At 48.4% G+C, this 284419-nt stretch overlaps 7 protein-coding genes and 3 long non-coding RNA genes across 17 annotated transcripts; 6 read left to right on the forward strand and 4 right to left on the reverse strand.

The window, feature by feature from the left end:
• Positions 1-29201: 29201 nt before the first annotated feature.
• Micos10 (mitochondrial contact site and cristae organizing system subunit 10) lies at positions 29202-56471 on the forward strand. The gene is made up of 4 exons (XM_005081053.4): positions 29202-29388; positions 54407-54454; positions 55150-55259; positions 56240-56471. Exons 1-4 carry the CDS (start codon positions 29325-29327, stop codon positions 56246-56248), a joined length of 231 nt encoding a protein of 76 aa, XP_005081110.1. The 5' UTR covers positions 29202-29324; the 3' UTR covers positions 56249-56471.
• Positions 56472-67155: 10684 nt separating this feature from the next.
• On the forward strand, positions 67156-77799 carry Nbl1 (NBL1, DAN family BMP antagonist). Of its 4 annotated transcripts, XM_005081051.4 has the most exons (5): positions 68573-68818; positions 69493-69510; positions 74741-74929; positions 75052-75163; positions 76488-77799. In XM_005081051.4, exons 1-5 carry the CDS (start codon positions 68754-68756, stop codon positions 76749-76751), a joined length of 648 nt encoding a protein of 215 aa, XP_005081108.1. In that variant the 5' UTR covers positions 68573-68753; the 3' UTR covers positions 76752-77799. The 4 variants fall into 4 exon arrangements, with proteins under 4 accessions (XP_005081109.1, XP_005081108.1, XP_040612195.1 ...); XM_005081052.4 differs by lacking the exons at positions 68573-68818; positions 69493-69510 and adding an exon at positions 67156-67333 and having other exon boundaries at positions 74735-74929; XM_040756261.1 differs by lacking the exons at positions 68573-68818; positions 69493-69510 and adding an exon at positions 69659-69867 and having other exon boundaries at positions 74735-74929.
• A 6838-nt stretch (positions 77800-84637) lies between these two features.
• Positions 84638-98300, forward strand: Htr6 (5-hydroxytryptamine receptor 6). The gene is made up of 3 exons (XM_005081050.4): positions 84638-85957; positions 95849-96007; positions 96160-98300. The coding sequence occupies exons 1-3, from the start codon at positions 85244-85246 to the stop codon at positions 96601-96603; spliced, it is 1317 nt and encodes a 438-aa protein (XP_005081107.1). The 5' UTR covers positions 84638-85243; the 3' UTR covers positions 96604-98300.
• Positions 98301-98783: 483 nt separating this feature from the next.
• Positions 98784-175841, reverse strand: Tmco4 (transmembrane and coiled-coil domains 4). 3 transcript variants are annotated; one of them, XM_005081049.4, is made up of 16 exons: positions 175495-175838; positions 172093-172230; positions 165710-165854; positions 163272-163458; positions 155970-156144; positions 154623-154650; positions 141449-141581; positions 132851-132948; positions 132370-132513; positions 131683-131802; positions 130344-130508; positions 129087-129223; positions 125589-125673; positions 104702-104819; positions 103108-103225; positions 98784-99845 (listed from the first exon to the last, which is right to left on the reverse strand). In XM_005081049.4, exons 4-16 carry the CDS (start codon positions 163448-163450, stop codon positions 99441-99443), a joined length of 1905 nt encoding a protein of 634 aa, XP_005081106.1. In that variant the 5' UTR covers positions 163451-163458; positions 165710-165854; positions 172093-172230; positions 175495-175838; the 3' UTR covers positions 98784-99440. The 3 variants fall into 3 exon arrangements, with proteins under 3 accessions (XP_005081106.1, XP_021089189.1, XP_021089191.1); XM_021233530.2 differs by lacking the exon at positions 175495-175838 and adding an exon at positions 174743-174763; XM_021233532.2 differs by lacking the exons at positions 98784-99845; positions 103108-103225; positions 104702-104819 and adding an exon at positions 116617-116779 and having other exon boundaries at positions 175495-175841.
• Positions 162095-162952, forward strand: LOC121143873. Its single transcript, XR_005881161.1, has 2 exons — positions 162095-162274; positions 162678-162952. It is a non-coding gene; the product is annotated as an uncharacterized LOC121143873 (long non-coding RNA).
• Positions 175842-180507: 4666 nt separating the features above from the next.
• Rnf186 (ring finger protein 186) lies at positions 180508-181839 on the reverse strand. The gene has a single exon (XM_005081048.4). It carries the CDS (start codon positions 181717-181719, stop codon positions 180877-180879), a length of 843 nt encoding a protein of 280 aa, XP_005081105.1. The 5' UTR covers positions 181720-181839; the 3' UTR covers positions 180508-180876.
• Positions 181840-201238: 19399 nt separating this feature from the next.
• LOC121143969 lies at positions 201239-223534 on the reverse strand. The gene is made up of 4 exons (XR_005881294.1): positions 223365-223534; positions 206171-206397; positions 205912-205990; positions 201239-201361 (listed from the first exon to the last, which is right to left on the reverse strand). It is a non-coding gene; the product is annotated as an uncharacterized LOC121143969 (long non-coding RNA).
• Positions 223535-231200: 7666 nt separating this feature from the next.
• Positions 231201-232341, forward strand: LOC121144145. Its single transcript, XR_005881452.1, has 2 exons — positions 231201-231383; positions 231610-232341. It is a non-coding gene; the product is annotated as an uncharacterized LOC121144145 (long non-coding RNA).
• Positions 232342-238417: 6076 nt separating this feature from the next.
• Otud3 (OTU deubiquitinase 3) lies at positions 238418-260437 on the forward strand. Of its 3 annotated transcripts, none has more exons than XM_005081047.4 (8): positions 238418-238768; positions 242609-242757; positions 246587-246699; positions 250480-250602; positions 253561-253692; positions 254162-254258; positions 254756-254946; positions 255780-260437. In XM_005081047.4, exons 1-8 carry the CDS (start codon positions 238551-238553, stop codon positions 255954-255956), a joined length of 1200 nt encoding a protein of 399 aa, XP_005081104.1. In that variant the 5' UTR covers positions 238418-238550; the 3' UTR covers positions 255957-260437. The 3 variants fall into 3 exon arrangements, with proteins under 3 accessions (XP_005081104.1, XP_040612196.1, XP_040612197.1); XM_040756262.1 differs by having other exon boundaries at positions 238642-238754; XM_040756263.1 differs by lacking the exons at positions 238418-238768; positions 246587-246699 and having other exon boundaries at positions 242610-242757.
• A 12846-nt stretch (positions 260438-273283) lies between these two features.
• Positions 273284-277721, reverse strand: Pla2g2e (phospholipase A2 group IIE). Its single transcript, XM_005081046.2, has 4 exons — positions 277682-277721; positions 276117-276255; positions 275828-275934; positions 273284-274114 (listed from the first exon to the last, which is right to left on the reverse strand). Exons 1-4 carry the CDS (start codon positions 277719-277721, stop codon positions 273972-273974), a joined length of 429 nt encoding a protein of 142 aa, XP_005081103.1. The 3' UTR covers positions 273284-273971.
• Between the last annotated feature and the right edge of the window lie 6698 nt (positions 277722-284419).

Genomic DNA, 284419 nt, shown 5'->3' on the forward strand with positions numbered 1-284419 from the left:
TGCAGTGTGTGATGTGTGTGGTGTGTGTGTGATGTGTGTGTGGTGTCTCTCTCTGTGTGTGTGGTGTTTGTGTGTGATGTGTGTGTGCATGTGTGGTGTGTGTGCTTGTGTGGTGTGTGTGTTTACATGATAGCCTGGTGCCCTCCTAGGTCAGAAGAGCACGTGCTATCCTCTGGGACTGGATTAACAGACAGTTGTGAGCCCACCATGTGGATGCTGGAAATCAAACCTAAGTTTTCTGAGTTCAGTCAGTATTTTTAACCACTGAAGTAACTCCTAGGAGATAGACTATATGCAGGGACTCAGATAAATGTGCCTCTAGGTCTCAGGCTTTGCCATCGCTCCAGAGGAATAGCCAGCATGGTTGCCTGTGGCCGCAGGGACACAGGGTGAAGGTGCGCATGCGCATGAAGCTCACTGCTCAGCAAGGTTTCTGGGTGATGAGCCACACCTGACCTCATCCTGGGACAGCAGCGGGGACCAGACCCGCTCTGAAAGCCAGCCAGCTGACAGCACCCGGGGCCAACACCTCATCAGGCTCACCAGCCATTCCAGAACACCTTCCCAGCAGCCTCCAGAGAGATTCTGATGGGTTCTTCATCTGACGGGAGAGACGCATGTTCATAAAAGCTGCCAGACCTCCGAAGTCATTTCCCCTTCCCACCTCCTCCCCAGTCCCTGGGGATCCTTCCCATCTCGGCTGTGGAGAAAGAAGGACAGAACACACTCCATGCTGACTGAATGAAAGAGAAGGAGCCCAGACTGGGAGGGCTTGGTGGGGTGTCGGGGTGGGGGGCACAAAAACACCTGGAATAAGTCAACTCCATGAAACATGAGAGTCCTCAAGCAAGTAACAGATCTACACCATTAAGACGCTAATAATATCTGCGAGTTTGAGGGCAACCTGGTCAACATAGTGAGTTCCACGATAGCCTGGGCTATGTGGAGAGACCCTGTGTCAAAAAAAAAAAAAAAAAGCTGATAATAATAGGGGCTGGAGAGATGGCTCAGTGGTTAAGAACACTGGTGCTCTTGCAGAGGATTCAAGTTTGATTCCCAGCACCCACGTGGTGTCTCACAAAGGTTTGTAACTCCAGGTCTAGGAGATCTAATGTCATCTTCTGGCCCCGGTGAATACCAGGTAGACATCTGATGCACAGAAAGACATGCAGGCAAAATAACCATACACACAAAATAAACTTTCAAAAATATTTCAAGAGGGTCCTTCTACCTCTCTCATGATGGGAAAAGGCTTTATCTGGGAGCCAGAAAGTAGAGCCTCCCTCCACACCAGATCCGCTAACTCTGTTGTCTTTGATTTGTCTGTCTCCTGGTGTTTTGAGGCGCCCAATCTAAGGTAATTTTGTTGCAGCAATCTAAACAGGCCAAGACAGTTTCAGTTCTGCTGTGGGTTCTGGTCCTTGAAGACCTTCCTTTTCTAAAGCTAAAGTTTAGTTTTATTTTTCGTTTCTAAAACTGGCTTCTCATGAAACCCAGGCACTCCTGGATCATACTATATAGCAAAGGACAACCTTGAACTTCTGATCCTCTCCCTTCCCAAATGCTGGCATTACAGACATGTGCCCCTCCACACCTTGCCCAAATGATGTTTTTTTGTTTCATTTTCTTTTTGTTTTGAGACAGGGTTTCTCTGTGTAACAGTCCTGCCTATCCTGGAACTTACTCTATAGACCAGGCTGGTCTCGAACTCACAGAGATCTGCCTTGCCTCTGTCTCCCAAGAGCTGGGATTAAGGGCGAACGCCACCTCTGTCCCGCTATACTTGAGGATCATTTGAGACACAGCAACACACACACTTCCCTTATGGAGACTTCTCTGCTCATTCTCCTTGTTACTTTAGTATTGTTTGGGAAGCCTTAATGCTATACTTTACTGTTGACATTACCTGGCATTACCACATTGTGCCTGGTAATGGATTAGGGACCTCCACCCTTCAAGATCTCAGGTGGGCTGCATCCTGGCATGCTCTGTATTCCACATCTCCACCGGACTGGGAGGGAGGAGTCAGGCTTGGGACAAGCAGGCTTCCATCCAATCAGCAGCTCATATTTGAAAGCATTTTCTTGTCTGTTTCAAGAGTGTCGTCGCAGAGAGGATATTCCCTTACTAACAGTTCCCTGCTGTTTCGGCAGTAGCTCATCCTTTCACCTTCTTTGGAAACAATTTAAGAGTTCATTCCCTGGCAAGCCATGTATTCCCTCAGCACTGAGTGAAGAGAACTCCCATAGGCCTTTGCGCTGAAGGCAATGCTGTCTGACCTGGGAGTTCTCATTTCATAGAAAGCACATTAGCAACTGGCCAGGCCCGAGGGTACAGTGGTGGCGGCAGGGTCAAATTTGACACAGTCTTTGAACCCCTGTTATTGTGCTACTCTCTGTAGGTAAGGTCAAGAACTCAAAAGAGAATGAACAAAGTCCTTCCTTGCCCTTTAGCCCAGACGGGGGTGCTAGGAACCAAACTCTGGTCCGATGGCAGAGAACCAAGTGCTCTTAACTACTGGGTCACGTTTCAGGCCCCTAATTTGTATTTTTTTTTTTTAGTCTAGCTGGGGGAGACAGGGAAGCCCATCAGAGCAGCCAGCAGTGGGCTTCCTAGACGGCAGGAACTGAGCACAGAGCACCTGGAGTGTGGGAGGTCCCTGGAGGCCAAGCACCTGAGCTGGTGGGGACTGAGGGAGAATTAACCGCACAAAAGAAGCTAGGGAAGGTTTACTGTGCTCAGTTGTGCTTAAGCGGACCAGGAAAGTCGCCTATGCATGGTAGGGGCAGTGTGAAATGGGAAAGGGCCTTGCTGACTGTGCTGCGGAGTTGGGAACTATCCTGGAAGTGACAGGCAGTGACTAAAGAAAGGAGACAAGCCGGGTGTTGGTGGCGCATGCCTTTAATCCCAGCACTAGGGAGGCAGAGGCAGGCGGATCTCTGTGAGTTCGAGACCAGCCTGGACTACCAAGTGAGTTCCAGGACAGCCTCCAAAGCCACAGAGAAACCCTGTCTCGAAAAACCAAAAAAAAAAAAAAAAAAAAAAAAAAAAGAAAGGAGACAAAACCGGGTCTAGATTGGAGGATGTTCACTAAGGCCATCCTGCAGAAGACGGAGCTGGAGGTTGGAGACAGACAGGCCTGTGGTGATACATTGTTCATGATCTAGTAAAGCCACCGGGGATCAAAATGCAGAGCTAATCACAGCCATAGACCAGGTACTGGTGATACACACCTTTAGTCCCAGCAGTCTTAACAGCTAGCCAGAGAGGCCAGGCAGTGATGGCACACACCTTTAATCCCAGGACTCAGGAGACAGGCAGATGGGTCTCTGTGAGTTCAAGGCCACCAAGGGTTACACAAGAGTGAATCTGTCTAAAAGAATAACAGAAGCTGGGTGGTGGTGGCACATGCCTATAATCCCAGCACTTGGGAGGCAGAGGCAGGTGGATCTATGCGAGTTTGAGGCCAGCCTGGTCTACAGAGTGAGTTCCAGGACAGTCAGGGCTACACAAAGAAACCCTGTCTCAAACAAACAAACAAACAAACAAACAAACAAATGAACAAAGTACAGATTAGGAGCTGGAAAGATGGTTCAGAAATGAAGAACATTTACTTCTCTCTCTCTCTCTCTCTCTCTCTCTCTCTCTCTCTCTCTCTCTCTCTCTCTCTCTCTCTCTCTCTCTTCCAAGACAGAGTTTTTCTGTGGCTTTGGAGACTGTCCTGGAACTCACTCTATAGACCAGACTGGTCTCGAACTCACTTGCCTGCCTCTGCCTCCCTAGTGCTGGGATTAAAGGTGTGAGCCACCACTGCCCGGCTGAGCACTTACTTCTCTACCAGATGACCAGAGTTTGCTTCCTGGCCAAGTCAGGTAGCTCATAACCACCTGTAACTCCAACACTCACAAATTTGGCACTGCCTTTAGGTCTCTAAGGGCACCTTCACTCCCATGCAACACCCACATGCAAATATATATATATTAGAAATTTAAAAATAAAACAAAAATAGAAATTAGACATCGTCTCATGTTTAACAGGCCTTCCATTCTAGCACTTTCCATGGCCTGTCTGACCCCCATGTCTGCCTTCTGCCCACCCTGGAGTCTCCTGTTCTGCTCTTCTTGCCCACTTTGTTCCATGTGCTGGTTCTTGCCCCAAACTCCACTCTTTGCAATGTGGTCCCTCCACTCACCTAGGGCATGTTTATGTGACATCTGCTGTGTGCCACACACTGGGAACAAAATGAACACAAATGTCTAATCTCAAGTAATGTGTATATGTATGTACAGATTATGGAAGCATGCATGGACACATGGATGAATGGACAGACAGATGTATGTATGTATGTATAGATGCATGTATGTATGTATATGTATGTATGCATGGATGGATGGATTCATGAATGGATGGATGGATGGATGGATCCAGGGATGCAGGGATGCAGGGATGTAGGGATGGGTGGATGTATATGAGTGAACAGGGTCTCATGTCCAGGCTGACTTCAAACTTTCTGTGGAGCCAAGGTCCTTCTGAGAGCATTGACCCCGAAAACCCAAACAATTCACACACCCAGGAAATGAGCTCTGCTTGGAACTATTGGACAACCATGATAGTTATTCTTATCTGCAAGCTGAGAGAAACCACCTTTCCTTACCTTAAAGAGAAAAAGGAGATTAGCTCGGCTTGGGTGAACCTGGAGTAGATCTCCAGTGCAGTAGGCCTTTGGAGGACATGATTAAACCATATGGTAGAGTGTGAAGCTCTGGATTAGAGTCCAGCACTACAGAAACCTGGTGTGTTGGCATATTTCTGTAATAGAAGCACTTGGGAAGTGGAGGCAGGAGGATCAGAAGTTCCAGGTCATCCTTGCTACATAACAAGCCTGAGACCACATTGAGCTATGTAAGAGAGACATTTTTTTTTTTTTTGGTTTTTCGAGACAGGGTTTCTCTGTGGCTTTGGAGGCTGTCCTGGAACTCACTTTGTAGACCAGGCTGGCCTCGAACTCACAGAGATCCGCCTGCCTCTGCCTCCCAAGTGCTGGGATTAAAGGCGTGCGCCACCAACGCCCGGCTAAGAGAGACATTTAAAGAGAATGTGTGTTTAACCTGATTCAAACATTATACAATGTATTTATATCACTTGGATACATGATATACTACCAATATGTACAGTTTTTATGCTTTTAAAAGATATATGTATTTACTAACTACATGTATTTATGTATACTTCTAGGAGTTCATGTGCACCATATTCTTTTTGTTTGTTTGTTTGTTTTTTGTTTTTTGAGACAGGGTTTCTCCTTGTAGCTTCGGAGACTATCCTGGCACTCACTCTGTAGACCAGGTTGGTTTCAAACTCAGAGAGATCTGCCTGCCTCTGCCTCCAGAGTGATGGGATTAAAGGCGTGTGCCACCAATACCTGGCAATGCACCATATACTTGCAGGTACCCATAGAGGTCAGAGGGCATCAGATCCCCTGGAACTGGAGTTTTATGTAGCTATGAGCCACCTTGTGGGTGCTGAAAATGGGACCCAGGTCCTCTGCAAGAGCACTAAATGTTCTTAACCACTGAGCCATCTCTCCAGCCCCCAATTTTCTGTTGTTAACTGCTGTTTGTTTTACTTTTTTGTTTGTTTTTTTTTCAGACCTGATTTCTCTGTGTAACAGCCCTGGCTGCCCTGTACTGGAGCTCTCTCTGTGGATCAGACCGGCCTCAAATTCACAGAGATCCCCCTGCCGATGCCTCAGAAGTGCTGGGATTAGAGGTGTGTGTGGTCATCATCATCGCCACCACCACCACTCAACAATCTTTTTAAATTATAGATTTGAAAAATTATTTTCAAATTATGTATATATGTGCCTGTACGGGTGTGGTACATGCTCGTGAGTGAGTTCAGATGCCCTCAGACGCCAGAGGCATCAAATCCCTGCAGCTGGATGGACAGACACCAACACCAATGCATAGGTGCTGGGAACTGGACTCAGGTTCCCTGCAAAAGCAATTAGCACTCTTAAACCACCACTGAGCTATCTCTCTGGTCCCAAAACAACGTTTTTAATTCCTCTAATTGAAGTGTTCTGCTGTATGGTTCGCCAGCTTGGAAGCTTTTTTTTTTTTTTTTTGGTTTTTCAAGACAGGGTTTCTCTGTATTGTTTTGGAGGCTGTCCTGGAACTTGCTCTGTAGACCAGACTGGTCTCAAACTTACAGCGATCTGCCTGCCTCTCAGCTTGGAAGCTCTGAGCAAGATGTCTCTACCACCGATGTGAAACTTGAATCAACATGTGTTTGGGCAACTTCCTATCATAGCCTGCCTCTTAAGGCACCAGATTTCTTCTCCTGATTTTTGCTTAGACCTGACTTCGGCAGTCACTTTAAAAAAAAGAAAAGAAACCTCCTGATATGTGTTTAATAAACCCTCTTTGGCACAGGGTGGAATCTATAAATAAATCAAACACTAGGGAACAGTATACATGGAACATCTTACAGACACGGTCTTATGGGGTTGTGAGTTTCTAAGCATCATCAAGGCGTCCCTTCCAAGGATAAACAAAACTCCGGCAACTCTATGAACTCCATCTCATAGAGCAGGGAGAGTCAGCAGAACACCAGAGCAGACCCTTCAACCGGCATATTTCATATCCCTTTGTAAACAGGAAACAATACGTTTCTAACAGCCAAGCCCTGACGAGTGGAGGAGAGGGGGTGGGGGGCTGACTGCTGGATCTGTGAATGAACAAGTTAGGACTGGGAAAATTCACAGCGTCACACAGCCCTAGTCAGAGAACATAGGAACTTGGAGTACCAAAGAAGAGGCTAGGCTGAGTCTGAGCTCCTCCGTGTTACGGACATCGAGAATCAGTTCTCACAAGCGGTTTCTGATCTCCACATGCACGCTCACCCATGTAAACACACAGGCACGTGTATGCACACCCACAAAGAGATGTAATTTTGAAATCACCAGCTTTAGCCAGGCAGTGGTGGCACTCATCTTTAATCCCAGCACTCTGGAGGCAGTGACAAGCGGATCTCTGTGAGTTCGGAGCTAGCTTGGACTACAAAGGGAGTTCCAGGACAGCCAGGGCTACACAGTGAGACCCCGTCTACAAACAAACAAACAAACAAACCAAAAATTAATTCCTGGTCCAGAGGGATGACTCAATGGATAATGGAGCTTGAGTCTGATCCCTGGGACCCAGATAGTGGAAGCAGAGAAGCAACTCCTGGAAGTTGTCCTTTAGCCTCCAAATGAGAGCCATGGCATGCACATTTGCACATACACCAGATAATTAGTTAATAACGGTCACCTGATGGCCCGTGGTTACAGCCCTAGCTCGTGGGTAGGCAAAGGCAGGGAGACAGTTTGTGACGAATCAGGGCTTGTGTGCCTTATCTCAAAAACTAGGAAATGTAGCGTGTGTCCTCAGCTTGGCTGCCAGGGTTATCTTGTGCTCCTCTTCATCTTCTCTGATCTACTTGTGCACTTTGTAAGTTGTGCAGTGTTGACAGTAACACAACAGACATGCATGTTGTGTCTCGTGAAAGGCATCCCAACTCCTGTGCGTGGATACTGGCCTGCATCGCTGACTGTGAGCCTGCTGCAAGTTCACAGCATGGTTCCCTCTCTGATCAGCATTGTCTGGGTTTCCCCTTCATCTCTCAAGAGCTTCTGAACAACTCCTTCATTACTTAATGGGTTCTACTAAAATGTTGTGGGGTGCATGTAGAGTGTGCATGCGTGTGTGTGTGTGTGTGTGTGTGTGTGTGTGTGTGTGTGTTTGTGCATGCACTCTTGAATGCACGTGTAATTTGGAGGCTAAGAAATTGACTTTGGGTGTCTTCCTCAATTGCTATCCACTTAGTCTTGGAGTTTCTCACTGAACCTGGAGCTCACTCAACTAGGCTGACCAATCAATCCCAGAGATTCTTCTGTCTCTATGTCTCCAGAGCTCGGATGACAGCTGCAGGACACCACACCCAGCTTTTTGTTTTGTTTTTTGTTTTTTTGAGACAGGGTTTCTTTGTGTAGCCCTGGCTGGCCTGGAACTCACTCTGTAGACCAGGCTGGCTTCAAATTTACAGAGATCTGTCTGCCTCTGCCTCCGGAGTGCTGGGATTAAAGGTGTGCACCACCACTGTCTGATTCATACCCAGCTTTTACATGGGTTCTGAGGATTGAATTTAGGTTTCATTGCTTGCATGGCAAACACTTTACTGGCTGAGTTTATTTCTGTATCCTTCTCTGCTAGGTTGGAGTCCCACCTTCAATCTTTGCATCTTCCCTATGAAGCTATTTTTACTAATTATGTTTCAATTGTCAAGTTTTTATGTCTAATTCATGAGTCCCACATTGACCCAGGGCAGAGTGTAGCTGGATCTCCAAGCTCACAGCTGGATCCTGTAGCAAACCTGAGTGCTCCAGCTGAGGCTTTGGAATGCAGATGTGGGACACACATTTTGCAGAGCTGACCCAGAACCCTCATTCCCCTATTCTTTGATGGCCTAAGCTCCCTGAGTTTCAGAAGCCCTAGGGATCACTGGGTGTCCTCAGGAGGATGCCCAGGGCCACTAGCCTCTCATGACTTTCTATTTTGTCTTCTTGTCATTTCTCCAAATCAAATTCCACAAACCCGGGTTTAAAAATAACCAAGAAATGCTATCTTCTCCACCGGGCAGCTTGGCAAAAACAAACTCTCAGCAAGGACTAGTGAGCAACTCAATTCACACTTACTAATGTTCAGGCCCCAGCTCAGCTCGGTTCAGGGGAGGGAGAAGCTAGGAAGAAGGACTCCTGGGCACTGAGGACAAGGGCAGGGAAGCCCAGGCACCAGCCTAGACTGGATGGGAGGCCCTCCTGGATTTTCAGGCACAAGCCCTCATAGGAAGACAGCTGCTGGGGACTGCCGAAGAACCATTTGCTTTGGAGTCCCGGCTTGCTAGTCTCCAGCCTCACACTGGGCAAGAGATCAAAGCTGCCCTGCAGAACTGTCTCCATTAGTAATCCAAAATTCTAGCTCCTTCCCTAGGGAAGCATTGCCTGTGTTCCAGGCTGGCTTTCCCCATCTTGACTCTGGAAGTTAGCTGGTGTAATAGGAAGAGTACTTTGGCTGAAGACCCACTTCAAACATCCCCTTCCAGCTCCCCTTTTCTCCATGGTCTGTTTTTCAAACTGTCATCTTTTTTTTAATGCCCATTTTGTGGGCAAAAAAAAAAAAGTGTGATGGAATGGAGGACATTCAGGTCCATCCAGGGAAAGTCCAGACAGAAAGCAGTCCAAGTTTGTATTTCTTCCTCCTCTGTATCAGCATCTATGCCCCTCAGTGGAGTTTTCCTGTGTGTGATGGTGTACCTCCCTATTAAAACATTTCTTGCTGCTTTTTCCTTTCCCTGCCCCTGGGTAAATTATTCCAGCAAACTGCTTTCCACCTCAGAGGGAAACAGTGGACAGGAAAAAGTGGTCCTGTGGTTGGTAGCCCTGGCTCCTTTTGGATTCTGAGCTTTTTTTTTTTTTTTTTTTTTTTTTTTGAGAACAGGTCAGGGGAGGGGACGTAAGTCCCAGTGTCTAAAGGGAGTTCCGGGGACCCTGTACCAACTGGAGGAAGATGCTTCCTCTAGATCATGCGCATTTATGAAACACCCACAGGTTGTCACATCTTTTTCCAACCAGTTTACTTAGTGCCCACACTCTGTGGGATGCACTTGGTGATTTCCCCGTTACAGATAGCTTAGAGAGAGGCAGAGAGCTACCCTAGGCCGAACGGCTGTTAGCAGCAGAATTAGGAACTGTGTTTGTCTTTTGCTGTGTGTGTGTATGGCTAATGTGGGGTGGGGTGACCAGAGAGCTGGCTTGGAGGTTAAGGGTGCTTGTTGTTCTATCAGAAGACCAGGGTTGGGTTCCCAGCACCCACATAGTGGCTCATAATCACAAGCAACTTCCCTTCCAAGGGATCTTATAGTTTGGATGTTTTTACTCTTTTTTAGCTTTTTTTGGGGGGGTGGCGGGGAGCACCACCCAGCTCCCAAATAAATCACACACAGAAGCTTATTCTTAGTTATTTATGTCTAGCCTTAGCTTGGCTTGTTTCCTGCCAGCTTTTCTCAACTTAATAACCTTTCTACCTTTTCCCTCTGGGCTTTTATCTTTCTTAATTCTGTATATCTTACTTTCCTTCTTACTCTGTGGCTGTCTGGGGGGCTGGCCCAGATGTTCTCCTCTCCTTCTTCTCTTGTTGCTCCTCTCTTTTCCTCATTTCTCCTGTTTGTCCTCTCTGCCTGCCTATCCTTTCTCCTGCCTCACTATTGGCCCTTCGGCTCCTTATTAGACCTTCTGGTGTTTTAGACAGGCACAGTAACACAGCCTCACAGAGTTAAACAAATGCAACAGAAACAAAAGTCACACACCTGGAAATAATATCTACCACAGCTTCTAACACCATCTTCTGACCTGTGAGGGCACCAGGCATGTGACACAGCCCCACAGACATACATGCAGGCAAAACACCCATACACATAAAATAACATAAATAGATCTAAAAACAGTTTTGTGTGTATGTATGTATCTGAACCCAGAGCTCCTGTTTGGTCAGGCTAACCAGCTTGCCTTGGGGATTCCCAGTCTCCCAAGAGCAGGGATTACAGATGAGTCACCACACTCACATAGAGGGATGGTATCATGCCCTGACCTCCAAGTCTGCTTTCTTATTTTATCACTACTGTTATTGTTGTTGTTATTGTTGTTGTTGTTTTAAGACAGGGTCTCACTATGTGGCTCTGGCTGTCCTGGAACTCACTATACAGACCAGCTGGCCTCAAACTCACAGAAATCAGCCTGCTTCTGCTTCCCAAGCATGCCACCATGTGTGGCCCGTTTTGGCAAGGCTGGCAGGCTGACTAGTGGGATTCCAGGGTCCACCTGCTCTCCTCCTAAAGCTGGGATTATGGGTACATGCATTATATGCACAGCTTTTTTAAAGTCAGTGTTATTATTATTATTGGTGGTGGTGGTTTTTTCAAAACATGCTTTCTCTGTGTAACAGCCCTGGCTGTACTGGAACTTGCTCTGTAGTTCAGGTTGTCCTTGAACTCATGAAGAACCTCCTGAGTGCTAGGATTAAAGGCATGCACCACCATGGCCAGCTACTGTTATTGTTATTATTGCATAAGTATGGGTGTTTTGCCTGCATGTGTGTCGGTGTGCAGTACCAAGTATGCAGTACCCATGGATTCCAGAAGAGGGTTCAGATACCATGGAACTGGAGTTATGGAAAGCTGTAAGCATCTGTGTGGGTGTTGGGAACCAAATCTGGGTTCCCTAGAAGAGCAGCCAGTTTTAGCCACTGAGCCATCTCTTCAGGCCTCCGACTTTTTTTTTCTTTTAATGTGTATTCTAGGATTCAAACTCCGGTCATCATGCCTGTTCAGGAAGTGATCTTACTCATTAAACTATTTTCCTGACTACAACACCTGAGAAACTTATTCTTTTTCTTCTTTTTTTTCTTCTTGGCAGGGTGTCTCTGTGGCTTTGGAGGCTGTCCTGGAACTAGCTCTTGTAGACCAGGCTGGTCTCAAACTCACAGAGATCTGCCTGCCTCTGCCTCCTGAGTGCTTGGATTAAAGGCATGCACCACCACCACCCGACCGAGGAACTTGTTCTTAATTAAATTATTTAATTATTAGAAGTGAGAAGACCCACTTTTTTTTTTGAGACAGGGTTCTCTTTGTAATAGCCTTGGCTGTCCCATACCTCACTTTGTAAACCAGGCTGGCCTCAGACTCAGAGATTAGCCACCTCTGCCTCCCAAAAGCTGGGAATGAAGGCCTGTGCTGCCACTCCTGGTTTAGGAAGACTCACTTTTGATATGGATTTTTGAGGTGGGAAGATCCACTTTAATCTGGGCCACACCTTCTGCTGGCAGCCTGCACACAGGACACGGAAGAAGGAAACACTCTCCCTTTGCCTGCATGCCCTCACTCCTGCTAGCTAGTCCATTCCTTCACTGGCATTAGAGCCTGCTCCTTGGGGATTCTGGCATATACTATATACTGAAGACCAGCTGAGACATCCATCCCTGTAGATGTTCTGTTTCTAGACAGTCATTGTTAGACTAGCTGGATCACAGCCTGTAAACCACTCCAATAAATTCCCTTTCTCACCATACATGGATTCATTTGATTAGTCCTGTTCCTGTAGAGAACCCACAACAAAATCAGGCATTCTAAGTCAGAGCCTCATCTCTCCCCCCCCAGGATTTCTCTGTGAGCCTTGACTGTCCTGGAACTCACTCTGTAGACCAGGCTGGCCTCAAACTCAGAGACCCCCCTGCCTCTACCTCCTGAGTACTGGGATTAGAGGCAAAAGCTGCCACCACTGCCCAGCAGACCCTCGTCTTTCTAAAGACCATCATTTATATCAGATCAAACAGCCTCGGGACTGGCAATCAGCTCCATCCTCTGAGTCTGCTCGGTGTCGTTGCCAAGCATAGGAGCTGGACCAAGATCTAGCCATGTCACTCACACATGCCTTAGCTTAGCCATCCTGTGTTTTGTTTTGTGTAAGTCTCATGATGGTTACAAAGAATTTTGTCAGCACAAGACAATAAGGGGATAGCAGATGTGGACCCATTTTATAAGATTTATTTACTGTTTTTATTTGTGTGTACGTGCCTGTATGAACTTATATGTACCACCTGTGGCAGTAGACCTCTTGGAACTGGAGTTCCAGGTGGTTGGGAGCTACTGAAGGTGGGTGCTGAGACTCAAACTTAGGTCCCCCGGAAGAGTGGTATGAGCTCTTGGGTCCCCTGGGAGAGTAGAATGAGCTCTTGGGTCCCCCGGGAGAGTGGAATGAGCTCTTGATGCCTGAGCCATCTCTCCAGCCTGACTTTTCTCTCTTTTCAACAGCAACGATTTCCCCAGCCCTTCTCCTTGTGTCTGCTAAACATTCGCACCCCTTATTCCATTGCCTCGAGGCTCCGGTGGGATGTCCCACACAGTCAGATCTTAGAGGGCTGGTGCACAGTTCGGTGTGATTATAGGTATTTCAAGGCTCTAGGTTAAAAACTCAGCCTCATAGCAAACAAATCAACACAAAACAAGGCATTAAGGTTAAAAATGACTAACATATTAAAAAACAAAGGAACTAAGGTAGTAGCTGCATTTTTGGGGGAGGGGGAATCTTACCATGGACATTAGACAAGAATAAACATTCTACCTCAAGCAAAGTCCCCTTCCCTTCATGAATCTAAAGGAAGTAAGTGGCTGACACTAATTCTGTATCCATAAATTGTTGTCAGGTAGATTCATGCTCTGTGGGTGATCAGATAGCATGGTGTTTCTGCAGGGTTCTGTTGCCACCCAACCCCAAGGAACAAAAACCTCAGGTGCCTGGTGTATTGTACACTAGCTCCTTTTTCTTCTGCGCCTTTTCCATTAAACACCAGCGAAAACATGAACTATAGAAACAGGAGTTCCTGGGGAGAGATGACTCAGTGATTAAGAACACTAGCTAGTCTTCCAGACGTCCTCAGTTCAATTCCCAGCATCAGTTCACAACCATCTGTAATGAGATCTGGTGCCCTCTTCTGGCCTGCAGGGATACATGCAGACAGAACACTATACACACAATAAATAAATACATCCTTCAAAAAAAAAAAAAAACCAAAGAAACTGGGGCTTCAAGACAGACAACTGGCAGGTGATACAGACCCATGTCACTTTGCTTGTGTGGCCAAGCAATTCTTTCAGGATTATTTTATTTTAAGGGCTGGAGAGATGTCTCAGTGGTTCCATTCCCAGCACCTACACTGTGACTCACAACCGCCTGTAACTCCAGTTCCAGGGAATTCAACACCTTCTTCTGGCTTCTACAGGCACACATAAATATACACAAGCAAAAAACTCCTACACATAAAAATAAGTCATAAAAAAGAAAAAGTTTTGGCTGGGTGTTGGTGGGACATGCCTTTAAGACCAGCACTCAGGAGGCAGAGGCAGGCAGATCTCTGAGTTTGAGACCAGCCTGGTTTACAGAGTGAGTTCCAGAACAGTCAGGGATACACAGAAAGAGTGTGTGTTTGAAAAAACAAGAATATTGGCTCAAGAAGGATACTTGGTTGTTTTCTAAGGAAGTGACTGTCTTTTCCTACTGACTGGGGTCTGACCTCAACAGTCTTCTGAGGTTGACTAGTTTTTGGAGAATCAGAGCCTAGGAATGAAGGAAAGAGAAAGGGCTAATTCACTTGTGTTCCAAAAATGTCGCAGGGTCTTTGTGTTATAAACTAGGGGTGGAGGGTATGATTAAAATATTTGCATACAAGGTGAGGGAGATTAAAGGATTTAAATTCCAGGCTGGGCATGGAGGTGCATGACTTTAATCTCAGCATTTAGGAGGCAGACACAGGTAGATCTCTGTAAGTTAGAGACCAGCCTGGTCTACAAAGTGAGTTCCAGGACAGCCAAGGCTACACAGAGAACCCTGTCTTGTCTCAAAAAAAACAAAACCAAATAAACCAAGCAACAACAAATTGGAATTCCTTGCTGTGACTGTCAGTTTTATGGTACTGGATAGTGAAGCCTCATGTTTATTATTTCTTACATTCTGGAAGAGGAGAACATGTTCAGACTACTGAGCCGGCTCTCCAGCTTCTCTCTCTCTCTTTCTCTCTCTCTCTCTCTCTCTCTCTCTCTCTCTCTCTCTCTCTCTCTCTCTCTCTCTCTCTCTGTGTGTGAGATCCCCCTGCCTCAGCCTCCTGAGTGCTGGGGTTAAAGGCACATGCCAACAACGCCCTGGTCTCCTCTCCTTTTTAAAAAAAGATTTATTTATGTATTTATTTGTTATGTATACAGTGCTCTGCCTGCATGCATGCTTGCACACCAGAAGAAGGCATCAGATCTCATTACAGATGGTTGTGAGCTACTATGTGGTTGCTGGGAATTGAACTCACGACCTCCAGAAAAGCAGCTAATGTTCTTAACCTCTGAGCAATCTCTCCAGCCCCAAAAAGATTGTGGCTTTTTTTTTTTTCCGAGACATGGTTTCTCTATGTAGCTGTGGCTGTCCTGGAATTCACTCTGTAAGCCAGGCTGGCCTCTAACTGGAGATCTGCCTGCCTCTGCCTCCCAAGGGCTGGCATTAAAGGCTGTGCCACCACTGCCCTCCTCTCCTTTTTATAACAGAAGATGACTCTGAACTTCTGAAGGGCTCCTGCCACCACACCCAGTTTATGCAGTGCTGGGGACCAATTCAAGGCTTGGTGCACACTGGGCCAGCGCTGTACCGACTGAGCTACACTCCGGGCACACTCCTCCCTGTTGAGAAGGGCTGTGGAGGAGCCCTCAGACTGCCCATCCATTGACATCTCTTTACATGGCTGGGAGTGGCGCATCAAGCCCGGGCCAGAATGTGAGGCACAGCCACAGCACACACCCCTGGTTTGTCTCTGGAACCTTTCCCGACCACCTCCTTGTTTTTCCACCGTGCTACTCCTGGTGCAGAAATTTCTTGGTTCTCAACTCTCTTTGTTTTGGCTGCAGACACAGTCTCTCTCCTCCACCCATCCCTTTGCTGGTCTGCTGGGCGTGACTCATTTTTCCGGATCTCAGCTGCACTGGAGTTCCAAGCCATTGCTTTGGGTCTTTGTCCCCGAACCTCACCCCCATAAACACACTGTTCTCCTGGGGAGTAGGCTATCTGTGGGGTCCACTAGCTCTAACTTTCCTCTCAATAGAACCGTAGGGGTGGTTGTCCTGGCCTGCGGCTTTGAGATGATAAACTAAAGCCACTGCTGCTTTCTTAAAAAACAAAACAAAAAAATCACCTCCAGAGGGTTAGGATTGTAACTGCCGTCTTGGTGGTGCATGCCCTCAACCCCAGCATTCAGGGGGCAGAGGCAGAAGGAGTAGGAGATCAAGGTCAGTGTCACCCCAGCACACCTAGAAACTGAGTCTGATGTTAGTTGGGACTCTTGTTTCAAAAATGGAAGGAAGGAAGGAAGGAAGGAAGGAAGGAAGGAAGGAAGGAAGGAAGTCAGACAAAAGCAAACAATAGCGTACACCTGTAATCCCAGCATGTAGAGGCTGACACAGGAAAAACTCTTGAGTTTCAGGCCAGCCTGTGCTTATGGGCTACATCTAGTGATCCTGCCTCCAGCAACAACAATTGGATGAGGAAAATTGAGAAGAAACAAGAGAAATAGGAAAATAACAGAGAGTAGCCCTTATCTAGTGGACACAGATCACAGGGACAAGTCTCTAGGTTCTCCTATTGGGGACATGGGGTACGTTGAACGTAAGACCTCAGACAGGCAGGTCACATACTCTGCCACTGAGCTATATCCCCCTAAGTACTCCCCAAGGTTCTTTGTCAACTGCCAAGTCATTTGAGAACGCTCTGAGAAACGTCAGGCTAGACTTTAACCTAGATCTTTAAGACAGAGTTTATTATATGCAGGTCTTTGATTTTATTTCATTTTATTCATATTTTACAGTCTCTATGTGTTTATCCCCAGAGCTTAGCATGGAACTTTCCCAAAACAAGTCCTTGTTAAACACCTGATCAAATCACTGTCTAGCTCACGAAACAGTCATCAGCATCTGAAGACTTTTTTTTTAACCATAAAGAGGACTGTCAAAAGTGCTTACTGTAGGGGGGAGTTAGGGGGAGGGCATGGGAGGAGGGGAGGGAAATGGAGAGGACTTGTGAAGCAACCTTGTTTCTAATTTAAATTTAAAAATAAATAATAAAAAAAATGAACTAATATAAAATTCATGTGTTCTGTAACATTAGAATCTGTGCTTATAGATTATATGATATGTATGTTATGTGATGCTACATATTTTCTATTATTCATATTAATATGGTATTAACATAGTTATTATGCTTCTTATATTGAGTGTGCAACTTATTAGCTACTCACAAGAATGATCATGTTTCTCATCTCATAATTAAAACCATTCTAATGCTGGTACTTTAAAAAAAAGTACTGCTGTCTGTAGAGATAGCTCAAAGGTTAACTGCACTGACTGCTGTTACAGAGGACCCAGGTTTGATTCCCAGCTCCCACTCAGCTGCTCACAACCACCTATAGCTTCAGTTCCAGAGGATTTGATGCCCTCTTCTGGCCTCCGTGGGTGCTGCACACAGGTAGTGCATAAATACACATGCAAGTAAATACTCACACGTATACAATAAAAACAAATCTAAAAACCATGTTTTACTGCCTTGATGAGTGGAGTTTCCATTCTGTGAGAGAGGGGATCCGTGAGAGGAATAGAACTCTCAGAAACACCATTGGCTGCCCTGCTGCTTAGCATCTCATCGCTTCAAACAGGTACATTTGCTTATATGTGTGGAGGGGGTGGTTGCTGTTGCTGTTTTGCAGAGCTGGGGATGGAGCCCCACCCCTCCCCCATGCATAGCTAGGTAATTGCATTGCCACTGATCTACACCCCCACCCTAAGGTACATTTTCAAATTCACAAAGCCCACCCTTTCATTAGCCCCGTTTCAGTCTTTGGTTATTTTAACATGAATTTGGTTCCCATGGGGTCAGGACTTGATAATTACATTCAGCCTTTTGCAATTATTGGTGAGGAACCAGGTAACGGCACTGACATTTAATATTTAATTGTTTTTGATCAGCATTAATTAGTCACAGATGCATACCAGATTCCCATTTAATTAAATACTCTTGGGAACATATTGCAGGCTCGGGGATTGTAACCACATCAAAAAGTAAGCGTCCGACTTTAAAAGTTGGGCCCTAGAGATGCAGGCAGCCATGGAGAGGAGATTCCAGATGTCTAGAATTCTCTTTGACTCAAAAGCAAACCTCCTGCCTCCAGGTCCCCAGACCTCAAATCTCAGTATTTCCTCTGGGAATTTCCAGACTCCTCTCGTTTTTTCCTTTCCCCTGCCTCCCCCCCTCCCTGTATCTCTCCCTCCCTAGCTCTCACTCTCTCTCCCTCCTTTTCCTTCTCTGTCTCACTCATTGCCACCACCATCATCATCATCACTACCATCTCTGCTGAATCATTCTCCTGCCCATGCAAACTCAAGAGATTATTTCTCCCATGCAAAACAAGCCCTCTATGGACCACCCCTCTTCCCGCTTCTCTTTGTTCCACTTTAAAGAAAACCTCCCAATGATGTCATGTGGGGCTGGGCACACTGAAGTCAGTTGGTAGAGTGCTTGTGAGCCTCAAGTTCAATTCCCAGAACTACATAAAAAGGATGTTGTGGTGCAGGCACACAAGCCCAGCAGTTAGGAGATGGGAGAGGTCATCCTCAGCTACCATAGAAAGTTTGAGACCAGCCTGATCTACATGAGACCCTGTCTCAAAAACAAATAATAAATGAAATGGAGGAGTGCCTGCACTCACTGTCTCAGATCAGGTTCCCTTCATCCCAGTCTGGCTCAAGCTCACTCCCTTCGGCATTTGACTCTGGACAGTCTGGGTTCCGGTCACTCGGTGCGTAGCATCCTTACCAGCATCACCAGTGGTACTTCACTGATGCTGACTCTAGTGATGGAGGCACTAGGCTTTTACTGACCTGGCTGTGTCCGATTTGTTTTGCTTCCTTAAACTCCTGAGTCTCCTGCCTTCGCCTCCTCAGAGTGCTAAACTAAGATCAAAGCATGCCCTGCTTTAGTAGATGTGAGTTATGTGTGCATTATATGACATGTGCAAACACTACTCATTGAACATTCCCGCATTTTGGTACCTTCAAAGGTATTTTACCTAATGGGCCTTTTCCCCAGCCCTTTCCTTCCTTCCTTCCTTCCTTCCTTCCTCCCTCCCTCCCTCCCTCTATCTCTCTCTTTCCTTCCTTCCTGTCTTACTTTTTTTAATTATCATTCGTGTGCCACCTGCAAGCAGAGGTCAAAGGCCAACTCTGGGTGTCCGTCCCTTCACTTCCTGACTCATTTAAAACAAGAGTCTTATTGTTTACTGCTGGCCACCCCAGGCTAGCTGCCCCATGACCTTCTGGGATTCTCCTGTCTCCCTCTCCCATCTCCCATGCCATAAAAGTACTGCGGTTACAGAGGTGTGAAAGCACATCTGGCTGGCTTTACGTGGGTTCTGGAGTTATAAACTTCATGCTTCATTCACGCTTGAGCAGTGAGCACTTACACATTGAACCAGCCCCACACCTTCTCTTTCTTAGGAGACAGAGGTGCTGTGGCTCTGCCTGGACTCCCTGGAGACGCTCTTGTGCGAGAATAAGAGCCCAGCTATGTTTTCTTGTGCATGTGTGGCTGGCTCCAGGACCACCTCGTGTTTTCATTCCCTAGTTCCCTGCCTCATTTGCTTTCCTCTTCTCTAATAGAGCGTGGGTGTGCAAGCTTTGCCTCAGGCCGTGATTTCTAGGGAGCCCAGGCTAAGTCAACATTGCAGCGACTTTGCAGAGCAAGCAGGGAGAGGTCACTGCTGGAGATAAAAATGGGGGCTTAAAAAGCATAGACAGTCATCTCTTAGCATCCATGGGAATTAGTAGTCCCAGGACATCCCCAACACTGGGACCAAGATTCATAGAAGTTTAAGTTCCCCAGTATAAATATTGCAGGATGAACATGTAACCTGTTCACACCTCTAGATTTGTTTATGCTTAATATGCTTAATATGGTGAAAAACTATGTGAAATTTTTATTGCATTAATTTATTTTTATTGTATTATGATACACACATGTACAGATGCCACAGCACTCATGTGGAGAACAGAGGACAGCTTTTGGGAATCAGGATTTGCTATCTACCATTAGAGCCCCAGGAATTGAACTCTTGGTTATCAGGCTTGGTGGCAAGCACCTTTAGCCACTTAGCCATCTTGTTGGCCCCATAAACTGTGAACATTAGACTGTGTTATTTAGGGAATGACAAGGAATACATGTTCTGTCTAAGCACATATTCTTTTGAGAATGCAGTGCTGGGGATCAAGCCTAGGTAGGGCCTTGCACATGCTAAGCACATACTCTACAACTACATTTTTTCGTTTGTTTGTTTGATTTTTCGAGACAGGATTTCTCTGTATTGTTTTGGAGGCTCTCCTAGAACTTGCTCTGTAGACCAGGCTGACCTCAAACTCACAGAAATCCTCCTGCCTCTGCCTCCCGAGTGCTGGGATTACAGGCGTGCACCACCAGCGCCCGGCCAACTATATATTTTTTTAAGTATTTATTTATTATGAATACAACATCCTGCCTCCATGTATGTTGTCTGTAAGCCAGAAAAGGGCGCCAGATCTCATTACAGATGGTTGTGAGCCACCATGTGGCTGCTGGGAATTGAACTCAGGACCTCTGGAAGAACAGTCAGTGCTCTTAACCTATGAGCCATCTCTCCAGCCCCAACTACATATTTTCTAACATATATTTTAAGCCATAATTGGTCTAAGGGTCCTCTGTGCACTTCCCTCAGCTTGGCTTGCATGCTCTACTCCAGCCACCGTGCGCCTCTGCAGAGCCCAGAAGGCTTCTGCTTCAAGGTCTTTGTATTCGCGCCTCTCTGCACCCTTTAGAATCTCTCCAGTTATCTATGTGGCTTGCTCCCTCCATCCTTCTGATGCTTGTCAGTCACTGAAGGCTCCCTTGAGGAAAAAAGGACCCGATTTCGTTCTGGGGTGTGATGGCTGTTCTCGTCAACTTGACTACATCCGGAATGAACTAAAACCCAAGAGGCTGGGTAAACCTGTAAGGGCTTTTTCTTACTTATATCATTGCAAGTGCGAATCTGAATCTTTATATATAAATTATGTATTTATTATTTTATGTATGAGTGCTCTGTGTGTATACCTGCATCCCAGAAGAGGGGGCATCAAACTGCAACTTAGATGGTTGTGAGCCACCATGTGGTTGCTAGGAATTGAGCTTGGGACCTCTGGAAGAGCAGCCAGTGTTCTTAACTGCTGAGCCATCTCTCCAGCCCCCAATCTACATCTTTAGAAGTGGGAAGCTCCACCTTTACTCTGGGTCACCCCTTCTGTTGGTAGCCTATATAAAGGACAGAGAAAAAGAAAGCTCTCTCTCTTTGCCTGCTTGCTCTCAACCTCTCTGGCAAGTCCATTCCTTCACTAGCGCTAGAGCCTACTTCTTCAGGCTTCCAGTATATACTGAAGACCAGCTGAGACATCCAGCCCGATGGACTGAACAGTTACTGGATTCCTGGACCTTCTGTTGGTAGACAGCCATTGTTGGTCTAGCCATTCTAATGAATCCTCTTTCTCTCTCTAGACTCATTCTCTCAGTTCTGTTCCCTGACTAATCCACAGGTGGAGACATAAACAATGTCTGCCCCTTTCCCTAAGGTCCCAACAACAAAACAAAGCGTGATTTGGTCAAAAGTTTACTCTGAGGAACCAATGAGTTCCCTGCGGTTTGGACTCTGGTGTGACCGAGGGTCAGAAATGGAATTTTAAAGGCGGCCCCCACAGGGAGAAGCAAAGGAAGGTTAGAGCTGTCTTTTGGAGCCCTTGAGTTAGGCCAGGCTTGCTCAACCTCTGGACTCCTTGATAATCAAGGTCAAGGTCAAAGTGACTAGGGGCACCACTGCCCTCTACTGGAGAGATTGGCATCCTGCCCAAGACCTGTGTTTGGCTCAGGACCAACGTGTTTTTTTTTAACTCTCTTTAACCACTGTGTCCCTTTGAGAATGTGAAGAAAGCTATGGACTTGAAGAAAACTTGGATATGCAAACCCACACATTAAGGTTCCTATAAGGGCTTGTGGCTACCTAGATTCTTGAGGCCTTAGGTTCTGCTCCAAGAATGCAAAGGATGGGGAGTGATTTGCCTAGAGTTTCAGTTATTGACAGACATACCCTCTGGAACCCATCCATTAATGTCCCCAATGAAGATGTGACTTTAGAAGCTGATGGGTCTGGTGGTCTAATCCCAGCATTCAAGAGGCAGAGGAGGAAAATCAGGAGTTCAAGGTCATCCTCTGCTACATAAAACTAACCAACCAAACCAACAAGAGTTTAGTGCCGATCAGGTCTTCTCTGGTTGTGAAACAGGAGAAACTAAGAAGCAGCCACCCTTGCTGGGCAGTGGTGGCACAGGCCTTTAATCTCAGAACTCTGGAGGCAGAGGTAGGCAGATCTTTAAATTCAAGACCAGCCTGGCCTACACAGCCAAGTTCCAGGACAGCCCTGTCTGTTACACAAGAGAAACCCTGTCTCAAAAAACAAGCAACAGCAAAAAAAAAAAAAAAAAAAAAAAAAAAAAATCAGCCAACACCCAAACCTTTTAGTTTTCTGCCAAAAAGGTCTCTGCTTCCCCACCAATGCATTCCATGTTTACAAAGATTTTCTCTACTAAATACACTAAATTGCTTAAGAACACATTTTTATAATAAATTTTATTTAAATTAGAAACAATTTTATTCTACATTTTAATCCCAGTTTCCTCTCTCTCCCCCTCCACATCCCCCATCCACTCCCCAGGGAGGGTGAGGCCTTCCAAGAGGGATCATCACAATCTGTCAAGTCATTAGGACAGGGCCTAGCCCACGCCCCCCACTTCCCCCAGTATCTAGACTAAGAAGTCTGTTTATGCACTAGGGATACATCCTGGTTCCACTGCCAGAGGCACTATAGACTGCCCAGTTCTCCAAGATGACACCCATATTCAGGGGGCCTGGTTTGGTCCTATGTTGGTTCCCCAGCTGTCAGACCAAGGTCCATGAGTTCAAGGGCAGTCTTGGGGCATGGTGGCACAAGCCTTTAGTCCCAGAACTCAGGAAGCAGAAGCAGGCAGATCTCTGCAAATTGAAGGACACTCTGGTCTACATAATAAGTTTAGCTGCTGGGGCTAGAAGAGGGAAAAGGAAATTATTCCTGATAATTAATTAAAGAACTATTAACTAGGGGCTGGATAGCTCAGTGGTTAAGAGCATTGACTGTTCTTCCAGAGGATAAGGGTTCAATTTCCAGCACCCACATGTCAGCTAACAACTGTCTGTAATACCAAAATCTGACTCCCTTACACACTAATGCAAATAGAAATAAACTCTTTTTTTTAAAAGAACTATTAACTAAATGCTTATGATGTGTAACCACTAGGCAAAGCACCAGGGATTTAACAACACAGCAGAGCCCCCAGGGTTGGTGGTCCACGCTTATAACCCCAGCATTTGGAAGGTAGAAGCAGGAGCATCATGAGTCTCTTCTCCTTAGCAAGTTCAAGGTCAAACTAGGCTATAGGAGACCCTGACCTCCCTCCAAAAGAAAAAAGAAAATTAAGGAAAAACAAGAAAAAGAACAAAAATAATGAACCAGAGGAAAGGCCTTGCCTTTTCCTGCCTACCTCCTGTCTTGCTATAGGAGGGCTGGAAATACAGACTTGGCCATGGGACATACAGCTTTTTACCGGCCTTCATCAGGCTCACAAGACAAGTACATTCAGCCACCGAGCCATCTCCTTGGCCCTTAATCTATGCTCAGGTTTTTCAGTACTTTGTGTGTGTGTGTGTGTGTGTGTGTGTTTGCTACATTCCCCACAAACACACGCATAAAGGGCATCAAATAAAACAGTGGGTAGTATCTGTACAACTCTGGTTACATTCCGGAGGGAGCACAATGATGCAACACCCCTCTTGGGGAAGGAAGATGTGGAACAGAAGGTATGAAGTCTCCTTTAACAAGGAATTCACTTTTGATTGACAGGAAAGCATGAAAGGAGTCAATGGAGTCTTTATTTATGCAGGTGTGATGCAATAAAACAGTCTAATCGCCCTTGTTAATGACCCTGACCTTAGAACCCAGTAAATCAGACAAAAGGACTGTTTCTAGCTGATAATCAGTGAGATTAAAACCAACCCTACTTAGGTCACAGTTCTGGTTTTTAATTTTTTTCTTCAGTTGAGATGCTGGTTGTCTTGATTAGAAATGGCTTCATCATAGAAGTTTCTTTTACCTGTTTGAAATGCAGACATTCTTTGTGAAACCAGCATCTGGTGATTAGAGACTTGCTCCAGAGTGCAGTCAGCTTACTCAGGGATTCATTTAGTAGCCAATTGCTGCAAGGTAGCTTTTGCTCACTAAAAGCTGGGAGCCTGGCATGGTGGCACAGATCTGTAAAACCAAAATTTGGGAGGTGGGGACAGGAGGGCCGGGAGGACCAGGAATTCGTGCCTGGCTTTGGCTGCATTGTGAATTCTAGCTTAGCCAGGGCCACAGGAGACTCATCTAAAAAACAGATGTGTGTGTGGAGGGGGTGAGGGGAGACGACTCAAGAGTGTTTGCCACTCTTAGAGAGTACCCAGGCTTAGTTCCTTGCACCCACATGCCAACTTACAACTGTCTGTAACTCCAGTTCCAAGGAACAGTCACATTCTCCTGGCATCATCTCTGCACATATGCACGTGGTACACCTAGACTCACAGGGGTACATGCACACACACACACACACAAAACATATTTTTTGGTTATGTGTGGCGGTTTGAAAGAAAATGGCCCCCATAGGGCACTGTTAGGAGGTGTGGCTTTGTTGGAGGAGGTATGGCCTTGCTGGAGGAAGTGTGTCACTGTGGGGGTGGCCTTTGAGGTCTGCTACACTCAGTGTAGCACACAGTTGCTTCTGCTGCCTGTTGATCTAGATGGAGAACTCTCTACTTTTTCAGCACCATGTCTGCCTGCCTGCCACCATGCCACCTGCCATGACCATAATGGACTAAACCTCTAGACTGTAAGCCAGCCCCAGTTAAATGTTTTCCTTTATGAAAGCTCCATAGTCATGGTGTCTCTTCACAGCAATAGAAACCCTAAGACAATATGCCACTGTCATCCCTTGAAAAGTCCCTTTCTTTGTGACACAAGATCTCTGGCTTATTTTGTATCTTCCCTGCCCAAGCTTGAGGGCTCAATCATTTCTCCAAGGACCTAGGGTGCTTGTTTATTTATTTTTGAGACAGGGTTTCACTATGTAGTCCTGCCTGGACCCAAAAGCCTCTGCTGTGGGATTAAAGGCATGCACAACCACATATAGCTAATGGTGCTTTACTTGGGAGCCTTTAAAGCAGGGGCTCTCAGCCTTCCTAATGCTTCGACCTTTAATACAGCTCCTCATGCTGTGGTGATCCCCAGTCATAACATTATTTCATTTCCACTTCATAACCGTAATTTTGCTAGTCATGAATTATAATGTAAATATCTGATATGCAACCCCTGTGGGGTTGAGAACCAATGCTTTAGAGACAGTTTGGAAAGTGATATTTAGTTGGGAGAACGGCATCCTTCCCAGGTTTGAACTCCAGTGCCCACTAAAAATGGGAGAGTGGAGGTACATGGGCCCAGAAAAATGGTATTTAGGAGCCAAGATCTAGCCTTGTCACTACTGGTGTGCCACTGAAGACCCTGGCTCTGGACTGAGTCAAGAAATAAACATGTACACTTTTGTATACACAGTAGGGCTGCATATTTATCTATTTATTGTGTTTATGCATGTCTTAGTATGTGTTGGGTTGCTGTGAAGGGACTACAAACATATTAACTCTTATAAAAGAAAACATTTAATTGGGGGTCGCTTACAGTTTCAGAGGTCAGTCCATTTTCATTATGGTGGGGAGTATGGCAGTACACAGGCAGACTTGTGCTGGAGAAGGAGCTGAGAGCTGAATCCACAGGCAGCAGGGAGAGAGAGAGAGAGAGAGAGAGAGAGAGAGAGAGAGAGAGAAGAGAGAGAGAGAGAGAGAGAGAGAGAGAGAGAGAGAGAGAGAGAGAGAGAGAGAGAGAGAGAGAGACTGGGCCTGAAATGGGCTTCTGAAACCCAAAGCTCTCCTCGAGTAACATTTTTCCTCCATCAAGACCACAACCACTCTAACAAAGGCCACACCCTCTAATCCCTCTCAAGTAGTGCCATCCCTAAAGACCAGAAATTCAAATATACGAGTCTATGGGGACCATTCCTATTCAGACCACCATAGTATGCGTGTGTTTGTGTGTGCATGTGAGGTCCAGAAGAGGCTAGCAGGTGCCTTCACTCTTTGCCTTACTTGAGACAGGGTGTCTTATTTTGGGTTTATATTGCTGTGAAGAGACACCATGACCATAGCAACTCTTACAAAGTAAAACATTTAAAACTGGGGTGACCTGTTTGCAGTTTCAGAGGTTCAGTCCATTATAACAGGGAACATAGTGACATGCAGGCAGACATGGAGTTGAGAGTGCTACATCTTGCAAGCAACCAGAACTAACAGTCACACTGAAGGAAACGAGCAAAAGAGACCTCAGATCCTGCCCTCAGTGGCACACTTCCTCCAACAAGACCATACTGCCTAATAGTGGCACTCCTTTGGAAGCCATTTTCTTCAAATCACCACACAGAGTTTCTTGACAACTCAGGCTGTCATTGGTGGCAAGTGCCTTTAACTGCTGAGCTGTCTCAGTAGCCTTAAAGTGTGTGTAGGGAAGCATGTGTAGAGATCAGGGACACCCTTCAGGAGTCAATTCTTGAATGAAATGAGGACATGACTGCTCCAAGGTGTGGTAGAGAGTAAGGTTTTTATTGTGGATTTGAGGGAGAGAACAGCCAGAGACATCTGGAATGGTCCAGAGCAGAGAAAGCAGTGAATTAAACATGGCCAATAGACTGAACCAAGCTATGAGAGGAGAGAGGGAGAGGGGCAAGAGAGACCAGAGACCAGAGAGAAGAGAGGGGGGGAGGGAGGGAGGGGTGAGGAAGGGAGGGAGGGAGGGAGCGGAGGGGAGAGAACCAAGAGAGTAGAGAGAGAGCGTGGCAGAAATGGAAATGGCAGGGTTATACAGGAATAAGAAGCTGGGGAAGGGAAGGGAAGTGAAGAGAAAAGAGAAGCCTCGGGCTGGAGAGGGTTAGGGTACCAGGTGGTGAGAAGGGCTGAGGGAGCCACAGGAACTGTGAACCTGGAGTCCTGCATATGCTTTGTTTGGTATGCTAATAGGCACCACAGTCTGCCTCTTGTACTGAGTTTCTTTTGGACCTGACAATTCTCTCCTTCCATGGTGGATCATGTGTCAAACTCAGTTTGTCAGGGTTACATAGCAAGCTTGTATGGCAGTCCTTTTAATTTTATTTAGTAAATTTATAGTGTGTATAGGTGTGTGTGTGTGCCAAGGTATATGTATGTAGGTCAGGGGACAATTTTGTAGAGTCAGTGCTTTTGTTCATCCATGTGGGTCCCAGTGATCACATTCATGTGGTCAGGCCAGGTAGCAGGTGCATTGACCCACTGAGCCATCTTGCTGATTCTTGTTTTTGCTTTTTGAGACAGGGCCTTTCTATGTAGCCCTGGCTGACCTGGAACTCATTATATAGACCAGGCTGATCTTGAATTCCAGAGTGCTGTGATTAAAGGTGTGCATACCTTCCCTTCCTCTTTTAAGACTAATTCTCAAACTGGGTGGGGGGTGGCACAGGCTTTCATTCTCAGCACTCTGAAGGCAGGTGGATCTGAGCATTCAAGGCTAACCTGGTCTCAGAGCTAGTTCCAGGCCAGTCAGGGATACACTGTGAAAGCCTGTCTCAAAAACAAAACAAAACCATACCCAAAATGCTTCTTCGCCTGTACTAATTTTTCCTGTCTAGGACCTTTCCAACTTCAGGTTTTCCCTTTTCTTCATCCAACCAACATCAGGCACACACCATGTACCAGGCTCTGCTCTTGGGCTGTGAAGGAATGGTCAACAGAGAACAAAGGGTCCACGCTAGAAATGGATAGGCTGGGATCCAAGACCAGACAGCCTGGCTCCAGAATCTTGGCTAGGTCATCTGCCTTCCAACGCTTTTGTCCATGGCTTGTCCACCTCCTACAGGAGCTTACATCACTCTGGAATCTGATAAGAAGACCTCTGTTCTTTGTAAATCTCCACAGTGCCGAGCCTTGTCAGCATTGCCTAACATCTCAGACTCAGTTTCCAAATCTGGAATGAAGCTACTGGTCTCAATCCGAATTGAGGGTGCGTTCAACTGTGTGAGGTGCCTCATGACAGATGGAGTTCGGTGAAATTCATTTTCCTTCTTCCTACAAAGACTGTACAGTTCCCTCAGAACAGGAGCATTTTCCCCTCTTTTTAATGAATGAAACCATTCATTTAGAGATTCATTTTCACACCCATACAAACATATTTTATAGAAGAGTCTACCATCCAGGACATGATGCTGTGAGAACAAAGTGTGGGGATACACAGGCATCTCAGGCGTTTAAGGCCCTTCAAGCTCTACTGGCAAAGACATGTATAGTTAGGTACCAGACAGAGAATTCTAAGGGTAGGCACACCACAGAGGGAAAGTTACCTACGTTGGAGTAGGCTTCATTGCTGAAGATATCCATGCACTGCAGATGGATCAGAGTCATCTAATTAGGCAGGGCCTAATTACAAGAATAACACGACCGAACTTTTGTTGGTAGGATGACACATAGAAGGCTGAAATCAATGACACAACCAAGGGGTCTGTATCACCTGTGTTAAAATAAGCTAGGGTTCAGAGAGAGAGTTTAGAAAAAAATCTATTAAAAATTCATTTGTAAATTGTTCATGCTCCAATAAATAACCCCCTACCATAGCCACGAAAGCTACCCTAATTAAACTCAGTGCGTCCTGGCCAGTTCTTGGAGATGTGCGCCTTTAATCCCAGCACTCGGGAGGCAGAGGCAGGCGGATCTCTGTGAGTTCGAGGCCAGCTTGGTCTATAAAGCGAGTCAGGACGGTTGGTTACACAGAGAAACCCAGTCTCGAAAACTGGGCTTTGGTAGTGCGCGCCTTTAATCAACCAGAACTCGGGAAGCAGAGGCAGGCGGATCTCTATGAGTTCGAAGCCAGCCTGGTCTACAGAGCGAGTTCCAGGACAGCCTCCAAAACCCTGTCTCGAAAAATCCAAAAGAACAAAAATCAAACAAACCGAGGAAAAAAGAAAGAAAAAGAAAACAACAACAAAAAACCCTCAATGAGCCCTATGAAAAAAAGGGGGGCTTGTTAAGAGGAGGTTCAGAGGGTATGGGATGCGGGATGACAGAGCGTAGCAGGGATGGAGATGACCAAAATATACACAAATGCGAAACACGGGCGAGGAACGGCCTTCTGGACTGGGGTGTTAACACAATCAGAAAGCAGTCCGTCTTCGCTACCTTTCCGTATAGCTCCAAGGTCAGGGTCACCTCCGGCTTCCAGGCAACCTGTCACCTTGACGACAGAGCGACGAAAACCGGAAGAGACGGAAGACATACGTAATCTCGCGATACCTGGAGCCCCGGCTCCTGCCGGAAGCCTACAGCGGAGGCCGGCTCTCTCGAGATTTGTGACCAGGCTGAGCGCGGGGGCCGGCCTTGAAAAGCCCTAGTGTTGCCTGTGGGGAACATGTCGGAGTCCGACCTCGGCAGAAAGTGGGACCGGTGTATGGCCGACACGGTGGTGAAGCTAGGTGAGCGCCCCTCTCCCTGGTAGACTCCATCCGGAGCCGAGCGGCCCGCTCACGGATGGAAAGCCGCAGGGGTCATGCCGCGGCCTGCTGCCTCTCCGCGGTGCGCGCTGAGCTGCGGGCGGCCGACAGGTGACTTGTCAGCTCAGGCGGCGCGTGCGGCCCCCGGGGTAGGAGGAGGTGCGGGCCCGGGGGCGCAGCGGCGCCCTGGGAGTGGGAAAGAGTGCGGGGCGCGCCGTGCAGCCTTGCCTCTCCGTACCACATGTCCTCCGATCCGGGCGAGCAGCCTGCCTGAGCTCACGCTGCTGGCTGCCCCGCCGGGAGGACACTGCTCTCGGAAGAAGGTCATAGGGGCGTTTTCTAGCCTCCGCCTGGCCGCGGCGGGGTTTGCTGTCATGCGGGACCTGGTGTACGTGAACCGACTGTGTCGGGTCTGAAATTGGAGACGGTGGGGATGCTCCGGTAGAGCTGCCCCAGTAAGAGCCTGGTCACTGCAGCCCCCTCCTTACTCCAGGTTGTCTTTTCCACACGCGCTCTGTGACGAAACACTTTATGAGGTCATGGAATTGGGGAAGGAGGACCGAGGGCATCCCACTTTAGCGTGGTACAAGTGTTAGGCGCGCTGCTTAGCGCGGTGGCTCGCGCATTTCTATGTTGTGAGTTGTGAGTCCGGTGAAGGAATTTGACTGGAATCGCATTGCTTATCTGTGGCTTAGTTGAGAATTTCCCCTGGGATTCCTAGCTCCCGTCTCGAGCTCGTTACCGATCACCCTTCTTCACATCTTTTCTGTGTGTGTGTGTGTGTGTGTCCTATGTCTGCAGGGGTTGGTATGTAGGCCAGATCTCAGCATGTAACCCAGAAAAACTGTTGTTCAGGTTAGCCTTAAACTCAGAGACCTCTGCTACGGCCCCTGGAGTGCTGGGATAAAAGGTTTGTACCACCACTCTCGGCTGTAACTTATGTTTTGAAAGAAATAGGAAGTCACCAATTTGCCTAAACTGACTGTCAACTGAGCTTTTTCTTTTCTTTCTTTCTTTCTTTCTTTTTTTTTTTTTGATTGCCCGCTCCCCTTCCCCAGCACTAGGATTTTTGCCTAGGTGCTGAGGATTTGCGTTCAAGCCCTCATGCTTTTAAGGCTATCTCCCCAGTCCCCCCAGAATTTTATTTTGTTCTAACATTTATTGTTGCAATTTTTTTTCTCCTTTTGAAACAGGGTCTCATTCTATAGCCCTAGCTGGCCTTGAACTAACAGATCTGCCTGTTTCTGCTTCATCACTGCTGGGAGTAAAGGTGTGTGCCATCACACATAGGTTCATATTTTATACTTATTGCACAGAAATCTATTTAAGAGAATTTGGGATTATATCCTTAGAGGACAATATCAGGAAAGAATAAAATCCTAAACCCAGTGAAATGAGGTGTGTTTTCTGTTTTTCTCACTGTTGTTCCCTGAACTCCAGAAAAGTGTAGTGTAGAAATTATTCAGGATGAATCAATACATGAAAGATCTAATCACAGTTACTTTGTAGCTCCCAGATTTAGCCCTGACCAGTTCTATCACAGGGGGCAAGTCAGCTAAGTACCCTGTGCCTGTTTTCCTATTTTTTGTTTGTTTGTTTGTTTGTTTTGGAACTTGCTCTGTAGACCAGACTAGCCTTGGACTCACAGAGATGCGCCTGCCTCTGCCTTACGAGTGCTGGGATTAAAGGCCGGCACCACCAACTCCTGGCCATGTTTTCCTGGTTTTAAATTGTCAGTAATTATTGCTATCTTAGGGTCTTGGGAGGATTGAATGGATTGGATTGTTATTAGAAATGAGTTACTCTAGAAGTGGCCAAAAATGTTATTACTTAATGTGTATGAGTCATTTGCCTGCATGTATGTCTGTGCATCGTGTACTTCTGCTGCCAAAAGAGGTCAGAAGAGGGTGGTGAATCTGCTACAACTGGAGTTATAGACAGTTATGGAGTCAAGAATTGAACCTGGGTCTTGTGCAATAGCAACAAGTACTCTTAACCACGTAACCCTCCTTCTAGTCCAAAATAATATTTTTCCAGGGCTTTCAAAGAAACCTTGTCTTGAGAAACAAACAAAAAACAAAACAAGCAGAAAATAAATTATCTTTAATGGCTTGCAGTTTGATATATAACAACATTGTTCTTAAACAGTATGATAAAGGGGTTTAGAACAATCTTTGGAGTCTCCCACTTTCTTCCTCATCCTCACTATTTTTTTTATTTTTGTTTTTCTTAAAGTCTCTTCCTCAACCTGAAATGGAGATTTAACCTAAAAGGATAAGAAGTTTCCCCTGTCTCGAAAAACCAAACCAAACCAAAACAAAAAGACATTTCTTGTCCTTTTAATCCCAACACTCTGGAGGCAGGGGCAGGAGGATCACTATGACTTCCAATAACAAGGAAAGAAAAAGAAAACTAGAGGAGCTGGGCATGGTGACACACACTTTAAACCCAGTAGAGGAGGCAGAGGAAGGTGGATCTCTTCTAGATTGGGGCCAGCCTGGGCTACATAGATAGATCCTGACCCAAAAACAAACACCCACCTCCACAGAAACCTCAAGGAGGAAGATCTATAGGTTCTTAGTACTGACTGCAGGCTGGTCCATGTGCAGGAGTTGGTGGTAGTAATATGTCCATGATGCTAGGCATCTGAGGTGAGTTTGGTGCTGCTAGGGGTGGGGCAGACAGATGTGGAATAATGAAGTCAGGCTAGACAGTGTCAGAACAGACAGAGGAGCTCAGTGCAGTCGTTTCTGCTGCAGAGCCTGAAGTGAAGAGGGTAGCAGAGCCTTTCCATCGAGGGACCTTTGTACAATGGCTTGGATTGGGTAGTTTTTTTTTTTTAAAGTTTAAGTTAAACTCTTTGGAGACTGACCTCAAACTTGAAGTGAGATGGGGCCTTGAATCACTGATCTTTCTGAGCCTCCTCCTGACCCCTGCCTCAGCTGCCTCAGCACCACCAGGTCCTCTAGATTGTGGTACAACATGAATGAGCTTATTTTGGTTTTGGGTTTTTTGTTTTTCAATAAAGGGTTTCGATGGAACTTGCTTTGTAGACAAGGCTGTCCTCAAACTCACAGGATATGTCTGCCTCTGTTTCCCGAGTGCTGGGGTTAAAGGCATGTGCCACCACGTCCAGCATAAGTGAGTATTTTTAAGCACATGAAAACATTTCTTAAGCCAGCTGGTCTTCTTTGTAGAACAGGAACTCAGTTAAGGCGATTGATTGTCTGTCTATTCTTTCTCATCAGGTTAGCTGTCTTCATTTCTTAGGAGGATAGCACCAAGGTTGGAATTTTCCTTCATGGCAGTTGTTTTGGTTTTTAAATTTGAAAGTTTATGTGGAAGTCGGTGGGACAACTTGTAGACATCAGTGTGGGTCTTGGGGTTTACCTCAGGTCACCAGGCTTGGCAGCAGGCATGTCTACCCAATGAGCCATTTTCCTGGCCTGTTGGCAAAGTGCTTGATCAGCATTTGGAAGTAAAACACAAGGGTACAGATGAGCCTCATCACACTGACAAGATAGGACTGATCTCTCGTCCAAGAGCATACCAGATCTCAGTGAGGATAAGCCATGATTTCAGTCACTTTTTATTTTTCTTTTGAGACAGGGTTTCTCTGTAGCTTTTAGACCAGGCTGGTCTCGAACTCACAGAGATTCTCCTGCCTCTGCCTCCCGAGCGCTTCTCATGGTGGGGTTTGGACATGATCCAGTAACACGTGAGAAATGGTGCCAGAGTTGAGATTCTGAGTGGGCTGATCCACTGACAGTGGGCTCAGAGAAAGAGCATAAGGGAGAGGAGGCATGGTTCCTAGACTGAAGAACTGCTCCTCTGCAGCTCTCTCTCCTATTCCCATAGGTGGTAGTGTCGCGGTGCTCTCTGGGCCTCCTTGCCAAGAGCATTCCTAGTACCTCTCAGTGGAGATGCAGTGTCAGGGGGTTAGTCTGCACTGACGTGTGGGTATGGTGTCGGGGTCAGTCTGCACTGACATGTGGGTACCATGCAGGCAGGAGGAAAGGGCCACTGTAGTTCTCAGTTCTCTTTGATGACTTTGCTCTGGCTTGGCAGACTGCAATGAAGAAGCCACTGTGTGTGATTGGATGGCAGCCACTGGGAGCTCCCAGTGCTGGGGATGGAATCAGGCCTTGCATTCCACTTCGGAGCTATGCCCCCAGCTGCAAGAGCACTGTTATTAGTACAAGTGTTGTACAACTGGGCACTTTTAAGAAGCATTCTTAGCCAGGCGGTGGTGGTGCACGCCTTTAATTCTAGCACATGGGAGGTAAAGGTAGGTGGATCTCTGACTTGTGAGGCCAGCCTGGTCTACAGAGTTAGAGAAACTGAGAAAAACAGAGAAACCCTGTGGGGACTGGTGTTCTTTAGACTGCAGATGGGCTCAGCAGTCAAGAAAGAGCACAACTGTTCTTTCAGAGGACCCGAGTTGGTTCCCAGCAACTCCATATACTCACAGCCTCCTCTATCTAACTCCTGCTCCAAGGGATGTGACGCCCTCTCCTGACCTCCTTGGGTACTGCACTTGTATGTACAAACCTGCAAATGCAGAGCCAATTTTCCAGTCCCACTTCACTCTACCCCCCTTTTTTTTAAAGACAAGGTTTCTCTGTATTGTTTTGGAGGCTGTCCTGGAACTCACTCTATAGACCAGGCTGGCCTCGAACTCACAGAGATCCTCCTGCCTCTGCCTCCCGAGTGCTTGGATTAAAGGCGTGCGCCACCAACGCCAGGCTCACTCCACCCGTTTTTAAAAAGATATTTTTGTGTATGTGTCTACCTGTATGGATCACTGAGTGTGGCTTTCCACAGAAGACAGTGTTGGATTGGCTGGAGTTTCAGATAGTAGTGAGCCACCCACTTGGGTGCTGGGAACAAATCCAGGTCCTCTGCAAGAACAGCAAACGGTGGGTTCTTTTGTTTGTTTGTTTGTTTTGATTTCTTTGAGAAAGGGTTTCTGTGTTTAGCTCTGGCTGTCCTGGAACTAACTCTGTAGACCAGGCTGGCCACAATCTCACAGAGCCTAGCCTCCCAAGTGCTAGGATTAAAGGCCTTTTTTCTTTTCTTTTCTTTCCTTCCTTCCTTCCTTCCTTCCTTCCTTCCTTCCTTCCTTCCTTCCTTCCTTCCTTTCTTTCTTTCTTTCTTTCTTTTGTTGTTGTTGTATTTTAAACCAAGTTTTATTCCTAGCACTTGGGAGGCAGAGGCAGGCAGATCTCTGTGAGTTTGAGACCAGCCTGGTCTATAAGAGCTAGTTCCAGGACAGCCTCTAAAGCCACAGAGAAACCCTGTCTCGAAACAACAACAACAACACACACACACACACACACAAACCATAAAAACCCCAACTTTTGTTTCTTTGTTGGACATAAGTTATGGTTAAGAGATCTTACATTAGTGTTAAAGCCCGGGGAGGCAGAGTAGGAGGATTACTACAAGTTCAAATCTAGTCTGGTCTACATAGTAATTTCCAAGCTAGTCAAGCCTAAATGTCAAGACCATATCTCAAACAAAGAAAATAAAAAGTGGTATAAGAAATGTTTGGGAGTGGTCACGTGAGAGCATAGAACATTGAACGATCTGGTATTTAAACAAGCAGGGGGATGTTGCTTTAAGAGAAGAGCCAGAGCCTTATTGCAGGAAATTAAAAAGGAGTGAAGAATATTGCATCTTTATGAATGGCATGCTCCGTTAGTTTTATGTGAATGCGTCATTAATGGTTTTTGCTAATTTCATGGGTTTATTTTTAAGTTATCAGATTTATGGGATGCTCTGGTTTTCTTTCTCCACTCAGCTGAAGCGCTGTGCTGCTCCTTTTCCTTTTATATGCTGAGTGGTTTATCCTGTGCACAAGCTGCGTGGCAGAGAGAGTATGAAAAAGACACACAGTTGTTTTGTTCCTGGTTTTTGTTTCTTTTTGTAGCCCAGGCTGTCCTGGGACTCACTCTGTAGACCAGGCTGGTCTCATCACAGAGATCGCCTGCTCTGCTCCCTAGTGCTGGGATTAAAGGTGTGCACCACCACTCAGCTCAGGCACACAGTCTTGTTTTACCCAGGACTGGGGGAGGTTATTCTGGTCCTGCAGAGCTGGTGTCCTCAACTTGGCTTTACCACTCTTGACTGCAAGGGAGATGATTCATTTTTTGTGTGCGTGTGAATGTGTGTTGGTGCATGTTCGAGTGTATATAGAGGCAGAGACAGACCTTCAAGACCAGCCTGATAGGGTACAAAATGAGACACTGTCACAAAAATCAAATAGAATAAAAGAGTACTTCCTTAAATAGTTTAACACTAGTCACTGTGATAAGCCGTGGGAGTGGAGGGGGATGCACACATATTGAGGTCCTGGGAAAGAAGGGCGTGGCATTTCATCTTGAGATTATGTAGATTGAGAGGGTGCATTTGGAGAAGGATTGTGTGTTAGAGAGAGAATATGAGCCAGGCAGTGGTGACACCTTTAATCCCAGCACTCAGGAGGCAGAGGCAGGTGGATCTCTAAATTTGAAGCCCACCTGGTTTACACAGTGAGTTCCAGGACAGCAGGGGCCACACAGAGAAATCCTGCCTCGGGGAAAATAAAGAAAAGGAAAGAGCCGGGTGTTGGTGGCGCACGCCTTTAATCCCAGCACTCGGGAGGCAGAGGCAGGCGGATCTCTGTGAGTTCGAGGCCAGCCTGGTCTACAGAGTGAGTTCCAGGACAGCCTCCAAAACAATACAGAGAAACCCTGTCTCGAAAAAAAAAAAAAAAAAAAAAAAAAAAAAAAAAAGAAAGAAAGAAAGAAAAGGAAAGAAAAAAATCTGGGTCCTCCCATGGTGGTAATGGGCAGCAGCAGTGTCAGCTCCTAACTGTACTCAGCACGCAGTCTTCCTCAGCTCCTGTACTCACATTTCTGCCATGAGGACATGGGTGCCTGCCCATAGGGGCCAAGAGTGTGTTCAAGCCCTTTTGTCTGCTTCCCTAAGACCATGCTTGTAGCTACTATTTATTAATGCCAGAGGCATGGGGAGGGTGTTAAAGAGCTCATTCAGGGGAGGGATCCGAATTGAGACCAGAAAGGTAGGGTGCAGGAGGTAGTTGAGAGGAGTCTTTACACCTATTAAAATGTGGATTTCCAGCACTTGGACGGCAGAGGCAGGTGGGTCTGTGAGTTCAAGGCCAGCCTGGTCTACAAAGTGAGTTTCAGGACAGGTAGGGCTACACAGAAAAACCCTGTCTCGAAAACAAAACCAAAATCTAAAACATACTTTGTTGAGAATTTTAGGCACTATTAGTTCTATTTAAAGTATTTATTCACAGAATTGTGCAACCATACTCAGCCTCATTTCAGAGTGTTTGTTCCTCCAACAGAAACCCTGACACCCATTTGGAGTCCCCAGCCCAGCCCCAGCAGCTATTGCAGACATTTTGCAGAATGAAAATACACAACTTGTGGTATGGGGTGTGGTGGCTCATGCTGGTAATCCCAACACTCAAGTGGCAGAATGTGGAGAATTGGTTGGGGTTCAAGGCCAGCATGAGCTACAATGCAAGACTCTTATCTTTAAAACAGAAACACAACACAACATCTGGTCATTGGCGTGTGGGGCATTTCACTTGATGTTTTCTTGCTCCTTCATGATTTATTTCTGAGTGTGTGTGTGTGTGAGAGAGAGAGAGAGACAGACAGACAGACAGACAGACAGACAGACAGACAGAGAGACAGAGAGAGAGAGAGAGAGAGAGAGAGAGAGAGAGAGAGAGAGAGAGAGAGAGAAGAGGGCAGGCAGGGAGAGGGAGCTAGGGTTACAGGTGATTGTGAGCAGCCTGATGTGGGTGCTGGGAACTTGGGTCCTGTATGAGAGCAGCACACACTCTTAACCACCGAGCCATTTCTCAAGTCCAATTTGTTTTCACAATACATCCATGTTGTAGTGTGTGCCAGTATTTCATTATTTTTTGTTATAAACGATAAGTAGTAGTGGGGTAGTTCATCTGTTGTTCTTTATTCATGTAAGTTGTTTATACTGTATGTGAGAGAATGTGGGCACCATCCAGTGCTTGTAGAGGTCAGAGGAGTTTCAGGAGTTAGTTCTTCTTCTGCCCTGGTTTGAGGTAGAATCTCTCTTTCTTCTGCTGCATCACTGAGGAAGCCAGACTTGCTGGCCTGCTGGAGGCTTCTGGGCGATTTTCCTGCCTCTGTATTCCATCTTGCCAAAAGAATGCTGGTTTGGTACTATGGCCACCTTTTTATCTGGGTGTCAGCAAGCAGAACCAGGGTTGCCAGAGTTGAACAGCAAGTGCTTTTACTTATAGGGCTGTCCTCCAGAATCCTGTTAATACGTTTGGCTGTTCTGAATAATGTTGCTATGATTAAGTGACAAGGTTTATTGGACAAAGGTTTTCCTTTCTCTCGGGTATGTACCTAGAGTGGGATTGCGGGCTTGTGTGGTGGCTCAGCTTAGCATTGAGGAAATTCATTGACTGTTGAGCCTTAAGAGGAACATGGTAGATCTCAGATCTCAGAAGGGTCACTCAAGCACATGAGGATAAATTGGCAGGGGGTTGGGGACAAAGGGAAAGTGGGGATATGGGTTAGTGTGTTAAGGTAAAGTTCGGCTGAGAGGATGAGGTGAACAACAGAACTCAGGAGCCCATGGGTGACAGGCTGACCTAAGACAGTGGTGACTGAACCTGTATGTGACTGTTGGTGGCTTGTAGCATGGCTGCAGTGGGTCATCTGCTTCTCACTCAGAGGTGGAAGTTGCCCGTTGTTTTGTTCATGGAAACAGAGGGTTTGACCTTGTTCCTCCTGTTGCTCGAAAAGCAGGACACTATAGACTCAGCCTGACCTGCTTCTTGCTTAGCCAGCAGAGCCAATAATCAAATCTACTTTGATTGTTTAAAGCTGTTTACTAAACATTTTACTGAAAGAAGCCATTGAATGAAGTCATGGGAAAAAAAGCAGATCCATGTTTTTCTTAAAAGTACCAGTGCATTTAAAAAAAAAGTACCAGTTCATCTGATGAGTTTGGGTTACCATAGCATTGGTGGCTCACCAGGGAATGCCTTTGGGTACCCCAGGTTTGCAAGCTGATGCCTGGCTCTTTGTGAAGCATGAGTCAGGCAAAACTAAATACTTGAAAGGCTCTTGGTTCTTATAGTTCAGGTTTCAAATTAGCCCCTGTTAAATTGGTAGTCATGCTTTGTTTGCTGTATGGTTTTCAAAGCAATGTGAGCAAACTTTTCTGTTTGTAGCAGCAGTGCCACTCATGGACATTGCGATCTTGCTGAAGAATTTCCTGCAGGCATTACAGAATAATGTAATTAGGCGCTATATGAGACTTGAAAACATTTAAATTTTGTTCTGTTGTGGTTTTATGCTTTCCTGAAATGTGGCCTGAAACAGTTTATTAGTAAATATGCTGAAATGCTTTCTTTGGCAAGTGTATTTCAGGATTGAGTCCAAGTAAAAATTTAAATATTTACTTATAGAAGTTGTTTGGTGTGGTAATATTTTTACCGTGGTTGTTGACCCCCTAGTGAAATGTTGGGGCATCATCCTACTGGAGCTGCTCTGAGACCAAGGGAGGCAAGAAGCAGCTCACAGTAACGGGATGCTTACCCGCTGCTGCCATGTTTGATACATGGACAGTTTACCTGTTTGTCTTTCTTTTCTTTTCCTTAACTAGACACAGGGAGATTGATCATCTCTTCTCCTTTGAGAAAGGGTCTTACTCTGTAGCTGTGGCTCACCTGTGAGTCCCTGTGACCTCTATCTCACATTTTCTGCCTCAGTCTCCCCAAATGCTGGGATCATTGACATGTCCCACCGCACCCTGCTACTATTGGTTTTGTTTGTTTTTCTGTTGAGAGAACAACATTTAAAGCTTGTGCAGGAATTCAGAGGTGGATGTGTTGGTTTGGATTTGGATGTTATCAAACCCTAGGCTGTGGTGCATGCCTGCTGCATCTGTGCTTATCACTGAGCTGCACTTTCTGACTTACAGTCTTTCTGTGGGACGGCAGAGATGGCTCAGTGGTTAAGGGCACTGGTTGCTCCTACAGAAGACCTGGGCTTGATTCCCAGCAACCACATGATGACTCACAACCATCCATAACTCCAGTTACAGGGGACCCAATCCCTTCTTCTGACCTCACTGGGCACTGGGTATATAGGTGGTACACATACTTGCATGCAGGCAAAATATTTATACCCATAAAATAAATCCAAAATTAAAATAAAATGTATGCAAAGTTATAACCAGTTCAAATTTACAAAGGGATTTTTATTGTTGTTTTGTTTGTTTTTAGACAGAGTCTCACTGTAGTCCAGGCTGGCTTTGAGCTGGGCTTACAGGTGTTAGCAGAGTAATTTTGAACAAGAACACAGCTGGGAACTTAATTACCCTGCTTAAGTACAAAGCAGGGTGGTATTGGAGGAAGGCTACACACAGAATAGTACAGAGTCTAAAATAGGCCAGGAATGTGTGGCCAGTTCATTTTTAACACACACAGTTTAATGGGGAAAAGGAAAATCTTTTCAACAAACTGCAGGAACAGCTGTGTCCACACAGACAGAATGGGGCTGATTGCAGTGTAAAAGCTGAAGCTGCAAAGCCTTCAGCAGGAAGAGTAGAGAGGAGTCTGCATGACCTGAGGTCGGAGAAGGTTGTAGGGACACAGAGAACAGCACCAACAAAGACAAGATACATTGGACTTGTTCACATTTTAAACTGATTTCTGAAAGACACCTGGAGATTTTAAAGCCTTAAAACAAGAGAGGATCTTAGCAGTGCATGTAGCTGACAGAGGACTTGTTTTAGCATATGGGGAACTCTGAATTAAAAGAAAAACTGTGGTAGGATGCTTGAAAAGAATTTTACTCACAGTAACTAAGCACAGGAAAGGACAGCTCTGTCCGCAGTCACAGGGGAAAGGTGTGGTAAGTTTCTGAGATCCACCGCCAAGCCGTTAAAATCACCAGGCTTTACAAGTTTTACAGTAGTGTCACTGAAATAAAGGCAGGATATGACGCTGTTCACCACCGGTGGGAACGTGCTGGTAGGTTTGCCGTGGCCCAATGTCAGCGGCTTCTTATAAAGTGGTGTAGCCATGAGGAACTGGGACACGTCCACACACACTCAGGAGTATTCCTAACAGCCCTGAACTGAAGACAGCTCAGATGTCTGCCTGCTGAGGAGTAGCTAACCAACAGTTGTAGACCAGCTTTATACTGAGAAACTCAGTAATAGAGGGGATTCACTGTTATATCTCTGGCTTACAATTCCAGTTATATATAAAATTCTAGAAAATATGCTCTGCAGTAAAACGAAAGGAAGTAGGTAAATGATTTCAAGAGGCTAAGGGGAGAGGGAAGAACAGGTCACAGAGGAGTACTCGTGATGGTGGTGTTTGTGGGTTTTAGGTGGGTGTTTGTGTGGCTGCACAGGCATGTACATATGTCAGAACCTTAAAATTTTACGTTATTGTGTTGTTTGTGCATGTTTGCGAGCGAGTGCGGAGGTTAGAAAACAACTGGTGGGAATTGGTTCTCTACTCTCTCTACTGTGTGTGTTCTGGTATATCAAACTCAGGTCCTTGGGTTTGGCAACAATTGCCTTTACCTTGCTGGCCCCAATCGTGTATGGGGAGGGGGTACTGGGGTTGGGAATGGATTCTCATGTGTGCTGGACCAGTGTTCTACCACTAAGCATCTATATTCCCAGTCCATGCTTGCATAAGAGATTCTAATTGAACCCAGTGAGTCACACACAAAAGATGTGAAAGTTGCAGGGGACTTGCTGGGGAAGAGAGGAGGAAGGGGTGATAATGGCAAACAATGAAAATTCAGACTATGAAAGAAAATATGGAAATGAGAATGTTTTAAATCTATATATGTGGGCTGGAGAGATGGCTCAGGGGTTAAGAGCACTGGCTGTTCTTTCAGAGATCCTGAGTTCAATTCCCAGCAATCACATGGTGGCTCACAACCATCTGTAATGAGATCTGGCGCCCTCTTCTGGCATGCAGATATGAATGCAGGCAGAATACTGTATAAATAAACACTGTAATAAATAAATCTTTTAAGAAAGAAAAATCCTTTTAAAAAATCTATGTGTGTATGATTGTATTTGTTCATGTGCATGAATGTAAGCACATGTGTGTCACATGTGTTTCTAGAGGACAACCTTACATTGGTCCTTACCTTTCACAGAGTCTCTTGTTCCCTGCTGTGCAACGCAGACTAGCTGACCTAGGGACTGGAGATTGTCCTCCTTCCCCTGGGATCACAGGCATGCACTGCTACCATATCCCTTTGTGTTGGTGCGGGCACCTGAACTAGGGTCTTAATGTTTATCCAGCAAGTACTTTGCCCACTGAGCTATCTTCCTACCCAAAGATGATACCTTCCTTTTTTTTTTCCCCCCCCTGAGATAGGGTTTCTCTGAATTGCTTTGGAGCCTGTCCTGGAACTGCTTTGTAGATCAGGCTGGTCTCGAACTCACAGAGATCCGTCTGCCTCTGCCTCTCGAGTGCTGGGATTAAAGGGGTGAGCCACCACCTAGCTCATCTATTGTTTTTGCAGTGTGCTGACGTAATGGTGGACAGATTTCTTCTCACAGCACTTTGACAAAGTGTGAGTTCAAACAAGTGCTGCTGCTTCTCCTCCTTTCTTGTCTGAACTTGTACAAATTATGCCACTCAAACTTCTTTCTTCCTAGATTTGAAACAAGCACGTGACTAAGCTCCATCTTTCACTCAATAGGAAGATTTGTCTCAGAAAATGGCCAGGTTCTTCTTATCATTTAGCTGATGACATTGAAATCTGTTACTTGTAGAATTTTGTCTTCACCTCAGAATAAAAGTCACTGACCTTAGCTTTTCAGAAAGAGGCTCTATTCTAAGTACAACTTTGACTTTTGTATCTGTTTCTAACTTCTACTTTAGAGTATTTTCCCCTAGTGTATGAGAACTGCATTCTTGGGTTCTTTCTTGGAGAGCTTAGTTCTGAGACTTGTAGAGTTGTGGCAGTTAAGGGTGGCAGAGCTCTGCCAGGGAAAAAAACTGGAGGTGTCATTTCTTCACCTTACCCTGCCCATGGCAGATTTGACAGCAAGAAAATGCCACTGCTCACAGAAGTCCTGAAGTCGAGGCAGGTCCATCTAACACCTTTGCAGTCACCTCTGTGAGTATGAAGTTCAAAAACTCTTCATGCCAGAAACATCTCTCCTGGGGCCTAAAAGATGGACCCAAGTTCAGCTGGGTGTGGTGGCACATGCCCAGCACTTGGGAGGCAGAGGCAGGTGGATCTTTGTTTCTTGTTGTTGTTGTTTTGTTTGGCTTTAGATAGGGTTTCTCTGTGTAACAGCTGACTGACCTAGAACTCCCTCTATAGACCACAGAGGTCTGCCCACCACTGCCTGACTGTAGGTGGATCTCTTGAGTTTGAGGCTAGTCTGGTTTATAGAGCAAATATCAGGACAGCTAGGGCTACACAGACATACCTTGTCTGGAAAAACCAAATCAAACCAAACCCCCCCACCCCAAAACAAACAAACAAAAAAAACCCATAGGACCTAAGGGCACTCCCTAGAGCCCAAGTCACAACACTTGTAACTATTGCTCCAGGGGATTTGTTGCCATCTTCTGGCTTGGCAGGAACATGGCTCATACATTTGAATGTACACACACAAATTTTTTAATGTATTTTAAGAAAACATTTGTCCCTTTGCCGTCTTCTTTGATCTTTGTCCAGGAGACTTTCTGCTATGTCCTTCCCTCAAGATCCCTTAGTGACACCAGGGGCAACCACTGCTGATTCTCAGAAGTTCTTAGTGCTACCAAAGCCTGGCTTTACCTTGAATTGTCTGCTTTTTTTGTTTGTTTGTTTTTTCAAGACAGGGTTTCTCTGTATTGTTTTGGAGACTGTCCTGGAACTCGCTCGGTAGACCAGGCTGGCCTCGAACTCACAGAGATCCGCCTGCCTCTGCCTCCCAAGTGCTGGGATTAAAGGCGTGCGCCACCAACGCCTGGCTGAATTGTCTGCTTTTAAAAGCAGGTTCCACCTTTGCCTAGCATGGAATGCTGGAGGGGAGAAGGAGAGCTGTCGAGGACAGACAGAAAAATGTAAGTTGCAGGAGCAGCTGCAGACTGCTCTAAGGGCCTGGGGTGTAACTCAGGGGAATAGCTTTGCCCAACTACTTAGTCCCTGGGTTCCAAGAGGAGCAGTACCACAAAACCATTCTGCTTCTGAGAAGGGAACTCTAAAGTCTGGATCCTGTCGCCTGCTGTAGGGGCTTCCCTAACTGCTGTCTCCATCTTTTATGGTGCTTCTTAACTGTCCTCATTCTGCCAGTGTCAGCTGTGTAAAGTGTACGCCTAGTGATGGTTTCCCCATTGTGAGCCCTCTTCTGCTTCCCCATTGCTCAACGGGCAGCCGCCATGAGGCCACAGCTGTTGGTTAGCATGACAGGAAGGCCAGTTGCTTCACCTCCTCCCTCCAGCTGAATAACTTAGCAGCAGGGAGTCCCTGATAGTTGACTTTCATCTCCTTCTGCCATAGCTCCTTATGCTTCCAGTTTCTGACCATTGTCCATCTCAACAGTGGACAGTGCACGTATGTGGAGATGTCATTTCCCAGAACTTAGAACAGCACACAGTAGGCATTTAGTTTGTATAATTAAGGAAATGTCCAAATTACTGATCAGAATCTTTTGGAAAGGGTTAGTCTCTTGTGCTGAGTCTAAATTGGTTATAATGGTTAAACATTTACCTGTTTACCCACATGTGATAGAGGGCAAGTATTTAATCTTGCTGTGCCTCGGTTTCTCTTCTCAAATGGGGCTTATAGAAGTTTATTATAAAGATTAGGTGAGGAAATTGAATCCAGGAATATAAATGTCTACCTAGTGAGCGTTTTTCATTCTGCAACTGTGCAATTCAAAGAATACAATATAGATCTAAAAAATTTTTATGGATGTTTATTTTGTGTGTATGGATGTTCTGCCTGGTTATGTTTGTATACCACATGTATTCGGTGCTCGAAGAGGCCAGAAGAGGGTGTTAGATCCCTTGGGACTGGAGTTACAGATTGTGAGCTGCCATGTGGGAAGGGCAATCAGTACACTTAACTACTTAGCCATCTCTCCAGTCCAATGTAGGTGTTTTGAAAACTTGGTCACAGTTAAGGGGATTGCTGCAGTTACTGTCTTGCTGTGAGCAGCTCTCTCTTTTCCACACATGCACAACACACTTGTCACTTGTTAGGTTGTGCAACTCTGCTAGTGAAGCATCTCTTGCACTCCAGGTTGTTTCCCACACCTCTCTCAGATGAACCAGGTGTAGTTTCAGCCATGTTACTCCTTTAACACCTCTTCAGGAATGTCTGCTGCCTCCAGAACTAAGGGCTCCTGTAGATCTGACCCTTCCCTCTGGTCTCATCTGCTCTCCTGGATGTGTGCAGTCAGGCAACCTATGTTTGAGTTGTACTTTTTCAGGTGTGTGTGTTTAAGTCACTTAACCCCTCTGAATCGTTTCTTTCTTCCTGAGGGATGGGGTCATACTAAGCTTTCAGGTTGGTGCAACGTTCAGTATTGCTGTTAGAACCAAGGCACACCCATCAGTATGAGAGCACTTAATGTGTTTATCTAAACTTAATTCTGTGCTTTGCTTTTCCCAGCCTCTCTTTAATAATGAATCTTCAAGCTACTTCTCATTTTCCAACATAGTATTTCCATATGGGAATTACTTAGTTGCATGTCAGTCAATGTCTACAGCCATATTTCTTTACGTTTTCTTGAGGTGCTGTGACTGTGGATGCTTGAGTTGAGGTGTGTTCTCTAGGCACTGCTTTTAAAGGCCTTCTGAGTTCCCCCAGAAGACCACGCCCTCTGTCTCTCTGCTGACTGCTCTGGTTAGAATCCCAGTGATTGACATTTCCCAAACAGCCCATGCAGATAGATGTTCCTGAAAAATCCCATGAAACAGCCTCCTTCTGAGTCCTTCTTACAGAGCCCGAAGCAAGAGTGGCTTCCGAGAAGCTGACCAACACGGCCTCAGTCACTGGCTTTTGGACTTTGGTCTGGCACTGGCATCTTTTCTTGGCGAATTCATAGGACTTGGCATTCACCTGTGGACACTTGGGACAGCCAGTCTTTGCCTTAGAGGATTAAGTAGCTCCATTTAGAGCTGACTTATAACTGCATTTTTCTCTCATAGAAGTTGGGCTTAGAGCATCTTTCATAAATCAGGAATGTTTCTTGGAAATGTGATTCTCACTGAAGTCTGTCCCAAGTGTTCTTTTTTTAAAAGTACACTATTTGTTCTGTAGTAACAAGTGGTTTTGGCTGTAATAGTCTCAATAGAAATGTGATTGACAAGAAAATGTACCCGTTATAAATAGGTCAATTTGTTTCAGCCCATTTCACTGTATAAATACTATTTTATTAAACAAGACAATGCTAGGAAAATCTTTATTACATTTCAAAGCAAAGTGATACAGCTGAACAATAAAGCTGAAGGTGTTATCTTTCTAAAGAAAATTGGGGTGTTGTGGTGCACAATATATAATCCCAGCACTTTTGAGTTTGAGGTTCAAGGCCAGCTAGTCAGAGTGACATAACAAGACTGTACACACAGTGTCCCATGTCGTCCTCCCCCTTCCCCTTTTTCCCTTCACCTCCTGAGTTGTACTCCACAACAGGATTAACTATTATGTTTTTGACATCTTTTAGATTCATTGGAACAATGACAAACTTACTACTACTTACTGAATCCTTCACCGGGCAGCACTAGAGACTGCAATGCTGTTCTTGCTGGGCCTGAGCGGACTGATGCTGGGCCTGGTAAAGAAATTGACCCAAGGCTGGAGATTGCCCTGGGGCCACTGTGCCACTGTCAGTGTAGTTCTCCTGTGTTTAACTCTTGTCTATTTTTATCATCCATTGTTGGACATAGAGCACCTAGGAAATAAAGACTGGGGAATTCCTGTAGCTTTTCACATTTGTAAGCCACCAGTGTAGTACATGAGTTTTTCCTCATAGTACTGAAATGAGCTATACAAAATCAAGTGGAGTTGCTTTCTGGTTTTAATTTTTAGATACAGATTGTTTTAGCTTTGATAACTACACTGGTTCCAAGCTTATGAACAGTGAGTCCTTTTTAAAATGTTAAATGCACACCAAGGTCTTAGTAATGGCCATTTAAGAAGTTTCTTGTGTTGTTGGTAAATATAAAGAATCTGTGATATATCCCCCAAGATGGTCTTGTGTGGGATAACCTGAGCAGCCAGTGCTCTTAGCCAGGCTCTCCCCCAGCCAGTGATTTGTTTGTTTGGGGTTTTTCTGTGTAGCCTTTGGCTGTCCTGGAACTCACTCGATAGACCAGGCTGGCCTCAGTCTCACAGAGATCCACCTGCTCTGCTTTCCAAGTACTGGGATTAAAGGTGTGCCCCACTATTTCCAGGCTCAGTCTTTTTTTTTTTTTTTTTTTTTTTAAAGAAATGTACTAGAAAGCCGGGCGTTGGTGGCGCACAACTTTAATCCCAGCACTTGGGAGACAGAGGCAGGTGGATCTCTGTGAGTTCTAGGCCAGCCTGGTCTACAGAGCTAGTTCCAGGACAGCCTCTAAAACAATACAGAGAAACCCTGTCTCAAAAAAACAAAATAAAACAACAACAACAAAGAAATGTCCTAGAGTGAGTTTCTGTGTGACTTTTTGTTCTTTCTCGTTCATGTGTTGCTCCAGCTTTTTCTGTGCAGAGACTGGCACTGAAAGCAGTTTCCAGTCAGATTATGGCACCTGCCTAGGGCTTCCTACAGGTTATTTCCTTATCTGCAGTGATGAGGAGCTGTGCTTTAATCTGTAGCCTAGGAGCAGATTCTTCTACATCTAAACTGAAGTTGCTGTTAGCTAGAAGTGCTCACAGTGACCTCCAACATACGGTTCACCCTGTGCTTATCCAGTGATGACATACAGAGTGCACTTGGTACCGTTAAGTTTTGCTTCCACATGCACTTAGGCATAAGATAAATCTGTACCATGTGTGTGGCTGATGGGAATTGCATCTTCTATTCCTTTTGTTAATCAGTGTCGGGTTGGAGAGATGCTTCAGTGGGAAGAGCACTTACTACTCTTGTAAAGGACTGGGTTTGGTTCCCAGCACCCACATATGGTGGTGGGTCTCAGTCATCTGTAACTCCAGTTCCAGGGGATCCGGTATACACTTAGTGCACATACATAAATGAAGGCAAAACATCCAAACACATAAAATAATAAGTAATAAAATCCTACAATGTCTCTGTCTGTCTGTCTGTCTGTCTGTCTGTCTGTCTGTCTGTCTGTCTCTCTCTCTCTCTCTCACACACACACACACACTTTTTTTTCTTTTTCTTCGAGACAGGGTTTCTCTGTATTGCTTTGGAGCCTGTCCTGGCACTCACTCTATAGACCAGGCTGTGTTTGAACTCAGAGAGATCCACCTGCCACACACACACACACCGCACATGCGCATGTGCGTGCGCATGCAAGAGTAATTTAAAGACTTGTACCAAGCTGAGCAGTGGTGGCACACCTTTAGTCCCAGCACTTGGGAGGCAGAGGCAGGTGGATCTCTGAGTTTAAGGCTAGCCTGGTCTGCAGAGTGAGTTCCAGGACAGCCAGGGCTACACAGAGAAACCCTGTCTCAGAAAACCAAAACAACAACACTCCGTCCCCCCCCCAAAAATAAAACCAATCCAGTACCAGATAGATGACCAGTTAAGGAACTGCTCCACCCTGGTGAAAGTGTTTCTTTGCCAATTACTAACACCGTCCTGGGCACCAGGCTCTCCTCAGCTTGCATGGTTAGAATGATTTGGAATAATCTTTGAAAGAATTTGTGCCAATTCTTTTTCCTCTCCAAAAGAAAAGGCTGCAGAGAACTTGGGCTCTGGGCCTAATGTCAATTCCATAAGGCTTCTCTGTTGTTTTTTCCCCTTGTCCCTCTTTGCCATGCAGAGATGTGTGCTGATAAGCCTCCCACTCTGTACCTGAGGGTTCTTTGTCATTTCAGACAGCATGGACTTTTGAAAGTGCCTGAACAGGGGAGGCAAAGTTATATAAACTGCATTTCATAGTTAAATATTTGCTTCCAGGGGGAGGTGAAAAATGCTTTGTACTTTTCCCCTTGGCTTTTCCCTCCGAAAGAGCTTGTCATGCAACAACAAGAAAAAGTGGCCAACGGCAGAGAAGGCTCTTCTCTTTCCGTGTTGGTTTGTTTTTATTGTAAGGCAAACCTTTCCTGTTGTATTGTTCTAAAGCTTAAACCTGGCCTAGAGGTGCCAGTCTTGAGTGGAAGCAGCTGCAGAGCTGTCCCGGGCCAGGTGGGACTGGCTTTGAAGCAGCATGCTGCCTTTTCAAAGAGAACTGAGGGAGCGAGCGAGGGCTTGATTCTGTAGAGCTCATCAGCATTCCACTGTTGTCATCTCTGACTGCAAATTCGCTATTACAGGTGAAAAAGATAAATCCTTTTTCATGTAGAGTAGTCATGTTAATTTGTATCTTAAAAATACAGAAATGGTGACAGAGTCACTGTTGAATTAAAAATGTAGCAGCCCAATTTAATTATGACCTCAGAGAAGGTTCTTCGAGAACTGGGTTTGACTTATCTGCCTGGGATTTTGAGCTTGCTTATACTTTCAGATAAGTGGGGTTGGCAGGAGCTGGCTGGCTGGCAGGGTTTACATCTGGACTCTTGAGATGGTGTGGGCATGTCTCATCTTTTGACTGAGTGGTGCTGGTAGTGGGCTGAGCATCATTTGTGGTCTGCTGCTAGGAAGTGTTGAGCTTTCCTTCCTTGGGAAAAATGGAAGAGACAGGCATGGAATCAAAGGAACAAGAAAAAGCCGAAATAGTTTCCTCTGGGCTTTTGATTCCCTTGCCAAAAACTTGTCTCCAAATAGAGACATACAGAATCACTGGTTGTAGGTCGACCTGCTTTCACTGGCCTGCCTCTGAGCCTCATTCACAGAACCGATCTTCTGTCTTACCCTCCAGCTGCAAGGGGTGAGGCAAGTTGCCTTGACAAAACCAAACCTTCTGCCATTTTGTAAACCAAGCAAACCATAGCAGCAGGTTCCTGGGCTTGGTGTATCATTGCAGTGGCTTCCATCCTCTGAAGTTCTTGGATCAATCCTGCCAGGCAGACTAGTTTGAGCGACATGTGTGGTAAGATAATTCTGGGAAGGATTCTGAGCAAGCCCTGTTGGCTTTGTGTGGGCTTGTTACTAACATGGTTGCCTAGCACTGTAGGCTGTTGCATGGAGAGCATGGCTCATGTTTTAACTGTATCTAACTTTACAGTCCAATCTCCTTTGGAAAGTAGTATTGGTGGACTGAAAATAGAGGAGAATCCTGTGTCTGTATGTCCTGGGGACAGTGGCATAATAAGACTGGCAGAATTGGTCCTATTTGACTACTTTGTAAGCAATAGGTTGTTCTGGGCAAGTTATTTTCTACATCTGGAGAACAAAGGGTGTACTACCATAGAAGGTAGTTTTCGGTTTTGTTTTGAGGCTCACCTGCCTCTGCCTCCCTAGTGCTGGTATTAAAGTCTTGTACCACCACCACCTGCCTGGTCATTTTGGTTTTTGAGACAGGGTCTCATGTAGCTCAGACTTGTCTTGAGTTTGCTATTGTAACTAAGGGTGGCCTTGAATTCCTGATCCTTTTGTCTTCCTTTCCCATAGTTGCAATTTGTATTATCTTAACTGAAAAGATTGTTTTAAAAGAATTTTCTTGGGCTGGAGAAATGGCTCAGTGGTTAAGAGCACCAGTTGTTCTTGGGGTTGGGGGACTGTGTTCAGATTTGATTCCCTGAATTCACATGGCATCTCAAAACCATCTGGAACAGCAGTTCCAGAGGATCCACACCCTCTTCTGGCTTCCATGGACAGGAGGCATGCACATGGCGCACAGACATACCTGCAGGCAGAATGACTCACACCATAAAGGAAAATAGACTTTGCTTGGAAAGTGGTGCTGGGTACTCATGAGTAACTTTCAGCGTTAATTCCCTTTCCTTTTCATTATGCCAACCTCGATTGGCTGCTTACTAGACCAGCCTTGGCATACCACCTTCCCATGATTTTTCTAAATGGAAATTGGAGTGGCATACTGATTTTCAGATAATGCATTTTAAATTTGGCACCAAAATAGTATAGGATCTATTGAGTAGTGCCATAGCTGATTTTAGTTAGAATTCACATGGCATAGAGACCAGCCTTGTAACCAGTATGTGTCAGCTGTTCCACTGTATTCTTAGAAGTGCATCCTAGGTGGTTTCATTGTTTCATCATGCTTTGTACTTAGGCATAAACAAGGTGACTCTTGCTGTAAACCTCAGGAACACATTACTTGCTGTGGTGGCTCTAACACTGTGGCAAGTGTCTGTGCCCAAAGCCATGTGGGCCTAAGAGCACAGTGAAAACAGGTAAAAGTAGAGCACGGGAGCTTGCTTGGGTGAGTCTGAATCCTTCCTGGGCTGTCACTGTAGGTTCCAGGCATGGTGTGTACAGGCTACACTTGTTTAGAATGTTTTTTTTTCATCAACAATGAATTAATCTTAGCTAGTTCTTCTTCTCTTGGTGTTTTGTTGTTTGTTTTTAGGCAGTAATATGAGTACACACACACAGTCTCACTATGCAGCTCTGGCTAGCCTGGAACTCACTGTGTAGACCAGGCTGGTCTGAACTCAGAGATCCTCCTGCCTCTGCTGGGATTACAGGCATGACCACCATTCCTGGTAATATTTTTATTCCTGGTAATGTATTTTATTGCATTTAGCTTAAAATACAAACACATTGTGTAGTAAAAGTATTTCCTTTATATTCATTTCTGTAATCTCTAGTTTTAATTTTTTTTTTTTTTGAGACAGATTTTCTGTGTAGGCCTGGTTGTCCTGGAACTTGCTCTGTAGACCAGGCTGACGTCAACCTCAGAGATCTGCCAGCCTTGGCCTCCCAAGTGCTGGGATTAAAGGTGTGTGCCACCACCCGACTAATTTTCTTTTTAAGATTTAAAATTGGTTTTTGCTAAAATTGAAGGAACCACCTCCAGACACATACGTGCATGCCTGCATTGTCCCAGGCCTGAACCTATTCCTAGGGTCAGAATCATTCATAGCACCTTCTTCCAGCTCTACCTCACACTCCACTGGAAGGTCAGCTGCAGTAAAGCACAGCGGGCTGACCCTTGCTGTGATGACAGGGACGCTTCTGGAACACTTGAGCTGCCTGCTTGAGGTGTTCTCTTTAGAAACACCCGGGGTGCTTTGTTTTCCCTTTTTCTCCCTAGGCTTGCTGCTGCAGAGAATGCACCTTGAACAGCCTCTTGGTGTGGGGTCCTGTTTAGCTCTGTACAGGAGCATCTGCTAGGTCTGTCCCTGGGAATTCTGCTTTGTCTCCTGGCCTTGCCTTTCTCTGGTCTCTTCTTTCACTGCTGGTTCCTGCTTCAACTCCGTGGAAATCTATGCTACCACCACCATACATGCAGTCTGTTGTTGTCACATGTTTTATACTTGTCTGTCTATGAAAGAAACACATCAAGGTAGAATGATCAAAAACCTGCTGAGCATGGTGGTTCATGGCTTGTTTGTTTTTTGTTTTTGTTTTTCGAGACAGGGTTTCTCTGTATAACAACTGACTGTCCTGGAATGCACTTTATAAACCAGACTGGTCTCAAACTCCTCCTGCCTCCGCTTCCTGAGTGTTGGGTTAAAGACATACACCACCACTACCTGCAGTCTTTAATCTCAGCAGAGGGAGCAGAGGCAGGTGGATCTCTGTGAGTCCAAGGCCAGCCTGGTCTACATAATGATTACAGGCTAGCCTGCCATTCAGTCATGAGGATTTGACTTCAGTCGTCAGAACCTGAATTGAAAAATAAAAGTCCAGTTTTGGAGGTATGTTTATAATCCCAGCACAGGAGGTAGAGTCAGGAGGATCCCTTGGGCTCTAGCCAGTTTGCTGAACTAGGCAGCAGTGATGGTGCGTGCCTTTAATTGCAGCACTTGGGAGGCAGAGGCAGGTGGATCACTGTGAGTTCAAAGACAGCCAGGGCTGCACAGAGAAACCCTGTTTTGAAAAACCAAAAAACGAACAAAACAAAAAAACCCACAAAAACCAAAAGGCTGATGGTTTTTGAAGAACAATACCTGAGGTTGTTCTTTGGCCTTCACATATAAACGAGTACATGCACATCAGAAGAATAAATAAATGAATAAAAAGAAACTATTTTTGCATGATTAGCATGTGTACTTTACTAAATCTAACACCAGGTAAATTGTGCATGGGTGACAAAGAGTTCCTGGGTCAAAAATACATACCTTGATCACTCATGTTGAGGTTTTCTTCTTCAGAACAGAAAAGTTAGCTTGTTTGAAGAGTACTCCTGCTGGGCAGTGGTGGCTCATGCCTTTAATCCCAGCACTCGGGAGGCAGAGGCAGGTGGATCTCTGTGAGTTCGAGGCCAGGCTGGTCTACAGAGCGAGTTCCAGGACAGCCTCCAAAACAATACAGAGAAACCCTGTCTCAAAAAAAAAAAAAAAAAAGAAGAAGAAGAAGAAGAAGAGGAGTACTCCGAGGTTTTGTGTTTGTGTTGCATTACCTAGAGAATTCTGTTTCTCCCTTCTTCTCTTCCCTCTGTGGTTGCCTCTGTGCATGTATGTGATATCCTAGAAACTGAAAATAGGGCCTTGTGCAAGTTAGGTAGGTGCTGTATCACTGTGCCATATCCTCAGCCCAGTAAGAGGAAGCTTAGAATCTCAACAGCACAAAGCTGGGTGTGTGGTGCACACCTGTAATCCTAGCGCTCAGAGGCTAAGGGCAGGCGGGACTCTTAAAATAAGTACCGTGCCAGCCAAGGCTGCTTAGCAGGATGCTGCTTCAAAAGGCAAAACAGCAACAAAACCCACCAGATTTTAGTGTGGCACAAATTTGGAAGAGCCAGGACTTTATGTGGAGTACTCATAAAGTGGATGGTTCAAGGTTCTGCTGGGCCATTGAGCAGACTCACAGAACTTCAGAATAATCTTGGCATGGTGGTGCAGCCTGTAATCCCAGCAGAGCTAGGGAGGATGATTGAGAATTGGAGGACCGCCTGGGCTATAATGGCCAGACTCTGTCTCAAAACTAACACAGAGCACCAGAGTCCATGAACTGAATGTGTGGTCTGTAGGTCTGAAAAGGAAGACAGCCAGAGCTTGGCCGTGGTGAAGTAAATTTGTGTACGCTTATGTGCAAGTGAGAACACCTGGGTGATTATATCAACATTGTTATTTAAGTTGGGTTTCAGTTTACTCACAGATATACTGCATCCTTTTCTCTTTTAAAAGAAAATAATGATGTAGGTTATGTGTAGTTTAAGCAGAAATTTTGAAGTTGGCATCAGAACTAGGGTTTGACAAATTCTGACTGAACTTACCCTAAATGCTGGAACTTTTTGCAAGCTGAGATTCAGAGTGGGGTGTTAACGAGGCTGGGGATGTAGCTCTATGCTATGCCCTGCCTGTCTTGTGAGGGCTTAGGATAGGACCTCCAGCTCTGACAAAGGGAAGCGCTTCTCCCTCTGTCTGGACACAGAGACTTGCGTGGTAGTGCAACCTTTGGAAATTGTTCTGAATCATTCTTTCTTGTTCTAATATAAGTATCACCTGGAGGAATGAAGTGACAAGGGGAGCTTTTTAGTGACTCCCTGTGTGAGGTGTAGAAGAGTCTGCAACCGTCCCCTCCCTCACTGCCACCCTGCAACACTCAAGGACAAAACTATAGGGAATAAAGTTTCTCATTTTCTTTTGTGAGGACTGGAGGCATTTGCAGTGTCCCTGACAATGAGAAAGGTTAGCAGCGAGAAAACAGACTTCCAAGTTATAAAAAAGTAGCCTGTTCTGTAATGTTCGTTTGGAAACAATCTTAGTTCAGCCTTTGTTTGGGTCAGTGGATTATTGCACTGTAACACTCTCTGCCATTTTTGCAGGTACTGGTTTTGGATTAGGAGTTATTTTCTCACTCACCTTCTTTAAAAGTAAGTGACTTTTACCAACTTCTCACTAAAGTGTCTGTACAAACGCTGCCAACCCATTCATTGTAAAATGAGCTAGACAGAGTCTGCATGGGTTGGACATCTCCAGTGTTCCCTGGGGGCAATGAGTCAGGGTTGTCTAGTGTCTTAAACATGGCATTCTTTCTAAAGCCTGCATGTCATGCTGGCCAGTCCACATGCCCACATATTTCTAAAGTGACCCAGTAGGTGGCTTGCTGCTAATAAAGGCAAGTGGGCCAGGAGTGCCCCTGCTTCTTCCTGAGTCTCCTTGGGAAACTTAAGTTTGAGTATTGACTTGAAGCCAAACAGGTCACCTTGACCTCTTTCCATGGAGAAATCACATGGATAGGAACTAGAGAACGCCATGGTTTACAGACCAAAGTTTATGAATGTTGGTGAAATTAATAATTCAAACACTTTACAAACATGTTCCTTCTGTCAAGGTTAAGGAACTAGTTCAGATGCACAAGTAATGACTGACTGGGTTGTTTGCATCAAACTTAGCAGCCCAGGCACTTAATAAACATGCTGGATTACAGTGCTGTGTGTGGTGGCCTGTTGTCTGTCAGTCAACAACATGGTGTCTACTAAGGGTTTGTGAATGCTAAGCACACATGCTGAGTGGATGCTTTATCTTAACAACTCCCTGTTTGGACTTCTCTCTTTATGCTCAATAGGAAGAATGTGGCCATTAGCCTTTGGTTCTGGCGTGGGATTAGGAATGGCCTACTCCAACTGTCAGCATGACTTGCAGGCTCCGTATCTTCTGCATGGGAAATATGTCAAAGTACGTACAGAATTGATAGTTTTCTGCCTTGCAGAATTCTTCACACTTTTACCAATTTTATTGTTTTATGTATGTCTGTGTTACCTTGTGCATGCTGGTACCCATGGAGGTAGAAAAGAGACATCAGATCCCCTGGTACTGCAGTTATAGATGGTTGTGAGCCACCAAGTGGGTGTTGGGCCCCGGGTCCTCTGTAAGAGCAGCCAGTGCTCCTGTCAATGTCAGTTCAGGAGAGCTGAGTGGCACACCAGCCTGGTGACAGGCTGTTCCTCTCTTCTGGCTTCTTCACCTTCCTAGCAGCAGGGCGCAGGCAGAGCATTGGGTCTTTCCATTGTTGTGAGTGTTTCCATTGTTTCAAGCTGAGTTGCCCTGGATGATGGATCAGAGGTGATTATGCGTATTAGATATTTAATGGCTGGGAGGTTCTGTGGAAAATATTACATTTTCTGCAGCCTTGCACATGCTGCTCTAAAATGAATGGCCTTGTAACTTCATTTGGACTTGAGTCTGTGCCTGGATGTTGTCATCCTTCTCACACGGAGGAACAAAATCCCACTGGGGGCTTATACAGCCTGTTGTGATAACTGCTGGCCAAGCACAGGCTGGGTCCTGTGCACCACCCTGGGGACTTTGCTCATAGTCTTTTTTTCCTCACTTCCCCAGTGGATTGTGAGAGAGGTGTTGTATCCTCACTCAGCAAGGGGGGAAGAATCTTAGAGGTGAGGCCTGCCAGTACCGGAGTCAGCAGCTGCTGGTCACCTGTGCTTGGCACTCACCTTCGACCTCCTGGAGCACAGCTGACTGTCTGGTCATGCCTGCCCCTTGTGGTCTTCTCCCTCTCAGGCTGGAGCCTCTGCTTGGGAAACAGATAGCAGAAAGCTGGCTGTTTGGAGTCATTGGTCCTAGGGTCTGACTTAGGCAGCATCCAGTGGTACCAGAATGTCTCCTGCCTGTTCTAACTGAATGTCCTCACTTTGTAGGAACAGTGACTTATGCTGAGAACATCCCAGCGGGAGGAAAGAGAAACCATGTTTATTCCTCAGGAATACTGAAGTGCCCTGGAGTGTGCTGACATCCTATGACAGTGTCATCAGCAATGGCTTTCAACTCCAGCCACTGTTTATGTGTGTGAAACCAAGTCTGTTTCTTTTGTATTTTCTCTTTGGAAATTGTAAGGAGGTGATCTTAAATAAATTAGAAATGGGAAGCTCATCGCAAGGCCTTCATTCCTTTGTGTGGCAGGAGGATTCTCTTTGGCCTCACTGTGGACTCTGTGACCTCTTGAAGCCACAATCAGGCATGTCCTTCCCACCCCCCTAATGCACAGCCTCCCATCCGCCCTTGGAGACTTTGGTACTCCTGTGCAGTGATGGCCATGGTGAAGTCTTGAGGGGCGCCTCCTGATGCTGCTCTAGGCCTGCGCACTGGATCACCAGTGGACCATGACTGCTTTGGGCCCTACCTGCTGCCAATCCCAATACTACGTGGAGCTTCGTGCAGTCTCAGCTCTGGCTGATAGTATGGAGTTGGTGGCCACAACCTGAATGGAAGGACATGCTAAGGTTTGAAGACAAAGGCCCACTTCCCCTTGACTTTGTTCTCGTGTGTCCGTGTGAGGCATGACAGTATTTCCTGTTTCTTGTGATGTGTACAGCACATGTGCTCAGGCTTTTGTAGGTGTCCACTGTGAATGCTCTGAATGATGGGCATGGCCATAGCTGGGAAAGGACAAGCAGCCATGAGCTAGAGTGCAGGAAAGGGCAGAAGGGGCAGCCGGAGAGGCATCAGCCAGTGCCAGCCCCGTTGATTAGACCTCAGACCTTGAAAGAGCTTTGGTGAGTAAATTCAGGGTGGCCTCTCCCCTCCCTCTGCTTTTTCCTCCTTTATTCTTTGTTTTACTTCCTTTTCCAGAAACATGAGCTGGGCTGTGAACCTGAACAGGCGGCAGGGGTGCTCTGCCAATAATGGGCTGTGCCCAGGCTAGCAAGTCATGGCCATGGCATGCCTCAGCCACTTGGCTATTTTTCACACAGCTCTCTTAACCCATACAGAGCAACCATGGCATTAAAAGAAAAATAGTCAGGCAGCTGAGTTCCTCCCTTCCAGCTCTTCTCCATACTTGCTTTACAGATTAGTCCCTTGTTCTCCCTCTTTTCTGCCTTCAGAGTTAAGAATGGCAGCCCTCCCCCATCCAAAAAGACACAGGGCCAAGGTTGAATTTCTGTCTCACCACTGGCTAGGTTTTAGGCCACTGTTTGCAGGGATCTGGTTCCTCAGCACCCTTAGAGCTCTGCTGAAATGCCCCAGGTACCAGTGTTGTGTCCTCCCCCCCAATGATTCTGGGCAGAAGCCAGGCAATGGAGCTCCAGCTGTTGGTCTTAGTCTCAGTCTTAGTCGTAGTTTCCCTCCTTATAGCTCTCAACAGAGAGCATGAGCAGTCCAGGGCCTGGTCTCTCTCTCTCTCTCTCTCTCTCTCTCTCTCTCTCTCTCTCTCTCTCTCTCTCTCTCTCTCTCTCTCTCTCTCTCTCTCTATCTCTCTCTCTCTCTCTCTCTCTCTATCTCTCTCTCTCTCTATCTCTCTCTCTATCTCTCTCTCTATCTCTCTCTCTATCTCTCTCTCTATCTCTCTCTCTATCTCTCTCTGTGTGTGTGTGTGTGTGTATCAGAGAGAGAGAGAGAGAGAGAGAGAGAGATCTCAGATGAGCCTTCACAAAGTTCCAGCTTGTTGGCAAGGGGGCAGCATTCTGTTCTACTTGAAGTTTTGAAGTTTCATTCGAAATTCAAGACCTCTGGGGGCCCTGGCCCCTTGTGGGGTTGTGGAGCTTTGGGTTCACCCCTCCTCTGCCCTTCTGAAACCAAACACAAGGGAACTCATGGGTTTAAAAAGCCAGTGATGGGAACCCAGCTGGGCACAGGATACTAGGGCAAAACTGTGGCGCCCCAGAAGTGGCCTGCGCTGCCAACATATATAAATACATACGGTCTGAACTTGACACTGTATAATTTGGCCCAGAACAATATGTATTTTGAACTCATTTAGGCAAATGACTTTTGCATTCCGAATGGCTGGGGAGCCTTTATTGGGACACATTTGCTGTCTACAGAAGCATGTCTTTGTTCTGAGAAGTGGCCTCAGAACACTTTGCTGAGCTGTCCCTTTGAGTGAATGTCATCCTCTCACCACTTTCAAAAGACCCAAGAATGCCATCCCACAATCCTGCAGGAAGCAGACACTGGGGTGAAGGAGATGGCTCTTGTTTTTGCTGTTGGTTCTCAAACCTCTGTTTACATTTTTTTCTAATGTAACCAACCCATAATTGCATTTTACTTGTCATGGTTCAATCTGATTGCATTGTTGGAAGGACTATTTTTGAGCCTGTCCAAATAAACTCTGCAGAGTATTTCCACAAGGATGTAGTCCATGGAGCTGGGGCTGCCTTCCTCCGGACTGGTCTGAGACTCAAATGGTTTCCTGTTGCATGCTTTCTAATTGCCCAAATGCACAGGGGTGGAAGGGAGAAAGTGGAAATTCTAAGTGCTGAAAAAAAAATGTTAAATTTAGGATAATAAGCTCATCTGGAAGCCATCACCACTTCCTTCAAGTGTGCTGAGAGTGCCACTTCAACTCTGACACCAACGGATGGTGCTTTCAGGGCACAACGTGTTCCTGGGCGGGCACAGGAGAGCTGTCCTGGTCCAGCAAGCAGCTCTGTGTGGGATAGGACAGTGATAAAGGAACAGAGGAAAGCTGGCAGACGGGCTGGAAGGGGAGGCAGGACTGGACTACAGACCGCAGGCCTCCAGGCTTAACTGTCAAGCCCTGGACCCAAGCTGCCGAGGATTGGGAGGTTCCTAGTCTCCAAACTTCAGTTTCTTCATCTGTAAATGAGGTCAGGGGAAATTCCACCCCGGAGTCTTTGAGGCTCTAATGGGCGTGCTATTAGCACTAGCTTATAAAATCACTGTCTAGGGCAGGGCTTGGTGCCCAGTGATGGGAGTGCTTGCAGAGCACAGGCAAGGCCCCGGGTTCCATCCTCAGTGCCCAGTGTATGTAGTAGGACAAGTGAGGACTCAGAGTGTTGCAGAATGGAGCTGTTAGCTTTGAGACCTGCACACCCCCAGGAGAGAGCAAACGAGGTGAGGAGTGAGCCGCTCAGATGTGACCTATTCGGTGGAAAGTGCCCCATCCTCCCTAATGAGCTAGGTTGTCCTTTACCACCCCCGCCCACTCTGCTTCCCTTTGATGCATAGTCATGAGACACCACGACTTGTAGCCCGAAATCCCACACAGCTTTCTGACTTGGTGTGCAGCACATGGACTTGGTCAGTACCAGGCTAGGATGGGAAGAAGGAGAAAAGAACGGAGAAGAAATGGGGAACCTGCAAAACGGCTTCAGCCTGGGTAGGAACCGTGACTTCTGCTGTGCAACTGTGTGCAGGGTAATAGGCTTTGATTATTCGACCCTTACTGTGTGGGTTCAGAGGTGTGGAGAACTCTTGGAGGAAGTAGAGTAAGTGAGGAACCTTCAGTAGGGAGAGAGCTAGCCTTAGTGGCAATACCTTTAAGTACTCAGGAGGCAGAGGCATCTGGATCTCTGAGTTCCAGGCTAGTGTCTCCATTTAAAACAACCAAACAAACAAATAAATAAATGTGAAGGGAAGTAGGGAAAAAGGTTCACTTACATTACCATCGTTTTCTTTTCTGTGTTTAGCCAGTTTGAGCCAACATTATACACTTTGATCACCTTAGATGGTTATATGGCTAACATTGAGCATGTCACACATTATTCCTTATTCTGTGAGACAACCATCCCCCAACCCCATGCCCCCCCTTTTTTTCTGAAACAGGGTCTCATGTATATGTATTCTTGACTGTCCTGTATTGACCAGGCTAGCTTTGAACTCACGGAGACCCACCTGCCTCTGCCAAGTGCTGAGATTAAAGGCATTACTACCAAACCCTCCCCCACCTTTAAATATTTTTAGGCTCCTTAAACTAGATTTCTCTTTCAGTGGGTGGCCTTGACTGATCACTGCGAGTCAGTGACTTTTCAGTCTGAAGAGAGGCTTCCCCCCTTTCCTATAGAGCAGTGGCTCTCAACCTTCCTAATACTGCGACCCTTTAATACAGTTCCTCATGTTGTGGTGACCCCCAACCATACAGTTATTTATTTATTTATTTATTTTGGTTTTTACGAGACAGGGTTTCTCTGTATTGTTTCGGAGGCTATCGGTCCAGCCCGGCCTCGAACTCACAAAGATCCGCCTGCCTCTGCCTCCCGAGTGCTGGGATTAAAGGCGTGCGCCACCACCGCCCAGCCCCATACAGTTATTTTTGTTGCTACTTCATAACTGTAATTTTGATACTGTTATGAATTGTATGTAAATAATTTTGGAGATAGAGCTTTGTCAGAGGGTCGTGACCCATCTACTCTCATTCCAGCATCTGGCTCCCTGTGTAGTCATGAGCAGTCACCCTCTGTTTCCTGGAATTCACTAGAAGACTGATGAGCCCTGTTTTTTTCCAGCATGACGGCAGAGATGGGATATCACTGAGGAGGAAAGTTAAATGACCAGGGAGATAATAACATGATCACATGTTACCATCCAAAAAGTTGCTTTCCATATAGACTGTAGATGGGTTGGTTTTGTCCTCCTACAGTAGGCTGTGCCTGAGAAATCAAAGACTTGCCCTCCAGACTTCACCAACCCCTCTCTTTATTATAGATAAAACTGAGTTCTGGGATGGGTGGTGGCGGCACACGCCTTTGATCCCAGTACTGGGGAGGCAGAGGCAGGCTGATCTCTGTGAGTTCGAGACCAGCCTGGTCTACAAGAGCTAGTTCCAAGACAGCCTTCAAAGTCACAGAGAAACCATGTCTTAAAAAACCAGGTTCTATCTGCCTTACGAAGAAACTCAATTTGATGGTAGATTTTTCCTATTTTTTTTTTTTTGAGACAGGATTTCTCTGTGTAGCTTTGGAACCTATCCTGACACTCGCTCTGTAGACCAGGCTGGGCTCAAACTCACAGAGATCCACCTGCCTCTGCCTCCTGAGTGCTGGAATTGAAGGACTGCACTACCCCACTCCCCCACTCCCCACCCCTGGCCTGAGACTGCCTCTTGAGGACTGGAAGACAGTCACAGAACGTATAGCATAAAGTACATTACCCAGCAGCATGTCTATAAAAGGGGTGTGTGTTTCTGCCCCAGTGGGACCAAGCCTAGAATTTCAAGTGTCCTAGGCAAGTGTTTGCTGCCAAGTTATATAGACCGCCAGTCATGATGGGTTTAGTTGTTTTCCCTCTAATAAATGTATCTAGGGCACAGAAATGTTAAGAAAAACCCTGCCCTGTGGGGGTATTAGGCTAACTCTCTAAGAAGGGAGAAAAATTCTCCCACTCATTGAGGAATGGAAGAAACAAAAGGAAAGCATGGAGAGTGACCTGAGAACTAGTTTGTGTCGTTTCTGAGCGACACAGAAGGGAACAGCACTGCTGTGCGTTTCAGGGTGGGAGGAGTACGGGAGCATGAGGGTAGTGGGGTGCAGCTCACTCAGCCCTCACACAGGCTGGTTCCTCCTGGGGAGTCTCATCAGGGAAGCAGAAAATGCACACTTGCGGGGTTCGTATTTCCATCAGAAGCCATCAGTTTTGGTTCTCTGACCCTCTTCTCTTCCCCACTTCCCTCCTGGAACTGGAGTCCTTGCCTCACTTGGTCTCCCACCCTGAAAACAGCATCAAAATCTCTTCATGGGCAGGAGAAACAGCACAGCAGGGAAAGGTGCATTGCCACCCTGCCTGACAGCCTGTGACCCATCCTGAGAACCCACATGGAAGGAGAGAGCTATGTGCATGCGCGCCCGTGCGCGCGCACACGCACACACGCTTTGAGAGCACTAAAAAGATGAAAGAAAAGAAAGCTTTCCCCTGGGACTTCACCCATAATCTCCAGGACTGGTCAAGGCATTACTTCCCAAACCCTTGGAGAGCAGATCTGTAATCCATAGTCACCCTGTCCTGCTTCCCTAGACCCAGAGGGCACAGTCAAAATAGATGCATAGGCCCAAAGTCAGAACACCTGCGTCTGGGTCCAAATCTATCTGCTATTGACTCACTAAGTGAATGTGGGCCAGTCTTTTTCCTCCTGGGAAAGGACAATGCAACAGCAATAACTTCTATTTCCGGGGGCGGAGCCCATGCATGCTGCTTCACCTGCATGCCCCTCTTTAAAAATGTTACCTGTCCAGGCAAGGTGGCACAAGCCTTTAATCCCAGAACTTTTGAGGCAGAGGCAGGTGGATCTCTTGTCCCTTTGAAGCCAACCTAGTCTACATAGAGAACTCCAGGTCATCCAGGGCTACATAGTGAAATCCTGTCTCAAATTAAAAACAGCAATATTTGTTTATTATTCTCAGGGCTGGAAAGATGACTCAGAGGTTAAGAGCACTGCTACTCTGTAAAATTCCCAGCACCCATGCAGTGGCTCACAGCCATCTATTACTCCAGTTCTACTAAATCCAATGGCCCCTTCTGGCCTCCATGCACACTAGATATGTGTGGTGCACAGACATACATAAGGCAAAACACCCAAGTGCGATAAAATGAAGCAACATTTTTAAAAAAGTATTCTCAGTTTCAAACATTGATATTATATACTTGACCACATTTCCCTATTTCCTTCCTTCCCTTCCCCCTCCTGCAGAATCTGCCCTCCTCGGTAGGTTCCCTTCCATATTTTATGTATGTACAAACGCATTTTTGTGACCCACATTAAAAATATTTTTAATGTGTATAATCATACATGTGCCTTTAATCTCAGCATTTAGGAGGCAGAGGCAGGTGGAGCTCTGTGAGATCGAGGCCAGTCTGGTCTACAGAGTGAGTTCCAGGACAGCCTCCAAAGCTACAGAGAAACCCTGTCTCGAAAAACAACAACAACAACAAAATCGTATACACATGGGGGAGGGGTCTGTGCACATGAGTACAGGTACCCCAGGAGATGAAGTATCAAATTCCCCTGCAGTTGGAGTTGCAGGCATTTCTGAGTCTTCTGGCATGGGTGCTGGGAATCAAACACGGATCCTCAAGAAGAGCAACACAATTACCACTGAGCCATCCCACTAACCCTGACCCACTGAACTTAATTAAGTAGGGTTGCTTACTCGAACATAGGTGGGGGATGCTTACTTGAGCAAGGGCAACTTACCATTGTCAACACCATTGAAGAATATGACACCCCCCCACCCCCCATCCCCCCCTCGCAGCCTGTATCTTTCAGTTGCATCTCAGGAAATCACTGATGTTCCTAATTGCCAGATGAGGAAATTGAGGCTCAGCAAGTGTGTCCCTGGAGTGAGGCGAGGAAGCTTCGTGATAACACCTGGACTCCATCCAGAGGCTCTGACTCCAGCGCCTTAGCTACACTGTGTATACAAACCTCCCTAAAATAGCTTTCATTTTATGGAGCACGTGCTATTTTCCAGGAACTGTGCCCAGCACTTTGCATCCATTTATCTCCTTCAATTCTGGCTCCTTCTCAGAATCTCACCTTAAAAGTCACCTCTGCCTTGTTTTCTGGAAGCTTCTCAATAGCTCTCCCCTCCCCCACCCACCTTACCCAGCTTAGTTCACACACAAGCATAAAGTTCTCCCCTCTGGGGCTGGAGAGATGGCTCAGGGGGGTTAAGAGCTCTGACTGCTCTTCCAGACAGGACTCGGGTTCAGTTCTCAGTACCCACATGGGCAGCTCACAACTGTCTGGAGCTCCAAGATCTCACACCCTCACACAGACATACATGCAGGCAAAACACCAATGCCCATAAAAATAGAGATAAATTGTTGTTTTTCTCCGATATCTTCCTTTCTGTTCTAAGGTTTCTGGAAAGTTGGGTCTTTATTGGTCTAGTCCATTGTCAGGTCCCCAACATCTCATAGCTGCCTGGCACATAGAAGACACAATGAATATTTGTTAAATAAGTGAATGAATGCTAGCAACACGCCTGGACTGTATGCTCTTCCTTACTGCATTCGATAGATAGGGAAATCTAGCCACCAGCGTGGAATAGTTTGCACATAGCCCCGGAGTCCATGAATGATGAAGAGCATGGAGTCAGACCATGTAGGGAGATCCTGGCTTTTCTGGTCAGCTCTGAACGGCAGCGCTGACTGGGGCCCTGTAGATGTTCTCAGGCTGCGGGCCTGAGCAAGAAAGGCTTTTGGCTGCCTTCACTCTTCTTCCTCCAGGGTTTGGACCCCCAAGGAGGCAGAGGTTTGGACCAGCAAGGAGGCCAGGCTGACAGGATTAGAGGAAACAGCTGGCTCGAGCCCCATGCCCTGCAGGAGGGAGCTTACACTCCCCAGGGACCCTGGAGGGGGCAGCTCCTTGTAGCCCAGTCACATTCCAGGTCAGTCGTTTTCCTGAGCCCAGATGTTTGCTAATGAGCTGGGGAGAGGGGCACTCAGCCCTCAGCTCCAGCTCTGGACCCCACATTACCTCGGCCCCAAGAGACTGGCCTAGGGCCAGCAGGCTCTGGCCACGAGCCTATGCCCTGTGCCAGCCAGGCCTGCCTGGGCAGCTGGAGCTGTGCTGCCAACCAGGTGTATCTCCTGGAGCTTGGAGACTCTGACTTGACAGGTTCTGCCTTTCCTGCTGGGGCCCCATTACCCTGGATCCCAGGGGTTCAGCATCCCAGGGGGAGGGGCTCTGAGGCAGCCAAGAGTGAGTGTGAGCACAGGACCAGGGCCTATGCATTCAAATTTAGCCTTTATCAATCATTGTGATATGGGGGAGGGTGGCTAATGACACTTTTGTCCTCACTAGTACAGTGGAGCAATGGGATTGTGGTAAAGAGTAGATGAGAGCCAGGAGGTGGTGGTGCACGCCTTTAATCCCAGCACTTGGGAGGCAGATGCAGGTGGATTGCTGTGAGTTCAAAGCCAGTCTGGTATACAAAGTGTTCCAGAACAGACAGGGCTGTTACACAGAGAAACCCTGTCTCACAAAACTGAAACAAAACAAAACAAAAAAACCAAAAAACAACAACAAAAAAAAAGAGTAGACGGGAAACAACAGACAACAGACTGCTGCTTAGCTGGGTATAAAACAGTAGCTGCTAAAGATACTCAGTCCCTTATAGATCCCCTGCCAACACTGGAGCTTGCTGTCATCACTGGTCGTAGCCAGACAGATGTAACTCAACTACTAACCCCATGTCCTTGGTTAGGTGTTTGGAGCGGCTCTGGAACCTCCCCGTGTCTGAGAGGGTGCTGGCTGGGATTCCAGCCTTCTCTGCTATGGTGTATGTGATCCAACCAGCACCTTACCCCACACAGTTAGCTTCCTACAGTGTGTTGTGGGAGCAGGTCCTTTTCCTGTTTGCTTGGCTTTAAAATTACACTGGTTTTTTTCTTCTTTGTGTGAGTGTGTGTGTTTGTGTGTACACTTGAGCTCCTGACCTTCAGTCTCCCTTTCAAATGTAGGGATTACGGGCACGTGTCACCGTGTCTGGTGGGAGTGGGCTCTCACAGGACACCCATATCCACTCCCCTCCTGTCCAAGGTCCACACTGAGGCTGCTGGCAAGCTTCTGCCATAAAACATACAGTACAACGCATCAAGGCTGGTGTCTGCAGGGCATGGTCCTCCAAACCTTAGCTTCTTACTGTGTAACTTTTGGATGAGCTACTTAAGCTGTTTCTGGGCCCTTTGCATGTATTAAATGGAGATAGCACTGAAATGAAACGAAGAACTCTCTCTGCCTTCAAGGGGCTGAGGGAGGACGACATCATAAAGAGAGATCAGCATGAACAGATACATCCCAGGCTGCAAGATCACACCTCACTCCACTTGAGGACCCTGGTAGATGAAGACATTGAATGGGAGATAGAGGGAGGGGACAACCTAGGCTGAAGAACAGCATAACAGCTGTTGATTTGGAGAGCAGGTGGCCTGGGACAGCCATGATGTTACCACTAGGTCACTAGGAGGCCTCCTTGCCTGCCCCCACCCCATTCTTGGCAACTTGGAGATGTCAGATGAGCAGGGTTGAGCCCATCTGAATGACTTAAATACATGGGCATATGTGACTGCTACAGACGGACCGCCAACTTCCACCATCCTACCTGTTGGTGTACTTCCAAGGGAAAAGAAGGACACTACCTTCTTCCTGTTCTTAGGGTGACCTGGAACTGGCTGTTTAGTTGACCGTGGGTCTTGGGTGGGCGCCACTGGATCCAGTTTATGGGGGCTTGAGGATAGAAGCCAGGGTTTCCTGCATTGGAGGCAAGCAGTCTGCCAACTGGGCTACAGCCCCAGTCCAGATCGATCTTATTCTGTTGGAACAGGCTACACCAGTGCAATTCATCGTAGTGGATTTAGGTAGATAGACCCTCCTTCAGGTGACCTGCACTGTCCCTTCTTCACAGAGCCCGACTGAGTCTGTTTGGGCTTCTCAGATGCCCTAGCTAAGTTGTTTGGAGGGCAAGGGGCAAGGAGCACTGCCCAGATCCGAACCCTGCTTCCTGCGGGAAGGTTGGGAACAGCTTCGGATGGGCTCCTGGTGCTGGAACCCAAGTAGGCTGAAGCGCTACACTCAGCAAGTGTCCAAAGTCTGTTACTGTCACTCCAAGGCCTGGCAAGACCTGATAGCACAGAAAAGCCTGGCGGAGGGGAATCAAATCCTGGGAAGCGGCCGGGTGCCTGGCTTGTGCCCTTTCATCTCTGTCCCGGTCGTGGGGAGAGTGGGGTCCGTGGCCTGGGCGCCCCTGCTCGCGCGCGGAGGGAGCGGCCCTCGCCCGCCCGCCCTCCCGCCCTGCCCGCGCGTCCCTCCCCCTCGCCGCCGCTGCCCCCGCCCTCGCTCCCTATTTGGAGCTGAGACACCCTGACGTCGGAGGCTCTCGGCCCGCCGCTCCCCCCGCGCCTCGCGCCCGCCCGGGGCCGCAGACGGCCAGAAGAGCAGCCCAGCCGAGCCTCGCGGGGCCGCTCCAGCCCAAGGTCTGGGATCCCCGAGGCCCCCAACCACCTCCCAGGAGCCCCAGGAGGACGCGCCGCGCTCCCTGCTGCCGCCGCGCGCGGTAAGTATCGCCCCGGCCCGCACGCTGGAGAGGGGCAGCCGGGGTCCCCTTGCTAACGCGCCCTACAGCGTCCCCAGAGTCCCGCAGCTCCTCTGTGCGCCCCGCCAGCCCGAGACCCCCGCGCCGCGCAGCTCAGCAGCCAGCCCGGCGTCTCCGATCGCCCGCGCTGAGGACGTGGGCGCGGCTCCCGGGTGGCCAAGGGGCACCGGCGGCGTCCCGAGCCGGTCGCCAGCCGCTCCCCGAGGCTCCGTTTCTCGTAGTAGTTTCACCGCCAGGACTAAGAGTGGGAGGGAGAGCGTCGCCCGGCGGGCGCCTGGCAGCGCTAGGACTCCTGGGCTCGCTCTTCCTCTGGTTCTGTCCTGATCCCCCACTCGGTCCCTGTCTCCATCCACAGGTCTCTGACTCTCCGTCGCTGCATTTCCGCCTCCACGCTCTCGCAGGAGTTCTGTCTCTCCCGCTGTCCCCCCTCGTGCCTCGATTTTCACTTTCTTTGCCTTCGCGTTTTCTCTCGGTGGCTGAGAGCCTCCCTGACCTCCACCCTTCAAATCAAAGCATCCCGCCCCAGCTTCCGAGGCGCGGTCCCCCTGTTGGGCTAGTGCAGAGTTCTTCTAGCACTATGAAAGACCCCAAACCATCCTTTTTCCTGCCCCAAAGTATAACCGGTGTCAATCCCCTCTGCAGGGGCAGAAAGGGAGAGAGAGGGAGAACAGGCGTGAGCGCTCGAGCTGGCTAGCCTTTCCAGAGGTTATAGCGAGCCTTGTAAGCATTCCACCCCAATGAGGCAGTGTTCACCGCAGGGCTCTGCTGTCGGCCACCTGCCCTCCAGCCGGCTCTGGCTCCCGGGCCAGGCGATGATCTTTTACAAGCGTCACTAAAGGGGGCAGCTGCTTGCCTTGGCCTGGTTGGGGGGGGGGGACGGGAGGGGGTAGCGGGCGGGCATCAAGGGAGAAAAACCACACTTCCAGGCTTTCCGAGGCCCTTGCCCTGCTGGAAGCCACCAGCCTGCAATTCGGAACACCCCAGGAAAACAGCCTACTGGCACAGGCTGAGAGTGGGGAAGTAAGTTGTCAGCAGACAGCCCCCCACTCTTTGTCACTAGGCAGTCAGCCCCCCGAGACTCCCACGGATGCTGGAACTGCCTGGGCGGGTTTGTCTTGAGTTAGAGCCAAAGAAGAGACAAGGCTGGGGCGTTTCCTTGGTGACCCCCACCCCTCCCCACCCTTCCCTGAAAGCCAGACCTCTTTCCTGGGCCTGTATGTTGGAAGGTTAGGCAGGGGAGTGGATGCTGCGCCATAGCCTGAGGTATAGCCTCCTTAAAGTGAAATTTCAGCTCCTTCCTCCTGCTGGCAGCCCCAGGGGTCGGAGGCTGTGGGGTGGGCAGGGTTGTTGGTGAAGTCTGAGGGGAACTTCTGTTGAGCAGATGTGTAAGCCTGCCCTGCAGTCGGCAGTTAGCATACATTTGTTTTGGAGACTGTTTTTCGGTCTGTGGGGCCCAGCTGCCTGCATAGAAATACCCAGGGCTGGAAGGCGGAATGGCCGCTTGGCCTAGGAGGTAGGCCTCGGTGGCATGGCATGGACCCTGGGCAGCAAACCACTGCACTCTTGGCTCATGCTGGAGCTGAAGGAAGGAAAGCCACCCTGTGGTGCTCCTGGGGTCATGGAATCCTTGTGGCCTTAAACTGCACACTGGAGCCAGACTCTCCCCCAAGAGAATCTACTAAGCCACATGGTCCCAGGCTACGCCGACGTCTGTTTCACAGGTGGTAAGTGTGAGGCTTGTGGAGGTGAAGCTCAGGTCACTGACACAGTCTCTATGAACAGCCCTGCTCCTAGGACACTCATCCCGAGACACTCCCTCTCCTTCAGCACCTGGGGACCCAGAGCTGGGCCTGACTGGTGTGAGCTAGACCTCAGGCTAGACACTGCTTTGCCCCCTCCCCAACAGCATTTTTTTCAGTTGCACCATTCAAGGAAGTCCCTGTACTCATTCCAAGACCTGGAGGATTGCCCCACCCTACTGATCCTCAAGCCCAGGGCAGCGGCCACAAGCACCACACCCTCTCCGGCAGCCGCATGCACAGTGGGCACCAGGCATAGCCTGGCCCTTGGTAGGGAGGTCTAGCGGTGGGCTGCACTCCCAAGGCCTCTGTCATCCAAAGGGGTAGAGTTGGCATCAGGTCTTGTCCCAGCTCCTACCCTGGCAAGTGGATGTGTTGGGTGACACTTGGCAGCTTGTGAAACTTCCCAGCCATCTTGCTGCTTGCTTAAGTTTCAGTTCAAGGTATCCTTCTAAATCCCTATCACAGCAGATGCATCCCAGATTGAGAAACACGAAGGATTAAAGCGGATCTGGAGGGAGGATCGGAGACTAACTTGGCTAAATGACTTCAAGGGTGACCTCCTGAAGCTGTAACCCCACAGTGACAGCCTCTCCAGTTTAACTCTCACAGCTGCCTAGGGCAGAGAGGTCTTTACTGCCCCCACATTGCATCTGAGCAAACTGGAGCACAGACATCTTCAGGTGGCTGAGCTAAGTAAGATTTGAACCCGAGCCCAGGTTAATTGTGGAGAGTAGAAGAGAGATCCCCCCCCCCCACGTGTGTGATTGTGTATGTATTAGAGAAATTGTGTGAGGTTGTATATATGTGTGTGAGAGAGGGGTGGGGTGGGGTACAGTCTGCCTAGAAAATCCTGGTGGAGACTGACCCTGACTTTTCAGAGTTAGTGAAAGAGGAAACAGGACGGGGGGGGGGCAGGCATAGTGGTGCACGCCTTTAATCCCAGCGCTCAGGAGGCAGAGTGGATCTCTGTGAGTTCAAGGCCAGCCTGGTCTACAACGTGAGTTCCAGGACAGCCAACTGTCTAGAGGAAAGTTGTTCCCTTCAGGCACGCAGTCACCTCTTTGCTGTATAAAAGCTTTAGTAGGTGGTGGTGGTGACTGTCCTTGAGAGCTAAGTCCATGCGGCATTTAGAATGAATACCTACTACAGGTGTTAGAATCCAGTGGTGGGACCAAGGGGAGCCTGTCAGCCATGACACTAAGGGGGCCACACACAGTTCCTGACCTGGCTGGGCCTCAGGGTCATTTGGAGAACACACACAGGTGCCTGTTCTGGCCACACCCGGGCTCTGGTGGTTTGATTTTGCAGGCGAGGCCCAGGGCTTCCACGGTTCTGGTGAGTGTCTCAGGGCAGCTGAGGGAGCCTGGCAGGTGTGCTGTGGGCCAAGCCTTGTGTATTCACAGCCCCACCCCCTGGCATTCCTGAAGAGCCTTGTGAGTCAAGGGCCAGGGAAGCTGCCACAGTGCTTCCTGCCTGGGAGAGATGGGTCGGCCTCTTCTTGACCTGTGCATGATCACAGGGGTCAGCCTGTGGATGTTGCCCTGTGGGGCTTCCTTTCTGTATGAATGGCAGTTCAGAAAAGGCAGGGCACAGTGGGGCCTGTGGGGAGCTGGAAATAAGGGGCACACCTCTCATAATCCTGCACTTGCCCTGAGAGGTTCACCAGAAATATCCTGCCCACCCCCAGGTGTGGCCACCTGTGCTAAGGATGCCACAGAGCTCACAGCAGGGCACTTCCCTCCTGTACCTAGACCCAGAAATCAGCTTCTGCCATGACCACATGCTGGTCTTCGGGGAGCCAGGAATGGGACTCAAACTCTGGTCTGTGGAGCCAGGTTCCAGATGAGGCAATGGCTAAGCACCAGGAGTTCTGACAGGGACAGGAAGGCTGCCCCTAGGGTACCCCAAGTCCCATTCCAACCCTTCATTCCACACCCCCATTCCCGGACTCCTCACTCCCCATTTCTTGCTTCTCCTTCTCTTCTGTGAGCCTTCAGTCTGTGAGGGTAACTGCTGGCTCACCTGATTCCTCCTTAAGTTCTTAATCAGACCTCGGCTTTTCTATTGTTGGGACATGTAAGCTTATTCAAATTCCAGCGGAGGGCCGCAGTGTTTCCATTCTTCAAGAGAAAGTGGGGGAGCCAGGGCCTGTCTAGTGGAGTTATTGTAAGTAACATGGCAGCCGTTAGGACCACCATCTCCCTGCCAGGCAGGAGAGGCCATAGGGCTACCGGTTGTGATCCCCTCTGCTGGCTTTTGTTCCAGCAGTAACCGCAGGCCGGGAGCACCCTCCCTGACCTTCACCACTAACCAATCCTCTACTCAGCCCAGACTTAGGAACTTCCGGCCCTCTCGCTCAGGCATCTCTGCATTTCCCGGTGGGATGTGAGCTTTGGGGGGGGGGCGAGCGTAACTGCAGCTTCACCTCCTCGAAGGCCCCAGACGGGGAGCGCCAGCTACAGGGAATGAATAGCCCAGGGGAGGCCGTGGCTCCTCTCTTGCTGCAAGTGTTTTGGGACAAGCTCTGCAGAGCCTGGGTGTTGGTCTGACAGATGGCTCACTTGTGCCCTGCCCTGGCACTCTGTGTGACCTTCAGGGTGGGAGCTATGAGAAGCTCGCTGAGGCTCCGAAGGCCCAGGAAGGAAAGTTCAGCTGTTGCCTAAACAGAAGTGAGCTGAGTTGCAGGTTGAAGACACACAAAGAAGGGTAAATTGACAAGCGGTTAAACCTGCAAGAAGCCCACCCATGGGTGGAGGGCATCATGGCCTCTGGGCAGAGTGTGTGTGAGTGGCTGGTCCTAACGGTACTTCTTTGGCCTCCTTTCTGACACTGCCCAGATTTACTCATGATCCCAGGAAAGAGAGCTGTGTTGGTGGGTGAATCCTGGGTACTGGGTGGGTGCTGGGTGCTGGGTGCTAGGTGCTAGATACTGGGTGCTGGATACTGGGTGTTAGATGAAGGGTGCTGGATACTGGGTGCTGGATTGTGGGTGCTGAGTGCTGGATACTGGGCGATGGATGCTGTCATGGGAGCCTCCCAGTTCTAAGAAGGAGGCATGTCTTCTCTACAGCCAAGGGAAGCAGGCTATGAGTGATGAACTCTTCTCACAGTCACACAGCTCCTAGCCTGGGGACTTCTAACACCAGGGACTCCAGGGCAGTGGGCCAGTCTACTGGTGCTCTAGTTGCTGAGTTGGGAGGTGGAGGGTGACCCCAGCATTCTGTTCTAGGTCCTGGCGAGGTAGTGGTGGCTTGGGGTACACCACTCTTCTGAAGGGCGTGGCTGGTCCTTGTGCTTGTCCCCTCTTGGACACCTGAGAGGCAGGTGGTCTTCTAACTCAGTCTATGTCATTTCTCCTCAACTTCTACCACATCTGTTTAATAACAGGGCCTAATCTCTGGGTCAGTGACACTCTGCAAATGTCCCGTGTCTTGTCTCCAGGTAGCCTCATGGTTAAGCTCCAGACCGGCCTCCACTTTAGCCAAGAAAGTGTCACAGAGGCAGGTACTATAGAGGGACTTCTCTGGTGCCTAGAGGGGCTAGTCCAGCTCAGGAAGGCCCAGAGTTCTGATCTTCTATGGGTCTTGGAACCCTTTAGAAGGTGGTGGTCACACCTTGGGTCAGGCTAGTTCCTAAGGGTCAGTGGAGTGCCCATCGGATCAGGAGGCCTGCCAGATGCTGAGGTTGTTGCCTAAGTATAGGAACAAGTCCAGTCTATTCCTTTGGGACGTGCTTGCTCTAAAAATGCGGGTTTTGTTGTGGGTCTTATGGGTGAGTCTGGAACATGTAGCCGAGTGTGGACCACGGCAGAAAGTTATTGGGATCTAGGCACACTGTCCAGTTCCAGCCTCAGCTGTCCCTCTCCCTGTCAAGCCAGGGGCAGAGGTCATCTCCAAGGACCAAGACATCTGCAGAGAGAGGAGCAGTAGCTTGGGGCCCTGCCTGGTGAGCCTGATGGCTGCTCCACCCCCCCCCATAGCCTACTCCTCAGACCTGTGTTTTCACTGCAGGGGCTGACACTCCTACTGTCACCTGCCTGGACACTTTGCAGAACACCTGTGATTGCCACCCCGTCAGTAAGTCCAGGGCAGGGCTGCCACACAGAGGAGCCAGCCTTCCCCACTCCTGGTACCTAGCTTCCAGAGAGTTATTGGAAATGCCCCTGCTCCTCTATCCCCGATTCAAGCTCGCCCAGGCTCCGGTGGGGAAAATACTAAGACACAGTTCCCAATTGTCTGAGCTGGGGATAGTTCCCTCTGGTTGCTTGCCAGAACTACCCTGGGAAAGTGTGAATCTCATCCCAGCTGAGAGCTTTCACACTCTAAAGTCTCCAGGGAATTCTGATGCACCACCAGGTTTGAAAGTGCCACTTATTTTACAGGTGAGAAACTGAGGCTTGAAGGTTCCAGGGTCACAAAGCATTAGATAGATGATAGATAGACAGATAGATAGATAGACAGATGATTGATAGATGATATCTGTATATAGATGATAGATGATATATAGATAGATGATTGATAGAATAGATGATAGATATACATGATAAATAGATAGATAGAGAGATGCATGCATGCATGCATACATACATACATACGTACATACATACATACATACATATCTACCTTTCCCCAGTGTCCTGTTTCAGAGGGGTTTGGGGACACCCTGCCTTTGAAAGCACTTCCCTATGTTCAGGTCTTTCTGAAACCCCCTCCACTACTTTTGAGGTATCTGTGTAGGGGGTGGGGTGGGGGTGGTGAAGCTTACAGAAGATAAAGTTGGGGAAAGTGGCAGAAGTCCCCCCCTCTGAGTGGCTCCTTTAGACACAGACTGTCCTGCAGCGCCATCTTGTGGCATGTACTGGAATTAGTCCCTTACTCCCGGAAGGAGAACTTTAAGCGGCCCTCTGCTTGACTGGAGGATGGGGGTGGGTGGGGGTGGTTAAAATCCCGTTGCGGGTAATGATGTGTGGGGATCTCTGGTGGCTGGACACTCTGGTGGGGGAATCCTAAGAAGAAATTTATCTGTCTGAGTGCCATAAGGTTGAGTGGCAATGTCTTTCTAGGAGGCATGGACTACGACGGCCTCAACCCTGTAATCAAAGGATCACTTTGGATTTATGATATGAGGGATCCAACCCAGAGCCCTTGCACAAACTAGGCACACACAGTGCCACTGAGGCACACTCACAGCCTGACACTAGCAACTGTCCCACTAGGACCATCGGATGTGGGGCTCTGCACAGCTGCCTTTGAGGTTTACTGAGGAGAAATACCTCCTTCAAGGTGTGCCTGGGGCTGGGCATTGTGCTACCTGCCTGCCATGCCAGCAGGGGGGAAGCGGGATTGGGAGAATCAGGAGTTCAAAGTCATCCTCGGATACAGACCTAGTTTGAGGTCAGCCTGAGCTGCATGAGACTGTGTCTTAAAAGAAAGAAAGAAAAAAAAAGTTCTGTCTGTGGAGAGTTGGCCTTAAACTCTGAGTCCAGAGCTTAGAACACAGCCCTGCTCTCCACCACCTAGCCTCGAGGGCTATTCTGCACCTCACTGACACCTGTGCTCAGTTCCAGGGCTCTGGAGGTCACGGGCACAATGCTTTGGGTCCTGGTGGGGGTCGTCCTCCCTGTCATGTTGCTGGCTGCCCCACCACCCATCAACAAGCTGGCCCTGTTTCCGGACAAGAGTGCCTGGTGTGAAGCCAAGAACATCACACAGATTGTGGGCCACAGCGGCTGTGAGGCCAAGTCCATCCAGAACAGGTGGGACTCTGGGGTAGGGAGAGGGTAAGGAAAGGGACTCAGGGAGAGGGTAAGGAAAATCAGGGCTGTCCACCCCTGCCTCCCCTCTGGAGATCTGGCCTCAGGGATGTTTCCTCCCACAGGGCATGCCTAGGACAGTGCTTCAGCTACAGCGTCCCCAACACCTTCCCGCAGTCCACAGAGTCCCTGGTGCACTGTGACTCCTGCATGCCAGCCCAGTCCATGTGGGAGATTGTGAGTACAGCTGTCTGTCTGTCCCTGTCCTGCAGCAGGAGGCCTTGGGTACTTCCCAAGGCTTCTTCATGTGTGTGACCTGCAGGGCCCCCGCCGGGAACACACATAGGGCACACTGTTCAGTCTGACACCCACATAGAGGATCTCAGATACTCCTGAGACTCCACCCATGTCACGAACACCGCGGTCCTTCAGGCTCCTCTCACTGTTACAGACTAAGACCAAAATCTCTGCCCTGCACCGCCCTGATGAGCCGGCTCACCAGCCCCTTCAGAGCCTCCTTAGCGCCTCTCACCTTCTTCAAGGACTTGCCACCACCATCATGCCTCACTTTAGCCCTTCCCACCTGCTCTGTTCCCCCGACCCCAGGACCTTTGCATATGCTCTTTGCCCCTCCCCTTGCTCAGCTACTTCTTTATTCCGCTTTCCTTCTACCAGTCCTTTTGCTCTTGGCTCAAGCACTGTTTCCTCGAGGGCGCTGTTCCAGACCCTCTGACCCAGTCCGAGCCTTGTGCTACGGGCTCTCCCGGCGCTCTATACCTTTGCTTTGGGCATCTATCATATCTGCAGGCGTCCCAGCACATCCGGGTGATTAGGGCAACTAGACCGAGTCCCTTGAAGGACCTTGTCAGCACCTGTGCTCCAGAGTGGTCATGGAGTGGGTGCTCTGCTGAAGAAAGGAGGGGAATAAGGGGGAGGGAGAGAGAGGGAGGGAGAACAGTTGGAAGCATTACCAGAAGGCAAGAGTGGGGTGCTAAGGGGGTTGCTATAGAGTGAACCTTGCTGGGGTGGGGGCTTGAGATGGAATTGAGTCACAAAGTTTGCCCAGAAATTAGTTGTGCAATTTGGGACCAGTGGGAGGATTTGGTTGAGCCATAACCTTCCAGGCAGAGGGAAGGACATTAGAAAAGTCTTTGGGGGTAAAAGCAGTTGGTGCAGGGCTGGTGGGAGTGCAGCAGGCTTCTGGGGTGGTGAGGTCATCCAGGGCCAGCCTGAAAGTCCCGAAGACCCGAGGGAGGGGTCAGGATTTGCCTCCAAGTTCATTGGGAGCACAGTGTGTGTAGGAACTCCAAACAGGGATTTACGCTCCACCCCCATGCCTGGGGGAATGGGTAGGAGGGGCCGGCTGCGGGTAAGAAGATGAACTAGGAGTTCCTGCTGGAGCTCAGCATTCCCTCCCCAATCCCCCTGTGGGTGGGTTCACAGATCACTGTCGGAGATGAACTCTGGGATTCTCGGTGCCCTCGGATGTGTTGTTCTTGGGGTCTCTAACGCCTGCCCAAGGCTCAGGGAACTCCCATTCCTCTCCTCCTGCTTCACCCAGGTGACCTTGGAGTGTCCTGGCCATGAGGAGGTGCCCAGGGTGGACAAGCTGGTGGAGAAGATTGTGCACTGCAGCTGCCAGGCCTGCGGCAAGGAGCCCAGTCACGAGGGCCTGAGCGTCTACGTGCAGGGTGAAGACGGGCTGGCCTCCCAGCCTGGACCGCACCCCCACCCCCACCCCCACCCTCACCCCGGTGGCCAGACCCCAGAGCCCGAAGAACCTCCTGGAGCCCCTCAGGTTGAGGAAGAGGGGGCTGAGGACTGAGGGCCCCCAACCCTTCCTCCCCTCTTGTCCCCTGTGGAATGTCGGGTCCCACCCTCCAGGGAAGAGGGAGCGGGGAGGCGGAAGCCCCCTCATCCCCTTTGGCACTGGATGGACTTGGAATGCTGCCCGGTTGTCATGGAGATCTGAAGGGAGGGGCTGGAGCCAAGCTGCACAATTTAATATATGCAAGATGGGGGGGAGGAAGCAGACATCCTCAGGGCTCTTTTTTTTGAAAGGTGAAGTGTGGTCTTTTGCTTTCTAGAGATGAGTCCCTGGGATGGAGAGGAAGTGGGCTGAGCTGTTGAGGATGAACAAGACCCTCAAACAGGGCAGGCCCAGGCCAGGGTCCACACAACTCCTGATGGGGCAGGATCCCCAGGGATGGGCAGAGGGTGGGTACCATGGCAGCAGCAGGGCCCAGGCTGGGAAGACTGCTGGCAGAAGCAGGAAGTGCCAGCCCCGTAGGTTTCCCTAAAGGTGTCCTTCACCCCCCCCCCACGCCTCCAGGAAAGCAACCCCTTCAATGGAGTGGGTCAGGGGTCAGACTGGGGCGGGACCCCGCTGACTCAGGTGCCAGAGTGTCACTGAAGAAGAAAGAACATCCTTCCTCCCTCCAGAGATCTTAGCACTCTGCCAGCCATGCTCTGGACCCTTTGGGAAGCAGATGCAGCCAGCCACACTGTCTTTGGGGCCAGTCGTTCCGAACGAGGTGGTGCTTGGTTTGTCTCCATCACCTGGGACCATAGTGGACAGGAGGCCCCTGTGTAGGGCCCCTGCTGACCTCGGCTTTCTCTAGATCCCTATTCTCCCCTCTCCTCCTTCCCAGCTGCACTTTAACCCTACGGCTGGGCAGGTAGGGAGGAGGAGCCCTCTGTCCCCTGATACGTTGGTTGGCACCAGTGTTTGTGTCCAGGGGGCTGCCAGCTCACTCCCTGCTTGGGGGGTGCCCCAGCCCGTGGCTGTTCGACGAGAGCCTTAGAGCTTGTAACTAGTAGCCATCTCCCCTGAACCCGAGTGTTTTCATGAATAAATACCTTCAATGCCTCCACTCTCTTTCCTGTAGACTGGCTCTGTTGGTCCAGGGGGTTGTGGGCCTGGGGATAGGCACTGGGTTTGGCCTGGACAGTATTGTTGTAGCTCCTCCCTGTGTCTGGTGGCCCCTCACTTCCCCTCCTCGGCACGGCCTCCTGCTCACCTCCTCTCTTGGGCTTCTACGTGCTTGTCTGCCTGACTCACACGTGGCTGGGCCTGGACAACTAGATTTAGACACAATCCCTTGGGATCCCTCTTGCCATCTCTTTACTCCCAGTGATCCAGTATGAGCCCTGGTACGTGTCACCAGCCTGCTCCGAGCCCCAGAAGAAGAGGAAACAGATGAGCCCTAAAACGGGTTACAGATGAATGTGAGGCTGGGCCTGGGCTGTCATTTGGAAAGGTCATCTTGCTTAACCCTCAGTCCCATTTTGATCTTGTCCTTATTTTTTGTGCACGAGGTGTATTTGGCGCACAGGAGTTAGTCATCTCTCTAGGGCCATCTCGCTAAATGCCACCAAGAATCAAACCCAGGCAATCTGGGCCAGAATCCATGCCAAGTTTGGTGGTACAAGCGCTTGCGAGTCTGTGGGGGAAACTCATTTGCTCTGTTGAGTGGGACACCCAGACTGTGGGTGTATACCCGATGTGCAGAAGCTCACAGGTCTGATGTCACTTCAACATGGCAGTCAAAAAAACTGGCAATAAATGTGCTCCTAGTGCTCCCTGGGGCTACCTCTGAAGCCCCGTGCCTCAGAGTCTGAGAGCTGTTTACCGGCAGGCGTCTTTCTCTGGGCAGCTTCTCAGGGTGTGGACACACAATTCAGTCAGGGGCTGGGTAGATTTATGGTGGGAAGGTAGCCACCAGGCTGCTGGCAGGTCCTGAATGGCAGAGGTAGATAGATAGATAGATAGATGGATAGATAGATAGATATAGAGAGAGGTCAGAAAGACTTGGGAGTGGTAAGAAGGGGATGCTGGAGACCAAAGGCCTGATGGCAGCAGCCAGCTGGTGGGGGCTTCAGGGGCCAGAGTTAACTAGGAGCAGTGAGGTTGGACAGGCCATCTGAGAGAGGGGGTGGGCAAGGAAAAGCAGCCTCTGGTTAGATGTCTTGTCAGGGAGAGTGGCCAGATCTCAGGGATGAAAAAGAATTGTGTGTGTGTGTGTGTGTGTGTGTGTGTAGGCAGATGTGTGTGTGTGCGTGCGTGCGTGCGTGCGTGCGTTCGTGATGTGTGTGTAGGCAGATGTGTGTGTTTGTGTAGGCAAATGTGTGTGTGTCTGTGCGTGCGTGCATGTGTGTGTGTGGGGGGGCAGGTGTATACCATGGTGTCCATGTAGAGGCCAGAGAGCAACTTTCGGGAGTTGGTTCTCTCCGTTATGTGGGTAGGAGATACTGAGCTCAGACAGTCAGGGTGGTAGCAGGGCTCTTATCTGCTCTCTCCTTCACATCACATGAGGATCGTTTTTCCTCCCAGAGACAGGGTTTCTCTGTGTAGCAGCCCTGGCTGTCTTGGAACTCACTTTATAGGTAAGGCTGGCCTCAAACAAACAAAGATGGACCTGCCCCTGCCTCCCAAGTGCTGGGATTATAGGAGTGGGCCACCACCACCACCTGAGAAGTTTTTTTAAAATGTAGGTTTTGGGGATCCATTTCAGATCTTCATGTTTGAGTAAGAAAGAACTTTTTTTGTGACCACTAGGCAGGCTATGACCTTGAACTTCTGATTCTCTTGTCTCCATGTCTGATTTGTCTAGTGTTGGGGTTGAATGGAAGACTCCATGCATGCTAGGCGAGACTCTACCTACTGAGCTACAGCCCATACATCGCATACTTGAACTCATGGTCCTCCTGCCTCAGGCTCAAGAGTGCTGGGATGGCAGGCATGTGCCATCACACTCAGCAGAAAATAGAATCTGAGAAGTCCCATGAGCTGTGTCTACTTGAAATACGTGTGCAAATGCATGTGTGTGTATGCAAATGTATATATGTATGCATGTGCATATGGGGTAGTGATTCAGAGTTTTGCCTTCACCAAGCTCAAACTGAACCGCAAAGAGATCCCAGGAATAAAATCATAACCCTTCACCCCTTTGCACAAGCAGTGAGGGCTTTTAGCATCTCTACAGATTAGCAATTTAGGCAAGATGGCTATCTAGCTGGAGCTGGTTTCCCGGACTTGTATGGGACCAGCTAGCAAGTGCTTTCCTTCTGCTCTAGGCCTCTGGGAGTTCTGCACTGCCTGGGTTCAAATCCTGGGTAGGCCACTTCCTAACTGTGATCTTGAGAGATCACAGGTCTCTGAGGTTTAGTGTTCCTCTGTGAAGAGTGGGAACTATTGTTCAGGGCCAAGTATACTTCCAGGGTCAGGGTGAGGGTGCCCAAGTCAGTGCACATGGCAATCTGGGAACAGCACCTGGCTTTAGGCCACACCTCAGGAAGTATCAGCTGCAGTGACCATGGAGAATGAATGACTGGCCCACACTGCAGGTAGCTGGATAGTTTATCCTGCATTTATTTGCATATTGATAGATATCTATTAAGAGCCTGGACGGGGCTCATGGTTAGCAGTGGACAAACACAGAACCTGCCTTTGTGGAGATGACCCTCACTGCATCTTCTACAAAAGCAGCTTTCTGCAGGACCCACAGCCTACCCAGACCTTGGTTTCTTCCTCTGTATAGTGGGGAGCTGTCTTTGTCCTCTGTGTCTCCAGGCACAGAGGTTGGAGTAGGGGTATGACTTCCTAAGATCGTTGTCCCATTATTCCACAGTGGTGTTACCAGCCTCTTTCATCCAGGAAACTCACCATGGCCAGGGGCAACCAAGCAAGGGTTGAAAACTCTCAAAAGCCCCTTTGCACATGTGATGGTGAGGAAGGCTTCAACTCTATCACTCATCTCTATCACTCATTCCAGGACATAAAGGACAAATGAAGAACTGTTGGAGGTATTAACAGTATGACCACAAGGTGGCACCACTTCCAAGCCCAGTCTTAAATATAAACTTTTTTGTTTTGTTTTGTTTTCCCCCAAAGATTGAGCTTCTCTGTGTAGCCCTGGATGTCCTGGAATTCTCTGTCCTTGAACTTAGAGATCCTTCTGCCTCAGCCTCCTGAGTGTTGGCATTAAAGGCCATGCACCACTATGGTCCAGCTAAAAACAAACATTTAATTATAGCGTAGTGCATATCATAATATAACAAACATGCATGGAGAATTGCAGGTCACCTAGAATGAGAAAGTGTTATAATGATGAGGTTTTGGGGGCTGGAGAGATGACTCAGTAGTTAAGAGCACTGGTTGTTCTTTCAGAGGATCCAGGTTCAATTTCCAGCACCCACATGGTGGCTCACAATTGTCTGGAACTCTAGTTCCAGGAGATCTGATGACCTCTTCTGGCATTCCCGGACACTGCATTATGTGGTGCACATACATACCTGCAGGCAAAAATACCCATACAAATAAAACGATCATGATTTCTTCGTAAAATGTGAAGGGCATCACCTATTTTAGAAAATAAAAACTAAAGCAAGGATATATTCTATCTCCCTGCTTGTGCATCTAAAATTTACCAGGCTTCTATGCTGAGAGGCTCAAACATGTGTCCCACTCACATCTCTACTACCCGATATCAAAGCATGGAGAACTGAAGAGTATCCTGCAGCCAGTCATTGTAATGATGCCTGCAACCCAGTACTCAGAAAACTGAGAAGGAAGACATAAAATCTGAGGCTAGCCTGGGCTATGTAATGAGGCTGTGATGGTTTGAATAGAAATGACCTCAATGGACCCATAGGGAGTGGCACTACTAGGCGGTGCGGCCTTCCTGGAGTAGGTATGGCTTTGCTGGAGGAAGTATGTCACGGGGGGGGGGGGGCAGGCTTTGAGGTGTCAGATGCTTAAGCCTGGCCAGTGTGTCACTGTGTCTTCCTGCCGCCTGCGGGTCCAGATGTGGAACTCTCCGCTGCCTCTTTAGCACCGTGTCTGCCTGCACGCTGCCATGCTTCTTGCCATGACAATAATGGTCTAAACCTCTGAAACTGTAAGCCAGCCCCTACTAAATATTTTCCTTTATAAGAGTTGCCATGATTATGGCGTTTCTTCACAGCAATAGAAGTCGTAACTAAGACAGGCCCTGTCTCAAACAAACAAACAAAACCATATGCATACAAACAAGATCCACGAAGAGGAAATAGCTGTGAGAAGACAGATGATGACTTGTGTTTGTGCTCCATCCCTGGGACCCCTATGGTAAGCACGAACTCCTGGAAGTTGTCCTCTGTCCTCCTACACACACACACACACACACACACACACACCCTAAGTCTTTTTGTCCTGCCAATTAGCTCCCAAATAATGACATGGAGACTTTAATTATGAAAGCTTGGTCTAAGGCGGGCGTTGGTGGCACACGCCTTTAATCCCAGCACTCAGGAGGCAGAGGCAGGCAGATCTCTGTGAGTTCGAGGCCAGCCTGGTCTACAGAGTGAGTTCCAGGACAGCCTCCAAAACAATACAGAGAAACCCTGTCTCGAAAAACAAAAACAAAAACAAACAAACAAACAAAAAAGCTTGGTCTATAGCTTAGGCTTGTTCGTAACTAGCTCTTTTAAATTACCCACTTAATCTATCACGTGGTGTTATCTCTCTTCCATCTTGTACCTCCTGCTTCCCCCCTGTGTCTCCTAGCATCTCCTGTGCACCTGTATTTCTCCTTCTCCTCTTCCTTTCTCTCCCTGGAAGTCCCGCCTCTATCTCCTGCCTAGCTATTGGCCATTCAACTTTTTACACCAATCACAGCAATACATCTTCACATAGTGCATAAATAACCCAACACACACACACACACACACACACACACACACACACACACAAGAAAATCAAAACAAACTCTTTTCTAGGGGCCTAGAGAAATGTCTTACTGGTTAAGAGCACTGGCTGTTTTTCCAGAGACCCTATGTTTGATTCCCAGCATCCACATAGTGGCTCACAATCATTTGTAACTCCAGTTCTAGGGGATCTGATGCCCTCTTCTGGCCTCCACAGGCATCAGACATACAAGCAGGCAAACAGTCGTAGGCAGGGAAACAAACAAACAACCTTCGTTAGCCTTACAGATCAAATAACAGATCATGATTATGTACCAGGGTTCCTGGACTTCAAATGTATCTACTGCTGCTCATGCTAGGCATTCCTGGGCTATTAGAGGCACCTTGAGGTGGAAGCCCAATGGGGAACACAGAGGCCCACAGCATTAACACAGCACAGCCAAGCTGTCGCATCACATAGTGTCATTCACTCTGCCTTGCTGAGTATCAGACATCAATTTCTGCTAACGGTGGCTGAGGGATAAAGGGGACGCCAAAGGGTCAGGGGACACTGACCCTGAATGTGCAGAACTACTGAGTAGTGACTCTGGGATCTCACGGTGGTCTCTGACTCGCCATCCAAGGGAGACTTTCCTTTCCTCAGGCCAAGTAGTATGGAGTGGGGGAGCAGGGAGGAGCGGGCTTTTGCCTGCTGCTGCTGACTCCACCCAGTGAGCTCTGAGCTCCATAGCTCCACACCACTCAAGGGGTGGGTGGCTGGGCACTGCTGACTCAGGCTGCAGGCATCTGGACCACCTGCTCTGGCCTCCTCTTGCCTTGGGCACCTGGCAGATCTGAGCCCCGTTTCCCACTTGATTGCTTCGTGCTGGTGACTTCTGCAGAGGCTCTTGACCTCTCTGAGCCTCGTTTTATCGTCTTAACATCTCTTTTTGGCTTTATGGTCGGGGTAGGAAATCTTTTTTGGAGACAGGGTTTCTCTGTATTGCTTTGGAGGTTGTCCTGAAGCTCGTTCTGTAGACCAGGCTGGTTTCGAACTCACAGAGATCCACCTGCCTCTGCCTCCCGAGTGCTGGGATTAAAGGAGTGCGCCTCCAACGCCCGGTGCAGTGGGCCCTTTTAAGTGGGAGGTATTTCTATTTTGGAAAAGACATCCACCGGACTCTCTTCATAATGCTATATGTTTTCTTTTCTTTTCCCGATAGAAATGGCCACTTTGTTTCCTTCTGCTAGAACGGAAGTTCGCAGATGGGAAGCATCATTTGATGTAGTGTCCGGATTGGCCAGAGCTGTACTTGGTACCTACTAGGTGCGAAGCAAATTTTGCCATCACTAGGAGGCGCTATGTCCTGTCCCTCTGTGACTATCCTTCCAATGGCGTGGAGATTCCCAAATCCCTCACAGTGAGACTTGGAGCTCCAACAAGCCAGGAGGGATCTTCATGAATGGGACTCAGTACTGTTGGTGAAGAAAGGCAGAAATTATTTACCCATTGTATAGATCCAGCAACTGAGGCCCAGAGGGGTGTCGAACGCCTTGCTCGGTATTTCCCGGGGGACTCCCCTTGAAAGCCTGGACTCTCACAGTGAGTGGCCGGACCCCACCAAGGAGCAGTCTCCGGGTACATACAGGTCACATCCCGCTCCCTTGAGTTCTTCCTGCGCCATCACCACGTGTGGGCAGGGGAACCGCAGGCGGAGGTGTGGGGGCTGCAGGCTTCCAGGAGCGTTCGGAGCATCTTCTCCAGGCCTAAGGTACCGAGACCCAACTCGCCTGCCAGAGGGGCTCGACTCTGCCCGCCCACCGCGGGGCGGGGCGCACGCTCGGGGATGGGGATCGCGGGTGACTGAAGCGTCGCGGGCTCCTGTGAGCGTCTCCCCGGCTCGGGAGCCCCTTGCCCCGCCGCGCCGCCAGCCGCCGCCTGTGTTCTGCAGCCCAGCGGCGCTTGCCGCAGTCGCCGGCAGCGGATCAGTCAGTCGCGAGCGCCCAGGTAGGGAGGGCGGGCGGGAGGCAGCCAGGCGAGCCGGCGCGACCGGGAAGGCGGAGCGCGACGCTGCACTCCTCTGCCAAGCCGCTCACCCCGGCCCAGTCTGGCCTGGCCCGGCCCGCGGCCTCCAGTACCCCGAATTCCGCGGTGCCAGTGGGCGAAAAGAGACCTGTCTTCTGCGCCTGGGCTTCGCTCCAGCTTCCGGGCCATCCCTTTGAGACCACCCCACCACGAGCGACAGCTTGAGATCTAGCGTGCGCACACGCCCACCCTCCCCAGAGAGCCTGCCCCGGCCGGAGAGCGCGAGTTCGCCTCCTGCTCCCATCTCCCCAGCCGTGCCTCTGGCCAGGAGCCCCACCCCCATTTTATGCTATCCCAGGGCTCTCTCTTCCAACGCCAACCTAACTTTAATTGACTCGGCGCATCAGGTACCCCTCCCCAAACTTGTTACCCGAGTTCTCCAGGTGGTCCCACCGTTGGAGACATTCCTGCAAGCCCTCCGTGACCTCTTCTAATCGCTACTTGGTGACCTAAGGACTCCGTTTTGTTACATACTCCTCCAGGGCGCAGTTTTTACCCAGCTTCCTTCCTCTTCATTCTATCCCCGCGTCCACCATATCCCATCCTGGTCCTCAACCCTAGTCCCCATGGTCCCAGAGCCTGGCCCTGTCAACATTAGCATCCCAGCCTGGGGGCCCGGGCCACCGCCTGCCCCAGGGGGAAGCGTCTGGGTGGCCACCGCGCTGTGTGTGGTCATCGTGCTGACAGCGGCCGCCAATTCTCTGCTGATCGTACTCATCTGCACGCAGCCCGCGCTGCGCAACACGTCTAACTTCTTTCTGGTGTCGCTCTTCACGTCGGACCTGATGGTGGGGTTGGTGGTGATGCCACCGGCCATGCTGAACGCGCTGTATGGGCGCTGGGTGCTAGCGCGCGGCCTCTGCCTGGTTTGGACCGCCTTCGACGTGATGTGCTGCAGCGCCTCCATCCTCAACCTCTGCCTCATCAGCCTGGACCGCTACCTGCTCATCCTCTCGCCTCTGCGCTACAAGCTGCGCATGACAGCTCCGCGTGCCTTGGCGCTCATCCTGGGTGCCTGGAGCCTCGCGGCGCTTGCCTCCTTTCTGCCCCTGTTGCTGGGTTGGCACAAACTGGGCAACTCTCGGACACCTGCCCCCCGCCAGTGCCGCCTATTGCCCAGCCTGCCTTATGTTCTCGTGGCTTCTGGAGTTACCTTTTTCCTGCCTTCAGGTGCCATCTGCTTCACCTACTGCAGGATCCTGCTGGCCGCCCGCAAGCAGGCGGTGCAAGTGGCTTCGCTCACCACGGGCATGACTGGCCAGGCCTTGGAGACCTTGCAGGTACCAGGGGTGTGTTTTGGAGACCTGGGCTCTTGGGATGGGAAGGAATTGGGAATCCACTGGTTGACTGCCTCATAGTAAGCCCTTACAGCTGGTCCCATAAGGCCTTGTGGCTCTGCCTTTCAAACTGTGACTGTGGTGGGTTAGCTGCTATATCCGGGTATGGAGGAGGAAGCTGGCATACTCCTCCATGACAGGCCCCATCGTGTATCGCATGTGGGGAACTTAGAGAGCACCCTCTCTCCCTCGGATTCACACTCCTTTCTCAGGGCCTGTTGGTCCTGCCTACTGGTCTAAGCACACCCCCGCGGCTGTCTCCCTAGTCTAATCCACTGTCACTTCTCACCAGGGACTCTGGCTGGCCCCCACTTCGGTCCGCTTTCCCAACTGGAGCCAGTGTGAGTGAAACTAAAGTGGATGTGTTGCTTTCCTTCTACAAACCTTACCTAGCTCACTATAAGGAGAAAACCCATCTCAGAACGTGGCCTGAGGATCCTTCCAGGCCAAGCTCCATCCTCCCTCTCTCCTCTCTCCCTCTCTGTCTCCCTCTCCTCTGCTTGCTCTGCACCAGCCCCAGGGCCATGACGACAGTCCTCAAAGTTGCCCAGCTTAATTCTGTGCGCCAAGGTTTTGGCTTTTACTTTGAGATAGTCTCATGTAGTTTCGGCTGGCTTCAAACTCACTGTGTGGTTGAGGGTGAGCTTGAACTTGTGATTTTCCTGCCTCTGCCTCCCAAGTGCTGAGACTGCCGGTGTGAGCCACCCTGCCTGGCTGGAGTTCTGTGTTTGCTGTGCCTTCTGCCTGATTGCTTCGTGTGGAGCTGCGCTTGCCTCGAGCCCTCCCAGCCCACCTCTTCCAGGCTGACCCTGACTTTCTGATCTGCAGGCCCACCGCCTCCACGCTGCTATTGCCATCACAACCCCAAAATCGTTTGTTGATTTAGCCACTCTGGCTCTCCGGCTTGGGAGCTGTGTGAGGCCAGCTCAGTTCTGACCCCCAGTACACAGCTATGTAATAACAGTGAATAGGGCAGGGCCTTGCTCAAGCAAGGGCATCTGCTCTGACCATCTAGGCCATGCTGGGCTCCAGGCTGATGTCCACCCTACACTGACTAGACTTGAGCTTCTGAGACTTGGGTCTCTAAATGTAAGCCCCTGGCCAAAGTCTCACTTAGGCTCTGCAAGGACATCTCAGTGTAGCCTCAGGTGAAGGAGGTTCTTCCAGAGTGGTAGCCTTGGGGTCCTGCAGCAGTTTCCAAAATTCTAGAAATGACAGAAACATCTGGCTGCCTGGACAGTCACCCAAAATTCCTCTGCAACGTTGGGCCATCTATCTTCAGCCTACAGGCCTAGAGCATCCGGCAGACATTTCAGTGAAACAGGAACCCTGAAAGACTGTCCCATCTTGTTTAGCAGTCATTTTCTTGTGGGTCCTGCATGTCCAGTTTATATAGCATACAGTCAAGCAGTCCAGGAAAAAGTAGTTTCTTGACCAATTGGCTATAAAGAAAGCAAACTCCACATGGAGTTTCTTTGATGCCCATCATCTTCATTGAAGTAGATTGGTGCTGCCAGGAGCAGACGTGTCTCATTGTCATGAAAAGCCTCAGTTCTTAAAACATTTTAAATGCCACATTCTGTAGGTCTTTGAAGTATTTGAAGATTACCTATCCATCTGAAATATATTTCTGTATATCTAGAAAACCTAACTAACATGACTATAAGTTTGACTATTATAGATGATTATCTATTAATCTGTATTTCTTAATTATACATTGCATTTTAAATGAGTGGCATAAACATAGTACATTAAAGAAGAGTAGAAATACATACAAAATTGTCCTTAAATTTGTATCAATAAACCAAAATCCATGCCAATGTAAAGTATTCATTTCTATATCAGTCCTGGGCCTTCCACTCTTTCCTGAGAACTTTGATGGTTTTCTCTTTGTTTGTAAAGATTGACTTCGTTCTTGCTTGGGGAGTCGTGATTTCATTGACTTTCCCATTTGTTGACTTGAGGCTAAGAAGTGACAACTTCTGTTTCTCAGCTGTGTGAACTTCCTGGCCTCAAATGCAGGTGGCTTCTCCCAAGGAGTCCAGAAACTGAATGAGCTACAGTCAATGTTGGTGATGCAAGCAGATAATATATGATGTCTCTACACAGCAGGGGCTTGCTTCTTACTCAGCAAAGAGGTCAAGAGAGCTTGCTGCAGCATCATAACGACGGGGGACTGGATTCCGGCACCCACATAACAAGTTGGGCATCACTCCAGTGTGTTTGGTGCTGTGTCTAGGATTCAGTGCATGTGAGAGTGAGCATGCCAGCATACACACACACACACACACACACACACAGACACACACACACACAGACACACACAGAGACAGACACACACAGAGACAGACACACACACATAGACACAGACACACAGACTCACACAGACACACACACAGAGACAAAGGCACACACACAGACACACATACTCACACAGATACACACACAGAGACAAAGGCACACACACAGACACACACAGAGACAGACAGACACACACACACAGACTTACATGCACAGGCACATTCACATAGAAACAAAGACGTACAGACACAGATACACAGACAGACACACACAGACTCACATACGCAGACACATACACACAGAGACAAAGACACACAGACACATACACACACACATCTTTTTTAAAATGATAAGGGACTGGCCAGAAGGCTTAGCAGGCACTTGTCACCAACCCCAAGGACCCAAGTTTTATTCCTGTGACCCACAAGGTGGAAGGAAAAGAACCCACTCCCATTGTTGTCCTCTGATTTCCAACTGAGTGTCATGGCACATACATGGGCTGCTCCTGGCCACCCCACTGAGACCCTGTCCATGTCAGATGGCTTGTGTACACACACATACACACACACACACATACACACACACACACACACACACACAGAGAGAGAGAGAGAGAGAGAGAGAGAGAGAGAGAGAGAGAGAGAGAGAGAAAACAATATTAAGTACAAATGAAGCTCCTAGGTTCTTGAAGACTGGCCCAGGCTCTCGGTGGTGTACCACTGAGTGCTTCCCCCCACCTTGCTCTCCGAGACTTTGTAAAGGAAGAAGAATCACCTGGGGTGGGCACGTGTGCCTTCCTGTCTCTCCCACCCCACCCCCATCTCAGGTCTCTCAATTTGTGTCTATCTGGCATTTTCTTTGTACCCACATTTATCTTTTTGCTTCCATGAATATGTTCAGACAGAAAACTTCCTATTTCTTCCAGAAATGGAAAACCAGTGTCCCTTGCCATGGGCAATCCCAGGAAACACAAGTATGGGGATGTCAGAGTGGTCCCAGCAGTATCACTGAAGTGCTTTTGGTTTGTCTGCTGTGCTCAAACTCCGCATGAGTTCAGGGAGGGGGGTATTAAGAACATGCTGTCTCTTTCCGGAAGACAGTTTGTAGCTCATGCCCTGTGTTCATATTTTTAAATTTTGTTATTATGTGCTTGTGTATGAGCACACACACGTGTGTCATGATAGGCATGGAGGACAGATGACAATTTTCAGGACTCCACAGTCCCGGCAGGGCCCCCACATAGGTGTCCTTTGGATGAAGTGAGGTCAGCTGGTACCAGCATGGCACACGGTGACCTCAGGACCTGCATGGGAGCCTGTTACAGCCACATAACGTTGTCTTGAGCACTCCGTCAGGAACCAAGGCAAGCTTGGTGTCCAAAACACCCACTGAGTGTCTGTCTCTCCCTCGGCCCTGCTTCACAGTAGGGAAACTAAGGCCCAGAGAGAGCAGATTCCAAAAAGTAACACTAAATGCAGTGATCAGTGACATAATACCATGCCCCTTGCTGACTGTTTTCCAGGTCCTCCTGAGCCTTGATTGGCCAGTGTAGTCTGCACCATGGGGCTCTGATCTGGGTCCCTATTGTTCTCTTCCCACGCTTTCTCTGTAGTGGTTTTGTTTTGCCTCAGGCCTGGAAATACTGTGTACGAGCTGCCAGGCCAAGGCCTGCTCAAATACAGACAGAACTCTGAACTTCTCAGGTTCCAGACTTGACCCCCAGAGTCTTCTCCATGTCAGTGGATGGCGACCGCCTTTTTCTGGTCTCCCAGGCCAGGAGCTCTGGAAGCAGCCCGGATGCCTCTCTCACAGTGAATCCGGTCTCCCCTCTACCTGTGACACATGTCCAGGCTCTGGACACCTCGTATCTCTCCACTGCTGTCCTGGGGATGGGTCCCTTTATTGATGCCTGGGTTACTATAATAATCTTCTGACGGTCGTGTCATGTGTGCTGTGCTCTGTGCTTGGGACAGCTTTTGTCCCAAGACTCCCTGGCCTTTTTCTGTATTCCCTTCTCCCTCCCCTTGACTGCTCTTCCTCTTTCGGCCACATTGGCCTCCTTGCTACCCCTTGAGCATCAAGCACATTCCTGAGCTAGGACTGTCACACAGTCTGCTCCTTCTTTCCTTTCCACACGGTCCTTCTCCAACTTCTGTCATATCTTCTGGTTTCTTCTGTTCTCATGCTTCTGAATAGGAACTGCTACCCTCCCCAGACCCGATGCTGTCTCAGCAGCATCTGTAAACATCTTGATTGATTGATGGTGTCTTCTGAATAGGAAGCGAGCTGTAAGAGTGCAGGAGCTTGTCACGTTCACGGCTGCATTTTCAGCACCCAGAACTGTGCCAAGCCTAGCACAGCCACTCAGCCTGTGTTTATGGTGGGAAGGAAATGGACACGGAGGGTCTGGGGTTCCATCCTGGCTCACGCGGATGCTTATTCTCACCTCCTGCAGGCTCACTGTGTGCAATGAGTCCTTAAGCTTTTCATAACAGAAATCCATTAGCCCAATCAGTGACATGTGTTGAGTACCTACTGTTTGCAAGAGCTATATTTTGACTGTAGAGAGGTCCTGCCCTGCTTAAATTTATGCTGGTTGCAGAGATGGGTCAGCAGGAAGGGAGGAGGGTGAATCTTAGAAGAGGGGAGACCTCCGACAGCCATGTTCTATGTGTAGCTGAAGGCCTAGGCAGAGAAGTCACAGTGAACCCTGAAGCCAAAGGCTGGAGGATATTCCTTCTGTTCCCAAGGCCATCATCCTACCTTAGATTGGATGATCCACTGGGCTTTCAAGGCAGAGACATGTTTATCCCATCTCTCTCCTCCCAACAAACACCTGCTGGAAACCCTGTTTAGTCTCTCTGTCTCTGTCTCTCTCCATTTTTGCGGGGAGGGAAGAGATTGAAACAGAATCTCTCTATGTAGCCCTGGCTGGTCTGGAACTTACAGAGATCTGCCTGTCTCTGCCTTCCAAGTGCTGGGATCATAAGCATCTGTTACCATATCCAGCTTCTTTTAAAATCAGTGTGTGTGTGTGTGTGTGTGTGTGTGTGTGTGTGTGTGTGTGTGTGTGCACATGTGAATACAGGTGTCTTCGGAAGACAGAGGTGTTAAATTCCCTGGATCTGGAGCTACAAGCAGTAGTGAACCACCAGACGTGGGTGCTGAGAACTGAACCGGGGTCCTCTGCAAGGGCATGCCCTTAACTGCTGAACCACATTTCCATCTCCAAGCCTGTTCTCTTGCCTGGTGAGGCATCAGACCCTCCACTACCCTGCTTTCAAAGCCCCTTGGCTAAGGGGAGCCTTCTGTGTGCCCGTTTCCTGAGTGCCTGGATCCTGCATGCCTTTGGGGGGCTTGTGTGCGGTGTGGCACTCTTGCTCTGTCCCTTTGGGGTTTGTATCTGTTCCTCCTTCTGAGCTAGCGTATCTGGAAAGACAGCTCTCCCGGCATGGTGGTGCATGCCTTTAATCCTGGCACTCAAACTCGGGAGGCAGAAGCAGGTAGAGCTCTGAGTTTAAGGTCAGCCTGATTTATGTGGTAAGTTCCAGGCCAGCCAGAGCTACATAGTGACATCCTGTCTCAAAAAAACAACTTCTCAAAACAACAACTGCTGGGCGGTGGTGGTGTACATCTTTAATTCCAGCACTCGGGAGGCAGAGGCAGGCAGATCTCGGTGGATTTGAGGCCAGACTGGTCTACAGAGCGAGTTCCAGGACGGGCTCCAAAGCTTCAGAGAAACCCTGTCTTGAAGAAAAAACAACAACAACAGAAACAAACAAAACAGAGAGGGGACTGGCAGCCTGGAGGTGGAGATGGTCTTAGAGCTCAGATCCACAGAAGTGATGTGGATGGAGACAGAGAAGGCGGCATGAGGCCCCCTCCTTCCAGGATCAGCCTCTTTTAGCTCCTCTCTTCACCAGTGCAGCCTCTAGCTCCCTGCAGACAGAAGTGAGGTGGGAACAGACTCCCAGTGCCTGGCATGGGCAACCTGGGATCTGGCCAGCATCTTTCTCTACTGATTCACATATGCCTCTATGTGAACATGGGCTCTAAAAAGCCACTCCTGTCAGTGGTTCTCACTAGGTCTTCCCAGCATTCCCAGGGGCTGGGGGAGAGAGGAGCTAAGCTTAGAAATAGGGCATCAGGGACACTTGTGGGGGTAAAGATGTCACAGTGACATGATGGATGCCAAGGCAGCATGTTGTGGGAAGGGAAGAGAAAAAAATGGATGTGTGGTAGTGCATACCTGTTACTTTGTTCGGTATGAGAGAAAGACTGAGGCAGGAGGATTGCTGTGAGCTTGAAGCTGGCCTGATTGGTCTAGTGTGTTCCAGGATAGCTTGAGGTCCTGTCTCAACACACACACACACACACACACACACACACACACACACACACACACACGTCAATGAGGGAGGGAGAGAAAGATCAAGGGATAAGAGAGAGAGGACTGGATGGAGGGGTTTTCATCCTTGCCTGACCCCAGAGAGACAAGAGCAAGCATCGTTGCGCAGTAACGGGCTGCAGTGCCCAGCCTAACAGGGGCAGGAAGGCTGAGCCAGGAGTCCCTCCTCCTCCTCCTCCTCCTCCTTTTCCTCCTCTTCCTCCTCCTCCTCCCCCCTTGCTTTCTCACCCCAAGCTCCTGACCCGCTCTTATTCTCCTCCCCTCCTCCCCCTGGTGCTCCTCTCCCCATCTCCTTCCCTCTGCCTCCCCTGATCTCCCCCTCTCCTACCTCCTCCCTGTCTTCCTACCACCTCTGCACTCCCATCCCAACTGCACACCCCGTCTCAGAGACAAATTCTCCCTCCTCCCCACCCCTCCTCCTCCTCCTCAGAGGAAGAGGTGACAATCCCTGCGGGAGGAGGTGGCTGCAGAGTGCAGGTGGCGGCTGTGCTGAGCTGAGGGCTTGGAATAGAAACTCAGTGTTCTCTCCTTCAAGTCCTGCTGCTGCTGTCACAGCTGAGTGACCCTGGAGAAGTCATTTTGCCTCTCTGTATCTCAGGGCTAGAGACCACTATCCTTAAGGCAGGGAGGTGATATACATTGGCTCCGGCACATAGTAGGTTCTGTGGGTGGTAGAGTAGATAGCTCTGTCTTCCACCCACCCTTTCCAGGGATTGTCATGGAAAGAATCACCATTAACTAGGTGAGAATTGTGGGATGCTTACAATGTAATGGTAACAGCTAACCTACCCGGCACTGGCAGGGTTGGAGGAACTGGTCCACCAGGTTTGTATTATCTTATTTAAGCCTTAGCACATACCTGGGAGGTGGATGTTATCAGAAGTGTCTTTTTACACAAGTGTCTGGGAGAGGAACAATAGCTTGCCTAACTAATGTCACTCAGCTGCTAGAGTCGGGTGTGAAACCTTGTGCTGGCTCAAGTCCATCTTGTCAGGCTCACTCTGGGACTAGATGATTATTGAGTCATTTTTATTTTTATTTTATTTTGTGTCTTTGAGTCAGGATTTCTCTGTGTGGCTTTAGAGTCTGTCCTGGAATTTACTCTATAGATCTGGCTGGCCTAGAACTCACAGAGATCCACCTGCCTCTGCCTCCCAAGTGCTGGGATTAAAGGCATGCACCATCGCCACCTGACCCAGCTCATTTATTATTTGTTGAAACAGATGCACAAACATGCCGCCATTACAACATGTTTTGCCCTTCAACTCCCATTGCAGAGCAAGACCCAGAATTATGCAGAAGGGCAACTTGGAGCTGGGGTTCCAGCACTGTAGACAGGTATCCGCTCTCTGCAAGCCCATTTAGCAGGGAGCTAGGTGGAGGAGTGCTCCTGTGTGAGTGCATTTGGCGAGCTTTGAAGCTCCCTGGCTCTGATGGACCCCGGCTTTGCCTCCTCCACCCCGCTCCATCTGTTGCCTGGGAATCTGGTTCCGTTCCTGCCTCCGCCTGGCCTTTGCATCTCTCCACACCAAACCCACCTCCGGCTGCCTTCAGAACCCAGCTGGGCACGTTGAAACTTACCTGACATCCCAACACGAGTAAGACCAAAGCACGACTATTTCCAGTTTGAGGTTAGCCTGGACTACATACCCTGGACTACATGTCTCAAAGTGAGTTGAAAGAAAAAGACCGAGGCTGGGAAGATCCCTGGATTCAAAACCCAAATGGGTGAAGAAGGCAAGAACATAGCTGGGACTGTGGCTTGGTTGGTAGCGTGCCTGCCTAGCATGTGTGAAGCCCTGGGTTCAATCCCTAGCTCTGCATAAACCAGGTGTGGTGGCACATGCCTTTAATCCCAGTGTGGAGGGGTTAAATCTTGGAGCCTTAGGAGTTGAAGGTCATCCCCAGGGCTCGAACACAGGTCGTCAAGCTTGGTGGTAGTCACCTTTACTTGAAAGCCGCATTTTTTAATTTTGAACATGTAAAAATACACTTTTATGAGTATCCTTTTCTGGGAAGAGGTTCCTCAAATTTTCAAAGGGGACTCAGAGTTCAAGGTGCCCCAGGCTCATTCCATGCCTCATAATGGTCTGGGACTGTTGGTGGCCAGGTGGTGGCATCAAGCCCAGATCTCTCAATGCTTGCTTGTCACCTTCTTGGTGACTGCTGGGGAGTGGCACCTTCCTCCTTCCCTGGTCCCCACCAGCATCAGTGAGGAGAACGGAGTCTGATGCCAGTCTGAATTGGGAAGGATCTGTGAAGTTCTAAGGTCATGAGCCAGCACCCTATGCATCTACTGTTTTGTGGGCTGTGAGGGTAAAAACCCCAATTCCAAAACATGCAGGGATCCATGGGCTGTACAAATAATCTATTCTTTGGCTTTGGGTGCTTTTCCTCAAGTGTAACTGAGTCTTGAACTGTGGAAACCTTGGAAGGTGATGGGGCTGTGTGCCTGTCTGTGTTGAATGTCATCCATCCATCCATCCATCCATCCATCCATCCATCCATCCATCCATCCACCCACCCACCCACCCATCCATCCCATCCATCCTATTTATTTTTGAGCCTGTGTCTCCTATAGCCCAGACTGGTCTCAAGTCATTTTGTAGCTGAGGGTAGCCTTGAACTTCTGAGCTTGTTTGGATTCCAGACACATATCCCTACACCTAGTGTGTGAGGAGGTAGAAATGGAATCCAGGGCTTCCTGCATGCTAGACAAGCACTCTGTCAGCTGAACTTCATTCTGATGTCCCTATGCAGGAGGGCTGTTTGGAGCTGTCTGCCTGTGTCTGACCCTCCTCAAACTCCGTGTGAAACGCTGCATGGCCCAGGTGTAGTGTGGGACCAGGATCAGGGCTCAGTATACGCCATGCTGGAGGCTCAGCTTTTGACCTTGGACACACAAGGCTCTGCTGGCAGACTGGGTTGTGCTCAGCTTAGTGATGATGTCAGGCTTGGTCCAAGGCCAGTGATGAAACTGGGGTTAGGCCTAGTGCTTCAGCTGGGCATCAGTCAAGGATCAGGGCTCGGTTATTTGATGGTATTCTAGGACTCGGCCTACTATTAGGTTTGAGGCTCAGTCTGTGACTAAGATCAGTCGACTTATGTGGCCTTCCTCTCTACAGGTACCCAGGACCCCCCGCCCAGGAATGGAGTCCGCTGACAGTAGGCGCTTGGCCACCAAGCATAGCAGGAAGGCCTTGAAGGCCAGCCTGACCCTGGGCATCCTGCTGGGCATGTTCTTTGTCACATGGCTGCCCTTCTTTGTGGCCAACATAGCTCAGGTAAAAAAAAAAAATAAATGACATGCCTGGCTGTACTAAGGTGGGAGGGAGGAGGATGGTGCATCCGTGGTAGCTGCATCTGTCCACTCTTGCTGGGTGAGGTAGCCTGGGTTCCTGCTCAGGACCAGGTGCGATGAATCCTATCCCCACAGGCCGTGTGCGACTGCATCTCCCCAGGCCTCTTTGATGTCCTCACGTGGCTCGGGTATTGTAATAGCACCATGAACCCCATCATCTATCCACTCTTCATGCGGGACTTCAAGAGGGCCCTGGGCAGGTTCCTGCCATGCATCCACTGTCCCCCCGAGCACCGGGCCAGCCCTGCTTCCCCCTCCATGTGGACTTCTCACAGTGGTGCAAGACCAGGCCTCAGCCTGCAGCAGGTGCTGCCACTGCCTCTGCCACCGAACTCAGATTCAGATTCGACTTCCGGGGGCGCCTCAGGCCTGCAGCTCACAGCCCAGCTCCTGCTGCCTGGAGAGGCGACCCGGGACCCCCCGCCACCCACCAGGGCCGCCACTGTGGTCAACTTCTTCGTCACAGACTCTGGGGAGCCTGAGATACGGCAGCATCCGCTCAGTTCCCCTACGAACTGACCAGGTCAAGAGTTGGCCAGCGGAGAGCCACATCCCAGAGACCTCAGTCCACGCTCCCTAAGACTGGGAGATGGTAGCCCTCCCGGGAGCCTGCTGAGTCCCATGAGACATCCTCAGCTAGCCCCCATCTGCTGCTACAGGCCCCTTGACATGAGGGGTGATCAGAAACAGCTCTGTGGTTTGTGCGGTGTGGCTGGGGGACTCAGGGAGATGGGCCACTTGGTTCAGGCCAGCAGGAAAGCGAACAATTCTTAGTCCTTTCTCTCTTGGAGGGTGGGAAGAACACCCATCTAGACACCCACCCTGGTTCTTGTCTGGCCCAATCCCCTGCACCCAAAGTGCCATCCATGGGATATTGGGGTTCTCATAGGCCCTGGGGAATTTACTCAAAGTGCCCACCCTCTCCACTGAAGACGTGTTCAGTCAAAATTGTATGTTCATGAACTTTTCCACATATGTATTAGCTGGACACTTCAGACCAGCCAGCCCCTAGGATGGGAATTGCAACACTAAAGAGCACCTTAGGCTGGAAGCCAGGCAGCCAGAAACATGACTCTTTCCTCAACTATATATAGCAGTTTGGGGCCTTGGCACAGGTCTCAAGGAAGAGTAAAGATGCCTCCTTATAAGAGAACATAAATGGTGTGCCCAGCACTTGTGAGGGGCCAGTAGGTGGTACATTCTGTTGTTTTAATTCCTGGCCAGCCAGGGCCTTGCTCTGGCAGAAGGGTATTAAGCGCCCCTCCCTCTCTCCCCTCCTTTCTTCCTTCCCTCTCTTCTCTCTCCTTACTTCACTTTTATTTTTTCTAGGATCTCATGTAGCCCAGGATCCTCAAGTTGCCACACGCATCTCTGTGTGGCCGAGGATGACTTTGAACTTCTGATCCTCTTGCCTCTACCTCCCAAGTGCTGGGATCACAGGCATGTAGTACACATCAGATTTATGTGGTGCTGGGTGGGACCTCAGGGCTTCATGAGTTCTAGAAAGCAATCTGTCAGCTGAGTTATGTCCCCAGCACCCCCTTTTCTCTGTGAGGACAGCTTTGCACATGCTAGGCAAGGGCTCTCCATTGAGCTACACCTCAGCCCCACTGTTCTTTCCCAACCTAGATTCCCATACCCCAAATCAGGCTCCCAGACTCTTCTTTCTGGTGGGTGGAGGACCCCACCACTCAGGGACCCTTCCAGCCCCATCTGCTGTTCTGCCTCTAGGGGCTGCTGACAGATCTTGTGCAACCTCAAGGGTGGGTTTCCTCCACCCCAGGCTTCCCAGAGAGGAAGCAGCTGATAGAAGCGGGCCCAGTTCCTCATCCTGCTTCCTTTGGATCTCCCTAGGGTCGCTGAAAGAAAAGACAGCTGCTTGGGTGGGCAGAGCACAGTAGAAGAGGAAATGTCCCTGGCTTGGGGGTGAAGCCACAGACAAGCAGGTGGGCTCCGGCTTTGGCCTGGCTTTTGTGGGTAAGGGCGGGGACTCTTGGCTCCAAGCTTCTCTGAGCCGAGTTCCTCCTCAGCCCCAGGTCTTGTAGCCCTCGTGTTCCATCAACCAGGCTCCCAGGCTCGTCCAGAGCGGCCAGGAGCTCTCCTTGGTGCTGATCACACTCAACTGGGCCCTGGCAGCAGGGTTTCGGTGCTTGCCAGGGTTCCTTTGCCCCAGGGCCTGCCTGAGGGACTCAATAAACAGAAGCTGAAGGAAGTGACTCTGTGTGGACAGTGTCTTATTGAAGCCCCGGCGGGTTGGAGAGCAGCTGAGTAAAAGACTCCACCCAAGTGTCCTGGGCTCTGATCCGACTCTGTCCCCAGCTTACTTTGTGACAGCGCCCTCCCCCAAACAAATCACTGTCACTTTTCCACATGGGCACAGCGGCTTGTCCTAAAAACAACATGAGTTGGGTAGATGTCTGTAAAATGAATACGTGACGCACATTGCAGAGGCGTCCAGTGTGGGAATACTATAACACCCGCAGCCTTGGAGGGGTCTTCCTTGTCCATGGGTCACTTCTGTCTCTGCCATCCAGAGGTACTCATGGAAGCAGATGCAGGGCCTTAGAACTGGGGTCTGAAGTTCCACTGGCCAGACTTCATTGTGACGGAGTCACTATGAGTTGTGTGGCCTTCAACAGCTTTCCTAATTACACAGAGGCTCCGTTTCCCCAGTATAAAGTAAAAGGTGGTCACGAAGGTCAGGGGAAAAGCCTTTGGTATTTATTGGTCCCTCTCTGGTGATCCACATATATCACCAGCCCACTTTCTCTCTATGCCAATGGAATTCTGCCTTTAGTCCTCTTGCTACGGTTCCATCCAGGGCCACCATGTTTCACAAGTTCGTATCATACCTATGTCTCAGTTACTCCTGAAGTTATGCCGCGCACACGGCCCGCACACCTGTGCCAGAGAGAGCTGATCAGACCTCCCAAGAAGAGCAGAGGGAGGAAACTGCCTCGTTGGCACCTGAGAAGGCCCCACTGGTAGGGCCTGGGGCTGGTGGGCAGCCCTGGAGAGTTGGTAAAAGATCATGAAGACACTTGGTTCCACTGAAGTTGGAGAAAGGGGACAGGGCGGGGGGAACCTCCAGTTCCACAGCGACTCCTGGGCCTCTGGATGGGACCTAGAGGGCGGGAGCCTACACTGGCCTGGAGCTGGGTTGATGCTGTAAGTCACATGGCCAGTGTTCCCTCAGGGAGCAAGTGTTTTCTCCATGGCTCTCCATTCTAGACCCTTCCTATTTAAGGAAGGTGCTTATGGAAATTCCACACCACCAGAGCATTCTGAGGAGCTCAGAGGTGTTAGAGAAAATTGCATACAGAAGTCTGGAGAGATAGTCCAGGCTCCTGCTGGGGTCAATCCAGTTCTGCACAGGACTCTTGGGTCCCTGGTGTGCAGTCAGGGCAGCCCAGTGGGTTAGAACTCACACCATGGCTGCAGATCAGGGGTCCTTCTGCTGGACTGGCAGCAGCAGGGAGCAAGGCCTCTGTGGATTGGTCCAGCTCTGCTGGCATCTGGGCTTGCCTGACACTGGAAGGTATGGTGGTTTTGAGACTGTCTCCTGGGCCAGGTCCCTGGGTTTGCCCATCCTGGTGGAGTGCCTCATCTGTGGAGACTGTGACTGTCTGGAGAGGCTCTTCTTGGGGCAGACTGCCAGGAGCCAGTGGGAAACCCTTCTCACCCCAGCCTGGCTTGGTACGGATGCCCACAGCCTTCAGGATGACATCCATTTGCTTGGCATAGTCCAAGTGCCCGTTGACCTGCAGGGAGACCACGAGTGAGGACCATGGTGGGTAGGTGGGCAGGATGGTTGGTAGGTAGACAGGGCAATTCCTTGGGATCCATGCTAAGCTCCACCCTCAGGGGCAGTTATTCAGCAACCCAGGGTCCCAATTATCAATGATCTTCAAGTCTAGAGTACACTGGGGGTAGGGGGAAGGGGCTCTGGGATCTGAGCTAGGGAAAGTTGAAGAAACCTTTTCCAATTATGTGGGTCCTCTGGGCAGAGAGGCCCATCCTGATGGCTAGCAGGCAGGGGAGGGGCTCAGTATTTGCTCTCCAGGAGCTGTTGGATCTTGGGTGGCCTTTGTGCCCCGAGCATTAGGAGTAGCTTCCCCATAGGGTGGCTAGGAGGGTTTCCCCAGAAAAAAAATCCCAAGTTGGAAATAAGTTCTGTAACAGCCCGTAAGGTTTTGTTCCTTCACTGTTCACTGATTTCCATCACTCCTAACTTAGCCTGGTTCCCCTCCTAGGAACTCCCCACTTGCCCTCCTTATTGTGTGCTGAAAAAAACCTCAAAACAACAGTGTTGAGAAGAAGGACCTTGGGAAGATGGGTGGGAGCCCAGGCCTCTGCCTCTGGCTTGACAGAGATGTCATCCCGAGGGCAGATTTGTTACAAGGTCAGCTTGCCCCTCCACCAGGGGATGATGCAGTCAGAGGCTGCCACCAGATGCCAGCACCACAGCCTGGATGCCAGTTGTCACTATTAAAAGTTGAGTAACTTTCTGTTCGTCCCAGGCTTTCACTTAAAACAGTCCAGAGGGACCAAGAAGAGAGGAAGCAGCACTATTTCCCATGCTTCTTAGAGAATGAGTGCCTTTTCTTATCCTATCCTTGTGTGTGTGTGTGTGTGTGTGTGTGTGTGTGTGTGTGTGTGTGTGTGTGTGTGTAGGCCAAAGGTCAGGTGTTTTCCTCAATCTCTCTCCACTTTATTTTTTGGAGACGGTCTCTCACTGACCCGGGAGCACATCTAGACTGTCTGTCCAGCAAGTTTCGGAGACACTCCAGTCTCTGTGCTGCCCCCCCATCACAGTTCTGGAGACCCTCACTCAGACCCTCACTCTTTGCTGACTGAGCCATGTCCCCAGTCCCCAAGGCATCTTATGGAGATGTTTCCCAGTCTGGGTCAGTGCTAATCCATTTCAATGGGATGTGAGAAGTACTCACTAATGCAAATCGCAGCACACTGTGCCTGGAGCTTAGTAGGTGCTGCATAAATATGTGTTCTCTGACTTTAGTTTGCCTCAAAGAGGAGATGAAGATGAGGAGTTAGCTGGACTGATCTGTTTGGGAGCCCAAGGCAGCTGCTTAAGCTCTAGCTATTACATCTAAATTCCAGCCAACAGACACTTCAGGCCCAGGGACAAACGCTAACCAGTTCTCTATAGAAATAAGAGCTGCTTCTCTGAGCCTTTTGGATCCTGGGAAAGGACTGGTGCCAGGGTTGTGTGGGAACAGGCAGCCGGGAAGGGCAGTGTCATCGTCATCTGACTTTAGGTGGCCATCACATCTACAGCCTCCTCTGCCACAGGCTGGTCCAGGTCTTGGCCATGCACAGTCAGTCCCCCAGTTGCTTTTCTAAGGAGACCCGAGATGGAGTCATTGTTGCTGGCAGTCCGTGTTTATAGTCTGCAGCCGGAGGGCCTCACAAGGGCAAGGTGGGTCAGTGGTGTGTGGACACAGCTGATGTTTACTCAAGCTTTTAGCTCATGACCATTTCCCCAGCTGTCCCACCAAGCCCTGCCCACTGCTCTGCACAGCCAGACATCACTAATGCAAAGCAGGAGACCATGTGGACTCAGGCATGCTGGCAGGGCTGCAAATTGTTGATGAGGGTTAGGAAGGCAGGTGGCACAAGCGTGTGGAAGTAGCTCACATGAAGTGGGCTCTGAGCGTGATGCCCAGGCCCTGGCTCCTCCCTCCCCCTTTGCTGTCAATCTCCCTGCCCTGGCAGACTAAACCCTGCCTAAACCATGAGTGCAAATAAACCCCCACTTCAGTTATTTCCACCAAGGGGCATGGTTGCATGGGACTCAGAAAGTCACTAACACACTCATGTTTGTCATACGCCATGGCCTCAGTTTCCACATCTGAATGATGGATCAGTATGTTTTCTGGGAACTTTTGCAGGGTCACCTGATTCACAGTGGCTGTTGTCACTGATGATGGTACTGTTACTAACTGTTGGACTCTGTGGTTGGCCCTTTGTTAAGTTCTAGAAACCAAGTACATCCTCTGAGACATGGAGAGGTTTGTCCTGGACCAGGGCTTCCTGAAGGATAGCTTCAGACAGTGAGTGAGCCCCGTGGTGGTAAAATCCTCCACCTGCTGCAGCCCAGAGAGGCGTCCTAGCCGGGATCCCTTTATCCCCACAGTCCTGACGTCCCCAGAGAAGGTCCCTGCCTGCCACAGGGAAGAGGGATGGGACAGGCCTGTAGTTGCTGGTGCAAAGGGAGCTGCCAAGCAAGTCCTACCAAGGGAGCCCAGCCAGCCCCTCCTCCAGCAGCGGGCTGCCAAGGAAAGCTAGGGACACAAAGGCAATGCTAATTGCCTCTAATTAGTCAGAGGAGGAAAGCACCGCTTTGCTGAGGCCCCTAATGTGATAAAGAGCTATTATTAGGCAGGAGCTGAGCCAAAGCCAAGGTGTTTGAGGAGGGAGAGGTCTGTGAATAGCTAGCCTCCAAACTGAAGAAGTGAAGCCAGTGTGGAACCAGAAGAGGAGGGGGCTAGTGTAGGAGCATTCATGAGTTCAGGGCCCTGGCCCCTGCATCTCAAGGAGACTCCCCACAGGATGGGCCCACTGCTGGGTTATGTTCTGCTTGGTCAGCACCAGGGTCCACGGCTTTGAGTCTAGCGGATGTCCTGAACCTGAGTCCCCTGTTTGCTTTGCTTTTTGCTGGGCTGGGGGGGGGCAGGCAGCCCTGACTGGTGATCTGGTTTTTGGTGCAGGGGTGGGGGAGGGTAGGGTGGTAATGTGAAGGCTCCAGGGGTTTGGATCCAGCCCTACGAATTGCTAGTCGGGAGACAGGGATTCTCCTAAGCTTTGATGTCCTTGTCTGGAAATGGGACACAACAGTTTCTGCCTGGCAGCAGCTTGAGGATTACAGCCAAGGGGGAAAGACTGGCCTGGAGCCCAGAGGAGGCAGGTACATGCAGGTACTATCTCCAAGTGCTGCAGTGACCTGGCGTCCCCCATACACAGGCCAATGGGGAGCCCTTGGAGGGAGAGACCAGTACTCACCACTGAGGACAGGTCCACATTCTCCATCCTCCGGTCCTGCAGCAGCACCGGCTGGAGGCCTGCGACCCGGAGCTGCACGGAGGAAGTGCGGTACACGAAGCTCAGCAACCAGTCTCCCCTGCAGGCAGAAACAGGCACCATCGGCTTGAGCCCGGGCAGGTTGGGCCTCTGACCCCTGGGCGACTGAGCAACTGGGCACAGTTGGACACTGTGTAGCCTGGGTTGGCCTCAAGCCCACAATCCTCCCACCTCAACCTCCAGATTTTGGGATGGCATGTGGACCCCAGAGGGGGCTCCTAGATGCTCTGACCTGCAGCTGGTGACTCCTCCTTCCTCCTCCTGAGACAAATCCCTTCAAATCCCACCGTGTGCTCTTTTCCTGCAGGCTCATCTATCACAGGCCCTCTATTGTCTGTTCCTCTGCCTTCAGTTGTCACCCAGAGCCTCTGGCTCACTGCCCCTCCAGATCTGACTTACGAGCCCTGCGTGGCCTTAGAGTGTGGGCTGTGTACTTTGGCTCAAACCTGTAGCCACTTCCCCCATGTCCTTCTCATGTATGTATGTATGTATGTATTCTATATGCATACATATTTTCTTTACATTGTAATATTGGGTCCCTGGGGCCTGCGCAAGCACTCTGCTCGGTTGTCAGGGTATTTGCCTAGCATGCACAAATCCTGCTTCTGATCCTCAGCATCGCGTCATCGGTGGTGCATGTCTGTGCATCACAACACTGGGAATGGTGGAGGCAGGAGGACTCTTGGCTATCTAGAGAGTTCAAAGCCAGCCTGAGCTATGTGAGAGCCTGCCTCAAAAAGATAATGGTCACCTTCCTGCCCTTGATTTTTGAGCTTAGAATATCACCTTCTCCAGGTGACTTGGTCATCATCCTATGTTTTCATTGCAGGTCCCCTATTCAAAACTCCTGGGACCTGTGGTGGGGTTCAGAATTCTTGAGGCTTGGGAATTTTACAGCTAACCAGCCTGTAGCCTGTGCAATACAAGTTATTCTTGCAAGCTTAGGGTGGGGCTGCTTTCTGGGGGCTTGAGGTTACTGCTCAGGATGAAGTTCTGAGGGCCTCTCCTCAGGCTCAAACAGGGCTGCTACCCAAGTCTGCCCCCAGGTCCTCCGGCTTGCCAGAGGGCCTGTTGCCCAGGGTGCTGGCTCTCTGCATTGACAGCTGCTTCTGCTGTCTTCCCGCCCCTGCTCAGAAATCGTGTTCCCAAAGCGGAGCCAGACACCTCCACTGCCAATGGCGCACACGTGCATGCCTCAGCCCCAAAGGGCTCCCATCTGGGTCTCTCGTGTGCTTCAGTCTCAGTGCGACCCCCATGCTCCCCCCCCATGATCTGCAGAGTCATCCTAGGGCCTGACACAAGGGTGAATCCTGCAAGACCCTGTCAATGGCCATCCTGAAGGGTGGGATGGCCTCCCAGGTCTGAACTCCCGGTCCTGGCTGCAGTGATAACAGCCAGTGGCCAGCTTCTGGAATCTTCTAGCATAGAGGCTTCTAGTGTTCAGCGAGGCTATGGGAGGGTACTAGGTCCTCAGAAAATATTGTTTCCTCCCCAATGGCATGAGGCTCAGACAGACCTGCAGTAGCCATTGACGATTCTTCCAGACACCACCTTCTGGAACGGTTCCCAGTACTTGGGGTCCCCTTCTACCGGTGCACCCAGAAGGACCACATCCTCGATGATCCCTTGGCAATCTGGTGAGAGAGCCCAGCAGAGCCTGTCAGTGTTCCATGTCACAGTGGGTCCTGGTGGGGCGGGGTAGGGTGGTGTGTGGATGGGAGGGGATGCGGAAAGGTGGAGGGTGGCAGGGGACTTGATAATGATAAAGGCAATCATCGTTGCACATATATACATGCACACTTACATATGGATACACACATGAAGCATTTACCTATGTTGTTCTATTATTAATAAAAACTTGGGAGCCAGATATCAGGGTAAAAACTCGATAGATCCAAAGAGCAATGAAGGGATGATCAGCTGACCCCACTCTCCACACTTCCCAGATTGAAAGGGCTGAGAATTTGCTGAACCCCTCACTATATCTCCCTCAGCTTCCCTATGTGGGTCCTCCAAAATTTCTACGGCTAATTCCCGTCGGCCAGTTTCTGACTCCATCCCCTGATTCAAGGCAAACTTAATTAACAATCTTGGAGTGTCAGTAAGAACAAATATCCCAACACACACACACACACACACACACACACACACACACACACACACACACACACACACACACGGCAATGGGTTCCAGGTGGTGAGTCAGACTCATACATGCCTGATCATTCCTGTAAAATGTCACTGTCACAGTTAAGGTAAACATTTGCACAGTCACACAGACAGCAAGTAACACGGCTCAAGTTGGAACCAGGGCATCTTTCCATTATCCAAAAGCTCACGCCCACTGAGACCATTGATGGCCTGTCATCTCTCTCATTCTGAAACCTTCCCTTGGAAGATGGGGAAATGGGCTCAGAGAGAAGATGGCACCAGCCCAAGGCCACAAAGCCAGAGAGAATCCAGCATGTGCTACAACTCAGAGTACCTGGATAGCTGTGAGGTCCCTAGACCGTTCTCTCTTCTGATGCAGTAACTGAGAGTGTCAACTGTGTGATCTCTGGTCACCATTGGGCCAGGACCTCTGGGGTCACCATTCGGGTGCCTCCTTTGCCCAAGGGAATTCCATCTCCCTAGAGTGGCCTTTCTGCCATGGGACAGCTGGTGGAGTGCTACACCTCCTTGTGGCCAACAAGGACAATAGCAGGATTTCTGAGCAACTGTTAGATCCAGGGAGAGCCACAGAGAAAAGCCTAAAAAGGCAACTGCTTTGACCTTGAACCAAGACTTGAACTGCTTTGACCTTGAACCAAGACTTGCCCCTGACCCTCCTGTGGCAGCCCAGAGTTGACTTAAACAAGGTTGAGTTGGACATGCGTTTCACTGATGCTCTGTATCCACTCCTGAAGCCCAGTCGGCAGCTGTCTCACAAACTCCTTCTCTCTACTCTCTGATAAGTTTGCATTCAAAAGATTTGCTCTCTGCATGGGAGTAAAACGTGGACACAAGCTACAAGACAGGTTCTTAGCAACACACAGACATTGGCTAAGGAAAGCTGGCAAGAACCACCACCGTGGAATCCTGGACGGGAGGTCAGAGGCCATTACCCACCCTCTGAAGGTTCCAGAAGTGAAAAGGACAGGCGGAGGAGGCAGCGTTGGGAAAAAGGGCTGTGGGAAAGGCACAGCATCAATCTACTGTTTGAATCTGGGCATGGTGTCACACGTCTGTGATCCCAGCACTGCCGAGGTGGAGGTGGGAGGGGCAAGAGTTCGAGGCCATCCTCTGGTATATAGCAAGTTCAAGGCCAGCCCAGAATATAATCAATTAGCCCATCCCTTAAAATAATTTAGGCTTTCCAGGCAAGGTACAGAAACATCCCTATGAGTGGTTGGGATCATCATTCAGGGTTAATGTGCTTGTGTAGCCTGTGCAAGGTCCTGTGTTCCTGTCTCTGCACTGGAAAAAATCGTTATCAGGTTGCACCTTCAGTGTCTAGCAGCCCCTCATAAGGACACGTGATCTGTGGGTCAGGAGGTGCAGACAGTACAGAATGCATCCACTTTTCAAAATCAAAGGCTCAGTAGGTAAAAAGTGCCTGATTTGATCCCAGGAACCCACATGGTAGAGGGAGAGACCAAGTCAAATTGTCTTCTCATCTCCACATGGGAACAGAGGCATGCATGTTTGCATATATGCTCGCACACATCCTCCCCACAGACACACACACCAAACCCAGACATACATACATAACACACACATCCATACACAACACATACAAACCCACACCCCTATACACATACAACACACATACATATACACATATATACACAACATACATACACCACACACATACATATATACATATATACACAACATACACACATATATACACAGCACACACAAACTCACATCCCCCCACATACACATATACAACACAAACAACATCTACACACAACACACATACATACACAACACACACATATACACACATATACAACACACAAACACAGCCCACACATACAACCCCCCCTACATACACAACATACACACACATAATACACCCACACACATATATACACAGCACACACACTTACATATACAACACACATACACAACCCCCAAACACAAAGTAAATAAATGTAAAAAAATAAAGACGTCAGAGATGAGCATTTAATGGCCCTGGTGTTCTTTTGCTGTGGGGACAGTGTCTGCTAAAAGTCATTGTCTGGTTCAGACTTCCCCTCCTGTGACAGTCTGAGGTATTGGCTACAGACCTACAGGGCTGAGGACGCTAAGCATGTGCCTTCCACCCTCCCGCCCCCACACAAGCTTATAAAAATCCATGCTCTTGAAGAAAAGGGTGACTTCAAGTTCAGAAGTCACAGACACGGGCAGCTTTTGTGCTTGGGCTTCTCATTTTTGCAACATCTCCTTAGATCTTGTTCTTATTCTGCTGTCACCATGGGGGTGGGCGGCCCTTCAATCCTGCTATAACTTTGGCAGTAAGGAGGCGTCATGCCGCCCCTGGAAAAGGAAAGCCTGTCAGTCAGGCCTTCACCCTCATTCTCGGGACTTCCTGTGGTCCCAGGTCTGGGCAGGCAGCTTCCCTTCCACTTCTCTTTCTGTGTTCACCAATTCTGTTACTCTAGCCCAGGAGCCATGCATTAGAGATGGAAGCCAATGCTGAGGATGCGGCTGGCTTCCACGCCCAGCATCGGATGAACTGGGCGTGCTGGCGGGATGTCTGTGATCCCAGCATCTGAGAGGCAGAGGCAAGAGGATCAGAAGTTCAAGGCTGTCGAGGTCGGAATGAGAATGGCCCCCATGGGCTCATATATTTGAATGTTTGGTCCCCCGTTGGTGGACTGTGTAGGAAGGACTGGTTAGGAGTTAGGCCTCGTTGGAGAAGGTGTGTCACTGGAGGTTGGCTTCCAGGCTCCTGGCTCTCTGCCTGCTGCCTGCAGGTCAGGATGTAGCTCTCAGCTACTTCTCCAGTACCATGCCGGCCTGCATGCTGCCATGCTCCCCACCATGATGATCATGGACTGAACCTCTAAGACTGCAGGCAAGCCCCCAATTAAATGCTTACTTTAGTAAGTTGTCCTGGTCATGGTGTCCCCTCACAGCAATGAAACACCAACTAACACAAAGGTCATCCTTGGCTATATTGCTAGTTCTAGGCCAGCCTGGGATACATGAAGTCCTAACTCCAAAACAAAGCAAAACAAAACCCCAACAAAGTGATTGGAGAATGCTAATTGCTGACAGGGCATAGAAGAGTATTTAACTGTTATTCATAAATCTCCTAAAATATTTTTATTTAAGTGTTTTGTATGTGAACATATACAAGAGTTGTCTGTATAGGTGCCCTTGGAAACTAGAAGGGTGTTCACTGGATCCCATGGAGTTATAGACAGTTGTGAGTTGCCTGATGTGGGTGCTGGGAACTGAACTTGGATCCTCTACCTTAACCAGCACCTCTCTGTGTGTGTGTGTGTGTGTGTGTGTGTGTGTGTGTGTCTTTGGAGACTGTCCTGGAACTAGCTCTTGTAGATCAGGCTGGTCTCGAACTCACAGAGATCCGCCTGCTTCTGCCTCCCGAGTTCTGGGATTAAAGGTGTGCGCCACCAATGCCCAGCTTCTTCCTTCACTTTTGCCAGCATTTTGCAATCAGTTCACGCCCCCAAGTCCCCCCCCCGACTGCTGGGATGGCACTTTCATCACTTGGCACTCCTAGAAGTCTAGAGGTGGCTGGCTTCAGTTTTTCCAAAACCCATCCAGGACCCAGAAGGGACACCCTTTTCCCAGTGATGTCCTTGAAAACTATGTATGCATAAATTCTAAAACCAAACTTTTAAAGAAGGTGTCACAGGGGGCCAGCTTCACCCATGGAAAGCGCTATGGCTGCTCTGACCTCCGTGAGTCTCCCTGTTCCCACAGCGGGCCTTGTTAAAGGGAAACCAATGAGCTCATGGAGCTTTTGGTGTCTCCCCAAATGGCCAGGGAGGCACAAGCGCACTCCCACATGCCCGGCACGTTGCCAGTAATGAGACTTTCTCAGCTGGAAAGCCCAGAGCATCTCAAGTCAGACCTACAAAGTGGATGGATCCTCTCCCTCCCGCCAGGGGTTCATGTGTGCAGAAAGTGATAAGGTGGGAATGGGGGGGGGGCGTCGTCGTCTGCCGGCTGGGGATTTGCAAGAAAGGCCTTGGAGATGATCTGAGCTGTGTCTAACACAAGTCAAGTCCATTGAAAAGATGCTCACACATGCTCCACAGAGGAAGCAGAAACTACAAAGCGAGAGAGATGAGTTGGGAGAAGCCGTGCTCTGACCACAGTGTTGCCCCCATGGGAAGCTCACACCGGTGGGCGGGACACCGTCTAGAGGAACCTGTTCTGCCTACTGATGAGGATTTGGGACGGATTCTTCAAGGGGACCACTAAGCTTTCATTTCTGTTCTCTGATGCCACACAGGGTGAGACAGCTATGACTGCACCCCAGGAACCTCAAAATCAATCTGCTTCACCTGGCTTCTCCTGGCTGCTCCCCAGGCAGGCTGAGGTTAGGTTTGACTCCGTTCAAGCAACTGGTGGGTACAGTTTCAGGGCTGGGAAATAAATCGCATCAAATTCCATTGTGGATTGTGTGTTATCGTGGGTGATGAAAGGGCCATCTGACGGAGTCACTGTTGGCTGTGTGTTTCTGCTGGTGTCTGGGGACAGCCAAGTTAATGTTCAGCCCAATTGGGAATGTATGGATTCTAGGGTTGGGCTATTCAAATAAATCTTTAAAGAAATACTTGCTTTTATTAGTATCTCTGAAATTACATATGTGTATGTCCAGGTGCACGTGCATATGAGTGTAGCGCCCAGCAGAGGCCAGAAGAAGCTGTCAGAGCCCCCAGAGCCAGAGTTGCAGGCAGCTGTGAACAGCCAGACATGGGTACTGGAGTCAAATTTGGGCCCTCTGAAAGAGCACTACATGCTCTTAACCGCTAAGCAGTTTCTCCAACTCCCCATCCCGCTCTTGAGACCGGGTCTTATTATGTAGCCCCTTGCTGGCTTAGAACACATTATATAGAACTCATTGAGATCCCCCTGCCTCTGCTTCTAGAGTGCTGAGAACAAAGGCATGAGTCGCCACGTCTGGTTCCCTTTTCTTTTCTTAAAAGAATTGTGTGTGTGTGTGTGTGTGTGTGTGTGTGTGTGTGTGTGTGGTACATGCATGTGTGTGTGTGAGTGTGAGGAGACCGGAGCTTGATGCTGGGTGTCTTCCTTATCCATGGAGACGGGATCTGTGACCTGGTGCCACTGAACCTGGTCAGCAAACTCTGAGGCCCCACCTGTCTTCTGTCACAGATGTGCTATCTTATACGGATTTGAACACAGGTCCTCATGTTTGCAGCCACAGGAACCATTTGGGAGGGGTTAGGAGGTGTGGCCTTGCTGGAGGAGGTGTGCCACTGGGGGTGGGCTTTGCCCAGGCCACTTCTAGTTAGCTGTCTCTGCCTCGTTGGTGGATTGAATGGATTGAGATGTGAGCTCCAGCAATGCTACAGCGCCATGTCTGCTAACCCTGTGGGACTGGGAGCCTCAAGCTAAATGCTTTGCTTTGTAAATTGCCTTGGTCACGGTGTCTCATCACAGCAAGAAAAAAACTAAGACAGACGCTGGTTCCAGGGAGTGGGCCATTGCTGTGACAGTCCTGACTACGCTGTCCTTTGGAGGAAGGTGTGAGACCCTGGGACTTTGGACTAGGAAAGTGGTTGAGTGCTGTGAGGTTTAATGGGCCACCCTAGTAGGCGCTTGGAAGACAATAGTGCTGAGGGCAATGTGGAACATGGAGGCCCAGCTCAAGAGGTTTCAGAGGGGAACACGATTGGCAACCGGGCCAGACTCCATTCTTGTGCTGCTGTGGCAAAGAATGTGGCCTTTTGCCCTTATCTTAAGAATTTATTTGCCTGAGGGGTGGTGGCGGTGGTGGCTGCGCACCTCGCACCTCGGGTCCTCCTGCTTTGGTCTCCTGGGTGCTGGGGTCAAAAGGCTCTGAGCTGCCAGGCCTCTGGCTTATTTCTACATGTTTTTTTTTTGAGACAGGATGTCTCTATGTAGTCCTGGCTGACCTGGAGCTCAGTTAGTAGACCAGGCTGGCCTCCAACTCATGAAGATCTGCATGTCTCTTCTGCCTCCCAAGTACTGGTGTTAAAGGCATGTGCCTCCACACCTCTGGCTCTTTTTTTTTTTTTTACTTACTTTCAGTCTTTAAATCTATGACTTTAATAACTGTAAGGAGCTGTTTTTCTAAGCATCAGGTATGAGCCCAAAGCTTGTTTTCCTCTGCCTCAGCTTCCTAAGCCTGTGCTCTCACACCATCCCGACACCTTCCAATACTTTGATTTTCTATTCCTTTCTTGTTTCTTCACCTCATGGGGGCTCAGTTCAGCATTTCAAGGAGTATCTGCTGCAATTTCATTAGCACTTATGGGGGTTCTGTAATGGGAGAATTTATAGTGTAAGTTATCCAGGAAGCCAATTAGTCTGCACAATTGCCACTCCAGAAATATGCTAATTATGCTAACACAGACTTGTTTCTGCCTGCCCCTCACTTTATGTCTCTCTTGCTCTCACAGTTGTGCTCTCTCTCTCTCTCTCTCTCTCTCTCTCTCTCTCTCTCTCTCTCTCTCTCTCTCTCTCTCTCTCTCTCTCTCATCTCTCCCTCCCTCTCTCTTTCTTTGAGACAGGGTTTCTTTGTGTAACAGCCTTAGCTGTCCTGGAACTCGCTCTGTAGACCAGGCTGAACTCAACAGAGATCCTCCTGCCTCTCCCTCCCAGTGCTGGGATTAAAGGTATGTGCCACCATAGCCCGGTTTCTTTCTTTAAGACAGGAGCTCATCTGTAGCCCAGGCTGGCCTAGAGCTCCCTATGTAGCCCAGGTTGACCTTGAATTTACAGCAATTCTTCCCCCTGAGTTCAAGTGTGAGCTACCACATCCACTCTTTATTTAGTTTTGTTCTTTTGTTTTGGCAAAGCGAAGATCAAACCCAGGGCCTCACACATGCTATGTGGATTCCTTACCACGGAAATACATGCAGCCTCTTCCCCTTGTATATAGTTTATCTTATTTATTCTTATTTATTTATTTATTTTTTTGAGAAAGGATCTCACCATGTAGCCATGGCTGGCCTGGACCACACTCTTGTAAACCAGGCTGGCCTCAAACTCATAAAGATCTACCTGTCTCTGCCTCTCCAGGGCTGGAATTGAAGGTGTTCACCACCAGACCTAGCTCCTCCTTTTAAAGAAAATGGGGTTTCACTTTGTTGTACAGATTGGACTTGAACATATTCATCTCCCTTCAGCTTCCTGCCTGAGTAGCAATGAGGCCGAAGCTTTGCAGATCTTTACTGTTTGTGGAATGGCTGACATGGCTGTTGGTGGAGAGCAATGCTTATTTCTTGCCTGAGAAGCCCTGTGATGCAGAGCTCTGGATAACAGAAGGAGACCCAGCACAACCTGTGTCTCTCAATGTCCTTGGAACACACAAATGAATCCGTGGACCTAACTCCTGGCTGCCATCTCAGAAGAGCCTTCAGTGATTGGTGGCTAACCCTTAAGCCTAGAGAAAATGATTCTGCCTCGAGCGTGGCTGCAACTTTTCCTCTTCTCTGATAGACTGCCCTCATCCCACAAGCCAAAAATAAACCCTCCTCCTGTAAACCCCCACTTGTCAGGTATTTGGGTCACAACCGAGACTAATACCGCACCCTGTCATATTCTCATCTGGAAAAAGTTCCAAGAACCCTGAATTTGCAGGTAGCCGGGATGGTTCTATGGGAGGCTGTCTGGGAACAGCTGTCCATCAACAACAGGTCAATATCAATCCTTCCCCGCTTAGTAGATTTAGTGCATAGTAAATGGCTATCCAGGGAAACAAAAGCAAGGATCATACTGGTGGCCATTTCTCAGGAAATCTGAACACCTGCTGAGTTCTGTGCAGGCTCTTAATGCAGGGCACCCTCTCCAGCACGTGCTTCTAGAAGCTAGCCTCGGAGACTGGGTCACAGCAAATGGCTGCTGGGCCCTCCTTGTCTGTGAAGTGTGCCCCCAAAGTCACACCAAGATGGAGATGAGCTGAACACAGCACTGAGGGTCTCTTGGGAGCTGGCAGGGAAGGCAGGGAAGGTACACCATACAGAGCTAAGCACTACCCTTATGGGACACTAGGAGGAACCCTGATGTGGGTGTTAGCAAGGGGCGGACCTGCTGGGCCTCCCAGACCAATACTCTGTGACAGAGTCCTTAAATTCTTTTGAGAACAGGGATAATAGTCAGAGGTGGGGGTGGGGGGGAGAAGAGGAGGAGCCTGGGTAACGGGAGGGATTGGGGGGAGCAGAAGGGGAGTTACCCTAAGAGATGCTGCCAGGTAGAAGGGAGGCTGTTGGATGGCTGTGCCCTGTGGTTCTGTGCTCTGTACACACTAGCCTCCCCCCACTCCTTGGCACACTGGAGAGGGGGCCGTCAGTATCTCCATCAGAGCTCTGCAGAGGCCAGGCAGGATTGATTAACTCCACACCATGCTCTCTGAGTCTGTGATTAGCACACGACAGCCTGAAGCCGCACCAGCTAAGAGCCACTGGATTTCAAAATGTAAAATCAACTAGACGGAAGATTCCAGACTTGTGGCCTAATTAAGTCTTCGGGTCTCCCGGCGCTCACCAAAAGTCGCAGCAGTGATTATCTGAGAAGTCCCTGCTGAAGTCCCCAGTACAGGCCTCAGCTCAAGCTGATACAGATTTGCCAGCCTGACCTTCTGCCCACAGCTTTTGGAGCCGACACCGACCTTTCTAATGAGCAAAGGCCAGAGACACTGAGTGAGGTTCGGCTGGCTAATTAAGTCTGAACAGAGCACCTAGCCCTGTAAGAAAATGGCCCAACATAGACCGCCCGGGGTTGGGTTGAAACGGAAGGCCTTGTTCTCTGTAGAGCTGGCATCTCCGTGTCCCCACATGTCTCCTGGACAGTACTTTTTTGTTTTTTGTCTGGACTAAGAGGAAGCTAATAGCTAAATTCACAGCTTAATTATTGCACAGGCTAATAATAGAGAAAAACACAGTGTCCTGCTCTTTTTTCACTCCCCTTCCAACTTGACAGAAGCTAGAGTCATCTGGAAAGAGGAAGTGAAGTTGGGAAACACGCTCGAGCTACAGGCAGGTCTGTGGGGATCTTCTGGATGAATGATTGGGTGGGAGGGCTCAGTCCGCTGTGGGCGGTGCCACCCCAGAATGGTGGTCCTGGCTTCTATAAGAAAGCAGGTTCAGCAAGCCGTGGGGAGCAAGCTAGTAAGCAGCCCCCCTCCATGGCCTCTGCATCAGCTCCTGCCTCCAGGTTCCTGCCCTGCTGGAGTTCCTGCCTTGGCTTCCCTCAGGGACGGACTGTAAAATGTAATGTGAAATAAACCTTCTCCTCCCCATGTTGCTTTTGGTCATGGTGTTTATCTCAGTAATAGCCATGGTGAGACACAGGGTAATAATAACTGTAGCCAAATCTCCTGCGTGTCTCCCGCTTCCTGGCCTGCCACGTACCATGTACCACACTGCTTTAGAGATGCATTTCCATTTAATGGTGTGGCTAGTCCAGTGACCTTTTATCAGGAGACTAAACACGTGGAAATTGCTTACTCATCTGGGACAGCACAGTTGGTTTGGATGCAGGCTTGGCTACGAGCACCTCTCCTGGGTTCAAGCTCTGCTCTCTTGCATGGAAACTCAAGCAAGAGTTTATAGGTATAGGTATCTCCTATACCACCCCTCTCTTTGTGACACTGGGGTATAGGTATAGGTATCTCCTATACAACCCTACCCCTCTCTTTGTGACACTGGGGGTTGGACTTGGGGTCTTGTGCATGCTAGGTAGGCACTTTACCACCAAGTTACATCCTAGCTCTGCTGCGCACATTAATGCATTTTCTGACCTTCACCGAACCAGAGCCAACATGGTGCAGCAATGTCTACCTGTCAGGGCTGTTGGTTTTACTCAGTGAGAGAAAACAGGCAAAGCCCTTTACACACAGCCTGTTCCAGAGTTCACAGCTAGCAGGTAGCAGCTGTTAAAACTCAGAATAACTATGACAGGCAGTGGTGTCATTTTTACTAATCAGGTTAATGTTCGGAGCATTGCAGGGTCAAGGTCACACAGACAGAAATCAGCAGAGTCTGGGCTTGAATTCCAATCTCTAAACTGTACAATCAGTGCTCCTATACTCCTGTGACCTCCCTGCTGTCCTGTGTCTTGAAGACACATGGAAGGGTGATGAGTCTGAAGATGGGGAAGGGATGGGGAGCCAGCGGGCGGACAGAGGAGAGGGACCCCAGGGCCCAGCGGAAGCAAGCTTTTTAATTGCTTTGCAAATATGCCCCGAGGCATGTTGGCTCAGTCCGACTGCATGGACTGGGCCACACTAGATAGGGACAATATGTAGCGCCCTTAATTAATTCCCTTCAAGTCCCTCTAGAATGAAGAGGAGAATAAATGCATAAATAAGCTGAGGCAGGAATTGATGTCTTGGTTCATAGGGCTTTTTTTTCCTGCCGGAGCTAGCTAGCATGAGTCAGTCTGAACTGAACTCCCTCTCCAACTGTCCAATTTTAAAAATCTTTTCAAAGCAAATACATAGGAAAAAAAAACCCGAAGGAACGGTCCATTATGATCCCAGGCCCAGGGTCTCTTAGTGTGCGCTCCAATGGAGGAGGCTCTTCTTGGCAGCAGGCACCATCGCCTTTACCCCTGCCACCAGCTGGCATCATTCCCAAAGCAAATTGGTGCCCTTGGCTGGGAGACAGACCACTGTTGTGGTGGGGGGCAGGGATGCTGTTTATCCTGGCTAATTCTGGCATTGCCCATTTCCTCCTCACTTGGCAGGTGTGCTTCCTGTCTGGGTTTTGAGAGGGCAGTGGGGGGCTAGGTATTCACACAATCCATGTGAACTGCTAGGCAGTTTAGGGTGGAGCATCTTGGTGTGGCAGGGTCACTGGGAGGCTAGGACAATGGCTCAATCAGTTGGCCCCCATCTGGTGCACTGTGGGTGCCCTTTAGGCTAAGGTGGCTCATGACCCTGCCCCTCTCCTCCAAAGGCCTTGATGATGGGGGATGTCTTTCTGTGTGCTGTGGATGAATGTATGTTCCTCTTATTGGTTGATGAATAAAGCTATTTCAATCAATGGACAGGCTGGATCTAGCCAGGTGGGAAATCCAAACAGGAATAGAGAAAGGTAGCAGGCAGAGCCAAGGAGTCACTGTGTAGCTACTTGGAAGGTAGGATGCCTGGGAATTTCTGGTAAGCCAAGACTATATGGAGATACATAGATTAATAAAAATGGGTTAATAATTACGAGAGAGCTAGCCAATAATAAGCCTGAGCCATCGGCCAAACAGTTTATAACTAATATAAGCCTCTGTGTGTTTATTTGGGACTAAGCGGCTGTGGGACCATGCAGGACAGAAACTTCAGTCAACACCTTGGTAGTTTCCTTCTGTAGGAAGAACTCACAGCATGCTTCATGGCTGTCTCCATAGATCTCATCCGTAAGTCAGTTAGCTGGAAATACAGAGGTGACAAAATGGATAGGCCGATCCCGTGGCTGTCTCCTAAGCCGCATGCTCAGTGTTTGAAGGGGTGGAAATAATGGTCTACACTCCAGGGTGTGGTGTGAAGAGATGTCAGCCTCAGCTGGATGGCTTCCAATAATGTGACATGCAAGGCAGGAACAGCACCCATTTTAAAGCACCTGCCATGTGCCAGCGGCTGGGTTAGATGGCAGGCACCCCCATTGCTGACTCCCTACCCCACCCCCAGCACTCTCAAGATCCAACCTACGTCTCTGGGAGGGCTGTTTACTTCAACCCACTTAGCTCCATGAGGGTGGGGCTGTCTCTACCAGCTCTACACAGCCTGGTACAGAACTTGGCACACAGTAAGCACGTCATAAATTAACCAATGGAGGGGAATACCACTGTGGTCTGACCTGGAATGTGGCTGTGGTTGGAAGTACTTCACCAGGAGTGGCTGCCAAACTGAACTGGGGAAAGACACTAGTGAGTACACCTTCACTGTCTTCATGTTTCTTAACGTGTGTGTGTGTGTGTGTGTGTGTGTGTGTGTGTGTGTGTGTACACTTGTGTGTGGAGTCCAGAGGTTAACCTCAGTGTCGCTCCTCAGGGACTGTCTACCTTGTTTTACCTGAGCTCTTGACAACTTGGCTAGACCGGCTGGCCAGCAGACCCTAGGAATCCACCTCCACCTGCCTCTGCCTCCACAGCACCGAGATCACACACCACCATGGCCAATTGTTTCTTATGTGGGTGCAGGGGATCGAATTCAGGCCTGTGTGCTTGTAGTGCAGGTACTTCATCTACCGAGCCGCCTCTCCAGTCCTTACTTCACCGTCTCTAAATCCCAATGTGTATGCAGAAGACAGGCAGGATTACCTGTCTCGGCTTGGGGCAGACCTGAGGATGTGTATTGTAGTCTGATGAGGGAGCAGAGGGTTGGGCCTTCCCACGTGGACTGTGGCAGCCATTCCTGTTATATACTATCCCTTCCCTTAGTGCCCTACGTCTCCAGTGGCTGTCACCAGCCCATCCCCTCTGATTCCCTGTACACTGGGCACAGTCCAGAGCTGACCACTACCAAAGCAGCTCTTGTTCTGGCTGGGATCTGCCCGGCCCCACTCCCAGTCTTATGGGACCCAAGACTGGGGCGGTGGCTTTGGCTCTGCCCCTTTGCTGGTGATATCCTCCCTGGGTGCTGCCGGAGAGCTGGTGGCTGGGCTTCTGGGCTCCTGGCACCACATACTGAGGCTCTTCCCTAAGGGCCTCAGGGCTTGCTTCGCTTGCAAGGAAGGTTTCCCACACCTTCCAAGTTGGAAGGACTGTTCTTGGAGAGAACGCTAGGGAAAGAAGTTCTATGGCGGACAAAGAAACTGTGGCTCAGACACTTGGATGCTTGGTCACCAGCGAGTAGAACTGTTTAAAAGGATTGGAAGCATTAAGAGGTGGGACCTGGTTGGAGGAAGTGTGTTACCAGAGGGTGGGCTCTGAGGTTTCAAAAGACCATGTCAGGTCCAGTGTTCGCCCTACCCCCACTCCCTACCCCTCTACCCCCTACCCCCCACCTGCTGCCTGCAGATCAGGATGTAAAGCTGCCTGCCTGCTTCCCACCCTCTGAGGATGCTCATGGACCAACCCTCTGAAACTGTAAGCCAGCCCCCAGTTAAATGCCTTCTTATAAGGGTAGCCTTGGTCATGGTGCCTCCTCACGGCTGCAGAACAGTGACTAGGACAGGGCCATGTTGCCTTGGCTGACCCCTTAGCTGAGACTTCATTGCAGAAGCCGGGGTCCCACCGAGGCCTTCTGGCTGCTGGTTTCTAGTGGGGGTTCAGGAAACAGAGTTTGCCCGTGGTGTTGTTCTTGGGGAACTGTGGGGCCCCATAGTAGATGTAAGAATAAGACAGTTCAGATGGTCCTTACTTTCAGCCTTTTGAGCACTTGGTAGGAGGCCACCCCACCTGTCCCTCCTCCATGTTAAGGATGTCTGTGTTCCTTGCTTTGGTCAATGGAATGTGGCATGTGTCACTTCAAGTTAAAAGAGTGACTGTCACATAGTGAAGTATTAGACTGAGTGACTACAGCTAGCAGCATACCTGCCAACCCACAGTGGACAGGCAACACCAGTGGGAAACTCTCTGTCATTCTGCAGCTTTAAGAGTGGGGGATGTTGGGCTGGAGAGATGGCTCAGTGGTTAGAGCGCTGGAAGCTCTCCCAGAGGACCCATGTTCAACTCTCAGCATCCACATAGTGGCTCACAGCTGTTTCTAACTCTAGTCCCAGGGAATCCTACTTTCTCCTTTGACCTCCCCGGGGAACCAGGCACTCAGGCGGGACTCAGACAAACATGCAGGCAAAACACTCATACACATAAACAGAGTAAAACATAGTGGGGGGTGTTGGGGTTAGGGAAAGTGCTCAGAGTTCAGATCTCCAGAGCCCAGGTAAATGCCAGGTGGGCCTGGCAGCCCATCCATGACTCCAGCTTCAGGGGGTAGAGGCAGAGGATCCCCAGAGAGAGCTGTCTAGTGAGAGTAGCCATATCAACAAGCTCTGGGTTTCCTGGAGGAACCAAGCCCCAATGAATAAGGATGAAAGAGTATTTTGAGGACAATTCCAGACATCAACCTTGGGCCTACACATGAACATGCACACACATACATACATGCATGTGTATCCTACATACATACAAACGTGAATATATAACATAACACACAAGAAAACTATAAAGTAAAAAAATAATTGGGGACGTTTGTCACTACCCTATAACCTGATCTATCCTGACTGATACACTGTGAAGGCTTGGTAGACCTCAAGTTCAAATCACTTACAGAGCACACACTCTGATGGATTTATCCCAGGTACAGGGGGCTAAGAAGTCCGTGAGACAGATCCCTGTGCTCAAGGGGCTTGCAGGTGACACTAATCTGAAAAGAGGATAGTTACGTTGAGTCCGAGGGAAGGGCAGGTCAGGCTGTGAGGGGCCCCTGGGAACTGTGCCCTCAATCCTCAGTGCAGCAACACTCAAGGGCCACAGCATCGCCCCACAAGGGACATGAATCATGAAGACAATGGTCTACTCCCGCATCGTGGGGAGAGGAGAGGAAGGATGAGCTGGTGTTGGGAGGGTGAAGGGGGGCCTGGAAGATGCTTACAGGCTCTGGGTGACTCTGGGATTTACAACCACAGATCATTACTGGCTTTCAGGGGACTCTAGAAAGCATGGACCCTGATGTACTAGAGTAAATCCTTCTCTTCAACCCCTCAGATCACAACAGCTTGCCTGCAACTAGGAGAGGCTCTCCCTTTGTGCGGATTAACTGGGTGCTATATAACCAGGGCTTCTGGAACCAGACAGGGAGTTGGAATGAGTTAGACACAGAACAGGAGGCAGGGAAAGAGGGTAAGGAATCCATTCGAGATAGCGGTCAACTAGAGATTGCTGCCCCATTGTCAGCAACCCAGGCTTAGGATGGTGAGCAGGTAGGCATGGCGACAGGAAGGAAGAGGACCTGGGGTCCTTGCCCTTTATGATGGCTAAGTTTTCTCCAGTGAGGATTACAGGTGACCCCATCTACATGCCAGCTCGCATCTGTTGGACCCTGGAAAATTCCAGCACATTCTAGACCCTTATTTACTTATTGTGTGTGTGTTCACATGTGCCTTGGTGCGTATGTGGAGGTCAGAGGACAACTTGCAGAATTGTTCTCTTCTGCCGTGTGGGTCCTGGGGACTGAACTCATGCACCTTTTCTCTCTGAACCGTCTCACCAGTCCGGTCCCCCGTGTCCCAGCACCCCCCCTGCCCCATCCCCAGTGTATTCTAAACACTCAGAAAGTCTCACTGGCCTCTATTAGGGACCCGCGTCTCTGGGTAATGTCACCACTACAGTTTGGATAAGTGTTCTTCACAGGTCCATCTGAAGGCTTGATCCAGCCTGTGGTGGGACCTTCAGGAGGTCTATGGGGGAGGCATTCAGATCACGGGGGGGGGGGATTCCCTCGAAGGGGAGTTGGGGCTCCAGTGTCCTCCTTTCTTTCTTTGCTTCTTGGCCACCATGAGGTGAGAGTTTTCTCTTCCAGCCTTGCCTTAGGCCCTAAAACAACAGTCTCAAAACCTCCATATCCTGGGCCCAAATCCCCTTTCCTACTCAGAAGTTGACTGCCTCAGGGATTTTGTCTACTGCCAGGCATCTCCAAGAAGTCTGGTAGTGCCACACACAGCTAGACAGCCACTTGTACAGAGGGAACCTTCCTTGGTCCTGAGGAGAAAGTCCCAGAATACAGAGCCGAAGATGTGAGCCCAGAGGCTGCCTCACCCCGAGTAAGTCACAGCTAACAAACAGGCCCCAGAAGAATTCTCAGCCAGGGTGAAGGTGAGAAGACAACCCACACCCTTGCATTCTGGGTTCTGGGGAATGAACTCAGGTCTCAGTGACCCGACACTACCCACTGAGCTATCCCGCTGGCCCTGAGCACAGGCAGCTCTGAGGTGCACTCCTGGGACACAGTCACTCATGGGCCTGTAGGACGGTGTGAGAAGAAGCGAGTGCAGGGAAGGACACCTGGGGAGAGCAGCCAGGAGTTGCAGTCTAGCACTGGGGTGGATGTCACATGGCCTCTGCCAGGCTGCCGGCCCTGGCCCTGCCACCTGCCGGCCTGTGACCTGGCTCCCCAGTCTGTGCTTCAGTGAGCTCAGCTGTGGAACGGACAGCCACTCTAATCAGAGCTCTCTCCCAGGGCTGCTGATCACACAGGCTACTGTGTGCTGAGAGTTCAGCCCGTCTAGGTGTGGGGAGATACAGTTAATGCAAATGTGATTACTGCTGCTAGTGAAGGAGAACCTTCCAGATGGAGCCTACACGGGGGAGCGGGGGGGTAGGAGCAGAGATGGGAGAGCGCCCAGAGGGAACACAGGTTGGCTGGGTGTGTGAACTGCTGAGTGTGGCTGAGTGTGGAGCGGGCAGCAGTGATAGAGAAGGTTCTGGAAGGGGGACCATGGGTGGATCTTGGGCGTTCCTGAGAAGCCTGAGGCCTGTGCATAGGACAGCGGGCTCTGCAGGCACCTGGGATCTGCGGAGTTGTGTGTGTGTCGGGTGTGGGACTGGGCATGGGTGGGCTATAGGTGTCCAGTGGCCACGCCTCTAGCAGCTCACGTGTGGGGTTCACTCGCTGCTCATTTGTTCCAGGATTCAGAGACTTCAGCCTTCCCCAGCATCAAGCCAGTCAGCTCCAGCTCCACCTTGCATCCCAGCATCCCACAGCAGGCTTCCCGTAGATGCTGTGGAAACCCCAGGCACACCACTTCTGAAACAACACCTTTCTCTGTGTCGACTACCCTAGAGGTCCTCTCTGCAAGCTCCCTCTACGCGGTGCCTGCCATCTTTCGGGGTCTGTGTCCTCTCTATACAACACCGATGGGGAAGGGCACTGGATGGCCTTTCGGCAGTTTCTCGTCCGTGAAGCAGGGAGAGAGCCGCTACACCCACCTCCACCTCCAGGGGGTGCTGCTGAGAAATGAGGAAATGCTTGCACAAGCTCAGAGCATGACTGCTGCCCGACCACACCAACTCACACGCGGGTGACCTTGCTTGCTTCCCTAGTCCCAAGTCAATCTCCTGCCTAGGCTAAATACCTTGACATGCCAAGCAGTGGGGTGACGGACCCTGCCCATCTGGAGTTCATGCCCATTGTGGGGCTGGAAAGCAGACCCTGTGAAGCTCAAGGCCACAGAGAATCAGGTGTCCCACCCTCTACACAGCATCTCCCCTCCCCCCCCCCCCCCGTTCCTGTGCCTCGCACAACCTCAGGTTAGAGCTTACAGAGAGAAACCGGTCTTTGCCGAACGCGCGCATGCATCAGAGCTAGCTGCTTCCACACCTGTGATCTCATTTTAACCCCTTAACCACCCTTTGGGGTGAGTATAAAAAGTCCCATATTAGGCAGCGGCATGGAGAGGTTAGGTAAGTGGTGCACAGTGACAAAGCTGAATGCCTTGGTGTCCTTACTGGCAGGTCAGGAAAGGTGGGAAAGACAGTGGACACGGAGACCTCATTAGGCTACCAGAGAATCATGGGAAGTGGCCCGACTTTGCTTTCCCAAGCCCCGGTGTTTGGTGAGGTGGATTTTACAGCAATCTCTAACAGCAGACAGGATGTTGGGGTCCGGGATGCAAGAGGGGGGATGTCTTATGTGTGTCTGCCTGTTTGCCTGGTGTTGGCACTCCAGGGAGCTACCAGGAGCGCAGTACATCTCAGGTGGCCACTGTCCCTGCAACCTTCCAAGGACAAATACACACAGAAATGACCTAGATCTCGATAGCTGCTGGCAGCAAGGCCACTGACTTCACAGCCAGAACACGGTCTGGGGCAGATCAGTCAAACCACAGGCAGCCATGAGCTCCTGAGCAGACCTGTGGTGTACCCCTCTGAGTCTAGGGGTGCTTTGTATGCAGTGCCACCGTGACCCTAGCTGACTGATACACCCCCTTGCCTCTTTAGAGTGTGTGTGCTTTTACATAGACGATTTCACCACTTGGGAAGTCTACCCCACTTTTTCCTAAGAGAGATAAGCGGTGCAGAGAGATAAGCAGTGCAGAGAGACAAGCGGGGCAGTGATCGTTTGTATAAAGTAGCAACACTGAGCCCAGCAGTTGGGACTCAAAAAAGTCATAGGGGGTGGCAAAGAACTGAGGAAAGAGAGACAGAGTGGCTCTCTGGGGGCTCATCCAATAGTTCAGGCTGTCTGTCTGTTTATCTATCTATCTATCTATCTATCTATCTATCTATCTATCTATCTATCTATCTATCTATCTATCTATCTATCTATCTAATCTATCATCTATGGTACCCAAGAGAGGGAAGAATGTTTACAGAAAGAAATGTCCAACATCCTCCATCTTTACTAATTTTCACACTACTTCCCCGACGGCTCTTGCCTGACCTCTGACCTCAGTTTGGATTTTCTTGGTGAGCCAGAGCTGGCTGCCAGGCCCTTTTGTATGGTGGTTGCAGGTAAACCACCTGAAATAGGACCCCAGTGTCTCCCCACGGTTTGTACTGACTGGACATAAGCAGGGGAAGAAGGTTGCTACAAGCTAAAGGAGACGGGGTGGGGGGTTGGGGGGGGAGAGTGGGTGGGGTGGGAGAAGGGCTCCCGTGTGGGCCTTCTGTGGCCAATGCCAAGGGTGGTATATCCTCATTGCCTGTGACCAGGAAAACAGCTCCTGTTGTTAGTCTGATGGACCGACCACACTCCTGAGCTCTGGGACTTTTCCAGGACCCTTGGGTAATGCCAGTGCTGAAATGGATCCTGGCTTTTCCAGTTCTAGCTGATGGCAGACACCCCATCTTTCTTTAATCTTGCTTGTTGGGGAGCAATTTTGTCACATTCTTGGGCTGACCAAGGCGAGGAGCAGTGTGGATGAACAGAAACGGATGGATTGAGGCTTCCCATGACCATCCACTGGCTGGTTTGAAGGCTGGCCAGAACACTGTGTCGGCACCTCACTCGCTCCTCAGAACAGGGGTAGGGCCCTGGATTCTGTAACTGGGGGAGGGAAGCTCAGAGTGGCGCTCAGTGAGCGGTGGGAACAGTGGCTTCCACTCCAGCTCTTCCTTGCCTATCTATCCTACTGATAGGCAGGAGCTCGCTGACAGATCTTGCTCTTGTCTTCAGTGTCCTGCATGTATATGTGCCACCAGGAGTTAGAGGAGCAGGGAAACCTGTATTCCAGCAAGAGTGACATAACCCAGAATGCTTTGCAGCTCACTCCCCAAACAGCTTCCTCCCCCACAGCTTTTGCAGATGCATCTGAGCAGAGCTGGCATTGTGTCTGGCAGCTCTCGCCCACCAGCGGCAGCACCCTCCCCCCCGCCAGCCAGTGGCAGCCCCTGCCACAGCTCTCACCCGTCAGTGACAGCCCCCCCCCCCAAAGCTCTCATCCACCAGAGGCAGGCCCCTCAGACCTTCTGCTGCTTTACTGCAGAGAGAAGGAACACACTCCCCAGGGTATCTATGGTAGGTTGAATATGGCCTCCTAGAAGATTTGCTCAGATAGAATTTGTGAATAAGGTCCTTTTGAGAAAAGAGTCTACACAGGTGTAATTAAAGGTCTTGTGAGGGTCCTGAGTCAGAATGGGCCCGAAAGCCAATGGCCCTGTTCTTGGAAGAAGAGGAACAAGAAGCGATGCAATGGAGGATGGGAACAGAGACTGGAGCCAGGATCCCCAGTACAAGGATCACCAAGGGATGCCAATGGCTACCAAGCACCACTAAGGAATGCCAAGGGATGCTAAGGACTGCCAAGGACCACCTAGGAATACCAAGGGCCACTGAGGACATCCAAGGACTGCCCATGATCATTAGGAGGGGGACAAACACCACCAAGGACCAACAAGGGATGCCACGGAGTCCAGTGTTAGCAATATCCAAGGACCACGAAGGACAGCCAGGGACTGCTGAGGGATGCCAAGCCACTAGAAACTGGAAGAGACAATGGAGGCTCCTCCACCCAGGGCTTCACGGTGAATGTGGCCCTGCAGACCCCTTGAGTTTCTGCTTCTCACTGTCACTCCTATATAAGAACATGCATCAGAGCACAAGGACCACTGTCATCATGACGGGACGGCCTGGCATTCACGTACTCTAACGTATATACACAGAACTAACTCTCTTTCCATTTAAAGACTATTCATTTTCAGGACTGGGAATGGACTGTGGAAAACTCACAACCCCAGGCACAGAACCAGTGTCCTGGGGGCCAACTTGGGTATTTGTCTGTGACAATGAGTGGACTTACCTTGCTCCTGAGACATCTCTTGCAGACAGAAGTAGATGACTCTAGCTCCCAGGCTGAACCCAATCAAGGTGACAGGTCTCCGGCCCTGAGGGGAAACAGGACACAGGTGTCTGGGAAGGTTGCAGCAAGTTTAAACACACCAGTCCTGCAAACTCCTCAGCTCTTGCCTGTGTGAACAACATTCTGGTCTCCCACACTCTGAAGTGTCAAGTAGCAGAGTCAGGGTCCTCGCATACACAGGAGCTGACAGCTCTAGGGTTGGCTTTTTCAAGAGCGGGTGGCCTCTGGCTGGGCTAATTCCCTTTCATCTCAAACCATTATCATCCATGGCTCTTCTTCCCAGTGAGGGAGAATGAGTCAATTACAAGGACTCCCTCCCTTAGACTCATCTGCCCAAGGCAAAGGACCAGAGGGATGCGGGGTCCCTCTGAGGATGGAGAGAGTAGCCACAAGGTACACTGTGATGAGGAAAAAGCAGGAAGGATGGGAGGGAACATTTCTGGATAGAAAATGACAGGATACGGACTAGGAAGCCTGGAGGAAAGATGAGGGTGTGCTAAAGAAAAAGGAAATTGGGGAATGGGGTCCAGCTCTACACAGGAGGTGAAGGAGCAGGCAGTCAGAGCTGTTGATCATCTTAGTGTCTGTTCTCTCTCCATCCTGAGTCTTTCTAGGCACACAGCCTGAAAGGGAGCCTCTGGAAGTCCTCTGTAGCTAAGAGTGTTTGTTCACAGGGTGGGAGTTCTGGCCAGGGGACTGAAGACCAGGGACAGCTGTGACTTCTGGGAAATGCCTTTCATTTCTATGTTCTAACCTCTGAAAGTCTAGAATGTGCACACAATGTTGGCGGATGCCCTCAGGCACAGAGAGACATCAGTGTTTGGCACAAGAGGCCACAGGACTGAGGAGCCTGGGCTCCTGGAAGGCAGTGCAGTGATTTGGAGGAGAACAGCTCCCAGAGGCTCATATGCTTAAATGCTTGGTCCCCAGTCAGTGTAACTGTTTGGGAAGGACTGGGAGGTAGGGCTCTGTTGGAGGAGATGTGTCACTGGTGGTGGACTTCGAGATTTCAAAAGCCTACACCATTCCCAGTTAGCTCCCTTTGCCTCATGCTTGTAGATCGAGATGTGAGTCCTCCGCTACTACTTTAGCGCCATGACTGTCTGCCTGCCTAGACCTCTGGAACTGCGAACTTCAAATTAAATACTTTCTTTTATGTGTCCTTGGTCATGGTGTCTTGTCACAGCAATGGAAAAGGAACTAAGACAGAGTAAAAGTTTCTGCTGAGGTGTGCACATCCTAGGTCCCAGAACCTGTGAATGTCACCTAATTAATGTCCAGGACAGGGACCATGGTGGTTGGAATAGGAATGGTCCCCATAGACTCATGTATTTGACTTCTTGGCCCATAGGGAGTGGCACTATTAGAAGGTGTGGCCTGTTGGGGTAAGTGCGTCACTGTGGGGGTGGGCTTTGAGGTCTCATATGCTCAAGTTACACTCAGTGTGGCTCACAGTCTCCTGCTGCTTGCAGATGAAGAACTCTCAGCTCCTCTCCCACACCATGATGTCTATATGCTCCCATGCTTCTCCCCATGATAATGAACTAAACTTCCGAAACTGTAAGCCAGCCCCAATTAAATGTTTTCCTTTATAAGAGTTGCCGTTGTCACAGCGTCTCTTCACAGCCATAGAACAGTGACTAAGATAGAGACTTTGCAGATGCAGATGTGATCTAGTCAAGAATTTTAGCTGGGTGTAGTGGCTCATGCCTGTGACAGGTAGCTGGGGCTGGATGACTGCCAGGAGTGTGAAGCCATCCTGGGCTACGCTGTGAGTTCTAGTGCAGCCTGGGCTGCAGAGTGAGACACTGTCCCAACCAAAATCAAGCAAATAAATAAAGAGGGGTGCAGGAGGGAAAAGGAATCAGTAATCAGAGGGACGTAGGAGTCGGAGGGACCCAGGAGGAGGAGCAGACAGGTAGAAGCCTATGGATGTTCCAGATACCGTTAGCTTTGAAGATGGAGGAAGGGTGCCCGGCAGAGGAGGACAGAGGCCCCTGGGAGCCTGAGAAGGCTAAGCAATGGATGCTTCCTTGCAGTCTCCGGAAGGAAGGCAGCCTGTGGAGGTGCATCGGATGGGTGTCTGCCCTCCACACTGTGAGAGAGTATGCTGGCGAGTGAGCATGCTAACAGCTGTCAGTCACCTTCCTTGATTGTTGACACCCAGAACTGCTCCATGAGAGACGACAAAGTTCCACCTTGTTTAGCCAAAACAGTCTTGGTCTTTGCCTTTCAGCCAGGTCTGCTGAAGGGCTACTCTGGTTTTCCTTTTCATTTTGGGAGGGAAAGACACAGGGATTGGCTGGTGCTTAGCAGTTTCCCAGGCAACATTCCCAGGTTGGCAGAAACTGCTGGGTCTCTCAGTGTCTATTCTCCCCTTTGTCTGCAGTAATTGAATTTCAGCTGGCTGCATGCCTTTTCAGAATAAAGACTGAATTTCCTGGCTTTTTGGGCAGTGAAGTGTGAGCATGTGACTAGACTGGCCAAGGAGTAGGCACGGAGAGGCTGCATGGCCCCCTTCAGCTCTTCCTTTCTCCTGCCTCCTGGAGCTCAGGTACTGCCATCCTGGGGCAGGAAGTCAAGGCCACACCCAGGGTAGCAATGGTGTGGCCTTGACTTCCTGCTCAAGGCAAGAGGCCTCTCTCCCATGGTACATGCCATCAGAGTGTCTGACATTCACTGTGTGTGTGTGTTTGTGTATGAGTGTATACATGGATGTGTGTGTATGTCTGTGTATGTGTGCATACATGGTTGTGTATTTGTGTATACATGGGAGTGTGTGTGTGTGTGTGTGTGTGTGTGTGTGTGTGTGTGTGCTAGCCAGAGGTCAACACTGAGTGTCATGCCTCAGGAGCTGCCTACCTTGCCTTATGAGGCAGAGCCTCTCACTGGTGGAGGGAGGGTGGAAAGGGGTGTATTCTGATTTAGCTAGCCTTGGTGGGCAGTGAACCCCAGGGAGCCACTTGTTTCCACCTCCCCAGTGATGGGATTAAAGCTGTGCACCACCACTTCTGGTTTGTTTTGTTTTTAAATATAGGTTCTGGGGGCAAGCACTTTATCAAATTTCTCTGGCCCTGGATCCAAATTTTATTCTAAAGCTAGCCACCATAGCCTGGCTAAAGATATTTTTAAAAAAAGAATTATTTTTATTTGTGTGTATATGTGTATGTAGGCCACATGTGTGCAGGTGCCTGAAGAGGCTGGAAGAAGGGATAAGATTTCCTGGAGCTGCACTTATGGGTGGTTTTAAGTATCCTAGGATACTTTCCTGATTTCAACTTGAGTGGTAGCAAAGACGGACCTCACTCCCTCAAAGCTGCAAGACTGATTCCAAGCGACTTACTGTTGGGTTCCCATCATATACATGGTGTATGCATCGGTATACAAGCTTCCTCTGTCTGCCTCCCCTCCCACCCCACCTCCACCATTCCTGAGTACCTGCTGCCGGGAGAGGAGGATGTGTGCCAGGTGCTTGCCAACCTCTGCAGACCGGTGAAGACACACCCCCCAGGGGTTGTCGATGACGTTGGCAACACTGAGGAGGGAAGCCGGCCAAGTCAGGGCAGCCACGATACCTGGGGAGATGGGAGTCTGGAGATGAAGCGGGGGAGCCTTGCTGGGGTAGCATGGCTGATGGATGCTCTAGTAGACACATATGGAATCTGTTTAGCAGGAGTCTGAAGGGTTTCCTAGCACCAGGCTATGACTAGCATAGGGGGAGATTTGAAACAAACATTTCTGATACACAAACTGTATCTATTGCCCAAGCACACATCATTGTGAGATTCCAAAGACAGCCCCATCTACTCACCCCATCCAGTATCCTAGACCCACCATCCTGCCCTGCCCTTTGTGTAGGGCACAGAGAAGCAGCTTTGAGGATTGAACTAGCCTTGGCTGTAGGACTACCCATGCTGCACTTCTCCCATTGGTATGAGCTAGCTTGGTGTCTTCAAGAGGAGACACACATGGGACAGAGTCAAGCTGTTCAAGTTGCCTCAGGAAGCTGGTCTGAGTCAGGGGACAGTTGGCGGACCCACAGATCCATGAGCAGGCCCAGTTGAGATGGGTCAACTCCAGCTTTGCCTCTCCTGAGCTATTAGTGAAACGATTATTATGCCATGATCGTGGGGTGACTTGTTAAGCAACAAAGCCAATGGCTACATTATGCAATTGGTTGTTGCCTTGTCTCTTGGCACCAAAATCACAGACTTTTCACAGAGGAAGCTGAGGCAGGAGGATTGCAAGGTTAAGGTCTGCCTGGGTTACCAATGTGAGTTCAAGGTCAGCCTGGATAAATTTTATTAATCCTGCCTTGAGATTAAAAAGCAAACACAAACTTGGGGGCGGGGAAGAACATGATCAAAATATATTTAAATTTGAAAACTGTTTTAAATAATAATACAAACATTCTAGTTTAAGATTGAGATTGCTGCAGCCATTTGTCTTGTTTCCAAATGCACAATAAAACAGTGATGCTTTTCGCCCCCTCCACCCAAAACAAAAACAACAAAAAATGTATACAGGGTGCCGGAGAAGAGCTGATTGGTAGAATGATTGCTTGGCATGTATGAGATCCTAGGTTTGGTCTGCACCCTTTGTCTTTAGCATGATGCCAGGCTCCCTTGGGTCACAAGCATGCAAGAATTTGGTGCCACCATGTCATACCATGGCAGATCAGGAAAGGGTACTTACCAGAGAGCACAGTGTACTTGAGAGCCTCCTGGGCCACCATGTTAGCCAGGCCACTGAGGATGGTCTCCAGGGCATTGCCCAGCTCCATCAGGTACTTGGCTTCCCAGGCCAAGCAGTACTGCTCCTGGCTGCGGGCTAAGGCTGTCCATGGGGCGCTGAATGTGCCTGAAGAGAACATATATAGGTGTAGGCAGCATGGTCTATTGACTGTGGCAGAGGATGGCCCTCCCACTGAATCAGACAGACAGCAACAGGGGCCTTTTGCTCCTGAGGGTTTTCTCTGCCATCAACCAGCTGCAGTTAGTAGGGCAGATGAGCGTACTGCTGCCTACCCTATAAGTCCATCCAGAGATGGCTTCCAATCCTAACTCTTAACCTCATTATGAGCTAGGTGACCTTGGAAACATGACCATCTGACCTTGAACCTCACATTGTTCATCTATGAAGTGGGAAGATGTCAGGTGTTTGAATTACTCCGAGATAAAGGATTCCTTCCTCTTACCTGAGAGGCATTCCAACATCTATTTGCCAACACCCAGGGGGACTAGGACCTAGACTCCAGAAACACTAACTGGGAAATAATCTGGAAGTTGGAGGTCTAGAGTAGGAAGAGGCAGGATCACCCCATTGTTCTCAGCCTCTGTTTCCTCACCTAGAACATGGAAATGGGGAAATGACCTTGAATGAGGATGAGGAGAGAACATTACCACAGAGACCAAGACTCACCATGACCATCGGGTCCATCCTCCCCTCCCCATGGCCCTGTGTCTCCAGAGCCCAGCGGAATACCCGATCTGGCTGATCTGGCCTTGCCTGCCTGTTTCTGCCTTTGGCAGGACACACTTGAATCAGTTCCCTACTTTCTTCCTCTGGCCCTTGGGGTTCCAGCCCCAAGTTCCTGTCACTTGGTCTCTCTGCTATATTGTGCATTCTGTAAGAGCACAGAACATGGCAGTGTTGCCCCCCCCCATTGACTATTGAGGGCTTGGCTTGCTGTGGGGCACACTATAACCCTGATATTTAATAATACAGCTGGGTGACTGAATGATGGTGGGTAACCGGTGATAAATGGATGAAGAATGGGTAGTCTATAGTTCTTTGCTGGCTGGATGAATGAATGGCTGGCTAGATGGGTGAATTCTTATCTGGATAATGGGTAGTTGGGTGCACAGGTGGATGGATAGAAGATAGTTTCTCACCTCTCTGGACCTATTTTCCTCTATGAAATGAGCCGCCCACACCCACCCCTTAGAGACACACAGAAACAACCAGTTCAGGGTCCGGCCAATAGCTACAGACTCGGTTCCAGTCTAAGTCCCTGTCCACCCCTGGTCCTCACGGTATCTGCCGGACCCGAGCCAGCCAGTGATGGCGATGGTGATGTGTAGCTGCCTGCCTTCTGTCAGAGGCAGGAACATGAACTCCTCAATGGCCCCAACTCGCTTCTTCATCTTGTATCCTAAGGACATAGAAACAAGCAACTGTGGTCACGTATTCATACAGCAAGCACTGCCTCTCTGCTCCCGGACAAATGCATTTCATCTGTGAACTCTTTAAGACAGTTACTACTACTGTCCTGACTGGAGGACAGTAGGGCACTGCCCAAGGCCACCAGAGCCACACTAGGGTCTGAACTGTCACCATGTCCCGAGTTTCCTGTTGGTGATGTTGACTGTGATTCTCGGCAGTGTTCCACATGCCTGAGTGATTAGGGGCCAACGGCATGGGTGAGGCTGGAGGCTGAGGCAAGGACACCAGGAAGCTTCATGCCTCCAAGGGACGGTGCCTGTGTGCTTCTCTGGGTGTTGGCAATAGACTCAGCTGGACTCTTTCTCAGCAAGTACTCACAGGGTGCCCATGGGAAAAATTAGCTTGTCAAACTTTGTCCTGTCCCTGAGATCTGCTGTAAGCCTGGCTTGGTGGGACTCAGAAGGGACAAAGTTGCATTTCCTCACCCCCTGAGAAGTCATCTGGGGTCTCCTTTCGACTGAGTCATGCTGATAAAAATCCTTTCCAACAACTTTACCTGTCAGGCCAGCTCCGGCTGCACCGAACAATGAGGTCATGATAGCAATGCCAGCCACCGAGCCCAGTGCGGCTGCCCCAGCACTGCCGATGATTGTCGCAGCTCCTGCAGCAACAAGGGGGGCAGCTAGCCCCCCAGTCACACCTGCAGGGGAAGAGCTCAGTCAGGATTAAGGGGTTCTTCCCCCATGAGCTGCCCACTGCCTTCCGTGGAAGCTTGCAGCAATGCCTTTAAGTTATCTTTTATTTTTAGAGACATTCTCAAATCCCTCAGGGTGGCCTCAGTCACTCTAGGCAGTCAAGGATGACCTTGAACTCCTGATCCTTTTGCCTCTATCTTCAAGTGCTGGGATTACAAGCATGCACCACCATGCACAGGCAGCTTCTATCAGTGTTACTACTGAACTGTGTGCCTGTCACATGCTGGTGCCGCCTCCCCACTGATACACAGACCATGAGTTAACCCCCACAGCAGGTCTCACCAATCACTGTCCCGCCTCCAACTGTGGCCAGGCCTATCAGGAGATAGCGTTTCCACTTCCTCCGCTTTTCTTTCTTCTTCCGGGATGCCTCTGCGGTCCTGGAGAGAAGAGGCTGGTCTATAACTAGTTATGGGCCAGGATCCCTTGATATCACCAACCCCTAAACCCCAGATCAATGGTAGGCAGGCCCTGGACCATGAGTGGCTGAGGGAAATCTCAGTGAATGGGGCACACTACTTACCCAGTAGATCCATCCTAATGGGTGCAATTTAAATAATGAAAAGACAAGAATAATAATAGTAGTAATAATAATAGCAATAACAGCAAGAGAAGCATAGAATAGCTTTCACAGGACAGATGGACTCAGAATGAGTACAGTGTGTACCCCTATTTTGCCAGCAGAATCTACTACCCCTGGGGATTTTGGGAAACCCATCTCCTCCAGAGCAATTACTTGTGGGATGGGCTATTGAAACATCTGTATGGGTGATGGTGGCCTTGCGGCAACAGCTGGATTGGTCCAGACTCAAAACACAGATGCTATAAACCAAGCTAAAGGTAAAAAGGCATTTGCAATGACAGTGGCTGGGGTTTTTGTAATTTAGTTTTAGTTCTTTGAGAGAGGATCTCAAGGTCCCAGCAGGCCTTCAACTCTCTATGTAGCTGAGAATAACCTCGAACTTAGGGTCCTCCTGCCTCTATTTTCCAAGTGTTATAATTGTAGGCACACACCACCACACCCAGTTTATGCGGTACGGGCCTGGAGCCCAGGCTTTTGAGAATGCCAGGTGAGCACACACCAGCCCCTCTGAGAATGGCTGCCTCAGGTGCTCAGAGACAAGATGCTCAGATTCCCAGATGGATCTTTAGCCCCTGGTTGCTTTAAGGAGATCAGAGGCAAGGAGAGAGGTGGAGGGTGGGTGGAGAGGCCATTACGAGAGAACTTTGAACCGAAGCTGGAGTTTGGACAACTGAGTGTGGAGCGATCGTAAACGACGAGAAACAGTTAATATTTAGTGAGTGCTTCCTCTACATTAGCCTCCACACTGGGCACTTCCCATATTTTGCCAAGAAGCAGTTTATTGTGGTCCCACAGTCCGGATGGAGACAACAATGGTTATTCCAGAGGGTGTGTGTGTGTGTGTGTGTGTGTGTGTGTGTATGTGTGTGTGTGTGTGTGTGCGCGCGCGCGCGCGCGTGCATGCGCACGCTAAGAGAATGATTAAAATCTTTTAGGATGGGGGTTTATGTAGTATACACACATCCTTGGAGGTAATAGTGGCCATTGCTGCCATACAACATAGGTCTTCTGCAATATGAGGACAATAATACATATTTTTAAAAGAGAAATTTTTACTACATTAGTTTATTGTGTAGGGGTGTGTATGTGTAGGACTGAGGACAACATCTGGGAGTAGGCTGTCTTCTGCCACCATGTGGATCCTGGGGACAGCACTCAGGTCATCAGGCTTGGCAGCCAGCAGCTTTACTCACTGGACCATTACATTTGCCCAGTGATAAATTGTTTTTCGAGAATGAAGCTTAACTGTGCTATGGCTATTTAACCAACAAACATACTGCAAATGGACAATGCACTGCCCCATTGGGAGTCTGCATATCTGTGGGCTGAACCCCCAAGCCGCAATCCATGCTCAACCAACATCTGCACATCCTTCCTCATGAGCAGAATCAAGAAATGGATTTGCCTCAGGCACCAACGAGCTGGTGACCGGTTGGTGTCCCACCTGCACCAGATCCCCTCAACACACTCTTCTCCTGCCCTGGGTGGAAAGCAGACCCTCTCAGCTGCTTCCCTGCAGAGAGCCATAAACCAACGATAAGGATCTTTGCCTGCCATGGGTTTCTGTGATGAGACGGGGCATGCTCCCAGCAGGTGGACCGTGAGGTGTGATTAGGAGTGAGGGGGTCTGGTGTCAGGATCTAAACTGTGACATTCTGCAGTTGTCCCTCAGTATTGGTAGGGGTTGATTGTAGGTGTCCCAGAATGCACCAGCATCCACAGGGGCTCATGTCCCTTACATCTGTATACATTTGTATATGCCTTCTGCATATCTTCTTGAGTGCTTTAAAGATGTTTAGATTTCATGTAGCATACAATATAGCATGCTATGTGTTATGGTATTTGTACTGTTTATGTAAATTGACAAAGGAAATAAAGTACATTCAGTAAGACTTCATTTTTTAAAAATAATTATTTTAGGCTAGGCATAGTAGAACACACCTGAATCCCCAGAACTGAGGAAGTGGAGGCAGGAGGATCAGAAAATCAACCTTGTACAGCTTGGCTACTATAATGAAGTCCACGCCAGCCTGAGCTACATGACACCTTGTTAAAAAAATTAAAAAGAAAATTAAGCAAAACATTTTGTGGTTCATGGCTGGTTGACTTGGAGGGTGTAGAAATGTCATAGCTGAAGACTGCATCCCTGTGCTGTCAGCCGACGAGGCTGGCCAGCTTTCCTCAGTGCAACATGGGAGGGAACAACACTGTCATTTCTGGCAGAATCTTTAAAAGTCTGTGCAGGAGACTGACAGGTTTCCTTTCCTTCTAACTTGAGAGTGAAGGCATTCCAGACAGGTGCCAATCAATCCGTCAGCCTGGAGCTCAGAACCAAGACAATGTGGACGAGACCCAAGGCTGATCTGCCGTGGGCATTGAGCATGGAACAGCCCTTGGGACTGTAAGCCATGGGGCTTGGGGGCTGTTTGTTACAGGAGCAGAATCTCCCCACCTCACTGAGCGTGTGACTCCGTATAGGTTACACCCGAACCTCTTCAACGGCAAACATCCTGGGGGTGGGGTGGGGAGTGTTCCAAGGCCTGCATGAGATGCCTGGCCAAGGCGCCTGGCTTATTGTCACTGTTCAATATGTTTGCTGCTGTTATCATGTCTCTCCTGGCTATAATCATTTCCTTCTACACAGAGGTGGTAATATACTTTGATTCTCAATGGTATTCTTTGAACCTTAATGGCTTTGACCCTTCATTGATGACCCTTCCATTAATTGAAACAGAAGACCTGGAAATGACTGGCTTCTGGCGCAGCGGAAGGCCGGAGTGAAGCTCTCTAGTGGGTGACAACACACATTGGGGGCCAGAAGTGTGGCTTGGAGTCAGTGGCACCTCCACCCAACAGTCATGGACTAGGGAGCAGCTGGATGCTGAGAGAAGAGGTGTGGGGGTGGGGGCTGGAGGGCAGGGCAGCACTTCTGGCTCATCTTTCCCTAGATTCGACCCTCTGCAGTTTTCCCTGGGCACGGGAGGTGTTCAGGGTAGTTTTTTTTGGGGGGGGCATTCAAGACAGGGTTTCTCTGTGGCTCTGGAGGCTGTCCTGGAACTAGTTCTTGTAGACCAGGCTGGTCTCGAACTCACAGAGATCTGCCTGCCTCCGCCTCCCGAGTGCTGGGATTAGAGGTGTGCGCCGCCACCTCCCAGCAAAGGCTGGCTTCTTCTTTGGGTATGAGTACATATGTGTTTAGAAGAATGTGCCTGTTTACTGCACATGGAGGCCAGAGGTTGACATCACGTGTCCTTTCAATCGCTCTCCACTTTGTTTTTTGAGTCAGGGTCTCTCTGTGGACCTGCAGCTCACTGATGCAGTTACACTAGCTGGCCAGTGCATTCGTTTCAGGGATCTGCCTGCCTCCACCCAATCCCTATCCCAAGCCTGGGGCTATAGGCCCATGCTGCCACATCTGGCTTTTTCAAGTGGGTGCTGGGGATCTAACTCAGGTCCTCATGTTTGTACAGCAAACACTTTACCCATGGAGACATCCCCCAGCCCAGGACATGTTTCTCAAACAGAACCAATTATTCCAGTAAATGCTGACTGGTTTGCTTCAGTGATATAGCTCCCCTACCACTTATGAAAACCAGAGGGACACAGGGTAAATGAAAACGTGTGAGTGGAGTACAAGCCACTCACCAAGCAGTTAGAAACTTGCAGAATAAGACTACAAACGGGAAGTGTCCGAAAATATTTATGAGCTTGAGGCCACTCTGGTCTACATGGCAAGTTCCAGCCAGTCAGGGCTGTATAGCGAAGCCTTGTTTCAAGTAAAGAAATAAAATGTTCATAATTATTATTAATGTATTTTACTAAGAACCTAGTAAAGTTCCTAAGTTAGTGCCATTGACTTGGCACAGCTGGCTTGTTTACACAGTGACATCCATGTGATAATGGTACCAGATGGTCAGCAGGCTTAGCTGAGTCTGATGGAGTAGAATGACAACAGGACCACTAGGGTCCCTGAGGGCTATGTGACTCAAATGCATAAAGTTAGTACAACAGAGTAGTTGTGCAGAGACCACACACGAGATGCTCTGAGTGTGTGTGTGTGTGTGTGTGTGTGTGTGTGTGTTTGTCTCCATGTAGTTTGTGCATCAGATACATGCAATACCAGTGGAGGCCAGAAGAGGGAAACATATCTGGAACTGGAGTTACAGCTGGTTGGGAGCTGCCATGTGGGTGCTGGGAAATGAACCTGAGTCCTCTGGGAGAGCAGCTGGCGCTCTTAACTTCTGACCAAACTCCACAGCCATCTTTTGTTTCTTTTAAAAACAGAGTAAATGTTACTTCACTTTTTCAAGTTTTGATTAATTTTTACTGTATGTGTTTATGTATGTGTGTATGTTTATGTATGTGTATATAAACGGAGGCCAGAGGATAACTTGTGGGAATCAGTTATCTGCTTCCACCAGTGGGCTCCAGGGATCGAACTTAGGTTGTCAGGCTTGGTAGCAAGTGCCTTTACACGCCGAGCCATCTCGCCAGCCCCCAAGTAGGTATTTTCTTATTTACTTAGTGGAAGCTGTCTCTCTGACATTTACCTGCATGGCTTATTGGTTTCCGGATGTGCACCCATCTTAATCACTGCTTTCCCTGTAAAGTGAATAGTTTCCCTTGTCTCCGCTGATTATTGTAGCATTTTCCTCCTGCAAAGATGTCAGGTGTCCGTTGAATTTCAACATTGAGCACCCAAGGGGAGACACCTGCTGTGAGTCACAGCGAGGATACTTTCTTCCTTTTCCTTGGACGCTGAAATTCTGAGAACTCTAAATCTAAATGATGCCTTTGTTCCTGCCGTGGACTTTGCCATCTGATTAGACACAATGGCAGCCCACACCATCAGACAGTCTGTCGCTGGCCGCACTCACCCTCTGGAAGGCTAGGCATGAGCTTCAGTTGGTGTTTCCATGTCAGCCGAGGTCAGACTCCACACTGGCTGCAAACATGGCTCAGGAAGAGCAAGACACTGACCCTGTCCTCAGCATGGAGCCGTCCATCAAATGTGCCCAGAGGCACCTGATCTCCCGTGGCAGCGTGCTCTCTCTAGCAGCCTTGCTACCGTCTGTTGCCAGTGGAACTCTTGGCCCCACATACATTCTACCACTATGCTCGCTGGCCATCAGCTTAGCTCCGGGTTCAGTGGGGGACCCTATTCAAGGGAATAAGGTGGAGAGTGATAGGGTAGGACACCCAATGTCCTTGTCAGTCCTCATGCGTGTGTATGAGTGATTTACCTGCAAATGGTGTACACCTCCCTCCCCAAGCCTGCCCTGAAAGCCTTTTCTAGTTAAAGCTAGAAAGGAGGGCAACTGGTATTTGGAGTTGGGTCTCAAGAAAATAACACACAAGCCAAGTGTGTTGGCGCATGCCTTTAAGCCCAGCACTAGGGAGGCAGAGGTAGGCAGATCTCTGTGAGTTCAAGGTCGGTTTGGTCTATAGAGTGAGCTCCAGGATAGCCAGAGCTACACAGTGATACCCTGTCTTGGAAAAAAAAAGAGAAGAAAAGAAAGAAACAACACACAAGCTGGATGACATGGTTGAATCAGGATGCCATTGAACAGGTCATCCAGTTGGCTCCCCAAAGGATTGTACAAATCTCAGATGGGGCAGCTCCCTGGGCCAGCATCAGGAAGCACTCTGAGAGAGATGTTCTGGTAAGAGCTATGAAATCCAGACTTGTATCAGATGAGGGTCACCGAGGCCTGCAGCATACCAGGCACTGTCCCAAGTTTTTGATGTGAGGTAATTAATTTAATCCGCTTACAGAGTCTGGTATGGAACTCCCACTAGCCCCACACCAAGGCTGAAGAAACCAAGGCAAGGAGAGGTGAGGTCAGTCAATACACAGGGACATTGGGTGGCCTTAGCATTCAGGGGAGGACCACACACACTGGGGTGGCATGTCACATCCTGATTCCCACCTACAAAGAAGTGCCACAGGTAAGCTCACTTAAAAGACTTAGTATGAAAAGAAATGCCCATAGAATCCAGTCCCTTAACACAGAGGTGACAAACTCGTCCTAGTGCCCAGAGAAGGCAAGGAACCTACCCAAGCCCACACAGGGGAATCAAAGGAGACCCTGGTCTGAACACTTGCTCTCCTTTGGTCTCAAATCTACCTGGAGAATTTCAGAGCAGTCTTAAAACTCCACATTCAGATGTAATAGTAACATAACTGCAGCCCCACTGCTAACAGACAGAAAATGAGCTATATGGACCCATTACTGTTGGCTTCCTTTCTATTCCATAGGAAACCTAAGCAAAAGGTCTTGATTATTACTCCCATTTTACAAGTAAGGAAACTGAGGTTCAGAGAACTTCAATAACTTTCCCAAGATCATAAAGCTGGGGAAGTTTGGCGCTGGGCTGTGCCAGAACTTCCAATATCCACCTTCTCAGACTCTTTGATGTGGACAGAGTAAGAACAGTCAACCTCCCCCCCCCCACACACACTTTGAACCTAGCTGAAGAATGTGGTAATTGTTCTTGTGACAATGACCTGGTGATTAAGGTCATTGGCCCATGTCCAGCTGCTTGCTCCCTGGCATAGTTCTGAGCATCAAAACATAAATATTTTCAGATTATTTCTTGTGTGTGTGTGTGTGTGTGTGTGTGTGTGTAGGGGTAAGTGTGCATGTATGTGTGTGTATGGGACTAAGTGTGTGCATGCATGTGTATATGTGTGTATGGTCTAAGTGTGCACATGCATGCAATGCTTGTGTGTGTTTATGTGTGGTTGACAGCAAGTATCTTACTCGATCACTCTCCATCTGACTGTTTTTGAAACAGGGTCTCCCACTGATCCTGGAACTCCCCAACTAGCACTAGGGACTCTCTTGTCTCTACTTGCCCATAGCTAGAATACCAGGTATTCAGAGCCGTGCCCAGCTTTTACATGGGTGCTGGAGGCCTACTCTACTGACAGAACCATCTTCTCTACCTCCCTTTAGGTTATTTCAACAAACTACCTGAGCCTGTGGTGGCGCACACCTTCAATCCCAGCACTCAGGAGGTAGAAGCAGGAGGATCTCTGTGAATTTGAAGCCAGCCTGGTCGACATAGCAAGTTCCAGAACAGACCAGGACTACATAGAGAGACCTTCCTTAAAACAAAACAACCCACAAACCCCAAAAGCAAAACCCCAAACTACCCAAGAACCAAAATCAAAAACTACCCTTGCCACTGCCAACATCGTCTCCTTTTGTTCTGGAGGGAGATGGCTCTGCCTCTGACCTGGGCTTCAGATTTCTACCTTCCACTGGGTTGAACTGGTGTTAACTAGGGGATGAGGAGAAGTCCGTGCTGGGCTTCAGAGCCCGGCACCTGGTGCAGGAGGTCAGGACCAGGATGCTGCTGGGGTTGATTTACAATGCTGGGATTAGATGACGCCCAGAGCTGGGCTCCAGCCAAGTCACAAGGAAGATTTTCCTTTTCACATTCTTAGTGTATATATGGGTGGTGGCGGCAGGGTGCGTGTGTGTGTGCATGTGTGTGTGTGTGTGTGCCCTCGCGTGTACATGTATGTATGTTTTGTCAGAGGACAAATTCTGTTTGGCATTTCTCAGACACCACTTGCTATTCTTATTTTTAATTTTGAGGCAGGATTTCTCAGTGGCCTGAAACTCACCAATTTGACTAGGCTGGCTGACCAGCGAGTGCCAGGGATCCACCCATCTTTGCTTCCTGGGTGCTGGAATTACAAGTGACCAGCCTTTTCTGGTTCTGGTATCAACCTCAAATTCAGTGCTTGCAAGGCGAGCACTTTTGGAGCTATCTCCCCGCATCCCTTCACATCCCTGACCACACATACAGCACAGAGGTTTGTGAATGGGAGGGTTCACATCTGTTAGTCCTGGGCTGAGCATTTTCTGATAGGATCACATTCCTTTCTCCAATGACCCCGGGAGCACTATCCTTATAGCCACTTATATCCAGGGATACGTAGTTAGAGAAAGGAGGCCACCTGTCCACAGACAAGTAGCAGATGGTTCATGTGGGCCTACAGACAGTGTCATAACAGCTTGAGGTAGACTAGGGCATCAGGACTGTTGGATGGCAGTCATATATCCAGGGTCTTTAAAGAGAATCTCTTCTTGCAAACACAGCCAAGCCCAGAGGGTAGCAAGAAAGCAACTTTCTGAGGTCATACAGAAAGTAAGGGCCACTGGGACTCTGTCTAGTGCTCCTTCAACCTCACTGCATGGCCTCTACACAGGAAGGGGACCTGTGATGGGAAAAAACCCTTAAGTAGAATTCAGGTTTCTACCAGGGGTGCAAGGCTGTCTTACTCAGACTCCTCCTCTTTGGTGTCCCTCAGGCTCTCCAGGAATGCCTCTTCAAGTATATCAAGCTCCTCCGTGGGCACCTGGAGCAGGGAAGTCACATGGCAAACGAGGACTCTGGCCCGGGCATCGTAGTGTCCTTGAAAGGAAACAGAACGCCCAAAGAATCAGTTCAGATGTTAACCAGAGATGTCAGCGGTGGTGCAAATGCAAAACCCAAACCTGGAGGCAAAAAGAAGAGGCCCAGGGAAGCCAACCTTAGCGGTGGCTCTCAGCAGTTCCCACCTGCCTAGTGTCACTGTCCCCTGACCCAAGCACACCAGGCCACACATCCCTGTGTGCCTACAACACGCCAAGTAATGGCTTTGGCTCACATGATGCTCTGATTTCTAAGTAAATAGTAGTCTCTCACAGCATGTCTTCAGAATGCTAAGCTCTATGAATTTGTTTCCATTGCTGCAATAAATTGCCCAGGCATAATATTTTTCAAACAATTAATAATTAATTAGTTAATTAATTATGTGTGTGTGTGTGTGTGTGTGTGTGTGTGTGTGTGTGTGTAAGCCATGGCATATGTGTGGAGCTCAGAGGACAACTTGCCAGACTCAGTTCTCCTCTTCCACTATGTGGGCCCCAGGGATGGAACTTGGGTTTATCAGGCTTGTCAGCAAGTTCTTTTAACTGTGAAGCCATCTCACTGGCCCAGATGTAGTATCTTAAGGTAATGCAAGTTGATCATTTTACAGTGCTGTGGACACAGGTTCCAGATCAAGGTGACAGCTGGACTGTTTCAAGCAGTCAGGAAGGGTCTGTTCCCAGCCTTTGTGAGATCTTGTACATGGTGTGTGTGTGTGTGTGTGTGTGTGTCTGTGTGTTTATAAGAGAGGCAAAGGGAGGAATGTGTATGTATTCATATGTATTTGCGTACTCGTGTGTAGAGGTCAGAGGTCAACATGTTTTTCCTCTACCTCTTTTCACATTATCTTTTGGGACAGGTTCTCTCACGGAACCTGGAGCTTGCCAGTTTGGCTAGTCTGACCACCAGGTTCCAAGGATGGTCCTGTTTCTGCCCCACCCCCACCCCTAGTGCTGGGACTACAAGTATGTGCTGCAGGGACACCCCTGTTTCAGCCTCCCCAGTATGTGCCATTGCACATGGCTTTTATGCGAATGCTGGGGACTGAACTCAGGACAAACACTTTCGAGACTGAGCCATCTCTCAGTCATCAGGTTCTCAAACACACCCCACTCCTGTCTTTTTTTTTTTTTTTTTTTTGGTTTTTTGAGACAGGGTTTCTCTGTATTACTCTGGAGGCTGTCCTGGAACTCACTCTGTAGACCAGGCTGGCCTGGAACTCACAGAAATCCTCCTGCCTCTGCCTCCTGAGTGCTGGGATTAAAGGCATTCGTCACCAATGCCTGGCGCCCACTCCTGTCTTTATATAAGGTTTTGCTGTGTATCCTAGGCTGGCCTTGAGGTCACTAAGTCAATCAAGCTAGCTTTGAACTTTCAATCCTACTTCATTCAGTGACACTGCACAAGTCCTTACCCAGTTTCTAGAGGCCGCCCACAGTCCCTGGCTCTTGGCTACATTACTCTAACTTCTGCCTCCTCCAGGAACACTGGGACTCCATCGTGCCACTTGGATAGTCCAGAACCATCTCCCCATCTCAAAATGCTCAATCTGGACACAATTCCAAGGTCTTTTTGTCAAAGACTTTCTGTCAAAGTCAGAGGTTCCAGGGCTGAGGGTTGACACCTCTGAGGGGCACAGATTCTATTGAACTTTGAACCTTTAACTCAGGATAAGGCTCAGCTGCCACCTTTGTCTGGACCCTCTCCAGATCATACGTGTGCTGGGGCCTATGGTCACATACAGCCCCTCTCCTGGCATTCCTCTGTGTGACTGGCTTGCCTGTGTCAGGCTAGATGACACACTGACTCATCCAAATGTCCTAGTGTAGCATCTGCCTTCAGTAAGTTGCAACGTAAGATCTTAAAATCAGATTTGTTTTTCCAGAGAGTCACAGGACTTGACATTCAGCTGCTCAAGTCTCATGGGTCCTGTGGAGACACGAATACTCAGAAGTGCAGTTTTCGGTTCCTCCTGACAATCTGTGTTGTTTGAGAAACATGGCAGGGATGAGGGTTCTTGGCTGGGAATACAGTTCAGTGGTCCAGCTGATCTAACACGCACTGGGCTCCATCCTTAGTCATACACACACACACACACACACACACACACACACACACACACACACACACACACACACACACCCCAGTTCCTGCCTTGACTGGTGGGGGCAGGGAGCAGTCCTCAGAGCCCTCAGACATATACGTTGTAATGGAAGCTGCCTACGTGCCCAGGGAAAGACTAGTGTGTGTCACGTCTTGGGGTCACTGGGTTAACACAGACAAAGGCACTCCTTTTTCTTTGAATGGAAGCTTGTGACGCCCAGTGATAATCAGGTTGCAGAGAAGGTTTGGCCAGGGTGATTAATGGGTGGCGATTGTAATTAACTGGTAATGCATGCTCCATCGGTCAAGGTGATTCAGGCTGCCACGTGCATGGTGGTTAACAAGCAGGAGCAATGTCAGGCACAAGGCCCCTCTTCCTGGGAAGGGAAGCTTTTGGGAAGGGTCATCTTAAAGACTGGGGGCTGGGCAATGGGACTGGGAGCAGAACTTCTGTTCAAGGCAGCTGGGTGGCTCCTGGGTCCTGGACTATCTCAGGCAGTTTGGAGCAATTCTCTTACCAGCTTACCAGGGGCCAATTCAATTGTAAGAGGTGGCTCAGCCACCCATCCACTTTGGCCTGAGACCCTGGTCTCCAGCAGTGACTCTGTGGATTGTGACCCCTTCAAGGGTCCAACAACCCTTTCACAGGAGTCAGTATCAGATACCTTGCGAATCTGCTATTTATATATTACAATTCATAACAGTAGCAACATTACAATTAAGAAGTAGCAATGAGGGGGCAGGAGAGATGGCTCAGTAGTTAAGAGCACGCTGCTCTTCCAGAGTTCAGTTCCCAGCACCTACATGGCAGCTCACAATCTGATGTCCTCTTCTGGTCTACAGGCATACATGCAGACAAATGGCCTGTATACCTAAAAAAAAAGTAGTAAAAAATAGTTTTATGGTCAGGGGTCACCACAATATGAGGAACTGTATTAAAGGGTCGCAGCATTAGGAAGGTTGAGAACTGCTGTCTAGAGATCTCTAGTTCTCCCAGCCCAGCATCCAGGCCATCAGCTAAGGCCAGAGCTGAGTCTCCCAAGAACAGACTAAGCTTAGCACTTTGCTCCCCTGGCATGGCTGAAGCCATTGCTCTCCTGCCTTTAGTTATCCTGCTGACTTCTCTTTCATTCTGGCTCTACGCATTCTATTTGCCCCATGGTAGCCAGAGAGGTCCATTAAAACCTTCTATCAGATCAATTTCTGTCCCAGCTTAAAAGTCCAACAGCTCCCAATGTCTTTAGAAAAACACCCAATACTTGCCATGGCCTGCAAGACTGCCCATTCCCAGGTCCCCACCACAAGCTTCTCTAGTGTCCTCCGCCACCTGCCTGTGCGTGCTGACCCCAGGCCCTTTTTACCTGCATGCTGGCTGGCTGTCAAGCCCTCCCCCAGGGTGCTGCCAGGCTGGCCCTGGTCCACCAGTCAAGCTTCAACTTAGAGCATCAGCTCCTTGGAGAGGCCACTGGCTTCTCACCAAGAGCAGCCCAGCCTCAGCCACCCTGTTTCCCATATTCGTGTCAACTCTTGTCTGGCTCAGCCCATTAGAATGCTGGTCCCACAGGGCAGGGCTCTCTACCTGCTCCTGACTATGTCTGAATTAGTAGGTGCCCTCACTGACAGACCACAGTCTCCCTGGCCCACCAGGCTCTCTGCTGTGTCCATAGCCCCACATGACACAAAAGGCCTTTGCCACTTCTGCGTGTGTTATTATTATTATTTTCATTAACTCAGAGTCATTCCTTCCCAGGGGACAGGGTGGGTGGCACAGAGCATACCTGGCTAAGCCCCTCCCCCAAGCGCTTATTAGGAGCCAAGCTCTGATGATGCTTAGAACATTGTGGTTTATGCACAGCTCAGTTCTCCTCAGGGGTTACCTCCCCTGGGAAGCCCTTGTGGATGCCATGGCCTCTGTGGCCTCAGCAGCAGCTTCTCTACCATCCTCTACTTCCTGCCTGTGCGTGCTGACCTCAGGCCCTTTATACTTGATCCTATTGATCACCAATTGGACAGGCAGCTTTGGGGCTGGGGATGGAGCTCAGTTGCTAGCGTGCCTCCATAACACGCGTGCACGAAGCCCTGGCTTCCACCCTCAGCAGTGCATAAAGCAGGCCTGGTGGTGCATGCATGCCTGTAATCCTAGCTCTCGGGAGGTGGAGGCAGGAGGACCATCTTGGGACCTTGTCTCAAGCAAAAAATAAAAATAAATATGTTGGTAGTTCTGACTGTCTACTTTTTTAACTGTCTGTCTCCAGTTGCAAGATGTTTGGCTACACTGTTTATGTCACTGTAATGGGTTTAAATAAAAACCCGAGTGGCCAATAGCTAGGCAGGCTTCTCAGGCCCGGAGGATGCTGGGAAGAAGGTGGAGACACCAGGGATGAAGAGCAAGCAGCGTGTGCAGTACAAAGTAAAAGTAACGGAGCCAGGTAAAAGAACACAGATTAAAAGATATGGGCTAATTTAAGTTACAAGAGTTAAAGACAAACCTAAGCTATCAACTGAGCTTTCATGATTAGTAATAAATCCCTGTGTTGTGATTTGGGAGCTGTCTGGTGGGACAGGACAGACCAGCTACAGTTTCCCACTCTAGAATACAAGTTCCAAACCCACTGTGTACCTCTAATGCTGGGCCCTGCCTGGAACCAAGAGAGGCTTATACTCTACACGGATGAAGGAAGGACTCTGGAGGAATCGACAGACAGACCAATGTTGGGAGAGGCGCAGTTTTGGAATGTTAATTAGTCTAGATGACTTGGTTCTCCCTTCTGGCAGAAGCATCCCATGATTCGTGGGTCAATGAGATGGTTCAGTGGATAAGTGTGCTTGCCGCCATCTGGACAATCCTGAGTGCTGGATTACAGGAAGACACAACCAGATACTGTTCGTGATGACATGCTCATCCTGCCAACCCGTAAGATGGTTCAGCGTGGTGAAAAACCAGGTGAAACCGTGTCCATCCTCTCTAGCGTGTCACACTGAACAGCGGCCTCTGAGCTGGGGTTGCAAGCAAGGCTATGAGCTGCCTGCTGCCGTGCAAGAGCTGTGTCCTTCAACCCTCTTCCCAGGGTCTGGGGACACCCCTTACAGGCCACTCTCATGAACCCGCTGGCCTGCCTCCTGCTCTGCTAGCTCCCTGTTCACCAGCTTTCCTGATAATGCATTTATAGTCATCAGTTACCCCTATTCTTACTCTAGATGAAAAGTCTCCTAGGAAAGAGAAGGCCACGCCGTATTTGACTCCCACTTGTGCATTGCCTGTGGCTAGGGCAGAGGGCACAGAGATATACTTCAGAGGCGGCCTCCAGCTCTGCCTCTTCAGAGGCCGGCCGGCCGCGTGGCTGCACACATGCCTCTGTCATTCAGGTCCGGAGGCAGCAGCACAGTAAGGGGTGGATTGTGGGTGATGATTCAGGGTTAGAATCCCACCACTTGGCTCCCAGCTATGTGGTCTCAGACAGGTTATTGTACCCTCCGTGCCACATTGTCCTCTTCTGTAGACAGGGACAGCCATTGCGCCTGTCTCCTGGGGGATTGTGTGGCTTCCACCCAAGAGTGCTTGGAAAGGAAGGCCTCAGCTGGGAGTGGGGAAACAGCCAGCACCCAGTGAGTTCCTCTACAGGAACGGTTCCCAGGGCCTTGTGCAGGGCCAGTGCATACAACAGCAGTTCAGAGCTTATTTGCTGATAGAGGAAGCAGGATGTTGCGAAATTAATCATCAATTGCCCAAATCTCAAGGACGCAACCAGGGAACTCAGTAACTCAGTCACAGGAGGAGACATTTCAGCCAGGCCAGCCTTATTTCCCAAAGCCCTGATCATTGTGGGAGAAAGCAGAGTCAAGCGTGAGGCACGCACTGCTATGGCTCACGTGCCTGGGGTGCAGGGTGTCTTGGCTTTATGTTGATCCTTGGGGGATCCGTGAAAGGCATAAGGAGGGCAGAGGGCAAAACTCAGGGTTCAGTAGCCCTGGCTTTGATTCAGAGTTGACACTGAGGTTTGTGCTGCCTTAAATGGAATTCTGAAATGTAACCCTGGGTTACCTCCTTAACCTCTGGGACCCTGATTTCTTCACCATAAGTATGAACAACAATATGGATTTCAGTAGCTGATCTGAAGTTGCAATACTATGCAATAACTCACAATCTATTTAAAGAGCCCAAAGAGCAACTTCAATGACTTGTAAGGATTACTGAGTGCAAATAAACAGGTCTCAACTGCGATAGCAACCGTTTGATTTTGCAGTGACATCTGTGTGTGCGTGGATGCAAAAGCACATATATGAGGTCAGAGGCTGAGGTCAGAGGTTGTCACTGGCCTTCTTTCTCAGTTGTCCTCTCACAGGACCTAAAGCTCACTGATTCATCTAGGCAGGCCGGCTGGCCAATGAGCTCCAAGGATCCACTTGTCTCAATATCCCCAGAGCCTAATTTAGAGGAATGCTGCTGTCCTTGACTTTTGTATGGGTGACAGGGATCCAAATTCAGATCCTCACGCTGTGCAGCAAGCACTTTACTGAATGAGTTGTCTCCCCAGCCCTGGAGACACTGTTGATTGTCACAACATAAGATGCTCTATTGACATCTCATGGATAGAGGCCAGGGAGGCTGTGTGACATCCACAGCAGGCAGGATGCCCCACCACACAGGGTCCTCTACTCCAGACATCCACAGAACCCGCTGGGCCAGAGCTGCCAGCTCAGGTTGGTTACCTGCACTGCATGGCTGGCTTTTACAGCTGTGTGGCAAACAGCTCTGTGGGGGTGCTACAGGATAAAGGAACATGGTTGGAAGCCCACCCAGCTGTCACTGTGGCATCGCTTTGTAACAATCATCCCCAGACTGTCAGTAAGGGTCAAATTTCCAGCAAGTTTTGAGAAATGTCGCCTTTCATGTTGATTTCCTGGGCTGATTCCATGATTACTCAACCTGCTCCACACAGGGAGAAATCTAGCTTCCCTGCCGGGCAACCCCAGCCAGCCTCTGGAGGAAAAGGATGTTCAGAGGGACTGATAGCTCTGTTCTAGGCTTGTTCTCTGGAGAAAGACCGTCTGCCTACCATTCCGCTTCTTTCTCTGTCCCCTCTCCTCCTTCCCTCTCATTCTTCCATCCATCTATCCACTTACCCATTCATGCATCCATCCACTCACCCATCTATCTGTCCATTCATCTACCCACTCACCCATCATCCATTCATTCCCCCATCCATCCATCCATCCATCCATCCATCCATCCATCCACCCACTCATACATACATACATATGTACATAATATCCTGTTTGCCTACCTGCTTTCACCCATCCATCTACCCACTCAAGCACCAACCTATCCACTTATCCGCCCTCCATCTACTCTTCCTTCCATCCATCATCCATCCATCCATCCATCCATCCATCCATCCATCCATCCATCATTCTTAGTAAGGGTGCTTGGTAAGTGGTGTTTTTTTCTCAATACAGATACAAAAAGCAGTGCTGGTTGAGACGTGCATTTCAAAGAGGACACCCAGAAGAGGGAAGGTAGCCATTTTGAACCCACATAACGATTCAGTAAGTGTCAGCTCCTAGGTTGCTCGCACAGACCTATATATCGGTGCTCACATGTGCTCATGATGGTTTGTGCTGATGAAGTGAGGAGGATGGGGAGGAATCACATGGCTTTCTGGTGAGACAGGAAAGTGCAGCACATGAATGAGCAAGGCCAAGGCAGGTTCTTCTACCCAGTGGAGAGGCGAAGGGAGGAAGTACTGGTTCAAGAGGCCAGAGACCTGTTTCGACTCCCGGTCTACTACTCACTGTAGTAGAGGTCCCCTTTCCTCTCTTGGCTTTGGTCTTTCCTGTTGAAATGACATCATCCAAATCAGCCTCGATGCGTGAGTTTCAGGTCTGCAAACTGAGGCAATTGTCTGTAGTGCGTCACTGGGGCCCGGAGAGTCAGGCGACTATGTGAGCCCTTAGATCCATGCTCGGTGCAGAGCAATTGCTCAACACACGGTGGCTTTGCTGTCATTGAGATTGTACTATCAGGCCTGGGTTGACTATATCCATTAAAGGCAAGTGCTGGAAACTTAGCCCCAGTGTGAGTGTCAAGGGGGGGAATCTTTAAAGGGAAGGTCAGGCCAGGAGGGGTTAAAGCTGGCAGTTCCTGAGAGGGCCCCGGCCCATCCTGTTTTCTCTCTTTCTCTTTCCTGCCCTCCCTTGCACTTCCACTTTCTGCCATGGGACAGTTCAACATGAAGGCTCGTGCCAGGCCCTTGATATTGGGCCCAGCCTCTTGAACTGTAAGAAATCCATCTTTGTTCTCTGCAAGAGAACCCAGACTCAGGCATTCTGTCACAGCACATCACAGTTTAAGGACCCAGAGCTAGAAGTTCACTCAGTGGTTAAAATGCGTGCTGTGCAAGTGTGATGCCCTGAGTTCTGATCCCCTGAACCCAAGTAAAGCTGGACACTATGGTGAAATGCCATGGGGAGGCGGAACTCTCTGGAAGCTCACGGGCCAGCTAGCCTGGTGTATGCCATTGGAGTAACAAAAAGCCTGTCTCAGACAAGGTGAGGACTCACGCATGAAGCTGTTCTCTCACCTTGCAGCATGCCCCCACCATCCAACTGGTAAAACAAAGGACCAAAAATACCCTCTGGGCCAGAGCCCGGAGCAGTTGTCTGGGATCAAATCAGCAGTTATTGATGGGTCTTCTAGGGCCCAGACTATGCATTTCTGGCAAAGCTCTGGGGGTTGCTGGTGCTGATGCTGGTACTGGTGCTGGTGGTCTGCGGACCATACTGGGAACAGCAGGCTTAGAGATCTTTTCAAACAACACAGAATTCTTATTGTCCCCATAAGCAGCAGCCTCCATGAAGAGTAACCCACAGGCTCTGCCATCCTGATGGGCAGTGTCTGCACCAGACAAACTCTCCTCAGCAACCAAGCATGAGAAGGCAGTGTACACAGTCTATGTGAGGCCCGAGGAAGCCCTGGCTCCCCGCTCTTTAAGGGTCCCTGAACACTGCCTTGCATAAAAGGGTCACCAGAGATAAACTCAGCCTCTCCAAGACACCCTGGTCACAGGCACTGGACAACCAGAACCCCAGAGCTGAGGTAGCACTCTGGAACTCCATCTCCTCCATTGCCACACCTGTCTGTCTGTCTGTCTGTCATCTGGCAGGCTCTGTCACAGGAGGCCTTCTCCACAGCTGCTTGGCTGAGGCTGTGGGTCTCACAGCTACCCAGCCTGATCACTCAGGTCCTTGATGGCCCCGAGCCTACCCACATCTGTCACCTCAGTGCCTGCCAACCCCAGGACCCCTTCCTGTCCATTCCTGCCGTGCTTTGGACTCCTCCCCTGAGAGTTTCCCAGGTGGTTTTTTGAGCAGTTTCACATAGTCCAGGTTGGCATTGAACTCCAGATCCCCATGAGTCTACCTTCCCAAGTTCTTTTTTTTTTAAATAAAAGCATGTGCCACCACACCTCATACTAATTGCCTGGCTGGGGATTTCCTCTTAAAATTTTTTTGCCCTTTCCCCCTGGTTAACAGAATAAACAGTTAAGGTTTGGGAACTAAAAGCTCAGATGAGGGAACAGGCGATACCTATGAGTTGGCAGAAGATGGTGGACATCGGCTATTGGGGGAGATAGCCACGGCTGTTTAGGGTTGAATGAAGTCCCTCACTCTCCACACCCACATTAAGATGTACCTGGTATGGAAGGTGACTTTATGTCAGAAAATTGTTTTTTTCAGATATTAAATTAAAACCCTTGAGAGGGGGTTTTCCTGATGAGGTGTCCTTCCAAGAGATACACAGACGGGAAGATGGGGAGAAGGCAAAGTCCTTGGGAAGGCCAGAAAGGAATTGGGACCCAGGTCAAGGTGCACTAAGAGCAAGCAGAAACTGAAAGACACATGAAGGATCGCATTAGAGCTTCCAGAGGGAGCACACCCGCTATCTGCGTTTTAGACACCTGGCTTCTCAGGTACAGCCCTTTGTCTCAGGAAACTAACACCCGGCCTTACCGCTCACTGAGTAACTCTGGCAGACCAAAAGGCTGGCAGTCCCTGAGCTGCCTTCCTCCATAAAGAGACTGGCAGATCTCTCCTAAACTTATTCGACAGGAGTTTGCTAAGTGCCTGGTGCTAGGCTTGACCTGCCGGAAGCTTCCCAGCAGCAAGGAAATTGTTATGTACCAAGAAGCACAGAAGAAAACACAAGGCAGCTTTTGTCGACCACACGGAGAGGCCCGGTGACTTCCCTGTGTGTGACAGCTGAACTCGTTAGTCTGACTGGACGTGGAATCACCGTGAGAGCTGAACTCGTTAGTCTGACTGGACGTGGAATCACCGTGAGACTGTTTCCGGCAAACTTTAAGTGAGGAGTGAGCATCCACCTTCTCTGCTTCCCGACTGTGGATGTCATGTGACCTCACCGTATGCTCCTCCCACTACCACCAGAAAGGCTTTTGTCACCATGTCATCTGTTCCTTGATGGACTGTACCCTGAAACCATGAGCCAAAACTGTTAAGTCTCCAACCCAGACAAATGACCGAGGTGCCTATCAAATGACGTATCAAAGCAGACCTGGCCACCAGGTTCTCCCAGCATCCCTCAGTCCCTACCGGATACAGGGTATGGTTGGTACACCCCACCCCCTACCCTAAACTTCTCCAGCCCAGCAGCTGGGCTGCCCTTCCCCTGATGTCCTTTCCTATATAACCCAGCCATTCTGTTGCCTGGCCCTCTCTTTTGCCCTTTACTCTAGCGGCCCCTCCCTCACATGGTTCAGGGTCATGTCCACTCTGGACTCTCCCAGATGTCCCTGCCTCTGCCTATGCTCTCTCTTTTATCTACAATAAAACTTCTCCTCCACTATACCTACAGCAGTTAGGTCCTTCCTTTTCTTCTTTTCATTTAAAAATAAACCCTTTTCTTCCTTGAGCTGGTGGGTTTTTAAAAACTTTTTAAAAAAGTGTGTGTGTGCCGTGCCCGAGGAGGCCAGAGAAATGTTGGATTACCTGGGACCGACAGCATTATAAACGGTCGTGAGCCACCATGTGAGGACTGGGAATTAAACCCAGGGTGTCTGGAGGAGCAACCAGTGCTCTTAACCACTGAGTCATCTCTCCAGCTCCAATACTCTATTTTTAAACTAAAACTCAGCGGAAAGCAGTCCCCCATAACCATAAATTACACAGCTGAGTTTCCCACAGTCGGGGAAACCCCAGGGGTCAGAACACCTGGAAGGCATCCTCAGGTTGTTTTTGCTCAGCCACTTTGTCATAGCAACGAGAAGAGTGCAACGGATGCAAGAAATGCATACTGACAAGGAGGGCCATCCTTGTGCCCCACAACTCGACTCAGAGGCCTTTGACCAGAAGATTCTGAGCTTCAGGCCAGAGAATTCTAGAACGCTGTAAGCCAGGCGTTAATGGACCTTTCTGGAGAGTTTGAAGACCTCATCTTTGGAAGGTTCTGACTTGTGAAAATGGAAAATTTATTTTCAAAAAGCTCAAACCGAATGTCAGGAGGCTTTCTTGGCTTGAACTCAGCTTCCTAGAAGTGGTTTCCCAGGTTTGGGCACGAGGTATATAGAGGAGATGACAGCTAGTTAGCAGCTGTGCTGGATAGTTTTATGCTGACTTGACACAAGTTAAAGTCATCTGGGAGGAGGGAACGTCCTTAAGAAAACACCTCCGTAACATCCATCTGTAGGGCATTTTCTTAATTAGTGATTGATGGGTGGGGCCATCCCTGGGCTGGTGGTCCTGGGTTCTATAAGAAAGCAGGTTGAGCTAGCCGGTAAACAGCACTCCTCCATGACCTCTGCATCAGCTCCTGCCTCCAGATTCCTATCCTGCATGAGTTCCTGTCCTGACTCCATTCAAAGATGAATTACAATGTGGAAATGTGAGCCAAATAAGCCCTTTCCTCCCTAACTTGTTTTTTGATCACGGCGTTTGATCATGACCATAAAAACCCTAACAGCAGGTATACACGACGCATGAGTTACCAGCTCATGGAAGCTTGTACCCAAGTTCCAGAAACTGTGGACTCTAGGTAATATGTGGCAGTTAGATCCCCTGGAAGGAGGTCCTGAGAGACCATTAGATGAAGCTGTGAGGGTTAGGCCTAAAATCCAATGGAGAACTCCAAAAGGGTGGAGAAAACCAAGACCATGGGACATATGCCAAGGAAAGCTACAGTCTCTCCCATGCCTCCCCACCATGATGCTATGACATCAGATTGTGAGCCAAAACAAATCCTCTGTCCTTGTCAGGCGTTTTGTTACCAGGGTAGGTGACGGCTGAGTGAAAGGGGGTAAGGATGGAGCAAGTGGGCGGACCAAGGACAGGAAGTCATGGTGCCCAGCCTGGAGTGTATGCAGAGAGTAATTAGAGAGTAAGGTGTGTGTGTGTGTGTGTGTGTGTGTGTGTGTGTGTGTGTGTGTGTGTGTGTACGCGCGCACAAGGACTCCAAGGTGCAGAGAGCCAGAGAGCACTGGACACCCAGGGTGCTGCAAGGAGCCACAGCTGGTAGCAGCCACACTCAGGGCTGGGACGTGACTGTATTGAATGAGGAGGTAGAGAAGAGGATGAGCAGCCACGGGGGCTTCAGGGCCACATTGTGTGTGTTGGAAGCCTTTGATGGGTATGAGGCAGGGAGACGAGGGTGGCCACACGCTCCTCTGGAAATGTCACTGAGATGTAATTGGATAGCAGGGCATTGACTGGAGTGACAGTGAGGAGACCCCAGCTATCACCCAGGTGGCCCTAGGATGCCGAGTGGCAGGGAGGGGACAGATATGAGGGTTATGATATAGAAATTAGACAAATCCCATCAGTGTGACATGGTTCTCATCAAAAACAGACACACTGGGCAGACACGGGTGCAGCGTGGTCACTGTCTCCCCCCCCCTGCACCCACATCACAAAAGCAACAAATCCACTTACCATCCTTGAGTGAGAAGCTCAGAAGGTCCTGTGGGAAAAGGAGACAGTTATCAGTGAAGAGCTGACAGCCTACCACCCAGCTCATGTGACAGATAAGCACTGTCTCTTATCAGGTGGAGATGGCAAAACCTTTCCACCCTGCGGCACAGTGGCGAGCCAGGTAGCAACTGTATGCACGAGTACTAAGCAGGCCAACGAGAGGAGGGGAAGGCCCTGCTTTCTCCCTGTGCACATGGCCGGCCACCAGTAGACCATGCCATAGCTTCTGCCTACTTAAGCTGCACTCAGAGAGGGCCAGTGACATGCTCAAGGTCACACAGCAAAGCTGCTCCTTCAGAAAAAGTCACCATAGCTTGGTAGAATGCAGGCTCTGGGGGCAGGCCACCAAGGTTCGAATTCTGGCTTTGGTTACTTACCAGCTGTGTGACCTTGGGTAAGTAACTTAACCCTTCTTTGCCCCAGTCTTCTCAACTATAAAGTAGGGATGATTATACAGGTTAAACATCCCTAATTAAAACAAAACCCCAATTCCAAAACCATATACTTTATAAAATATTTATTTCTGTGTATGCACGTGAGCATGTGTGAATTTACGTGCACCACATGCATGCAGGAACCCGAGGAGGCCAGAAGAGGGCACTGCATTCCCTCTGACCTGGAGTTATGTCAACAGCATCCAACTCCCAGTTTCAAAACTTTTCAAGTGAAGAAAGTCCATACTGTGAACTGTGGTGCCGTGCACAGATGTATTAAAATGTATAAAAATCACCCTCGGACTATGTGTATAAGATGCACAGGAAACATACATCAATTTTGTGCATATTCCCGAGGGTCCCACCTAAAGATACCTTATTATGTGTATGCAAATAGCCTTGGGGCTGGCTGCTGGGAACAGAGAATGAGTCGTTTCCCTTCCAGCTCAGTCACGTGAGCTGGAGTGGCACATGATCCAAAACTCCATCGTCATCTATTACGGTGATGGTCACAGCCGATACTGAATCACCACGGTAGAAACCATCGCTATTCACGTAACAGTCAGCGTGCTCATGAGGAGGCCTTGCCTTCACAGAAGTTAACACACTTGATTCTCAAACAGCCTCCTGGGGCAGGGACACAGGCTGAGTGCCCTGTGTCCAAAGTGCTTACAACCAGAAGGGCTTCCAAGACTTCCAGTTGGGAGGGGGGAAGGCTGGAATGCTTTTTAAGGCTTATTTTATTTTATGCACATGGGTGTTTTGTATGCATGTATGTCTGTGCACCACATGTGTGGGGCCCAGAAGAGGGGGCCGGAGCCTCTGAGGACGGAGTTGTGGACGGCTATGGGTCACCACCCAGGGGCCAGCGCACCTGAGTGACTGCTGAAGGGTCTCCTCTCAGGATGGGGTCCTTCAGTAAAGTCTGAGCAAAGATGTCGGCTCCTTCGCCTCCCAGGCCACTGGCAAAGGCAGTCATGGTTGGGAGGACAGCTTCGGACAAATGCAGCCACTTCACCAGGCCTGTCACAAATTCTGTGCAGAAGGGGCTAAAAGAGACACAGTTAGATCCCAGCCCTTTGGAGAGGCCCATAATGGATGGACAGGGTCACATGTCAGCCTGTGGTTAGGGGTCCAGTCACAGGCCCAACACTGAGACGGTCTAAACAGAACCATAGGTGACGAGGCCCGTGTCTTCAGTTCTCACCAAGACTTTTTACCAAGAGGTAAATGAAACACAGGGATGAAGGCAGCCAGTTGCTGCCGCCTGTGTGCCCTGAGCCTGAACCACACAGGGGAATAAGGAAGCAGGGGACAGAAGTCACTCCGGAGTGGTGGGATGTGTGAGGAACACAGGGAGGGACCAAGTCCTAAGCAGAGTCACCTGCTGAGCTGACAGCAGCCTTGGGAAACCAGGAGACATGCCTGGATGTCACCATGGACTCATGTCTGGAAAGGGACCATCGTAAAGATGGAGGGCTCACTCCAGCAGGTGCGCTGCCACAGGGCCTGCCAGGGGACAACGGGGCCGCTGTGGAGAGTGGGGAGCCCCACGGTCTGAGATAGAAGTGCCCTGTATCTTCTTGGGGACCATGCAGAGTTCACACCAGGCTTCTGATGCAGGCTGCCCTCAGTGCAGGGCTGAGGTTTTGGTGAGGGAGGGGTGGTAAGGGCGTGGAGAACAGAATTCATCAAGAAGTAAGGAAAGAGAGAAAGGCTAAAGCTGAGATCCCTCATTTAAACTCCAGAAGCAGAGTTCCAGGTGCCCTGGGCTCTGCTGCTATCGGTGGACTCCTAGAGATATTCAGAGATCCCTGGTGGTGGAGGAACCCAAGGAGCCCTCCAACCTTACACTACACAGTCCCCCCATCTCATTCCTTACGGCTGCTGGGGAGCAGAGACCTCTAAGGCTGCTAGTGGGGGTGGGGTGGGAGTTGGGGTCCAAATCATGGCTTTGTTGCCACCAGAATCTGGTCTGAAGTAGAGATTACTGCCCACCCCCACTGGGGACCAGCACCTACAGAAGGGAAGAAGGGAGCAGGGCTAGGCAGAGGGAGGACATCCTGTTGCCATCTTGAGAGACACCTCAGCTGACACTGCCATTGACCCTGCGGGACATTCTGAATTTGGGGTCCCCTCCCCCTCCCAGTGGTTCCAAGGGTTCACTCTATGCCAGGTATCTTGGGGAGTCAGGCTACATCTTGGGAAGGTGGTCCTGTGTAGCTAGGGTAGGCCCCAAAGGCTGTACAGAGCTCAGGTAGTGCTAACAGCCCCTCCTCCATTCCTATGAAAAATAGAGGGCCCCAGCAACTTGGGAAGGTAGCTTGTCCTCTGTCTGTGCCTCTGAGTCCTTATCTGTAAAATGGGTTTAAGAGACCAGCTTCATAAGGCAGAACGCAGGAAGCAGGAAATGTCTGAGCAATGCCAGTCGGCATCGTGACTGATAGGAGGTGACTGAGGGAGACAACAGAGAAAAGGGTGAGAATTGGACGGTGACGCCCAGCCGCCCTGGGAAATCCTCGGAGCACCACTTCACCTTATTTTCTAAGGCTATAAAATGAAGGTGACATTGGGACCCACCCCAGGAGTTACATAAGAAGATAAAATGACAGGAGCAGTGTGTGGCATCTGCAGACCTGCAGTAAATGCTATCTCCCGTGATGGCCTCGTGATAGATAAATAACTCACTTCCCACTGGGTCATCCCAGGGATAGCGGGTGGGTGTGGACGGCGATGTCTTCGGGAGTGATTAAGTGGCTGAACATGATGGAGCTGTCAGTGCAGCACAGGGATGGCTCAGGGCCAAGGGAGTAGTCTAGCCTGCCGTCTGCCAAGAAAGGCCCAGACCCAAACAACTATCTTGTCACAAGAGTACAGCTTAAAGAGCATAGCCACTGACGTTGCCACTACTTACCCCATCTATCTCTGCCTCGGATTTTTAAAATATAAAATAGTTGTGTGTGATAATGATGCAACCCAGCTCATAGGGGTGTTGGAAAGATCAACAGAGTTAATATCTGTCCTGGGCTAAGAAAGGCACATGTGAGGCTCTTCCTACCGACATATTTCTACAATGGTGGCTCTAGTTTCACTTCTGTGATAAAGTATCCTGACCAAAAGAACATCTTAGGGAAGAAAAGGTTAACGTGGCTCATGATTCCAGGCAACAGTCTGTCATTGCAGGGAAGTCAAGACAGGAACTTAAAACATAGTATCTACGGTCATAAGCAGAGATGGAACAAGTCATGGATCCTTGCCTGTTTGCTGCTCCCGGCTAGGTTTTCTCTCTCACACTGCTCGGAACCCATGCAGAGGGAATGGTGCTGCCCACAGTGGACTGGGGTCTTCCTACATCAATCAGCAATGAGACAGTCCTCCACAGACATGGCCTCAAGCCGTTGTCATCTAGACAGTAAGGTTTTTCCTAGGTGGTTCTGGGCTGTGTCAAGTTGACAGTTAAACAGCAGCACGATGGTCTAGTTGAAAGCGTGTGCGTGTGTGTGTGTGCGTGTGTGTGTGTGTGTGTGTGTGTGTGTGTGTGTGTGTGTGTTGCTAGTGTAGCCACTGAACAAGTTAAGTAGTAAGTCAGATGGCAGGGTATTGGTAATTGCTGTAACTGTGGCTGGTTGGCTTGAAAGTTACAAACATAAGGCAGTGATGGGCAGGGGTTTTGCTCAGTGATAAAGTGCACACACAGTGTGTGTAGGACGTCAGGGTCCATCCCCAGCACCGTCAAAACTGAAACATGACAGCAGCAGCCTTTAAAGGCAGTGACGATCATCACACGACTCAGTCTTTCCTGCCACAGCCCCATGAGGATTGTCAACCCAGTCCCCCCAGAGTTGGCAACCTAGATCCAGACATGCTAAGCCCTAGGTTCAGACATTCGTCTTGCGCCCCCACCGCCATGCTTACCCACCATGGAGCCAGCCCCTCTCTAGAACTGCATCACCCAGGGTCATCATGTGCTGGTCGCTCACTAAGATCATCCTTATAGGTAGGGCACCCTGGCTTTTGGGTACAAGGTCTCCAGGGTCCCAAGGGGGAACACAGGCAGGGCTTCCTTGGATTCTTGGCTTCCTCATTCCTCCTCCAAAGTTTCTCTCCTCATGAACCACAAACAATAGCCTTCAGGAATCTGGCCCCTGGCCTGCTTTTAGGAATAAAGTTTTATTGGCACACAGCCATGGCCTTGTTGTAGCCACTTTGGGGCAACATCAGTGAAGCAGAATAATTGACACAGACCACAGCCTGAGAACAAAAAATACCCGAGCCTTGGCAGAAGGAGCTTGTGCTGAACTTTGTCTGCCCAGCCAGTTTTGACTTTTTCCTTTTTTTTTTTTTTTTTTTTGAGATGTGGCCTCAGCAGATAGCCTAGATTGGCCTTGAACTTGTGATTCTTCTGCTTCAGAGCATGCAGCAGGAGAGAAGTCTGACCCTGGAGCTGCTGCACCTGGCTGGCTTTCTGCTGCTTCTTTGGTTTTATTTTTGCCTTTTTTGTTTCATTTCTCTTTGTTTTTGTGGTGTGGGGCCTCATGCGTGCTAGCCAGGCACTCCCCTGCTGCCCTTCATCCCCACCCTGCCTGGCTCTACCCTTTGAATAAATCGAGCCAATTGTAAGGAGCAGCAGCTGGAACACTCACAGGACAGATAAGAAATAAATATTCCAGACATTTGCTTTGATGTCCCAGGAGGACAAAAAAAAAAAAAAAAAAAAAAAGAAACCAAAAAACAGACCATTGAATGTTTTCTAAAGATAACAGAATCCAACAGCCTATCTGGGCTTTAAAAAGACAGAGAGTTTTAAAAAAATGTGTTTTACCTTAAAATTCAGATGGGCAGCGACTTGGAACACAGCATGGGAAACAGTGAGAAACTGGGGAGCCCAGGGAGAATTCTGGGGGACACAGGAGCAGAACTCACATCCCTAGTGTCCTTTTAGTAGTGTCCAGGACAGGCCTGCAGTCGCAGTCATCAGGACCTGCCTTTGGAGGGTCCTTGGTGGTGGCGATGGTGGTGGTAATGGTGATGGTTGCTGTGGTGGTGGTGGAGGAGGTGGCGGTGGTGGTGATGGTATTGATGGTGGTGGTGGAGGTGGTTGAGGTGGTGATGGTGGTGATGGTGATGGTATTGATGGTGGTGGTGGTGTGGTGGTGGTGGTTTGTTGTGTGTGAATGCTATCCAGCTTATCTGCTTAGGGGAGCTTTTGAGGAGTTGCTGGCTTCCCAGGCTTGATACAAGTAAGGGACAGAGTAGGTGTTGAGCTGAACTCTTGCAGGAGATGGACATGGGTTGTCTGGTGTGGTGGTTTGAATGAGATGCCCCTTATTAGTCTTGGGCACCTGAATGCTTCGTCCCCATTTGGTGGCTGTTAGGGAAGGAGTAGGAGGTGTAATCTTGTTTGAGGAGGTGTGGCATGGGGAGTGAGCTTTGAGGTCTCAAAAACCTCCCGTCATCCCCATTGTGCTCTCTGCCTCTTGCTTGTGGCTTTGAGATATGAGTTCTCCGCTGTTCCTGCCACCATGCCTGTGCTTCACAACCATGGACTCAAACCCTCTGAAGCCATAAGAGCGATTAATCTCTTTGTTTTATAAGCAGCCTTGGTCCTGATGCTTTGTCATAGCAATAGAAAGTAACTAAGATGCCTGGGAACAGAATATCCAGGATGTTTTTTACTGCCAGATGGAGGCTATGGGAACAACGATGACATCATCATTATCATCATCATTTGAAACAGGGGCTAACTTAGCCCAGGCTGGCTTCAAATTTGCTATGTGAGTGAGGATGACTTTGAGCTCCTGATCTTCCTGCCTTCATACCACAAGGGCTGGGAATGCAATCCCATGTCACCATGCCCAGTGTGGTGCAGGGCTGTGGCTCTGAGCCAGGTTCTGCAGAGGTCATCTACACACATCCCCTGCCCTGCTGTCTCTGTGACATCAATGCAGTGCCTCTTGGGTCTCATGATGGCAAAAACTGCCAAATACTCACCCCTACCACTACCCCAAGGCTGAGGCTTGACCCTGTGACCGGATCTAACCAATTTCACAAAAGGAAGCCTTGGGTCAGGGCTGGAGGTGGGGGCAGATTAAGAAAGACAGACAGAAGTCCTGTGAAGATGGGACATATAGAACCGAAGCAGCCATTTTGTGATGAGGAATCTTACAAATAAGCAAGTGCCTCTGGAGGCAGACAATCAACTGGGAGTGATCTGCCTTTAGTTTCTGTTATTGTTTGCTTGTTTTTAGCACACAAGGGAAAGACATCCATCACTGCTTCTCTTTTGGTTCTGTGTTGTAGGACTTGTACCCTGAAGCATCCTGGCGGCAGGAACAGATTCCACTGTTATCATCACGGTTTGAGGAAACCAGTGTTGTGGGATAGTTGTACACTGTGTGATGATGTGGTTTGCTGTGATTGGTGTACTAAAAAGCTGAATGGCCAATAGCTTGGCAGGAAGAGGTTAGGTGGGGCTTCTGAGGACAGAGAGGACTCTGGAACGAAGAAAGGTAGACTCACCAGCCAGAGGGAGAGGAAACAAGAGGTGAAAGGCGAAAGAAAGGTAAGAAGCTATGAGGTAAGATGTAGGTTAATATAAATGTAAGTCATAAGACTTAATGGGCCGCTGGGCAGTGGTGGCGCACGCCTTTAATCCCAGCACTCGGGAGGCAGAGGCAGGCGGATCTCTGTGAGTTCTAGGCTGGGCTGGACCGACAGCCTCCAAAACAATACAGAGAAACCCTGTCTCGTAAAAACCAAAAAAAAAAAAAAAAAAAAAAAAAAAAGACTTAGTGGGCCAAGCCTAAGCTAAGGTTGGGCTTCCATAATTAATAAGAAGTCTCCAAGTTGTTACTTGGGAGCTGGCTGGTGGGACAGAAAAGGACTTGTTACAAACTAGGGTAAGGGGACTAGGGTATAGAGTTGGTAAACACCTATAGATATTATATATTGAGCACCTACTGTGTGCTAAGCACTGGATGTTTATCCTACAGATGCAGAGCTAAACTGCTGCTACCCTCCTGCTCAAGTCACCCTCTGGTCACAGGCTGTGATGAGAGCCGAGCATGAATCCCTGGAAGGTTCCCTTGCATCTGAAGCCAGGATTGCTGTCATTTTTTTCAGGGACTTCACTGAGGGCCAGGGCTTCAGTGAACTGTGGGACGGTCCTGGGATTCAAAGGTGACTTCTGCCTTCCAAGGAGCTCGGGGTGCAGGGGTGGTGGGTCTGGGAAGCAACCCACAGGGGGTTGGGGGAGTAGCAGCATGCCCTATGCACAACAGTGGGGTGAGGGTAGGTTGGGGAACGTCACTCAGAGGCCACCCAGGCTGCTAGGCAGCACAGTCAGGAGGCCACTTAGTGTTTGGGGGAACATCAGACTGTGTGGTCCCTTTCACAGGGACATCTCTTGTCCCTAGGCCCTCTTTCTTTCCCCAGGGTTAGTTGGTTAGCTCCTGCTTCTCCCTTACCCTAGCATTAAGCAGGTTCCCTTATCAGCTCTGCCCTACTAACAAGATAGACCCGGCTGTGCCCTCGCTTCATGCTGCTTTCAGTCTCCAAACTGCCCCAACTTCCGTCCTTGCAGACTGAAGTGCAGCCTCCCAACCATCCCGCTACGCTGCCGCCAAATGCACGATTTAAGCCCACACCTGGTCGGCAGCAGCAGTGACAGACATCAGATACATACATGACTCCTCATCTCTGCTTGCCCCTGTCACATCTATTGGGGGTGGTGTCCCCCAGGACTAAGCACCAAGGGGGCTCAGGAGCCAGGTCTCATGCTTTTCCGTTTCATCTGCAAGGCTGGCACTGTGTCCAGCACATGGTAAGTGCTTAATAAACACACATCTTATGGATGAATAAGTCTCTTGTCTTTATATAGACAGTGACCTACTTGAGGGGAGGAATGTATCTGTCTCATTTATCACATATACAGTGCCTTCCATGAACTGAAAATTGTGCCTGGCACCCAGTAGGAGCTCAAAAGATGCAGGAGACAGCATCCATGAGAGATAACTGAACAAGAGGCGCCTTATCCCCTTCTGAGACTGGTTTCTGGAGACAAGGATGTGCCCTGAGGCTTGTGGTTGCCTGAGGGGCTTGGTGCTAACTGGCTACTGGGTGTCTGTCACCTCCCTGAAGAACCCTGGCCTTTCCTATGAGGGACAGAGAAACTCACCTTTGTTCAGGTTCTGGAAACAGCTGTGACAAAGAGATGCCACAGAGAGCGGCATAAGCAAAGCGGTTGGCTTCCGTCAGCTCTCGGCCCAGGGGCTGAGACCCCGTTTCTGCGGCTGGCTCTGTGGCTGACTCTGCTGCCAGAGGCTGCCTTGGGTGCGGCCTGTTCCATGTGGCCATTCCCAGCCCTGTAAGAGAGAATCCCAGTGAGAAGCTTCCAGGGGACGGTAGATGGTTCCTCGAAGGGACATGAGAGTCCTTCATCCATCATAAACTGTGATTGATGGTGCCTGTCTGTCACCCCAACACGAGGCAGGCCGACACAGAAGGACCGAGAGCTCCCAGTGAGACCACAGAACAACCACTGTAAAAGAAGACACGGACACATTAGTGTCACTAAGATGATGACTTTCTGTTCGGTGCCTTCATTTGTTCTGTTTTGAGATGGGTCTCACGCAGCCCAGGCTGGCCTCAAACTTGCTACATAGCCAAAGATGACCTTGAACTCACGCTCTTTCCACCTCTACATCCCATGCCAGGATGACAGGCTAGGCCACTATGATCAGCTCTATTCACATACAGGCCAGGGAGGGGTGGGGCGGGGTGCACACCTTTAATTCCAGCACTTGGGACACCAAGGCAGGCCGATCTTTGTGAGTTTGAGGCCAGCCTCCGCAGTACAGGCCAGGCACAGAGACAGGCAAGTATCTAGAGTTCACTGGCCAACCATCATCACTCTGAGCTGCTGAGGTTCAGGCTCAGTGAGAGAGACATTGTCTCAAAGGAATAAGGTGGAGAAGGAATGAGAAAAACACCTGAGGTTGACCTCTGACCTCCACATGTAAGCATTCGTATGTGCACATACAGGAACACACACACACACACACACATACACACACACGAAATAGTTGGTTCTGTACTGGGATATGTATGTCATTGTCCCCCAACAATGCAGAGTAACAGCTACATACATATGACATTTAGGGATGACTCAGAGTCCACTTTGGATGTGTGCAGCTTATGCGTGAATACTACACCACTTTAGACAAGGGTTCTTGTGCATTGCCACATTTGGAGTGTCTGTGAGTGGTTCTACAACCAATCCCCACATGGACACCAAGGGGTGACCATAGTCCCAAATTAGAAACAGCCCAAATGACCACTTATGATAGAGGGTGTAGATTGAGTCATATGCCCATGGAAATGCTACATAGCAATGAAAAAGAAAGAATCCTGGAGGGAACCATCATCACAGAGACACACCCCTAGACAAGACACAGTCAGCAGAAAGCCACATACTTACTGCATGTGGCTGGGTCCTGAGCGTAGGTAGTGGACACGTAGCTAAGAAACAGTAAACAGTGACAGAGACAGAAACGGTGCCTCCAAAGGACACGTGGAGGCTCCTGGGTGACGGAAAGGTTCCCTATCTTGGCCTGGGTGGTGGTCACATGTGTGTACATATGATCAACAACCATGAGGGGTGTACTTTAGATCCATGTGCCTGGTGTGCTCTTCATGTGGACGGGTGGAGGAAGGGAGGTAGACAGGGACGTTCTCCCTCATTCCCCAGGGAGAAGGCAGGCATCCAAATGAGGAGCAGGAGGAAAGAGCCAGGCAAGGACGCACCCCAGAAGCCAGCCTGGTCTACAGAGTGAGTTCCAGGATAGCCAGGGCTACGTAGTGAGACCCTGTCTCAAAAAGGGGGTCGGGGTAGATAAACACTGGACTAGTAAGACAAGAGATGGAGGGTTGTCAAAATGAAGCCCCGGTTAGAAAAGACAAGGACTAGGTCGAGACCTGAAGAACAAACAAGAGCCGATCAGATAGGGTGGGTGGACCAGAAGGGCAGATCCTGTGCAGAGGGGACAGCATGTGGCAGATCTCAGGGCAGAAGAGAGACAGGGTTTTGAAGAATTAAAGAGATTCTCCAGGGGAGTTAGGGCTCTGCCAATGGCTGGAGATGGAGGGTTGTCCAACTGATGAGACACTGGTGTAGGGGTTGTCATGGTGACCATGCAGGGCCCAATGGCCCAGGGAAGGCTTTTCACATGTTAAATCCAGTGGCCTCACAGAGAGAGGGTGAGGGAATACAGGACCTTCCAGTAATAATTCTGTAACTTCCTTTACATTTGACGTCATTTTGAAGCAGAAGTCAAAAGAGCACATAGAGAAACATAAAGGTCTTTGCTTAGGGTCCAAGTCAGTTATAAACATCCATCCCCGATACAAACCAACCTGCTATTGATTTAAGAAGCATGTACCGGCAGTTACCAGGTGCCAGACAACAGGCTGTCTGGTGGGGACATAGGGGTGACTATGCCAAGATAGAAAGACAATGACCCCCCCCCCACGTGGGGCCTCTAGGTTAGAGAGAGAGACGGACACTTCAAGGCACTGCCGAGGATCTGCAGTGAAGGTAGCCTCCAGGGTCCTTACCCAATTCTGGAGAACCAACGTGGGTGTCCCTTTCTCTAAGTCCCAGGACAGGCTGTTAGGCTTCAGAGGGTTCTTCAAGGAAATATGCAAATTGCTCTAGAGACCAAACCAGAAAAACCAGCCATGGGTCCAGAGGGTGTGGAACCTGGAGCAGATAGGAGAAGGAGCAGTTAGCCTGGGTTGTCCCAGCAGAACAGCAGGCCGTCCCCCACTAAGTGGTCACTCAGAGGGCCAGGCGCAGCTCAGGCTGTCTCATAGACGTCCCTGACCTCCAGCTGTGACTGTACCCGGTGCCTAGGTTAGCCTGGCCACCACAGGCAAGAGTTATCTCTGTATTGCAGCTCGATAGGTTCATGAAGCGTCCAGTAGAGCAGCTGTTCAGGGATTATCTACTTGTGAACTAGTTAATGAGCTGAGTTCAGATGGGAAACTTACACACCCCAACCAGACATCAGATTGAAAAGGGAGATGGGGCTATGTATGAGATCACTCAGGGATGGTTCCGACCCAGGGGACCCTCAAACATCAAACAATTTGAATTCCAGTCTCTGTCCATTTGTTTGCAGTATTGTCTCACACGTGTTCAAGGCAAGAGCTCTACCACTGGGCTACAACCCTCCCCTTCCTCTTTACACACACACACACACACACACACACACACACACACACACACACATTATGAGACAGAGTCCACTAAGTTGCTTAGATTGTCCTCAAATGTGAGATCTTTTTATAAGATAGAGACACTGGCCTGGAACTCACTATGTAGATCAGACTGGACCCAAAGTCACAGAGATCCACCTGCTTCTGCCTCCCGGGTCTCCTGACTGCTAAGATTACAGCCATGAGGTACTATGCCCGGCCACGGGCCTTTACACCTTTGTTGGGCATCACTGTCCGTGTGTCTGGGTGTCTGTGCCTCTGCGTTGTCTGGCAATCTGTGCCTTCGTGTAGCTTTAGAAGCCTTGAGAGCAGGGAGTGTTCTTGAGCTTTGTTCTTTTCCTTTTTTTCTTCTACTTAAAAAATTACTGTGTACCATGGCACTGGCATCTCCAAAGTTCTGGGGCCTTCTACTACAAATAGGCTGGACTTCCACCAATAGCCTCTCCTAGGCTCTCTTCATGGATGTCATAACTTCAACTTGTCTCCATGACCCCTTCAATCTTGGACCTTCAACTGCTACTCTGGCTCCACCTGCACCAACAGCCACTCCTGCCCACTCCCAGTGCCAAGCTCCAGTTTTTCTCCGTGACCCCTCATGCCTTTCAGACCAGTACCACCTGGGAGACTTTTACACATGACTATGTTCAGCTGCCAGCATGAGGTACAACGCTGGCCACCACTGAACCACAGCTTCTGTGTGCTGACTCTCAGGAAACACTTCCCAGAAGACTTTACCTCTGGTGACGCTGGTCTCTTCTTTTTTTTTTTTTTTTTTTTTTTGGTTTTTCGAGACAGTGTTTCTCTGTGGCTTTGGAGGCTGTCCTGGAACTCGCTTGGTAGTCCAGGCTGGTCTGGAACTCACAGAGATCCGCCTGCCTCTGCCTCCCGAGTGCTGGGATTAAAGGCGTGCGCCACCAATGCCCGGCGCTGGTCTCTTCTTAGTTACCAATAATCTCTCAGCTCCAGCTGGCCAGGATCAATTGCCCCAGCAAAGCACAGGTTTCACTCAGTGGTTCTGGTCTCTTGTTAATCACAGCTGATTCTTCAGCCCCAGCTGACCAACCACAGATTCTTATTTCAAAATATGCAATGGCTCCAATCAAGTCTTCAAGGGACCCTCAAACTTCCCTCTGGAGATTCAGAAGCCAGGCCTTCATTGCCTACATTTCTCCCAATACTGTTTTTTTTTTTCCAAGATCTCATAGAACAGTTCAACAAGGTCAGAGCATTTGATGGCTTTTCTAGTTCAAAGTTTTAAAATCTTTTTATAATCCTCCCCAAAACATGGTCAAGACTGTCACAGCAATGTCCCACTCCTGGTACCAATTTCTGTCTTAGTGTTTCTATTGCTGTGATGAAACAGCATGACCAAAAGCAACTTGGGGAGGAAAGGATTAATTTCACTCACGGTTCCATACTACAGTTCATCCTGGAATGCCAGTAGGGTGTAAACTCAAGCAGGGCAGGAACCTGGAGGCAGGAGTTGATGCAGGGGCCATGGAGGGGGGCTGCTCACATGGCTTGCTCAGCCTGCTTTCTTATAGCACCCAAGACCATCAGCCCAGGAGAGTATGTACTCACAATGGGCTGGGTCTTCCCCCATCAATCACTAATTAAGAAAATGCTCTACAGGATTGCCCACAGCCTGATCTTATGGAGGCATTTTCTCACAAATGCTCCCTCCCCTCAGACGACTCCAGCTTGAGTCCAGTTGTCAGGAACTACACAGCACACACACCCAGCAAGGAATATTACTTCTTGCCTCCTTAAAAGCTAAATGAGTTTTAAATGCTTCATCAGTGCACAAGAATCCCTAAAACTGAGGAAATTTAAAATGAATCTAATTGTGTGAAAAACATGCAGAGAGAAAAAACATGACAAGGACATTTTCCAAAATCACTTCTGAAAGGTGAACTGTCAGGGATGTGAGTGTGTTTCTATTGTTTTCTGCCATAAACCCCTTTGAACTCTCTAGAAGGTGCTGTGTGTGTGTGTGTGTGTGTGTGTGTGTGTGTATACATGGAAAGGGAGCTACTGGAACATTTGACAGGATGTCTGGCCTTGGCCCACTCCAAGGGGATAGAGGCTGAATCCAGGGTGATTTTATTTTTCTTTTATGTTTGTGTTGTGTGAATTCTTAATGAGTGAATATCAATTTTAAGATCAGAAAAAATAGACATTTAAAATTTATAATATTACTGAATGTTTATAGAATGCCCCTCAAATGTCCAAGTGGAGAGGGCTTGGTGTTCAGCCTGTTGCAATCTCTTTGGGTGGGGTGATAGTACCATCTTTAAGATGTGGAGCCCAGTGGAAGGAAGTGATGTCACTGGGGTCTATTGGCTCCGTCACTTCCTGTCTCTCTGCTTCTTGGCTACTGTGAGTAGATTTCTTCTACTCCACATTCCCACCATGATGCCCTGAGTTGCCACAGGTTCCAAGCAGCCGGCCTAAGTGATTCTGACGGAGACCTTTGAGGCTTGGGAAGAACAACTGTCATTAGATGTTCCCTCATTAAATGATGGAACCTGCAGACATGGGGGTGGAGCTGGCTCATGCTGGCCTGGACGTGCTGGCTGTGAGCTCAGTTCTCTTCCCAGCTCTGTCTCCAGTGCTGCTGTTAGCCTGAAACTGACAGCCAGGACATTTACACCACAGGAATTGGCAAAGGCTACAAATCATGGTCTTCCCCGCTAATCCTACCAGGGAGGTAGCTACCTAGCATATTGTCAGATACATAATCTGAGCTCTTTTTAAAATTTATTTATTTGTGTGTGGGGGGGACGTGTCTGCACATGTGACAGACGGGTGGGTGCCTGAGATGTCCAGAGGCATCAGACCCCTGGAGCTGGGTTTACAAACAGTTGTGAGCAACCTGACAAGGATGCGGGGAGCCAAACTGGGGTCCTCTGGGGGAGTAGCAAGTGCTCTTAGCAGCAGGGCCATCTCTTTAGCCCTCCAGTTACGTTTTTACAAAACGTTTGCAGAGTAAAAAGATCTGAAGGGAAATGTTTGTAACCCCTTTCTGTTGGCCAAGGGACTAGAGGCTACTGGGTTTTATTTTTCCAGCATATTCTGTCATGAGCTTATTGATTGTATTATAATGGAAGGAGACAGATCAATTAACTTAGAATTACACTCTCTTTGTACGTGCATATGTGTGTGTGTGTGTGTGTGTGTGTGTGTGTGTGTGTGTGTGGCACACATGTCGCAGAGCGTGTGTGGAAGTCAGAGGGCAACTGGTGGATGCTGGTTCTCCCTTTCCACTGTGTAGGACCCCAGCATCAAACTCAGGTCCTCAGGCTTGGCAGTAGACACCTTTGCCTGCTGATTCGTCTTCTTGGACCGGAAAAAGATAAGTTAAAAATAACAGTTCTGTTACTTTCTCCTTGTGCAGGAAGTGTTTTAGGCTCCATGTAACCTATCCCACTCAGTGGGGCCAAGGTCACTGAAATGTTCCTTTGTTTGACCAACAGGTCCTGTTATCAAAACAGAAGGGTCAGTAAAACAGACAGAGGCAAACCTCAGCCATCTACAGTGCACGGATGAAGGAGCCTGTGGCTCCAGGTTCAGGTTATGACTGGCTGGGCTGCCCCATCCCCTCCACCTAAGAAATGTGCGATAGGTGAGGGGAACCACTGAGCTGTGTGCACTGCTCCAGGGAGCCTACATCCCTTGCTGTGGGTCAAGATCAGGACCCATCCCAAACAGAGATCCTCAGGAGCGTGTGACACTGATGCTAGGAAGCACTGGACTTCTGTGGTAAGAAAAGTGTGCTGCTGGTCTCAGCATCTCTGTGCCCTGGCTTTCCCAGCAACACCCGGGGCAGGAGGTCATGATGGAGGGAGTAGCCACCATCTCCTAGATCAAGTCCAGGTATTATAAAGACACCCAGGGACTTCAAGCAAGGTTCATGTTTGATCTAGAAGAACACTGTCTGCCAGAGGAACAGCTTTTACAGCCTGAGGGCCATCACCCCCACAGTGAGGCTGTGTACCTAGACTCGTGAAGGACAACAATGGTTCTGGAAAGACCTCATTCCGATCCTTGATGACAGTGACTTTTAGCCAACCAGGCACATTATCTACCACTAAGGGAAATGCTGGCCAGGTGACGTTTGTCACTGGTGGGACTGAGAGCCAATCATTCCACAGACGGCAGCCCTGTGTCCTGTGAGCTCCAGTGCTGAGCACCCAGGGGACATTTGCTGACTGGCAACCCCCAAAAAGGCAGTGTGATTTCTTCCTAGAGGAAGAAAAATCCCAAAGCCAGCATGTAAAAGGCCATCAAACATGTTCATAGCATGCTTTAAACCATCTAAACATTGCATGGCCCAGGCCTTTGTATGACCCCATACAAGAATGAACTTCTGTTTTTCCAGCTGCGGCTCTTTCTGTGAAAGTCAAGGTCAGATATGATAGGAATGTGTGTGTGTGTGTGTGTGTGTGTGTGTGTGTGTGTGTGTGTGTGTGTATGCTCATGTGCACAGGAGGAGGTGTCTCTTTCCTTGTCCTGGTCATGAGTGAAGTTTTAGATGACTCTACAGTACAACCAGATAATTTATAGAGAGAGGCTACAGTGTCTAGAGAGGGCTGGAGACTAAAAACTTAGAGCACAGAGCCAAGAAAAACATTTATCTCAAAAGTCCATTCCAACACAGATCCACAGTGTCCTCCTTAAATCTTTAAGAGGGTAATTGAAAGCTGTCTGTCTCTCCAACACACACACACACACACACACACACACACACACACACACACACACACAAACAATCATAAGATGCTTCTAGAAGCAAGGACTCTACTCCCCCTGATCGTCCCCCATCCCAACAGAATAATCACTCTATACCTCTACTTCAAAGTTCAGCTGGAAGCTAGAGATAAATGAAGTATGTTAGGTGATCTCCATAGCAACACTTCTGACACAGAAGAACCCAGAGGGTCTGGGACAGCCACCTTACATTGCAGAAGGAGGAGATGTCGGGCCTGGAAGGAGAGGTACCATCTATCAACCCCCTTCAGCAGCCTGGCGTGGGGCAGGAAGGGAGGATGGGTGCCCGATAGGCTCCATGGTCTGTGTCCACATTTCCCATTGCTCCCTCCCTCCCTGCTGGGGCCCTGGCACACACCACCACCATTGCTCATGGGGGTCGCAGGGGAGCCTCCTCACTAGTTTCCCATGTCATTCTGCCTTCACTTATGCCATTCATTGCATGTCACGAAGACGGCGCCATCCCAAAGAAGTCACACTGCACTCCTCTGCTCCCAACCCTTGAAAGCCCTTTCTCACCCAGTCAAGGCCTTTAGAAAGGTGACAGGGCCATAGGCAATCTGGTCCCATGTCCCTACTACCCTCCCCACCTCTCCCCTCCTCCCTCTCTTTGCTTTTGTCACACTGTCCTGCTGGTCCTAAGTCTCCCAGACACTGTGGGACCATGACCTTTGCTCTGTTTGTCCCTTAGCTGAAATGCTTTCTCCACTAGATGATCAAGGGGGCAACTAACCCCGTCGCCGAAGCCACTCAGTCTCCAATCCTAACTTACTCAGTTCCCTCGGTCTGGGTCCCAATGTCCAAGTGGGGCCTTCTATACGTGGTAATCATGCTAACGGAATGTAAGATTCTCGCGGGGGACAACTGTCACGACCCCTTTTGTATCACAGCATCGTTATGAGTTAACCACCATCCCTGTGCCCATCTGACACGATGAAGCCAATGCTCACCAAAGTGGAGGTCACATCACCGGCGTGTGGCAGTCCCACTATGCTCCCTAGGTGGATGTGACTTCAGATTCCAAGTTTGGGCTGGGGATGTAGCTCAGCGTCAGAGTGTTTGTCTAGCACACACTAGGGCTCCCAGCACTGAAAAATACAATAGGAATAAACAAACAAACAAACACAGAGTACGGCTTCCCTTGTCATTTTACTGTGGCCTCAGCTGCCATGAGCCTTCCTGGATTTGCAGCCTCTGAAGCCACAGACTGAGACCTACCTCTTCCGTGTGCCTGCCTCCCTGGCCAGGAGAGTCAGGGAGACAGCAGCTTAAGTCCAGGGCATTAATGTGCCCCTGTCACTCCACTCCACTCCCCCATGTCCCTAGGAAGAGCTCTAGGTTCACTCCAGCCCCATCACCCTGGCCCTGTGTAAAACTCTTCTGCCTTGATTTGTTTGCTCAAGATCAATGGTTCTCATCTGTGGCTGGAGACTCCCGGAGGGGGGGGGTCGAATAGCAGATATTTACATTACGATTCATAACAGTAGAAAAATTCTAGTTATGAAGTAGCAACAAAATAATTTTATGATGGGGGGGTCACCACAACAGGAAGAACTGTATTAGAGGGTCACGGTTGAGATCCACTGCCAATCAAGATGATGTTCCTCCAACTAGAAAGTGGCACTTGGGCCATGTCCCTTGAGGTACCCTGTGATAGCATCTGGCAGAGACAGTGCTGAATGAATGAATGCCTCTCTCTACAGCTGAGAGATGACTTCAGTATATCATTGCAAAGGGCAATGAAGCTTTATATCCAACAAGGTGCCTTTATATCTCAAAAGGCTCTTTCTGTCAGTGGCTTTTGTTACAGGACACCTAGCAAGCAGCCTCAGACCAGATCCTAGAAGTCACAGACTGGCTTGCACACACGGCCTGGCATTGAGAGTTCATGTCCTCCTGGGCTTAACCTCTGACACACAGATCCCATGACTTGTGTGGCTGGGCATTTGGAATACAGAGCAGGGCTAGGCTAAGATCTGATGAGCAAGATGTTTATTAGGAAAAGAGGCAGGGAGGAGGGAAGGCAGGAAACCATTGATAGTCACTCAGAGATGCCCTGGAAGCTAGAGCAGGAGCAGGTGAATGTCCTAGGAGTCCATGACACATAAATTCTGCTCTTTACCCTAAGAAAACATGGAGCTGGGCAGGTTTCAGGCTGAAGTACCATGGCATAGGTCCAGCTGCCAGTGGGGAGGTCAAATGGAAAAAGACTGAATTCTGCCTGCTGTACCAGGTTCAAGGAAGCCAAGCCCCCATTCCCCTGCACCCCCAATCTTTGTTGTATAGCAGTATCTCAGAGACCAGAGGTCTCAGTTGAGAGGGTGTTTGCCTAGACTGCCTGAAGCTCTGTGTTCTATTTTTAGCATCACAAAACCAGGTGTGATGACACACATGCTTTATCCCAGCACCCAAAAGATGGAGGCAGGAGGATCAGAAGAGCTAGGTGGTCATCTGTGGTCACATAGTGAGTTCAAGGCCAGCCTGGGCTACTTGAGACACTGCCTCTAAGGAAACAAAAACTACTGAGGGCATATAAGGTGACTATTAACTGCCTAGTGTAATGACTACCTTGAGGTCCCACATCTGCCAGCCTAGGCTCTGGTCCAGCCTTCCCAGTGCCATGGTATCCAGGTACAGGCTGAGCCATCACAACCAAAACCATTCAGCTATGCCCTCCTAGCCACAAGATGAAGCCTGGGCCTCAGCCAGATGTTGCCCTGCTCTGCTCCTTCAGTCCTCTGCCAAGCTTGTGGGCAGATTATTTTGTAAATGAAGCCACTCAGGAAGCTGAGGAGCACAGCTGGACTGTCTCACCTCGTGTGAGTCTGTCTGAGTGCACAAACCGGAAATGCAGAGTGTGAGGCCGCAAGTTGTGTTTCCAGCCCTGGAGGGAGCCTCAGCCTCCTCCTCTGGAACTCAGCCACCCCAGCTCTGCTTCTAAGGTTTCTTCACTGCGCCTAAGAACAGGTTATCACGTCGCTAGACCTCTTTGTTTGTTTGAGGTGTTTGATCCCCAGCACCCAAAGCAAATGTTTTTAATTCCCCCTCTTTTTTTTTTTTTTTAGACAGGGTCTCTACATAGCCCTGGCTGTTCTGAACTCATTCTGTAGACCAGACCAGTCTCAAACTCACAGAGGCCTGCCGGCCTCTGACTCCCAAGCGCTAAGATTGAAGGCGTGCACCACCACACTCGGCTTTAATTTACTTTTGACTTGGCAGAGCCCCTGTGTCCTGTGCTTTTGCATTCTGACAGTATCTCCGGCACCAGGAGGAGATCCGATCCCTTTATAAAGAAATGGAGGGCCAAGAAGATACCCAAGGTGATATGCCAGGAAGTGGCAGTCCCACACTTCACCAGGCTCCTAGGTTCACTGAGGCATCTGTTAGGTCCAGGACACTCTCAACTCACTAACCTATTCCCCAGATCTTTGGGAAGTGAGAAACTGAGGCCGGAAGCATCATCTTCGATGAGGCATGGCTGTTCAGAGGGTTTGGTACTATTCTAACTGAGAAAGAGGCCCCGGGTCCCTGCCTTCTCCACATACTGGGTAGTTGGGAAGACTTCGGTGGTCTTGTCTGCCCAGTCTCCCGCTGACTCACCCTCTGGATTGTACTTGTGAGGAACAGCTGTTCACTGCAGTGTCTTCAGAGCCTAAGCAGTGCACACACACACAGGTACATAGTGAGTGAATGGAGGTCTGGGAAGCCTTATGGGTTTGGTGTTCCCTCCTACTTCAAGGCAGCAGCGGCCTCTGGATCAAACCTGCAGATTTAGCCAGGCTCTGTTTCTACTCTGGATCACACCGGGGAAAGACAAGGACATCAAGGAGGCCAACTTTGAATCTAACACTGGGTTAAACTCCGGAGTCAGCTCATCGTTGTCCTCTTTGCTCCGATTGCCTGGTCCTGGCCACAATGACTCTGCTGTCCCCAGCCTCAGTTTCTGGGCTGTAAAATCTACTCCCACATCAGTAGCAGTAAATGTCCCCAGTTCTGTAAATACCCGCCTGGCAAGAAGCCACGCCCCGGTCACAATAGGAAGGGGCCGGACCTTTCCGGGACTCAGGGGCTTCCCAGGCCTCTGGGAATTGAGTCTGAAGACTGGGAGGGCAGGAGCGGGTTCCTGGGGTATGCAGGGGGCGTCCAGTGACCCTGAGTGGCCTTGGGAAAGACCCTTTCTAATCTTCCCGGCCTGTCCGGTGTCTTTCAGGGGAGTGGTTTGGTGCCCGGGGTGCTGGCTACGAAGGCATCAGTTTCCCTCCTGCCGCCCAACTAGAGTCCTAGTAGCACTTCCGGGTCCGAAAGCTCACCGCCTGCGGTCTGGGGGCGCTCGAGGCTCCCGCCGGGCTTACCTGGAGGTGGCAGCGACCGATGGGACAACGACCTGGATCCTGGAGGCCCGGCTGCTCAATCCCCGGCTCTCCCCGCCCGTCCTCGCCCAGACCCAGCCGTCCCGTACCGGCCTAGGCCGGTCCCGCCTGCGCAGCCCCAGAGCCCCGACCTTCCGGGCTGGGCCGTGCGCACCGCCACCTAAGCCACCAAAGCCGCCACCCGGGTGCTGGTTTCGGGGAGGGACCCGCGGATCAGCGCCCCAGGAAGCAAGAACGCGGGGCGCAGGACTCTGCCGAAAGTGCTCGCCAGGGGCTCGGCTGGTAGGAGAGGGTTATGTGCACACACTCGGAGAAGTTTCCAAATTGTGCCTCCACACGTTCAAAGAGCCTGTCCCAGAAGCAGCCTCCCTCCAGCAAACTGCTCTGCGAAGAAGTTTACAACATTCACTTTCTCTAAGGCTGCCAGTCTTTGCACACCAGGCTGTTACACCCCACGGACCTCCGCTTTGGGGTTCCATTCCTTGAGACTTCCCTAACCACCCACTCAGCTTTAGCCATTTAACAAGTATTTGCTGAGCACCTACTATGTGCCAAGTCCTGTTCTAAGGCCACTGATTGGTACGCCAGGCATTCAGGCATATATATATATATTTTTTTTTTGTTTTGTTTTGTTTTGTTTTCGAGACAGGGTTTCTCTGTATTGTTTTGGAGCCGGTCCTGGAACTCGCTCGGTAGACCAGGTTTGGTCTCCAACTCAGAGATCCACCTGCCTCTGCCTCCCGAGTGCTGGGATTAAAGGCGTGCGCCACCACCGCCCGGCCAGGCCTGTAATATTTTAATCGTAGTATTTACCACTGTGAAGTTGACTGCTTTCCTGTTTGCCAGTTACAATCTGTCTATTCCACCCTAGAACTTAAAAGACCCAGAAATGGAGGTCTCCCAGGCCTCACACACTGCTGTGTGCCCAGCCTCAGGGACAGTAGGTGTCATAGCACTCGGAAGATGGCTCTTGTTACCCTGGCAACCTGTGAATTTTCATCACACCTAGTCTACAGGCCAGGAAGTAGGTGGCCATCCTGATCAGAGCTGAATATGAGTCACCATGGCCTAAGGAATGACCTCTAAGGCCATTGCTCTTCCTCCTGGAGAAGGTAGGTTGGAGCTGTAAGTGGGAAAAATACACAAGTTGGCCCGTCAGACATGCTGCATTCCAGCCCAGAGCCTGTGACTCAGAACCCTACTGGAATGCGATGGGCCTCCACCACCTGATCTCCTTATCGGCCAATCAGGACCAAGAACAGCTGGAAGGTTATTCTAAGTCAAAAGGATCAGCTATGGAGGGCTGAAGGGTTCTAGCTGAGATTCTGGGCTTCACTAAGGGCAGGCAATTGACACATGGAGGTGACATTATGACCCCTCCCCCTGCAGTGGACCTGTAAAAACCAGAATTTAGAAAGATCCTATTGTTGGCTATGAGGAATGCAGGGCAGGAGTGAGTACTTCCAGGATGAAGTACCCAGTCAGCTTGAGCAACTAAGAGATTCTCAGTCCTTCAGGTGTGAGAAATATAGGAAAAATAGGAACTTCCAACAGTTAGCATAAGCTGATTTAGCAAAAGTCTTGATATAAATAAGTAAATAAATGTAATTATAAAAGTAACAAACAAACAAACCAGGAACATTTGCTAACTCAGAAAGGAGTAACAATAGATACATGAAATCATTACGGAAAATAATTTTAGAAACTAAGTTACAATCAATATAAAGTGGTTCTCTAGTGGGTTTGGGGACAGTAAAGACATTAATGAGGAAACTGATCAATGGGGTCTCTGCTTTAGTCAATAGTCATATATCAAAATTGATTTTTTAAAATCTTGATAAATGTGTCAGTGTTAAGATTGGAAATCAGGGCAAAGGGCACATGGAATTTTGTTAAGAACTCTGCACTGTCTCTGCAACTTTCCTGTCAATCAAAAACCCTTCCAACATACATTTGCTAAATCATACATTGAGTCCTCAGAGTGGATAGCAGCTGCTCTGAGCTAACGACCCCCTGCTTTGCCTTTGTCTAAGTAGATTACCAGGGCTGAAAGCACAGTTACTTGTGGGGACTTGCGGAGGTTGAGGCAGGGGGATCACAGGCCCAAGGTCCTTCTGGGATTTAGAGTGTGTTAAAGGTCTCCAAAATAAAGAAGTGAGACAGGGGGTTGAGGCTACATCTCAGTGGCAGAGCACTGGCTGGGCAGGTTCTGTCCCCCAGAACCCAGAAAAAAGGATGGTAGACTCCTCCTGGGTGACCTTTCAGGGTCTGAGGGCATCAAACCACCTTCTCCACAGAGAAGCGAAGGAGAGGGTGTTCTCCATGTGTGATTTGAGGCTGTTTAATACATGTTCATGTACTGGTTAAAATGTGTTGTGTATCACCAGGATATGACTTGTGGACATTAAAAATGTGTGTCAGACTGGGGACAAATGCCAAGGACTCTATTTTCTTTTTTTGGAGGTTGGACCCAGGGTCTCAAGGGAGTGTGGCACACTGAGGTATAGCCCCACCCCTCATTTTAGGTCAAAGGAGGGCATCAGGTGTTCCGCCTTGTCATTCTTCACCATTTTTTTTTTTGGGCAAGGTGAAGTCCTCAGTGAACCTAGAGCCACCCTCCTATTTCCAAGGGGGTAAACTAAGACTTAGACACATTTTGTAACTTCCTCCAATGTGTGCCAGGGCCTAGGGTCTCTCAATGGTTCCTTCCACTCACATCCCCCTGTCACACAGCCTCATTCCTCTGCCCCCTCCAGGACAGCACTGCCTTGACTGTACTCTAGAGGCTCCACGCTTTGACGTTCCAGAAGATGGTTGGGACCCGGTCAGCTTCCAAGGGCCAGAGGATGGTAGTGCTAGACCACCCTTGCCCAGAGACCCCAAAGATGCGTTCCCTGGTTGGGGGCTTGTGGGTCTGGGTCACAAGCCAAGGCTCAGGGCAGTAGTCATTTAATCAGGAGGGTGCACCTCCAACTGGGGACTCCGGTGCTCCCACTAGCAGGGTTCCTGCAGGGAAGGCTGGAGGGGGAGGCAGCAGGCCAATTCCATTTTTATCATTCTCCCTTCTGGAGCCTGCTGATCTCTGAGTCCTGGAATTTTTGATTCCTGTAGTTTGTCTCATATTTTCGATGGCATTTCTTCCAAGCCCACTAAAGAGTCCTCACGTTGAGACGAAATTCTGGGCTAATTCCCAAAAGATCTCTGGGATAGGCTGGCTGTGCAAGAAATTCACCTTTCTGATCTCAGTGTCTTCCTGTATAAGAGGGAACACAATGGTTTCAAGTTCACAAGGCTGTTAGGGACCCATAACTTGGCTGTTAGGGGAACGCCTGGCTCTCTTGTGAGTACTGGGTAAACACGCTCCCACCAAATGGAAACAAATGATATTTCCTTGACCAACTGAAGACTTGGGGGTGGATTTTGTCTCCAGGAAGTAAAATGGACTTGAAGGAGTAGGTGGGGTGACTGGTAGCCATCCCAAACTGTACACACCCAAGGCCAACGGGTGAGATGCTTGAAGGCCCTCCCCGTCTATCTGCTCACCCTCTCGGAAAGGGTTTTTTTCCGGCCCAGGCTGGCTGACTGTAAGCGTCCCAGTCCATGCACACCCGTAGCACTCTCTACACTGAGAACTGCCTGACCTAAGAAAAGTAAGGCGGCATTGTGATTTTCAGGGCAGCGTATTGCACATGTGCATTTGTTTGCTTGGGCATTTATTAATTTGGCAGTGTTGGGGATGGATGGAACCCAGGGCGTCACACATTCCGGGTAAACACTTTACCACTGAGTCCTACCCTCAGCCTGCCACACAGGGAGACAGAATGAGTCCTTGCTGTGATCTCCATGCAGGCATTCACAAGAGTCCAAGCCCTCCATCTGCCCGTGGCTTGAGCTATGCCCTGAGCAGTTGGGACATCCTGGGTTTTTCTTTTTAGACTAATTGAGCCAGACTTACTCAGTCTGGGGAAGGGAAGGAAGCTGAGAGCCAGAGACTTTGCTCAACAGCATGTGACTACTGACCAGGGCTGAGCACCCGGGACCCAGTGGCAGAGTCCTCTCATCATGCCCGACAAAGGTCCTGTCACCATGACCTGTGCCCTCTCTGCCTGTTGTCCTCTTATTTCAGGAAATGGGGCGAATGGAGAAGGACCACGCAAGGGGCCCGGTGCGTCCCTCCAGAATTTCACAGGGACTTTCTGAGACATGCTTCCAGTCCCCACGTTGCCCTCCCGTCTCCACCCCGCTGACCCTTGACCTGGAACCCACCAGAGCTGACTTCTGAGGGCAGATACTTCCCTGTGTGAAGAAACCAAACCAGTCTTGAAGAGATGACCCAGGGACCTCTCTAGTGACTATCACACTGAGGCTGAAGGGGGGGGGTTGTCATTGCTGAGTACCGTTGCATTTACGAGATGGCTTATCTTTATGGCAAAGGAGCAAATAGATGTGATAAGAGGGCCGGCACCATCTGGAAAGCTTTCATTATGTCATTGGGTCTAGGAATCTGACAGAGAGCTGGGTCCACCCCCCCCAACCCATGTGTCTCTGTCTTTGTCTCTCTCTGTCTCTGTGTCTCTGTCTGTGTCTCTGTCTCTCTCTGCCTCTCTCTCTCTGTCCGTATAACCTTGAGATTCCCTGAGTTAGGGCCTGATGGTGTACCACTGGTGATCTCAGTGGGGGGTCTGGGGGCAATTCCTGGACCCACCCTCTCCACACCTCCCCATCTCTGTCTGCTGAACTAGGATATCCACCCTGACCAGCTTTACAAGTACACTCCCATGTGGCTTCTTTCTCTCCCACCCTGGGGTGGACCCTGTGGGAAACCCTGATGAGACCCTTGCCATGGAGGGTTTAGTATAGTGACTCTGGAGAAAGCCCAGCAGTGCTCCCTTGGGCTCTGGCATCCCAGGAGGGAAAATGTACAATGGCTAGAAATGGCCACAAACTTCCCGGCACACAATAACCCTGACAAGAAAATGAGGCCAGCTACAATGATTACAAAAGAGTGCTGGTTCTATTTGCTTTGTAGTAAGCTCAATGTCCCAGTATGTCCACAGAGTGATAGATCCAAAACCCAGGAGCTCAGGAAGAGGGGTAGGGACCCCACTGTCCTTGAAGTCACTTGTTTGGGGAATTGTCTCCTCCCTTTCCCCCTAAAAGTTTAGCTAGCATGAGGGCAGGCACATGCAAGCCCATTGTCCCAGCACTGAGTCCTTGATCCAACACAGCCAGTCTGGCTTTGGCATGCAAGTCCGGTTTGCATGTGATTTCAAGAGGAGGCTCCTAGCCCCTTTTCCATGTGGGCTGTGAAATCTAGGCAACAGGGAGCCATGGTAGCATGAGGCCTTTAGGGATCCAGATCTCTCAGGCAATAGAAGTGATCTGTGCTTGCTTTTGCTCTCGGCAGAACAGAGTCCTGGGGCAAGAACAGTTGCTGCTCTGGCTCTGAGGGTAACAGCAGAATAGGGTGGACATCAGCAGCGCCACGGCGATGATAAAGGCCAGCACCCACCGGATGACACCCGGGTAGATGAAAGGCAGAATGAGGACAATGAGAAGAGCCAACAAGAGCAGGTGTACAGCCAAGCGCCGGGCAGCTACACGGTTGACACTTACTACATCCTGGTCGTCTTCTCCTGTCCAGTTGGCTGGCCGCACTGCTGAAGTGGCAGAGCCCACCAGCCCCTGGGGACACAAGCGCACCTCTGGGCACGGCGGGGCCAGCTGCCCTATCATCGCCTCCTGGTCTCGCAGGCTGCAGATAAGGCCTCCGGGGACAGCAGTGACCTTTCGGCACAGCGGACAGGGGATGGACCAGGTGTCTTCCTGCACGTATAGCAGAAGCTTCAGGCACACGGCGCAGAAGGCATGCTGACAGCTCAGCAGCTTGGGGGACCGGGCACAGTTGTAGGGCTCTCGGCACACCAAGCATTCCAGGTCGCCCTCCGTAGAGACACTGAGACGCCCAGTGGGAACCAAGGCAACGATGGTGGTTGTGGTGGTGGCACCCGCTGGGATAGGTTGAGGGGCCTCAGTACAGGACATTCTGGGTACCGAGTTGCTGAGATGAGGCTGTTCCATGCAGGGGCATCCATAAGGACTGTCCGCCGGTGCTGCCTGGACTTGCATGGATTCTGGTCCTGCCGGGACGATTCTAGTCTCCTCTCTGCTCTGTCCAGGTACCTGCTGACAGCAGACTTCTGGCATCTTTCTCTCCTGGTTGCCCAGTTTGTTTCTCAGCTTACGTTGCCCTTCAGTTATTATTTCTTTACTCGAAACCCAGGGTTAATTAGTAACTTGGAGACCTGGAGACTTTGAATTACCTGATAGAAGGGCCAAAGGGGGCGGAGTCTCATGAATCAGGCCTTTCCTGTTGAGGCCCTGCCTGGTGAGTGTCTGTCTGCATGACAACCAAGACGCTGTGATGACAGGGGTTCCTCCTAAGCTCTGGGGTGTACCAGAGACCCCCATCAAGTTTCCTAATCTGGATAAATGGAGGGGACTCCCCTCAACCTTTGAAAAAAGATTACATGAATTCTCGGTGCACGTCATGGCACATGGTTGATGGCAAGTGCCTTAACTTGCTGCACCACCTCACCAGCCTTTGAAAATGCCAAGTGTCTGGGCTTCAGGGCTCACAAGCATCCGCGTGGTCCTGATGAGGGTGACTGGGGAGCATCACTTTAAGAGAGGACTCCAGAGATGGGTTTCCAAATCAACAGGGAAAAGTGTGCCCGTGCTTTGAGCACACGGGCCAGTGGGCGACCTGATGAAACGGGAGATGTGGCGGGGAAAGTGTTGGGAGCACAAGAGAACAGAAAAACAAGTCTATCCAAGAGTGCACTGGCCCATTTAGTCCCTTGTCATCCCGACAGCTGGATTAGCAGCCTCTGTTCCCAGGCATCTCATCAGTGGATCACACAAACCTTAAGAAGGCACCATTGGCTATGTCCTCGGGAGCCATGAGCACAAGCTGCCATTTATTTGGGCCTCCTTAGAGCAGACCAAGAAGAGGCCTGGGTCATCATTTGTGGTCTTCTGGGATCCCAGCTCTATAAGGAAGGTCTGGGCACAGGAGCAGGGTGTTGGCCTGCTGGCTGGCTGCCAAGGGGCCTTCCACAGGGGCAGGACCCAGCCGTGTCCAAGGTCTGGCTCCCAGTCTCATGGAACTCAGCCATGTCAATTGGTACAGATTTGATTGGCCTCCAGGTAGCTGGCTTGAGCTGGCAGGACTCACGTGGGATGGCAGATAGGACACAGCATGGCAGTTATGAAATTCTAGTCTGGAATGCTAGAGCTGGGATGGATGTCCTCACCCTCAAAAAAAAAATGCCTCCACAGTGAATCTAAAGATTGCTGCCAGTGGCTACTGGTGTCTAGCTCTTTGAATTGAGCCTTTCCCTCCACCCCAAGGGTGATGCTGTAGGCTCAGCAGCCCCCAGCAGGCAAAGACTGCGAATTTTTTCATTGTCTCCCACTCATGGTCCTCTCACGCTCAATCCCAACCCCAGTTTCCATTCTTTTCTGCCTTAGCCTGGGTAAGCGGTGTTTTCATTCTACCACAGTTTCTACCAAGTTCACTCAAAGGGGCCTTGACTCTAGCTGGGTTTCTATGTCCCATATGCTTCCCACTTTCTGGATGACAGTGGCCTGTCTTCCCTTTGGGTCATCACTGCCCCCCGAAATCCTGTGGGAGACAGGAGCTCACATCATGGGTTCCAGGGTGTAGTCTGGCTGATGCCTTGAGATTTAAGGGTTTAGTGTATTCCATCTGGCTGGCTGTAATGAATGGCCTAAGGAAAGCCAATGAGATTGGATTCTGGGACTCCTGTTGGAACTGGTGAGGTTGTCTTTCTCCTGGGTTTCCAAGCTTAAGGGTGGAGCCCTGGGGAAGGGGACAGGGCCACAGTGTGCAAAGAACTTGCCCAGGAATAAAGTCAAGGCATAAGGCATTATTTTAACATCTGGATCCAGCCATATACCTGAAGCCAGGAAAATTATCTGTCGATTTTTCAATATATTAGTTTATGAAATGTACTTTTCGCTTTCTTAGTGCTGGGGCTCGAACCCAAGACCTTGTGCACCCAATTCCCCAGTTTGCAGTGAGTCAGTTCAAACTGGTTTTCTGTTTCCCACAAGTGAGAGTTAGCCAGATAGTACCACAGAAGCTGAGGAAAAGCAGCATTGGCTCTCTGTGTGAGTGAGAATCCATAAGGCAGCACACACACACACACACACACACACACACACACACACACACACACACACACACAGCCATGGGTGACACAGCATATTACTCTGCTGAGATGCTGGCTTTCCTTGCTTTAGCCCCAGGTAGTGTTCCCTTCTGTTCACTGAGTCTAGAAGGTTGGGAAGGGGAGAGGAAAAACTTGTTCAGCCACATTCATTTATTATATAATAAATACATAATAAAATTAAAAATTAAAAAATCAGACAGCAGAGGGACTTGGGATGGCCAATGTCTTCTCTCTCTGCTACCCACCTACAGTAAGTCAGGTTATCAGAAGGTCATAAATGGAGGGGTTAGGGCTAGGGATATAGCTCAGGTGATGGTGTTTGCCTAGTGTGCATGACATCCTTGGTTCAATCCCCAGAGCAGTACGAACAAGGCCTGGTGGTACACACCTGTAATCTCAGCATTCGAGAGGTAGAGGCTGGAGGATCTGCAGTTTGGGGTCATCCTCGGCTACATAGTGAGTTCATGGCCAGCTGGGATACATAAAGCCCTGTGTCACAATGAGAGAGGGAAGCAGAGGGGCAGCTTAGAGGGGGAGAGGACTTGCCATGCCAGCCTGCTGACCTGAGTTTGATCCTCAGAACCCACGGAAAAATGTTGATTCACTGGTGTGCGAGCATCTGTAATCCCAGCACCTCTTCGTGAGATGGGGTGGAGACAGGAGAATAGCCCAGAAGCCTGAGGACCAGCTAGACTAGAGCTCAAAGCTTCCGCAGCAGAAGCAATAAGAAGGACCCTGCCTCAACAAGTGGAAGGAGAGAACCAACTCCCGAAAGTCGTCCTCTGGCATGGGGCAAGAGACACTGAGGAGACTGAAATGTGACCACGGGAAGACACTTGGGGCTCCTGTCTGAAGAAGAACCTTTCGATGTCATTGAGTAACCGTCAATGGACTAAAAATGTGGGTTAGAGGCAGATGCTTCCCCAGCATGACTGAGGCCCTAGGTTGGATCTTATTGATGCAAAAGATAAAATCATGGTCGTAGTAATCAAAAAAATTACAGAAAGATGCAGTAGAGAATATGAGCTGGGAGTGCTGGCTCATGCCTGCAATCCTAGCACTACAAATACTGAGGTAGAAGGATAGCCTATTAAGGCTAACCTGGGTTAGATAGTTCTAGGCCAGTGTGGTCTATAGGATGAGACCCTATTCCAATTAAAACAAAACAAAATAAAATGTGACCATTCCTTTTACTACGAACCCTGAGTCATGACCTCTATTATCAGTGGGTTCCTTCACATTTTCTTTTCTTTCTTTCTTTCTTTCTTTCTTTTTTTTTTTTTTTGAGACAGGGCTTATCTGTGTAGCTTTGGAGGTTGTCCTGGGAACTCGCTCTGTAGACCAGGCTGGCCTCAAACTCACAGAGATCCTCCTGCCTCTGCTCCTGAGTGCTGGGATTAAAGGCGAGCACCACCAACACATCTTGGCTTGCAAACCTCCTTTGACTCCCTCCCTCCCTCCCTCCTTCCCTCCCTCCCCCTCCTTTTTCTTTCTCCCTTTCTTTGGTCTTGATACAGGTCCTCCCCATGTTGAGGTTGCTTTTCTCCTGGGTTTCCAAGCTTAAGGGTGGTTGGTGAGCGTCGTGATGTTGGGAATTCTTCCTGCTCTCCAAGTCAAACTTTTGTTTTTTTTATTGCTGTAGAGATACAAACATTAATTTTCTGTAAAGCTTGTGAGTTTTTTGTTTGTTTGTTTGTTTACTTGGAGCTGTAGACTCTTTGAGTTGAGGCTTCCAACAGCATGGGGGCGATACAGACTTGAGTGCTGGTAGAATGTTCTGCCTCAAAGCCACTGGAAACCAAGAAATGGCAGTTAAAGGGGACGGCCCTGGAAGTCACACTGCTGATGCCACCTTATCAAGATACTTCCACTTGAAATTCAGGGTCTGTGGGAAAGGATTTGAGGTAGCAATGACTAAATTAGGCCTTCTATCCCATGCTTGTTCCCCTTGGGGTCAGCTCACCCTGGGGATGCAGAGAGCTGGGTCCTGGCCACCAGCTACACACACACACACACACACACACACACACACACACACACACACACACACACACACCACACTTCTCTTCTGGAATGTCTGCCTGCTATCTTCTCTCACATTTTTGTTCCAAAATTCTCTTCTCTGTGCTTTTAGACCTTAGCAACAGGAAAAACTAAGCACTAAACAGACAAACTTGATTCTGTTAGTCCTGACTTCACCACTATCATATTTACTATTGGAATCCACCCCCACCCTAACCTCCATTTGGGGCAGTGCTGGGAATCAAACCCAGGGACTTGCTCCATCTTCGTGTTACCTTCTGTCTCATAACCCTTATAGTTTTTAGACTTGTTTCTTTTACTCTTTGTATATGAGTGCTTGGCCGGCCTGTATGTCTGTGCCCACAGAGGCCAGAAGGAGACATGGAGTTACAGACGGCCATGAACTGCTCTGTGGGCGTTTGGAATCAAGCCTGGGTCCTCGCCAAGGTCAGCTAGTGCGCCTAACTACTCAACTGTCTCTCCAGCATCCCCAACCCATTTTAACATTCTCCCTCTCCTCCTCCTCCTCCTCCTCCTCCTCTTCCTTCTCCTCCTTCCGGTTCTTGGTTCTTGTTTTCTCTTTCCTTTCCCTCCCTTCTGTTTCCCCCTTCTTCTTCTCACCCCTTCTCCCTTTTTCTTTTTTTGGTCAGTCTGGCCTAGACTGGCCTCACACCTGCATCTTCCTGCCCTCCTGTGCTGAGATCACAGGTAGCCCCAGGAGGCCCAGTTTACACAGCCTACACAGCGTCTGGGTTTGAGATGTAGTTTGGGAAACAATGCCACTGGATCAAGCGTAGTCATTCGAAGGCTTCGTGTTGACTGTGTGTTCTGAAGGCTGTGATGGAGCTATATTTTGGGGTTGCTTTCTTCAGTGGTTTTGAAACCTGCTTCTATATCCTGAGGCCAGGCCAGGGTACTGGCTGTCCCCTGCACCCAACATGGGAAACTGGTCTAGAGAAGATGAGCTTGAAGAAACACTTGGCTTCCCCAATGGGATGTTCTATCCGTCTACACAGGCTTTCTGAACAGTTGTCTACTTCCTGGTTTGCTTTGGTCACCAGGAAGCTCAGCCATGGTAACAGTAAAATACCAATTTTTGGCAAACACTGCTCCGCTCCCTCAACTTGTACTTCCTACTCCAGATTCTGGTCTATCCAGTCTTGGTGCCTGGTATTTGATTTTTGTATTTACGTTTTTGTTTGTGGCCGTTTCTTGTGAGCAATTCCAGTGCTTTCTGATCAAGGAGAGAAGGAATGAAGAAAACAAAGTAGAGGGAGAGTTGGCAAATATAGGCCGGAAGGCAGCGGTGGCAGGGAGCGTGGGCGCTACCTGCATCCTCAAGACTAAACCCCTGGGGGTTGTCTACCCCTTTCCACTCATGCTGTCCCGGACATGGAAGGCTGGAGTTGGCGTGTGCCTATCTCAGTGAAAACATTTCTCCGCCTATTCCTACGCACATTCCAGGGAACAGAGATGGGGATGTGGTTCACTGGACCATGTGAAATTAACTCTCCCAAGAACAATTTGTGATCCATTAAATTACTCTCCAGGGTGTTCAGCCTGAGCCCAGGAGACTGCCTGACCACCCCTCTTTTCTCTCCAAATATCAGGTCTCACCTTCATGGAAACTCCCCGAAAGAAAGAGCATTTGACTAGAAAGTAATGAGGGTCCTGAGCACGTGGGCTTTAGTGGAAGGTGTAAAGGTTGCTTTTCTGAGTAGATTGACAGGTCAAGCAGACCCTGTGTGCGCATCCTTGGGTAACTAGTTTAACCTCTCTGGTTCTACTCATCTTCCTAATGGAGATAAAAATGGTATTTTTTGTGGTTGTTGTTTCAAGTCTTTTGGTTGTAAGAGTTGAAATTTTCAACTCAAACTGTGGTAACTGACAAAGACTGGGGATACTTCTTGGCTCGTGTCACAGAATTCCAGAAGGGGTGTGGTGTATTTTTGATCGTGTGGCTCTTGAGAGCTAACATCAGGCACGCCAGGTCCTTCGAGTAGTCATCCATAACACACCTAAGAAGTAAACATCGTTTCTAACCTAACACGTGAGAAAACTGGGTCGCAGAGAGATTAAGTCAGATTACACAGCTCAGAAATGGAACGGCACTTGGGACACAGTCCAGAGAGTTCCGATGACTGAGCCAGCATTCTGAGGGCTGCGCCACCGCCTCCTTGCTGAGGCTCTTCCAGGTGGCTGTGTATAGGGCTCCTTCTTGTCTGGTTTCCTCATCTGCAAAGGGTTCTTTTGCACATATATGGGCATGCTTGTGTGACTACACATACCCATGTGTGTGCAAGCATGTGGAGGGCAAAGGAGAGCCTCGGGTGTCATTCTCCAGCCAACATTTCACGCAGGAACTGTGCTGATTAATTTCTGTCAACCTGACACTAAGCAGTGTCACTTGGGCAGAGGGAACCTCAGCTGAGGAATTGCCTCTATTAGATTGGCCCACAGGCGGGCATGCCTGTGGGGCATTTTCATGATTGTTAATTGATGGAGAAGGCCCAGTCTGCTGTGGGTGGTGGCATCCCTAGGCAAGTGAGCATGGTTATATAAGCAAAGTAGCTGAGTAAGCCTAAGGGAGCGAGCCAGAGAACAGCATTTCACCACCGTCTCTGCTTCAGTTTGTGCCTTGAGCTCCTGCCCTGGCTTCTGCTAATTATGGACTGTGACCTCTTGGCCAAAATAAACCTTTTCCTCCCCAAGTTGCTTTTGGTCAATGTTTTATTACAGCAGCTGAAAGCAAACCGGGATATATGTATACTGTGTTTACATCATTTCCATTCCTGTCTCTCCCTCCACAACTCTTCCTGTGTCCTCCCAACTCCTTCTATAATTATTCATGTTTTATACACATATAACCTACCAAGCCTATTTAGTGTTGCTCTTATAAACATGTGCACATGTGCTTAGGACTGAATAACCTACTGGGGGGCTTCTCCCTGGAGAAAACTGATTTTCCCATCCTCCACAGCCATCCATTGCTATGGATTTTCTATAGGGATGGGGCCCTGTGACATCCCCCCGCATCCTCTTTGGCCTGTTGACTAGTATGTTCATAGACAGTGACCGTATTGCTGAGATTTCATGGGTGCCATGTCCCTGACATGACAAGAAGATACCATCTTGCAGCAGGTATCTTGGCCCTGTGGCTTTTACAATCTTTCTGTTATGTCTTCACTCTATTCTTTAAACCTTATAGGTAGGATGTGTGTTACTCATTGGGGTTGGTACCCGTAATCACTTATCCTCTGTATCATTTTGGCCAGTTGTGGATCTCTGTAGTAGCCTCCGTCTGCTGCAGATTGAAGCCTCTTTCGTGAGAGGTGAGAGCTACACTCATCTGTGGCTACAAGGAGAAGTATTTAGACTATAGTGAGACATTATATTGGCTTAGGAAAATGGCTATACTAGACTCTCCTATTGGGCCTATGGCCTTCCCAGCCACAGGTCCATGGGGAGATTTACTATATCAGGCATGAGTTGGATTTGTTTGTTTGTTTGTTTGTTTTGAGGCATCGTCTCTCATGAACGTGGGGCTCACCAAGTCTGCTTGGCTGAGAGACTTATTTTCTACTGGTTAGCTCTCATGGTGCTGGAAGGTGCTGTTCAGGCTGCTGGGGGAGAAGCATGAACAGTCTTACCCCACTATGGATTCTGTGAGCTCCAGTACCAATCTGCTAGGCAAGGTGTGGCCACTTGTGCTACAGTGGCGTGACTATTAAGGTGTCAAGCAACTGCTTTCTGATTGAACTTGAGACCTGCTGGGGCTGGGGGGGGGTGGGTTTCATGTCCGATGTCACAAACCTGTCAAAATCCTGGGGAGGTTATAGGCTACGGTGGGGAAGCTACTACTGCTGTTTTACTAAATGGGCATGCTGCACTCGACAAATTGCCTTCTAAATACATGTGCTGTGCCCATGGATGAGTGCTGCTGTCAACTCCTGTCAGAGATGCTTCTTTTTACATCAGGCAGCGGGTATGTCAGAAAGTCATAGTTGGTCAGGGTTCTGAGAATAAGTGACGAATGAAGACTCCACCCTAAACGGGATGTATCTCCAAGGCTCATGGGACATTGCAGAACAGGCCTTAGAAAGAATGCAACAGCCAGAGAAAGGGATAGAGTGCTGTAGAACACCATGTTCTGGGAATGATATCGCCACTTGAGCCCTCAGTGGCTGTGATTATCTGCACAGGATTGGGCCTGTCAACATCTGTCACAGAGGGGAGAGGGACTCATGAGGCCCCACCCCTCCCGAGGATCTGTAAGCAGTTCGTGATTGCTGGGGAAAGGAGAGATATTTTCTTCAGTAGTGTAGCCACTGGTAGGGAGCTCATGTAAACAGTCCTAATGAAACTGAAAACCCCACACACCCGAGCACATATGTGAGCACACATGCTCATACATATACATACACACATATATACACACATACAAACACACACATTGACACACATGCATACACATACACACATGCGCACACATACACACATATGTACACACATGCACACATATACACACACATAAACTCATGCATACATATACATACATGCACACACATACACATATGCACACACACAAACACACACACACACACACACACACACACACACACACACACACGCGCGCGCGCGCGCATACACGCGAAGGAGGACCAGCTCGGAAGAGGATCAGCTGAGGGGAGCCGAGGAAGGCTTCAATGAAGGTGTAAGGAACACATGAAGTCCTGGGTGAATATATACAATTCAATCACAGACAGAGCTTGTGTGAGAGGGAGAGTTCATGAGATGAGACAGAGAGCTGGGCACGGGCCAGCCTTGTTCTTTCGTAACATCCCTCTCGCGAGAACAAACCAAGTTGCCATGAGCAGCACATTAGTTTCTTCCCAGGGCAGTTTCCTCAAAGACCTGATCACCTCTTGCTTCAGGGTTCCACCCTCTTCCACATCGCCACTCTGGGGACCAAGATTCCAGTACTTGAGACCCCGGAGGACATAGTCAAACCATACCCAGTGCACAGAACATGTGACCCAGCAATTCCACAGCAGGTGGACACCAGCAGAACTGAAAACGGGGCCTTTTCATATTCTCAGCATCTCCACCAATAACAGCTAAAATGAGGAATCCACCCAGGTACCCATCAGCGAAAGTAGGTGAGCTCACTGAGGTAGATCCGCCCAGTGAAGTATTACTCAGCCTCCACCATGATGATGGTCAGACACGAGCTGCAATGATATGCTTTGAGGCTAGTGTGCTGCCAAAGAAGCCGGCCATAAAAAGGAGTCTATAGTTCCATTTATGGGAGGCACTTGGAGCAATCAAGACGTAAAGACAGAAAGTCAAGTGCTAGTTGACAGGGACTGGGGGAAGGGGGAATGGAGAATTATTGTGTAATGTTTAGAGAGTTTCAGTTTTACAAGACGAAAAGCGGGGTGGGGGTGGATGTGATGTGGACTTCACATGTTATCAAAGTGTCCGATGCCACTGAAAGACATGTTTAAAATAGTTAAGGTGGTAGGCTTTATGTAATATGAATTTTATGATGATAAAAGAGGCACTACTGTAAAGTTGAATGAAGCTTAAGGAGAACACCAGTGTATCCGCCACGGGCATTCTGCCATCAGGGTTTGATGATGCTCGTATCTCTGTCCCTCATTAAACCATCTTGTCTTACACAAGTCAAGCATATTTTAGATGCCACCTCATTTAGTTTCCCTCAAACGCTAACCTTCAAATAATAGTAGCAATGCCATCTTCCACTTTTTATTTGACGAATCAGGTGCCTCAGGCAGGCAGAGCAGCATGTCTTTACACCGTTAAACACACGTAACACATCTTTCCACGGTTAAAGCAACATCCCACAACAGACAATAGAGAGAATTACAACAGGGCGACATGGTCCAAAGTCACTGGGGGAAAACATTTAGACCGAGAGTCAAGAAGTAATGGGTAGGCCGAGTTCTGGACGAGGGTCCAATCATAAAGAGCCACTGCTTTCAGCTGTGAAACAAACCAACCAAATGGCTCGGGTCTGCTCTTGACCTTGCCTCTCCTGGCTCTGTGTGCTTGAACATCACGCTTAATCGCTCCAATTCTTGGATTTCTTGTCTAAAAAAGAAAACTCCTTTTCTCTCCTTTCTCTCCCTGAGCAGCTTAGTCCTAGATAGGGAAGGTAAAACCACTAGAGAAAGGCAGTGTCCATCCTGTGAAGAGTGGAGTGGTGTGGAGGTTAACATATGTATTTATTTTTACACACATTGGTGTTTTGTCTGTATGTATATGTGAGAGTGTTGGGTCCCCTGCAACTGAAGTTCAGACAGTTGTGAGCTGCCATGTGGGTGCTGGGAATTGAACCTGGGTCCTCTGAAAGAACAGCCAGTGCTCTTAACCACTGAGCCATCCCTCCAGCCTCCTAAAATTGATTCTTGACTTGACAGGTTCTAGAATCACCCAGGAGACAGCCTCTGGGAGTGCCTGCTAGGGAGTTTCAAGATTAGGAAAAGGTGTGAAGACCCACTTAAACCATGGGCAGCACCATCCTGTAGGCTGGGGTGCTGGACACAATAAAAAGGAGAAAGTGAGACCAAGGATGTAGTGTGAGCAGCCACCTTATGCTCCTGCTGCCATGCTTTCCCTGTCAGGACGGACTTACCCTCAAACTGTGAGCCTAAATCAACCCTTCCTTCCTTAAGTTACACTCGTTGGGCATTTTGTCCCAGCAGCGAGAAAATTAGTTAACACATGTAGGGAGCTGCTGACCGAGGGTGGGGCTGGGGGCGGGGTGTTACAACGGGGCCACAGAGAGGTGACAGGATGGGCACATGAATAAGGCAGAACCTGGTATGCATTATGAGAGGCCAAGCAGGATCAGGAGGGTATCTATGTGGGGGTGACCTCTGTGGTGTCAGTCTGGGCAGAGAAAATAAGACACTCCAGCAAGAAACGTCAGAGCTGGAGTGGGACCGGCAGGAAATGTGCAGAGCTGGGGGTGGGGGAAGGCGTTGTGGATTTAAAGTGGATGTGTCAGGAGCTAGGAGACTGGGGATGGAAACAAGGTGTGAAGAGCACATACTGCAGAGGACCAAAGTTTGGTTCCCAGCATCCACACAGGACAGTTGGCAAATGACTGGGAGGGTCACAACCACTTGTAACTCCAGGGGATCTGATACCCTTTTCTGGTCTCCATGGTACTGACACCGTGTGTCCATACTGCACCCCCTGCCAAATACACATGATTAAAAATAAAATCAATCTTTTAAAAAAAGTGGATCGAAGAAAAAGTGACAATTTCAGGGAAAGGAACTCTAGGATTCTGCTCTCAGTGAAAGGAATAAGAAAACAAGCAAAGCCAATTTTCCCAAGCTTTGGGAATGAACTTCAAGGGCTTGCTACAAATTTGGGAAGTGTTTTCCAGGAGAAATAGCTGGACTTTTGTGGGAGCAGCTGACTGTACCACACTTTCATTTGTGTAACACCTACTACCCACCTTGAGCTCTGAGGTAGCCAGTGAAGTCAACAGTAGGCAGCCACCAAGAGGGACTGAAGTGGCTCCAAAGGGTCCTTCTCGTAGGACTCATCGTTCGGCTTGTCTGGAGTTCCAACTGAAAGGCCTGAAGTAGACATGATCTGCAAAGGCGCCGTAGTTTTCCTGTGCTAGAGGCTCCTCCTGGGCAGACTGTGTTCCTAAGGATCTGTCAGGAGCACTGGGTGTTCTTAGAGTTGGCCAAAGATAATGGATGTGGTTGATACAAACAAGGGACTAAACCACAGTAGTGTAAAAGGAAAGGGTGACAAATGGGTGGTTATTGGGGATATGAACAGCTCTGATATGGTCCCATGAATTCTCAGTTAATCAGTGTGTGTGTGTGTGTGTGTACATGCATAGGTATATACATGCCATGTCATGTATGTGGAGGTTCCTCTGATACAGTTCCATGAATTCTCAGTTAATCAGTACGTGTGTGTGTGTGCGCGTGTGTGCGTGTGTGTGTGTGTGTGTGTGTGTGTGTAGGCACATGCACGCCATGGCATGTATGTGGAGGTCTGAGGACAGTGCCTAGAAATTGGTTCTCTCCTTCCATCACATGAATCACAAGGACTGACCTCAGGTCATCATCATGGCACTGTGACTTAATGACATGTCATGGCAAGTGACTTTACTCACTGAGCCATCTCACCGGCTCCTATTCCCAGGAATTTAGAAAACCACATGGATGTGTAGAATCCTGGGGGTGGCAAGAGCTGTGTGCATATGCTTAGTTAAAAACGTCGACAAACTGGAAGCATCTCTGTCTAGTCGTACAGCTCTGCAGGAACAGGAAGTGAGGACTAAGGCAGCTGTCTGATAGTTGGATACTACACACAGGGAGTCCCTTGGCAAAGACTTACAAATTCCTGCTACTCAGGGAAATGTCCATCTGCTTATTGACTATCTAGTAAGTCTACCAAACTTCAAAACTCACACACAATCAAGAATATGAACTTTCTATATAGTTAGTTTATAAACGTTGTGAAATAAACCACATGAAACAACACCAAACAGTTATAACCAATGGCAACAACCATCCCTCGTGAAGAGGAAGGAATTTGCTTCCCAGTATTGCCACAATGTAGTACTTAAGGTGTCTAGCTTTCAGTAAAGATTTAAGAAACATACAAAGAAATAAGAAACTATGACAAATGCATTAGGGTTGGGCAAGTGACGAGGCCCATAGAAGTGACTCCATTCCATCTTGACATAAGGTCAGAGAGTTCGAGCCAATTATTGCTCCTTCAAGGTTAAGCAACAATATGTTTGGCCTAAGGTGTGGCTATTGTATATCTTACCTAGACAACAGGATATTTGGCCTAAAGTGTAGCTAAAGATGTCTTACCTTAACAACAGGATATTTGGTTTAGGGTGTGGTTATTTGGTGTTTTGGGTGTTAAGGAGGTAATTACATTAGTTTGTTCCTTGTATCCTGGTAAGGAAGTCTCTTGCCTGTCCCCCTTTTGATTGAGGCATATAAGAGTTTCCAGTAATAAAGCTGGGGCTGATTCTATTATTCACTGGGTGCCCTCCTGACTCTACATCTTGTCTCTTGCCTATTTATTTCCTCAATCCAGACTCCCCTTCTCAGAACAGATGGCCCCTCAACATGGGGCCCCGACAGGCAAGAAATCAATAGACCAAGGAAGCAATGGTATTGGGTTTAACATGCAAAGACTTTAAATGAACTATTTAACACATTTTCAGGGGCTGGAGAGATGGCTCAGTGGTTAAGAGTACTCTTGCGCAGAATCCGAGTTCAGGTTCCAGTGTCCACGTTGGCACTCACAAACTGCCCATAACTCCAGTTCCAGGGCAATTCGACTCTTCTGGACTCCATGTGCACATACCCACCCACATACATACAACTAAAAATAAAACGGATCTTAAAAACCATTTGACGAGCTAAAAGAAAATGCATCTAACGACCTAAGTGGAACTATGTGAATGTCTCATGAAAATAGGGAATTAAAAAAAAAAAAGAACCCAATAGAGATCTCAGAGTTGGAAATTATTAAGAACCCAATAGAGTTCTCAGAGTTGAAAATTGTAACTGCAATAAAAAGCTTGTGAGAAGCTCATGGAGAATGGGGGAGGAAGAATCAGGGGACTTAATGATGGACTGAGAATACTCAGTTGGAGGAATGATAAAGAGGGAAAATGACCAGTGCTTCAGTTGGTTTTGAAGCACTATCATATGCACTAAGGGGTTCACAATGGGTGCCTCAAGGAAGAGGGGAGGAGGAATGGGCAGAGAAAAGAACCTGAAAGAACAGTGGCCATAAACTCCTCCAGTTGGATGAATAACTGTGATGGGTGGATGTCGTGTGGTTTGAGTGAGAAACGCCACCGTGTGCTCATGTGTTTGAACACTTGGTTCCCAGCTGGTGGCACTATTTGGGGAGGAGGCATGGAGGAATGGGCTCTGAAATTGTACAGCCTTGCCCTAGTCCAGCTTACTCTCTCTGTTTCATGCCCGAGTCTGAAGAAGCAAGCCCTTAGCTTCCTGCTCCTAACACGTCTACATTTGCAGTCATGCCTTTCCACCACGGTAGATTCTTATCCCTCTAGAACTGTAAGATAAAATAAATTCTTCCTAAGTTGTTTTTTATATTTATTTTTATCATTTTTTGTGTGTGGGTGTTTTGATGCATGTGTGTTTGGGCATCACACAAATGCCTTCATCTAGGAGGAAATCAGAGTTCTGCATCTACACACTATCATCAACGCTCCAAAGCCAAAGACTAAGAGAGAATCTTGGAAGCAGCATGAAGCTACTCATCATGTACTAGGAAGGATCCTCCTTGAGGTTAACATTTTCTTTCAGAAGTAATGGAGGCCAGAAGGCACTGTGGGTTTAAAAGCACATTCAACTGAGACACAAAGACTTTCCAGGAGAGAATTCTATAGCCAGCAACACTATCCTTCAAAACGTTCAGACTTCATCAGTGGTGGGCCGGCTCCACAAGGGATCATTCAAACTGAAATGAATACTGTTGTGGCATAACCTTTTTGGACACTGTGAAGATGTGTCTCTGCCAAGGCATCTTCTGATTGGTCTAAATAAAGAGCTGAAAGGCCAATAGCTAGGCAGGAGATGACAGCCAGAACTTCCAGGAAGAGTTAAGAACTTTGGGAAGAAGAGAGGCGGGATTTGCCAGTGAGATATGGAAACATTGAGAAGTCACAAGCCACTTGGCGAAACATAGGTTAATATAAACAAGTTAAGTTTTAGTTGGGAAACAAGCCTAAGCTAAGGCCAAGCTTTCATAATTAAAAGTCTCCATGTCATTATTAGTCTGACTACCCTCTATGCATAACTTAAACCCTCATCAAAAAGTCCAGTAAATGCAGGGTGTTTTCTTATTGTTTGGTTTGGTTTGAGACACAGTCTCTCTGGAGCCTAAGTTGGCCCCAAACTTTTCTCTGTAACCAAAGATAACCTTGAACTCGATCCTCCTGCATCTTCCTTTCTCTAGTACCGAGGTTACAGTTGTGCACACCACACCCAATTTTATGCAATTCTGAGAATTAAACCCAGGGCTTCATGTATACTAAGCAAGCACTTTACCAATGCCAATTATGACCTTTTAGGGCTTTAAAAGTAGTTCTATAAGTAATATAAAAGACAATATAACTGTATTTTGGCCCTATATGATTCAGAATGCAACTATATAGAACCAATTGTAAATATGTATTGATGGGCATAAAATGCATGCAAGTGTAGTTTATATGGCAATAACAGCATAAAGGCAATGAAAGGAGATAGATTCATAGTAGTAATCTGAATTTGATGATAAATTGATGTGGTGTTGCCATCCATAGAACAACCATTAAGGAAAGAACCAAAGGAGCTGGAGAGATGGCTCAGGGGTTAAGAGCACTGGCTGCTCTTCCAGAGAACCTAGGTTAAATCCCCAGCACCCACATGGCAGCTCACGCCTATCTATAACTCCAGTTCCAGGGCTTCTGACACCTCACAAAGACATATGTGCAGACAAAATATCAATGAACATAAAATAGAAATAAATTATGTATTTTAAAAAAGAAAGCAGCTGAAATTTATGTAGTGAAATAGAAGACATGGAAATTAATATTTTAAAAGTTTTAAATTTTGTGTGTGTGCATGTATGTGTGTTTGTGTGTGTGTGTATGTGTGCACTCATGCATGCATGAGTGCAGTTGCCCATGGAGACCAGAATTGGCATTGGATCTCCAGGAACTAGAGTTGCAGGTGGTTGTGAGCCATCTGATGTGGGTTCTGGGAACTGTGAACTCGGGTCCTTTGCAACAGGAGGAGCACATGCTCTTCACCATTGAACTGTCTCTCCAGCCTCAGGGCAAGGAAATTAAAATAGCATGGGAGACAGTCACTACTTAACACAAAAGAAGTCAATTACAGAGAAGCAGGAACCACAACAAAGGCATTAGAAAACAAATAGCTGGATATCAAATCAAGTCTTGCGTTGTTGGTGTCTATCTGTAAACTGATCAAATGCTACTGATGGCTCAGTTGGTAAAGTGTCTCCCGTACAAGCACAAGGAACCGAGTGTGGATCCCTGGTATCTACATAAAAAGCCAGGCATGGTTGCTCCCATATGAAATCCTAGCACTAGGTGATGCTAAAGCAGATTGCCTCAGCTTGCTGCCCAGCCAGCCAGCCTAGCCAATGGCTGAGCTCTGGGCTTACTGAGAGACCCTGTATCAAAAGAGAAGGGTGGAGAGCCACGGAGAAGTCAATACTTAATGTCACCTGTAGCTTCCACGTACACATGTACATGTGTATAATAATACACAAAGAAACCAAAGAAGATACTAAAAGATAATATCTTGTCTAAAAGGGATACAATTTAAATTCAATGACAAAATGAGCCGAAAAGGAAAAGAATTGGAAAAGACATAGCATGAAGTAGTACCCAGAGCCCAAGCAGAGCTCTTCTTGTATCAAACCAAATGAACACTATTGCAAGAGGCAGTTGTCTGTCAAGAGTACAGAACTCTTTTTTTTAACTTTAAATATTTTTATTTATTTACTTTTTACATTCCAATCCCAGTTCCCCCTCCCTCTGCTCCTCCTGCTCCTCCTGCTCCTCCCGCTCTCCCCACTCCCCACTCCTCTCATCTGCTCCAAGGAGCAGGTAAGGCCTCCCCTAGGAAGTCTACTAAGTCTGTCCCATCATCTCGTTGAGGCAGGACCAAGGCACCTCTCCACTCCGACACCCCTGTGTCTAGGCTGGGCAAGGTATCTCTCTCCATATAGAATGGGCTCTTCTAAGTCAGCTTGTGCATTAGAGTTAGATCTTGGACCCACTGCCAGTGGCCTCATATATTGCCCCAGTCACACTTGTATTAAGGGAGTTTAGTTCTTTCTTATGCAGGTTCCTCATTTGTCAGAACTGAGCCAGTGATCTCTCACTAGCTCTGGTCAGTTGATTCCATGGGTTTTCCCATCAAGGTCTTGATTCCTTTGTTCATAAGAATACAGAACTCTTACAGACACACAGACAAAAACGACAGAATCCCCAAATACATTAAGCAAAACCTATCATAATCATAGGAAATAACAATAATGATTGTTTACAGAGTCAAAGAAGGCAGCCACAAAAGGCCAGCTATTCCCCAATGTGTGGTGTTCAGAACAGATGAATATATAGAGTCAGAAGGTCGATTAGTGGCCGCTGGGATCAGAGGGTTATTAATGAAGAGTCAGGGTGTCACTTATGGACACAGGTTTCTTTTGGGGCTGTCAAACAAGTCTGGTGATGGCGCTAAAATATTGAAAACAGATGAAATACTGTGGAAGTGCATGTATCAAGTAGGTGGATTTTTCTAGTTTGATGATTATGTCTCAATAAGCAAAGTGAGTTCAAGGCTTCATTGCTGGGGAAGGAAGATGCAGGTTAAGGGAGGGAGAAAAGTCACAGAAAGTGACTCTGCGTCTCTTTTGAAAGTGGGGCCTTGGAGTAGAGAGGGAGGAAGGGGAAGGAAGGGAGGGGAGGGAGGGGATCATATATGTGTGTGCATGGCCCTACATGCACATACCTGGGTGCATACATTCTTCATTTTGTCCCTTTTGGGATCTGGGGGCTGTGACATCCCCATGGCAATGAGCACAACTACCCAAGCCAGATCTTGGGTTCTCACTAATGTTTCCCACCCAGAATTCTGTTAAGAAATCCAAGGAACCAGGGCACCTTGGGGAAATGACTGACAGCAAGAGTAGGCTATGTGGAGATGGTACATGATGGGTTGGGAACTTGCTGAGTCAGAAATCTAGGGTGTGCTCAAAGCACCACACCCATGGTCCAGGTCGAGGGCAGTTATGGCATCAAAATAAGTCATGGTAACAGTGGAGTCAGATTCAGACTCAGAAAGGAAGGCAGAGCTGTATCCAGAAAGAGGTTAACTGTGGGAAGGATGGAGGAACAGTTGCACTGCTTACAGAGTGTCATCTCTTAGTGGGAAAACAGACATCACCTTAGTTGGAATGAATGCCATCGATAATGGGGTGTGTCTACAGAGTGCTGTCTGGGAAGATGTGGGGAGAAGGACTTGACATTGCTTCTGCATGTGAGATTCCCACCAACTGTTTAAAACCTCAGTAGAATTTCAAAGAAACGGCAGTTGACCCCAAATTTAGGGACATTTTATAGAGTAGCATGGAGTCATTAAAAATGTGGGGGTGGAGACTGAGGGATTGCTCAGTTGGTAAAGTGCTGTCTGCACAAGCCCAAGAACATGCATTGGCATCCTTCACACTCAAGTGAAAGGGTTGGACTATGTGTCCACATCTGTAATTTTAGCACTGGGGAGACAGAGGGTCCTTCGGGCTTGCTGGCCAGCCAGTCTAGCTGAACTGGGGAGCTCAGGCCAATGAGAGACCCACCTGAAAAAGAAAGACTCCTGGTGTCGACCTCTGCCTCTACATGTACACAGAGGTACCTGTGGTTACACACACACACACACACACACACACACACACACACACACACACTAAAAGCACAAGAGAAAAGGTCTTTGTGTCAGTGGTCTGTTGTCACCTTCCCAACTCCCTTCAGTGACTTGTGGTGGGAGTGCACTCTCACCTCTCAATATTCATAGGACACCCCAAAGAAACCCAAACCTGTGGGTGGATGCTCAAGTCCCTTGGGCAACAGGGGTGGTGTTTGCGTATAAGCCATGCCATCCCTAATGTAGACCAGTGTAAACTGCCTCTCAGTTACATGCTGAACTCTGTGACCTGAGTGCTGAGTAATGGCTGTGGGATGGGTTCAGTTAAAAACAAGAAAGTCTTCATGCATCAGTTCAGATGACAGATTGTCTTTAGAAATTTTTGTCTTCAAGTGGTTGAATTCACAAATTCAATAGGACCGGCAGAAACAAAGGCGGCCTGTGCTGACTCGATGGAAAGTGGTTACAGCCGGCCCTTTTGTTCTTTTGTTTTTTCCACCCCACCTACCTTACTCCCCGAGTTGGTGATTGACCACTTGTGTGCACATTTCTCATCCTGTCCTTGGGGATCTTTTTTGTTTTTTTATGTGCATATGTGTGTGTGGATAGATGCATATACATATGCATATATATGTGTGTGTGCACATGTGTAGGTGTGTCTGCATGTATGAACAGTGTGTGTATATATGTGTGTATGTGTATCTGTGCATCTGTGTGTATATGTGTATACAGACGTGTGTATATGTACGTGAGAGTGTCTCTGTGTATCCATGTTTATGTACGTGTGTATCTACGTTGCTTAGCTGGCTTTTGCAGTCAGGGTCACAGTGTTTCCCACGAATGATCGCTCACACTCTCCCTCTCATGGGTTCTCAGTTGTCAGCTTTGATTTCCCTTCACTCTTTCATGACAAAAAAAGCACACATTCAAGGCAAGGGAGTGTAGAGTACTTACCTTGAATGTGTGAGGCCCTGGGTTTCCTTTCCACAACTTACAAAAGTCTTCACTGTGCCATCCTGCTCTGCACAGAGGCCTCAGATTTATTTCCATCTCAGGGTGAAGCTCTGGTTTGTAGTCCTAGAGCTGTGCCACAGAAAAAGTATAACCAGTGCTGCTGTATAGCTCCTCGACAGAGATCTTTGCTTTTTAAACAGCTGTGACTATAAAACGGAAGGAACAGAGACAGGGTATCTTACATTTAAATATGAGAAAGAGCGTGAGTGAAGGGGTGGTGTCTGGAAGGTGGCCCTTTCATTGGTAGCTGTATGTGAAGGAGGCAATATTATCAAGTTACTTTATCCAGAGCTTTCCAAATATGCCCCACTTCCAGATCTCCTCATAGTTCCTGTGGAAAAACGGAATGCCGGTTTCAGCTTCCTTCTGCCACCATGCCTTCCTGTCCTTGGGGACATGTAGCCCTCTGGAACATCCTAAATCAGGCAAACACACAAAAATGCAAACTGCTCTTGTCTGGATTGTGTGATTGTATGCTGTATGAACTGGACATGCAGGACCCACAGGAAAGTGAGTGCTGAAACAAGATGAGGCATTGCTGCAGGGTTCCTGCTTCATGGGAGAGTCTGCCAGACATTCTATAGGACACAGAGAAAAGTGACTGACAAACAGCCAATACAGGTAGACAGTTTAAAATTTCCTGCTTACTGAGAAGTCTGTCAGACACACTGTGGCCTATGGGCCAAAGATAGATGCGTCGATTTACAAAAGAACTTTAGATGACTGTCCAGGTAGGGAGATGTCTCTGCCATTTCTAGAGTTTGTATACTATCCTTCTGTGGTCTTTGATGGAGTTGAAGACAGATAGTTATGGTTATGGTTTTCCTTAGTTAGGATTAAAGGTAAGTTACATATAAGACTTTAGACTCACAATGATAGGATAGATGATGGATTATTTTCTTTAAATCTTGCTAAGTGTTAATGGATTAAATATTATAACTATAGTTCTTACTTGATAACTGTTTTGTTATATATAATTTGACTATGCTAAAGTTAAAGCCTTTCTTTTTATTTAGACAGAAAAGAGGAGATAATGAGGATGTCTTCTGTATATGTTTGTCTTATTGGTTGATGAATAAAGCACTGTTGGCCAATGGGGAAGCAAGATAGGTGGGACCAGGAGATGAGGAGGATTCTGAGAAACATAGGCAGAGTCAGTCATCATGTAGGCAAGAAGAGTAACAGGTCCAGACACTTCTTCTTGTAAGAGAAGACCATGTAGAAATACATATATTAGTAGTTATGGGTTAATACTTATGACAGAGCCAGCCAATAAGAAGCCCTATATTGACCAACAGCATTATAACTAATAAAGTCTCTGTGTGTTATTTGGGGCTGATATAGCATTGGAACCAGGGTGGCAGGAAGAGTTATTGTAACACAAAAACAAAACAAAAACCCAACAACAACAGAAAACCTTCATTAAATTGCTTTTTATCATAGTATTTTAGTAGTGGAAAAGCAGACTAGTCTAAGGTTCTGTATGCTCAAAAAATACAGTGCTAAGGGCAAATAGAACTCTCCAAGAATAATAGTAAAACCATAAGTGAAACCTTAAGCTCATCTGCTCTACAGTAGGAGGTGTCAGGAGAGTTGAGGCCACTCTAGGTCACCTAGATAGGACAGGGATTCATACCTTTCTTCTTCAGATTCAATTCTCCACTCCCAACCAGAACTCATCCTTGACTAATGCTTGGTGGGAGGATCATGAAACACACTACTTACTATACATGTGCAATGGTTCACTGTAATATTCATTTATATTTGGATTCTAAGAAGATAGCCAGGAACAAGGATTTCCAGGCCCTCTTTTTTAAAATCACAGGTCCCCTATCCATGTCAAGGATTTGGGTGGCCAAGGATGGATTGTATGGGACTCTTAGAGCTTCAAGAATCAACAACATCAGGCAGATGTGTAAGAAAGAAGGCAGGAAATCCTGTAGCCCAGGCTAGCCTCCATGTATATGTGTTCCAGGATGACCTTGGACTCCTGACCCTACTGCCTCCACCAAAGTGCTGGGATTCCAGGAGCTTGCTACCATGCCTGGCTGAAAGGAATATGAGAACTCCTCAGAGACTGTGGTGGTGTATTATTTATGACTTATTAAATTAAATTTATTAAAGTAAATATAATTTATTTCTGTACCTGGGGGGTAGAGAAGAAAAGCTAGCCACAAGCCACAGAGGTCAGGCAGTAGTGATACACACCTTTAATCCCAGCAGCCATACTAGCAAGCCATAGGGCTAGGATGTGGTCTCACACACCTTTAATCCCAGGACTCAGAAGACAGGCAGACAGATGGTTAGTTCAAGGGCACACTGAACTACACAAAATTGATCTAGTCCTAAAGAGAAACAGCTCATATAAAGGTGATCTCAGCACTTGGGATCACATGCCTTTAATCCCAGGATTTGATAGACAAAAGGCAAATTCTCTAAGCCTGACTTTTCTTCTTCTTTTTATACCTCTCGAATCCTGGCTAGCTTCTCTCTCTGTACCCTCAGGTAAGCTTTAATAAATCATAAATAATATACCACCACAATTTTCCCTTTTTGTCTAATACAAAAACAAGACTACAACTAATATAAGAAAAACTATATACAATAAGTACAGTAAGTATATACAATATACCCATGGCCAGAGAGTCTGGGAAACAGAAACTTCATTTAGTGGCTGATCGAAGAAGAGGCAGACTCCCTCGGTTAAGTACTGAGCTGAACTCAAGAAAACCAGTAACAGAGAGGGAGGACTGATGACCAAAGGGATTAAGACTGGGCTGGTTTAACCCCCAGAAACAGCTGAGCTGACAAAGGTTAACTCTTGAATCCCAGGCATCAGCCTGGGAATCCAGCATGGGACTCATCAAGACCCCCTGAATGTGAGTGTCAGTGAGGAGGCCTAGGTAATCTATTGAGCCTTGGGCTCAATACCCATCCCGAGTATACACACGGACTTTGGACTCCCATCTAACAATGTGAGGTGCACTCTCACCCTGAACTCTTGGGGAAGGGTCTAGGCCCTGCCCTATATGAAATGACAGACTATGGACACCCCCATGGAGGGCCTCACCCTCCCTGGGGAAATGAGGGGATAATGGGGGGGTTGGGGGGAGAGCATGGGAGGAGGGGAGGGAAAGGGAGAGGGAACTGACTTGTGAAGCAACCTTGTTTCTTATCTAAATTTAAACTGAAAAATAAATAAAAAAGTATATACAATATATACAGGCAATGAGTCTAGTCCATTAGCATTTGACAAATTCAGAGAAAATACTCCATATCTATTTTATCTTGGTGAATTCAAAAGGTAGTACATAATTTTCTTTCTATTCTAATTTGCATTACCAACTCAAAATTATCTTTTTATGTCTCTCAACCTTACATACTTTACATCTCTTTAATGAGTTTTTTTTTCTGAATCTGTTAACAAAGAAAACTATAACTATCTGGTCTTCAACTCCCTCAGGGACCTGAGAAGGAAATAATATTAGCTGAGTAACTAGGAAGTGGAAGCACTTCCAAAAATGTGAGAAACGACAGGAACATCTGGCTGCCTGGACAGTCACCCATTTCCTCTGCAATGTTGGGGCGTCCATCTTCAGCCTACAGGCCTAGCATATCTGACAGACATTTCTGTGAACCAGGATATTCTGAAGGACTGCCCACTTAGTCTTGGCAAGGTTTAGCAGTCACTTTTTGTGTGTTCTGTTTGTCCCATTTGGACAGTATACTGTCAGCAGCCAAGGCAAGAGCACTTTCTTGTCCAGTGGCTACTTTTGCCACAAAGAAAGTAAACTCCATGTGGAGTTTCTTCAATGTCCACCATCTTTTCTGAAGTAGATTGGTGCTGCCAAGAGCAGACATATCTCATTGTCATAAAAAGAGCCATACGTGGCCGGACGGTGGTGGCGCATGCCTTTAATCCCAGCACTCGGGAGGCAGAGGTAGGTGGATCTCTGAGTTCGAGGCCGGGCTGGACCGGCAGTCTCCAAAACAATACAGAGAAACCCTGTCTCGAAAAACCAAAAAAAAAAAAAAAAAAAAAGAGCCATATGTCATTAAAACATTTTAAATGCCATATTCTGCTGATCTCTGAAGTGTTTGAAGATAACCTATGTAAAATACATCTCTGTTTGACCTTGAAAACATGCATAAGTTCAATTTTAATAGTTGACTAATTACTAACCTACATTTCCTTATTATCCTATACAGTTGGTAATAATAACAACTTTCAAGGACTAGAAATTTGTATTACATTGTTAAAAGAACTGTATAAGTACAATACCTTGAACAAGATTAGAAATGTATGTATAGTATGTTTTAACAAATTAATCTCAAATTTGTAACAATATATAGTATTTGTATACAATAGTCCAACCCAATGTAAACTATTTAAAACTAGTAATTGCTTTTTAAGAGTAGATTCAATAATTTGCCTTTTTATCTTATCATAGCTATATCCTCCCCTTTTTCTTCTCAGAGTAGATTCAATACTCTACCCTTTTTTTTCCTATCATATCTGTATACCCCCTTTTTTTACCATTATCATTAACAATTTGTAACCAATTCCCCTAAACAATGACAAATATTTATAACCTATCAAATGATCAAAAACCACCTACCCAACATATTGGGAATGTGGGTGCTGTGTTCTTCAAGTTACTTCCTGCTGTTTGGGGGCGATGACATCCTTAGGGGATCCTGAAAAGAAAAAACTGGATAAATTGTCAAGCTGTGTAATTTGTTGTCCAGTCTCTGTGTAATGGGAAAGTATGGTCTGTGAGACTGGATCATCTCAATTAGTCATCTCAAAATTGTCCTGAGCAGTTTATAGTTCAGAGCCAATCTCTGGGTAACAGTCCTGGCTGTCCTGAAACTCACTTTGTAGACCAGGATAGCCTCAGACATATTGGGATCTCCCTGCCTCTGCTTCCCAAAGTGATGGGATTAAAGGCATGCACAACCACTGTCCCGCTGTGATTCCATCTTCTTTTGGAGACAGATTGTTTCTTTTCTTGGTAAATGTTTTTCTGGTAAATGTTCCTCCTTCTTTGGATGTTTATTTGTCCAAAGGTCTTAAATTCCTCAAGGTGTTTGTTTTTGTTTTCCTGAAAAGAAAAAGCAGAACCTTTACCCAACTTTAACTTTGCAGAGATTCCTAATCTAATCTTTATTAATTTTGACTTATGGTTTCTCCTGAAATTCCCGTTTTATCTTCTAAAGCTCTTCTATCATCCAGAGCAGTATATTTTCTTACTATATGCATTAGGTTCTTTAATTGCTCTGAGAAGGAACTGAATTTGACATAGGAACCTTCGAGAAGCCCCCTCAAGGCATTTCCTGAAGGCAAAGGATTACCCTGAATGTCTCCTGTTGATCTACATTCTTTAGTCCAATGCCTGCCTTTGCCACACCTTCTGCATAATCTAGAAGGAAGGGAAATTCTGTTTGAATTATGTTTATAAAAATCATTGTTTATAGAAATGCCCTGTTTACAATCCCTTTCAATTGACCCTGTTTGCCACAATGAAAACATTTGACATTTCGGTTTTTCTTTAAACCTCTTGAAATCACCTTTTCTATGCATGTATCATCATCATGGTCATGAGCTTCAATATTAATTGTGTCTCGGATCCAATCCTCCAAAGGTGCTGACCTTTCTTTTAAAGACCAAATTATCCTTTTGCATTGAGAATTAGTGTTTTCAAAAGCCATAGTTTCAATTATTATTTGTCTAGCTTTTGAATCTGGTATCATTCTATTGACTGCTGATGACAGTCTTTGTACAAAATCGGTGCATGCTTCCTTTGGGACCTGTGTAACTTTTGTAAATGACTAAATTCTCTTTCTTATTTCTCCAATTCTTTCCAAAGCATTCAAAACTGCTGCATAAATCCAAGTGGTGATCATCATATAGACATTGCCTTTCCAAAGGACCATAATCTCCTTCTTCTAGAATTTGAGTTTTGGGGATATCCATACCTCTTGCTTTAGCCACTGTTCAATATTCTTAGCCTCTTCTCTGAACCAGGTGGTCCATTGTAATTGTGGACCAGGCTCTAAAACAATTTTAATCAAGTCTATCCATACTATAAGGATAACTCATGTCCATCATCTGCTTCACAAATGGTGAATGGATGCCATATGAGACTATAGCTTCCTTGAATTTCCCTAAATCTAACATTGCCACAGGCTTCCAAGTAGCTCTTATAGAGCCTATATCATTTGGCACTTCCTGTAAGGTTACTGGATATATTAAAGGTGATTCACTTAAGATGTTAGAGTATTCATTTTATACCTTAAAATGCAATGCTGAACTTGTTTCCCCATTTAATTTCTCAGTCTGGATTTGAATATCTCCATAATCTGCTTTAATAAGTTTTTCTAAGGCCTGCATCTTGGCACTCATATCAACCAACTTTTATTATTATTATTATTATTTTGGTTTTATGAGACAGGGTTTCTCTGTATTGTTTTGGAGGCTGTCGGTCCAGCCTGGCCTCGAACTCACAGAGATCCGCCTGCCTCTGCCTCCCGAGTGCTGGGATTAAAGGCGTGCACCACCACCACTCGGCTCAACCAACTTTTTTAGAGATAAACAAAGAATTATCAAAATGATGATTAACAGTATGTTAATCCTGGTTAAGTTGATTATCCTTTCATTAAATTGTCCCATTTTAAAATCATCCATTATGTAATCTTCCAGAGACCTAACTCTCTCCATTGTAATAGTGTTTCCCATTTTTAATGTGGAAAAACCCTTTTTAACTAATTCATCCCTTTAAGAATTCCCAATTGTCTCACCAAATCTGCCACCAATGATGATTCAGTGAGATGTAGTGTGAGGCTGACTGCTGCTGCATTGAACAGCAGAAGCCTGAGAAAGTTTCAAGGCAGCCACCTAGTTTGGCAGCAGCACAACAAGGCGGGGGGGGAGCCCACAATCCATGGGAGGGGAGGGGGACAGAGGAGGAGAGGGAGAAGAGAGAGAGGGAGGGAGAGGGAGTGAGAGAGGGAGGGTGGAGAGAGAGAGAAGAGAGGGGGGAGAGGGAGGAAGAAGGAGGGAAAGGGAGCGGGAAAGGGAGAAGAGAGAGAGAGAGGGAGAGAGAGGACAGAGAGAGGGAGGGGAGAGGGAGAGAGAGAGAAAGGAGAGAGGGAGTGAGAAGGAGGAAGAGAGAGGGAAAGGGAGGGGGAGAGGGAGAAGAGAGAGAGGGAGGGACAGAGAGAGAGGGATGGGGATGGGGGTAGGGAAAAAGGGAGGGAGGGAGAGAGAGAGAGAGAGAGAGAGAGAGAGAGAGAGAGAGAGAGAGAGAGAGAGAAAGAGAGAGAGTGAGAGGGTGCACACTCCTGTGAGTTTATAACAAGGATATCCCAAACTTGCTCAAAGATTTGGGGAGAAAACAAAAGAAAACCTAGCCAGCCTGGACCAGTGGCTTCAAAGCCATAGGCAAGCAGCTTTTTTGTTAATTTGTATTTTTATGTTGGGTGCCATTTGTAATATGAGTAATAAAAACACAGAGACAGATATTGGGGTTCAAGCTGAAGATCAGAGAAGCAAGACAGCCAGCCACTAACTCTTCTCTCTACCTCAGACCAAAATGGCTGATCCTGTCTCCTTGAATTCTCAGAGGCAAAATGCTTCTAATTCCTGTCTTCTCCTGCCTTATATTCCTTTCTCTGCCCAACCATATCACTCCTGTCTCCACCTCCCTAGTGCTGGGATTAAAGGTGTGTATTACCACTGCCTGACCTCTATGGCTTGTGACTAGTTTTGTTTTATGTACCCTCCAGCAAGCTTTAATAAATCATAAACAATTCATCACCACACAGGACAGAGATGCTGCCTGGGACCAGCAGAAGCTCCACTGAGAGTGATTGATCCAACACAGGCTGTTTAGGGGACTCTGGTCCCCTGGCACAGAGACTCCTGACCTGGGTTTGGCTCCAAGGCAACAAAGATGCCACCTTGCAGATCACTCTAGGGTGATGGGTTTGGACACTTCTGGCTGATCCCTCCCTGAATCTTCCAGATGGCAGGAGTTCCTCAGGACATTTGCAGAGCCCTGAAAAGAGAGGACCTACAAACCATGGCCAATATGGAATTTTCCAGAAGCCAGGGAGGTGGGGTTCATGGCTGAGCAGGGATATTTCTTTTAATCCAATGGTCAGGGATCTTGACCCACACCCACAATACAAACACTGACTTTGAGCCACAGAAATCCCCATCCTGGTGCCTTAAGTGTGATCTCTGTGGGTGGATTCTGTTTAATAGCTCATGACAGTCTCACGTTGCGTTTTTGGCAGCACAGGAGGCAGGTGTTATCTTGTTTGCTGAAGTCTGGGGAGGAACTTGATCCACACATGGGTCCAGAAGGCCTTGCTTGGGTGTCCCTCTTTAACCCTCTGGCCTCAGGACTCTCCCAGAATTTGCTTGCTTAACTCTCACTCCTCCGTAGGCCTTGTGCCCTGAGCATATGAGGGCACCCTATGTGTGTCTGATGGGGGCTGTCCTTCTGTATATATGCTTCTTTTATTGGTTGATGAATAAAACACTGTTTGGCCAAAAGAGGCAGGTGGGTCTAGGAGATGAGGAGAATTCCGGGAAAGGCAGGCAGAGGGAGATCATGAGGAGAAGCCAAGCAAGAAGTAACATGCCAGATTACGGGTAAACCACAGCCTTGTGGCAATACATAGATTTATAAAAATGGGTTAATAATTAAGAGAGAGCTAGCCAATAAGAAGCCCTAGCCATTGGTCAACAATTTTATAACTATCATAAGTCTTTGTGTGCTTATTTGGGGATGAATCGGTGGGGAGACCTGGTGGGACAAGAGAAACTCCAGCAACATGTGCCCCTTGTCAGCGCTCCAGGCCTGGCTATAGCCCCAGAGAGTCCTAATCTCCACATAGGGATGTTTCCCTTTTGCGGTTTCACCTTGCTCATGCGATTACGCCTGCTGTGAACCCTTCCTGCAGCCAGCTGTGGGTGAGACATTCTCACATGGCACCTCACGGTTCTTGTGTGTATGTGTGTGTGTGTGTGTGTGTGTGTGTAGTAAAACTGCCTGTGGGGGTTGAATGAGAAAGGCCCCCCATAGGCTCAGCCGTTTGCACACTTGGTCCACAGCTGGTGGTGCTGTTTTGGGGGAGGTTATGAGATGTAGCCTTGCTGGAGGAAGTAAGTTATTAGCTGGGGGCTTGGAGAGGTCATAGCTTTATCGTACTTCTTATTTGCTTGTGGCTGAAGATGCTGCCTTTCAGCTCTCTGCTCCTGCTGTGTGTTTCCATGCCTCCCTATTATGATGGGCTCTTCTCTCCACAACCCAAAAGCCAAAATAAAGCTTGTAGTTGCTTCTGGTATGGCACATTATCCAAAATTATCACACCTTCAGGAAAGCGGCTAATGCCACCTGAAGTTTAGAGGTAGAGACTGACGTTCCAGAGGGACATTCAGCAGGCCATTCAAGGTCACCCAGAAAGGATCTGGTACGGCAGGGATTCCCAGGTTCCCTCCCTGAGTTCAAGCTTCGGGTCTGTGAGTTCCCAGGTTCTCTGGCTATTCTCTAACAGAAAGTTAAAGTTGAGGCTGGGGAAGCAGCTCAGCTGGTAGAGCACTTGCCTAGCACGAGGGAAGCCCTGGGCTTGATCCCCAGCACTCATAAAATGGACGTGGTGGTGTACATTTCTAATCCTAGCACTTGGGAGGTGGGAGAAGATCATCAGAGGTTCAAAGTCATTCTCAGCTACACAGCAAGTTCAAGGTCAGCTTGGACTACATGAGACTTTGTCAGACAGAGAGAGCGCCCAAGCTATCTACCCTGCTCTGCAGTGGCCCAAGGTACAGGCACTCAGTTTTGACTGTCACTCTAGACACATGGTCACAACAACAACCCCGTCTCTTGTGCCTCAGTATCCCCTAGTGAATCCTACTGAATTCCAGCTATTGCACTGGGTGTTTTATGATCAAGAGAAGGTGCAGGCAAAGTGTGGGGAGGGGGCACAGGCACAATTAAACAGGCCACATGAACGTGTGTGGTTGACTTGCAGAGGGACAAGTGGTATATATGTTTTTTTTTGTTTTTTTGTTTGTTTTTGGTTTTTCGAGACAGGGTTTCTCTGTGGCTTTGAAGGCTGTCCTGGAACTAGCTCTTGTAGACCAGGCTGGTCTCGAACTCACAGAGATCTGCCTGCCTCTGCCTCCCGAGTGCTGGGATTAAAGGTATGCACCACTACCACCTGACTGGCATATATGTATTTTACAGTTTTCCCAAACCTTTTTGATGATGGAATTTCCTGGGTCCCTTTTAGGTGCAGTATGTGAGTCGGCTTCCGGTTGCTCTGAGAAAATACCGGGTTAATTTGGCTCAGGGTCTTTGAAGTTTCAGTCTACCACTGATTGGCTTCATCCCTGTGAGGTTTCAGTGAAGCAGAGCATGGTGGTGTATGGAGCACGGAGGAGCAGAACTTTCCACATTGTGATAGCCAGGAGAAACGACAGGGCTAGGGACAAGACACAGCCTTCAAAGTCATGTCCCCACGACTGCCTTCTCAAAGTAGGCCCCACCTAGGAATAGCCTGGAACAGTATGACCTCATGGACTAGTCTACTGATGAATTCAGAGCCATCTTGATCCAATAGGCTCTCTGCGGTTCCTGGGGACCCAACAGTCAATGCATGAGCCTTTGGGGGAACACTCTACACTTAAAGCACACCTTGGGCCACCTTCCAGAGCTGCATGAAGCAGGAGGAAGCCTGCTTCATGGTTTTGCAACCGTTCAGAGTTTTTCAGCGTTCCTCCCTCTTGCCCCTGACAACCACCAAACCCATGTCGTTCACTGCCAAGAGTCAGGAAAATCTGCACGGATGTGCCTGTCTCTAGCAGAACCGGGTGGAACTGACAGACACATTCTGGAGGCTAAGGGATTCCAGAGCAGCCCTCTCACCTTCCCAAGGGACAGCTGTGTCTAGAGAGAGAAGAGGACTGGTCCGACCCACCTAGTCAGGACTCCAGCCTCAGAGTGTCTATGCTTGGCACTAAGGGGTTAAAACCTCCCCAAGATGTAGGAACTTTATGTGTTTTCTCTTGTTTAACTTTGAAAGAACATGTGTACACAGGGCATATGTGCTTTTTGATTTCATGGCCATAATCATAAAAAGTAGAACACCAGGTCATATCTAGCTGTGCAGGAATTTCAGAATGACAACAAACAATACTTCTAGTAAAAAATAAAAAGCAAACAAGCTGGTCCATCACTTATCTATATAGTTTTTTCTTCATTAACTATTATCTCCTACATGGGTCTAAAGCCCTTGGAAGACTTCAGGCCATGGTCCAGAAGGAAGCATGGGAGCATTTTGATATCAGGTTAAGATCCTAATTTGCAGACTCCGTGACCTTGGACAAATTACTTAACCTCTTGGTGCCACAAAAAGCTGTATTCAAATTCACTCAAGAGCTCATTTCCAGGAAAGTGAGTCACACAGTACCTGGATGTAACTGGCCTTCAAAAGACGGCAGTTATTACATGATTATACTTTTCTTAATTTTACACTCTCTCAAGGGACTGCCCTGGTGAGGAAGAACATGAGTTCATCCTAGGGGATCCAACTGGACCTGAGTATTTGACCTGGGAATCCTCATATACATGCCTTCACCACCCCACTGCCCCATCCTACCACAGCCAGAAAGATCGAGAGCATGAAGTGCTGTGGGCTGGGGCAAGTGTAGCCGCTTACCAGGGGAGACCCAGGCCATGCAATTGGTGGGAAGAGAGTTAAGAAAAATATTAAATCATTATGTAGGAGGTGTGGCAAGGGGCCTGCCTTGGCATGTTAGGTTCCTTAGTTTTGAGTTAACCTACAGAGATGCTGTCTTCATATCCATTCTTAATTTTGGTTTTTCGAGACAGGGTTTCTCTGTGGCTTTGGAGGCTGTCCTGGAACTAGCTCTTGTAGACCAGGCTGGCCTCGAACTCACAGAGATCTGCCTGCCTCTGCCTCCCGAGTGCTGGGATTAAAGGCGTGCGCCACCAACGCTCGGTTCCATTCTTAATTTTGAATGGGACTCACTTTCTTTTGTTGGCAATGTTTCTAGCTTTAAAAATGAGAGCTCACTATTCCATGCTCTCTTAGGGCTAGGGATGGCTGTATGACCTAATCCTGGCCAAGGTGATATCAGTTTCAGAGAACTAGGAGTTGAAGGTTATTGAAGGTTGTGTAAGTTCAGGGCCAGCCTTGGCTATATAAAGCCTTGTCTCAATAGCAAAGTGAAGCAGAACAAAAAAAAAAAGGCACAGCCTCACCTGGTACATTCTTTCCCCTTCGTTCTGTTCTTTTCCCCTTCTCTCTTGAAATGAGGATGCTGTGAAAGCCATCTCACCACCCAGGGGACAAGAGCTACAAGTTGATACGGAGGTTAAGATGGAAGACATCTGGGTCCCCGGAGGCATCGTGAAGCCACTATGGTTTTCCTGGACTGTCTGTTTTCAGAGTTCTTAGGTGTGAAAAATAAATCCTTTGATTCAAGACAACTAGTCTGGTTTTTTTTTTTTGAAACATGGAGTCAAACAGTTTTAACTGGACCAGCACCAGACTCGTGCTGGGTTCAAATTCTGACTCTGATACTACTTTTGTGACTTTGGTCAAGCTATCCAAATTCTCTGAACTTTGATGGTCATATTTGTGACAAAAATTCTGTAGGTTCACTATGTGTGTGGGAGCTAGTGTATAACAGAAGCAGCTCCACAAACCAGTGGAAGGACAGATTATATGGTAGATGGTGCTGGTGTTTAGTAGGTGATGCTGGTGTTTAGTAAGGTGGAGTGGTACTGGTGTTTAGTAGGTAGTGCTGATGTTTAGTAGATGGTGCTGGTGTTTAGTAGGCAAGGTTAAGGACACTGATCTATAAGAGGAAAATAAAGTTAGATCATTGTATCCTACACTATGAAAAAATACCTAGATAGACTGCAGACATACCTAAGAAAGATATTTTTAAAAAATCAAACAACCTGAGCTTCATTCCCAAATCATAGATTTCAGAGGAAAAATAATAGACTTAGCTGTATAAAAATTAGCATATAATTTACTTACTTATTTTTGTATTTTGTTTTGGAGATAGGGTCTCTCTATGTACCCCTGTCTGTCCTGGAACTCCCTCTGTAGACCAGGCTGGTCTCAGACTCATGGAGATCCACCTGCCTCTGTCTCTCAAGTGCTGGGATTAAAGGTGTGTGCCATCCACACCCTGCTTAGAATCTTATTTAAACAAACGATACCATCAGCTACTAACAGATGGGTGGAGCAGGGGTTGACGCTATTGTTAGGACTCTTTAATATAGAGAATCTGGGACGGTGGTTCTCAACCTTCCTAACACTGCAACCCTTTAGTACAGTGCCTCAAGTTGTGGTGACCCCAGCCATACAATTATTTCATTGCTACTTCATAACTGTAATTTTACTCCTGTTAAGAATCATAATGTAAATATCTGTGTTTTCCAATGGATTTAGGTGGCCTTTATGAGAGGGTCATTCAGCCTCCAAAGGGGTTTTTGACCCACAGGTTGAGATCCTCTGGTCTATCTAGGGCTTGGCATGCAGCTCAGTGGTACAACACATCCTTGACTATGTGAGGCCCTGGGTTTGATCCTCTGTAGTTGGAGTTTCTTTCCAGCCTGGTCTTGCAATCAATTAGCCTCAAATAAACATACAAAGACTTATATTAATTTATAAACTGTTGGCTGATAGCTAGGGCTTCTTACTGGCTAGCTCTCTTTTAATTATTAACCTATAAAAACTAATCTATGTATTTCTACATGGCCTTATCTTACCAGAGAAAGCCTGGCGTGTCCTATCTTCCCAGTTTCTACATGGCGTCTCTTTGCTGCCTCTCTCTACCTTCCCCTCCCCAGCATTCTCCTGGTCTGGTAGCTCTGCCTATGCTTCCTGTCTGGCTACTGGCTAATCAGTGTTTTATTCATCAGCCAATAAGAAGAATTTATATATAGAAGGACATCCCCCATCAATCCTCAATGCTATAAAAATATGTATTTTTACATCCTATTTCTGAACTGTCCTACCTAGTGGTCACTAACCATGTGTAACTCTAATTCTTTACTTAGGAAATCACATAGGTAACACATACATCAGCTTCCAAGTCTTAGCACCTTCAAAGAACCACGGGGCAGCTCCATGGTTTTATACCCATGACACCTTGAATGATAATTTTTAGAAAGATTTGCTTATGAAAACACACTGTTAAAATTAAATTTACCTGTTCATTTTTACTTCTTAAATGTGACTATTGATAAAAAAAATTGAGTGGCTGGAGAGATGGCTCAATGAATACTCGTCTAGAAGACTTAGGGCATGGAGGGAAAGGAGACAAAAGCAAAGTAATAAAATAATAAAACAAAACCAATAAATGCCTTTCTCCCTCAGTTGTCCAATTTAGTCAACGACAATAATGTTCAACCAATTAAATGGGAGTTACAGGTCAGCAACACACCATTTTGCATGTGTGTATCAAATATGCCCAATTAAATCTGCATTACTGAGAAATGCTTAGTTGCAATTTTTATCAGGTTACAGTTGTTGGTAACTTGGCCCGGCTCCTGTGCTGACGTCTCTGGGCGAACCCTGGCACTAACTGTATCTAACTGTATCTGTGCCACTAGATAGCACCTAGGCTCTGTCCTCAGTAGGATTGTAAGTGCTAAGGGTCTCTGGTCCTTTTGAGTAAATAACCACTCCTGATGCATGTGTAACCCGGACAGTGTTAAAGGCCTGTTCTTGGGACCATCCTGAGAACATTCAGGCCACTGCTTCTCATATCCCCAGGGGAGAACTCTGAGAAGCAGGGAGAGACAGCAGGCAATGGGGGAAAATCACAAGTGTGATTGTCCTTCCAACCGTGGTGCACACGTCATCTCAGCATACACGAGATGGAAACAGGGGGACCATGGGCTTGGGGCCAGCTTGCCACACAGTGAGACTGGGTCTCAAACCCTCAGTCTTAGTGAAGTCTCAGTTCTGGGACATAGTGGTGGTGTCCTTTCTGAGCCTTTGGGTTTCATCAATAGAAATGGGAGAGGGGAAAAAAGCCAGATCCCTCACAAGGATCACAAAGGAGAGGGGGAGGAGGGGGAAGGGAAGGCCATGTACAAGGCGCTGTGCAGCTATAGAAAATATATACTTTACCATGTATAGAAAAATAAAGACATAGATAGGACAGTGGCTGAGTAAATACTAAATAAAATTGATCATATAGTGCTTGGCACATGATAATCAATAATAACAATTATTGTTCAGATCCAACACTCACACACCAAGCCAGAACTGGTTATACACACCTGTGACCCTAGCCTTGCTGAAAATCCTCGAGCCCTGAGTTCAGGGAGAGATGTCGCCTCAAAGAATCAAGGCAGAGGGAGATAAGAGCATGCCAGAGCCCTCCTCTAGCCTCCTAATGTGCACATAAGTATGCACGTTGCCATGCACACACACACACACACACACACACACACACACACACACACACACCCCATGTACACATATGTTACATACATACACGCAAAATAATAAATAAATAAATAAAGCCAAAACTGGGCCAGCAAGATGGCTTCTGCAGTAAAGGCACTGCTGCCAATCTTGAAGACCAGAGTTTGACCTCTAGGACTCACATGGTGAAGAGGGAGAAGAGACTGACTTGTCTTCTGACCTCCTTAATGTTGACTACATAGCAAATTTGAGGTCAGCCTGGGCTACATAAGACCCTGTCTCAACAGGGAGGCTGGAGAGGTGTGGCTCAGTGGTTAACAGCACGGTTGCTCTTACAGAGAACCAGGGTTTGGTCTCCAGCACCCGCCCTGGGTAGCTCACAACTGCCGGTAATTCCGATTCCAGGAGATCTGACACCCTCTTCTGCCATCGTGGACGGTTGCACTCACAGGGCACATGTACAGAGGAGCAGCAGAATACGCACAGACAAATAAAAATAAAAACCAAACAGACAACACAAATAAACAAGATGCAGACAGTAACCCAGGCCTACCCAGAGTGAGGATCATGAATGCTGCTGTCTTCGCTACGTCTTGCCCCCCTGGAAGGTCCCTGGCCCACAGTTGGTCATCTCCTCTGGTAACAATGTCCTCTTCTGGAGTATGTCTTGAAGAACCCAGCTGAGGCTTTTCCAAGACGTTTGTTTGGTTGTTTCGTTTAACAACCCATTAAATCAAGTCATTATCATAGTTGGTTGTTGCTTTGATTTGCTTTGAGACAGGCTGACCTCAAACTGCATCTTTAGCTGTGGCAGAGTATAACCTTGAATTTCTGATGCTCTGTTGCTGGAATCACAGGCCTGCGCCACCACACCCAGTTCATCTGCTGCTGGAGACCCAACCCAGGGCTTCATGCAAGTGAGGTGAACACTCTACCAGCTAAGATACAGCCCTGGCCCTTTATAGTTATGTTTTTTAAATAAGTTAAGGAGTCTACCCTAAAAAACGAATGAAAACACATAGTGCAGAAAGAACTCAATCCATGGCATAGCTGCTTACTCTCATCAAGGATTATATGTTGTGAGAATTATGGGCACCGGGGCTCCCCGACCTGAAGGGCAGAGGGTCTGTACTTAAGCAAACTACAGCCATACACAGGGCCTACAGTCATACACAGGACCATACATTCAACAGTAGTAAAACACAGACTAAAAGCAACCAGGGGGAGGAAAGGGATTTTTTGGCTTACACTTCCATGTCTGGCACGGAGGGAAGTTTCCACAGGAACTCCAGCAGGAACCTGGGAGCAGGAACTGGAGGGAAAGCCATGGAGGGTGCTGCTCAGGGCTTCTCCCCATGGCATGCTCAGCCTGCTTTCTTTCTTTCTTTCTTTCTTTCTTTCTTTCTTTCTTTCTTTCTTTCTTTCTTTTTTTTTTGGTTTTACGAGACAGGGTTTCTCTGTATTATTTTGGAGGCTCTCCGTCCAGCCCGGCCTCGAACTCACAGAGATCTGCCTGCCTCTGTCTCCCGAGTGCTGGGATTAAAGGCGTGTGCCACCATCACCTGGCTCAGCCTGCTTTCTTATAGCACCCAGGATCACCTCCCAGGGGTGGCCAGAGCCGCAGTGAGCTAGGTCTTCCCAAGAACTGTCTTACAAACTGACCTAGGGATCCAATCTGATGAAGAGAATTCTCCAGGTGAGGTTCCCTCTTCTCAGACTCTAGTATTCGACACACTGACAACAAACAAACAAAATAAAACAAACAAGCAAACAAACAAACAAAAAAACTTACCAGCCCAGCATGACTCCTACCCGCTCTGAGGTTTAGGCAAGCACTTACCTGCTTCTTCATTTTTAAATGCTCAACAGAAAGAATTGGGCACTGTATTTTGGAGGCCTCATATGGGCTAGAGTACCAGAAAGCAAACAGCATGGAATGCTCTGAGTTCCCCCACAACATCTGGGGAGAAAATATATATGTGAAGGAAACAAATGGAACTGTAGCTACTGAGTGTCCTTCCTCGGAGCCTTTTCTTTAGGGACGAGCTTTTGTTTCTTTTGACCAGAAAAAGGACAGTGGAGTTTTTAGCCCAAGTACCCTGTCGGGAGAGAAGGTCTATATAGGCAAGGATGCGCTAGCAGCTCTCCTTTTTCTCATAAAGGTGTGACATGGCACAGTAAAGCGATGAGAAGACGTCAGATGACTGACACGGACATTGGGACATCACCCTGGGATGGCACAGGTATCTGGACACCACAGCAGTGGGTCTGTTACCCAAACAGCTGCCAGGTGGTGAACAGGTGAGCAACTTATACAGCGAGCAGAGGGAGACCTCACAGTCCCGACACGACAGAACAAGACAGCACCAGGTCTCAGCATGCTACCCAGAACACGGTCCCGTTCAAAACTGATGAGCTGGGGAGCTGGGGAGGTAGTTTCATAGTTAGGAGTTTGTATTGTTCTTCCAGAGGGCCTGGAGTTTGGTTTTTCTTTTTTCTTTCTGCCTTTTTGAGGCAGGGTTTCTCTGTGGCTTTGGAGGCTGTCCTGGAATTAGCTTTTGTAGACCAGGTTGGTCTCCAACTCACAGAGATCTACCTGCCTCTGCCTCCTATGTGCTGGGATTAAAGACGTGTGCCACCAACGCCCAGCTTTTGGGCCTGGAGTTTGATTCTCAACCACATCAGGGGTCTCATAGCTGCCTGTAGCTACACACACACTTTAAAAATAATGAACTAAATAGGAAAAAAACATAAATTGTTTATTTCTGGAATTTTCCAGGGAGTGGCTTTGAACTGTAGTTGACCATGAGTAACTGAAATGACAGGAAGTAAAACTAAAGATAGATGGTGGTGGGAATTGCTGTGTATTTGACTTTCAGTAGGGTTAACAACTCTTTATTACAGAACAAGCTATCAGTCACGTCATAGTTGACAGTGACAGTTCAGTGGGCTAAAGGGAGGCTGCCTGACGAATTCCTGTGGTGAGCTACATGCCCTTCTGTGAGCCGTGTAGCATAGTCTCAGTTTCAAACGGGTGAAAGCATAAAGCATCCAGCCATCCATGGTATCTTTGGAGAGAACCCATTTCAAGATGCCCCTTGCAGGGACCCAAAACTCGTACCTATCCAAAGTCCCTTACCTTAAACAGCATAGTGTTGTGTGGATGCTGCATGCTCCCTCCTGTGGACTTTAAATCACTTTGACTTACTTAACGTACCCAATACAATGAAAAACTACACACACACTTGCCCTGCTGTATTTGAGAGAACACGAGAAATATCCATGCATATTTGACACAGACACGGTTAACAGTGTGTTCCAACCTACAGCTGGATGCAACTGTGGACCTCAAGGACATGGAGGACCCAAGGAAGCCTCCTTCTGCCCCTTTGGATGCTTGAGAATGTGAACACTTATGGACCTTAACCCAGAAGTGTTCAGGAGAACGAGGAAGGAAAAAGAGAACTGTTTTGTGTTCTGGGAAAAACACTCTCAGCTGCTAACTCGGGGCTGGAGGAAAGAGAGATGGCCATGGGGCAGGAATCTCTCCTGTTCCGTCTGCAGGAAATCAAATAAAATAAACCCCTCTTGTTAGCATAACAGTCTGCAAGGCCCTGGGGGCTCTTAGTGATTTTAGCCCAGTGTTCTTCCAGGAGAAATACACATCCCAGTCAATTAAAACCATCGACTCTGGAAATCGTTAGGAGGGGTGAGGGTTCAAAGTCTCCTGACTGACAAGAAAGGGCTCAAAGCCCAAACCTGGTAATGGTAGCACTCCATCAGCAGCTGGGAAGATAAGAAATCATATATACTCATTGCACATTCACACCGTATGGTCGTGCTAATCGGTGTCATGCTAGGTGCTGGCATTTCAGAAACCCTGTGACCCCAGCAGCTTCACAGCCCAGAAGTTTGTTTTCTCCTTCTTAACCATCCATTAAAAATGTTCCTGGGACAACAGGCATTTCCTCCACACAGGCACTCGGGCACCTGGGTCCTGCGCCAGCATGTTCTAGCGGCAAAAATCTGTCCTATGGTTGAAGGGCAGAGAAATGGAACCCAGAATCCAGGTTGGAGTAGTCATTTTTAAGCAACACTTCCCCCACGGCTATGGAAGGGGCATGTGAATTTTTGATGAACAGCTAGTCATATCTTTCTAAATGTATTGTTTCTTATCTTCATTGTCATCATGGTCACTGCCACTCCATGTGTGAAAGCTTCAGTAACTTCCCCAAGGTCCCTAAGAAGTAGGTAGATGGAGAAGGCAGAGTTTGAGTCCGAGTTGTTTGCTTGTAAATTCCCGGGCTTACCACTGTATTCTACCAGCACTCAGGGGTAGATGCAGGTGGCTTTCTACAAGGTTGAAGCCACTCTGGTCTGTGTAGTGAATTCCCAGTTAGCCAAGGCGATAGAGTGAAACCAAACAAAACAAAAGTAATAATTGGTGTCACATGCCTGTAATCATAGCACTTGAGTGGTGGAGATAGGAGAATCAGAAGTTCAAAGTCACTCTCAGCTGAGATGGCTGAGTTTGAACCCCATGCCTCCCATTTTCTAAAAAAAAAATCTGGACTGGGAGATAGTTCCATCAGCAAAGTACTTTCTGGATAAGTGTGAGGATCTGAGTTCAGATCCCCATCACCTGTGTAAAAAGGTATGGTATTGCCGGCCTATAGTCCCAGTGCTGGGGAGGCAGAGACAGGAGGATCTCTGGAGTCACTGGCCAGACAGTCTAACAGAATTGTCAGCTCCACCTTGTCTCAGAAATAAGATTGGGAATGATACAGGACTTCTGGATTTTACACACATATGCCTACATGTAAGCATGTACATGCACACACATGGGACCTCCACTGACAGATTACACACTCTCCTCTCTGTCTCTGTCTCTGTCTCTGTCTCTGTCTCTGTCTCTCTCTCTCTCTCACACACACACACACACACACACAATCCCACCCCCGAGTTCTGACTCTCCAATTTTCTGCTGAGCCAAGCCAAGCCAATGATTGGCAGCTATGATGGGTCTTGGCATGAAAGGATTTGCTTGGAGATTGTCACCGTGACACATCTGCATGAATCAAGGGGACTGGAGGATGATGGATTTGACATTCTCCCCGAAGAGCTGGTACACAGGCTGAGAGCAAAGGGCTAGGTGTACCAGGGATGCTCACCCTTCCAAGGGCTTTTCCTGGAAACACCAACAAGAAATCTGTGTGGTCTGAAGTGTAGAAAATGATAAACATGAACAGTGCAAAGAAAATGACGAGAAATGAGAGCACGGAGTCAACCAGCTTACCATGGTGTGTGTGTGTGTGTGTGTGTGTGTGTGTGTGTATCTGACTCTGTCTGTTTGTCTTTGCCTTATTTCCTTGCAAACTTTTTTTTAATCCAACAACACATTCCAAACACCATTCCAACTCCATCTAGATGCAGTCTTCAAGGAGATTCCAAATGGAATCTCTCTTCTCTCTCTCTCCTCTTTTTCTCTTCTCTCTCACTTTTCCTCTTTCTTTCTTCTCTCTCTCTCCCTCTCTCCCTCCCTCCCACTCCCTCTCCCTATCCTGCCCCATCCTCTGAGACAGGGTCTTATATGTATAGTTCTGGCTGCCCTGGAACTCACAATGTCACCCAGGCTGGCTTTGAACTGATGGCCCTCCTCTGTCTACTCCCCATTACTGGAATCCTACATATGAGCCATTGTGCATAGCTCTTCTTCAGTGGATAGAACATAATTTATTTGAAAATTTCCCAGTAGTCAACAGTTAGCTTGCTTCAACTTTCTCATGATCCTAGGTGCCCCAATGATGGCTTTGGTCCTAGCAATCAAGTTGAATGGCATATATGAAGCCCTTCCAGTGCGCTGTATGTACTAGATATGATCCAAAAAAGATCACTTTGACCGTGATTGTTTTCTTCTAAGAAAACTCTGCAAATATATATCTATATAACTGCATGTCTAATCTTTATTGTGGCTATCTATAACTGCATCTAATCTGTATGCCCATAGCAAGAGGATTGGTTATCTTTGGGTTTCTAAGTGATGGAAATCCCAGATTGCCCTTCCTTTCGGAATGCTTGTGAGTTTTGTATCTGGAAGCCTTGGAGAGAATGCCCACTTGTTTGGAGATAGTCACAGTCTGAAGATATTAAGGGAAAAATTCCAGAAACAAACAATGCGTAGATTTCCCCTTCTGCACCTACCTGAGCAGTGTAATAAGATCTTGTGCCATTCTGCTCCATCCCTCCCGGGCATGAATCATGCTTCTGCCCGGTATGTCTGGGTTATGTAACCCTCTCCGCCCATCTGTCACTCAGTTGTTCTTACTTATCAGATCAACTGTTGAGATACCTCAGGACTGGCATTCAGCTAACCCTTATTTTTATGTAATAACGGCCCCAAGGGCAAGAATAGGGAGGACAGAAAGAAGATAGATCATGAATGCAGGCCTCAACCCTCACTGCCTGCAGTCTGGGCCTCCTCTAGACTCCACATGTCTCCTGTGGACAGCGGTGGTGGGGTGGGTGATGGGGTGGAGTGGGGGTGGGGTGGGCAAGGGGTGGGAGCTACCACCATACTTACATTTTAGGAATGAGAACTGGATCCTCTGGAGATGTATTCCAAGGCTCCTTCTCCGTCCTCCTACACAGTTAGGACAGGGTGCTGTAGCACTCCAAATCTAGAAGTGACATCATCATGAAATGTCTGCCTCTCTCACAGTAGAGTCTCCCTTGTTACTGTCATGGCTGCTTGCCTGAGCATCAGAGCGCATGTGCACACACGCTCGTGTGTGTGTGTGTGTGTGTGTGTGTGTGTGTGTGTGTGTGTGTGTGTGTGTGTGTGGTACAAGGTGTCATGTAGCTCAGATTGGCCTTAAATCTACTATGTAGCTGAGGCTGGCCTTGAACTTCTGCTGCCTCTGACCGCTGGGATTACAGGCAGGGTTTTCCTAGCACATCCGAACCCTTCTACTCTAAACCTGCTTGCAGGGGCAGGGGGAGGGGGAGTGTCTCTGGAGCACCACAGGGGGGTTAAGATTGACAGGGCTTTGAGCAAATCATAGCGCAGAAGAGTTAAATAGATAATAAATAAATAAGCAATAAAGTGCGGAGCTTGCCTTGAACCCCAGCTCTCAGGAGACAGCTGCAGGAGGATCTCTGTGAGTTCCAGGCCAGCCAGGCATATAGAATGAGACTCTGCCTCAATTAAATAAAGGCAAAGGAGGGAACCTGAGGAAGTCACATGTGTCAACATGGATAAGAAAACTAGAGTATCTTCACACTGCTCAGACAACAACAAAGGTCACTGGAGGTAATATCCAATTTAGTCTTCTGTATATGAAGTTGGAAATGGTAGCCAACAATACATACTATCTGGGGATACAAACCTAGGCACAGCTTCTGAGCTGGGGCCACAGGGAGGGGAGTTCCTGATGATGAGAGGTACCTAAGGGGTTTCAGTTACAGTGTGACATTGCATTTCTTAAGCATTCCTAGACACATTTGAGACTTCCGACTTTAAAGACATGCACTCATGCACCCATGTAGAGTACTATCTTCATTTTGCATTTAAAAATGTCTGTTTGGCATGGAGAAAAGGTGGAAGGTTAGATCTCACAAAGCTATGATTTGTGTTGGGTACAAATGCTCTACTAGGGTTGGGCATGGTGGGTCAAGTCTCTAATCCCAGCACTCTGGAGGTTGAGGCAGGAGGACTGCCCATGAGTTTGAGGACAGCCCAGGCTACATAGTGAGTTCCTGGTCAGCCTGCACTGACCAGGGAGGGGGAGGGGTGTCAAAATCAACAATATCTTAGGGCCAAGTCTAATGTGCCAAATAGCAGCAATGATTGTCTCTGAGAGTGTGAATATGGGTCACTTCTTTGCCTTCTTACCCCTTCGTGTAATTTTGAAGGTTTTATATCATGAACATGTTACATTTTTTTCATGTTTGGGAAACCTCAGCGCTCGTGACTGCAGACCCCAGGGACTTCTCAGGTGAGGGAGATGGGAGGTAGTGGGCTGTTTCCTATGCTGCCACTTACAGGTCAACTCAGCTTCGCAGGGCTCAAGACTTCTAGTCCGGCAAACAGCAGCATTGCATCAGTGCACTTAGTTTATCCGCCTGCCAAGATGTTTCAATCACAGTACGACTTTCTGCTGCCCCCTTGTGGGCTTTGTGGGACTGACCGGCATCACTCCCTGCCTGCCTGGCTCCTTATATGGCAGGGTGGGTGTGGTCCTCCTGCCAGACACAAAGATGGAGCAGTCACACGTAATGAGCTTGTGTAGCATGAGGGTTACAACAAACTCCGTGGGCAGTTCGATCCTGGCACAGGGATGCCAAACAAAGAAATTGCTGAGGAGTTGTGAAAGATAAGCCTGGGGCTCAGGGACCAGCAAGTTCAGGAGAAGCATGAGTAAGTCTTCCAAGCCCACCCGTTGCTCATTTTTCCCATTTAGGCTCGTAGATACAGCGATGAAATTAAGGAATGGTCATCTGCAAATGGAAACTGATGTGTCTTATTTCCCTGGGGAGCAGTTTGCTAGGAAAGTAATAATGGTTATTAAGTTCTTTGCATATAGAAATAATTGAGTATGTGGACTACCAGGGTTATAGAAAAGCTGAGAGGAAGACAGTGGAGCTGGGGGAGAGCGTGAAAGCACTGTTGTGCTGGCGGCTTGTGAGGGGCAGACATGGGAAAGGTCCCGATTGCATCCAGAACATTCCCTTTAGATCCTCTGTGTGTTAAGGGGCTCCAGAAGTCCTGAGGAAGAGGACAAAGTAGGCAAGTGGGACGACGGGCACACGGGGTGGCCAGCATCACCAGCAGCAGAAGCCGCACAGGGGAGAAAGAGGAGGGGCTAGGAAATGGGAAATAGCTCAGATGGTACCGGGCCTGCAGTGTAAACATGGGGACTGGAGGTCTAGCCTCGGCATCCATGGAAAGAGGAGTGTGACTGCGAAGTGTGTAATCCAGGCACGGGGGAGTTGGGAGACAGAAAGATCCCTGAGGATCAAGGGTCAATCAACTTAGCTGATGATGAGGAATGTCCTTCTGTATGCTGTGAATATATGCTTCTCTTATTGGTTGATGAATAAAGCTGTTTTGGCCAATGGACAGGCAGGATTTAGCCAAGTGGGAAATCCAAACAGGGATAGAGAAATGTAGTAGGCAGAGTCAGGGAGGCACCATGTAGCCACCAGGGAGGTAGGACATCCAGGCATTCTCCAGTAAGCCAAGACCATGTGGAAATACACAGGTTAATAGTTATGGGTTAATAATTAATCGAGAGCTAGCCAGTAAGAAGCCTAAGCCATTGGCCAACCAGTTTATAATTAATATAAGCCTCTGTGTGTTTATTTGGGACTAAATGGCTGTGGGACTTGGCAGGACAGACAAGTTCCTCTACAAGTTGAATCTGTGTGATACCCTGTCTCAAAGTAAGGTGGAGAGCAATTGAGGAAGATTCTTGATGTCTTGATGTTGGCTTCTGGCCTCCACACAAAGGAACGAGTATGCACATATACAAACATGTGTATGAAAAATAAGAAGAGAAAAGGAATCACAAATTGTATTGTGTGGATACATACAAACTTGCAAACATCTCCACCAAAATAGAAGCAACAACAACAACAACAACAACACACACACACACACACACACACACACACACACACACACACGGCTTTTTACTGAATGTCATGCTTCACCGTGGACCACTAGAAGATTATATCAGATATCACATGTTACATATTTGCAGCATCAGGAACAAATACAGAAAGTAAAATCCCATATATAACAGTACCATGAACTCTATGGCCTGAGCATCTTTCTTAGAGACTGCCAGACAGCCGCCTGCACAGAATGCCAACCTGTGCTGAGGTCACTGACAGAGTGTGTCCAGGTGGTGGGCAAAGGGGTGCTCCATGTCCTGGCTGATTAGTGATGCCTAATTTGTTCTCTATGCCCATCAGGCAGAGTGAGATGCCATTTACTTAAATCCTAGAGATGCATGGCCCGTGACAGTTGGACATGGCTGAGTTGAATTTGACTCTGCTTAGGGAGACTGCCTTCATGACAGGAGCAAATGAGCAAGATAATCAAGATTGATCCGAGGGTGACAAGGAGAGAGCACAGTGCCAAGAACCCTTAAGGTCTTCAGCGACCAATGCCCATTTCCAGAAGAAAGCAGTAAGTGTACTATGAGTTCACGTTTGTTGATCACAGGTCCCCCACAGAGCTCTGTAAGCTTCATTTGAAGGAAATTATATATTTTGTTACTAGAGCAAAAAAGAAAAAAACCAAACTAATTAAAATTATACTTGAATCCAGTGGTTCTTGTGAAAAATACATTTAAAATAAGAGCAAAGCCATTTTGTTTGTTTGGTTTTTTTGCTTTTGGTTTTTCTTTTTTTGTTTCTTGTTTTTGGTTTTTTGAGACAGGGTTTCTTGGCTGTCCTGGAACTCACTCTTGTAGACCAGGCTGGTCTTGAACTCACAGAGATCCGTCTGCCTCTGCCTCTGCCTCCTGAGTGCTGGGATTAAAGGTGTGTGCCACCAACACCTGGCAAAAGCCATTTTAAAAGGAAAGGACAACCATGTTACAAAGCACAGACCCAGAGAGACTAGGTAACAATGAGGGCCCAAGGGGAGACTAGTGGTCCTCTTGAGGGAGGGGAAACAGAGAGCTCCTGTTTGGAATGGGGGTGGGTGTTACTGGAATTACTTGTCTCACCAGGTCCTGCTGCCCTTCTCAGCCCCAAATAAGCACACAGATGCTACATTAATTATAAAACTGTTGGCCGATAGTTAGGGCTTCTTGTTGGCCAGCTCTGTCTTAAATATTAACCCATTTCTATAAATCTAAGTATTTCCACATGGTCTTACCTTACTGGAGAAGGGTCTGGATTTGTTAATCCTTCCTCGACTACCTGATGTCTTCCCATGGTCTCTCTGCCTACCTTTCCCAGAATTCTCCTGGTCTCCTAGTCCCAGCTATCTTCCTGCCTCTATTGGCCAAACAGTGCTTTATTCATCAACCAGTAAGAGAGACATATATACAGAAGGACATCCCTCATCAGGTGGGTGGGCATGGGAACTTGAGAGTGCCGAGAGAGAGGAGTGGAAAGGGGCCTTTACTGGGTCGGGTAGAAGCCTGATACAAAGGAAACTCCCACGAGTCTACAAGGATGGCCCCAGCTAAGACTCCTGGCAGCAGTGGATGCATAGCCTGAAATGGCCATCCCCTGCGATTGGATTGGTGATTACTCCTGTTGTCACCAGAGAACCTTCATCCAGTGACTGATGGAGACAGATTCAGAGACATTAGGCCAACCTTGGGGAGGTCCTACTGAGGAGAGGGAGGAAGATTGTAGGAGCCAATGAGGTCAGGGACATGGCAAGAAAACCCACAGAAATGGCTAGCCTCCCTCATGGCAACTCACAGAGTCTGAACCAACAACCAGGGAGCCTGCATAGGACCAACCTAGGCCTTCTACATATATGTGACAGTCGTGTAGCTTGGCCTATTTGTGAGACCCCTGGCAATGGAAGCAGGGCTATCCCTGGTGCTTTGGCTGGCTCTTGGGAATGTGTTCCTCCTGATGGACTGCCTGGGCCAGCCTGAATACAGAGGGAGGTGCTTGGTCTTATAGCAACCATGCTTTATCATGCCCATGGGAGCCCTGCCCCTTTCTGAGCGAATACAGAGGAGAGATGGATTGAGGGGGGCACAGGGGTGAGGGAGAGGGAAGAGAAGAGGGAGAAGAGGCTGTGGTGAGGATTAAATAAATCAATTAAAAGAAAAAAAACTCTAGCCAGAATGGCAGCCGTATGAAAACAAGTGACAACATAACAAACGCGGCTGAGAGGTTGGACCAAGGGCATCTCTTCTATTTGCTTTGTGTGGGAGACTCCGTGCGTCACATAAAGGCTACAGAGAATTGCTCGTTCTGCCATATGCTGAGTATAGGAGAGCTGTCCATGTGAGTTGGTCTTGTTTTCCTCTGGCCTCCTTCTTTAAATGTTGCATAGTGTTTGATGACTGTTCCAAAGGAGCGGAGGTGGTGTTCCTGTTGAAGTGGACTGTTGATCCTCTATGCTTACACATCAAGGGCTTCCAATGGACACACTCCTCACATGCAAGTATACCATTTGCTTTAGGGAGGACTAAGAGGTTTATGGGACAGACATACGCCTTCCTCCACAGAGTTCAACTTCGTGTCTATTGCTGTGATAAAGTACCCCAGCAGGGGCTGGAGAGATGGCTCTTCCAGAGGACCCAGGTTCAATTCCCAGCACCCACATGGCAGTTCACAGCCGTCTGTAACTACAGTGCCAGGACTTCTGACACCTCACACAGATATACATGCAGCCAAAACACCAACGGACACAAAACAAAGAGTAACTTAGGGGAGAAAAGATTACAGTCCACCCTAATTTCAGTTGAAGCAGCCAGTCACATCATAGCCACAGCCGCGAGCAGAGGGAAATGAAAGCATGAGTGCTCAGTGCACAGCTACATTTCCCCAGTCTTACACAGTCCAGGGTCCCAAATCAGGTCACAGTGCTGTCCACTTTCAGGCTGAGTCTTTCCACATCAACTAACATAATCAAGGCAATTCCCACAGAGCTGCCAGCAGGCCAACCTCACCTAGACAGTCCCCCATGAGACCGGGACATTCCAGACTGTGTCAAATGGACAGAACTGGCCATCGCAATTCTACTCCTTGTCAACCTGACACACAGTCACATCATTTAAGCCACAGTCCTGTCCCTTGTCCTTGAGGTCTCAAGTTTGTCACATAGTATAAAATATAGCCCAACTTTTAAAAAACCCCCAAGTCTTTGAGAACTCTAACACTTTAAGTCCAAAGTCTCTTAACTATGATCAAGTATTAAAAAAGAAAAAAAAGTTGTGAACTTTCAACACACAATGGCAAAGAGCAGACATTCTTATTCCCAAGAGTGACTGGACCACAGTAAGTGAGCAATCGCACCAAAGCAAAACCAGAGTTCAGCATGGAGAACATCAAATCCTGCAGCTCCATGTCCGGCGCCTGGAGCTTGGAATGGAATCTTCTGGGCTCCAAAGGGCTCTTTTAGCACCACACTTTCAGTTTCATCGTCTGTAGCAGATATTGCTTCTCTCAGGTGTAGGCTGGCTCCATTCCATACTGGCATCAGACATTTATAACGTGTGATGACAGATGCCCACCATATCCTAGGGTCTTCATTGGAACTGAGATGTCACCTTCAGAGTTTCATGGAATGGCCTCTCAGGCCTCTTTGTGGGAACTACAACCATGGCCCATGATGCCTGGCCTCAGCTGTCCAAGCTGGCTAGCTCCCATGGTAGAGGAAGGTACTATGTGTCTCCTGGGGGAGAAAAGACATTGATGGTCTTGCCCAGCTATGAACTACAATACTAACATGCCAGGCAAGAGATGTCCTCTTGTGCAATAATAGCATTGACTGACATGGAAGTAACCAACCACTCTCTGATTGGATTTGTGAATTCCTCACAGGGAGAAATTCATCCCTTATACTGTAAAACCAGTCAAACACCCAAGAATGAGAAGGTCTTAGACTTTAGAGGGAACTTACTACTCCTGTTTTGCTAAATTAGCCTGGTACCAAACTGCTTTCTAAATATTTATGTTTGTACTCCTAGACAAATGCTACTCTCAACCCCATCAGAGAAGCATGTCTTTGCAAGGAATGATATGACTGGAAAGAACCACAGCCGCACGGCGTGCTGAGAATAAGTGACAGTTGATCCCCCAGCCTCAAACAAGGTACTTACACCACCCCCGCTCAGGCTCAGGGAAATCACAGAAGAGGGGGCAGAAAGAATGGAAGAGACATGCAATAGGGAGAAGGGCTGGGCATAAGGCAGCCATTGCAACCACAATTACAGCAACTGCAACCACGGTCATAGTAACTGTGGCTGTTCACACAAGAAAGACTGGGCCTGTCAACAGTCAATCATGATAGGAGAGGGGCTCACAGAGCCCATTCCTATTGGCTGAAGTATTGACTACTGATGGGTTCTCAAGCAGGGGCAGCTATTCTCACTGGTTGTATACTCACTGGTGAATCTACCAGATTCCCATGTATGGTTCAAAACTCGTGGTCTTTGGTGATTTCATATATGTTTATAATGTATTCTGATTACTGTCAACCCTCCCCCTCCAGCCTCTCTTATCTCTCTCCTACCCCTGTCAACCCTTATTTCCTCCCTACACTCAGTGCTCTTTGTGTCCACTTTCATGCAGCCAGGGTTTGTTTGTTTGTTTGTTTGGTTGGTTCCCAGCTGTTGTTCTCATTGACACCATTGATCACTCACTGTGATGTCAAACAGCTTCCGGTGGCTAGAAGGTCCAAACAAGCATAGTGCTGTTGTCATAGCAACAATATTCCAGTGCATCACAGCACAGTGGAAAAAGAGAAGGGAGCTGGCTCCATGCAGAAGAGACCAAGGAGTTGGGGGCGGGGCTCTCTTTGTAAGAACTCATTCTGGAAATACAGAGTTCATTTTTCATTAGGGTAGAGCTCTCAAGAACCCACTTCTGGAAATACAGATTTATCCTTCATCAGGTGGAGCTCTCATGAATCTACTTCTCTTAAAAAGATTTCATTTTCGTTTATTTGTGAGTGTTTATCCATATGTGTGCATGGTGCATGAGTGCAGTACTTGTGGAGGCCAGAAGAGGGAGTTACGGGTTAGGAAATGCCCCATATGGGTGCTGGAAACTGAATGTCTATCTTCTGAAATGGTAGCAAGTACTCTTAACCTCTGAACCAGCTCTCCCCCTTCCTAAAGGTCCCACCACCTCAGCACTGCCATGCTGGACACCACGCTTCTGACGCACGAACCTTTAGAGGGTGAACCATACGCAAACTGCAGCATCATCTCCTGCCTCCCTCACATTCCTTCAGTTCCTCAAAGCCCAGGTGTGGAGCTGGAGACTCAGTTCCCTCTGCCCTGGACCACATCCACTTACCCTTCAACTGAGAAGCTTCTCTTCTGAAATATCCTTTTGTGTTTTTGACAACTTCCTTCCCCCTGCTACCCCCTGCACACTTTCCTAACAGCACTTGTCATACAGTATTGCCATCTCTGCGTCATTGTTTGTAATAAAACCTTCGGATTCTGGGATCCCTGTAGGCAAGGGCCATGTCTCTCTAATTCTGCACCCTGTCCTGTGTAGCAATCGCCTCTGAACTGAAACATTCCTTCCAACCTCTGGACTGAAACATTCCTATCAAAAATGAGGCTCATGAGACTCAAGAAGTAAACAACCTGTAAGTCTCAGGAAGTTCCTGTAGCTAACAAGACCAGCCATTGGAAGCAGATGGAGGAGACTCTCTGGTCTAGTCAGCAGCCTGCAGGCAGTGCAGGGAGCTTTAGAGATGCAGCTTTTGTGAACTGGGACATCCAGGCTGCAGTGGGCCTTGGTGATGCAGCTGCCTTTGAGTCATCCCTGCTTCTGTAAGTAGTTCCTTGTTTATACTCCTAGGGGGGTCACTGCCATAAACGTACTGGTTTACCAAGTTGGCCTTTGTGGAATCATTTAGTATTTAGTAATCAATAGTATTTATTAATGAGATGGTGCCTCACTCTAGCTTAGTCTAGCCCAATATCATTCTGAAGCCCAGGTTGGCCTCAATTTCAAGGCACTCTCCTGCCTTAGCCTCCCCACTGTTGGAATTCTAAGTGTGAGCTCCTACACCTCCCCTGTGTTCCCAGGACACGTATGAAAGATTTCAATTGGACGGAAGGTACTCTCCACCTTAGTTTTAAAAAATACTAACCTATTTTTTTATATGTATGGCTGTTTTGCCTGTGTGTGTGTGTGCGTGTATACACCACGTACATACAATGCTGCAGAGGCCAGAAGAGGGCACCAGAACCTGTAGAACTGGAATTGCAGGTGGCTGTGAGCTGCCCTGTGACTCCGGGGAACTGAGCCCAGGTCCTCTGTAAGAATCACAAGTGCTCTTAACCACTGAGTCATCTCTCCTGCTCCCACCTTACTATAAAAGAATATCTTTTAGTTATTCTTTGACAATTTTGTACATGCAAATAATGCATTTGATCTTATGTACCCCCAACTTATCCCTCCCACTCTCCCAGGAACCTCCATTACATGCCCCTTTCATTCCCTCTATCTTTTTTTAAATAACTGATTAAATTAGTGCTTCCTTTTGGAATGTTGACTGACATTGTTGACTTGCTCTTGTGAGGGTTATCATAGTTGCAGTGAGCTCATGATCTACCATTTTCTTGTGACGGTCTCTCATTGAACTTGGAATTCACTCATTGGCTGAGCTGGCTGGCCAGTAAACTGGAGTTGACTATCTCTGATTTCTCAGTGATGGAATCACAGGGGCTGCTGACATGCTTACCCTTCTTAAAGTGGGTGTTTTAGTTAGGGTTTCTATTGCTGCAACAAATTACCATGACCAAAAAGCAAGTTAGGGAGGAGAGGGTTTATTTGGCTTACACTTGAGCTTTGCTGTTCATCACCGAAGGAAGCCAGGACAGGAGCTCAGATAGGACAGGGTCCCAGAGGCAGGAGCTGATGAAGAGGCCATGGAGGGGAGCTGCTTACTGGCTTGCTTTCCATGGCTTGCTCTGCCTGATTCTTATAGAACCCAGGAAGGACTACCAGCCCAGAGATGGGACCACTCACCATGGGTTGGGCCCTCCCCCACTGATTGCTAAATGAAAAATACAAAGGCACCCACATTTGTTAAAGAAACATTACTAAAACTCAAATCACACATTAAACCCACACACATATAGTGGGAGACTTCAACAACCCACTCTCACCATTGGACAGGACTACCAGACAGAAACTTAACAAAGAAACAAAGGAACTAACAGAAGTTAATGACCCAATTGGGTTTAACAGACATCTATAGAACATTCCATCCAAACACAAAATAATATACCTTCTTCTCAGCACCACATGGAACCTTCTCTAAAATTGACCACATACTCTGCAATAAAGCAAACCTCAACAGATACTAAAAAATTAGAATAACCCCCTGTATCTTATTAGACCACCATGGCTTAAAATTGGAATTCGGCAACAACACAAATTGTATGAACCCTACAAACTCATGGAAACTGAACAATGCTCAACTGCATCACTCCTGAGCAAAGGAAGAAATACAGAAAGCAATCAAAGATTTCCTAGAATTCAATGAAAATGAAGGCACAACATACCCAAACCTTTGGTTTCCTCTTAGTGCTAAGAGGAAAATTCATAGCATTAAGTACCCACATGAAGAAACTGGAGAATAGTCACACTAGAGAATTAACAGAACACCTGAAAGCTCTAGAACAAAAAGAAGCAAACTCACCCAGAAGGAGTAGATGCCAGAACATAATCAAATTGAGAGCTGAAATCAATAAAGTAGAAACAAAGAAAACAATATGAAGAATCAATGAAACAAAGAGTTGGTTCTTTGAAAAAGAATTCAACAAGATAGACAAACCTTTATCCAACCTAACCAAAAGGCAGAGAGAACATGCAAATTCACAAAATCAGAAATGAAAAAGGGGACATAGCAACAGACACTAGGGAAATCCAGAGAATCATCAGGTCATACTTTGAAAACCTGTACTCCACAAAATTGGAAAATTTAAAGGAAGTGGACAATTTTCTAGATAGATATCACTTACCAAAATTAAATCAAGGACTGATAAGCAATTTAAATAGACCTATAGCCCCTAATGAGATATAAGCAGTCATCAAAAGTCCCCCAACCAAGAAAATCCCAGGGCCAGATGGTTTCAGTGCAGAATTCTACCAGAAATTCAAAGAAGAGCTAATACCAATTATTAGCTCCTCAAATTATTCCACACAATAGAAGCAGAAGGATCATTACCAAACTCTTTTTACGAGGTTATAATTACCTTGGTAGCCAAACCACACAAAGACAAAACTAAGATAGAGAAATACAGACCAATCTCCCTCATGAACATTGATACAAAAATACTCAATAAAATAATGGCAAATCTAATCCAAGAACACATCAGAAAAAAACATCCACCATGTTCAAGTAGGCTTTATCCCAGGGATGCAGGGATGGTTCAACATATGAAAATCCATCAATGTAATCCACCATATAGTCTTAAAAAGAAAAACCGCATATCTTGGAGAGATCAGGGATAACAAGAACATATCTAAACATAATAAAGGCAATATACAGTGAATCAACAACCAACATTAAACCAAATGGAGAGAAACTCAACACGATTCCTCTAAAATCAGGAACAAGACAAGGTTGTCCACTCTCTCCATAGCTCTTCAATATTGTACTTGAAGTTCTTGCTAGAGCAATATGACAACAAAAGGGGATCAAGGGAATACAAATTGGAAAAGAAGAAGTCACACTGTCACTATTTGTAGATGATATGATAGTTTACATAAGTGATCCAAGGAATTCTACCAGGAAACTCCTACAGCTGGTAAACACCTTCAGCAAAGTGGCAGGATACAAGATTAACTAAAAAAATCAGTAGCCCTACTATACATAGACAATAAAACAGCCGAGAAAGAAATCAGAGAAACATCATCCTTTACAATAGCCACAAACAACATAAAATATCTTAGGGTAACTCTAACCAAACAGGTGAAAGACCTGTATGACAAGATTTTTGAGTCATTAAAGAAAGAAATTAAAGAAGATATCAGAAAATGGAAAGATCTCCCATACTCTTGGATAGGTAGGATCAACATAGTAAAAATGACAATCTTACCAAAAAAAATCTACAGATTCAATGCAATCCCCATCAAAGTCCCAGAAGAATTCTTCACAGAACTTGAAAGGACAATTCTCAACTTTATATGGAAAAACAAAAAAACCAGAATAGCCAAAACAACCCTGTATAATAAAGGAACTTTAGGAGGCATCACCATCTCTGACTTCAAATTGTATTATAGAGCTATAGTAATGAAAACAGCTTGGTATTGGCACAAAAACAGACTAATAGACCAATGGAATCAAATTGAAGACCCTGATACTAACCCACATACCTATGAACACCTGATCTTTGACAAAGAAGCAAAAACTATACAATGGAAAAGAGAAAGCATCTTCAACAAATGGTGCTGGAATAACTGGATGCAGACAGGTAGAAGATTGCAAATAGATCCATATCTATCACCATGTACAAAACTTAAGTCCAAGTGGATCAAAGACCTCAACATAAATCCAGCCACACTGAACCTCTTAGAAGGGAAATTGGGAAGGACCCTTGAATGAATTGGCACAGGAGACCACTTCCTGAACATAATGCCAGTAGCACAGACACTGAGATCGACAATTAATAAATGGGACCTCATGAAACCGAGAAGCTTCTGTAAGGCAAAAGACACAGTCAACAAAACTAAACAGAAACCCACAGAATGGGAAAAGATCTTCACCAACCTCACATCAGATAGAGGGCTGATCTCCAAAATATACAAAGAACTCAAGAAGCTAGCCACCAAAACAACAAATAATTCAATTAAAAAGCGGAGTACAGAACTAAACAGATTCTCAATAGAGGAGTCTAAAACGGCTGAAAGACACTTAGGGATTGTTCAACATCCTTAGCCATCAGGGAAATGCAAATCAAAACAATTCTGAGATACCATCTTACACCCATTAGAATGGCTAAAATAAAAAACAACAACATCAGTTTATGCTGGAGAGGATGGGGAGAAAGGGGAATGCTTCTCCATTGCTGGTAGGAGTGCAAACTTGTACATCCACTTTGGTAAACAGTATGGTGGTTTCTCCTGAAAATGGGAACCAGCCTACCTCAGATTCAGCAATTCCACTCTTAGGCATATACCCAAAGGATGAATATTCATATAACAAGGACATCTGTTCAACTATGTTCATAGCAGCATTATTTGTAATAGCCAGAACTGGAAGCAACCTAGATGCCCCTCAACTGAAGAGTGGATAGAGAAAATGTGGTATCTTTACACAATGGAGTACTACTCAGCAGGGGGCAGGGGAGAATGATGGAATATTGAAATTTGTAGGCAAATGGATGGAACTAGAAGAAACCATTCTAAGTGAGGTAATCCAGTCACCAAAAGACAAACATGGTATGGTACTCACTCATATATGGATATTAGACATAGAGCAAAGGATTACCAGCCTACAAACCACACCTCCAGAGAAGCAAGGAAACAAGGAGGATGGTAAGAGAGACATACACAGTCCCCCAGTGAAGTGGAAAAGACAAGAGCCCCTGATCAAATTGGGAGCATGGGGGGAGGGGGAGGAGGTAGGAGAAAGAGGAGAGAAGAGGAGGGGGGAGGAGGGCATGAGGGATCAGGAAGATTGAGTGGGGAGAGGAATAGAGGAGAACAAGGAAAAACACATCAATAGAGGGAGTCGTTATAGGTTTAAAGAGAATCTGGCACTAGGGACCTGTACAAGGATCCACAAGGATGACACCAACTAGGAATCTAAGCAACAGTGGAGAGGCTACCTTAAATGCCCTTCCCCTATAATGAGAAGGATGACTACCTTAAATGCCATCCTAGAGCCTTCATCCAGTAGCTGATGGAAGAAGAAGCAGAGATCCACAGCTAAGCACTGAGCCAAACTCCTGGAATCCAGCTTCAGAGGGAGGAGTGACCAACAAAGGGGTCAAGACCACGCTGGGAAAACCCACAGAAACAGCTGACCTGAGAAAGTGGGAACTCATGGACCCCAGTCTGACAACTGGGGAACCAACATAGGACCAAACCAGGCCCCCTGAATGTGGGTGTCAGCTAGGAGCACTGGGCAGTCTATGGCAGTAGAACCAGGATGTATCCCTAGTGCACGGATGGGCTTTGGGAGCCCATTTCCCATGGAGGGATGCTCTCTTAGCTAGATACACAGGGGAGGGCCTAGCCCCTGCCCCAAATGACTTGACAGATTTTGATGATCCCTCATGGAAGGCTTCACCCTCCCTGGGGAGTGGATGGGGGATGGGATGGGGAGTTTGGTGGGGCACAAGGGAGGATGGGAGGGAGAGGGAACTGGGATTGATATGTAAATAAGATTGTTTCTAATTTAAATACAATATATATATAAAGAAAATGCCTTACAGCTGGAACACAAGGAGGCATTTCCTCAGCTGAGGCTCCTTCCTGTGATGACTCCAGCTTGTGTCAAGTTGACACACAAAACCACCCAGTACAGTGGGTTATGGTGATCCGAACTCAGGTTTTCATGCTTGTGGAGCAAGCACTGTACCTACGGAGCCATCTCCCCAGTCATTGTAGACCCGGTTTTTAAAGCGTTTGTGCATGCAGGCCCGCGCGTGTGTGTAACCGAACTCGTATTTGCCCATACTACAAGAGCACCCTTCCACATCACCTGTCTCAATTTACTTCTTTTTCAAATTTTTGCATCTGCTCTCCACTGTTCTGACATCCTCTGTCCATGACATTTCCTGATAGGTCCCACCGGTTCCTCACTGAGCACAACCTACCATTAGGGGGCAGAAGAGGCCCAACCAAGACAGGTGCTTCTCTAGCTCTCCTAGCGTCCTCTCTATGGTGCCTGCCGGCCCAGCCCTCCAGGGGGCGTGGCTACCGCCACGTGACCCGGGTGCCAGGCGACCGCGCCGGCGCAGTGGCCGTGTCGCCGTCGCCGGGGGCTGTCCCCCGTGCGCCGCTCCGCCGGGTAGCCGGCTGAGGCTGCGGCCCCGCACTCTGCGGCTCCGGCTCCTTCCACGGCTGGCCGTGTGCGGCAGCCATGTCCCGAAAGCAGGCGGCGAGGAGTCGGCCGTGCAGCGGCGGCCGCAGAGCCGAGACGGAGCGCAAGCGGGACGAGCGGGCGGCGCGCCGGGCACTGGCCAAGGAACGGCGGAACCGGCTCGAGCCGGGCGGCAGCGGCTGCGAGGAAGAGTTTGTGAGCTTTGCCAACCAGCTGCAGGCCCTGGGGCTGAAACTGCGGGAGGTGCCGGGGGACGGGTGAGGCGGGCCGGGTGTGCGGGTGGTGGCGTTGGGGATGCTCAGGGTCGGTCGCTATGAGGGAAGGAGGGCTCGGGCCTGTTGGAACGCTGCAGCAGGCGACTCGAGGATCCGGGGCCGGTTTGAGAGGTGACCTCGAAGTGCACCTGTCACGAAGCCGAATGGGAAGGGACTTAGGTCCCTCCCGGTGTCATGCTGGGCGTCCTCGCTGCCTTCTGCACTGGGGTAATGAGGACCGAGCGCTGAAGGCATCTTCTTACGCCTTGGGTTCCCTAAGCAAAATTCCCATTGCGTGAGAATCCCTGGGCAGCTCTTTCAGGTAACCCGGTAACACTAGTAGCAACTGGAAAGAGGGGAGCGGTGGAAGGTCAGGGGAAGGGTGGGTCCAGGAGCGTGGGAGGAGAGAAAGAAAGGGTAAAGAGACGGGGAGAGGAAGGGCTAGCAGGTTCGAGGGAGCCTGGTTGCCAGATGTTGTTGCAAGAGAAGCTATTAGTGTTTTCTCTTCCGTGAGTGGTCAGGCTGAGCTTCTGAAAGAGTGGATGTCGCTAAGGCGCGTAAGCCAGGTGTCCTCGCTCTCGTTTGTAATGCTAGCACTGAGGCAATGGGGTTGCTATGAGGTTGAGGTCAACTTAGGCTGTAGGAGTGAGAAGGTTTCAAAAAAGAAAGAAAAGCAAAGAAACCTCGAGAGCCTTAGAAATGGTGGGAGGAGTTCTAAAGAAAGAGATTTCCTTTTTTCTTGTTCTTCCTGCTGCTTCTTTCTCATTATGTAGTCCCAGCTAGCCAGCATGGAGCCCCCTGTGTAGGTCAGGGTTACCCTTAAACTCACAGCCGCCTGCTGGAATTAGAGGTGTGCACTTCCGCTCACCGCAGGCAGTGTTTTCTTCATTTCATACTGTACTGAAGATGATGATGGTGATGATGATGATTTTTGTTTTTCGAGACAGGGTTTCTCTGTCGCTTTGGAGGCTGTCCTGGAACTAGCTAGCTCTTGTAGACCAGGCTGGCCTAGAACTCACAGAGATCAGCCTGCCTCTGCCTCTTGAGTGCTGGAATTAAAGGCCTGGGCTGCCACCACCTGGCCCTGTACTGAAGATCATCCACCAAGACTTAATCAGCGAGCCCCGTGTGTCTCTCCTGCCTTCAGAGCTTCGGCAGATTGGGTTTTGCTGTGTTCACAGAGTTGGGCACACCTTCCTGCCTAGGTGTTTTTGTTTAAGTTGCATTTAAATCTTAATTGCATTCAGCCACCACCTAGAACAGTTCCTGGGTTATAGAAGGCATTCAGGACATTTTTTCCTCCCCTCGAGACAGGGGTTTCTCTGTGTAACCCTGACTGTCCTGACTCTTTCGCTCTGTAGACCAGGCTGTCCTTGAACTTATAGAGATCTGCTTTTCCATGCCTCCCCAGTGCTGAGATTAAAGGTATGCGCCACCACCTCTGGCTCATTTTTTCTTTTTTTCTGAAGAAGAGATAAAAAGTATCACGGGAGGCCGCTACCTGGCTCTAGCTGAGGCACAGACACTGCTGTCGACATCAAAACATCAATCGGAAGCCTGGGGTGGTGGTGCACGCCTTTAATCCCACCACTAGCGATACAGAGGCAGACGGATCTTTCTTGAATTGGAAGCCAGCCTGCTCTACAAATGGAGCTGGGGTTGTGGTCCACCATGCCCAGTGAGTTGGCAGCTTCTTGGGAACTACTGTATTCTTATGAGAGAATGAGAATGAAGAAGAAGGAGGTCTTTGTTTTGAATGTATGACTATAGGGGAAAGCAGTTTGATACATCTGAGAAGAAAGTGGCTAACAATGCCTTGAAGTGTCTAGGAAGACCCTTTCTTATTCCGACAGCAAATAGTCAGTGACTTCCATGTACAAGATTCCTCTCAGAAGATGCCTTGCTTGAGCCATTCAAGAAGGAGCAGCAGGGGTTTGCCAAGAGAACATTCCCGTATGAGTGCCATTAGTTCCACCAGTTGTGGGTGGAATGGGAACAGTTTAGTGGGAGGAGTATTGCTGGGAGGTGAGGGGCAGAGGCTGGCTTACTATGTTCTTTGGCAGTGTTAGGTGGTTCTTGAAACTAACCTGCTGTATACTGGTCTTTGCTTAGGTGACGTTTGAGGATTGGCTGGCTCTGCTGTCATTCATTATTGCAGTGTATGGGAAGTGTCAACAGATTTTTGTTGTTTTGCTTTGTTTTTTAGACAGTTTCTCTGGGTAACCCTGGTTGTCCTGGAACTCTTGTGTGGACCAGGCTGGACTCAAATTCAGAGATCCAACTGCTTCTGTCTCCCAGAATTAAAGGCATGGGCTACCACCGCCACCTAGCTAACAGATTTTTTTAAATGCATTAATATTTGTTGTGTAGTATTAGGCTAAAATATAGTAATGATGAGTTTCCACTGTTTCTGTTCTGACCTGATTACCGTTTGAATGGCCTAAGATGGTGACTTGCTATAGGCGTGTGCCTTATAGCATTCTGTAATTGGTTGTTTTTCTTAACTCAAATGTAGGACCTTACACGTCTGTGTATCCCTAAAGCGCAATGGTTCTCAAGCAGGGATGGTTTTGCCTCCCAGGGGACAATTGGGACTGTCTAGAGACATTGTTGGTTGTCACAGCTGGTGAGGAGGGAGGTGGTGTGGTCCTGGCATCTGGTGGGCAGAGGCTAAGTGTTCCGGAGGACTGGCAGTAAGCTCACATTCCTTGCAGCGCAGAGTGACCCCAGGGCAGCCCCTGCAGTGGTGAGAATGTGAACTCAGCAAACAGCTGGGTCTCCTGGTGGCTCTAAGCGCCATGGTTTTGTTCTCACTGGCATCTGCAATGTGGCTATAGGGCTTCCTAAGGGAACCCAGGTCACTATAGTGTCTGTTATGTTTTCTGTGTCGCTGCTGCTGCCTTGTAACCCATTGGAGAAACAAGAAATTGCAGTGTGTTCTGACTTGTTAGTGGGCTCAAAGTAGCAGATGGAAAATTTACTACTTGCACATGGGATAACTACAGCTAATATTTTGGTAAATGTTTGGGAGAGTCATGACTAGAGCCAGGTTGCCCAGGTTTGCATCTTGGGCCCAACACTTTACCACTAACCATCTTGCTAGCCTCGATTCTAGCATTTTAATTTTGGAAATGAAACATGATGCTTAACAGTGGCATTGTTGTTCCCCGGGACAAGCGGAGCAGGCAGGGCCCTGTCTTTCCCTGTCTTAGCAGTGGCATTGTTGTTCCCCGGGACAAGAGTTGCAGGCAGGGTCCTGTCTTTCCCTGGTGTAACCATTTGTGTCCAGGCACCTCCTCCTTGGTTTTCACCACTGCTGACGTGGTTGCAGACTTCAGTTTGTTTTTGTTTTTGTTTGGGTTTTCGAGACAATGTTTCTCTGTGGCTTTGGAAGTTGTCCTGGAACTCATTCTGTATACCAGACTGGCCTTGAACTCACAGAGATTCACCTGCCTCTGCCTCCTGAGTGCTGGGATTAAAGGCGTGGGCCACCAACGCCCAGCTCAGACTTCAGTTTGTTTTATCAGCTTGACAAGCTGATGTCTCTTGAGTACTGAATGACAGATGTCTTAGCTGGGTGGTTTTTGTAAAACTTGGTTTGGAAAGGTATCAATAGGTGTGATGTCATTTTGGAAGGGGTTTGGGAGTTTTAGACCTTAGGCCTGGAGTAGTTTGTGATGTCTACATCCTATATCGAGGAGCTGACCAGCTCCGCCACTGAACCAACTGAGGCCCCGAGTAACTTAATATTTGGTTTAAGTTTTTGCCAGCTGGTAAGCAGGACGGGAATCCTTATTTGCTGCCGGTTTTGAAAGGCATTGAGCAGCACCTCTGTTTTGACAGCAATTGCCTGTTCAGAGCCCTGGGTGACCAACTGGAGGGTCATTCCCGGAACCACCTCAAGCACCGGCAAGAGACAGTCGACTACATGATACGGCAGCGGGAAGACTTCGAGCCCTTTGTGGAGGACGATGTTCCTTTTGAGAAGCACGGTAAGTTCACTGTGGGGCCCTGGGCCCTTCTGGAGCCATGCTGGGCCAGCAGCCCACCAGCACCCCACCCCCTGACTCGATCCTCACCCACCCCTACCCCCAAAGAAAAGAACAAGATAAAGGAGGTGGTGGTAATTGACCAGGGACTGTGTTTGTGACCTTCTGCCAGTGGGGTGGGGAAATTAGCTGTAAGGGTGTACACAGATGGAGTCTAATTTTTAAACTGTCTGTGCATGGAGGCAGTAGAGGTCTGGGAAGACGCTAGCATCGTATGGTGGTTCTTTCTTGTCCTTTACATTTTTATAAAAAGGAGATGATAAAGCACCTATCTGGAAGGATTTTTTTTGGTGAAGTATTAATTTAGATAACAAAATTAAATTCTTAAATAAGTTAACTGTCTGGGGATGATGGGACTGTGGATAGTTTTAATTGTCTTCTGTAGTTTTTTTAATTTTTAAATAATCATGTATTATAACTAGAAAAAAGAAATCAGCAAGCCTATGTTAACGCCTCACCAAAAACCTAAACACACTCACCCTATCCTTTTTGAAATGGTATCTTTAAAACATAAATGTGTTAGTACCTTAGTTTTGGGTGTGTATATAGCCTGATCTTTGATCCTCCCAAGTGTTACATATGCCACCACACCCAGTTTATGTGGTCCAGCGATGAAACTCATGGCATCTTGTATGCTGATCAAGCGTTCTCCCCGCTGAGCTGCAGCCCCACCCACAAACAGCATCTCCATCCCAAGGCGGACATCTGTGTCTTACCAGGATGAGGCAGCTGGGTCTGTTTTGGTGACAGTGTGGGGCCACATTGAGAATGGAGGGGAGGGAGCACCGTTGGGAGGGAAGGTCGGTGAGGAGGCTCCTTATTAGCAGTTCTGAGAGGGGTGAGCCAGTCCCGGAGCAGCTGGTGGAGTAGTCTACTCAGTCGAGGAGACCAGGGCGGGGCTGAAGGTCCTGCTTTAGAATAGCTCCAAGCACGGAGGTCAGAGGGACGGGTATGTCTGAGGACACTGTCACTGACCTCACTGGGAATGAGCACATGTAGCCTTGGGGCATCGTCTGTACCTGTTACAGAGCTCTGGTGGTCCTCTTCTTGGAGTCACTTTTTAAGCAGACAGGCAGTTTCAGAGTTAGCATTTTACAGGTGTGTGTGTGTGTAGCTTTGTGCTGTTTAAAATGAGTCATGTTGCTGAGTGTGCTAGTGCATACTTGTTCTGGCACTCAGGAGGCTGAGGAAGTAGGATCAGGAGACTGAGACTAGCCTATGTAGATAATCTTGCCATTTTTCAGGGTTACTTTGGATGAAGTTTGTGGTCTGAATTCCACTGAACATCTTTAGGAAGGTCCTGTAGTAGACTTGGAGTGTATGTAACAGGACAGGAGCTCAAAGCTTCAGTTCCAGAGTGATGTCACTTTAGTTGTGCAGTGGAAAGGTGTTTTCTTGAAATGTCACTGCATGGCCGAGTGTTGCTGCATAAAAGTGTGAGCATCAAAGAGGCGACATGTCGCTTTGACTGCCAGAGCAGAAGTGAACAGCCGCAGGGAGGGAGCCTGCATATCCTTGGACCCACTGTCTTGATCTCTTAACCAGTGACCAGTTTTAACCGTCTGTCTACCCTAGGACTCTGTAAGTTTCTCAGGGACAAGGCATTGTACCTTTGTTCCAGATCCAGCCATACCTGACATTTGGGCCTATTCATATAGGATTTGCTGATTTAATAAATGAATGTCTCACTTAACTGGTGAGGGCCCAGTGACCTTTGCCCTTGGCTCTGCCTTCAGAATGATTCTAGTCTTCTAGCCTGTGGTCCTGTAGAATTAACACCACCTTTCCCCATCTGTACCAAATCTGGATCAGAACTTGAGCTGTTGGTAATGTCTCATCTCCCTGTCCTCTCTTACTGGTCCATTGTCTCTTGGCCCTTTTCCTCAGCAGTTTCCTCTTCCTCTTACCACCGATGTGGTCTAACCTCAGTTGAGGGATTGCCTAGATCACATTGGCCGGTACACATGTGTGTTGGGGATTGTCTTGATTGCTAATTGATGTAGGAGGGCCATCCCACTGTGGACAGCACCATGCCTAGGCTGGTCCTGAACTGCAAGAGAACTAGCTAAGCATAGGCTTGTGAATGGGAGCCAAGCCAGCAAGCAGCTTTTTTTGCTGAGCCTGCCTCCAGGTTGCTTCAGTTGCAGACTGACCTGGAAGTGTAAGATGAAATAAGCACTCTCCAAGTTGCTTTTGGCCCTGGTGTTTGTCACAGCGACAGAGTAAAACTAGAACATCACGTCTGAACTCAAGAATAAAACTAGAACATCACGTCTGAACTCAGGTGTGGTAGCCATTTCACCAGAAGCCTCAGTGCAGTGTGGACTGGCTGTATGGTCCCTTGATCTCTTCAGTCTGTTCTAAGTCATAGAGTTGTGACCCAAGTTTGTTTTCCTCCAAAATCTGTTGCTGGTTCCCACTGACCTGAGGGCTCAGTCTGCCATTTATAGCCCTTCATGCTCTGTGATTTTTAATTTCTCTCCTCTCTGTTTCTCACCTTATTTTCTTCCTCTGCCTCTGCAGTCCTAGCTCCTGTGGTACAGGCTAGTCCGTAGTCTCTCTTGTTGTTTGGAATGTAATCCATCGCTCTTTAACTCCTGCTTGGCCTTGTAGCTTCAGTTGAGCAGTATCAGCTAACAGCTTATCTGATACACCTTATTCTCCACCCTTCCCCGTACATACACCCACACACCTTTATGATCTGCCATGAAGCCAGGATATGAGCACAGCTGTGCAGGATTCCCTCATCTTTGACACTCCCTGCAAATTTCAGGTTCCCCACATTCACAGGAGCTATTCTGACAGGGGTGGTTCTGCAGGGAAAGGGAACCACCAAAGTTAGCCAGAGGGGAAGACTCGGTCCAGCACAGTCCAGTCTCAGAAGGTTCCAAGCACAGTGCTTCTTTGTCTTCGGGGAGTTTTATGCGCTTGGCATGTCTATGATAGTACACATAGTGCTGTCAACAGGGAGCTTGCTGCAGCTTCAGAGTCCAGAGTTTGCTTTGGGTTGTTTTTTTCTTTTGGCTATTTATTTTGTTTCTTTTGTGGTAGCATGTAGCTGCTGTATAGCCTGTTGGCAGCTGTGGTCTAAGGCCCATCATAAAAGAGAGAGACTTGCCCTTCTCCTTTGGAAATTCCAAAGGATTGGCAATTACTTTGCAGGAGCCTGGAGTAAAGGCCAGATCAGCCCTTTCCTGAAGCACCCGATTAGCTACATTATCTATATTATTCTGGTTGTAGTCTTCTCCAGAGCAGAGTGCCAGAGTGGCCACAAGCCAGGACTGTGGAGTCAGCTGCTGGGGGAAAGCTCAGCTCACCAAGTTCAGACTGTGTGTTCTTGGGCCCTCGTTAGCTGTCCTCACCTCCGCTTGTTCCTCTGTCTAGTGGCGAGTGTGGTAATCCTTCCAAGCACTGCTCTGGTGATTAGAAGTGATGATTTCTGAGCAATTATCAGCACTGCTTGACACATGCATGCATCCATTAGTGCGAGCTGCTGCCGTTTCTCTGTTGTACACTCCATGTCTGTCATGCAGCTGCGTAGATTGGAAGCACGCAGCATTTACTGAAGGAATTAATCCTCCTCTGATGACTGGAACCCCAGCACAGTCTGCATGTTGTTCACTTCTAAGTCCCTAGACTGACAGCTGGTGGCCTTTGCAGATGTGTGGTCGCGCTTATTTCTCACAGCTTGCAGCTACATAAAACACCAACCATGTTTGCATTTGCTCTTTCCATCATAAAGACTTCATTTTTCTTTCCTGTTTCCATGCAGTGGCCAGTTTGTCAAAGCCTGGTACTTTTGCTGGCAATGATGCAATTGTAGCCTTTGCAAGAAACCATCAGTTGAATGTGGTGATCCATCAGCTTAATGCCCCTTTGTGGCAGGTAGGTCACCTGTTTAGGAATGTCCTTAAGATGATGGGGCTTGACCTGTGATGCTGAATTCCTAAGAATAGTTTGGACCATGAGCTAACCAAAGACAGGAATCTTGTGATTTGGAACTAACCCCTGTGCTGGGTTCAAATGGAGTCTGGATTGTGAGTGAGAAGTATTTTATGATCCTGGGATATTACTCAACAGTCAGCTAAGTAGGTGCTTTGGGGACAGAAACTAATGTGGAAATGCCCAGATAATCTTATTAAACTATCTTAGTATATTAATGTTTAGAATACACAAATTGTAGTTTTGAAGTATGCCCATTCCCCTGAAGTTTGTATGTGTGTGTTTTTAGGAGTAGAGAAGTGTCATAAAATCCTTTATAATGACTATGTTTACCATAATGACTAAAAAGTGTTTTTTGAACAGTAGAGTGCTGTTTTTATTCAGCTTTATTTCTGCATTTTGCTTTTTTCTACAATAAAAATTTTATAGCAAATGTTTGCTCCAGACTGACACAGTTGTGAAGCCAGACAGTCCTACCCTGTGAAGTATCTGCCCATTCAACTCCTTCTCTTTCTCTGTCTCCTGCATTAACCTCACCTGTCAGTCCATCAAACCAAGCGTCCTAGAGCACGGTGATCAAAGGCTGCCAACTGCGTGCAGGCCCCGCTTCCTAATTTGTCCTCTCAGAATTCAGAGGGCTTTGCGTGACTCTTTGGCTCAGCTCCAGACACTGGACATGCACTTTCACTGACCCTCTGTGTCACCATTTTGAACTTTTTTTGCTTAGAAGTTAAAATGTTTTAATTGAAGAAAATCTGGGAAATTGAGCAAAGCCCCCAGAGGTGGGTGAGAGCCACTGGAGTCACACTGACTAGAATTAGGACTGTTAGCATTGTGTGTGTCCTGCCATTCACCCACACACACTGGAGTCATACTGACTGGAATTAGGACTGTTAGCAACATGTGTGTCCTGCCATTCACCCATACACACTGGAGTCACACTGATGGGAATTAGGACTGTTAGCATTGTGTGTGCCCTGCCATTCACCCACACTTGGGCATATGATTGGGGGTACATATCACATGTTTTTACAATACATTTTAAACACATGTACATGAATTTACACACAGAGACACACAGACACACACAGACACACGCGTACACACACACACACACACAGACACACACGCCTACCTCTGCATGCGTTACTTATCTTAAAGGTAATGGCATCTTTTCTTCAAGTGCTGTCTGCATGCACCCCTTTGTAATCCCCTGAGTCGTGGCCTGCAAGCTTTTCTTTTAAAAAGAAATTACACATGCCAGAAATTCACTCTTTCTGGTTTGTAGTTCTATGTTTTGATGTAACGCCACCATCAACATATGGAATAGCTCCACTCTACCAAGAAGTTAGTGCCTGCCCTGGGCCATCACTACTCACTCATCTCTTTCCCAACCTCTGGCAGCTACTGTTGGATTTTTTCTTTTTAGTTGTGCTTTTCGATCACATAAATGGAAGTCTTCAGCCTTTTGTGTTTGTTACAGTGTCCTTTTAACAGAGTTATACAGGACAAAGTGACGTAGATGGTGGCAGGGCTGGGGGCAGCATCGGCCTCAAGGATGCATGAGCAGGAAGGGGACAGGACCCATCTCCTTGCCCAGTGTAGCTAGCTGGCCAGATGGCAGGGAGAGGACCCTGTGTTGAGTGGGTGCTCTTAAGAGTGATGTGTTGGCCAAGAACATGGTTACCCCTCTAGGTCCGGGCGTTTGTTAATAGTGTATGCCTAATAATTAATACAAGAGCTCAGAACAATGGCTATACTCCCAGGCAGGGCAGATCCAATGGGATAAATCTGTTTTAAGTATATACTTCCACTGTTTTGCAAGTCATAAACCAGGACGCTACAGAAGTAGATTTGAAAATGTCAAGAATTGGGGCAATTAAGAAATGTAACAGGTATCTTTAGGAAAAGCAGTGATGGCTACCTCGCTGACATGGGTTTCTCATTCTAGATCAGGTTCCTCACACCGTATACTCAAGTATCCTGACAATTCAGTGGAATTGTATTAATGATGAATTGGCTCAGACTCAGCATGGATACTGAAACCTACATTGTCTCCTGCATTGACGTGCAAGCCTGTGAGCAGTTTCCATGCATTATGTAGCCAGTGACAGGCCTGTTAGGTGTGAGCCTAACAATTTTGGTGACTGTCCTAGTTGGTTTTCTATTCATAATATCCATATGTTGTCACTCAATGCTGTAGGAACTTTGTCATGTGAAGACAAAGTAAAACATTTCCTCTCTGGTACCCTCTCTGGGAGACAGTGGTGCTGCTACTGTGCCACATGTCCGTCTAGACTTAGACATTCTATTACAGAATAGAAGGTTTTGCACTTCCTACATGGGATCTGTGTGATTCCTGCTTGTCCCATGGCTGCTGTTTATGTAGGGTTTTTGTTGTTTCTTTGTTTTTTCTTGTTTTTTGGGGGGATTGTTTTTGTTGTTGTTGTTTTGGGGTTTTTTGTTTGTTTTGTTTTGTTTTTCATTTTTCTGTGTAGTCCTGGAATTCACTTTGTAGACCAGACTGACCTCAAACTCAAGAGATCCGCTTGCCTCTGCCTCCTGAGTGTTGGGATTAAAGGTGTGCACTACCACAACCTGGCTGACTTGCTGTTTTTGAATCTTGAATATTTGTTTAAGTTAATGGTTGTCTCAGATTACTTGAGACTTTTAGTGAAAATAAAGAGGGCTGATGTTTTAGAATTTTACGGGAAGAACAGTTACCTAGGGGTAAAATCAGAATTATTTTAGTTTCTGTTGCGTGGGTGATTTGGAGGGAATCTATCTAGCCCAACACTTAAAGTTTTGTCTGTTTTTTTTTTTTTGCCTGATTATAGGAAGTCTATTCTTGTTGTATCCCAAGGCATGTTGGGATGTAACATCCTGTGGCCAGTGCCCAGGCCTGCAAGGTGTGAGCAGGACACTGGACAGTGCCCGGGGATGAGCAGTGTGCTCAGGGCAGTGTGGTCAGTGCCCAGGGCTGAGTGGTGTGCACAGGGCAGTGTGGTCAGTGCCAGGGCTGCAGGGTGTATGCAGGACAGCATGGACGGTTCCCAGGGTTGCTCAGTGTGTGCAGGACAGTGTGGACAGTATCCAGGGCTGCAAGGTGTGCAGGGCTGTGTGGACAGTGCCCAGGGCTGCAAGGTGTGCAGGGCTGTGTGTTGTGCTAGTGCAGTTTTACTCTATGGAATTTTGTCTTAAAACTGCTGCAAGTGTTAGGTTTTGAGATTGTTGCTGCCTCTAAGTTTCATGTGTGATTGGAAAGGGGAGGTGAATTTATTATAGCTAACAAGCTAGGTCTGTATGGTTCCATTTTAAGGTCTTCAAGAGGATCTAGAAACTTTATACTTGGCATTTTACTTCTTTTTCCAATGATAATCCTCCCTCTGTTTGAGCTTCTGGCTCAACAAATCTGGGCTACTCAGGGTTTTCCCATTGGAAGGCGCCTGTGCACTCGAGAGGCCAGGTGTTTAGTTTTATCTGACTTCATTGCAGGCATGCCTCTGGCTTGTTAGTCATTCCACATGGATTCACTTGCATATTGGCAAATGTTGCATAGGCACATGGAAGCCTGCAAGCCTGCACGGGAGAGAGCCCAGAGCCCAGTGGCATGTTCTAGCCAGAGTCCCAGTCTGTCTGTTTAGGGCCTACTGGCCTGGCTTCTTGGCCAGGGCCCAGAGTCCCCACAGGCCCACACCTTCTAGCTCCTCTCTGTGTCTGCAGATTCGAGGTACGGACAAAAGCAGTGTGAGGGAGCTACACATCGCCTACCGGTATGGTGAGCACTATGACAGCGTTCGGAGGATCAATGACAACTCGGAAGCGCCAGCCCATCTCCAGACCGACGTGAGTGAAGCCCTAGTCCCTTCTGCTTTCAGACCTGTAGGAAGCAGCTCCAGGACACCAGGGACCAGCTGCTGTTGCTGTTAATGAAAAGTCCCTGTGGGGAGCACTGGCTGCCTAGCCTGACGACTTGGGTTCCCTCCTAGGAACCCACATGGTGGAGGAAAAGAACCAGTTCTCACAAAATGTCTTCAGACACATACACGAGGTCATGGCCTGGGTGTGCATGCACACATAAATGAATGAACTAAATGTCTTTTGTATTTCTTTTTAGTAAGGGGAGAGACAATTGCTTGTTGTCCCTTTACCTTCTTCCAGTAGGCACCTATGTTTAGATGTATACACAGTCTGAATTTTTAAAATTAATTTTGTTTAAAAATCAGTCCATAGCCATTATCTGAGAACTGAAAACTACACAACGGGTTAGAAAAAAAAGTAAAAAGCACATAGTAGTAGCTGCATGAATGCAGATTTTGTTGTTCCTTCTCAGTGGATTTCATGTTAGTTATTTAGTGCTTCAAGGATGGATGAGATTGTTATCTATATAGCTTTGTTTTCTGCTCCCCTTTTGTCTGTGTGAGTGTGTGTTTATGTGCACATGCGTATATGATGTGCATACCTGTATGCGCACACAGAAGCCAGAGGAGAGCATCACTGTCCTATCAACTCCGCCGTATCCTTTGAGACAGATTCTCGCTTTGATTCTGAAACTTGCTTGGGTTTTTGTTTGTTTTTGGCTAGGCTACAGCCGGCATGATGCAGTGATCCTCTTGTCTCCAAGCTCCACAGCACTGAGTTGCAGGTGTGCCCCAGCTATGCTTAGCTTCTTATTGCTAGGATCCAGAGTCAGGTCCTCTTGTTACACTTCCTTCAGCCCAAGTGAGTGCTCTTTTTTTTTTTTTTTTTAAACGAGACAGGGTTTCTCTGTATTGTTTTGGAGTCTGTTAGTCCAGCCCAGCCTCGAACTCACAGAGATCCGCCTGCCTCTGCCTCCCGAGTGCTGGGATTAAAGGCGTGTGCCACCACCGCCGCCTGCTCATTTTTTTTTTTTTGTTTATGCCTGATGGTGTTTATATTTAATGTGTCCTGGAGTTTAATTCCTGGCAGTACACAGAAAGAAGCCTTCCTGGATCTGTTTTGAAGGCTGCCTAATATTCTGCTGTGTGGGTCCATTGTAACCTGTTAGCCAGTCTCTTAACACCCTCTTAGATGCCAGAGATCCTATAGAATTCTCGGTCTTAAAGACTGAGTGAGATAAAGCCATCTACCATGAGTGAATCACATGTAGCATCTGTAGTTGGAACACCCCAGGCTTCCTTGACCATGTCCTCTGTTGGCTCTAAAACCAACAGAAAGTCTCATACCAACAAAGCAGCACTTCTCTGTCGCACCTGGTTGTGGACATTTTTGTGAATGGAATCATGTATTTAACCTTTGCTGTCTGACCTTTTTCACTTAGCATAGTGTTTTAGAGAGTCAGCCATGTTGTAGTGTGTATAAGTACTGTTTAATGGTATTCCAGTATGTGACTCTATTGCTGTGATAAAACACCATGACCAAGGCAACTTCATTTAGAGTTCATGGTGTCTGACCACAGGGTTAGAGTCCACAGCGACCAACAAAGCAAAGGCATGGCAGCAGAAGGGCTGAGAGAGAGAGAGAGAGGGAGAGGGAGAGGGAGAGGGAGAGGGAGAGGGAGGGAGGGAGGGAGGGAGGGAGGGAGGGAGGGAGAGAGGGAGAGAGGGAGGAGAGAGAGAGAGAGGTTTCTATGCCTTTTTTGTTTTTAAGAAATTGGGATGTCATTTTGCTTTTCAGTTTTAAAAGCTCTTTATAGATTCTGGCTACTAGATTTTTACCAAATACACAATTTGTCAGGATTTTTTTTTACTGGTGTTGCTGCTGTCGCTATGGATTTTCCTGATATTTTGTTGGTTGTTTTTCAGGTTCAGCATTATCTTGTCTAGTGATTTCTTTTTCCCTAAGTTTATACTTCTGATTGTTTTATCTGAGTCTTCGGTTACCTCTGAAATAATTCAGTAGTGGTGATGGCAGTGAAAGCCCTCACTGAGCTCACCACTGTCCCTGGAGTGAAGATGTCATCTGAGGGCATGCAGGGGTTGTTCACTGTCATGCTGTGAAACCTCTAGCTTTTTTCTAGTTGGTCACCACCATAGATAACTTTCCTATTAGCCTAGACCTCACACATTTCTTGGCTGACTTCCTGGACTGTGGAGGTGTGAAAGGTTGCTCATTGCCGGCTGCTAAGGTCTCTTAATAGGTAGCTTTGTGTTGAGGCTCTCGCAGATACACTGCTCATGGCTGAACCCTGCTGTTCAGAAACGTCTGTGCTCAATGCATGGCTCCCTCCGCTCTCCGGAGGCAGAAGGAGATGGTGGCTGTGTAGTCAAAGGGGGTGGGAGGTGGGTTGGTTTTCTGACTTGGGTTTTGTCATAGAGGCCTCTTGGGCCCCAAGTGTTACTTAAGCGTTTGGGTTGGCTGAAGTGTGGTGTGCTCCACAGGTGTGTTGAGTCAGCAATGCCATGCGCCCCAGAGCTTGCTGATAATCACAGAGTTTGGTGACCGGATGAGAGCTGGATACTTGTGTTTCAAGCTAGCTCTATAAGTTCAGTAGCTCAGCAGGTGTGAATGTGGGGACCATCTTCTGTATTCAGCAAGCAGAGGCAAATATGTGCCAACAGACTTGGACATCATTGCCCAAGCACTGTGTCCAAATACCGTGTGTGCCTTGCTGCTGTCCTTTCTGCTTGGTTCCTCTCAGCTCTGTACTCGGGGCTGTCCCAGATTCTCAATGTGGGTGAATCTAGCCACTGCTGTTCTCGTCAGGTTGTTTCTAGAATTCTTCTGCCTGTGTTTGGATGGTTTGTGGTTCAGATGTCTTTCTGTGTTAGAGAGCTGAGGGGAGTTTGCTGGAGCCCATAATTCCTATGCTGTTTCTTTTAGTTCCAGATGCTTCATCAAGATGGACCAAATAAAAAGGAAAAGACCAAGACAAAAGGGGTGGACTTGGAAGACGGCCCGAGAGATGAAGTTGAAGATGCTGTCCAGAAAGTTGGCAATGCAACTGGATGCTCAGTTAGTGCCCCTCCCCCCATGCTTCACAGCTGGCTGCTCAGTTAGTGCCCCCCATGCTGCACAGCTGGATGCTCAGTTAGTGCCCCTCCCCCCATGCTACATAGCAGGTACTGCGGTGCCAGAGCTGGCCTGCCAGAGACCATGAGAGTGGGGACACTTAATTCATTTCCCTTGTTCACTGTGTTTCACCCATCAATGCTCAAAATCCTAAGGAGTGAGTTTAATCTTTTTTTTTGAGAGAGAGATTTGTCCTAGTAAAGGTGTAGCTTTATAAAGAAAGTTTGTTTATAAATGCATTGGAATGGCTACTGCGTGTGATGGCCTTGTTTGAAATATTGATGTTTCTTGGTGGACGAGGTCTTGGATCCTTGTCAGTTCCTCTGTTCGTGCTTGTGTATATCAGGCTGATGAAACAGAGCCAGGAGCATGGCACACCCAGAGTCTAAGTGTCTCTCTGCTTCTTCAATAGGATTTTAGCTTAATAGTCCAGAACCTGGAAGCTGAAAATTACAATATTGAATCTGCAATAATCGCCATGCTTCAGATGGACCAGGGGAAAGGAAATAGTAAGTCCACACTAAGACCCTGATGAGCTTTGAGTGTTACATGTCACTCTCAGCTTGGTGTCCACACTGTCCATCTGTCCCCCTTGAGCTCTGTGAGCATTTGTCAGTCATGACGAGTAACACTGCCTCATGTCTGGGCTGCGCAGTGTGGTGGGATGCGCATGTGCAGGATGAGATTGGGCCTGCATTTTAAGTGAGTTCTGATTAGTTTAAATCTTGGCAGCCATGTGTGGCTCTGGCCACTGTATTGGGCAATGTAAGTTAGGTCATGTTTTGTTTTAGATTTGGAATGTAAATGAATGCTTTATCCCCAAAAATTCTTCTTAAAAGTCTTATTGCAGCCTTCCTGACTGTTGACGGGGGGAGTAGAATTCCATCTCAAGGAACCTGACTTTGTAAAGAACAGGGATTTGGGCACTCTGGTGATCTTGTAGTCATGTAGTTGTTTTAAGTAACTGTTGGGTTCTTGGTTTTAACAAAATGCCTCTCTTTGGAAGATGTGAAGGAGAACCTTGAGCCTAGTGACCGAGTGTCGAAGCAATGTGACCCTTCATCTGAGGAGGCAGGCAGTGGCAGCGGCTCCACACTCTTTGGAAGTCAGGGTGGAAATGAAGGCCAGACGGAGAGCAGTAAGGCTCGGGCCAGACCTAGTGAAGGAAGCAAAGCAAATAAAAACCAGATCCCAAAGGTATGGTGTGGTTGGGAGGCAAGGGCACTGGGAATTCTGTAGCGGCGGGGTGGGGAGTTGCCTTTCACCCGAGTGCATTTTTCTTGATGTATAAAAGTAGTTCTTGTAGAGCATCTGGGGGCGGGCACACAGATGTATGCACAATATAGACTTTACTTGTCCCACAGTCACAAAAGCCTATAGTCCTCTGTACAGATGCATAGCTACCTCCTCCCATCTGATGTGACTGTCAGGGGCACGGGTGTCTTTGCATCATCTGGAGTAAGCACCTTTGTGTGTAAATCTTTGTGCTTTGCATTGTTTTCTTGCATAGTGTCCCAGGTGGAATGGAGGGCATGTCTCAAGATCTGCTTCAGGCTCTTGCTAACCTGTCAGGTGTACGCCTTCAGCCCTGCCCCGATTCCCACAAATGGACGGGATGTCATTAGTTTATCCAGTTTCAAACTGATCTTAAAGGCAGATGTTTTGAGCTAGACTACTACCTACCTAATGTGCAGAAAAGGAGGCCACAACCTGGGAACTTTATTGCCGTTATTTGGACTCTTAAATGATGGAGAAGGTGTCTCCAGGCCCCTGCGTGGGATTGTCATCAACGGCTAGACTTGGGGCACTGTCTTTGTGGGTATTTGGGTTGTTTTGTGATTAGTTTTACTTGATGCTTCAGGAAGGAAACATAAATTCCAAGTGTATTTGAACAGTGGTGGAGGTGACATCCTTGACATCTCTTGGGCTGTTTCCTCCGTCCTTGCTGAAAGCATCCTGGGCCTGTGCTTCAGTCAGCCACGCGCCTTGCCTTGCAGCACAGTGACCCATGTAGCTACCGTCTCTTCCAGGTGACAAACAAGCAGCGGAGGGAGCAACAGCGACTGGAGAAGAAGAAACGGCAGGAGGACAGGCACCGCCACAAAGCCCTGGAGAGCAGGAACAGCCACAGGGACGCCAGCAGAAGCGAAACAGATGTGAACACGCAGGTTACCTTGGTGAAGACCTTTGCTGCTCTCAACATCTGACTCTCAGGCCCCTGAGAGGTGCAGGACGAACACTGCAGATCAGGCGTCCCAGCCAGGTGTCCCGACAGCGCCCACAGGAGTCCCTCCTTCAGGCTGCCTCTTCTGTCCGTAGCTTTGTCAGTGTTTTGTGGTGTGACGGCGGTATGGTGAAGCCATTTGCCTTCTGGAACACAAAGAAAGTACTGAGACAAGGGTGGGCTATGGGGAGGGAGCCTTTGGAGTCTGGTGATCCTAGGCTCTTCAGTGACGTGTGGGGTGGGTTTGCTGTAATTATCTTGAAGTCATTCAGCACAATCATTAGAAATCCACAGTGACAACTTCCTTTGTTTCTCGCTCATTTTCAAGCAGGGATGCACGTCTTAGTTTACCAGCTCAAGAGTATGTTGAGACTTGATTTGTTTCTGACCCAGGTTACTTGGACATGTCAGTGATATGACAAGGCGGGTGGCTTACAGCAGTCAGGGACATCAACTACATCTCCATTCTTCCTGTCTCTGGTATCACCTCAGAGTGTGGCTGTCTTCCCCACTCTCGCCATGTGGGGCGTGTGCCTGGCTGTGGGGGAGCCTGGGTTTTGCTGGGAGCTCCACAGTACAGCGGAGTTTGGGGTGTTTTTTTGGACAGGTAGGAGACGGCATGGCACTGCTTGAGCCACACACCTCTGAACTCTGATGTGCAGGTCTCAGTCCATAGCTGTAGGGAGGTGGGGTGGAGGAGGGACTCTTAGGTTTTTCCTCAGTAGAATCTAAAGATGTTTTCTATGGAGCAGTCTACAGGATAAAGTTTTCCAAGGTTTGATTTTAGGCAACTATGTTTTTCTTTTTGATATGCTAGACTCAGAAAGATGCCTACAGAGAAATAAGTGGTCACTTTGTCCTTACAGGTTGCTAAATTTTCTTAACATGTGAAAATGAAATGGAATCCAGCACTCAAAGGCAGGGTTGCTGCAAGGCTGAGGCCAGCCTGGGTTATGCAGTGAGTTCCAGACTAGCCAGGGTTAGAATAAAAGGCCCTGTTTCACTCCCTACGTAAGGGGGATGTATCTGATTCTTTGCTGTTGATGTTTTCTTTCAGTACTGGGGACAGTGTGGCAGTGGCTGGGGCTGTCTGTGACTGGGCTACATAGCCAGGGAGGGGGCCTATACTGTTAGAGGCCTTTGAAAGACTCAGTTCCGAGGCATCCTTAAGTAGGGAGAGGTGCTGTTCACCAGGCTGGGCTATGTTTACTTTAAGCTGTTATGCGTAGGGGACAATCATGAGTAAAGTCTGTCTTCTGGGAATCTAGTATTCAGACTAACGCTCTATGCTGGGTCAAAAGATGAATTCTTTGTTGTCACCAGGGACAAAAGTAAAATTATAAAACATATAGACACCACTGTCTTGGCAGGCTATGGGTTCATCCAATTGTCTTATCAGCAGACTGTTTACTTCCTCAATTTAATGTTGTCCTTTAATTTTCCATTTGTTTGGCTTTGGAACTTTGTGTTTGGAGCAGCAAAAGTCTCCTGGAATCTCTCCTAGGACACTGTGTTACTTCCTATGTATAGGACATTGAAATGCTGTGCAGATTTGAAAACTACATGGCATTTTTTCCCTCCTCAGGCCTCAGTCCTCAAAGGGCAAGGTGGTGGCCGTAGTGCTCTGAGGGACAGGAGTGGACTGGCTCTGGGGCCAGTGTTCTCTGAGGTCACCCAGGACAGGGTCTAGGTTGGCTGAACTCATCTGAATGGAAGCTCTCTGTTCGCTGTTTTGTATTGCCCAAATGCAGAATGCCAGGTCCCTGCAGAAAGGTTAGTGTTGTTTATCAAACATTAGGGTTGTAAGTCAGAAGTGTAGTGCTGTTGGGAGCAGGCTTGGAGAGCCCTCCTGAGCACTCAAGGAGGTGCTGTTTACCTGCCTGAGGACAGCGTGGGCCTCTCAGGTGTCAGAGCTGCTAGGGAGGTTGGGTCCTTAAAGGGTGCTTTCATTTATAGGTTGTCATTTGTTCTGGGCGACCTGCTTCTGGAAGGTGGTGGCTGTGCTTTCCCGATTACAGTGACAGTCTCTTCAGTGCAGTTTTCTCTTGTCACTGTCCACAGCTTTCCACTTTGAGTTGGTTGTTTCTTTAATGTGCTGATTGTTGGAAGTGGGGTATCTGCACCCAGCTTCGGCGTGTTGTCCGGCTCAGGCTCAGAATGTGGACTTGACTGCGTCAGTCTCAACTGAGGTGCTCTGTAGGCATCACCCTGTAGTGGGCACCTGGCGTTACCTCCTTGGCAGCCAGTGTGAGGCCCAGTGCATTGAACTTTGGGTAATGATGGTTAACACTGTTCCTCTGGTCCAGGTACTCAGAGAGAAGCTGCCTTGTCTCCGGCTGCTACCTGAGAATGTCACGGTAGCTCATCATGAGGACACAAAGGGAAGCCACAGGACTTCATGGTGGTTCATTGGCCTTATAAACTCTGTGGAAGAATTTTCTAGATTTTAAGAATAATTTTTAGGGTCACAATAAGAAAAAAAACTGATGGCAACAGTTTGCACTGGAGGCAGATGAATTAGAACAACCTGGCCCAGGGTTGATAGTGCAGCCCCCAGGAGATAGATAGGGCTGAGAATTCATATATTCGTTGGGTTTCAAAGGAGCATCTGTCTGTGGGGACCAGAGTCTGGTCGGGTGGCAGAAAGGAGAGTCTTAAATGTCCCCCAGGGTTTCCTGTAGCTTCTGTAAGCTCTGAAAACACTTCCAACCCCATTTTGATTGTGTAAGGGAAGGAGGCTGACCTTGCAGGGCAGCTGGTGGGGGCTCAGTGGGGAACCTTTCTGTAGCCCAGGCATAATACAGAGCAGGGGTGGTGACGGTGGCTCGGGTTACCTTGTAGTATCAGGTAGACTGTGCCAGTGCACTGCGCTCAAGCCCGGCACATTCTAAGAAAGGACTGTCTGCCTGGGTTTACCAGGACAACACGGAGCGCCCTTATTTTACCTCTGAAATGTTCAGCTGAGACATCCGGCTGGGTAGAAGAAACCCAGGTCCCGAGAGAGAGAGTGGACTCAGTCACCCCGAGCAGGGTGTGAGCAAAAGAGGAGGAGCTTCCCCAGAGTTGGGGCCTCGGTGGCCCTTTTGGAGTCCTTGTGGGTGTGCGGCTTCTCGCCTCCGACCTGTAGATCCAGGCCGGGTGCAGGGTTTCATGTTGTCCTTCCCTTTACCTGCTGTCTGCTTCCTTTCCCGCGAACGTTGGTTATCGCATTCATCCAGCATTGTGCTGAGCAGTCCAAGAGGCACTTTTACAGGAGCATGTCCCTTACCCTGGCAAAGAGGCGGACAGGCAGGCTATCATTTCCAAGGTCATTGTTGAGTTGAAGATAGAGCTGTGTATTTAGGTTCTAAAAGTTGACTGCTGGAGTCAGTTGATGGTTTCTGCTGAGTGGAGGAAACCATGCCTCTGTCTCAAGTGTGAGGCTCAGGAGAAAGCTGTGTTCTGTGATAGCCTGGCCATCTGTCCCAGGTAAAGGCCTGACGGTTTCTTTCTTCAGTCGGTTTTTTGAAAGTCTCACTCTTTGTTTTGTAGCTCAGTTGAAATGTTGACCTCTTTGAGGTCACTAGAGAAGGCCATGCGCCCCCCTGCCCCCCCCCAGGGCACACCCTCTGTAGTTGCACGTTTGTCCTCACGGTCACTGAAGAAGACTGGTGGTCGTGCAGAGGTTGTGCACACTCTCTCTAGTTGCACACTTGCACAGTGACTTTACATAAGCAGGGCAGACCTGTGATCCAGGGCTCTTTTTGCTCTGTCCTGAACACGAGAGGAAACCATGGGGTCTGGCTCAGGTGAGCATCCTGCAGGCCGCCATGGCAGTCCCGAGTCCTGTTTCAGCCACCATGGCAGTCAGTGAAGCTCATCAGCCCTGTCCTGTGGTTTGAACCCTGCCAGCCCTCTGTTGAAACTTGAGCCCTGCTGGTGTGGGGCTCTTCAAGTCTTCCTATTCTTGGGGTTCATTTTCCATGGAGGTTACCTTCCCAGCATCTCTCACTAAGCACTAAGCTAGGAGAAGGGGAGACAAGGGCCTTGAGTCAGGCTCAACACCATCCTGAGTGCTGGTGCCTGTCCGTTGCCTAGAAAGGGCCGGTGTGTCTGCCTTCTCCTTTTTCTAATTGCACTGTCCTTGTTCTAGCTTTAGTCTAGAGAGATCTAAGATCTCCTTGGGGTCATTACCCATAGACTTAGCAAATCTGCCTTAGCTATGGAGCGTAGAGGTGAGAAATAACCATTTCCTGGTGTCTGGAGCCCATTTGCCCTAGACTGTCTTTTCACAGATGTGTTCATCTGAATCATTTTATTTTTTATTTACCAAAAGTACTGTACTTGGCTATTTGCAATGTTTTAAGAACCAAATGTTTTTGTGTTTTTGATCCTCAACACTTGGTGCAATAGAAGCCGCAAAGACGTGCCACTTTATCTTTGAAATGGACTTTGTATACCAATAAATTCTAGTTTAAAAGCAAAGTTCAGGTCAGTTTATTTCTGTTTGCTTGCTTACTTGTTGCCTGGGAATGTTCTAGGCCTGCACTCTGCCGCTGAGATACATCCTTAGCTCAGATTGTTCTTTCCAGTATCCGACCTCCACTTGAGTAAGAGGGACCAAGAAAGCATGCTGACCAGTGTCCTTTTCAGAGGCCTTTGTGTGGGAGGGTGGAGGTGCTTAGACTAGGAGTTGTAGATGGGGAGTCATTTGGGACCTGACAGAGGGAGCATGGATGCAGGTGAGTAATGCTGTTGCGTGACTGGACAGACCATTGTAAGTCCTTCCTGTCACCTTAAAACATGCCAGTGGCCACCTTGAGAATTATCCCCTGCAAGATACCACCAGTGTATACAGTACACTTGCCTTGATCAACAGGATTCATAAATTGTCGTGTTCTGATGCAGTTTTGTCTGGACTACTTGGGAAAATGTATGCGCCTAGACCACACTGATGCAGACTGAGAGCTTTTGGTTGAAGAGGATGGAGACGAGCCCTGTGGCCTTGTAGATTCTGACTCTGCAGAAGGAAACACTTTGCACCTTACCTGAGCTGCTCTGATTCTGTGGTAGAGGGATTTGGGGTATTCCCTTTGAATTCAGTTCTGTCTTAGAGTTTCTGTTGTTGTGAAGAGACACCATGGCCATGGCAACTCTTATAAAGAAAACATTTAATTGGAGTGACTTGTTTACAGTTTCAGAGATAGTTCATTATCATCATGGCGAGGAGCATGGCAGCTGGGTGTGTGGTGGCGTGCAGGCAGACATGGTGCTGGCTACATCTTGATCACAAGGCAATAGTAAGTGATCTGTCTCACTGGGTGTGGCTTGAGCATCTATGAGATCTCAAAGCCCACATCCACAGTGACACACTTCCTCCAACAAAGTCACACCTCCTAATAGTGCCACTCTCTATGAGCTTATGGGGGCCAACTACATCAAGCTACCACAAGTTTATTCACCCATCCAAACATCTGAGAATCCATCATACAACTACTAACTCTCTGGGTCTTAGAAAGTAACCAGGGACCCTGTTTGCCAAAGGCTTCCAGTGTAGGGATGAAAGCAGACACAAAACTATGACCCCGAAGAGGATATGGACATGCAGCTATGTGGGTAGTGTGCTTGCCTTGCAAGCCTTGAAGGGACCAGACCCTCACGCAGCTACAGAAAAGACCCAGCAAGATGTAGGCCTCTGATTCAGCACGTTACTGAGTCTCTGGCCTTATGAACTTGCTGTACCTGCCCCAGTCACTAAGAGGTCAGATACCCTCCATGTGTCAAGGAACCAATCAGAAGTTAGCTGACATACAGAGCATAGCAACCATTCCTGACCAATCAACTCAGGTCACCCAAGCCCGGAAGTGCACCAATCCTGAGACTGTTGTAGACCCCAGACACTCCCCTTGTTCTGCCCCAATGAATTCCCTGCCCCTTGGTCCCTCCAGGTCTTTCTCACCCCCACCTGCTGTGTCAGACAGGAGGAACCTAGTTAATACAGTTAACTTGTTAAATAATAGGACTCTGCTTTTGCATTGGAACAGGTCTCTTAGTGTTTTGAGGGGTTCAGAATTTGGTTCAGCATGAAGCCCTAGGTCCCATCTCCAGCACCATGTAAGGGATTTGGAGGTACATGTAGAATAATCCCAGCACTTGGGAGGTGGAGGAGAATCAGGAGTTCAAGGTTAGCCTGGGCTATTTCTCAAAAACGAAACAGCAAAGGAGCCCTAACACAGAACCAAGCTGTGACCGAAGAAGGGCTGAGTAGATGGCTCAGGAACTGAGAAAGATCAAGGGAAGCTTTGCATTTGTGCAGGACAGGGGAAGTAGATAGAGAAATAGGGAAGGCGCTTGGTAGCAAAGGACCAGGGCAAACCAAGCCCTGAGTGGGAAACCATGCTTTTAGCATAGGGTGGGCCTAGAGAATGTGGCAGGTTTGGAGGGAGGGAGGCTGGAAACATTTCATCAAACCCTTCTCAGAAAAGCAGTGTCAGGCTTCCCGGGTGAGGTCTAGAGAGGAGGCATGCTTGGTCCAGCTGGGCTGCCTGTTGCGTGTGTGCACTTGCCTCTGCGGCATTGTGTTCTGGGCGTGTGGCAGGTAGCAGCCCTCCAGGAGAGCTTCCAGCCATTCCTTCTGTCAGCTTCACCTGTTTGCACTGGGGCCATCAGCTCAAAGGCATCGAAGAGTAATGGCTCTCAAATATGCATCCCCTTAAGCTCTGGCTCCCATGCTAGGGAGCCAAGGGACTGGTCAAATGAATCGGCACGGTATTTAATCAGTGCAGTATTTACCAAGTGTGCACGGTGTTCCTTGCCACAACTGAAGCAGGCATTTAGAAACTGCCTTTGCTAAGAGGCACCAACTGCAAATGTGGCTCACAGGTAACTGGAAACTGGGCGTCCCCTTCCACTGGGTGTCTGTCTCCTTTACTCTGGCTCACCATCTGTTTGACTGCATGGGCCAGTCGGACTCTGTGGTGTCTTTGTCTGCCTAAACCTGTCTCCTCTCAAGACTGAAAAGCCATTGTCTAAACCTGCACTCACCTTGGATTCCAGGAAGAACAAATCATGTGGGACATAGCACAGATGATGTCCCTGCAGAGGCTGTGGCCTGGAGTAGATCATCCTGTAAAGGCTAGATTGATCTCTGTGAGTTCAAGGCCAGTCTGGTCTACAAAGCAAGTGCCAGGACAGCCTCCAAAGCTACAGAGAAAGAAACCCTGTCTTGAAAAACCAAACCAAAAAAAAAAAAAAAAAAAGACTAGATTGGACCGTTGGTGATGGCAAGAATTAACAGATTAACATTCAGGACCAGAACTGAGGCCAGGGTGGGCAGGCCCACACCTTAAACCAGGACTGCTTATATATGCCTCTTGCTTCCTGCCCCAATTATTCCTGTGTAAATCTCAAGCTCTTATCAGCATCCCCAAGATCAACATGGTATCTTTAGGCCTCCACCTTATTTGTTCCTCTTTATGCTCTGCTCATTTTGGGTTTTTGTTTGTTTGTTTTGAGAAGGTTCTCTTGTAATCCTTACGGGCCTCAGACTCGCTATGTAGCTGAGGATTGATCTTGAACTCTTGACCCTTCTGCTTCCATCTTCTGAGTGTTAGAAACACAGTCTTGCCATGGGAGGTGGTAGCACACACCTTTTAATCCCAGTACTGAGGAGGCTTGTGGGTCTTAGCCCGCCATGATCAGGCTCTTCAGTTAATGCAGGAATTCTGTTGTGACATCTGCTGATTTATTGTGCAACCTATTAAATGGAGCTCTTGGTGCATTGCTTTTGTTAGGAGCAATAGCACAGAAAGGGATAGACTGATCCAGGATCAAAGATGGGAGCAGAGGCAGGATGGAGACCTGAGGCTGCCTACCACAAAGAGATCCACATAACCGAGATGAGGGCACTAGGAAAGGTCCAGACGCAAGCACGGTGGTTTGACAGAGGTTGACATCCACGCCAGTTCAGAAAGGTGGAACTTGGGATGCACCTGAATTGAAACGCATGAGCTTCTATGTTGAGGAAGCTGCTACACAAAAGACAACAAGCAGCCTGTGGGCATGTCCTGGGAACAGTGAGGATGTGGAGAGGTGTCCTAGCCCTGGCTGGGTGATTCCGAGAGGAAGCAAACCCCTAAATGCAGGAGTGGGGTCTGTTTGGACAAAAGGCCACTAGACCATGACTGGGTCTTGAGGTGGGAGAGCATTAGTACTCAGGAGGCAGAGGCAGGCAGGTCTCTGTGAGGTCTTTTAGGACAAAAGGCTGGGAGACTGACCTTGACTGGGCCTTGAGGTGGGAGAGCATTAAAGAGGAACAATACATTCAAATCAACTTAGCATACCAGGCCTTAAAGGAATAGGGAGGCTTGCTCTTCAACCCAGACGGGAGCTTATTAGGAGCTTAAAGAGCCACCAAGGATAGGATCCTGTCAGTGTGGGTGCAGTGTCAGAAATCCCACAAGGGGGTATGTGACTGTCCTAATTTTCAGGGCCTGGCAGGAAGGCTTATGTGGCATGAGTTAGTCTGATACAGCCTGCATGATTTACAGGCATGGCCTACATGACTGGAGAATGGAGATGCTAGGTACAGGTAGGACTACAAATTAGGGGCTGTCAAAACTACAGCACAGACTGGCTTCTGTGATAGATGAGGCCTGATTTCTGTAGGCTGTGAGATCTAGCCTCTTATAGTAACTGCCGTCTTCAAAGGACAAACCTATGATCCAACATAACAGTACCAAATCTTCAATGCCAGGGGTTAGTGAACCATAGAGAGCTGCTGAGGATTTATGGGGAGCCAAGGAGAGACACTGTAGAAATCAAAGAGGGTGTTAAAGGGTAGGACGAACACCATGGAGAATGGAGGTGTCTGTCTGCCACTTGCCTGTTGCTAGCTTCTCTATCTGCAGCATCATGGGAAGAAAGAATAACTTTAATGAAGTATTGAGTTATCTAGCCACAACTGCAAAGAACCCCAAAAGAAGCAGATGTAGGACTTAGCTACTTCTTCAGTACCATGTCTGCTTGCATGACACCATGTCCCACCATGACGATAATGGACTAAACCTCTGAGCTTCAAGCAAACCACCACAATTTAATGTTTTCCTTCATAAGAGTTGTCGTGGTCATGGTGTCTCTTCACAGCAATAGAAACCCTAATGAAGTCACCTTGCTAATCAGCCTCTCACCCTCCATACCTGGATCTCTTTGGAATCACACCTTAAGGTCAAGCCTTGTTTTATGGCTATCAGTCTCTTGTTTTTTTTTGGGGGGGGTGTTTTTGTTTTTCAACTAAGACCACTAACGTGATTAAGGTTTGTTTTCCTGAAGATACTTCCATGTCTCATCTCTTTATCCAGAATCCCATAACATCTTGAAGGCAACACGAAGTGGTCTGTCTCACTGGGTGTAGCTTGAGCTAAGGAGACTTCAAAGCCTGCCTCCACAGTGAACATTTCCTCAAACAAGGCCACACCTCCTAGTAGTGCCACCCCCTTTGGGAGCCATTTTCTTTCAAACTACCACATTCCACTCCTTGGCTCCAGAAAAGCTTGTAGCAGTTCTGTAACACAAAATGCATTCAGCCCAATTTCAAAAGTCCCCATAGTCTATCACAGTCTCAACAATGTTTAAAAGTTCAAAGTCTCTTCTGAGATTCATACAATCTCTTACCTGCAATTCCCTATGAAATCAAAATCAAAAAACAGATCACATGCTTCCAGCATATAATGGCACAGGATTTGCATTACCATTTCAAAAGTGTAGAGAAAGGAGCACCGGGAGGAAATGCTGGACCAAAGCAAGACTAAAAGCTGACTGGGCAAGCTCCAAACTCTGCATTTCCATGTCAGATGTCAAAGTACTCTTCAGATCTCCAATTCCTTTCAGCCTTGTTGACTGCAACACACTTCTGAATTAAAACAGCCTATATAGTTTAGGGATATGTTGGCTTCAGAATGTGTTGCATTGGGGAAGAGGTTATGCTTTTGTTCTCATAGGAAGCAAAAAGCTATGTATTCCTCCAAAAGTGATAAAGATCATATTTGACCAGAAGAGACCTCCTCGGAGTCTTGACTATAGATGTGAGGGAGGAAACCAGGAAAGACTATAGGTCAGGTGGCATGTTTGTTGATCCTTCTGCATGGGAATAGCTCTGAGACTGAATGAGACATGATAAATCTTGTTGGCTACAGAGTCCTCATAATAGTTTGGTTATACAGTCCAAATGGAGGTATAGCCGGGTGTTGGTGGCGCACGCCTTTAATCCCAGCACTCGGGAGGCAGAGGCAGGTGGATCTCTGTGAGTTCGGGGCCAGCCTGGTCTACAGAGCTAGTTCCAGGATAGCCTCCAAAACAATACAGAGAAACCTTGTCTCGAAAAAACAAACAAACAAAAAAAAATGGAGGTACAAAGTTGACAGATGTCTTTTCTCTCCTCAAACGTAAGACAAGTCATCTTTAGCTGACTTGCACATAACACAAATTCCATACTTGTATTAATTCAGATATATATGCTACCTCTAAAAGTTTGTATGTTTTTGGAACAAAGGGATCAGACATGAATAAAGACAAGTAGCCCAAATGATCCAGCCTCTTAGAATGCCTTAGTTAGAATTTCCTCAAAAAATGTACACCCAGAACAACTTCAAAGCTGGTAGCTGAGATGGTCCTACCTCACAGACTACTCCAGCCAAGATTTCAGATAAGCTCTATACTTTCCCATCACACAGAGTCTAAACAAAAAATAGTACATATAGCTCTCCCAGGACTTGACCATTATCCTAATTTTCTAAGGGTCCTGTAGAGATGCCATTGCCCCCCCAGACAACAGGAAGCAGTCTAAAGAACACAATGCTCACATTCCCAAGAGGTGGGATGGATGGTTTCCCATTTGGTGGATGCTTGTCATTCTTTGGGGGGGGTTGAAGTTTTTATTGGTTATGGTCAAGGAGGAAACTAAACAAAGGAGGTTAGATTCAGGCATCTATTTTTTTAAAAGGGATATATGAAAGGGTAGATTATTCAATCTACTTTTAAAATAAAAGTGATAGAATAAAAAGGTAGATTATTCAATCTACTTTTTTTGAAACATTTTTATTATATATTTAAATTAAAAACAAGCTTGCTTCCCATGTCAGTCCCAGCTCCCTCCCCTCCATGCCCACTTCCCCCCAGCCCCCCATCCAATCCCCCAGGGAGAGTAAGGCCCTCCATGGGGGATCTCTAGAGTCCATCATTTCATTCCAGGGAGGGCCCAGGCCCTGCCCCAAGTGTCCAGATTGAGAAAGCATCCCTCATTGTGGGATGGGCACCCAAAGTCCATTTGTGTTCCAGGGATAAATACTGATCTACTACCCAAAGCCCCATAGATTGCCTAGGTCTCCGCACTGGCACCCACATTCAGGGGGTCTGGATCAATCCCATGCTGGCCTCTCAGTCATCAGTCTGGGGTCCAAGATCTCCCCCTTGTTCAGGTCAACTATTTTTCTGGGTTTCACCAGCTCAGTCTTGACCCCTTTGCTCATCATTCCTCCCTCTCTGTCACTGGGAGATGGCTCAGAGGTTAAGAGCACTGACTGCTCTTCCAGAGGTCCTGAGTTCAATTCCCAGCAACCACATGGTGGCTCTCAGTCTACTTTTCTAAACTAAAAAAAGCAACTACTATTCTCAAATATTTCACATTGGTATGAATTTTTGTATACTGACACAAATTTAAGGTTATTTTTGTTTTACTGTATATATGTTTTTACTCTTTTTGAAGGTATTGTACCTGTATAGTTCATTTAAAAATGGAATGTATAATTACAAAATATAGTTAGGAGTTAGTCACCTATAATAATAGGTATGTTTTCAAGTTTAAGCCTAGGTTTATTTAGCTCATATATACTTAATAGATAATGATCATCAAACTTGTCAGAGATCTGATGAATATGGCATTTAAATTGTTTAATGGAAAAAGATTACTATGACAGAGACTCCCAGCTCCTAGCAGTGACCCTGAGGTTTCCAAAGAAGATGACAAGGCACCACAATGACTCCACCTGAGTGTGGTAATATTAACCAGTGGGGAAGATTGCCCCAATGCCACACCTGCTGCCAGTACCCTTCCCAAACTGTGGACAAGCAGGACACTTTGCCTAGACACAGTAAGGTCAGTCTCTCCTATGTTCCTCCTTCACAGGAAAGTCTCTCACCTTCTGGATCTGGCAACCAAAGACTGATGCTGTCTTGGTACCTCTGCCCCCAGTGCCATAGAAACCACGGGAGCCTGGGGTGGCCATCTAGGTGATGGAGTAGTCTCTGCCATCTTAATTGATACATAGGCCATTTGAATTATACTTAATGATATAATTTATCCTTCACAGATCTCTGATGGTATTGATGGCTAGGATAGCTCTAGCTTTGTTAACTTAGCAGCAGCTGCAACACCAACAGCAGCAGCAGCAGCAGCAGCAGACAACCATGTTCTTCCCCAAGGCCACAGCCAGATTGTTAGCTCATTTCATATCTAAAAATCTAGCCTTGCTTTTTCTATAGCTACTAGGTCTCCTACTGAGAAAAGGTAGACAGGTTTGCCTTGCCAACAGGCTTCATATTAAAAGATAAACAGGTTTCAGGTACAACTTTCCACCAAAGGAACATGATTTGAAATGACTGTTCTCAGTAAGAACTGCTTGTGTCTCTGGTAATTAAATGGAAAGAAAGGATGTTAAAGCCTATGAAAAGTGTGAGGGTCTAAGAAAATGTTCTAAGGTGTATATATAGAGGTATGAGGATATGAAAGTCTATGTAAATTCTGGAGGTCTAAGATATATAAAGGTCTGCGGATGTGAAAGCTTAAATAAGTTCTGAGGGTCTCAGAAAATGACTTGAGATGGAAAATGCAGCTGGGTGGTGGTGGTGCACTCCTTTAATCCCAGCATTTGGGAGACAGAGGCAGGCAGCTCTCTGGGAGTTTGAGACCAGCCTGGTATACCGAGTGAGTTTCAGGATAGGCTCCAAAAGCTACGGAGGAACTCATGCCTTGAAAAACAAAAGCAAACAAAAAAGATGTAAATGCAAGTTATGAAGGTATAAATGAATGATGTAAGATATGCAAAATGGTTCACCGGGCGTTGGTTGTGCACGCCTTTAATCCCAGAACTCCACTCGGGAGGCAGAGGCAGGAGGATCTCTGTGAGTTGGAGACCAAGCCTGGTCTACAGAGCGAGTACCAGGACAGACTCCAAAACAATACGGAGAAACCCTGTCTCGGAAAAAAAAACAAAAAACAAAACAAAACAAAAAGATATGCAAAATGGTTCAGATTTCTTTCCCTTTCTATGGTATCAGAATTTAACATTAATAGAGTTCTGATAAGATGGTAGAGCAGTGACTACTTACTGTTCAGTCACAAGCTCAAGATTTTAGATTTCTTTTGGTTGTTGTCTAAGTATAGATTCTAAGGTGCTTCTCACTGGGCTAAAGACATTTCATTCCAATCCACATCTGGCTTTCTGGACAGAAAGAAAATGTTCATGACTTTTAACCTCCATAGATTTTGTTAGGACTCAAAGGTGTGAGTCTACTTCAGCTGTTTTACCTGCCTTTTCTTTTTTCTTTTTTCTTTTTTTTTTTTGGTTTTACGAGACAGGGTTTCTCTGTATTGTTTTGGAGGCTGTCGGTCCAGCCTGGCCTCGAACTCACAGAGATCCGCCTGCCTCTGCCTCCCGAGTGCTGGGATTAAAGGCGTGCGCCACCAACGCCCTTACCTGCCTTTTCTACAATATGGATTTCAGTACACATTTAGTAATGCTAATATATCTAAAACTTTTATGTCTTTTTGTAAACTAAGAAATTCATGTAAGCTTCAGAGAATTGGGGAATTCGTAAGACTTGAGTCTTCTTCTCACAGGTCAAAAGGACTCTAGACAAACACAGTCTAAGTTTCCCTACCTGTCTATCCCTGAGGATGGTATTCTCTCTCTCCTGGTCTTGGTACTCCTACCCTTCCCTAATTACTAGGACAATGGGCCTAAAAGTTCTAAGTACAATATTTTCCTTTAAGTTCCTCAATTTTAACTTCTGTCCCTAGTCTACATCTGTCTCAGCAGGTTTCCACTTGGCCGACAGACGCAGCCAAGCATCAGTTGCAGACTACAACCTATTCCAAACATCTGCTAGCCTTGGACTTGCTGAAAGCTGATGTGGACCAGTCTAGTCCATGTCATTGCTCCCTGTCTCTTCAGCTGGGTAGTGAACCAGCTGCTTCTGATGGAGGCCCCATTATCTGAATTCCCTCTTTGCCTTTGACTAGCATCCAACCTTCCTGGACCCTGAAAACAATATCCTAGTCTCAGCAGGAAATAATAACAAAAGAGAGTATGTTTCCCCTTGTTCCCAAAGAGGCTGCAATGTTAGATCAAAAGGAAACTCCCTTAAGGGACAAAATAGCTACTTAGAGTGCCTATTGGCATGCCAGGAAAGGTACCTGTTATTCAAGGACATTGCCTGGCCCATGTGGCTCTTTTTTGTTTTTCTTTTCCCTGGCTCTGAGAGACCCCTCCCGAAACACAAATATGGATCCACCCATCCGTCATGGATCCATCTACCTGAAAGGACCAGGCCTGACTCACCCAGCCCCCTGCTTTAGCAGCCATGACAGGCTGCAGAAGAGACCCAGCAAGATGTAGGCCTCTGACTCAGCTCATGTTACTCCAGCCTTATGACCTTGCTGGACCTGCCCCGGTCATTAAGAGGTCAGATACCTCCATGTGACAAGCAACCAATCAGAAGTTAGCTGGCAGGATTTGGATGTGATTTATGGTAGCAGTGGCATAACAGTGGCATACAGAGCATAGCAACCGCTCTGGGAGGGCCTATATATAGTTCATAGCAACCAGTTGACTAATCAGCGCAGGACAAGCCGCCCAAGCCCAGGAGTGCACCAATCCAGAGACTGCTGTGGATCCCTATACATTCCCCTTGCTCACCCCAGTAAGTTCCCTGCCTCTTTATCACTCCGGGTCCTTCTTGCCCCACCCACCGTGTTGGACGGTCCGGGGAACTGAGTTAATACAATTAACTGGTTAAATAATTAAAAACTCTTTGCTTTTGCATTGGAATGGGTCTCGGTGATTTGGGGATTCAGAATTTGGGCACAGCACACCCACCCACCCACTCATCGGTGCACACATCTATGTGTCCATCTGCCCATGTATCTATTTATCTGTTAACTTACTGCCTCATCCCACATATCATTCCATCTGTCCATCCATCCGCCCATCCGTTCACTCCCCCACAGTCACATACCTATCTATGCATCCATGCATGCATCCATCCATCTCATCCATCCATCCGTCTGTCCATCCACGCATCCATCCATTCAATGGGTCCACATAAAGCACTCAAGGGCAGTATTCTGCAAATCCAACTGTTATGTAGCATTGCTACTCTTACAGCCATCAGTTCTTAGGGCATACATGAAACGTGCTTATGTGGTAGGCATATAAATGTATTCTATGTGTGTTTAACTAAACCTTAGCATGGGTTTGTTCCACCATTCCATTTTACTCGTGCAAACACTTAAGCTGTGAAAATTGGCAGTTCCTAGATTTCCTACACACCTGGGGGTCCTGGTAACCTCTTGACCCTGCTACGGCAGACCTGGCATTGGGTCTGAGATCTCTAACTACACGACTGCCACTGCTGCAGCTGCTGATGTTGTCGTCTGTCAGCCTCCTTGGGTGGGCAAGGGTCTAGAGCAGTGGTCCCCAGACTTCCTGATGCTGCTGCCCTTCAATACAGTTCCTCATGCTGTGGGGACCCCAACCATAACACTATTTTCATTGCTACTTCCTAACTGTAATTTTGCTTCAATTGGGAATCATGATATAAATATCTAATATGCCACCCCCAAAGTGGTCACGACCCACAGGTTGAGAGCCACCGACTTGGGCCAGATCTGCTGCTGTGAAGAACTTCAAGTTCGGGGTTCTTATTTTGTCAGTCATATCCACCAGCCTTGAGCTCCGGTGTGCAGTGTTCGTGCCGAGGACACATTCATGCAAATGGAGACAGAGCCCTTGACTCATCCGCTGAATATTTATTGAGGTGGTCTGGGGTGGGAGCTGAGTCACTGCAGGCTGCTCGCTCGGCTGTCTTGTTTCTACGTCTCCCATAGAACCTAAAATCCCGGAAGTACCCCCGGGCCTTCCCACCTGAATCGCACACCGCAGCTTCCATTGCTGGACTTCCCGTTCATCAAGTCCATCGTCATCCTAAGATGGCGGTGAGGCTGCCTTCGGTGGTCTCTCAGCATATTTGCTGTTGAAAGTGTCACTAGCCCAGTACACTTGGCCCCCCTGATAGAGGTTAGGAAACCGCGGGCAAAAGCCAGAGCTGAGTCTTCCTAATCGTCTAAAAGAAGATGGACACCAGAGGGCGCCGTGGGACCACACTTCCTGTCAAATGAGGGTCAGGCTGGCGTCCCTCACAGACCATTTTTGATTTACGGCCTCATTGCCTAATGGTTAGAGTCAGTTACAGCAGACGCACCCGCCGCCCACCTCTTTCTTTTCAAGCAGTGAGATGCTTCACCTTTCGAAGTTCCCGATGACGCATCCCTTTGATTTCATGCTCGTGGGGATCTTGTTGTACCATGGAAAGGACAAAGGGAGTGGATATTTATCAAGTGTCCTCTGGGAGACGCGCCCTGTGCAGTGTTTACGCTGCTTTGTGCCACGGAGCAGGCTCCTCTAGAACCTTACGTGGCTGCCCATTTATTGCGATGGCGGAGGTATCTCAGCTGGAGCTGCGAGGGAGCTGCCTGCACAGCTTGCTTCTGGAGTAGCTGCAGGCCTCTCCCGCTGGGAATCCTTTAATGGGCACAGCAGGGTGAACTCCTTTCTCTTCTTGCTCTGTCAGGAGCCTGAGCCAGCTGTGTGCGAACAGCTGACCTCACATCTGGGCCTGACATCTGTTAGGTCCGATTAACACAGCCATGCGGGAGTTTATCCCCAGGACTGTGTAAGACCAGCCGTGGTGTTCATGCATGTAATCCTAGCTCTTAGGAGGTGGAGGCAGGAGGATCAGAAGTTCATGGTTATTGTTGGCTATATAGCAAGTTCAAGGCCAGCCTGGGCTACATGAGTCATTGCCTCAAAAAAAAAAAAAAAAGAATAGAAAAGTTTTTTTTTTTAAGTGAGGGTTAGATAAGATAGATCTAAAGCTACTTTCCCATCTAAACCAGTCCTTGCCAGTAGAGGCATTTTGAGGCCTGATAACAATGGGGACAGTATTTTTAGTTTGATATATATATACATATATATATATATATATTTTATTGCTTCTTATAGTAAGCCATTTGGCCAGAAATGTTCCTTCCGGAGAGAAACATGACAGTCTTGGGTAAGGCTGTAGACCAAAAAAGCAGCAGCAGCGTAGCCCAGGTGTGTTGTGCACACCTTTCATCCAAACCCTCAGGAGGCAGAGGCAGGTGGGTCTTGGATTTCAGAACCAGACTGGTCCACAGAGTGAGTTTCAGACTGTGGACTAGAAGCATGGAAGCATGGACACTTACTGTTGTAGAAAACAAAGGATTTACTGCTGGCCCTGCAGGCAGGAGCTACCATGTCCCATCTGTCCCCACTGTAAGGCAGTGCTTAGCATTGTGCTAGCCCAGGATAGGTACTCAACATGTGGCGGACTTGATGGATGGATGGATGGATGGATGGATGCGTGAAAGGAAACTACCATCTAAATTCCAGGAAGACAATGGAAGAATATGAGACTTACAGGGGAATAAATTCCCTCGCTCAGAAGAGGGAACCGATATGCCAGGGGAGACTTAGTCAGTCTTGTGGGTGCTGAAGGGTCCTGTGGCTCCTTTAGCTGATCCTGGGGAACAGGTGTGGCCCCTGAGGTCAGGGCCTGGGAGCTCTGAGGGGAGGGATGGGTTTGCAGGAGAGGGATTTGGGTTCCAAGCTTTACCAGGCATGGGACAGTCGCCGCCTGGGGTGGCTAGGGAGACGGTGGGGCCTTAGCAGGGTGGGGTGGGCCCGGTGCACAGCTTGTTGGGGTAGTGGGCATACTTGCGGTTATATGTGCTCAGGTTGTGGCGAAAGCAGAGGGCAGCCCTTTTGTCACATTCGCAGGTCTGCCGCTGGCAAGTCGTCCTGCCACCTGGAGGGGAATGGGAACAAGCCAGGGACTGGGGTGCAGGCTGGCTCCGGCTCTCAGCCGCGGCATGAGAGTGACTCCCGGCTGCTCTGTGGTTCAGGTTCCCAGCCCATCCTCAGCCACTTTCCCGATTCTGATGGAAGCCCACACTCAAGGGGATGGTCCATAATTTTGCCAGTCAAGGGCTGGGTGGGCTGGCTTGCCAGGCCCAGGACACTAAGAAAGTAATAAATTTGGCCTGACTTTTTTCCCTTCCTTTCCAAATCCACTCACATGGTCTTAGCCCTCTCCTGCCTTGAGAGGACCCTAGCTTCACAACCTCTCACCTTCTTTCTGCCAGGCCCATACCAACCCTCCCCTGTGTGAGGACATCATTAGTGAAGGCCAGTATCCAGGCTAGAGGCTGTTAGACTAATACTGGGGGCTTCTTGGGGGCTTCGGCCTGTCTCTGTCAGAGTAGACAGAACCTGTACCCAGTCTGGGTCTCAGGCTGCCCCACCCCCAACCTTCCCCAGAGCCTGATGGCATCAGCATGGCAGGTGCCTGTCACCTAGAAGCCTTACTTCAGTCCTCTGTGGTTGTGCTGTTTGTGCCCTTAGTGGCTCTGGCTCTTTAGTCCCCAGGAATCCACCCCCCTGTCCAGAAGGGTCTGGTGCCTCATTTTCCCCTCAAAGATGAGCATTTCCCTTCAGGGGCTCACACCTGCCGTCTCAGCAGGACCCAGCGCTACACTCGAGGTCCTGACACTGGGCAGCTGGGGAGACGGGCGTGGTTATCTCGGCATGACAGGCAAGGAGTCACGCAGGCTTTCCACAGGCCATTCCCTTGTTCAAAGTACCATGGTGGACATAAGACAAAGAATCCATGTTCCATCCATCTGACTCCTCCCCTAACATCCTCTCAGTGCCATCCCAACTGTGGATTGCCCCACCCTTGCCTGAACCCTCGGTGACAAGGACCTGATCAGCTGCCCTGCTGAGTGATCTCCTGCAGGGGCAAGACAATCCTCAGTGGCACTGGTCTTGGATCACACTTTGGCACGAACCTGAGTTCGGTGCTGAGCCTGTTCCTCGGACTGCCTGGGTCCTTCCCTGCATCCCATAGCCGCCAGGCCCTACCTTCCTTCAGGGTTCCTAATTACATTGGAAAGGAAGTTGGATCCTCTGATTCAAGTGACTTTGGGCATTCTTGCTTTTGGCTATTTCCCCAGCTGAGGCCCAGAGGAAAGCTAATAGTGCCACCCACATGGGCATCGAACTTGGCAAGGTGGAGGAGGTGGGCTCAACTCAGCAGCCCCAGTGGGAATGAACAGCTTGTGAGAATAGGGGCTTTTGGCCTCTCCTAGGACAGGGTTGTGTGAATCCAGTTCCGTGTGTGTGTGTGTGTGTGTGTGTGTGTGTGTGTGTGTGTGTGTACGTGTGTGTGTGCACGCGCGAACTCAGTCCCTTCTGCTTACTCCCCAGAGGCTGAGACAAGGCAAGGGCTATACATTGTTGAGTCACAAGACTGTGGGGCTCAGAAGCCCAGTAAGAATCGAAACAGATGGACAAGTGTTGTCACTTACGTGATGATGGGAAGCCTAATGGGTTTGGCCCTGTGACAAGGTCACCAACTGGAGGGACTCCTGCCTATCCAGTGTCCCTGTGTCACCAACTGGAGGGACTCCTGCCTATCCAGTGTCCCTGTGTCTGGCTCATTCCAGGGTTGGCCACCTACCACAGAAGATGGTGTCTCGACCAACAGAGAAGAGGTATTTTTCCAGCTTGGGTTCACAGCCCAGCTTCTCCAAGCGTCCATAGCAGCAGTCATGGGCGTGGCAGCACCTGTGGGGTCAGAGTTAACTAGGAGGAGCTGGACTGGGCTGGAAGCAGGAGCGTCTGGGGCTCCAGGACTCAGAGGGATGAAAGCAGAGTGTGAATCCCTTCTGTCTAGGTGCCCCCAGCGCCTGCTTCCTCCCAGGCAGCTTCCCTGTCTCCTCCTCCTCCTCAAAGGTCCTCCTGCTCACCAATCCGTCTGGTCCACCGGCCAGTTGGAGCCACCCACACCACAGTAGCAGCCATAGTCATTGTACTGCAGGGCAGACTTCCCCGTCATCCTCTCAATCATCACTCCAAACTGGACCAGGTTCCCGCCGGCCGGGGACACTACAGAAGAGGAGGCAGAGGCCACAAGGTCCTTCAGGGGCAGTGAGCATCTCATCCACGGCCCCAACGTGAAACCCTTCAGATCCTACTCCAGACATTTCCCCAACTGTCCATTTAAGCTCCCTCCCCCAAACATCCAGCTAGCAATAACAATGATGCTGATAACAACACCACAATGGCATGTTTGTGCTTTAATCCCCTAGATCCCAGCCTATCACTCTGTCTCCCTGACTCCCCACCTGGGAGTGTGTGTGTGTGTGTGTGTGTGTGTGTGTGTGTGTGTGTGTGAGAGAGAGAGAGAGATGTATGTGTGTGTGTGTATGTGAGAGAGAGACAGAGACAAAGAGAGACACAGACACACACACAGAGAGAGAGAGATGTATGTGTGTGTGTGTATGTGAGAGAGAGAGACAGAGACAAAGAGAGACACAGACACACACACACACACACAGAGAGAGAGAGAGAGAGAGAGAGAGAGAGAGAGAGAGAGAGAGAGAGAGAGAGAGAGAGAGAGAGAGAGAGAGAAGCATGTGCTTATCCATCCATGGAGACCAGTGCTTGGTATCAGATATCTTTTTGTTTGTTTTTCGAGACAGGGTTTCTCTGTGTAGCTGTCATGGCTTTGGAACTTGCTGTAGGCAAGGCTGACCTCAAACTCAAAGATCTGCCTGCCTCTGCCTTCTGAATGCTGGGATTAATGGCCTACACCCCCGCCACCACCACCGTGCTGGTATCTTTATTACTTCCCACCTTACTTTTTGAGATGGAATCTCTCAGTGAATCTAGACCTTGCCTATTTGACTAGTCTGGCTAGCAGCAAGTCAGGAGAATCTGCCAGTTCCCCCAGCACTGGGATGACAGATGTGTGCCCCCATGCCTAGCTGTTATGTAGGTCTTGGGGATTCGAACTCAGGTCCTCATGCTTGTCGGTCTTTGCAGTCTCCTACCCACCTAGTGCTGTCCACTCCCTTCCACCCGCTCATGCTGTGTCCGAGCTCTCCACTGACTCTTTAAATCCCCTCCCTCCCCCCTGCAAATGTTAATCTCCCCAGACCTCAACCCCATCTCCCTGCTCCCCACAAGGACCTCATGATCCACCTGAGCCTGTTTCCCAGCCACCTCTCTGGGCCTCCCTAGATACCTCCAGACCCTTCTGATTCGGCTGTGGGGAGGCACCTGTCTGGAGTGGGGATGCCATGGCCGCCACTGCCCTCCCCACTGCCTTCTCCTCAGCCTTCCCCCTGCCTTCCTTCTCTTCCAGCCACTGCTGGCTCAGGCAGTACATGCCCCGGGGTCACCAGGTGGCCCGTGGCCTCTAGCTCTTGGTACCCATGATGCCCTGTGCAGGGCCATGCTCAGGCATCCAGAGAGCTTCCTCCTGCCAGATGGGGCAGGAAGCAGCAAGGAGGTCCTGAGGGTCACTTACCCAGGAGGCAAAGGAAGGCCAGGGCAAGGGGAGGTTTCATCTCAGGGAGGCGAGCAGGGGGCTCAGGAGCCTGCTGTAGTGGGGAGGATGTTAGCAGGGGCCTCTGATCTCAGGCCACCTTCCAATTAGTTAAATACACAGGTCCTGCCCACTCCCCGTCATTAACCCTGGAGTGCCCAGTGATGCAATTATTCTTCCAGCTTTGACACTTTGGCTAAGTTCCCAGGGGAGGGGCCAGCTAGTGCCCTTGGGGCTCTGCCTCCAAGGGGGTGTGGGAACAGGGGTGGGGCAGTCTTGTGTTGTCTTTCCTCCTGCCCACCTCCCAGACCCCTATGCTTCAACACTGCAATCCTTGTTCCCAGTGGCTGTGCCCCGAATCTCGAGCTTCGTCTCGTACCCATCCCTTTAAACCAACTTGGTGCATGAGACCCAGTATGGTGGGGAGACTGAAGCTTTCACAGGGCCAAGCACCAAGTCTGCCCTGTTTCCCTGACCGAAGTGCCCCTCCCCTTCCTTCCCTGATTGAGATAACTTGACATGGTCAACACTCAGGGACTTCTGAGTCCACCCCTGATCACAAGGCCTTGGGCAGGCCATGTCTGTGCTCCTGTCAATTACAGAGACAGGCATCCTGCCTCACCTGGTTCATGAGAACTAGCCCTCACTGAGCATGTGGGGGGGGGCGGTGAGCCACTCAGAAACAAGGTCAAAGCCATGCCTTCAATAGCCCCCAAGCACTTGGATCTCCATTATTCTCCTGTTACAGAGGAGGGAACAGATCTATACACATCAGTAAATGGGGAGCCACAATGTGGACCCAGGTAGCCCCAAAGGACTTACCCAGGGCCAACTTAGCCCCTTGTGGGGAGCACAGTGCTTCTCAGGTAATGGCATTATAAAATCAGAGAAATGAGTATAGTAGTCTGACTTTATGTTTCCACAATTATAAAGCCCGTCTTCCTATACTCTGTTTTTCTTTCAGTCTGGGGAAGTGGCCAGGGCCTGTGACTAAAGACCCCTCCTCCAAACTTCAAGCCTCAGCTGCTCATTTAGGGTCTGGAGTCTGTCTTCTTTCCCTGGCCTTGGCTGAGCCTCATGAGAAGGAATCCAGACATCCTGGGCCAGAGGCCCCGTCCCTGGGGAGTTTCTCCATGGAGTCAGGAGGAGAAGGTTCCCTGGGCTGTGCGATTTGGGATGAAAAGTTTTGAACACAGGAGGGAAGCCCTGTAAACAAGACTGTGCACGGGCTGCACCTTCAGCCCTACCCATCTACTTCCTGTTACTACCCCCCCACCCCGGGCGCTCCCGGGTGCTGCCAGCGCTGTCCTCGGTGCAGAGGTGATGGAGACCAGAAATGAGTCCACCTGCCTGGTACACCTGGAAGCTGTGAGTCACAGTCTAGTAAGAGAGGTCCTTTTTCTTGCCATTTCCTTTTGATTTTAATGAGGGCTCTGATGGCGGTCCCTGGCTTTTGGCCTGGGTCATGAGACCTCAAACCATGAGTCACAGGAAGAGCCACCTTCTAACAACAGGGCAACATCGATTTCATCCCCAAGAAGCATGGTCTTCAGCAGGGTCAGAGCAGGAGAAGAGCCTGAGTCTGAGAGAGTTGCTTTTTACATCCATTTTGAATCCTGGCTGGGGCAAGTTGGGGACCCTAAAAGTTCCCATAGATCTGTACCTGCCTGTGGTGGGGAAATCTGGGATGCCTTCCTGGAGGAAGCTCCCCATTGAAGTGCAAGCTGATGGAGGCTGGACTTGGAGGGGTTCAGACATTCCGGACAGGGTTGGTATTTGGGCCTTCATACCTCTGGTAGAATGTGACAGAATTACAGTAAATCCAGGAGTTGAGTGGTAGCATCTTCACTTAGAGGCTGAGTGACACTGACTGGTTTGGTCACCTCTCTGAGCCCAGCTTCATCATCTATGAAAATGGAAATAGACTGATGTTTTAGGGTTGTAACCCTGATGAAAAGGAAATGAGATGGAAAGTCCTCTTGTAGGCAGCCTTGTCCCCCAGGGGAACCCATCAATATTGGGTCTCCCTCTCTCATTCCTGTTTCTCACCCCCTCTTCTGAGTCCAGAGGAGGCAATTGCTGTGGGGAGCTGGAGGCACTCCATCACTGGGAAAGGCATGCATGCAGCCCGTGTGTCAGCGTTTGCGTGGGACCTCAGCCGCTGCTTGAGAGAACGTGGGGAGGGTGGAGGTAAGGGTGATGGGTGAAGGAGGCGCTGGCATGGAGGTTGGGCTGGAGATGCTGAGGGGATGAAGACCTCAGGCACTTAGGACTGTCTTCTTGCTCCTGGTATAAATCTGCATCTTTGGTGGGGCTGGAAATGGAGCCTAGGTGGCGCAATGCTTGCCCAGCATATGTGAAGTGCTGGCTTTGATCACCTGTTCTGCAGGAACTGGATGTGGGGGGCACACTGGGAACCCCAGAGTTCAGGATGCAGAGACAAGAGAATCTGAAGCTGGCATTTATCTTTGGGTACACAGGAGTTTAAAGCCAGCTCAGACTACAAGTCTAGAAAACATAAAAAGGAGTAGGGGTTTAGGGAGTTGGCTCAGTTGGCAAGAGTGCTTGCTATATAAGCATGAGGCCCAGGGTTCAAATCCCCAGCACCCAGTTGAGACTTGATGTCCTCCTCTGGCCTCTTCATGCACATTCATGGTTGTGTACACCTACAAGTACATATGCACAACACACACTCATGAATACACACACACACACACACACACACACACGCACACACACACCTTTTTTGTTCAGAAGTCAATGCAATCATCATTATCTTCAAGTCAAAGGCTACGTTTTACTAATTTCCTGCAGAGCACTATGCTGCAAGGCTACTGTCACCCTTCACTACCCCGCCACCAGCTTCTGATGTTTCTGAGAGTCTTAAAGATCCTTGGAGCCCTCTGAACAGAGGGGCTGTGCTAGTGACTCTTCTGGTTTCTGTGACAAAATACTTGACAAAGGGAACTTAAGGAGGAAGGGTGTGCTTGGCTCACAGTTCGAGGGCACACAGTCCATTATGGCAGGGAAGCATGGGGCAGCTGCTCACATCGCATCTCCAGTCAGGACGCAGAGAGAGATGGAGGCTGATGCTCAACTCCATTTCTACTTTCTATCCATCCTAGACCTAGGGACGGTGATGGCCACATTCAGGGTGAGTCTCCCCTCCTCAGTGAAAGCTTTTGGGAAATTTCTGCTGAGACATACTCAGGAGTGTTTCCATGGTGACCGTAAATCCTGTCAATGTGATGATGAAGATGAACCATCACCGCATGGTAACCTTATTAATAATGTTTACCCTGTGAATAAACTAAACTGAGAGCCTACTCTGTGCTGGGGACCTACTCTGTGCTGCGGATACACTGAAGAGCACACTGGAAAGCAAAAGCAGGGGCAGTTCCCTGCTAGTTACAGCCAATGAAGATTCTGGAAGTTCAGAAACCTTCTGGCCGGTTTGGATCATGGAACATGTTCCATATCTTTGTGTGTTTTCTCTCCCGTTTGTTCTCCGCATTATTCTTGTGTCTAAGGTGACTTCTATGGTCACATACATGGAAGGGCCTCCAGCTTCCTCCTCCCTGTTGGGGGAAACAGAGAAGGCTGACCCTCTCCAGTCCTCAGACGTCTTCAGCTTTGTTCTGTGAACTCAGTCTGGCTCCAACCTTGTTGCCATGGGCAGTGGCTGAAAGCTGGTTGGTTTGTCCTTCGGGGCCCAACAGGAGTAATATGTGGTAGTGAGCTATCTGTGGGTGTGGGGAACCAAATATTCTTAACCACCGAGCTAGCTCTCCAGCCCCTCTGGAGGCATTTTCTATAAACCTTAGATTTCAATCCACATATCCCTCAAGAGGTCAACATACCAAGGATGTCTCAGGTAATACCCTACCTACCATTCAAGCCCCTAAAAATATGAATTCTTTTATCCAAAGAGAAATGGCGAGCTTGGGAAGAAGAGGCAGCGAGAGGTGATGTAAACACTTGGCTAGTGATGGAGCTCCGGGGTAGAGCCCTGCACAGCAGGTAAACAGTGCTGGGCTTCCAAGTCCGCGACCACCTCAAACAAAAACAGTATGAGAGGGGGATGGGGAGGTGGCTCAGCAGTTAAGAGAGTTTTCTCTTCTCTAGACAACCCAAATTTGGTTCCCAGCACCCATGTTGAGTGACTCACAATCACTCACCTGTGACACCAGGTTGGACACTGACCAAAGGGGCCACTGAAGAGACTGACACTGTTCTGGAGAGAGGACAACAGTCAGAGAGACCACTGTCCTGATCTACATGTTTAGGTAGATTTTATGCTCTTTTCTTTTCCTTACACAGTTTATTTTTAACTATATGCATATATATTTTTACGTGTATGTCTGTGGGGTTTTATGTACAGGGAGGGTGCAGTGCCTATAGAGGCCAGAAGAGGGCATCAGGTCCCCGGGAACTAGAAGTTGTGAACTGATTGGTGTGGGTGCTGGGAACCAAATTCGGAAGGTTCTCTGCAAGAACAGCAAGCTCTCTTTCCTCTGACCCAAAGTCACTAGCACAGGCCTGCTGCCTGAGTAGTGTTTTCTCTCATGGTGATTGACAGGCCTATTTGGGTTAACTCTTAAGGGAGGGGACAATGACCCATCCTTGCTCTTCATCTAAAAGCCTTCTGCCAGATGGTAATCTTGAGATCTTCCTGACAGTTCATAAAGTCATGACTCCACCCAGGGCCAGGGCCATAAAGTTCACATTCCATTCTTCTGATAAGAAAATCATGTCACAGAACAGATTTAACCGAATTAAAGAAAGACAAAATTAAATAAACACATAAAAACATCCATGTGTGGGGCTGGGCAATGGCTCAGAGGGCAAACTGATTGATGAGCAAGCATAGGGACCAGAGTTTGGGTCCCTAGCACTCTCTCATAAGCAGGTGTGGAGCTTGTATCTGTGGGGATGGGGAGACAGGTAGGCTCCAGGACCAGCTGGGCAGTCCGTCTAGCTGGACTGGTGAGTTCCGGGCTCAGTGAGACACTGACCCGCTCTCAAAAATTAAGGTGGAAGATCCATTGATACCAACTCTGGCCTCTGTGTGTGCTGGCACAGTTAGCGTGTGTGTGTGTGTGTGTGTGTGTGTGTGTGTGTGTGGTGTGCACACGCGCACGCGCGTGCCTGTGCATGTGAGTGTGCATGAGGATTTACTAGGATGGTAAGGTCTTCCCTGAAGGGGTCTCTCATCCCCTCCCCTTGTCCAGTCTGCAATCTGTAGCTGTCCTTTCACATAGGACTTTAAATTTAAATTTTAGGACAACTGTCATGAGCATGGCCCACTAGAAACACAGATGGGTAAATCTGTGTCTTTCCATAGTGTCTGAATTTACTGAGTAACAGTAAATTCACAGGCCATGTTAGCTTCGTTGGCTGTAGTTTACCAAGTAGTCCTGATTTCCCTAGAAAGCATGGCTGTTGGCAATCATAGCTCCTTTTATTACAGTCCTGGTAACTGATATCAACTCAGAACACACAGTACACACTACACCGTTGGATATGTGTGTGTGCATGTGTGTAGGAATGGACACATTACATATATGCTACATTGTATGTGTTACAGAAAGAGGCCTTACTGGAGGCAGAGGCAGAGGCAGAGGCAGAAAGCTGACAGAGATGCAGAGAGTCACTGCAGGAGGATGATAGAGATTAACACGCCCAAGTGGAGAACTTCTGGGAGCCAGGCAGAGCTGACCTGGGGCTCCCAAGTTGCTGGGTCTGATCCAACCTGATCAACAGGGTGTGGTTGATCCTAACTGCAGAGGCATGGGAGCATGGAGGTGGGGTGCAGACTTTGTTTGAGTGGGTAAAGTGATGAATGGACATACAGATGCCAGTTGGGATCAGGAAACACCAAGCATCAGGGACCCACTGTTTGTGCTGAACTGAAGCCCCTGAGACAGTTGGGGTGCTATGGAATAACCCTTTTGTACACTGTGAAGATTGGTTGCTGTGATTGGTTTAATAAATAAGCTGACTGGCCAATAGCTGAACAGAACAAGGTTAGGCAGGAGAGCCAAACTGAGAATGCTGGGAAGGAGAAGGGCAGAGTCAGGGGTCACCAGTGAGATGCAGAGGGAACAGAAGATGAACATGCCATGCTAATAAAGGTACTGACACGTGGCAGAGCATAAATAAGGAATATGGGTTAACTTAAAGTGTAAGAGCTAATTAGTAATAAGCCTGAGCCATTGACTGAGCATTTATAATTTATATTAAGCATCAGGGTCAATTACTTGGGAATCAGTTGCTGGGTATTTGGGAACAGGCTGGCAGGTGAGAAATGTCTGATTACAATTGGGGTTGCCTGTCTATTCTATTGGTCCTTTAAAACACACACACACACACACACACACACACGGTACCTGGATGACAGGTTGACAGAGTCATTGATATTGTAATATTACATGTTCTTTTTTCAGGGGTCCAAAGGAGGGTGTCATGCCCTCTGTTGATCTTGTCTATTTGGCCTGTTTGTGATACATCCACACACCCATGTGTTCTCTACACACTTTGGTGAGTGCATAGGTGGGGCTTTTTTTAACTTTGGGGAATAAGTTATTATCATCTGTCCATGTCTCCTGGGTGGTGCTGGACAGGGTGGTGTCTGCATGCACATAGTTGTCACCTGCACTCTTGCTCAAAATGGGACTAAATGCTACCCAGTAGCTGCCGTTTCACCCAGTATGGAGGAAC

This window comes from Mesocricetus auratus, unplaced genomic scaffold (assembly GCF_017639785.1).
Source record: "Mesocricetus auratus isolate SY011 unplaced genomic scaffold, BCM_Maur_2.0 Super-Scaffold_100014, whole genome shotgun sequence".
Taxonomy (NCBI): Eukaryota; Metazoa; Chordata; class Mammalia; order Rodentia; family Cricetidae; genus Mesocricetus; species Mesocricetus auratus.

Bases quoted from the DNA above. Each gene is read 5' to 3' on its own strand.
- Micos10 (XM_005081053.4), top strand. From the start codon at position 29,325: ATGTCGGAGTCCGACCTCGGCAGAAAGTGGGACCGGTGTATGGCCGAC. The intron at 29,389-54,406 runs GTGAGCGCCCCT...CCATTTTTGCAG, and splicing joins CGACACGGTGGTGAAGCTAG to GTACTGGTTTTGGATTAGGA. The intron at 54,455-55,149 runs GTAAGTGACTTT...TATGCTCAATAG, and splicing joins CTCACTCACCTTCTTTAAAA to GAAGAATGTGGCCATTAGCC.
- Nbl1 (XM_005081051.4), top strand. From the start codon at position 68,754: ATGTGTAAGCCTGCCCTGCAGTCGGCAGTTAGCATACATTTGTTTTGG. The intron at 74,930-75,051 runs GTGGGACTCTGG...TTCCTCCCACAG, and splicing joins GCCAAGTCCATCCAGAACAG to GGCATGCCTAGGACAGTGCT. The intron at 75,164-76,487 runs GTGAGTACAGCT...TGCTTCACCCAG, and splicing joins CCCAGTCCATGTGGGAGATT to GTGACCTTGGAGTGTCCTGG.
- Htr6 (XM_005081050.4), top strand. From the start codon at position 85,244: ATGGTCCCAGAGCCTGGCCCTGTCAACATTAGCATCCCAGCCTGGGGG. The intron at 85,958-95,848 runs GTACCAGGGGTG...TCCTCTCTACAG, and splicing joins AGGCCTTGGAGACCTTGCAG to GTACCCAGGACCCCCCGCCC. The intron at 96,008-96,159 runs GTAAAAAAAAAA...CTATCCCCACAG, and splicing joins TTGTGGCCAACATAGCTCAG to GCCGTGTGCGACTGCATCTC.
- Tmco4 (XM_005081049.4), bottom strand. From the start codon at position 163,450: ATGGCCACATGGAACAGGCCGCACCCAAGGCAGCCTCTGGCAGCAGAG. The intron at 130,509-131,682 runs GTGAGGACCAGG...TGTTCTCTTCAG, and splicing joins GCTCGGGTCCGGCAGATACC to GCACATTCAGCGCCCCATGG. The intron at 129,224-130,343 runs GTAAGTACCCTT...CCATCTCCCCAG, and splicing joins CAAGTACACTGTGCTCTCTG to GTATCGTGGCTGCCCTGACT.
- Rnf186 (XM_005081048.4), bottom strand. From the start codon at position 181,719: ATGCCAGAAGTCTGCTGTCAGCAGGTACCTGGACAGAGCAGAGAGGAG.
- Otud3 (XM_005081047.4), top strand. From the start codon at position 238,551: ATGTCCCGAAAGCAGGCGGCGAGGAGTCGGCCGTGCAGCGGCGGCCGC. The intron at 242,758-246,586 runs GTAAGTTCACTG...GTTTCCATGCAG, and splicing joins TGTTCCTTTTGAGAAGCACG to TGGCCAGTTTGTCAAAGCCT. The intron at 254,259-254,755 runs GTAAGTCCACAC...TCTCTTTGGAAG, and splicing joins GGACCAGGGGAAAGGAAATA to ATGTGAAGGAGAACCTTGAG.
- Pla2g2e (XM_005081046.2), bottom strand. From the start codon at position 277,721: ATGAAACCTCCCCTTGCCCTGGCCTTCCTTTGCCTCCTGG. The intron at 276,256-277,681 runs GTAAGTGACCCT...CCTCTTCTGTAG, and splicing joins GGCCTTCCTTTGCCTCCTGG to TGTCCCCGGCCGGCGGGAAC. The intron at 274,115-275,827 runs GTAGGTGGCCAA...ATTCCCCTCCAG, and splicing joins TCGAGACACCATCTTCTGTG to GTGGCAGGACGACTTGCCAG.